At 42.2% G+C, this 262,961-nt stretch overlaps 11 protein-coding genes and 1 long non-coding RNA gene across 15 annotated transcripts; 2 read left to right on the forward strand and 10 right to left on the reverse strand.

Moving 5' to 3' along the window:
* Window positions 1–2,788: 2,788 nt before the first annotated feature.
* c10h6orf89 (chromosome 10 C6orf89 homolog) lies at window positions 2,789–8,655 on the reverse strand. Of its 3 annotated transcripts, none has more exons than XM_033974217.2 (5): window positions 8,513–8,655; window positions 7,022–7,317; window positions 6,702–6,858; window positions 6,433–6,518; window positions 2,789–3,209 (listed from the first exon to the last, which is right to left on the reverse strand). In XM_033974217.2, exons 2-5 carry the CDS (start codon window positions 7,199–7,201, stop codon window positions 3,045–3,047), a joined length of 588 nt encoding a protein of 195 aa, XP_033830108.1. In that variant the 5' UTR covers window positions 7,202–7,317; window positions 8,513–8,655; the 3' UTR covers window positions 2,789–3,044. The 3 variants fall into 3 exon arrangements, with proteins under 3 accessions (XP_033830108.1, XP_033830109.1, XP_033830110.1); XM_033974218.2 differs by having other exon boundaries at window positions 8,429–8,655; XM_033974219.2 differs by having other exon boundaries at window positions 3,131–3,209; window positions 6,362–6,518.
* Window positions 8,656–32,680: 24,025 nt separating this feature from the next.
* gpr37l1a (G protein-coupled receptor 37 like 1a) lies at window positions 32,681–37,712 on the reverse strand. The gene is made up of 4 exons (XM_055224878.1): window positions 36,931–37,712; window positions 36,108–36,338; window positions 35,561–35,814; window positions 32,681–33,745 (listed from the first exon to the last, which is right to left on the reverse strand). Exons 1-4 carry the CDS (start codon window positions 37,672–37,674, stop codon window positions 33,268–33,270), a joined length of 1,707 nt encoding a protein of 568 aa, XP_055080853.1. The 5' UTR covers window positions 37,675–37,712; the 3' UTR covers window positions 32,681–33,267.
* Window positions 37,713–37,975: 263 nt separating this feature from the next.
* Window positions 37,976–57,415, reverse strand: nol8 (nucleolar protein 8). Its single transcript, XM_055224672.1, is given in 22 exon segments — window positions 37,976–38,043; window positions 38,114–38,193; window positions 41,956–42,005; window positions 42,559–42,712; window positions 43,096–43,400; window positions 43,798–43,878; window positions 44,397–44,541; window positions 45,008–45,107; window positions 45,803–45,916; window positions 46,381–46,503; window positions 46,627–46,865; window positions 47,637–47,747; window positions 48,772–49,485; window positions 49,548–49,704; window positions 50,461–50,699; window positions 50,702–50,729; window positions 54,457–54,547; window positions 54,549–54,611; window positions 56,005–56,083; window positions 56,228–56,290; window positions 56,522–56,662; window positions 57,383–57,415. Coding segments are annotated over 21 exon segments (3,111 nt in total). The 5' UTR covers window positions 56,643–56,662; window positions 57,383–57,415; the 3' UTR covers window positions 37,976–37,989.
* A 787-nt stretch (window positions 57,416–58,202) lies between these two features.
* Window positions 58,203–149,563, forward strand: cenpp (centromere protein P). The gene is made up of 10 exons (XM_055224673.1): window positions 58,203–58,229; window positions 58,901–59,022; window positions 60,264–60,325; window positions 60,385–60,444; window positions 61,435–61,526; window positions 61,819–61,907; window positions 67,583–67,679; window positions 148,602–148,681; window positions 149,125–149,216; window positions 149,290–149,563. The coding sequence occupies exons 1-10, from the start codon at window positions 58,203–58,205 to the stop codon at window positions 149,424–149,426; spliced, it is 858 nt and encodes a 285-aa protein (XP_055080648.1). The 3' UTR covers window positions 149,427–149,563.
* On the reverse strand, window positions 70,476–80,166 carry ogna (osteoglycin, paralog a). The gene is made up of 5 exons (XM_033973680.2): window positions 79,887–80,166; window positions 71,948–72,287; window positions 71,458–71,660; window positions 70,759–70,851; window positions 70,476–70,679 (listed from the first exon to the last, which is right to left on the reverse strand). Exons 1-5 carry the CDS (start codon window positions 80,016–80,018, stop codon window positions 70,509–70,511), a joined length of 939 nt encoding a protein of 312 aa, XP_033829571.1. The 5' UTR covers window positions 80,019–80,166; the 3' UTR covers window positions 70,476–70,508.
* Window positions 101,797–113,288, reverse strand: aspn (asporin (LRR class 1)). The gene is made up of 8 exons (XM_033974270.2): window positions 113,150–113,288; window positions 108,972–109,286; window positions 106,735–106,847; window positions 104,924–105,137; window positions 104,438–104,548; window positions 103,721–103,814; window positions 103,123–103,261; window positions 101,797–102,691 (listed from the first exon to the last, which is right to left on the reverse strand). The coding sequence occupies exons 2-8, from the start codon at window positions 109,264–109,266 to the stop codon at window positions 102,494–102,496; spliced, it is 1,164 nt and encodes a 387-aa protein (XP_033830161.1). The 5' UTR covers window positions 109,267–109,286; window positions 113,150–113,288; the 3' UTR covers window positions 101,797–102,493.
* Window positions 122,006–139,974, reverse strand: ecm2 (extracellular matrix protein 2, female organ and adipocyte specific). The gene is made up of 12 exons (XM_033973681.2): window positions 139,864–139,974; window positions 137,026–137,232; window positions 135,122–135,261; window positions 133,676–133,871; window positions 133,273–133,491; window positions 131,895–132,010; window positions 131,029–131,164; window positions 126,180–126,337; window positions 125,518–125,657; window positions 124,807–124,919; window positions 124,136–124,349; window positions 122,006–122,243 (listed from the first exon to the last, which is right to left on the reverse strand). Exons 1-12 carry the CDS (start codon window positions 139,967–139,969, stop codon window positions 122,048–122,050), a joined length of 1,941 nt encoding a protein of 646 aa, XP_033829572.1. The 5' UTR covers window positions 139,970–139,974; the 3' UTR covers window positions 122,006–122,047.
* A 468-nt stretch (window positions 149,564–150,031) lies between the features above and the next one.
* Window positions 150,032–154,392, reverse strand: dram2b (DNA-damage regulated autophagy modulator 2b). Its single transcript, XM_033974274.2, has 8 exons — window positions 154,218–154,392; window positions 153,341–153,471; window positions 153,169–153,236; window positions 152,506–152,648; window positions 152,108–152,285; window positions 151,827–151,909; window positions 151,076–151,168; window positions 150,032–150,538 (listed from the first exon to the last, which is right to left on the reverse strand). Exons 2-8 carry the CDS (start codon window positions 153,469–153,471, stop codon window positions 150,416–150,418), a joined length of 819 nt encoding a protein of 272 aa, XP_033830165.1. The 5' UTR covers window positions 154,218–154,392; the 3' UTR covers window positions 150,032–150,415.
* Window positions 154,337–161,825, forward strand: LOC117377912 (zinc finger protein 91-like). Its single transcript, XM_055224674.1, has 5 exons — window positions 154,337–154,410; window positions 154,652–154,712; window positions 155,787–155,971; window positions 158,159–159,354; window positions 161,049–161,825. The coding sequence occupies exons 1-5, from the start codon at window positions 154,337–154,339 to the stop codon at window positions 161,678–161,680; spliced, it is 2,148 nt and encodes a 715-aa protein (XP_055080649.1). The 3' UTR covers window positions 161,681–161,825.
* A 76-nt stretch (window positions 161,826–161,901) lies between these two features.
* On the reverse strand, window positions 161,902–172,249 carry cept1b (choline/ethanolamine phosphotransferase 1b). 2 transcript variants are annotated; one of them, XM_033974434.2, is made up of 10 exons: window positions 172,011–172,249; window positions 170,730–170,954; window positions 170,339–170,513; window positions 169,235–169,382; window positions 168,837–168,978; window positions 168,211–168,295; window positions 167,066–167,197; window positions 166,468–166,626; window positions 165,432–165,557; window positions 161,902–163,909 (listed from the first exon to the last, which is right to left on the reverse strand). In XM_033974434.2, the coding sequence occupies exons 2-10, from the start codon at window positions 170,933–170,935 to the stop codon at window positions 163,784–163,786; spliced, it is 1,299 nt and encodes a 432-aa protein (XP_033830325.1). In that variant the 5' UTR covers window positions 170,936–170,954; window positions 172,011–172,249; the 3' UTR covers window positions 161,902–163,783. The 2 variants fall into 2 exon arrangements, with proteins under 2 accessions (XP_033830325.1, XP_055080855.1); XM_055224880.1 differs by having other exon boundaries at window positions 171,918–172,249.
* Window positions 172,250–187,392: 15,143 nt separating this feature from the next.
* LOC129456593 (uncharacterized) lies at window positions 187,393–189,024 on the reverse strand. The gene is made up of 3 exons (XR_008648855.1): window positions 188,875–189,024; window positions 187,857–188,158; window positions 187,393–187,782 (listed from the first exon to the last, which is right to left on the reverse strand). It is a non-coding gene; the product is annotated as an uncharacterized LOC129456593 (long non-coding RNA).
* Window positions 189,025–197,354: 8,330 nt separating this feature from the next.
* atrip (ATR interacting protein) lies at window positions 197,355–236,005 on the reverse strand. Its single transcript, XM_055224882.1, is given in 17 exon segments — window positions 197,355–197,476; window positions 197,847–198,114; window positions 198,539–198,616; window positions 203,146–203,237; window positions 204,974–205,107; window positions 205,237–205,376; window positions 205,465–205,518; window positions 212,870–213,080; window positions 214,094–214,204; window positions 214,417–214,492; window positions 218,729–218,943; window positions 219,459–219,562; window positions 219,689–219,859; window positions 220,605–220,666; window positions 222,130–222,192; window positions 222,195–222,325; window positions 235,932–236,005. Coding segments are annotated over 17 exon segments (2,013 nt in total). The 5' UTR covers window positions 235,967–236,005; the 3' UTR covers window positions 197,355–197,408.
* Window positions 236,006–262,961: the final 26,956 nt, after the last annotated feature.

The raw sequence follows: 262,961 nt of genomic DNA on the forward strand, positions 1-262,961 counted from the left end.
TCCCTGTGTGTCAGATGCCCTCCCATTCTCTTGTATCCCTGTGTGTCAGATGCCCTCCCATTCTCTTGCATCCCTGTGTGTCAGATGCCCTCCCATCCTCTTGTATCCTTGTGTGTCAGATGCCCTCCCATCCTCTTGTATCCCTCTGAGTCAGATGCCCTCCCATCCTCTTGTATCCCTGTGTGTCAGATGCCCTCCCATCCTCTTGTATCCCTGTGTATCAGATGCCCTCCCATCCTCCTGTAACCCTGTGTGTCAGATGTTCTCCCAGAGGTTATGGTGTGGTAGGGGAAATATAGTGAGACAATAGACTTTGTCACTGATAGAGATAATCAGGAAAGAAAACATTTGTGAATTTGTCTTTTGGAGATTTGTTTTATTCATAGAGAATGACACAAAATCCTGACTCTGCTCTCAGAGGGACACACCAGGACACAGTCTTGTAGCCAGCTCTGACAGTGGTAGATTTTGTGGGGAATACCTCCTGTCAGCAAGAGGCTAAAACTGTCTCTTGCTTGTTTCCTCGGCAACAATAAGAGAGAAGGAAAAGGAAAAAGGAGGGAGAAAAGAGAGAGAGAGTGAGAGGGAAATACAGAGAAAGAATGGAGGCAGGAAGGAAAGGAAGAGGATGAGAAAGAGAAAGAAAGTGTATATTTTAAGTACATTCCTCAGCAGCAGAGTAGAAATATAAGATTTTTGGCCAGTATGATGGGATGCTTGGACTCGAGGGGCAATGACGATTGCTTAGACAGGATTAGATCTATTTTACGGTCGCCCACACATAAGACAGTAGGCTCTTCTCCTGTCTGCATTGCATTCACTGCTATGGTTTATTTGCCGCTCTGGATAATTTTCCACTGGCTCAGAGTTCACAGACCACTGTGTTTCTTCTGGAGAATGAAAGGAGAACCTGACAGCTTCAGTACTTAATTTAGAAAAGTCTTTGTATTAACACTGTAGCCCTTTTCACTGGCATCACAGATATGGTGTAATTGAGCCATAACACCTTACAAACTCTGCTGGTTTTAGACATCTGCTTATCCCAAAGTTGTCCAGTAGGTGGAGTCCTTGCAGTCAGTCTTTAGAAACAGTTTCTGGTATTTGGTTATCCCATTAAATTTCTCTTCTGCACAAATCGCTCAAAGTCTTCTGCGGGTGAGTGGTTGGCCTTTCAGCAAGATTTTGAACTTGAAGGTGTCTGATCTGATGCACCATTCCACATCCAGCAGATATTCAATGGGCAGAAGCCTGCAGCACTACGCACCTGTTGAGCTCGTGGCACAATGTCAGTGCAACTGACACCGGACAATCGTCCACATCAAAGCAGTGCTGCATTTTCTCCACCGACTCCTCCTTGTACTCGTGAGGGACTTGATGAAATATAGCTTCTATGTCAGTCATCACTGGCTATCAGTGTCACCAATATACCCACTACACTATCACCTATACTCACCTGAAGGATTATTAGGAACACCATACTAATACGGTGTTTGACCCCCTTTCGCCTTCAGAACTGCCTTAATTCTACGTGGCATTGATTCAACAAGGTGCTGAAAGCATTCTTTAGAAATGTTGGCCCATATTGATAGGATAGCATCTTGCAGTTGATGGAGATTTGTGGGATGCACATCCAGGGCACGAAGCTCCCGTTCCACCACATCCCAAAGATGCTCTGTCGGGTTGAGATCTGGTGACTGTGGGGGCCATTGTAGTACAGTGAACTCATTGTCATGTTCAAGAAACCAATTTGAAATGATTCGAGCTTTATGACATGGTGCATTATCCTGCTGGATGTAGCCATCAGAGGATGGGTACATGGTGGTCATGAAGGGATGGACATGGTCAGAAACAATGTTCAGGTAGCCCGTGGCATTTAAACAATTGGCACTAAGGGACCTAAAGTGTGGCAAGTAAACATCCCCCACACCATCACACCACCACCACCAGCCTGCACAGTGGTAAAAGGGCATGATGGATCCATGTTCTCATTCTGTTTGCGCCAAATTATGACTCTACCATTCTGACATTCAGTTTGGAGTTCAGGAGATTGTCTTGACCAGGACCACACCCCTAAATGCATTGAAGCAACTGCCATGTGATTGGTTGATTAGACAATTGCATTAAGGAGAAATTGAACAGGTGTTCCTAATAATCCCTTAGGTGAGTGTATACACCTACTGCACTTTCACCTGTGCCTCTATCTGCCCCCTTGTGGCCAAACCAAACATAAGTCAACATGTGCTCAAATGTAAACGGTGACCCAAATGAACCTCCTACAATAGCTTTGCATACCAAAGGGAAAAACAAAACAACAAAAAGAAAACTACAAAATATAGTTTTACACAATTTATCAAATCAAGTCCAAATTCTGTGAATAAAAAGTAAGTGTATCATGTGAGAAATGCTAAAAAGTACAATTGTATAGGTCTAAAGTAAAGATGAAGTACAAAAATAATGTTTAAGTTTTTTTTTTAAATAAAATAATGACAAATGTTAATAGAATATACTTTTTATTTAAAGTGAATTCTCTGAGCACAGTGGCATTCAGACATTTCAAAATAAAATATTCTCCACAATGTGATTTTGACAATTAAACTTTCCAATAAATTAAATCTAATTTTACTACAATTTTAAACATTGTGTTAAATTAAAACATCTTTATTATTTACAATAGATCTGAGAAATGTCCGGTTTGAACCAAACATAAGGCTTTAGAAATTGAAATTATGGCACAGATTTTCTGAGCATAAAGAAAATATACATCATTTAATACATATATTAGGTACATATTATTTAAACATGAATAAACAGAAGTGCCATGTTACTCTTCAGTTCATTAAACAAAATATTTCATAAAATTAAACTTCAGACACTAAATGAGTCAAATGTTCAGTTCATAAACTCTCAGTTTAAACTAAAATATCTTTCACATTTTTCCTCTTGAATGTTTCAGAAGACGTGACCTAACAGCTCCATTCACTGATTTCATTGGTCATAGTGTGTGATTGACAGCCGCCCCGTCCAATCAGAGGACAGTTTGCGGTCTACGGGGCAGACCCGTCACAGAAGGTGGTTTGTTCTGTGGTGAAGTTGGTTCGTGGTAGAACCTCGGCGGGTCCTGGGAGAACCTCATTTCTGTGGCAGAAGTCGTCCTGAGAGAGACACACAAGCTCCAACAGAGAGCGATGCAGCTGGGACACATCTCCGCCCTTAAATGGGAGGCAGACAATTAGACCACAGACTGTATAAAGAAGTGGACTGAAGGATTATGACATTCCCCACAGCATTTACCTCCAAATTTGGAGACAAGTTCCATATTTGGATTTCCGGCCATGAGTATCACAGCAACCAAAGAACAAATCTGGAGCAAGACTGTTGAAGGTAATGCCCCTTCCTGCTGGTTTGGCATTTAGCAAAACTGTCAATCAAACCTGTTGCTAATGCTAGCCGGAGCGACCTTGGGGTAAGAAGGTGCCTGAGTGTCTTTTGTGTATATCTTGATTTAAGGACAAAATAGTGAAAAAAAAAACAGGATCACATACAGTCCCTGACAAAAGTCTTGTCGCTTATCCATTTTGTAGAAACAAAAGCTTATAACCTGACTTTAAATTAATTGATTGGTTTTAGAAATGTCTCATATGAAAGCTAAAACCCTCCCAAATTATGCTCAATATACTAAAATAAATTTGCTTCACTGAAGAAAAATTGATCACTTAATGAACACAGAAAGGTCAGATTTTGGCAAGGCAAAAGTCTTGTTGCCTTGTCATATGATGCACCCAATCCTAGATTACAGCCTCACCTGTGATCAGTTACTGATCAATCAATTAGTGAGTGTGTATAAAAAGAAACCCAGCACACCAGACCTTCACATCAACTGCAACTTGACCTCTGACAACATGCCTAAGATGCACCCTGAGACCAAAGCGTTAATTATCAAGAGGCTGAAGACCAGATCCACTGCTGAGGTGGCTGACACCTTCAATGTGTCTCAGCGTCAAGTACAAAGAATAAGAAAAAGATCTGAAAAGACTGGAGATGTTTTTGACAAGCCCAGGTCTGGCAGACCCTGCAAGACAACTGCTCGGGAGGACCGTTTGTTGATTCAAAAATCCAAGGCCAGCCCCTTTTCCACTGCAGCAGAGCTCCACCAGGCCTGGTCACCTCAAGTCCTTGTGCCAACCAGAACAGTTTTTAGAATTCTGTCTCGAAATGGCCTCCATGGTCGAATCAGTGCATAGAAACCAGCACGAAACAAAAGGCAATTAAAAAAACGTGTGGCATTTGCCAAGGCCCACAGCCTGCTAAAAGGATGGACACTGGAAAAGTGGCAGAAGGTCGATTTCTCAGATGAATCCTCCGTCGAATTACATCACAGCCGCCGCAAATATTGCAGGAGACCTACTGGAGCCCGCATGGATCCAAGATTCACCCAGTAAACAGTTAAGTTTGGTGGCGGAAAAATCATGGTCTGGGGTTTCATCCAGTATGGGGGTGTGCGACATTTGCAGGGTGGAAGGCAATATCAATAGCCTAAAATATCAAGAAGTATTAGCTACCTCTTACATTCCCAACCATAAAAGGGGTCAAATTTTGCAGCAGGATGGTGCTACATCGCATACTTCTATCTCTACATCAAAGTTCCTCAAGGAAAAGAAGATCAAGGTGCTCCAGGACTGGCCAGCCCAGTCACCAGACATGAACATCATTGAGCATGTCTGGGATAGAATGAAAGAGGAAGCATGGAAGGCAAAACCAAAGAATCTTGATGAACTCTGGGAGGCATGTAAGACTGCTTTCTTTGCTATTCCTTGCTATTACTTCATCAACAAATTGTATGAATCATTGTCAAATCACATGGATGCAGTCCTTCAAGCTCATGGAAGTCATACAAGATATTAAATATAATATGGATCTCACAGCACCACTACTTAATTCACTGACGTTATGCAACATATTTTTGTATTTGAAGTAAATTATTTGTTCAATTTTCTGTAGGCGACAAAACTTTTGTCTTGCCAAAATCTGACCTTTCTGTGTTCATTAAATGATCAATCTTTCTTCAGTGAAGCAAATTTATTTTAGTATATTAAGCATAATTTGGGAGTGTTTTAGCTTTCATATGAGACATTTCTAAGACCAATCGATTAATTTAAAGTCAGGTTATAAGTCAGGTTATTTTGTTTCTACAAAATGGATAAGCGACAAGACTTTTGTCAGGGACTGTAGAGCGGGATACAACAAACATTTTAAGACCAAAATGACGAGCCTGACAGCAGCAGTTATAAAGAGAGGGGCCAGAGTTTTTCAGTAGAAAGTGAATTGGAGTCAGAGTTTAATAAATGCATTTGGAAAACAATTTGTACAATGAGCCTACAGGTGGAAATTAGTATTTATACTATAACCTGGCACCAGACATCTTTCCTGCCTTTTAAGGTCAATGTAATGTTGTGCACTGTCCCTGTTTCAAATAAAAGCATACCATACCATACCTTGCATATTCATGCTTTTCTACATGTTACAGGTCAAATCTTTAATATATATATATATATATATATATATATATATATATATATATATATATATATATATATATACATACATACATATACACCCCCCCCCCCCCCCCCCCACACACACACATATATCCTGGCCCGGCCTTAGAACCCATTGTGGCCCATGTGGCAAAAAGTTTGCCCAACCCTAGTCTATGAGTTACACAAAGAAACTGTAAAAACTGCTCTGGGGCACTTTAAAGGTACCTGTACCTGTTTTTATTTAGTCTTGTCAAGATAAATGCTCCACATAATCGTATTGCAAAAAAACTAAATAAGAAATCAATTTATACTGTAAAATATAATCTACTGATATTTTGCAGTGACATCACGCTAGTTCTTCCTGTATTCCTATGGTGGAATGTTCAGCAATTACCATAGTGACACAATACACACATTAGCAAACACTGACATATTTTCATGAGCTGGGGCCCCATATGAGCATTCATGGTCTGTTAAGGAGTTTGATTTTCAATAAAAAGGTGAGCGTGACTAACTGAAAAACCTTTGGTTGATGCTAGCTAGTCTGTAACTGTAATGTTATTTGAGAAGGACGTGTTTAACGGCACAAATAATCCCACCTGTAGTTCCAGCCATGTCGGTTCGTTATGATCAGACTGTGTTATAACAAATATTCTCTGTCATGGTGCATTTTTAAGAGATAGAAGAGATTAAAGAACTATAAGGAAGCAACAGTCTGAGATAGTGTCATACAGTAGTTTCTGTGTCATGGTGCAATATCACAGCAGCACAAAGTATTAAGTGAGTGGGCCTAAAAGTTAAATTAAAACATGTTCCTGACTTACTGTTTAAATCAGGTACAGGGACTTTAACAGTCACAGGTGAGTAACAGGCATAACAGAGAAGACCACTGCACCTTCATGACCACACGAGCCTCTGATGAAATGGAGGTGTTCACAGACGACTGCAACAAAGGACTGTCCCCAAACCAACCTCTGAACCCTGAGAGAGAGGAGAGAGAGGAGAGGGTCAGGGGATGCAGAGGAGAAGATTAAAGAAGCAGAGTAAAGAGTCAGAGGAGCAGATGAACACAGAGGAGGAGCAGATGATGCAGAGGAGGAGCAGACAGTGCAGAGGAGGAGCAGATGACACAGAGGAGATGCAGATGATACAGAAGAGCAGTACCCTGGAGGTTGTACTTGTGAGCGATGGGCAAATCCAGCAGACGAGCAGCTCCCAGCGGGCACGACCAGTTCAAGCCCAGAGACAGAGGCTCCGAGGCAGATTGAGGCTGAGAGAGACCCAGGGCCAAAACCAGGAGCAGACATAGTGCCAAGGCACACTGAGGAGACAACCCAGAAGTCTGGTTTAGTCCTAGTTTAGTCCTACTAAGTCCTACTTAGTCCTGGTTAGTCTTTGTTAGGCTGGGTTAGTTCTGAATTAGTTCTTACCTTTATAGTAGCTCTGAGCAGGGTCCCTGGTTCTGGTCCCAGTCTAGATCTTACCTTTGCTGTAGCTCTGAGCAGAGGAAACGCAGGCTGTTCCTCTTGGGGCTCATTGGTCTCCAGAACTTGTGTGATGAAGCGTTCAATGTCACGTTCACTCATCCCATAACGCTGCCCTGACTCTCTCAGCACCGCGATCGACTCCCACAGACGCTCATATACACATGGCTCCGCGCTCATGACGACGCAGGAGTCAAGAGGAGTCAGCAGGAGTCACAGAGGAGTCAGGAGAGGTCACACAGAAGTCATACAGGTCAGGAAGTCAGAGCAGGCATCAGGGCGACTCTGAGCACAAACTACAAGGAAGACAGTACATACTAAATTATTTTAGTGATCCTTTAACCCTGAGCAGCAAACATACACAAAATAAAGCAAATAAAGGTGCACTATGGAACTTTTCTGATGGAGGATCTGCCACCTGCTTGTCTCCACTGATATTTTGATTCTGGTGGTTAGCAAACACCAAATGTTGGTCAGTTCAGGATTTCTCTGAGGGCGGTGCTTGTTCACACAATCTGTGTGACCTCTGAGCTCTGACTTGAACACACTTTGTATCTGTTTGTGACTCAATGTTTTGGGCAAAATCTATTGACTATAGAAGTCACCTCAAATTTAATGTTCACTTGATACTTGATACTTAATATCTTGCAATCTGTCTTAATTGTCCAACACCACATGAAAGTGGCATTCTCTAGCAACAGAGACAATCAGGTGAAATCACCTGGCCAGGTAAGAGATCAGATCTGTGGAGAGGTGAGGCTTTCTTACTGTAAGCAGGTTTTCCAAGGCATTTTTAGCATTAATGCCGCGTATAATTGAATAAATACAGAACAGATGTGTTCACTCCCAAACTGTGGAACAATACAGCTAAACTGACCCTCCACTAGAAATGTTACAGAGTTCACCTTTAAACATGTCGTCCACTTTTCCAATACATTTACTCAAATAAAAAAATCGAGTTAACGTTCTAGAAGCAAAGACTGTAATAATATTCTCATTGTTCGTCTGTATAGTACATAACACACTCAACACTGAAGATTAAGACCTGAATACATTCAAATGAAAAATGAACTCCGTCTTGTTTCATCCATTTAAACTGTAGGCGCACTTTTCGTCTTTTGTGTGGTTTGATTCTACTGTTTTCTTAGTCTTTAAGGTTTTTTTTTATATTTTTTGTTTGAACGGTGAAACCTCCTGAACCAGAATTTGGACTATATATTTTATAATAGTTATTTTCACTCTGGTTTGGACAAACTTGACCTTTATTTAAATCCATAATTCTACATATCTTACACACTCCACATAAAACCACACCTGTAGACGGTTTAAAATATGAAACGGAGAGATATTTGTCCCGCTGCGGGGAAAAACGTGTTAGTAAAACTCTCACTCCTGATGTAAACATACCGCTGCTGCGTTAGCTCCGTGCTATCCCGTTAGCATGGCCCGTTTCTCAGATTTAAAAATAAAATCCTGAAACTGAAAAAGTACCTCAGAGTGTTGTTATATGGCACACAGTCCGAGTCTCCTTCGTATTGTGGCTTCACTATAAATGTGAGAGTTTAAAGAGTATAAAAGCGGTTAAAGAGAGGCGCTAACGATGCTATTGCTAATGTTACAGGACCGGGCGGAAGTAGCAGCTTCTTCTGGGTTTAGGCAAGGCTGGGTAAATGGCGCCGTCTAGTGTCATCTACGAGGAACCATAACTGCAACTCAAAAACTGGTTTAAAACAGTTTATGGTTTAAACTAAAATAAAGCCTTAAAATAAAATCACCAGGGTTAATTATCCGAATAAAAACAGGACCACAGAACACCTGAATAATTTATTAATTAATTTAAACAACAGAAAAAAATGACATGACCAGTCAAAAGTTTGGACATTCAGTGTGTTTTTCCCTTAAGTTACAACTTTCTACATTTTAGATACATACAGAAGGCATCAAATATATAAAGCAATATATATGTAGCAAAGAAAAAAGTTAAATAACTGAACTAAATATGTTTATATTTTAAATTAAAATCATATCATCCAAGTAGCCATCCTTTGTTTTGTCAACAGCACTGCAAACCCTTGGCCTTTTCATGAGCTTCATGATGAAGTCTCCTGAAATAGTTTTCACTTCACAGCTGTGTCACGTCAAGGTCGAGAAATGCCAAAGCAGTGATCAAAGCAAAGGATAAAGGTGGTTTTTTTGTTGTTGTTTTTTTTGTTTTTTTTTATCTATTTTGAACTTATTTTTTGTTCTTTACACTCCACATGTGTCATTCATAGTTTTTATGCCTTCAGTGAGAATCTACAATGTGAATAAAGAAGAAACAAAAATGTAAAAAAGTGTGGCCAAACCAGGCCACAGACTCAGTTCTCAGGTCTCCCGGTCTCTGGCCTCTGGTCTGGCTTTAGTCACAGTTGTAAAAAGAGGAAGTCTTGCTGTTTGCTCTGGCACAAAAGACTCCTCTGTGGATCATAATACAGACAAACAGACCCTCTTAAGAACGACTAAAGACCAAGTCACAGAACAGATCCAGATCAGGGAGGTTGGTCTCTACTCTTAAATCTCCAAATCTCCAAGATTTAGTCTAATTTGTGGTTGAATAATGGCACCATTTTCTGAAGCTGTTGTGAAAAAAAATATGACTGGTATATGACTTGTATATACTGACAGAGAAGACATTGGACTTTGTGCCAGTTTTTGTTTCAAGTGGATAGGCCCAGTAATTACAGATATATTAAACGTAAACCAGATCAACCAATCTGTAATCTTACAGTTAAACAGCAAATTCCACTTGAGAATTCTGACCTGTCCTCCAGCTCTGTTATGGCCGTAGGGTTGCTGGTTCAAATCTCATGCCCATGTTGTTGTTATGCCTTCTTTACAGTATTTTGTAGTCGCCATGGTAACCGTCACTTTACCCCCGTACTTCCTATTTCCTGCCAGATCCATCTCGGCTGGAATCTTCTGTGGAGTTTATGACATGTTTATGAAAAGATGAATGGTCTCAGTGAGAGAGATTCAAATGATAATGAACCAACATCAGCGTGACTCTGGACTAAGAGAGCTTTCAATCAACTCATCCACACATCCTCACTCCTCCATTTTTCCCCTGTCTTGCGCTCTCTCTCTTGCTCTTTCTCTCGCCTTGCTTTCTATCTCTTTCTCTCGCTCACACACCCATCCTCTCTCTCTCTCTCTCTCTCTCTCCCTCCCTACCTCCTTCCTCTCTCTCCCAACCTCTTTCTTTTTCTCACCCTCTTCTTTCTCTCTTTCTTTCCCCGCTCTCTTTCTCTCACTCTCTTCTTCTCCTGTATTGTCCTGCATTTGAGGCTTATGTTATAGTCCTGTCTTAGTCCAGCTTTAGTCTTGTTTTAGTCCTGTTTTAGACCAGTTTTACTCCTGGGTTTAGGTCTTAGTTTGGGTTTAGTCCAGTTTCAGTCCAGGTTTAATCCAGGTTCTGTTTTAGTCCAGTTTTAGACCAGGTTTAGTACTGGTTTTAGTCTCAGCCAGCTGAGTGTCTGTGAGGTTAAACTGTTTTGGTCTAATTTAAGAGTTGGTCCAATCTTGTCAAAGTGTGTCCGTTACCCGGGAAACACCGCAGAATTCAGCCTCTCTCAGAACTTTGCTCTTTTCGGCAGCAGGTGGGGGTCGGTGGCACTCGGCTGTAACCACGGTAACTCTTCAAACGTCGTCCAATCGGCTTCCTCCGTCAGAGCGCACAAAGAAAAGTCTGTTCCTCCTTCGAACAAAACCCTCCAACTGCGTGGGACTCAATAGGACCAAGAACCACTACCCTAACAACTGTTTAATACTTATAATACTACTAATACTACTTCTACAACAACTATTACACATTGAGGAAGGACCAGGGCCAAGGAACTAAAATACTACACTATCAAAAATATTTATAATACTACTAAAACTACTGTTTAATACTAATACTTCTACTAGTACACTCAAGAAAGGCCAGGGCCAAGGAACAAAGAACTACTAGAACTGTTTAAATAATACTGATGATACTAATACTACAACTATTACTACAAACTCACTCAAGAAGGATCAAGAACCACTACCCTAGCAACTGCTTAAATACTACTGTTTAATACTAATACAACAACAACTACTACTACAGACATACGGGAGAAGGACCAGAGCCAAGAACTAAAAGACTATACTAACAACAGTTAAAGACTTATACTACAACTAGTACAATTATTACTACAAACTCACACAAGAACCAGGACCAAGAACCACTGCCATAACAACTTTTTTTTTTTTTTTAAGTAATACTAATAATACTACTGTTTAATACTCCTGATACTACAACAACTACTACTACAAACACACTCAAGAAGGACCAGAGCCAAGAACTAAAAGACTATACTAACAACAGTCAAAGACTGTACTATACTACAGCTAGTACAATTATTACTACAAACTTACACAAGAACCAGGACCAAGAACCACTACCATAACAACTTAAAAAAAATAAAAAATACTTATAATACTACTGTTTAATACTCCTGATACTACAACAGCTACTACTACAAACACACTCAAGAAGGACCAGGGCCAAGGAACTAAAAGACTATTCTAACAACTGTTTAATACTTATAATACTACTAATACTATTGTTACTACAATGATTACTACTACAAACATACTCAAGAAGGACCAGAGCCAACACCACTACTCTTACAACTGTTTAAATACTACTACTATTACCACCACTACCACTGCTAGTAGTAGTCGTATTGTTTTGATCCAAGAAATTGCTCAAGTAAGAGTAAAAAAATACAACCCCAATTCCAATGAAGTTGGGACGCTCTGTAAAAATACAAAATACAATGATTTGCAAATCCTTCTCAACCTATATTGAACTGAATAAACTACACAGGCATGATATTCAATGTTCAAACTGATCAATCTTATTGTTTTTATGCCAATATTCACTCATTTTCAATTTGATGTCTGCAACACGTTCCAATAAAGCTGGGACAGGGGCATGTTTACTACTGTGTTACATCACATTTCCTTTTAACAACAATCAATTAGCGTTTGGGAACCGAGGACACTAATTGTTGAAGCTTTGCAGGATTGCAGCTTTACAATCCTTTCCCATTCTTGTTAAATGTACAACTTCAGTCGCTCAGTAGTCTAGGGTCTCCATTGTCGTATTTTGAGCTTCATAATATGCCACACATTTTCAATGGGAGACAGGTCTAGACTGCAGGCAGGCCAGTCTAGTACCCACACTCTTTTACTACGAAGCCACGCGGTTGTAACACGTGCAGAATGTGACTTGGCATTGTCTTGCTGAAATAAGCAGGGACGTCCCTGAAAAAGATGTTGCTTGGATGGCAGCATATGTTGCTCCAAAACCTGTATGTACTTGTATGGACCCTTCACAGATGTGTAAGTTACCCATGGGCACTAATACACCCCCATACCATCACAGATGGTGGCTTTTGAACTTTGTGGAGATAACAATCCGGATGATTTGTTATCGGTTCCCCTTTGGCCCACAGGATATGATGTCCACGATTTCCAAAAACAATTTGAAATGTGGACTCGTCAGACTACAGCACACTTTTCCACTTTGCGTCAGTCCATCTCAGATGAGCTTGGGCCCAGAGAAGCCCGCGGCGTTTCGGGGTGTTGTTGATATATGGCTTTCGCTTTGCATGGTACAGTTTTAATTTGCACTTGGAGATGGAGCAACGAACTGTGTTAACTGACAATGATTTCCTGAAGTGTTTCTGAGCCCATGTGGTAATATCCTTTACACATTCATGTCTGTTTTTAATACAGTACCGCCTGAGGGATCAAAGGTCAAGGGCATTCACTGTTGGTTTTTGACCTTCCCGCTAAGTGCAGAGATTTCTCCAAATTCTCTGAATCTTTTCATGATAATATGGACCGTAGATGATGAAATCCCTAAATTCCTTGCAATTGTACGTTGAGAAACATTGTTCTTAGACTATTGGACTATTTGCTCACGCAGTTGTTCACAAAGTGGTGAACCTCACTGTCAAGAAAACTCTGTTCTCGATGTACCGTTTACCAAAATGGCTCAAGACAAGGGTTAGACTTTCTTCTGCTCTGATCAGAGGGGAGAGAGGATGGACAAAGAGCTACGCAGTTCTTGCCTACTCAGTGCCTTTTCCAACTTCTCCTTTCTCAGATCAGCCTTTTATTTAGACACATTGACTCAACTCAGCATTTTTTCAAAATGCTTGTCAGAACAACACTTGTTATCTTTCCACACAGACATGACCTTTCTTATCTTTCAGTTCAGTTTGCACAACTTTTGAACTTTCACCCGCGCCCCTGTTTTCTGTAATAACTTCATTGGCTTGATGTTGTAAGAATTCACAGTTGGTCTTCCCAGGATAAGTCCTAGTGCTGTGAAAATCGTTTTCTTAGCTTTTGGAGAGTGATTCGGTTTTTCCACCTTCCCAGTCTTAGATACGAACAGGCCACTGTACTGAGAGGATCTCCCTACTTCACTGATGTTGAAACGAGTAGGCTGTAGCCACCGACTTCCCCTTTGTAGTCAGACGTCCCCTACTCAGCAGTCGGCTCTGCTCTTTCTATCCTTCTCAGTTTACAGTGTGAGAAATGAATCCATGTGGTCCTTTCAGCTATCTTCACAGCTGTGAGTGTGGTTAACAGCACTTTGTAGGGGCCGTCCTAAGGTGCATCAGACCAGCACTTCCACCACCCATTCTCCTACTCGAACTTGAATGTGTTGTTCCTGTGGAGACAAAAAAACAGAGGGAACAGTATTTGGTTCTAAGCATTCTCTTGTCATCAAAGTTCTCCTCATATAGTCAGACAGGTCTTTTACGTCTTCTGGAGAATGTCTTAGGTTGGGTGTTAAGTCTGGTATTGTATATGGTCGTCCACATAGTATCTCAAATGGTGTAAGTGACTTAGTTTGGTTGGGCGTGATGTGCATACTCAACTGCACTAAGTCAGGCCATGGTCTTCCTGTTTCTGCCATGGTTTTTCTCAGTTTACTCTTGATAGTCCCATTTGTCTTCTCTACTAGTCCTGTACTCTAAGGGTGGTAACGGCAATGTCGTTTTAGATCAATTTTCAGATTTTGTCCTACTTTGTTAATGACTTCATTTACAAAATGTTTTCCATTGTCACTCCTCAGCACTTGTGGAATACCAAATGTGGGTATTATTCTTTTACATAAAGCTTTTGCTACTGTCAATGAGTCTGGAGAGTGACAAGAGAACAGTTCTACCCATTTGGAATAGGCATCAATAATTACTAGACAATATTCTAGATTTCTGGCTTTGTTGAGTTGAATGAAATCCATATGTATAACCTGGAATGGATATTCTGGTTCTGGAAATTTTCCTCTCTTCGGTCTTAAATTTCCTTGAGCATTGTGTTTTATGCAAATGTCACATTACAAACATTTTTTTTGCTCCATAGGTAGTATAGTGTTGATTTATGATACTACACATCCCTCCTGCTGAGACATGGCTTGGCCCATGACTCAATATTGCAGCCCATTTAAACATTGATTTTGGTAGAATTGGTTTGTTGTCTGTGTCCACGTTGTACTATCGCACCATGTTTTCTTCTGTTGTTGTTTTTCTGACTCATTTGCTAATCTCACACAGATTATGCTTGTTGATTCAACCAAATCATCTATGTCTTTTAGTCACATCAGAATAGAGCAGGTTTATTATTTACCAATAAAATGATTTCAGGTTTCTCACTAAGGAAAATCTCTGTCAGATCTAAGAATTCATCACACATTAGTTCCTCAAGATCATCGTCTGCAAGTTGAATTGTTTTACTGGTAAAATTTTGGTTTATCAGGGAGTGATGGGGTGGTTGGTTCATAGTGTTTATCTAATCCCCATCCATTAGCTGGCAGTCACTTTTTTGCCTTAAGACAGTCCCTTGCTCAATAACCTTCTTTTTCACAGTAGTAACATCTGTCTTTCTTATCCACTGATCCTGACCTGCCTCTACCTCTTCCTCTCCCTGAACCTCTTTCTCAACCTCTACCTCTGCCTCTGCCTTTTGTTTCAGCCGGGTAGATTCCTTCTATGGCCTGCACAAACGTGTTCAGTGTATCCTTCACTTCAACTTTCTCTCTATACTTGTTTTTGTTCTGTGCTACTTTCTCTGCATGTCTTGCATGTGCCATGAAGTCAGGAAGTTCACAGGTTGTAAGGGAAACATAATTCTTTTCTAACCGCCATTTGACCTCCGGTGTGAATGCCTGCAACAGGGCTTGTTTCAGTTGTTGATTGAATATTGTTCTGTTTTCATCTGTGGCATCTTTCAACCCACTGTACTTGCTGAACACGGCTTCAAAGCTGTCTCTGAACACATACACATCTTCGTTTTCCTTTTGTTTCTCCTACGACCTCCTAAGTTAAATTATCTTCTTCTCTCACGTAAGCAGCTATCCCTTCAGGTATATCGCTTTCTTGCTTTTTCTTAATCTGTTCATGTCTGTTAAGTTTAGCCTCTGTTAACCATATCTCTGCCAGAACCTGTTCTTCTTCATGTTTGGCTTTGAGCTTTTTCTTAGTTTTATTGTGTAAAAGTACTTTCTTATTTAGAACTTCACAATCCTTTACTATGAGTTTTCCAGTGAAGCCTTGTTTCTTTACCCATCTTTGAATATAGATTATGGATCCTTTGTGCTTCTTTCCCATATATCTACAATCTCCTTCATATTCTAGTTTTGGAAGAGATGACCCCCATTATGGTATTAGTCCTGTCAGTGTCGCAGTCACTGCAACAGTTGAGAATTGGGTGGAGTACTTTTTTGAGCTGTGACGGATCCTTCGAGAAATAAGCTTCTAGACTGGTTTTACCCATCCCGGTTTCTCCTGGGTGCTTTTACTAACGAGGATACCGAGACATTTTAAACCACCAGTTTATTCTCACTATGGCCTTAATAATAATAACAAATAATAATGTATTTTAAGCATTCCTCAACTTTCCCATTCTTTTGTTGCCCCTGTCCCAGCTTTATTAGAACCTGTTGCAAGCATCAAATTGAAAATGAGTAAATATTTGCATGAAAACAATTATGTTTATCAGTTTGAACATTAAATATCATGTCTTTGTAGTTTATTCAGTTCAATGCAGGTTGAAAAGGATTTGCAAATCACTGTATTCAAGTAAAGTAACACAGCATTAAATAATGCACAAAATCTGGTATAAAGAGACAAACTAAATCATATTTGAAGGAGAGGTGCAAGAAACACAAATGTTCAAATCATTTCATATTGTCAACATAAAGCTTGTGACTTGTGCAAGCCACTCGTAGACAGAGTACACAGCAAATTCAGAGTAGTCAAATCAACTCCCAGGGATTTAAAAATAATCCTTTTCAAATCTCTATATGGGATCAGTCAGGAAAGTGTTAAAGTCACTCTTTTTGGGGGATTAATTATTAACTCTCAAGATATCAGCATTAACTATTTTTAAGTATTAATTTAGATCTTTTTCAGAGAATCTTCTAACTCTTATAAAGACTTAAATAAAAAAAAATATCCTGTGACACCTTCTACTAAGAATGGGCAGGTCTGGACATTCCAGCGCATAAATCAAGTTTAATCTGGTACCAACCCTTGACTGAACTACTGGGGGTGTTCTTTTGAAAATATCAAGTTACTTCAGAACCAAGAATAATTAAAAATATTTGCAGCATCATTCTACATATAATGAAGTGTAACGGCTGCAAACCTTTCGTCAGTCCGTATACAAATGACAGGAATAGGGTGGAGTCACTCAACTTTATTCTCTCTGTGACAGACATATATACACACACACACATTAATATGTCTTCACACTGGCTCCCTGTAACAATGAGAAAGCACCGTGAGATGGCTGATCATTTTCGCGGCATTCAGTATAATGTAACAATACAAAGCTAACTGAAAAATTTTACAATCCAAATTAAACTTACAAAATTTAGAATTAGCACTCCAAAATACATGACGTACACGTGAAAACATTGTCTGATTAACATGTATCCTTGTATTGTTGCTAACTGTAAATTATTTTATTATATTTAATCATATTTTTTATAATTAATTATATTTTTTATAAAATATATTATTTTCAACAGCAACAGAACTTATCCTCTGCAGTCTCCAATATGCGACTGAGGGGAAGGGAAGCTACCAAAATTAAAATAAAATACCAAAATGATAAAATTCACATATAAATTCAAAAGAAACATAATACACAAACAGGAAATAATAATAAGTGCATTTTTAACTCCATTACAGAAGCATGATGGAATGTTAAGTGCTGGAAAAGTGACTCAACAATCATTCACAATCTGAATGTCATCATTCTAGTTTAATGGTGCAGTTATTCTTGCATAGAAACCTGCAAGTTTTTTATGGTAGGAAACACAGAAGACAATCAAAGTTGTCTGAGCGGCACATGGCAGGGGGAAGAACTTTTCTGTTTTGCTATTTTGGTCTTCAGTGCAAAGCAAGATGTGATGACAGTTTCTAAGGATGTGGAGCGCTTTCTCCCTTCCTAAAATGGGAACACAAATCACAACTGAAAATATATTGAAAGTGTATATGACAAGTAGGACAACTCACTTCACATATACTACAAAATCTCAAAGTTTTCATTAGTTTTACAATTCTGTTGAATTTTCTGGTTGGACGTGGGTTGCAGGTGTGACAGAACTCAACATTACTTCCTGTAATTTTATTATTTATTATTTTCTTCACAATTGAATTTGAGTAGTAAATCTAGGATGTTTGTATACCACAGGCACCTTTCTAGCCGTTCACTCAAAGTTAGCACAGTTTACTAGCTAAACATGTATGACTCTGCTTAGTTATACAAATTATAAAAACTAAAAGAATTTGAAGAGATGATTGGCTGCCTGAGTTGACCCTCTTCTTTGGCTCTCTCAATGTCGGTGGAAGAAGGTGATAGGTAGGGAAGTAACATCACTGTCTCAGCCTTTTACAATAACAGATATGCACAGCAAAGGTGATTAAGGGCAAATCTGTTTTACTCACAAATCTACTGCATATACTTAATACATTTGGGTAGAAGAATTGCTAATCTTACCGTACTCAGTCCTGGAATCCAAGGTGGGCATCTGCTCATTGATGAAGATATTAAGAATTTGCATTCTACAGTCACTTTGAGCGTGAAATAGTTAACCAGACTCACCAAACATCAAACTTTTTTTTTAAATAAAAAACAAAAAAAAACAAAACATTTTTAAAATAAAAAAAGACATAATCAAAAATAGTTATTATTATTTACATTTAAGGTGAGTTGTTATTGTAATAATATTATTTAAGTACTTACTAATCCAGGTGTATCAAAGAAGTGTGGAGCAGAGATCAAATCTCAGTGTACTGAACTTTGATAAACTATAAAACACAGCCATATTCTTCCCTAAGTTAACCATTATTTTGTGAAATACATCGCACTGAACGCATTCATTAGTCAATGAATGTACTTAATCACACCAGCCAAAGGTCACATGTCGTTACATCCTCAACAAAACAGTGTAAAGATCAACATTTCAACATATGGATTTAATTTATAAATGATTTTTTTTTTGTGTAATTTGTAGACTATAAACTTACTGCATTGTATTATTCTGTTAAACAATTAGAATAGTCCTAAATAAATGAAATTGAGAGGGACACCGTCTGATGTATTGAACTATTAATACAGTTCACATATAAATCGTGCATTTTGATAATTACATTGATGCAATTAATATAAATTAGATGTTGATGCACTTTTAATTTATGTGATGTTTAGCATGATAGCATGAAGTTTAGAGCTTTCACCAATGTCAATTTTTCAACAAACCTAACTCGTGTTCATATCAGTGATCTATAGTTCTATTTCATCCCTTCTGACTGCTAGAGGCGGTGCTTCAAGTACTGGATGATCACTCTTGCGCATGCGCAGGTCAGGATTTAATAACAACAAATTCACCTGTGACCTTCTGGTGACCCACGTGAGGCTATATAGTCATGTGACTCCGGAAGCACAGTCCCTTTTTTCGTCTCACGCTTAGGTCAAGTGTGTTGTGGCTACTCGTGGATACTGCTTTGTACCACAATTGTTTTTCCCATTTTCTTTGGTGGCAGCTTATTGGTCAGAGTTCCATGTCCTGTGCTTGGAGGATATCACGGTTGAGGTAGCGAGTGCAACTCGCCCCTCAGGGGCTGCGTAAGGTGCACGGGGCTTGGTGGAGTGGGTGGTTCCCTGACACCGGTGAGGTGCACGTTTTTACAAAGATAGTCTATGATAAGTAGTTTCTGCATTTTTGTTGGAAGCGATACCGGGTTCGGTGGAGCTGGTTTGTATTTGCTGCTGTTTTCGGTTCAGCTTGACTTTGTGTTGATTGTTGCCGCATTCGGCTAAACTATCATTGTTATTTTAGAACCGTTTTTGTTTTTTTAACTCATTTTTTCATGCCTTCAGGTGCATGTTCTAAAACACCAACAATGGTTACTGTTTGCTTTGAGTTTTGGAGGATATTATATTTTAATTGTAGCCTACCACCAGTGGCGTTTTCAGCTTGATGTGGTATTTTTTTATCCTCGACTTGATCTACCATCAGTTTGATGGAGTCCATGTGCTGCAGAGCTTTCATGACCCCGCTTCAACCTGAAGATGGACATGATTTTTGCCCCTTATGTTTAGATGTGGACCACCTTAGGTAAAGTTTGACAGAGAATGCTTGCATGAGTTACAGCATTATGCCCAGGTCCCTGCGTGCTGACCGCCTGGCCACGTTTGGAGGAGCTGGGACCATGGCGCCTTATGATATACATGACACCCAGTTGACGGCGAGTGGGAAGGTGAAGAGAAAGTGCTCTGCTGTTGGCGTTTCCCCATAAGCGTAACAAAGGGGATCGCTCTGTGGGATTATCCTCAAAGGTAGACAGCCTTACTTCAGAGCTCAGTAGAATGAAAGCTCTCATTGAGTCCATGCAGACTTGGGATAGCGACCAGCTCAGCGGGAGATGGTTTCTGTTTGCGAGGATGATGCCCTGTCTGTGGCAACATCATATACGCTCTTACATGACACAGACCCGCTTACTGGGGACGGTTTGGATGCATGTTCTGACACATAAGAGTTGAGCTCACACAACTCCACCTGCTCTCAGGGAGGTGACAATGACTCAGCTGCCTCCTCTTTACATGTGGCTTTTGCATGTTTACAATTGGAGGCACCGATGGCGCAGCCTATGGCTTCAAGTGCATTATTTAGACGACAGGGCTCTGCGTCTTCCTTTTTGGTTCCCCCCTCTGTGGAGTATATTAAGGCAAGGCAAGTTTATTTGTATAGCACAATTTGTACACAAAGTAATTCAAAGTGCTTTACAGAATAAGAAAGACATTAAAATCACACAAATCAAAACATAAATAATGACAAATAATCATCATAAAATTACCATTAAAAGAGAAGAGTGCAGAATAAAAACCTTTCAGTCATATGCACAACTGAACAGAACCGTTTTGAACCTGGATTTAAACATTGTCAAAGTAGAGGCCTGTCTCACATCTTCAGGAAGACTGTTCCAGGTTTTAGCTGCATAAAACTTAAATGCTGATTCCCCATGTTTAGTCCAGACTCTGGGCACCAGCAGGAGGCCGGTCCCTGAAGTCCTCAGAATGCGAGATGGTTCATATGGCATTAACATGTTGGAGATATACTTTGGACCTAGGCCATGGAGAGACTTATACACAAGCAGAGCTGCTTTAAAGTCTATTCTTTGAGCTACAGGAAGGCAGTGCAGAGACCTGAGCACAGGACTTATGTGCTCATACTTCCTGGTTCTAGTCAGGACCCGAGCAGCAGCGTTCTGGATGTACTGGAGCTGTGTTAAAGCTCGTTTGCAGAGGCCAGTGAGCAGGCCATTACAGTAGTCTAACCTACTGGATACAAAAGCTTAAGTCTCTCTAAGTCTAGCTTTGACAGTATACCTTTGATTTTTGCAATGTTTTTCAGGTGGTAAAAAGCTGCAGATGTTATTGATTTGATGTGACTGTCAAGTCTGAGTCCATTATTACCCCTAGATTTCTAGCCTGAGTTGAAGGTTTTAGAGAGAGAGACTGGAGGTGACTGCTGACACTTTCTCTATGTTTCTGTGGGCCAAAGGTGATGACTGATGATGAGTTTAGCAGAAGAAAGTTGTTTTGCATCCACACACTGATCTGTTGGATGCAGTGGCAGAGTGAATCCACTGGTCCGTATTCACCTGCTGCCAGTGAGACATAGCTCTGAGTGTCATCTGCATAGTTGTGGTAAGACACATTATTGCTGTGTATTAACTGGCCTAACGGCAGCATGTAGAGATTGAACAGCAGGGGTCCCAGGATTGAACCCTGGGGCACCCCACAGGTCAGGGACATTTTATCTGATATACATTTTCCAATTTCCAACAAAGTACTCCCTGTTTTCTAAATAAGACTTGAACCAGTTTAGTGCCATACCAGAGATGCCCACCCAGTCCTCTAGTCTCTGTAAGAGGATCCCATGATCAACAGTGTCAAAGGCAGCACTCAGATTTAACAGGATCAAGACTGAGACTTTGCCTTCATCAGTGTTCAGGCAGATGTCATTTGTCACCTTGATAAGAGCAGTCTCAGTTCCGTGGTGGGGTCTAAGTTAATAAGCTGTTGGTAAACAACTTTTTCGAGGACTTTGCCTATAAATGGCAGATTTGAGATTGGTCGGTAATTGTTCAACATTGTGGCATCAAGACTGCTCTTCTTTAGGAGAGGCTTGTGTAACGGCTGCTGGATCCTCCATCAGTCCGTACAAAAAAAAAGGAAAAGGACACAGGGTGGAGTGGTTCTGTTTTTCTTCTTTATTCTCTCTTTCCGTCTTCCCCAACATGTGTCTCCCAACATGTGTGTCTAGCGGAAATCAAGCTAACTGAAAAACCCCCAGGAACAAAGCGCCATCCGGCTTTTCCAAAATAAAACACCAAAATAATAAAATTCACATATAACTTTGAAAAAAAACATTGTACAAACAAGAAATATTAAATGCATTTTTAACTCCGTTACATCCACCCCCACTGAATTTTAGCAATTTTGAGCCACTGGTACAAAGAATGCCTCAACGAGGACAAATAACAGCACAAAACCAAGAGGTTACACAAAGGAAGGCCAACTATACAGTATCCCAGGAGGATGAAGTGGAAAGAGGGGGGTACCAAACCCTCAACCCAACTACTGGCAGCAGGGTGCCTTTTACACCCCACCAAAACCCCTTACTTAACACAGACTAAACTGCACCGGCTCACATGACAGTGATAAAAAAAAACAAGTAACAATATAACGATTTGCTGAAACACAGAATAGCAGATATGTTCAACCAAAATCTAACTAGAAAGGGTCTGAAACACAGACTTGCAAACATCTTTAACACTGAAAGTGGCTGGAATAACATCTTGACGTGACATAGTCTGAATAAATCTGTTCACAGGTTTAACCAAACGACCAAGTCTAGTGTGTACTCGGGACTGGTTTACAGGGGGAGTCACAGACTGGACAACAGCAGGTACAGTCTGAACAGTCTGAACGTCAGAACCAGGGTCAGATAGCTTGCTTCTAGCAGTAAAAGTCACATCAGTCAGACATCTCAAGACACGGTCTGATTGGCTAGGGCTGTCCTCAGAGGACAGGTCAACGTCATGGGGGACAGAAGTAACAGACACAAAGTCAGAAACGTCGACCTGAGTCGGGTCTGGTTCAGTCAACTGTGTGACCCACTCCACGGTCCGATTCTCGGAGTCCCCAGTCACAGAGGGGTCATGCACAGGCTCGTGATCACACTCACAATCTGACCCAGTTCCGTCCACACTAGGAATAGAGCAGGCACTAGCAAAGGTCGAATCATTGTCTGAGGCATCACAGAGTTCAACTGGGAGGAAGTCAACTGGCAGTAAGAGGTTTCTGTGGACAATCCTCACTCTCCCAGAGCCGCTGTCACGGATTTTGTACGTATGAGTTTCGTGATTGACATCCACCACCGTGTAGACTGTTGACTCCCATTTATCTGCAAGTTTCCGTTTTCCTCTCTCCTTTTTGTTTGCAAGCAGAACTCTTTCCCCAATTTCGACATTTGATCCTTTTACTTTCCTGTTGTAGAGCAGAGCATGCCTGTGTTGTTCCTTGTTGACATGATCTCGTGCAACCACCATAGCCTCCTTTAGGTCACTGACAAGAGATTCAACATATTTATCATAGCCAGTCACAGCGGAATCATGAAGGACAGAACGGAACAAAACGTCAATTGGCAAACGGGGAACCCGACCAAACATCAGATAAAATGGGGGAAAACCCGTGGTCTCATGGGAAGTACAATTATACACAAACGTTAGTGTCTGCAACCTACAAGGCCAATCAGCTTTTGCGTCTGGGGGCAACGCACGAATCATACCACCCAGGGTTCTGTTAAAGCGCTCCACTGAACCATTACCCATGGGGTGATACGGTGTAGTATGGGACTTCCTGATACCTGAAACAGTAAGCAACTCCTTGATCAGCTGGCTCTCAAAATTAGGTCCCTGATCGCTGTGGATTCTTTCTGGGAACCCGAACACACAAAAGTATTTGTTCCAGAGGACCTTTGCGACCTGTTTGGCTGTTTGGTCTCTACAGGGGAAGGCCTGTGCCATACGAGTGAAATGGTCTGTAATGACAAGCACGTCAATGGACTTATTCCTAGAATCTTCTGCAGACCAGAAATCTATACACACAAGCTCAAGTGGTCTAGACGTGACAATGCTTTCTAAAGGGGCTCTGCCTTCAGGGTCAGCTGTCTTACTAACAACACAGCGTTGGCACTGACGGACATAGTTCCTCACATCTCTGTCTAAAGACAACCAGAAAAACCTCTGGCGGGTCAGACTAAGGCTACGTGACTGGGCTTGATGACCTGCCTGATCATGTATACCACGCAGTACCTCAGCTTTGAGTGAATCCGGAACAACATATTGGTGGCGTTTTGATTTCGTCTTGAGATCTCTCGAAACTCTGTACAGGACACCACTGCTAACAGAGAGTTTTTCCCAGTGCTTGAGGTACTTCATCACATCGGCAGGCTCTTTTGTTCTCTCTCTCCTTGTAGGTCTCCGACACCTCTCAACATAGAACAACACACGAGAAATAATCTTGTCTTTGAGTTGGCAGTCACGGAGGTCCTGTTCAGTGTATGCAGGCAGAGTGTCAAGACCAGAGGTTACGAGTTGGGGCAAAAACTGGAGGGCAGCAACAGCACGAACCCTTGGCCCTGCATCCCAACAAACATGTGACTGCAAGACAGCAGATACTTCATTACATTCGTACCAAGAATGACATCGTCGTGTTGGCCTTGGACCACGAGTGTGGGGACTAACATCTTGCAGCCACAGACTTCAATCTCTATCTCAAAAGCACATTTGGGTTTAACACGGAGCCCCCCACACCCAACTAGGACCACATCAGCATTAAATAGCATTGCATCGGTAAGTATACCAGCCTCTCTGAGCTTCAGTTCTGCACTCTCATTAATGCTGCAGGCCATAGAGCCACTATCTAACATTCCACTCAACTTAACCATACGACCAAACGACACGGTAGCGTAAAAAAGGCTGTCACTACTGCCTATCTTTTGCACGTTCTGGTATACAACAGTTGCAGGGCTGGAACATGACTCCAGGGCAGAAGAATAGACAGATTCAGCATCAGAAAACACAACGGTTTGGGAGTTATTGCTTAGACCCGTACTGCCTCCCACTGAATACAGGCCATCTAGTTTCCCTGATTTTGGGGAGCGGCACAGCCAGACGCAACACCAGGACGATTGGATCTAATGTGGCCAGGGGCAAGACATTCAAAGCACAGTCTCTCGGACATACAGTGTGAGATTGTGGAGTGGCCCACATCACCACACACCCTACAACCGGGCTCTCTGGGACGGCGCTGACGAGCGCGAGGGGGTCCACTCTTCACAGCAGGACGAGTATTGCGCAGCTGCACTTTATCCAACACCTCCTGAAACATTTCAACCATACGACCCAGGAGCCTCTCTTCCGACTGCTGGAGGTTTTGGGCCACGACCGGGACAGACACACCCTGTGGTGCAGGGGACGAGGCAAAACTGGTGGGACTATGCAGAGCCAGCGTATTAACATTAGCCGAAGGGGAATGGAAACCAGCTGAGTGACATTGTTCTGGCACAAGGGCATTACACGGACTAGACTGTTCTGGGGTCACTGCAGTAGCGTAAACTTTGAGCTGTGATGACCGATGGTTTGCCCGCATTTCACTTTGATAGTCATCAATTCTCAACTGGACGTCCTTTGAGGACCACTCATGAATGGGCTTCCACTTAAACGTGGAGGACAGTTCAGGGTCTGGACAATGCTTAACAAACATGAGGGCCACCTCGTTATTTAAACAGCCTGTTGTATTACCTTGTCTCCGCAAACCCTCCTGAGCCATGTCAGCTGCTTTATTCAGCCTTATCCAATAGTCAACAGGATTCTCTTTGTGTCTCGGTAGGGTGGCATAAAAGTCTGCAAGTGGAAGACACGAGGGGGCATCACTGAAATAGCGCAGAAGAGTATTATAGATTACGGCGGGCTTGTCCGTAACAGCGAGGTCAGGGTCACCACGGAGGGCTATTTTAACAACGTCTCTGGCTTTGCCCAGCAAATGACCCAAGATTTCTTCAGCCTGTCCGCCCAATGGAGTCCCTTTTTTCTTCAGAAAAGTCTTAGACATGTCAATCCAGTCCTGGACTGAAACTTTGTCAGTACCGTCACCTTTAAATGTCTGTAGGTCATGGTCAGGTGTAACATGCACTGTCACATGGGGAGAGTCACATTTGGTCACATCACATGTGGAAGCATGAGTGGGAGTGGGTGATTTAGTGTCACTGGACAGATTAACGACACCAGCTGACATTAGCTTAGCTACTATTGACTCACCAATCTGGGCACCTAACTGGCCCACCATATCAGTAAGCTGGTGAATGGCATTAACATCACTGTTGGGTGTAGAAGTCTTCACATCGTTACCAGTAAACCCTCCAACACTAGTAAAACCCTCAGACATTACAGTTGGACAACCCACATTCCCATCGTCAACATTACGTCTCATTAAACCTCTACCCCTAGACAAAACCGGAGTGGTGAAATCATCCATGGTAATAAAACAACAATATAGCTCTAAACAGTACCTGCGTTGTGTAAGCAAAACAAAAAAAAAATCACTTGTAGTCTCTAAATGAAAAGAACCACCCACAAGATGTCCGTGCAACACACCAGCGACACCACAGAAGAGCCAGTCCAAAGCGCAGGCGAGAGGCGGGCCGATGGGCCGGCGGGACGGCAACCACGGCGGGCCGGCGGGACGACAACCACGGCGGGCCGGCGGGACGACAACCACGGCGGGCCCGCGGGACGGCAGGATGGCGGGACGACAACCACGGTGGGCCGGCGGGACGACAACCACGGCAGGCCGGCGGGCCGACAACCACGGTGGGCCGGCGGGACGACAACCACGGCGGGCCGGCGGAACGGCAACCACGGCGACCGGCGTCGAGCAGATCAGGGGATCCAAAAGGTCACGGCACCAGTGTAACGGCTGCTGGATCCTCCATCAGTCCGTACAAAAAAAAGGGAAAAGGACACAGGGTGGAGTGGTTCTGTTTTTCTTCTTTATTCTCTCTTTCCGTCTTCCCCAACATGTGTCTCCCAACATGTGTGTCTAGCGGAAATCAAGCTAACTGAAAAACCCCCAGGAACAAAGCGCCATCCGGCTTTTCCAAAATAAAACACCAAAATAATAAAATTCACATATAACTTTGAAAAAAAACATTGTACAAACAAGAAATATTAAATGCATTTTTAACTCCGTTACACTTGATAACCGCGGTTTTCAAAGCTCTTGGGAATGTTCCAGATTGAAGTGAGTGAAGTAAGTGAGTGAGTGGTGATAGCAAACTGTTGAGCACAGACTTTAGAAATTTAGTGGGTAACATATCGAGGCAGCATGTAGATGAACTCAGACTGGTGACAATCTCTTGGACAGTTTTGTCAGTTACAGGTGCAAAGTGAGTCAGCTCTAAGTGTCTAGGTGGCTGCTGGGGTGTTATTTGCATTGTGGAATTTAATGGCATTTTTAATGCCCTGAACCTTGTCATTAAAGAATACTGCAAACTCATTGCACTTAGATGTGGAAATTAGTTCTAACGGCAGTGGAGCTGGGGGGTTTGTTAATCTGTTTACCGTTGCAAACAGGACACGAGAGTTGTCACTACAACTTCCAATAATGTCAGAAAAATACCTTTGCCTTGTTCTACATAAAATGTGGTTGTACATGGGCATCTTTTCTCTGTAAATCTCATAATGAGCCTGGAGCTTTGACTTGCGCCATTCCCGCTTGGCCCTCCGGCACTCCCTTTTCTGTGCCCTGACCGAGTCATCATTCCTCCATGGCACTTTCTGCTTATCTTTAACCATTTTAACCTTCATCGGGGCAATGGTGACCAAACATTCAGAACATTCAGACTCGAAGTTACAGAGTTCAACAAATCATCAACATTAGAACATGAGGCATTTTCAAAGTGCATCATTTCCATGAACAACTACAGGACCAGCTGCTGGTTTGGGAATAACAGACAGGTCAAAAAAGACACAAATTATCAGACAGAGCAACATCCATCACATTGACATTTGAAATATTTACTCCTTTTGTAATGAGCAGGTCCAGAGCATGCCCTCTGTTGTGGGTGGGCTCGCTGACATGCTGAGTCAGACTAGACTAGACTAGTCAACTAAATTATCTCTAAAAAAAAAAATGCACACACACCTCCACCCTTTTTGTTTAGTCGTGTTTCAGATTCAAATTTGAAGTTGGGTGGAGTTGATTCCACTAGAATTACATTACCTGTGTTTTTGTCGAGCCATGTTCCAGTTAAAAACATAAAATAAAGATTAAAAGAGGAAATAAAATCATTAATTAAAAAGGACTTGTTACATAAAGATCTGACATTGAGCACAGAAAGTTTCAGATTAGTTTCAGTAGGACTGGATGTTGTCGTCTTACAGGGAATGTGAACTAAATGTCTCTGATTGGACAGTCTAACTGTCCTTCTGTTAATCAGTCTATGTGGTGTAACTGTAGATATAGCTCCATCACAGGGCCTCAGCATCTTTATCATGACTGTATGTCCTGAGACAGCAGAGGCCCTGTGTGTCCTACCTCTTGTTGATAACAGCTCTGGGGGAGGGCAAGGAAGGGCGAGCTGGGGGGAGTTTGGGTCAGGGACCAGATGAGAGCCAAAGAGGAGCAGGGGGGAGTTTGGGTGAGGAGGCAGAGCAGGGGGGAGTTCAGGTGAAAGACGAGGGGGGATAGGTGGGTACGGGGAAGAGTTCAGCATAGTTGATGCCAGAACTCTCGATCGCACTATATTAGGTGTTAGGGGAGCCATCTTAATTCCTGATCTGATGAGGCTTTCTAGATGGGCCATAGGTGAAGGTGGGGAGGAAAAGGAGAGTGAGGAGTCCCTAGAGGGAGTAGATGTAGCAAATGCAGATGTAGTAAGGAACTACACATCTGCTGGTCGGATACGAAAGCGTTTTTTAAACCGACGTCTGATGGAAGGCTCCTTGCTGCCATGCAGGATGCACCTAAGTTTGGTCTGGGGCATATGCCAGCAATTGAACCAACTGTGGCCTCCCTTATTGTGGCTCCAGATGAGGCTCTGAGACCCAATGCCAGGTGCCGCGACCTCAGTGCCTGGTTACTGACGAATTGCTGTGCAACGCTTAAGACTCTGGGGCTCGCCTGGGTTGTATTGGCACCCGCAGACCTATGCTGTGCCACCTAGCCCATCTGTGGCTCCTCGGCGGCCTGTTACAAGGTCGGGCCATTCTCGGAGTGATCGGCCCATGACTTCACATGTGCCTCGGTCATCACAGTCTGGTCACCAGCCCTCCAGGCCTTCGGTAGGCCGGGGGGGGGGGTCGTAGGTGAAGCTCACAGGCTGGCAGTCGGTTGTTTTACCCGGGAACAGCTCAAGTACTGGGCTGCCAACACACCACCTTATCACAGGGATACTGCCTACAGTACCGACGCTGGCTTTCTGTTTTCGGCCAGGTTCGAATTACCTCCATATCGGACCTGGCAAAGTCCGAGGCACTCAATCAAGAAATAGCAACCTTGCTGGAATCCGGGGGGATTTTACTCAAGATATTTTCTGGTCCCGAAGAAAACCGGCAACCTACGTCCAGTTTTAAACCTGCGAGGTCTCAATGTGTTTTTAAAAGTCATGCCGTTTCACATGCTACGCACCTCAGAGCTTCAAACACTTTCCCCGAGCGAATGGTTCATGACCATAGATCTGAAGGATGCTTATTTTCATGTGTCGATCGCACACAATCATTGGATGTTTCTTCGCTTTGCTTTTCAGAGGAGACATTTTCTGTTCAGGGTCCTTCCATTTGGGCTGTCCCTATCACCCAGGGTGTTCACTCGAGTGGTAGCAGCGGCCTTGTCTCCTCTGCAGGCGCTGGGTTTGAAGATTCTACCTTACCTTGACGACTGGTTAATTTGTGCACCCAGCCGCGACCAGGCCATTCACGACACAGTGCTTGTACTCGATCATGTGAGCCGTTTGGGTCTGCATGTGAATATGGACAAGAGCAATCTGGTCCCGACATAGGACAGACGTTGGGTCCTACAGGGCGTCCCATTGGGGTCTCTACCGTCACAGAGGGAAGTTGTGTATACGTGCATATTGTGCATCCCCTGGTCTGCACCATCTGGAGGGTCTTCGGCAGGGCGCGGGAAGTGACCCATTGCCCTCTCTGTTTCTCTCTGAGAGACAACACCAGCCCGTTGGGTCAGGATGCACTGGCTCACGTCTGGTCTCATGTTCTCTTCAATGCCTTTCCTCCTCTTCCCCTGATTTATCAAACACTCCCGAGAGTTCTGCAGGAGGGACACAAGCTACTGCTGGTGGCTCCATTCTGGCCAGCGAGGATATGGTTCCCGCTTCTGCACAGACTCTGCTGCAGCTCTCCAATGCGCCTTCCCGCCAGGACGGACCTCTTGTCCCAGCTGGGGGGAAGGATACTGCATCCCCATCCCGATCGTCTCCAACTCTGGGTGTGGCCTCTGCAGGGCCCGGTGTCGCTTTCTCAGAGTATGCTGGGGAAATAAGACATACGATCTGTAATGCCTGGGCACCGTCGACACGGCAGCTGTACGCAAATAGGTGGAAGCTATTTGAGGAATGGTGCAGGAGACATGGACAAGATACAGTGCACTGTTCAGTCTCTGCTATCTTGGAGTTTTTACAGGAACCTTTGGATCGTGGTCTGTCGCCTTCGACATTAAAGGTATATGTGGCTGCAATATCTTGCTGGCACTGAGGCATGAATGGTTGCATTGTGGGCAGAGAACATTTCCCGTTTCTTGAAAGGTGCCAGACGGCTTCACCCACCTACAAAGCCAGTGGCTCCATCATGGGACCTTTTGTTGGTCCTGGAGATTCTGCGGGCTCATCCATTTGAGCCTATTGCCCAGGCAGACATTAAGTGGCTGTCATTTAAGACTGCATTTCTCCTCACCATGGCTTCGGGTAAGCATGTGGGTGAACTGCAGGCTCTGTCTGTCAATGAGTCCTGCTGTAGGTAGCATGCTGATGGCTCAAGTTAATGTATTATTCTCAGGTGAATGAATTTTACCAGGTGAATGTAGTGGTCCCCCATTTTCTGGATGGAGTGCTACGCGAGCATCATTCTTTGCTATGACGTAGGTTTTGCTTGACGTGGTCTGTGGATTCCTCGTGACCATGTTGTTACTAGTCATCCAGTGCTTGAAGCATCGCCTCTGGCGGTCAAAAGGAATGAAATAGAACGGATGACCGCCAGAGGTCTCTGTCCCTCGGAATCCTTGTGCCCTCGCGAGAAGGTTAAGGGACTGTGCTTAGGTGAATTTGTTGTTATTAAATCTTGACCTGCGCGTGCGCAAGAGTGATCATCCAGTGCTTGAAGCACTGCCTCTGGTGGTCATTCGGGATTCATAGAACCTTAGTTACATACGTAACTGTGAATGAAATCATGCTTTTAGTTTTATCATTAATGAATTGTATGCTTATATTGTGTTACAGACTAACCAGGTGATAGGGAAACTACAAGTCTGTTTAATCAAGTCGTAAAGTAATCAAATCGTAAAGTAATTGAACTGAGTGAAAAGTTGAATGGTCAACAGATGAGTAACCTAAAATAACAGAAAGGCCGTGTAAATGTGGGGAGGGGACTGAGATGTTGTTCTACTGACAGATAAGAAAATTACTGGAATGTCAAGCTGTTAATAAAAAGGCTCGATTGAGAAGGAGACGGTGAAGAAGGCAGAGGAGACCTGATGGAAGCATGTGTAGCTTCTTCTGTGCTCCTTCCCTCTGATCCCTTCTGATCAGAGTAAAAAGTCTAAACCTGTTTTGAGTCTTTTTTGGTAAACCAGCGCGTCAAGAACAGAGTTTTCTTGACAGTAACTTTCGTTAAAAGCAATCTGTCACCTTGGAGCAAAGTGACTTCAGTTTACATGAACTTACAAACTGATTAAAAAGTCCAAAAACTGGTACCACTGGTTTCCAAGTCCCTACACCACCAGTCACCATCTGCCTGTCCGACAGGTCCACAGACAGGTGCATTTGTGCTTTCCCTCTCAAAAAGGGAGTGGTTACTAAGTAACTCTGTGAGGGTTATCAGGGCCTCTGGAGTCAAGTTCCAGGGTGGTTAAAAGTTCCAGGGGTTTATTTACTCAAAATTACACACTGAGAGTTAGATGAGGAAACTCCTTAATGACTCTCAATTTTAAGTCCCACTATATGACAAATGGGAGTGAAACAGCACTGGAAATCAGTTCTATACTTGCTGAGAAAGACAAACCCCCAAATTTGAACACTTTTAAATTTGCTGTGTAACGACAAGTTTTACTCGTGTAAGAAGGTTCACTACTAACAACAGCTTAATATAACTACTACTACAATACCTCTACTGTCCTACCGTCTCTAGAAACTAAACCCTCTGAAGATTAACAAGTAGCTTGCCCAAGGACACAGCAACAAGATGAGAGCTGGTCAGAGTTGAAATCATACGAATCTCTGAGTTTACAGACACAGATTTTCTTTATTCTCGGTGCTTTACTAGAAGACACTCTTTAGACCCCACATTCTCCTGAGAAACTGATGTTTTATGAGGAAAATGACAAATATACAGTGTATGGGTTAATGTGATTTTGTAGAAGTTTTAGTAAATACAGTCAAATACGACAACGCTTCACTATATTTCAGTCTGTCTGGCCTGGAGAGAATGTAAAATAAAATACTGTGACTTTTCCCTCACTTCAGAGTCAAACTTTTCTTTTGTTTAATCAAATTAAACTGAGGTCACAGAATCAGAATGAGACCGACCCTTGACCTTTGATCTAGGCTGTGTGGCCCATCGCCATGGAGACAGAATGGACTCAGTCGGGGGCTAAAACCAGGTCTAAACCGGGACTAAAGTAGGACTAAACCAGGGTAAAACCAGGACCAAACCATGACTACACCAGAACTAAACCAGGACTAAACTAGATAGTTATTAAAAAAATGTCAAAGTAAAAGCACAAGTTTATTTTTAATAATTCTACATTTAAATCAAATTAAAACCACTGACCTCCACAAAATTCAAAACAAAAACACTGTTTTTCAAATGTGAAAAACATAACAGTGAATATGAGCTATTTCTACCATCTCATTTGAATCCTTACATTTGAATCCTACAAAGTTCAGAGGTCACATGATTAATATTTCTAACAGAAATCTGTGTTGAACCTTTTGTTTGTCATAAGTACAGTTTGACAAAAGTCTAAATATTTGAGCTCATAAACACAAACAGAGCGACAGGGTCTGAGCAGAATGTCTGTTTCACATAAAGTGGGAGAGTCTCCTCCCAACAAGGTCGAAGTGCCAAACTCTACCCTTCAGCAAACTTTCTACAGCTGTCAGCTCTCTGGAGGAGAGGGATTTTTATTTGAGGCATTTTTCTTCATAGAGTTCTGACAGTTAATGAACAAACTACAAACTTAAATCCGGAAAACAGTTCTCTAAATCCAATAAAAATATGTTAAAAAAACAACAACAAAAAAACAACAATACATAAACAATTTGAAAAGCCTAAAATATGTAATCTCATGACTCTTCAGCACGGCGTCCCGAGCACTCGTCTCTGCTGCTCTGTGGGCGTGTCTCTGAGAGGCGGGCCCATGGCTGAAAGGGGCATGGCTAACAGTGTAGAAGGTGTAGCCAGAGAGGGACTGGGTGTGTCCAGGGCTGGGGGGGGTATGGCTCCACACTCGTCGCAGCAGCAGCAGCAACAGTGAAGGAAGGCACCCCCTAGAGCGCGGTTGAAGGTGAGTGTGAGGAGGGGTGTGGCCGAGCAACGCACAAACAGCAGGAACTGTCCAATCAGACGCAGCGCTGGGGACACGCCCACAGGAAGCAAGGGGAGGTAGGACATGGCGATGGTGCACACGGCCTCAGGGAGTGTGCACGCCGAGTAAAGACCAATCAGAGCAAGCACCACCGACCGAAGCCCCGCCTCCCTCTCCATCCGCTTCCTGTTCAGAGAGGAAGAGTGGCTGCTCACTTCCTGTTTGGACACTGAGAGGGAGGGGCTTCTGCGGGAGAGAAATGTTCAGTCAGTGTCAAGGAATTAAACATGAAACAGTGTCTCAACGAGGACTAAAACCGGACTAAACCAGGAACCCAGGGCTAAATCAGGATTAATTCAGGACTAGGCCAAGACTAAACCAGGACTAAATCAGGTCTAAACCAGTACTAAACCAGGGCTAAATCAGGACTAAGTCGGGACTAGACCAAGACTAGACCCAGACTAAACCAGCACTAAATAGGACTAAATCAGGACTAGACCAAGACTAGACCAAGACGAGACCAAGGCTAGACCAAGACTAGACCAGAACTACACAAAGACTAAACAAGGACTAAACCAGAACTAAACCAAGACTAAACCAGGACTAGACAAAGACTAAACAAGGACTAAACCAGGACTAGATCAGGACTAAACCAGGACTAGATCAGGACTAAGCCAGCACTAGACCAGGTCTAAACCAGGTCTAAACCAGGACTGAACCAAGATAAAACCAAGAGTAAACCAGGACTAAACCAGGACTAAACCAGGACTAAACCAGGACTAAACCAGGACTAAACCAGGACTAAACCAGGACTAGGCCAGGACTAAACCAGGACTAGGCTAGGATGAGACTAGGATGAGACCAGGACTAGACCAAGACTAGACCAGAACTAGACCAGGACTAAGCCAGGACTAAACCAGGACCAAGACAAGACCAGAACTAAACCAGAATTAAACCGGGACTAAACCTGGATTAAACCAGGGCCAGGGCTAAAACAAGGATTTATATTGTGTTCCAGACACTGTTACATGTCTGTGACATGTTATTACAGAATATTGTCAAATGTTTACATCGTTTATGTGGTGATGATCCAACCAAGATCTACTTTTTTATGGTGATCACTGTAATATGTGGAGATGTGAAAAAAAGTTTACAGTTGCCTGGAATGCCATACAACAGGGTTAAAGATGAGCAGGCTCCCACCTGTGCTAGAATCTGTAGAATAATTTTTACTGAGTTGAGGGAGACTTGGTTTTGGCTTTATCTGTCCTGTGCACTCATCTGTTTGCCCAGGTTTAATTATGGTTTAAACCAAGAGTGTCCAGAGTGTTTTTTCAAACACTCTCAGGTCTAAACCTCCCTCGGCTCTCCTTCTCCTCGCCTGGTCTTCCTCCTCCTCGCCTGGCCCTCCTCCGCCACCCTCCCTCCTCCTCGCCTGGCCAATTTTTCTTGTTTTCTCAGATTTTTCCTGTTGTTTGATTTTCCTGTTTGTTTTTGTGTGTAGGCAGCACGGTGGCTGAGTGGCAACACTCATGCCTCACAGCAAGAAGGTTTGGTTCGATCCCCGGGTGGCCCAGGCCTTTCTGTGTGGAGTTTTGCATGTTTCTCCCCGTGTCTGGATGGGTTTCCTCCGGGTACTCCGGTTTCCCCCATCAACCAAAACATGAACACCCTTCGAGACAACTGTTGTTGTGATTTTGGGCGTTACAAAAATAAAATGAATTGAATTGAATATGAAAATAAAGATGTGCAGGACCGATCAAGGGTCAATGAATGAACCACAGACCTTTATTCATGCACATGAAATATTTCATATTGGTTTTATCAAAGTAGATTTTTAAAAAGTTGTAGTAAAAAGTACTGCTTAAGGTAATATGAGCCAATTCACCTGGAAGCCTGAAGGCCTACAAAAGTTGGTCCAAGGGCCACATTTGGCCCCCAAGCCAAGATATGCCTGGTGATCAATAAAATATCATCTGAAGTTTGCCTGTGTCTGAGTTGTCGTGGTAACACTGAGTGACGTTTATGCAAAATGCTCAAAGTCATATGGACCATTTTTACCTGTTAAGCTCCACTTCCTTCTTGATGACGGAGAGGGAGGAGCTCCGGCTGCTGACCTCCTGTCGGCCAATCACCTGCGCCTCTCGCTGTGACATCACACGACGTGTCACCAGGTCACATGACAATGTGAAGAGCAGAGGGAGGCAGAAATAACAGCCAAACACCCACCAAGAACGAGCCTCCTGATAGGTCAACACCAAAGACAGTATGGACAATGGGAGCTCAGAGGAGGGCTCAGCCAGGCACACATCCACCTGTCAATCAAACACACAGACCAATCACAGCAAGTCATTACAGACAAGCTCTACCCACACCAATTGGGGCTTTAATGAGGGGAAATGTTCCGCAGCTTTGACAGTGTTCTAATGTGATGAAATGTACCACAATGGGGGTTTAACCCCGTTCCAATGTAGTTTCCTCCTCAGAAACATCCCTAGAGTTGTGTTTTGTTCCATTCACACATGTTTCAGCATTTAGTCTGTCTCTTTCTGCACAGTTCACTACACTCTGTTACATCTTGTGATGTCATCAGATGTCTGTTATTTACCTGTGTGCTATAGTGGGTGTGTTTCTCCTGCAGGGGGAGTGACACATGGCGGTATGCTAGCAGCTCCGGTGTTGCTAACAGCAGCGAACCAATGAACACGACGCTGAGTTTGGGCAGGATGGACGTGCACGGCTCCACATGCATGCTCAGGGTGGTGGGACTTGTGGCACTATGAAAACGGTCAATACTTAGAGCACACAGACTGAAGGTGGCCACGCCCATTGAGCTCACCTGCACATAACAGACAATCACAGGACAGCATTTACGACTGGACAAAGTCAGTGATCCATAGAGCCGTGACCACTCCTCAAAGCTGCAGAAGAACATGATACATTTAATGAGATTGGGCCCCAGGGTTTTTGTACAGAAATAAGTCTGGAGCAGAGCTGGAAATGGTTAAGAACATGACGACTCCATCAGCTCCTCTGACCTACTCCTCTGCATCCCCTGACTTGTTACTCTGCCCCTCTCCTGTGCATCCTCTGACCTACTCCTCTGTCCCTTTTATCTGCTTTTGACTCTCTCCACTGCTCCTCTGACCTGCTCCTCTGTCCCTCTTCTCTGCTTCCGCTGCTCCTGTGACCCTCTCCTCTGCTGGTACAGTTCTAGTTCAGTCCCGATTTATTCCTCCTGTGGGGTCTTGTGCATATTTACTCAGACTTAAACGTTTCCGTCTGAAAGATCCTTTAAACTAATGAGGTCTCTGTCTCACTCTGGACCAAGGTTCTACAGTCAGGTCAGTTACGTGATGGACCTCAGGGCAGGTGACAGGTGCAGCCCAATAAGTTTACCATAATCATTTCTTTCACGCACGCGCACTCACCTCTAGAAAGGGCACGAGACTGCACGAGAGCGCGCCCATGAGGCGCGTGCCCGTGAGCTGGTGGAACAGGACCACCGGGAGACAGAAGAAAAGCACGAGGAAGTCCCAGAGCGCGAGCCCTGCGAGAACGCAGTTCCACGCGCTCTTCAAGTGGACGCTGTGCCACACGAGGCACATGAGCGCGAGGTTCCCCACGAGCCCCACGGAGAACATCACGAGCGCGAGCAGCAGCACCGCGTACGCCCACCGCGCGCCTCCGCTCAGCGGCAGCAGCGCGACGCGCACAGAGGAGTTCACGGGCGGGTGAGCCGTGCGCGGCGTTGTGAAGAAACGATCCGGATTCAATGTACTCAAAGTGCTCTGGTCCCCCCTCCTCCTCCACGCACCCTTTGTCCCGCGGGAAACCCTCTTGTTCATCGGGTTTGGCCCGACATCCTCCGGGTCCAGAGCGCGGTGACCCGGCTCCATCTCATCCAGACGCTCCGCATCCTCCTGGGCGCTCTCCGGACTGAAGCCCACAGAAAGCGCTCCTCTCCGGGCTCCGCGGGTCAGCGCCTCCCTTTTCGTGTGCAGACCCTTCAGTCCCGGGTCCAATTCCGGGTCTACAGCTTGGTGCCGGTGTCGGAGCTCCGCGGTCCGCGCGCACAGCAGAAGCACAAACAGAGTCCAGCTCGCGCTCATGTTGTCCTCACGCGCAGTCACATTAGTTGTTATTATAAATGTAACACATATCATATGAGACATATCACAGAGACATGTCCCTTCGAGTTCTGCTCCGGGCTGTCTGAGAAGTGGTCTCACAAACTTCTGTACTAAAAACAGCGAAACTAACCGCGCTACTTCCGGAATCTGTAATTGGTCTATGCTGTCACAATAAAAGCCCAGAGGAAACTGTACTGAAAGCACCTGACATAAACAATGGGCTCATGCAAAATTGTAATGAAAAAGAAAAGCAGCACATTGTTTGTATGGTTTAATTTATAGATGTCACGCCAACAATTATTATAACAAAACCTTAAAGTTAACATTAAACACAAACAGCCCATTCTACCATGATGCTCAGCGCTGCACACGCAGTTTCCTCCGTGCATCTTTGTGCTTCTTCTTACAGTCCTGGAAAAAAACAAAACACAAAACTATTGTTTAGTCCTGGTATAGTCCTGGTTGAGTCCTGGTTCAGTACCTGTCTGAGCTGGGTCCTGGTCTCATCCCAGGTCTCTCTCTGTTCCTCCAGTGAAGTTCTGCAGAACCATCGAGGTCCATCTGAAAGACAAACTAAATCAGTCAAACATCTGTGCTCTGAGTTTAAAATGACATTAATAAAAAACTGGTGACTATATGATCTTTGACTGTAATTTAAGTAAAGCAAGTTGAAACCCGAATTTAACATACACTATATAAAAAGACACAAATGCACTATTTGACATGAAATCAGACTACACTTTTCCAGTTTTAGATCAATTACAATTACCAAAATTATTTCCATTTGCTAAATGCCAGAATAATGAGAAGGTTTTTTAAAGATGATTTTTCATTACTTTCTTCAAAGTCAGAAGTTTATGTACAGTAAGATTACTATGCATGTAAACATTTTGGGAAAACCCAGATGATGTCGTCTTTGGAAGCTTCTGACACCTGTGGATGTATTTGAAGGCACACCTGAAACACACTGCTTGTCTGTGTAATATCTGTTACAGCCCTAGGCTAAAAAGTGTATTTATTTATTTATTTATTTATTTCAGGGACAGTGCATATTAATTGACATTTCTGTAAATATACCAGAATTATCCAAAGACTATTTTTCATCCGTCGTCCCATGACAGCAGATACTATCTACCTAAAAACACCTAAAAACAAGAGTCAAAATTACAATACAATAAACACATAGAAAACAGTCGAAAAATATATACACTCTTGCATAAAATGGCAGATTCACAACAATCATTCAACTACACACCACCACTCATAAAGAAAGCACATACATATACACATGACAATCATACACAGATACAGGGCAAGAGGTCAGCAGGGGGAAGCGACAGTGGATAAAGTCAATCAATGTTCACAGATCTGGTTTGCAATTAGCCATTGTTTTAACTGTATTTTAAAGGTGTGGTAAGTGTTAGCGGATCTGATGGTTGTGGGTGTGAGGTTCCAGTCTGAGGCAGCACGAACAGAAAAAGCTGTTTGGCCAAAGGAACTTTTCCTGAGGGGGATGATGCAGTCTCCTCGTGCTGCTCCTCTAGTTCTACTGTAGCTGGTGGTTCTGATGGAGATAAACTGACTGAGTGGTGGAAATGATAGACCGTGAGTGATTTTATAGATTAGAGAGATTAGAGTATTTGATCATGTTATCCAGGCTGAGTAAATGGTGTTTTTGGAGTACTGGACAGTGGTGAAAATGGTTTGGTTTTTTTATCCAGAATTTTAGCAGTTCGCTTGTAGAGTGATTGCAGAGGTTTCAGTGTTGTGGTATTTGCCAGGGACCAGACGAATAAACAGTATGTAATGTGAGAGAGAATCATTGAGTGCATAAACATTTTAGCTGCTTGAGTGGACATTTGATGCCGAATGTGTTGCGAATACTGAATTTTATATGATTACTTCGTTTATTAATGTGGGATTTGAATGATAATTTTGAGTCTATTAGAATTCCGAGATATTTGTATTGTCGGACAATCTGCAACCGTTCTCCAGAGACAAGGATGCCTGGAACTGTATGGGAAGTGTTGTTGGTGTTGTTGGATTTACTGAAAATCATTGCTACTGTTTTGGATGTATTCAATTTAAGACAGGAGTGATTTAGCCAAGATGAGATTTGAGCCATGGAGTGAGTGAGTTTGTCCGTGACCTGGGAGATGTTATTGCCATGTGTGTATATTACCGTGTCATCAGTGTACATTATTATGTGGACATCATTGCAAACAGAGGGAAGATCATTAATGTATAGTGAAAATAACAGTGGCGCTAATGTGGACCCTTGGGGAAAACCGGTGGGCAAAGTCAGTGCTGAAGATTGTTGAGACTGCGGACATGTTGAGAGCGGTTGGCCAGGTAAGATTCGATCCATTTCAGTGTATCTGGTGAGAAGTTAAATGTACAGAGTTTAGACATCAATATCTCGTGGTTTACAGTGTCAAAGGCCTTTTTAAGATCTAAAAATACAGCCCCCAGTTCTTTTTGTTGTTTGCATTTATGCATTGTTTCTTGTGTGCTCCCTGAATCTTCCGTTTTCCCATAATCATCATCTGTTTGAGCCCTTGGATGTGATTGGAGGACTGTTTTCCAGCCTGGCCAATCCTGGGCCCACCTTCAGCTGCCTCCCACCAATTTAAGAAGATTCGAGACACCTGTTCAGGGCTGCTGGCCTGGAGTGGCCAGCATGCCAATTGGTGTGTCTCTTTTGTGGACAAGTCACTGCAGTGGTAGTGACTTTGTGTTGTGAGACACTTTGTCGTCAGTACTGACTCTGTTTGTCAAGATTTTGTTTTGTTACTGTAAAATTTGTGTTTTAGTTAACTTCACTTTTTTGTTTTTGTGTAAACCCTTGCAAGGTACCCTTTGTTTATATATTTTAGTCCCTTTGTGTTTAGTTTACCCTTACCATCACAGTTAATTAAATTACTTCTTACTTTACCATTTTCCATCTTGGTTTTCTTTTGTTACTTCCCTGTCCCCACACGAGCTGGGTCATAACAACATCATAGAAAAGTCAAAAGAAATCAGCCAAGATATCAGGAAGAGAATTGTGGACTTGCACAAGTCTGGTTCATCCTTGGGTGCAATTTCCAGATGCTTGAAGCGGCCATGTTCATTTGTTCAAACAATTATATGCAAGTATAAACACAATGGGAATGTCCAGCCATCATATCGCTCAGGAAGGACAAAGGTTCTGTGTCCTAGAGATGACTATTTTGGTCTGAAATGTGCATATCGACCAAAGAACAAATGCAAAAGTCCTTGTGAAGATGCTGGCTGAAGCTGGTAACTGTGTGTCATTATTCACAGTGAAAGGAGTACTGTACTGACATGGGCTGAAAGGCCACTCTTCCAGGAAGAAGCCATTTTTCCAAAAGAAACTGTAAGCATGTTCCTTTAATCTGATCAGAAGAATCACTGGAGACCAGAGAGTAGAATCACTCGAGTGTTATTATTCCCTATACATCCAATCTAATACACGTCAGGCGTTATTGCTGTCCCAAGTACGTGCACGGAGATCTGAGTGCTTGACCCTAAAAAAGCCAGATTCCAGTTGCAAATGCACACAGAAATAAATACCTTAATTTTTGGAGACATGTCCTGGGATCTGATGAAACTAAAATTAAAATGTTTGGCCAAATAAAAAGGGGGAAGCTTGCACGCTGAAGAACACCATCCCAACTGTGCAATACAGGGATGGCAGCATCATGTTGTGGGGTTGTTTGCTGCAGGAGGGACTGGTGCACTTCAAAATAGATGACATTGTGAGGAAAGAATATTATGTAGAAATACTAAAGCAACATCTCAAGACATCAGAAGTTACAGCTTGGATGCAAGTGGGTCTTCCAAATTACCCATACTGCCAAACTGGTTACAAAGAGGCTTAAGGATAACAAAATTAATGTTATGGGCAGACCTGAAAAGACATGTGCGAGCAAGGCGGCCTGCAAACGTGAATAAGTTACATCACTTACAGTTCTGTCAGGAGGAACATACCAAAATTCCTGTGAACTATTATGAGAAGCTTGTGGAAGGATATCCAAAACGTTTGACCCAAGTCATATGCAATGGTATCTAATACTAATGAAATGTATGTAAACATCTGACTTTGAATAAAGTAATGAGTGTCTTTAATTGTCTTTAAAAATCCTCTCATTATTCTGGCATTTAGCAAATAGAAATAATTCTAATTTTGGTCATTCTAAATTGACCTAAAACAGGAAAAGTTTAGTCTTGTCAGCCAGTGAGAAAAAGAGCATGTGTCTTTTTATATAGTGCATGTAAACTTCTGGTTTCAACTGTATCGAAAGGTGCAGTAGGTCTGACCTGTGAGCCGTGGGTCATTGGTAAAGAAGAAGAATAGACTTGATGTCGCTCTGAAATCACAACAAAAGTTTAAATAGATTTAATAGTTTTTAGATTTGTCTGAGGCATGTTCAGTCCAAATTTAAAGAGGGGGTATTAACTGTCAACACATAACATCTGTTTTGAAAATTCTATATTCGCCAAAAACAATTTATTAACATGTTTTATAAGTTTCAGTTTTGTTTTTGACATCCCTTTGCACCCTGCGCTAAGTTCCCCCCTTCAGAGGGCTATCACAACACAATTAGCGTGCATCCCACTGATGACTCATCAAGTTTTTTATCATGCTGTTTATTTACGGTAAATTGCCATGTGGGAGCATGGGCGATGTAGGCTTGTGCACGGAACCTTGCACCTTGTACAGACTTATACTGCTAATTGCAAGGAGGGTTCAAATAGGACCTGAGAGAGATTGCTAGATTACTCAAACATGCATGGATGACATCTTAAACGTCTTCAGGCATGTTTTTGATGAAGGAACGTTATAACATGGTAGAAAACTCTAAAAAGTTAATTTAGCATAATACCCCCTCTTTAAAAGTTTTCATAATGTTCAATTCTTACTCTGTAGATTTCTCTGGTGCAGCGCTCTCCTCATTTTCCTCCTTATCCTCTTCCTCTCCTCTCTCTTCATCCTCCTCTTCCTCGCTGCTGTCGTTCAGTCTGGGGTCATGTTGCCATGACAACTTCGGTGCCAAAATATTCTGCACTTTATATTCTAAAACAAACAAGAAAGTTGTTGGTTTTTCAGATTGTAGGATGTGATGATGTCATAATCCCAGATGGGGGTAAGAGCCAGTTTTTTCTATTGATCACATTGTACTTTGTCATGAAATAGCCAAAAGGTGACAAATGTTGAACCTGATCATTTCTATTAGTGACTAGACCCAAGAACTCACTCTATTGTACAACAGAAATCTGCATTTGAAAAATATTAGATTTAGCTGCCCCTACCTGTATTACATATGATTGGCCTATAGAATTGTGTGATGTCATCTGAAACCCAGCAATACCTGAATTAAACCGGAACTAGACCGGGACTACACCAGGACTGAAGCCAGACTGAAACCAGAACTAAACCAGGACTAAACCAGGACTCACCAATCTGTTGTGTTTGTGGCTCAGGTTCATCTCCAAAAAAAGAGAACTTGAATTCTCCGCTTTCTTCCTTTTCTGTCTTCTCTCCACCCTCCTTGTTTCCAAGCTCCTTGTCTCCTCTCTCCTCATCTCCTTCCTCCTTCTGGTCCCAGTTCCTCTCCTCTTCCTTGTCTTTCTCCTGGTTTTCCCGTTTTTCTGTCTCTTTCCCGAAAACAGACTTCAGATCAGTGTTGACCTCAAAGTAGATTTCTTTGGACACTTCTGGAAGTTTCTGAGCCTCTTCTCTCTTCTTCCTCCGTGACGCTTTACTGACAGATACAATGCACAGTTTAACATTCAGTTTACTAACAGTTAAAGTTTAATTCCATTTATAGTTTTCCCATAATGGTCCCTCGCTTGAACCTACAAGTGCTATTTGTGCTCTGCATTTGACTCACCAACCTCAAAGTCAGCGGTTCAATCCCAGCTTTGACCAGTCTTTAGGCAAGACACTTTACCCTTCCATGTGTATGAATGGGGTGCATGAATGAGTGAATGCTGGTGGGAGGGGTTGTTGGTTGCAGACTGAGGGCCTTTCTGTGGCTACAGGAGGGGCTTTTCCATTAACATTTGTGGAATGAATGAATAATGCAATTTCAGTTGGTGAGATGAGAATAAATGGAACCCTATTGCCGTGAGTATACTTTAGTCCCTTCCTGATCTCACCTCTCTTTGGTCTCCTCGAGTTTCTTCTCAAATGCAGCGTGTTCCTCTTTGCTGGGGTCGTAGTGCAGTGCCGACACGTCCCTGGAGGCAAAAAACATTTGTTTTAATATCCTGTGTGATGGAAATGTACTGGTATATGCATTCATGTTATGAAGAAAATATTCTTATCATATCTTTGACACAGATAAAATGCATTTACAGTCTGCCAAAGGCCCAGAGACCCATTTGTGAAGGCTCTGTCCCCACTCTACAGGAAACTTTATGCTGTTTTACCTGCCTAAGTGTAAACGCTGATTAACTCCTAGGTGTGAAACAAAAGTCACTCTGCTTTAATATGTATGCAGTTTTGTAATTCTAGTCTAAATACTCAGAGCTTAGATGCTCGGAAGGGAGTGACAAGGGAGACTCAAAGATTCTTGGGATACCAGAAGGCTGCTAGACTGGCCCAAGGCCTGCCCTGGCTACAAAGAATAAACCTTTTTGTATTTCATAACTCAACAGGCTTCACAAATGGATTATCATTCATTATCCCCCCCCCCCCCCCCCCCAACACACCCACACACACCCACACAGAGTTGTCCCTGGTTCCTGTGTTTCACCTGAAGGTCTGGGCCTTGGCTCTGCTGCCTCCTCCTGGTTGTGCTGGAGCAGTGCTGGGGCCAAGGATGCTCTGAAGGATTGACAGGTTCTTATGTTTCTCCTGCTCCAGAGCCTCCTGCTGCTCGCTCATTGCATCTGCATGATCTGGAACACAGCATCAACTATACTATTATACACTTTATTCTTAGAAACAAAAAAATGTTGGTATTTGACCAGAATCAGAAGTTCTCGGTTTTACTGAAGTCAGATTTGACTCTGCTCTGCTTTGTAACCTTTATTAACAGCTTAAATACAGAATTTTCACTTTGACTTTGTTCGATCAAACTGAAAGTATTTATCAGTAAAACACTTAAAGAGCTTAAAAATTAGGTTTGTCTAAGTATGGTTACTATAGCAACTTCAGCGCTTGTGTCAAAGTATCTGGACAAGCTTGGTTTGAAAAAAAAGTGCCAAATTGGGTAATGGCAGTCCATCTTCTAAATCCATTGAAAAAGCTGTACCAGTTTAGGCATCATAAAGCAGTGCTGAACCCATAGAGCAGCACTGACTCTCTCTGTGTGTAATACAACAGGCCCGATCCAGTTTGAGAAACACTGAAACGTTCTGTCACCTGAGCCCTCCCCCTCTTCACTCTCTGCTACGTCATCCAGGAAACGAGAATCCATCTTGAATCGCTCATCTGTCCCAAAGCGAGACTGTAGCGCCATCAGCTGGACGTCAGAAGAAGAGAGAAGGCGTTACATTCAGTTCAATAAACTTTGATGCTAATCAAGTCAAACCTGTCGAGAATGTGATGTCATAGTTTCAGATGGAGTACAGGGGCCTATATAAGTGTATGGGAGATTCATTGGGTTTAAAAAAATCTCCAAACTTATGATCCACAAATGTAGAACCTTATCATTATTTGTATGGGACTGGCTTCACAAACTTGTCATATTAATCTCATGGCCTTAAAGTCCTTTTAATTGACAAAAGGTTGACATTTTACACCCAGGTTGACATTTTACACCTGTCCCGGGACTACGGATGAAAAATAGCCCTCGGGCTAATTCTGGCATATTTACATGCAAATGTTTATTAATGTGCATTGTCCCTGAAATAAATAAATAAATAAATAAATAAAAACACCTCACACCTAGGGTTGAATAATGGCACCACTTTCTGATGCTACTGTAAAAAGAAAAATCATTTCATCGTTTATTTATACTGCAAGAAAAGACGTTGAACTTTGTAATTACTGAGCCTTTACACATGAAAATAAAACCAGCACAGAGATATTAACCATGAAGCAGGTCAACAAATTAGCAATCTGACGGTTAAAGCAAATTTCATCTTAGAATTCTGACCTGTCCTCCCTGTTTAAACTACAGGGATTCTACAATGCCCTGGTGTCATGTGAATTCACCTTGTGTCCTGCAGCTCCTTCAAACTCAGGTCTAATCTCAAACTGCTCTTGCTCCCCCTCCTCTTCGTCCTCTTCATCATCATCGCTGTCAAACAAACGAGGAGCTGATGAAGCCTGAAAAACAAAAACATCCTTAAGTGCAAAGTGGAACTAAACAATAATTCTACTTTTTTCGCGATATGTTTTAATACCCTTTACTAGTGTTTCTCAAAAACGTCTAAATCTAAGTTTGTGCCACCTTCGGTGGTCTCAGCAATTTCAAATAGTTGGTGACATCACACAGGACTGCTCTAATTACAGACAGGTGTATTGGATTACAAATACCTAGCTGCAGGGACAGAGTTTGAAATGTGGATATCTGTTAGACCGATCACACTGTCCCCCCACTCTTGACTTTAGTCCTCCAGGTCCTGTCCCGCTCCATCTTCCCCCTTCACTCTCCTCTTTAGTCCTTATTTATTTTATTAAGTAGTTTTAGATCAATATTGTGGTTTAAAATGTGCAAATTACAACAGAATGATCCACAGGTGTCACAGATTACACCTATAGACACGAGCACAATGTCTGCTTTAAAATACCCTGTTCTGATTGGTTGAGGGCAGCTCTTGTGTTTCTTCAGGTTTATGGGTCTCCTCTTCCTCCTCTTCCTCCTCGGAGCCAAAGACAATGTGCTTCCCTCCCGATCCACCTAGGGCACTGTCCTGGAAATATTCACCACAGGTTTAAAACACTCAAGGACAGGAGGGCGTCTGACAAACAGGGATACAGGAGGATGGGAGGGCATCTGACACAGAGGGATACAGGGAAATGAGAGGGCATCTAACAGGTCTCTCACCAGTTTTGGACAACGCCCCCTGGATTAGTTTGCGATTTTGCTCAGCCTCCTTCTGTCTCTGCTGGACAGCTGCCAGCCTCCTCTCATTGGCTCTCCTCTGAAGCTCCGCCTCCTCCTCAGGGGCAGATCTTTTCAGATTGGTTTTCAATGGATCAACAATGGCTCTGATTGGTTGAGACGCCGCTTCCTCCTCTTCATCTTCGCTGCTCAACTCAGAACTGTCTTCATCTGAGAAAAAAAGACAAGACAAACAGTATCTCGCTGGGCCCTTCTACGACTAGTGTTGTTACAATACAAAAAAACTCAATTTTGATACTAAGGAATAAACTCTATACTCAATACTGATTACGGTACAACAATGATAATACAAAAAACAAAACACTCTTTCTTTAGACAACAGAATGTGATTTTCAACATTAAATTGTAATACTTTCTTTTCTATTACCATGTGGTTTTATATCTGTGTAATCCCTCAATCATCTATGTAGATTCCATAGTGGTCCATGGGCATATACTAGTCTATGTGGTATTATATTTGTTCTCATACAGCTCATAATCATTCTAAAATTATTCAGGAAAGATCGGTATCTAGTTTAGATACTAGTTTTAGAATCAATTAGTATCTGATTTTTTATACTTTTGACAACCCTACTTCTGACCAGGACCAGGTTCAGATCTGGTCCACTACTCTTTACAGGTTTAACCAAGAGACACTGAAGGATGAGTCAAATGCAGGTTTAACCCTGAGACACTGAAGGATTGGTCAAATGCAGAGGACTCATTTCCTACAGGGTTTATCGTCTATCTGAAAACAGCTCTACACACTGACATTCACATAACTGAAGATAAGTCTATGGGAGATTCAGTTTTTGAAAGTTCCAAATTTATAATCCACAAATGCTGAACCTTGTCATTATTTATTTGCGATTAGCTCCACAAACTTGTCATATTAAACTTGTTGAAATACTGGTGGACTTTTGCACTTTTCATATTCTGTACCTCGCTCACTGCTGGAAGTTTCTTTTTCTGAACCATCTTTGTTGTCCTCTTCGTCCTTTTCATCCTCTTCATTATCGCTGGAGGGTTCACTTTGAGCAGAGCTAACCTCATCTGTGAAAGATAAAGTTTTAAATTATGCTAAAAACTTGTTTATTTTCAAGACACCATTTTACTGATCTACTGTGATTTAAAATGCCCAAATTATAACAATGATCCACAGGTGTCATAGATTACAGCTATATTGCAGACAAAAGCACAATAGTCAGTGAACTATGGTAGAGTCAAACTGGTGAAGACAACACAGCTCTGAGACTCTGAGGGAGTCAGTTGTTAAAGTAAAAGACTGTGTCCTTGATGGTGGGAAAGATGGACTGGTGTGGGCAGAGTTTTAGTTTTTGATACAGAATAAGGGAGTCACGGTCTGTATGAATGGTAATGTATGTAAGCTTGAGAACTACTGTACATCCTGAGCCAAATACATTGGAAACAAAACTAACTAAACTAACCCTTCTTTTGATTTGAGATTATAAAAAAAACACCTTGTCTCCATGAGGATGTGTAGCGAGAATGTTCCATAATACTCAATAAACGTATCCATCGCCATGAGACGAGCAGGTGATGTCAAAAGGCCCAGTTATAAATCAAATCTGAGAGAAGTCCCTGCTCACAGTAGGAAAGCATATTCAAGGTATTTTAGGATTTAAAACGCTTGTAGTGAAATAAATGCAAGACGGATAATTTTAAATGCCAGACTATGGAAACATTCCAGGCAAAGCAATAACATCTCCACGGAGACAACCAGGTTGTGGACTCTCCACAAAAAATGTTACATAGTGCAGCTTTAAAGAGGGGGTATTACATTTCTATGGGGTATTAACTTAACATATTTAAATCACCATTTTTCCTTTTATCGTTTTAAAAATGCTATATTTGTCTAAAACAACGTATTAACATGTTTTATAAAGTTCACTTTCCTTTTTGCCGTTTGAGTCTCCCCTCCCTTTGTTTACAGTTTTGTATCATGCTATTAGCAGTATCTTTGGGCCAATTCAAGAAGGCGGGTTCAGTTCAAGAAGGCAAAATCTTTTCAAAACGGTGGCCCGTCCTGGTGGACTGTAGTATTACACAAATATACCTCGCTCTCCTTCGCTGCTGGCGTTTGCCTCGTCTTCCTCCTCCATCTTTCCTCCATACTTTTTCTCTAACTCTTCGGTCCCTCTGAATGCAGGAAATGACATCACAGCCACACTCCTCTTTTTTTGTTTGCTCTTCCTGCCCATCCTCTCCTCTTCGTCAGTCGATCCTCCCTCCAAAATGGATGCCAGGATCTCCTCTGGTGTTGTGCCTTTTTTGGATGTGCAGGAACCACTGATGTCATCCACACTGAGGATTCTGGGAGTTGGAGTCGAACCCTCAGGAGCATATTTTTCGGCTAACATTTCGAGGTCCGATAGCGACATTTCTAATCGAACAACATTGGAAAACAAAGAGTTGTAATCATAATCGGAATCATCCTCGGAATCTACCTCCTTGCCTCCTTGTTTCATCTCCTCTCTCCTATCCTTGCTTCCTACTTTAGTATCTTGTCCATGTCCCTTTAAACTCTCCTTGTCTTCCATTTTGCGCTCTTGTAGCTGAACATTTTTTACTTCAGTCATCTTAACAGATTTCTTGACTTTCTGCACCTTCTTCCCGGAATCCTCTTTGTTCCCATTGTCTATCGAGTCATATTCAGAGCGGCGTCCATTTTGTTTTTTGTGCTTTTTTTCTGGAGCAATTTTGTTTTGGTTCATCTGGGGTTTTCTGGAGAACAATTCGTCTGTGTCCGCTGAGTCGCAATCATCCTCATCTGAAAGAGAAGAAAAGGTTCAGTCCTTAGTTCAGTCCCCGGCTCAGTCCCCAGCTCAGTACCTTTCTTCCTGTGGGTGTATTCTGATGAAACCACCTCCAGGGTGTTGTCCTCTGGCCTCAATACATTGTGGGAGCTGTTTTTGATCTGCAGCAGTTCTTCTTCTGATTCGCTGTTAAGAGGTGCACGGAACATTCCGATTTGGACGACTGGAGCCATTACAGGAGCCAATCAGATCTGAGGATGGTCCTGGAAAATAAAAAAAATGTTTTTAAATAACTTACAGTTTTAATTTGAATTTAATACATAGGTGCATAAAGAGATTTCTGTACTGTGTTTAACACTTTTTAGCCAAACCTGAACCACACAACAAGACATGCTTTAGCACATTTCTGATGAACTGCTATATTATTGTCTGAAAAATCCTTTTCCATAACTTTATATATCCTTCTCTCCATTTTTCTTTGTAGTCTTCTCTTTCTCGCTCTCTGAGTCTCACCTTCTCTCTTTCCTCCTACCACCCTCTGTCTCTTCTCACCTGTTCTTCCTCATTCTTTCTCTGTACTCAATTGATCTCTCTTTATCTCCCTTTCTCAATCTTCCATGTCCTTGCTCTCCCTCTCTCTATTCTCACCATTTTTCTTTTGTTTTCCTCCCCTCTCTTCCTCCTCTTTCTTCTCCCTCTCTCCTCCTCCCACTTCTCTCTCTTCTCAATGGTTCTTCCTTTGTTATCCCTCCTTTGGGGTAAAAATAGAAACTCTCCTTTCCTCTCTCTTCCTTCATCCTCTCCCTTTACTGTACATACCTGTTTTCTCCCTCCCTCTCTTCTTACGTGTTTTCCTTCATTTTGCTCCTCTTTGGGATAAAAGGGGAAAATTCTCCGGTTTCCCTCTCACTTTCTCTCCCTCTCGCTCCTTCTCTCTCCTTCTCCTCTCTCATCCCTCTCTCTCTCTCTCCCTATTCCTCTCTTCTCACCCATTTTTCCTTCATTTTCCTCCGCTTTGGGGTGTAGGGGAGAAACTCTCCTCTCCTTTTGCGGCTGATGTCATCGTCTCCACCCTCTACCGTCCAGGTGAGATGTGACACAGGTGTGGGCGTGTCCTCAGGGCCAGAGGGCAGGGCCAGCACACGCAGGTTCTGCCCATATTTGGACGGATCGTACTTGACTGTCCGCACTCTGTCACCGCGACGACACTTGAGCTGGAGCACGGGAGCACCCGGCCAAACTTCCCCACCACCCAGTTCTGAAAGAAAGTATAACACAGAGATGACACAGTGGGTACGGAAAGTATTCAGACCGCCTTAAATTTTTCACTCTTTGTTATATTGCAGCCATTTGCTAAAATCATTTAAGTTAATTCTTTTCTTCATTAATGTACACCCAGAAAACCATATTGACAGAAAAACATGAAGATTTAGAAATTTTTGCAGATTTAATAAAAAAGAACTGAAATATCACACGCCATAAGTATTCAGATCCTTTTCTGTGACTCGGGTGTTCCTTGAGATGGTTCTACACCTTCATTGCAGTCCAGCTGTGTTTGATTATACTGATTGAACTTGAATAGGGAGGCCACACACCTGTCTATATAAGACTTTACAGCTCACAGTGCAAGTCAGAGCAAGTGAGAATCATGAGGTCAAAAAGAACTGCCTGAAGAGCTCAGAGACAGAATTGTAGCAAGGCACAGATCTGGCCAAGGTTACACAAAAATTTCTGCTACACTTAAGGTTTCTAAGAGCACAGTGGCCTCCATAATCCTTAAATGGAAGACGTTTGGGACGACCAGAACCCTTTCTAGAGCTGGCCGTCTGGCCAAACTGGGAAGTTTGGGAAGAAGAGCCTTGGTGAGAGAGGTAAAGAACAACCCAAAGATCAATGTGGCTGAGCTCCAGAGATGCAGTCGGGACATGGGACAAAGTTCTAGAAAGTCAACCTTCACTGCAGCCCTCCACCAGTCGGGGCTTTATGGCAGAGGTGCCCGACGGAAGCCTCTACTCAGTGCAGGACACATGTAAGCACGCATGGAGTTTGCTAAAGAAAACACCTGAAGGACTCCAAGATGGTGAGCACTAAGTTTCTCTGGTCTGAAGAGACCAATATAGAACTTTTTGGCCTTAATTTTAAGTGGTATGTGTGGAGAAACCCAGGCACTGCTCATCACCTGTCCAATACAATCCCAACAGTGAAGCATGGTGGTGGCAGCATCATGCTGTGGGGGTGTTTATCAACTGCAGGGACAGGACGACAATCAAAGGAAAGATGAATGCGGCCAAGTACAGGGATATCCTGGACCAAAACCTTCTTCAGAGTGCTCAGGATCTCAGACTAGGCCGAAGGTTCACCTTCCAACAAGACAATGACTCTAAGCACACAGCTAAAATAACAAAGGAGTGGCTTCAGGACAACACCGTGACTGTTCTTGAAAGGCCCAACCAGAGCCCTGACTTAAACCCAATTGAGGGTCTGAATACTTTCCGTACCCACTGTATATACACAGGGATGATACATAGGTTATCAACCTAAAAATAAACTTTTCTCAATTGATACATTGCAGTGACATCATGCTGGGGGTGTTCTGAAAGAATGTCTGTGGAGTAATATCCAGAAGTTACCATAGTGACACAATGCACACATTAGCAAACACTGCCAAAAAAGTTTTAAGATCCAAGCCTGAAACTCAAAAATACAAAAAGGATTTAAACAACACATTTTCAGGGAGCCTGTGATCAGTACGAGCCTTCATGGCCCTGTTTAGGTGTTTGATTGTCAACAAAAAGGTGACAGTGACTAACTGAAAAACTGTTGGCCAATACTAGCTAGCTTATGACTGCAATATTTAAAAATTATATTTATATAATTTTATATTATATTCAATATTTATTTAAAAAAGGAACTTGTTTAACAGTGCATTTCAGCTCACCAGTTGCAGTTCTAGCTATTCTAGCAAATCTTTATATCAGATTGTATTAAAATAATGCTCAGTTTAAAGTCTAACTGAGTTAAAGAGTTTCAGAAAGAACAGTGCCTCCAGTTAGGTTGACCCCCAAGTCAACCTGGTTAATATCTCTTTAATTACTGCGCATATCACTTGAAACAAACATGACACAGTTTAATGTCTTCTCTGTCAGTATAAATAAACAAAGATGGAAAGAACATTTCTAAAGAATGAAAAAGTGGTAGCATTATTCAAACACACATTATATTATTATATTTAGACAATTAATTAGGGCTTCTTTTTATTTTCCTAATAATTAAGAGAAACAGGTGTAACAGCCGGTCGGGGACAGTACCTGTGGAATGGCAGACCGGGGTGGTGGTCCCTCTGTATAAGAAGGGGGACCGGAGGGTGTGTTCCAATTACAGGGGAATCACACTCCTCAGCCTTCCCGGTAAGGTCTATTCCAGGGTACTGGAGAGAAGAATCCGACCGATAGTCGAACCTCGGATTCAGGAGGAGCAGTGTGGTTTTCGTCCTGGTCGTTGAACACTGGACCAGCTCTATACTCTTCATCGGGTCCTCGAGGGCTCATGGGAGTATGCCCAACCAGTCCACATGTGTTTTGTGGATCTGGATAAGGCATTCGACCGTGTCCCTCGTGGTGCCCTTTGGGGGGTGCTCTGGGAGTATGGGGTCCGGGGCTCTTTGCTAAGGGCTGTCCGGTCCCTGTATGACCGGAGCAGGAGCTGTGTTCGCATTGCCGGCAGTAAGTCAGACCTGTTCCCGGTGCATGTTGGACTCCGCCAGGGCTGCCCTTTGTCACCGGTTCTGTTCATTATATTTATGGACAGAATTTCTAGGCGCAGCCAGGGGCCGGAGGGGGCCTGGTTTGGGAATCACAGGATTTCATCTCTGCTGTTTGCAGATGATGTTGTCCTGATGGCTTCTTCGAGCCAGGACCTGCAGCAGGCACTGGGGCGGTTTGCAGCCGAGTGTGAAGTGGCTGGGATGAGAATCAGCTCCTCCAAATCCGAGGCCATGGTTCTCGACCGGAAAAAGGTGGTTTGCTCTCTCCGGGTGGGTGGTGAGTCTCTGCCCCAAGTGGAGGAGTTCAAGTATCTCGGGGTCTTGTTCACGAGTGAGGGAAGGATGGAGCGGGAGATTGACAGGCGGATCGGTGCAGCGTCTGCAGTGATGCGGTCGCTGTATCGGTCCGTTGTGGTAAAGAAGGAGCTGAGCCGGAAGGCGAAGCTCTCGATTTACCGGTCAATCTACGTTCCTACCCTCACCTATGGTCATGAGCTCTGGGTAATGACCGAAAGGACAAGATCGCGGATACAAGCGGCTGAAATGGGCTTCCTCCGCAGAGTGGCTGGGCGCACCCTTAGGGATAGGGTGAGGAGCTCGGTCACACGGGAGGAGCTCGGAGTAGAGCCGCTGCTCCTACACTGTTGAGAGGAACCAGCTGAGGTGGCTCGGGCATCTGCTCAGGATGCCTCCTGGACGCCTCCCTAGGGAGGTGTTCTGGGCATGTCCCACCGGAGGAGGCCCCGGGAAGACCCAGGACACGCTGGAGGGACTATGTCTCTCGGCTGGCCTGGGAACGCCTTGGGGTCCCACCGGGGAGCTGGAGGACGTGTCCGGGGTGAGGGAAGTCTGGGAGTCCCTGCTTAGACTGCTGCCCCCGCGACCCGGCTCCGGATAAGCGGAAGAAAATGGATGGATGGATGGAGGTGTAACAGCTCCCGTCAGTGGTTATTAGAGGTATGGTCTGATGGATCCCCCAACTGTCAAATTGGCCTCGCCTGAGAATGACTAAGAGACACGTCACACCATCAGGTGTGCCAAATGATGACAAAGGTGTCTGACCGCCTCTCAGGTACAGCTTTTTGCACCCAGTTTTCTTATTAAAATATAAAAATATGCTAAAGCAGGTATCATCAAGCAAAAAGATTAATACAAAAAATGTAGACTGTAGAAAAATATGTAGACTTGACTGAAATTATATCTCCATCTCCATGGTTCCAACCTTGTGTCCTGGGATCTCGGTGCCGGGGACCGCAGACTTCATGGTGAAGTTAGAGACTCCCGCTTCTTTCAGAGAGTCCAAGAACTTTCTGCTGGGAGGAGGGTCCAGGAGGGGTCAGGGAGAGCTGAGCCAAGTCCTCACGCTCCTGTGACAAACTGGACACAACAAAAACAAATAAGAGAAATTACATTTTTGAATTTAAAACATATTAGAATGGTTTCAACATTTTTTTTGTTGCCATTTTTCAACAATAAAACCACATACATGAGAATCTGCTGCTTATTACAGCTACTATGAGGATGTTGATGAAGTTAAAGGAACTGTTTATATTTTTAAGAATTAAAATTATGCTTTATAATGAACAAACTTAACTTGTTTAAATACCACATATTTCTAATTTAGAGGGAACTTCTATAGGCAAATCCACGCTTTGAACAGGATGCACCGGCCTCATTTCCAGGCACTTCTGCCAACACAATGGTATCAATACGTGGATGACAACTGTACTGAAATCAAAATTCAAGATCTGGAACCCTTTACTGCACATATTAATGCTGTGGATTCAAACATCATGTTCACATGGAAAGAGGCCAAGGACAACAAACTGGCCTTCTTAGATTGTGCAGTAACAATAGGAGAGGACTCCAGGTAGACGTCTTCAGGAAGCCCACACACACTGACCAATACCTGCTGTTTGATTCACACCATCCACTGCAGCACAAACTCAAAGTTATTCGTACTCTACAACACAGAGCTCAAGTGGTGCCCACAAACACAGGGGGAAAAGTGAAGGAGGAACAACACGTGTAGAAAGCTCTCTCTGCTTGTGGCTATCCAAATTGGGCCTTCAATAGATCTAAGAGAACTAAAAAACAGGACAACAGTGAATCTGAACCTAGAACTAAAGGTGTAACTATTCCTTACACAACAGGTGTGTCTGAAAAACTTCAAAGAATTTTAAGATAGTATGATTCCGGTCTATTTCAAACCTACAAACACTTTATGACAGAAACTGGTTCACCCAAAGGACGAAACTCTGAGCTACAAACAAAGTAATTTAGTCTACTCCATTCAGTGTAGTGAAAAGTGCAGTGAGCAGTACACTGGAGAAACAAAACAGCCACTACATAAGAGGCGCGAGAGCACCACCGGACCCCAGTCCGCTGTACATCTTAAAGCCACTAACCACTCCTTTGAAGGCTGAAACTGGAGACAATAGCTGTTTACAGTTTCAGTGTACTTAGCCCCTCCCTTCAGACAGATATAAGGCAGTGTCTATCAGCAATCTGACCAGAACTGAAGTGGCTTGGATGAGCAGCACCACGTCTTCACTCTTACAATGATTTGTCCAGTTGACAGATTTAAAAAAAAAACATATGTGTTAGTTTAGCTTTACTATCAGCTGTGGCATTTGTTTTGGATATGCAAAGCAAAATTTACAATTTAAAACAATACATGAAATTGTTTTATTGATTTGACCCGATTTCCTTTTGCTCAGCCATATTACGGTCATTAAACATCAGGTGTGAAATAGTTTATATTTCTGACCGCTGCAGAAAGCTCTCTTTGGCTGCCTCGATCCGCAGGGTCCCGCCTTTCCACTGGGTCTTGTTCAGAACACTCAGACCTGGACAAACATGGGAATTAAAACATGTGGTACAAATTAAATCGGGAGTTTAGTTTAACATAAAAAAATATTCTGAGCAGAGGGAATATCTGTAGAAATATTACTTAATCATTAAATAAATAAAAAATGAGAAGGTTTACTCACATTTCTTGAGATCCGAATCAGAAATGTTGATGTTGATGTAGCCAAAAGTTTTGTATGGAACTCCTGAAAACAGTGAATTACATTAGCAACTCAAAACTATGGAAAACGGTGGATTATTTTATAATGGCACTAATTAAAAGAAAATAATATTATACTATGTCATATTTATATGTTTTTTAAATAAGGAAAATACAATTTAATTGGAAAGGTGATTGATATTTCCTGGTTCCCTCTTTAGTTAAAAAATCTGATTAGATAGGAACAAAACATTAGAGTCACTATATTATCATGCACCATGCGTGTCGGTCCTGGTCTTCAGCTCCACATCTTCCACTTTTCCAAACTTTCCAAATCGATCCTTCAGATCTTTGTCTGTCACTGAATGACTGAGGCCACCCACATACAGACGCTTCATTTCAAATACACTGCTGCAGACTGGACAATGCAAGGAAAACAATATAACACATATCAATAAAATGAAAACAATTTAAAATATCAGTAATGCTTACAGCAAGGACTGACATAAACACAAGCCATACAATAACATAGGCAAGTTTAAATGAATTTGCTAACTTAAAAGTATGCACTTAGTTTTGTTAGTTTATTCTGCTTGTTTCAAAGGGTTCAATACATTGCATCCTATTTCATGCTATAGGAACTGCCACTATGTTACTTTCTTTTTTGCAAGAAAAGCTATTTAGAAACCAGTTAAGACAATTTTGGTATAAATCAAGTTAGTAAACAATGACATGACTCAATGTTCCTCTATTTTAGGAAAACAGTGTCATCATATATTTGTTTGAACGAGATATATAATTTAAGGATCGAAGAAATTCACAGTACTAAAATACGAACGATTGCAGGTTTCTAAGAAAACAGCAATAGGACTCTACCAAACCAAGCTACCCAAAACTTCAATTCAGCAGAAAAAAAGATATGAACGAATAAAATAGTGTCTTCTATTGTCTACTACTACTTTATTTGTACAGTCTAAAGCAGTAAGCAATTTAAACTTATGAAGATTGCTTCACTTGACAGCACTCTGACACTGTTCTGGAGATTCATTACGATGTAAACGATGTCCATTAAAAACTGCTGAAACAAGCCCTGAGAGATTTAAATCGTTAAAAATTATCTTTCATCGTTTCTGTTTACCTCACGTGTGGGTTTGGTGTTCACTTTAATTCGTCCCCGACTTCCACTTCTCGTTCAATGTCTCTCAGGTTCCGCGAGCACAAATTTCACATGATTTGTAGAGTAATAAATAACGACAGTAACACGTAATTTATTACAAACTTTGTTTGATGTTAAATATTTACTTGTAATCATAAAATAAAATAAAAAAGTTTTATTTTAAACATTTTATAGATTCGCAGCCCGGAAGATTCCATTTTATTTTTTAAGGGTCTCATTAGCAGTAGCTTTCATCCTTCATTAGCCAATTGTACAGTTTAAAGTTATTAGTGTGCGTACTAAAACAATTATATTCTTATTATTACGAGTTATTTTAGGTTTTTATCAACAGACAAAAAGGCCGCTTGGTCTTTCACATTGGTTCTCCCTCTGTAATGTGTGGAGTGGTTCAGTCCATAATATTGGCGCCACAGAGTGAATGTTGAAAAAACCGGAGAGAAGTCTATGTTTTAGAGAAATTTTATCTCCAAATAAGAACAATATTTTCCTGTTTTTACGGTTAATAACGTTAAAACCTAACACCACTTCTAATATGGTAAGAGGACTGCTAACGCAGTTACTTATCAGTAAAATGCCTTCTTTGTTCACAATTACCGAAGAGCTGTCAATTAAAATAATGATGTTGTAACTGTTACTGTTAATCTCCGGTAAATTTGGCTTTATCAAGTTAATAATTTGCATTATTTCGGTAATTGTAAGTTTTGTGGCAGTTGTTGAACCTTTTTGTTTGGTAAAAAGATGGCCTCAGAGATTATATCATTTTTATTAAGATTCATAAGGAATGAACTTTGTGTTAACGTTTCGTATTGTAAGTGTAAGGCCGCTGGTTTTGGTGTAACGTTTGTCTTTATTTAGTAGAAACTATTTTTTGATCTGGTTTTAGCATAGATTTTTTATTTATTTATTTTTTATCAGCAGAAGCCAAAAAATACACTATTCTCCATATTATTGTATTGAAAAAAAACACTAGGTAACGTGAGATGTGAAGATATAGAGAATAAAGATGAGAGGAAAATATAATAATAATAATAATAATAATAATAATAATAATAATGAATTGGGTGTTGTGATTGGTGAAGGCCAATCACAACACCCATGCCTTATTTCTACCTGTATATCTTAATCCCTCTTTAATTTTTTTACTGAATTAGTTTAGATATGCAGTGTTTTCCCATAGAAGTTGTTAAGATTACGGTGACGCAAATGTTTTTTTAATTGAATATTTTAATCTCAATCAAATTTTGTGGGGTGTAAACTGTCACTTACTGCCTATATTTAATCTCTTTAAACAGTAATCTTGACCAGTGTAGTCTCTTTTAAGAAGTTCTTTGTGATAATGCAATGAGCAAACAAAATCTAATTTTTGTTATGCCAATATAGTCCAGGTTGTTTTTTAGACTGCAGGAGAATATGAAGAAAACACTCTCATGTTATATTTTCAGTTTGTAGCAGTAGTTTTTGAGTTATTTGTACGCGCAGGAGGCTGAGTTGGAGGTAGAACTGCAGAACCTCCAAGAGGAAGTGGCAGTCTACAGAAGCAAGCTCCAGGAGCAGCAGCGTGAGATGGGCTTCAACTTCAGAGGAAACCTGCTGCTCGCTCTGTGAGTCTGATCGAATAGAAATTGCAATTTGAATGGGACACAAATCGCAAAGGCTGCAGTTTTTTGCGGCATCATAATTCCCCCACAGATAACATTGTCCTGTCTTATTCTGCATAAAAACTGCAAACTGTGTAGGTTAGAGCTGTACAAAATATGTTCTGAAAGGTGATTCTTGTATTAGTTTGTTAGTTCATATTTCAGTCTTTTTTGCCAAATATTCCTGCATACATTTAAAATGTGAACTCATGTAACAGAATCCTAAGCATAAATCACCAACTATAAACACGATCTGCAAAATTTAAGATTTTTTTTCTAATTATGCAAGCCCTGTGCGTGAGTAGGGCTAGGTATTCATTAAGAAGTTGCCAATATGATACATATCTTGATAGATAGGCTGCAATACAATATGTACGTCAATAAAGTGTACTTTTGATATCGATACAATGTACTTTATTTCAAATCGATTCGATATGGTTCAGTAAAACAAAAGGCTTTTCAGCCCCTTACTTAATAATCAACCCCATTTTCACCAAAAAAAGAAGTCTTTTTTTAAACCACTACCAGTGCAAAGTTAATCTGAAATACACTCATTTTACGTCATCAAAACAGTGAATATGCATAATGTATGTCCTTCTTCTAAGCAATCGACAAACTGTAGCCCAAAAAAAAATGTGGTTTTAAAAATATACAAAAAACTACTCTCGATACAGTAACCCACGATATTGATACTACCAAATTACATGGCACGATATATTGATTTTTTGAAATATTTTTTTTGCACACACCCTAGCTCTCATTTCACCTAAAATGGGCCATCGAGGCTAGTAACACCAACTCTGCGCGCACTGGTGTAAGAACCATATGTGTGAATGGGTAAGTGGTTTCTTGATATAAAGCACTTTGAGTGGGTAGTGATAGAAAACCTGTAGATAAATGTGATTATTTTAACTTTTACAATTTTACCGTTTAGTTTTATAATGTACTGCGTGTGTAAAAACCCAACCAGCAAAGGGAATTAAACATAAACACTGTCAATTAAACAAAATAAATGAATGAATGATGTACTGCTTTTTAAACTTCTAACTGCTTTCGTGTTTTTCCAGACATTGGATTCATTGTGATGATGTGGCACAATTGATTATAATTGTTGTGTTTCGTGTTAAGGTGGTCTGACAGTGTACATGATAAAGTATAAAAAATGTTCCGTATGTTTTCTATGTTCCATGTCCCTGTGCTTTCAGGGAGTGCTGTGTGGCAGACTGCAGTTCATCAGAGCCTCAGATGGTGGTGTCGTGGCTACAGGGCGAGCTGGAAGAGCTTCAGGAGGACGTGGAGAGACAGGACTCAGATGAACGGGATCAGAGTGGTCAGCTGTAAGAGGAGAGAGGAGAAACCAAGAGGAGGAGACTTTAACTGAGAAACGTAAGTGTTATACTGAGAGGGAGAGAGGGGAGTAGAAGAAAGGAGAGGAGAAGAGAGGTGAGGGAGGCTGAGAGAGGTTGAGGAGAGGTGAATGTATACTGAGAGCAAGGCAGGAGAGCAGACACAGATGAAACGGGATCAGATGGTCAGCTGTAAAAGGACAAGAGAGGAGAACCAGGCTGTCAGCTCAGAGTAATGTGTCTACTGCACTGAGAGGATGGAGGTAGAGAGGAGGAGCTGTAAGAGGATGCGGAGAGACAAATCAGATGAACAGGATCAGAGGTGGTCAACTGGAGGAGAGAGGAGAAGGAGGACTTTTAGCTGAGAGAGGGTAAGTGTATAACTGAGAGAGGGGGAAAGAAGGAGAGAGAGGCTGAGGGTGAGTGTATACTGAGAAGGAGGAGAGTCAGGAGGAGTCATAGTTTGAGAGTTGATATAGTCACTATAGTGTATACTGAGAAAGGGGAGAAAGGGGGAGCAAGAAAGAACTGAAGGATGACAGACCCAGATGAATGGGATCAGAATGGTCAGCTGTAGGAGGAGAAGAGAACCAGGAGAGGAGACTATAACTGAGAGAGCTAAGTGCATACTGAGAGAGAGAGGAGGCCCAAGGAAAGTGAGTGTTATACTGAGAGAGGGAGAGGGAGAGAGAGAGAGAGAGAGAGAGGGACCGAGCCAAAGCTCAGAGGAGGTGACTGTATACTGGGAAAGGGGAAGAGAGGGGTGAGAAGAGAGAGGAGAGGGAGGTTATAGCTTAGAGAGGTGAATCTACTGCACTGAGAGAGAGGAGGGAAAGAGAGAAGAAGGAGAGGAGAGGGAGGCTGTAGCTGAGGGAGCTGAGTGTATACTGAGAGAGTGAGGGAAGGGAGAGGAAGGCTATAGCTAAGACAGGTAAAGGTTAGTAAAGGTTTTGGTTTAAATGCGTAGTCCTGGTACATTCTCTTGTTGACCTCTGCACCAGGACTGACTGTGCTTGCCCTGTCTCTCCAGCAGGGGGCAGTAGCACCTCTCAGTGGTTCTGTGTATCTGGAGTCTGCTCTGAGCTCCGCTTCCAGGTGGAGTTTAAACTGTCAGAGCTCAAGGTGAGTTAGTGATGCTGGGTTTACCTGTGTATTTACCTGGGTATATTTTTGACATTAATGGTGCTGTCTAAGCTAGGATTGCAAGATTAATTGAAATCGCAATTTGAATGGACTCAATTAACAAATTGCAAAGGCCCTAACCCTGCAGTGTCAGTTCCTCTAGACCGGTGTGAAATGTGAACATTGAACAGAATCCTACTATTAAAACATAAATCACGAATTTAATCACAATTCAGTATTTTTCCCAAATCGTTCGGCCCTAGTCTAAGCCTGCATCTGTGTTTCTTCTCAGTTTGGAGCTCAAACGAAGCGAACGCTAAGTCATCTGAACATTGTGATGGAGGACAATGTCCTGCAGAGCTTCGGTAGCTTCCTCTCCAGGTAATTGCCAAATACTCTCTATTCTAGCTCTCAAAGCTATTCTGTATCTTTTTGTATTTGTCCCAAACTGCCCTCACAAGACTACACTTGGTAGGAGTTAATGTAAGAAAAAATAACTGGAAAACAGTGTATTTATATCAAGATAGATTAAATTTGTGAATTATGAGTTTAATCTGCCTATTTACAAATAAATACCAAATCTGCAGCTAACTCATTCACTAATTTCCCCTTTCTGCTGTTATTCCATATACATACTTATAATCTAAATAAAATTATGTTGACTAGTACGCATTTAGACTCCATTGACCTACTAATTCACTAAGGATTTACAGTCCTAGTGTATTGTATGATACTTAACTGTAAAACTGTCTAATCCATCATCATATCTTAGCCTGATGTAGGTGCAGGGCTGTTGTACATGAGTCTACAGTGCATCTGCCTGAATACAGTTTTTCATGTTATTAAGTGGAGACAATATCTCTGGCATCTCTCTTCCTCAGTAGACCTCATGTGTTTCTCATTGCCACTGTCAACAGCCGCCACATTACTGCCCTTCTATCACTCCCCTCTCCCCCTCTGTTCTTTCTCTCCTTTCCTCTCTCCCTCTCTTTCCCTCTCTTTCCATCCTCTTTCCTCACTCTCCTCCAACAAATGCTCTGGTTGTTTTGGGAGCCCTTGTGTCAGTTTTTCTTTCTTCCCCCACTCTTCTCACTGTCCACCCCCCTCTCCCCTCTTTCCCTCTCTCTGCCCCTGTCTCTCTCCCTCCTTTTCTGTGACAAATGCTCTGGTTGTTTTTGGAGTACTTGTGTCAGTTTCCATTAGAGCTGTGAGAGTGCAGACAGATCCAGTGGAAAAACTCAGATTTCTCAAGGACAAAAACACATTTCAACCTTTACATTAAACTCAGACCAGATTTAGGCCCATTCTAAACCTCGACATCCAAACAAAAACACCCAGGAATATCCCTCATTCTCTGGATTATGCCCATGACAATGTAATTAATTGATTTAAAGGGCCCATACTATGCTATTTTTAATCTACGTTATAATATTTCTTCATCAAAAACATACCTGGAGTTGTGTTTTGTATGTTTAACACACAAAACCTGCAACAGAGTGTTTTCAGTTTGAGAGAAGAACTCATCTTAAATATGTAGGATTTGTGAGTTAAACACATGTGAATGGAATAAAACAACAACTCCAGGTATATTTGTGATGTGGAAACAACATTACAACATAAATCAGAAAATGGCGTAATATGGGCCCTTTAAACAAATCAATATCCAATTGTTTCTAATGGTCTAAACAGCTTGGGTCTTTTTAATGCAGAGGTCGAGAGCCAGTCCCCTGTCAGTAAAAGCATGTGGTTTAGAGCAGATGCAAGACTTTAGTGGACTATTTTTAGTTTTAAATGGCACTGTTAATTGTTCTTGAAAGAGTCAAAAGCATTACTATCTTTATTGAATTATATATATTTTTTGCAATTGATAGTTTGCAGCTGATGTTCCATGGGAGTGTGATGCTAACTGCAGGCACCGCTCTATCACAAGGTCTGTTACTGCGACTTTAATCTGAGCTTTATTTGACCATAAAGGCCTGTTTTATCTGGAACTACAACAGGTGAGCTGATTTGTGCTGCTAAAGTCTTGCTCAAATAATACTGTGGTCACAAGTGAGCTAGCATTAGCCAACATTTTTTCAGTTAGTCATGCTCACCTTTCATGTCATGCTCCAGTCACACCAGCGAAAAAATGCGTAATAATGAAGAAAAAAACATATAAGTCGCACTGGACTACAAGTCACATTTTTGGGGGAAATTTATTTTACAAAATCCTAGACCAAGAACTGACATTTTATCTTTTAAAGGCAAGTTACAATAAAATAGAGAACAACAGGCTGAATAGCAGTACAGCACGCTAATGTAACCTAGACAATGAACTGAATATGTGTCTGGTATGTTTACGCAAGATATTAACAGTTAATCAGATAACTACACAAACATAACATATGCTGGCTTGTCCACAAACACGAGAGACACAAGAGTTCTTTTCACTGATGTTTAGTGTGGTCTTACTTCTTCATCACAGTTCACACTGTAGAACTAGCTAAACACATAAAATATAACATAAGCTTCTGGCTCATATTACATATACACACAAAATTGCATATGAACGCATGAAAGATATACATATCACTTTGGCCTGCTAGTAAACTGGTGAAGAAAAAACTTTATATTTTTACTTTTCAGTTGTTTCTTAAATAGTGCTCTGTCGGGTAAGACTTCGCATTAATGTAAAAAAAAGAGGCTGAACTGGAAAACAGGAATTAGTTTTTGCGACCTTAAACTAGATTTATGATAAAACTAAAAATTTACAGTATTGTTACAAATGAAAAATTATCACCTTTATGGTCTTAGAAATGAAAGGGAAATAAATATAAGGGGAAATTAAATATGAAATGTATAAAAGATAACGAGTCAAGTAAATTTTCTTACAGGTATTACAGACTCAACAGCGCCATCTAGTGGTCAAACAAATGAACTGTAACATGTATAATCAACCTTTACCTAACACATATGTAAACACGCACATAAAGCATAGTTAACGTAAGATATTAACAGTTAATAAAATAAGTAAAGCATAAAAAAATAGCTAACAAGTTTACTCTTGGTATCACTCAAAATCACTAAATCCACTGAATTCTTCATCCTCGATGTCGCTTCTGAACAACTCCGCCTGCTCCGAAAGTAGATGAAGCACCGCTTCCACGTGGCTGCCATGCTGGTACACAAGCCTAGAGTGCCCTCGTGCAGTGTCAGCATGACAATAACGAAGATGTGAAATTCTATGTTTTAATAATTTCACATATAAGTCGCATCCTAGTATAAGTCGCAACCCCGGACAAACTATGAAAAAAGTGAAACTTACAGTCCGGAAAATACAGTAGGTTTAGCATTTTTTTAATTTACCTTTTGGATATTTCATTCCAAAGTACAATGTGATTAATAGGAAAATTTCACCCTCACCCCCATTTGACAGTATGGTATCATCACATCCTGAAAAAGTATTCAAAAGCATGGAATACACACATACTGCTGTCAAAATGCAGGATGTTATAAAACTTCAGTGATTAAAAAAGTGAGGGGAGGCGGAGCCAAGACGAGGGGAGAGGAGAGAGCAGACTAGGCTTGTCTTAGTTATTACAAATATATACATTTAATGCAAATTCTCAGCATTTAATTATCTGAAATTGTGTGCACCTCACATAAATATCCAGAAATTTGGTTGCACATGTGCAATTCCTTGAAAAAAATACTCGTACTGGCGCAAAAAATTAGGGGCAAAATATGAGCATTGGGTCACGGTCTGGAGCCCTGTATACTGATCTTAGCGTTGTTTTAGTAAAATGAGTGGTCCAACCTGTCACAGGCACTTTAAACCTTATAATGGTGCATTGACCAAACTCTATTAACAAAATGCACTAAACAGTAGAACACTGTAAACCTTTTACTGGCCAAACAGTGGAAGTCAAGTCTGAACTTTCAGTCCAGCTGAAAGTCTCAGGATGCTCTGGTCCAGAGCCAGGTTCAAACTCACAGATATTCACATCCCTGAGAAACATGCAGCACCAGATCATATACAGGGGAAAGCTCTGTAAAAGGTCCTCATAATTCATCACATCACATTCACTGTTTTGTTGAAGCAGACATATTGTGCTTGAGTGTGCTGTATAATTATAATTTATGACACATATAATTTGGACATTTTAACTATCAATATTGATCTAAAATATCTTAATAAAAGAAAAATCACTCCAAATAAAACTCGAGTGAGTAAATGGTGTGAGGGTGGTTAAAAGCTCTGAAAAGTCAATTTTGCATAATATGTCTGCTATAATATACCGTTACTGAAATGTATGTATTTATGAAGGCTACATCTGCTCATTCAAAAACAGTCAGATAGAAGAACAAAAAAAATAAAATCTTCCCTCTATGTGAGAGCCATAGACTGTATAAAGAAGTGGGACTAATTGAGGGTGATGCCACCCATAGTGTACAGCTCCAGTCAAAATGACGCTCATCGAGGCTAGCAGTTATAGGGGCCAATTTGGAGCAGAGTTCCATATTTGGAATTCACATCATATAGCAACCAAAGAGAAATTTTTTGGAGCCAAGCTGTTGAAGGTAACGCCCCCCACTGAAGTCACTTTTCTGTTCATATGCTGCACTGTACTGTAAACTCTTATTGTACATAATAGTTTTTTGTTGGTATTTTATATTTTGCTCTTAGGAGTCTATTTTTAGTTTTGTTTTTTTAAAGTCCTCCATCCATCCATTTTCTTCCGCTTATCCGGAGCCGGGTCGCGGGGGCAGCAGTCTAAGCAGGGACTCCCAGACTTCCCTCACCCGGGACACGTCCTCCAGCTCCTCCGGTGGGACCCCAAGGCATTCCCAGGCCTAGCCGAGAGACATAGTCCCCTCCAGCGTGTCCTGGGTCTTCCCCGGGGCCTCCTCCCGGTGGGGACATGCCCAGAACACCTCCTAGGGAGGCGTCCAGGAGGCATCCTGAGCAGATGCCCGAGCCACCTCAGCTGGTTCCTCTCGACGTGTAGGAGCAGCGGCCTACTCCGAGCTCCTCCCGTGTGACCGAGCTCCTCACCCTATCCCTAAGGTGCGCCCGGCCACTCTGCGGAGGAAGCCCATTTCAGCCGCTTGTATCCGCGATCTTGTACCTTTCGGTCATTACCCAGAGCTCATGACCATAGGTGAGGGTAGGAACGTAGATTGACCGGTAAATCGAGAGCTGTCGCCTTCCGGCTCAGCTCCTTCTTTACCCACAACGGACCGATACAGCGACCGCATCACTGCAGACGCTGCACCGATCCGCCTGTCAATCTCCCGCTCCATCCTTCCCTCACTCGTGAACAAGACCCCGAGATACTTGAACTCCTCACTTGGGGCAGAGACTCACCACCCACCCAGAGAGAGCAAACCACCTTTTTCCGGTCGAGACCATGGCCTCAGATTTGGAGGAGCTGATTCTCATCCCAGCCACTTCACACTCGGCTGCAACCGCCCCAGGTGCCTGCTGCAGGTCCTGGCGCGAAGAAGCCAATCAGGACAACATCCATCTTGCAAACAGCAGAGATGAAATCCTGTGGTTCCCAAACCAGGCCCCCCTCCGGCCCCTGGCTGCGCCTAGAAATTCTGTCCATAAATGTAATGAACAGACCGGTGACAAAGGGCAGCCCTGGCTAAAGTCTATTTTCAAATTATTTAAGCTATTATCTATTATCTTTGTTTTATTGCATGTTACCATTTTCCTGCTGTTCTTGAACTGTACGGTGCAAGACTGGAATTTCCCCACTGTGGGACTAATAAAAGCATATCTTATCTTCCCGCTGCCACTGCTGGGGGGCGGGCGCTTAGCAACACTGTTATTAATATTCATATCTTGAGTTATGGACACAATAACAAAATAAAAATAACAAGACTGCATTTACGGAGAGAGGGCTGACAATTTGTAGATTGAACTGGAGTCGATGGAACCGGAAGCATGCCCATGATCACTTCCTATTTGGAACACAGTGGCTAGCAGGTTTACTATGTCCATTTATGGTCAGAGTCTTGTGCAGTCTGTGTGTCAGAGCCTTATACAGTCTGATTGTGTTTCTCAGCGTGGAGGAGAACCAGGACCTACTGATGTTCTTTAGAACGTTGAGGACCTTCTCTGACCGTTGTGACGAGCGCAGCCGAACCTTCTCCCACTTCCAGGTAACACTCACCTGAGTTTCATACCTGTGGTCCACAACACTTAATGTCTTACACAACTTCAAATGTTGCTTGTATTGGAGTTTTCATGTGTTTTTATACCAATAATTGTTGGACTATCTTCATAATACCAAACTTTCTTTCTATCTGCAATACCCACCAGAATTAAATGTGTTTCCACAAATATCTTTTTGCATGTAATACCTTAAAAAATAAGCTTTCATCTATCAGCCCAAATTGACCCGAATCATTAAAATCAATGTGCATCTCCTGCACTTAAACACAAAGATGTGCCTTGAGTTTAGGACCCAAATTGTCGCTAACTTGACCTTAATGAGAATATTCTGGACTATGATGAACCTTTGTATTTGACCATAACCTGCATTTTGATGTTCAAATGTGAATCTATATATCTGTTATATAGAGGATAATAGTATTTGTGAAGATTTGCTTATATTTTTGAGAAATGCAGATGATCTTTTGAATTGAGCTTATGGATCAGGCTTTGCATGTGATGACTTGAGACGAACGGTTAATGCTATTGATAAAGATAAAGATAAATAATGTGGTATACCAAGGCTTTGATGGTTTTTGTAGATGCCCTCCCTCAGTGGGATACGCTAGACCTATGCAGAGACACGAACTACAGCGACAGCTACACAATTCACTCTCTATTCTAGAGTAGATCACACATCTGCCTGGGGAAATATGAGGAAATTATGAGGTTTTAAAAGTATTTTTTAGTATGTTAATGCATTTCAGGATTGTCTGAAATATTTCAATTCTGTTTCATGAACAAAAGCAAAAGTTGACACAGGCCTAAAAGGAAGCAGCTTTCTCAGATATATCCCAGTAGTCTTTTCTAAAAATTTTATGAAAATGTGAAATCTGACACAGTGATTGTTGATTTTGGTGTTGAACTCTGTAGTTAGGTCATTGCTTTGTCAAAGAAACTCTTTCTGATTGGTTGTAGTGTTGATGTCACAGGCCTGCATGTGCACGCCCACAAAGTTTTTCATGGGGCATTAAGTTCACTTGTTACCTTGCAGAGGGAAACTGTCGCCCATGTCCCATTGTAAATGAATGGAAAAGGAGCGACGACCCTCTCCGTGTGTTAAGCCCATGAGTCTGTATCTTTGCCCATGAATCTCATCTTTGTCTCCTGATCTGTGTGTGGTTCTGAGGGCCCATAGTTTCCACAGCTTCTGTTCAAAGTGCTGACTGGGCAGAGGTCTTTAGAGGCATCTGCTGCAGACATCAGTTCAGCATCACCATGGGACAGACTCTCTGCTCACAAATGCTCTCTCAGCCCCTCAGAAGAGTCTCTTCCTCCTCCTTAGCTATAAACCATAAATAACATATGGTTTTAAGGATATTTTATGGAAGGTTAAATATTGATAAATTACTCAATTAATTGTAGTAAATAATCGATAATTACTCCATTTCTGAAATAATCAATAGCTGCAGCCCTAATGATGTTAACTATATTTTTGGGAAATGAGTAGTCATATGCACTTAAAGTTCCTCCTCCAACCCATGACTCTGTAAAACCAGATCAAAACTTTAATTACAAAACGTTTTATTAAAATATCAACATAAAACAGTCTTCTGTACACTGGTTAATAAGAACATTCGTACAGGTCAGGTACATGGGCTCACAGTTCTCTCCATCCAGAGGAGATAAATTAAACACAATATTATGAGATTTATTTACATGATATAAACACTGCAGACATCTCTCACCTGAAACCTGTCTGTGTTTCAGAGATATTTCACTGAATACAATTATTTATATTTCATACTTTTAATGGCTGAAACCAGGACTCAACACTGGCAGTAAATAAGTCTCAGGCACAAAGGGGGAGCCAGGGTGCAAAAGAAAAAGACCAGGCGAGGACAAAACCAGGACTACTCTTATACAAATCCATAAATCCAGACAAGATTCAGACTAGGACTAAACCAGGACTAATCTTAGAAAAGTCCCTTAACCAGCCCAGGTCTACACCAGTACTAAACCAGGACCTCTCTTAGAAAGGTGCCTAAATTCAGATGAGGACTAAACTAAAACTTGTGATGTGGATGTGTGTTTTTGGTGCATACTTTTCACCTTATGGTACTTTTGTGCTAAAGCGTTAATTTGGCCTGGTCCAGAGCATGAGACTACCCCTGTTCCTCTTAAAGCTCCTTGTCCGTCTGATCTATATATATATTAATTTAACTCATAGACTGTATAAAGAAGTGAACTAAGGGAGTGTGATGCCACGCACGGTGTTCGGCTCCAGCCAATGAAGCTCATTGAGGCTAGCAGTTATAGGGGCAAATTTAGAGCAGAGTTTCATATTTGGAATTCCAACGAGGAATGTCATAACAACTAAACAGTCAATCTGGAATGAGGCTGTTATGCCTCTTCTCGCCTGCGCCGCTGATTTAGCAGGGACTGGGCACTTAGCAAAGCTGTCAATAAGACATGTTGGTAACACTAGTGGGAGTGACTCTGGGGAAAGAAGGTGCCTCATTTGTCTGTTATATTCATATTTGATTTACAGACAAAATAGCTAAATAAAGCCCCCCGAATCATGCAGAGCCAGTTCATGCGAACATTTTAAGACCAAAATGACAAGCGGGGGGCCGACGGTTTTTAAATAGAAAGTCAAATGGTGCCAGAACTGCGCCTAGTAGGTGGAAGCACACCCATGTTCACTTCATATTTGGAACACGGTGGCTAGCAGGTTAGCTATGTCCATTTATATATACAGTCCATGGTCATTGGTCTCAGCTCTGGTCTCAGCTCTGGTCTCAGCTCTGGTCTCAGCTCTGGTCTCAGCTCTAGTCTCAGCGGTACCTCCCCACTGGCAGCACATTGAGGCAGGTGAAGGTGTCTGGGTTCTTGGACAGGAGCACTGGATTTCCATCCAGTCGAATCTCAGTCAATCTTGGCCTGAGGTAATATGTGTCGTTGGAGCGACAGAACGTGTCCACACTCACCTCAGTGATGTTGTTGTTCTGTAAAAGTCACATTTAAACAGGTTATTATAATAATGCTTAACATTTAGACTGTAGCCTGTTTAGTCCCCTCTCTCACCTGCAGGTGCAGAGTCCTCACACTCTCTGGGATATGGGGAACTGCCTCCAGCTGGTTATCCGACAGGTACAGGTTGGACAGCTTTGTCAATTTCTGTTTAATTAAATCAAATTTAATAAGTTTAAAAGAAAAGGAGAGCTGAGTTTGACCATAAAACATTAAATTGTGAAAATAAAATGACTTAAACATAAGCTGCCAATGTTCATAAGTGGCCTCTCAGTTTGGCCCTCATGTTTGTCTAAATAAACATGAATAAACAAGTAAAAAAGGTGGAAAACCACAGAGGAACAGCACAGACTTCTGCAGCATCATCAAAAGCACTAAACTTGTGTATCTCAAGAAGTTATATATACTTTCAAACAGGACAGACTGGAAAGACAAGAGTGGACACAAGGACACACTGATACTGGTCAGAGCTGGGATTGAACCATCAACCTTATCTTAAGGCTAGCACTGTGCTACTGAGCTATAGCCCTGCTCAGCAGCTTAACTCTACCCTGTCAGGTCTGGGTTCAGGTGAAAAACTCCACTGATGCTAGTTGCGCTTATTGTGGGAGGTCCTGTAGGTAGGTCCCATTCTGTTTGTGGCAGTTTGCGTTAGACTGTTACCTGATGGAATAACAGTGAAGCAGCTGTTTACTGTAGTGTTCCTCTGTAGGACTGGTACAGACTGGTTTTGACCATGTCCCCGGGGTTTACCTTGAAGGCGTTGGCTTTGACTCCTTTAGTCTTAAGCATGTTGAAGTTTGCGTTGAAGGTGGTGAGTTTGGCTGGGAGCATGGGCAGTTTGACTAGTCTGTTCTCAGCCAGAGACAGTTCCTCGAGCAGAGACAGTTTAGAGAAGGCCCCGTCCTCGATCTCTGAGATCAAGTTTCCTGTGAGGTCGATCCTCTTCAACGTCACTGTGGAGATACAACAGGACTCTCATTATGCCCTCATGTATGCCTGTATGTCAGGTGCCCTTCCATCTTCCTATACGTCTGTGTGTCAGATGCCCTCCCATACTCCTGTATCCCTGTGTGTCAGATGCCCTCCCATCCTCCTATATCGCTGTGGGTCATATACTCTCCCATATATCGCTCTAGTCTAGAGACGGGAATGGGGGCAGGTCAAATGTCTAGTTAATTTGTAGCTTAACCAAGTTTGAATAAATAGTGAGATAAAGGCTCTTGACTTTATTTAGACTCACACATATCTGCAAAGTCCTTGGTGCCGATCTTCTTGATCTTGTTGAAGCGTGCATACAGATAGGCCGTTTCTCTGGGCAGTGCTGGGACAGTGGTCATGTCCGGATTCACCTCCTCACAGTAAACAGACCCAGTGAGACACACGCACAGCAGGCAGGTCGGCAGGTCCTGAGGGGGTAAGACCAGGGCTGAGACCAGACCTGAGCCAGGCCGAGCCCAGGCCTGAGCCAGGCCTGAGACCAGGCCTGAGACCAGGCCTGAGACCAGGCCTGAGACCAGGCCTGAGACCAGGCCTGAGACCAGGCCTGAGGACCAGGCCTGAGACCAGGCCTGAGACCAGGCCTGAGACCAGGTGTAAAACAGTTTTTCTTTTGACATTAATCTGTTTACACTAGGGAAATTTAGACTGATTATTGTGACCAAAATAATCGCGATTATATTATCACGATAATTATTGACCTGTTAACGTTCCGACGGCCCTACTTTACAAACTCTACAGCAATGCACATATACTTCTCCATCATCCCACACAAACAAGCTACACATCAAATGAAAACTACGGCACTCGTCTTTCCGAATATGCAAACCCTTTTCACCTGCAATCCCCACAGTGCTGACAGAAAAGACGTTTTTACAGAAAAGCCAAAAATTTGTATTCGGACTTCACTTACCTTTGAGGGCTCTGTGTTCTGTCAAATATCAACATATTCCAAGAAAGTTGGTCTCATTCGTTCCGTACAGGTCCAGAGAATATACAGTGGCTTGCAAAAGTATTCATCTCCCTGGAACTTTTTCAAATTTTGTCAAGTTGCAACCACAAATTTTAATCTTTCTTAATTTGCATTTTTATGTGAATAAGTAACAGAAAATGTTACATTAAGTGTGAAGTAGAAAGAAAATGTATACAACATTTCCAGATAAAAAAAATCCCCAAAACAAAACAAAACTGAAAAGTGCAGTGTGCAAAAGTATTCAACCCCTCTAGGTCAATACTTTGTGGAAACTGTCTTTTGCTGAAATTACAGCTGCAAGTCTTTTGGGGTATGCCTTCACCAGCTTTTGCACACCTACAGACTGAAATTTTTTGCCCATTCTTTTTGTGAACTGCAGTTTTCAGATCTTGCCACAGATTCTCAATTGGATTTAGGTCCGGACTTTGACTGGGACATTCTAACACATGAATATGTTTTGCTTTAAACGATTCCCATTGTCGCTTTGGCTTTATGTTTAGGATCATTGTCCTGCTGGAAGGTTAAACTCCTTCCCAGTCTCAGGTTTTTGCCAACAGGTTTTCTTCCAAGGTTGCCCTGTATTTAGCTTCCATCCATCTTCCCATCAACTCTGACCAGCTTCCCCCCAGCATGATGCTACCTTGATGCTGTTTGACTGTGGGGATGGTGTGTTCAGAGTGATGTTGCAGAGTTAGTTTTAGTCCACATGTAGCGTTTTGCTTTTAGGCCAAAAAGTTCGATTTTGGTCTCATCAGACCAGAGCACCAAATGACTTCTAGCAAACTGTAAACCATACTTCTTATGGATGGTTTTCAACAATGGCTTTCTTCTTGCCACTTTTCCATAAAGACCAGATATGTGTAGTACATGACTAATAGTTGTCCTGGGAACAGATTCCCCCACCAGAGCTGTGGATCTCTGCAGCTCTTCCAAAGTCACCATGGGCCTCCTGGCTGCATCTCTGATAAGTGCTCTTCTGGTTTGTTCTGTAAGTTTTGGTGGACGGCTATGTCTGAGAAGGTTTGCAGTTTTGCCATACTTTCCATTTCTGGATGATGGATTGAACAGTGCTCCTTGAGATGTTCCAACACTTGGGAAATCTTTTTAGATCCAAGCCCCGCTTTAAACTTCACCACAACTTTTTCTCTGACCTGTTTGGTGTCCTCCTTTAACTTTACTTTGTGGTTTACTCTCCAACACTCTCTTAACAAACTTCTGTGGCCTTCACAGCACAGCTGCATTTATACTGAGACAAGATTACATATAGGTGGACTCTTTTTAGTCATTAGGTCAACATTCAGTCTTTCCAAAATCATCAGGCAACTTCTAAAAGAAATTGGTTGCATTCAACAAAAGGGGGCTGAATACTTTTGCATGCTGCACTTTTAAGTTTTTTTTATTTTTAAAACATTTGTAAATCTTGTAAAATGTTTCCTTCCACTCCACACTTGTGTGCCATTTTGTGTTGCTCATTCACATAAAATGCAAAGAAAATGTTTTTAAATTTGTGGTTGTGACGTGACAATATGTGCAAAAGTTCCAGGGGGATGAATACTTTGCAAGCCACTGTAATCCAGTGAAGAAATTATGGTCCACAACATAAATTAGATCCTCCATGTCCAATCTGCTGCAGGAAAAGTATTCCAATCGTGAAATCTGCTCCGTCACTTTTTTGCATTTCTTTTCTCGATTTTCAGGCATAATAAACACACGTGTTAGCTTCTGATTGACACCACTGTTGGCCAATAAGGTTGGGGGTTACTGGAGTCCCAGACAGCGAATCAGTCCTACAGATGACTGAAAGTTTAAGCCCACTTCCCCCTTGGAGAATCAATTACATTGACGTACATTTAGTGACGTATTCCCCTTATAGCCAATGATCAGTGGAACACGACGATGTATGGCATGCAATGCTTTTCCGTTAACAGACGGAGCCTTTACAGGTGCATAAACAGAGCTGAGTGGATCCAGAAATCCGTGTGTAATGCGCACACATTTTACGCACCGTTGTTTTGCGTTCTAAACATGACGAAACGGACAAAACAAAGGAAGCACGCGATTTAGGACACTGTGGATGTTTGTACAAGTTATACTAGAGGCGTCTCTGACCCGGAGCGGTCCATGCCAAAGAGTGAAAATGGCTGTGGACTCAGGAGTAGAGGACCTTATTTTTTGATGGATTGGATGCTGTTCTCGATCAGTAAGTGTGGTTTATTCTGCTATTGACATAATTGCAGGTAAAATATATCATGTGTAATCGTTAGCCTTGCTTCTGTGCACATAGTTCACATTCGAACCATGCGCTCTGGCACATTTGTGTTTAGCTGTATGAATTAGACTTAATTTGTCAATTGTTTGAAAGGTGTTCTTTTATTCTGCAGTTTGCCTTATTGTAGGTAAAAATATAAGATGTGCACACATTAGCATCTCATCTGTGCGCATGGGTAAGGTTATAGGTGTTCAGATTAATTCGTGGTTGTTGTAAAACCAGGCGCCACTGCAAGCTGTGCAATCACCTGTGCAAAATGCTGTTTAGCTAGCGCTAACCTAGAGATAGCAAAGTTGACACAAACACGTACCATTATTCATACAAATCCAAAATAACACAAACTACATTTCAATAATTTATTTCACATGGTATGCTACTTAAGACGGATATTTTCAGCTCAAGTTTGGCAAACAATGCAGGATGGTTGTCTCGTAAGTGCATGTGTAAGTTTGCTGGTATTTGCCCTCGGAGCCACAACTTTTTTTCGGCAGGCTCTGCAGATTGGTGGCTCATCTTGTTGGTCTTGTTTTTCAAATCCATAATAATTCCACACATCGGACTTCACCTTCTTGAGTGGAGGGTATAGATGTGCGATGTCACTGGGCTCCAGATCCACTGCCTGCCCCCTACTAACCATGACATGACTGATGGTGATGCAGAACCATCCACAAATCAGAATAGGTACAGAAGCTAACAAGTATCATTGCTATGACAGATGGCCCCCTTGTGGGCAAACACCAGAAGTACAATCTAAACATTGTATTGAAACTGCAAACATGAGGCAGTATGGTGCCGTAAAGGCGATTATAATCGTGTGTGATGATCACGATTATTAAAAAAAATGCCACAAAAGATTACTTGCGGACCTTATTTTTGCGATTAGCGATATTATTGTATATTGTCCCATCCCTAGTTTACACTAGTCCTGTAGTAGTTTAGTCCGTTAATTGGTTGATGGAGTATTTACTCAACCAAGATTTCTATTAGTCAACAAATTATTCTGTTTAGATTTATACAGGACAAGCAGAAAGGGAAAAGCTTGAAGTGACTTAGCTGAAAATTTGGGAGTGAAGTGTAATCTAGCTTTTATGTATTTTTTTTCCCCAAATACTTTTCTGTCCTGCACTCCTGTGCAGGTATAATGTAGAGAGCTTTTGCCACACCCCCTTTTTAGTCGACTAATTGATTTGAAGGACATGTCTTTAGTCCATCAAGAGTTTCTTTAGTTGACTACAGCACTAGTTTACACATGGTCCCTGATAAATAAACTAATAAAGTAAACTAAACCAGATCTAAACCAAATAATAGAAATAATCTAGGACAACCCTTGTCCAAACTGGGCCAGAACTCAGACTTGGGATGCAGGCGTAAACTTTTTGCAAACTTTTTGACACATGGGCTACAATGGGTTCTAAAATTTAACAGAGGGGCTGAGCCAGGATATATATGTATATGTTAGAGAGTTGTAACATGTAGCAAAGCATGAATATGCAAGGTCATTGTACAAATTGTTTTTCCAAATGCATCAAATAAATTAATAATTCATTTATTAAATTTCAGTTAAATAAACGCAGCAGAAAAACTTTGAATAAGGTTTTCCCTTACCTATTTAATATAATTTGGTCACATTCGGCGGGCTGGATTAATAAATCCAAAGGGCCATGTGTCTGCCCCTGGGCAGTAGGTTCACCCAGGTCTGCCCTTGAGCTTAGCTAGAGAAGACATAGGGTGTAGCCGAAGGTAATGATTAAAAGCATTTTTTTTAGACAACAGATGGATTTTGAGCTGAGAAAGATTATCTAAATATAGGTAAAATTGACATGAAATTAAATCTTTGTGAAAGCTGTAGGTCCCCTGTCGTCTAAAAATTAGCAGTTTGTGATTATATTGTGCTCAATGGAGAAAAATCTTTTCTGGACAGGAGGGAGTTTTTTGGTGTAGTACCAATGAGTAGCCACTAATGCAACTCCAGATAGCTCTAAGCCTGCAATATCCTTTCCAATTGTTTTAATACATCCATGGGCGTTACTCACCAGAGGCCTCTGCAGTCAGTGGAGGTTATCTGGTCTCATCAGCTGCAGGTAGCCCCCCTCTATAGGAGATACAAATAGATTATTAAAATGTGAAATAAGAAGTAGGCAAGTGTTGACAGAAAACTAGGCTCTGTAATATTCACCACCGTTGGCAGCAACATGGATTAAAGAAGATGTATTATGCTTGTGTCTGCTATATACCGGTAGTTATTATCTATTGACACCCGTGCAACCTGTATCACATATTAATAAAACTGGGAGAACTAAGAAAGTACAGAGAAGTGGACATATTCCAGAGATGGTGAAAAATAGGGCTGGTTGGCAAATTGTCATCTTGAAAATAAAGACTGCTCAAACATGCATGAATCACTTCAAATGAGTAAATGGTGAGGGGGAAACAACCAACATCATTCTAAACGGCTGAAAAGTCAATTCTGCATAATATGTCTTTTTCAAAGGATAATTAGGATTTAAATGTGAACTTGAGCACTTGGTTCATTTTGCAATGAACAATCAAACCACACAACTGCAGGTTCTGTTCACGAGAGCAGGCCTACTGAGGAAACATTCATCGCTGTGGCTCAAGTAAATACCACAAACCAGAGTGAAATAACTAACACTTGAAGAACATGTGAAGGCTTTATAAAACAAACTCAGGGTTTCCTCTGTGGTTCACCTGTTGAACACTTTCCAGTCCCACAGTCTGATAAAATGCCCCAAAGTGATAAAAATAAGCACAAAGTCTGTGAACTGAACTGAAACTGCATAGTCTAGACTAAAATATCTTATCTTGGCAATATAAAGATATGTCTGGACTATGCAGTTTCAGTTTCTCTGGCTATGGAGCCCTAAACACAAAACTCTACAGTTTTGATAAGAGCAAATAACTCCACATTACTAAAAATACAACGTATCTGCATCTAAAGTTACTGTTTCATTGTTATTTTTTTATTGTTTGTTATTTTTACTGGTCCTCAGCCTGCTAGAGCTAACTCTAGTAAGTGTCTGATATACGTTTTTATCACTATAATAATTACAACATTATTACAACTTTATTACACTATTATTACATTTATTTATCTTTTACAGTCTAAGTAGCATATTGCAGCTAAATATTACAATCACATGTATATCTTTTTTAAATGATTTTATCTATAAAACGACAACAAAAAATGAAAGAAATGGAAAAAACCCAACAGATTTCAAAGTAAATATCACAAAATCATTACTGGACACATGGGTTTGACGCAAAGATTTGTTTGTTTGCTCATTTAACCGTCTGTTTCTGTGTGTATGTGTATATATATATAATATATATATATATATATATATATATATATATATATATATATATATATATATATATATATATATATATATATATATATATATATATATATATATATATTATTATTTTTTTTTTTTTTTTAATTTTTTTTTTTTATGAAACATGAGTTCAGCTTTCTTCTTTTATGGGTTCCCTCCTGTGCTTCAGCAGCTGTTTTGAGTTCTGGTGAAGTTAGTTTTCAGGCAGATTTTAATAAGTCAAGATTGTAGCTCAGTTTTAACATAGTCTTAGAACTGTGCCATTTGTGGATGGGCCAAGCATTGTAACCTGTTAGAGTCTTCATTACAGAAACCCACCTGAAGGGGCATTGGGTAATGCACAAGTTCAGCTGAAACACTGCAAATCGACTGTTCAGATCAAACTCAAGTCAGAGTGTGTCAACCAGTGACCAGCAGAAGAATAAACTTATTAAAAATAAAGTTAAGAAAATAACTTTAGCCTTTATCCACTAAACTCACAGTGAAAATAAAACAAACATACTTTTTAAACCCTGTGCTTTTATACAGCTTCACATTTATATATACATTTACATTAATGTTGTCTTTGGGATTCCATCATGAAAGCAAAAGAAACAGTAAGGAGAATGTTGTAAATCCAGAGAAAAAAAAGACAATTGCTGAAGCCCAAAGGTTCCAGGTTCAACAGTGTGGAGTTTCTTCCTGTGTCTCCCAAAACATGCACAATAGCCAAGATCCTCCAACTATGGTAGTCATGACTGAGATTAGCTCAAGATGTGGAGATAGGTCCCACTGCTCATCACAGGTTAGCCCAGTAGAACCGAAGAATGGGTCAAATACAGAGGACAAATTTCCCTACAGAGACAATATAGTGTATAAAGTGTACCTTAAGCTCTGATTAAATGAACCTAACCCCTGAATCCCTCAGCATGGCTCAGAGTGTTTTGGCCCACCCCCAGCCCAGACTCACGGGTCTCTTTACACAAACTGTCAGACTCTGAGTGTTCAGACTGTAGCCAGGCGCTCATTATCAGTGAAGCAGAATGTTCCACAGAGCAGACAGTTTAAATTTGACTTCATGAAATACATGTGAATCTGAGGTCTATTAAAACCAGGTGCTCACAGCCATGTCTTTGTCAGACCTCTGCTTTATTTACAACTACAACTCAACCTCACATCCATGAGAAACATGTGGTAGAGCAAAACATATAAGGAAATATAACATGTGGAACATCCACAGCTGTGGACCCAGTGGGGCAGGAGGGAGGGCAGAAAAGAGCAAAGTGCTAGTCATGTCAGTTAAATCTGATTACTATTATACTATGATACTACCCCATTGTAAATGAGTTATGCCAATAAAAAGCATGGTTTTACATAGGCTTTTCACATAAAGCAACTGGATATTTATTCCATATCAAAAGCACAGGAGTATAGTTAAATGAGGTGGGTTTGCATGGTCTCCCTGTGTGTCTGGGTGGATAATGCAAAATATTTCTCCATTTTCTGACCAGGATCTTGGATCTGGAGAAGGGTCTGTTTTTTGTTATTTGCATTTAATTTGGTGCATATTATTACATTAAATAATGAATGCTCAGTGTCTCACCACTGCTCGGCTGTGGGTCCTCCTCAGACTCAGTCCAGTCTCGTGGGAAAGTCGTGGTCCAGACCTCGTCCTGGCTGAACTCAGGCCTAACCACAGCAGCAGAGCCACGCAGGGTAATACCAGAGGCTTCATGTCTCTGAGGGCAGTGATTTCACCACACTGTCAGCACTGCTCTTCACCTGTGGCTCTCCTCTGGTCCCTGAACACACCACTTTTCACCTGTGGCTCTCCTCTGATCCCTGATCGCACCACTCCTCTGTCTGACTGAGACTGCTCCACGCTCTAGTCTCTCTCACTGAGAGCTGAGTCTGTGGTTTTAAGGGCAGCGCTGTGAACACTTAACCCTTCGGTGTCTGCACTGACGGGAAGCCAAGGGAAGAAATGTGCTTAAATGTAAACACTAGTCTGAAAAGTTTGCCCAGGGACACAAAAATATCACCTCACTCCTCTGATGCATACTGATTTGAATGGTACATCAGCAGCCCATCTGTTAAGAGATGAACCACTCACACTACCCTCAGAGCTGCTGCATCCATACTTCTATATTTACACTGTATTACATCATAATATTTGTATGACCAGTGTGTGTGGTCATGAAGCTTAAGAATCCTTTATTGTCTCCCGTTGGGATCACATGCTTTAATACAGAGAAAAGACATCACAACATAAGTCTATAGAATCAACATCCACCATTGAATACACATAAATAAGAGACCAAGAATAACTATGAGCAATGCACCATCAGGGGACGTTTATGCCACTCTTTGCGCTTCACAGTCTTAAAGAGGGTGCATTATGCCAATCGACTTTTGGAATGTTTTACCATGCTATAACATTCCCTCATCAAAAAACATGCCTGAAGAGGTTTTAGATGTGATCCATGCATGTTTGAGTAATCTAATGATCTCTCTTCTGGGCTCTATTAAAACGATCCTTATGGTTCGATGTAAGATCCTGTCCAAGACTCAAAAGCCTATGTATCCCATGCTTGCTCCTGCATGGTCATTTTCCATGAATATACAAAAGCAGGATACAGCACAATACACTAAAAACCTGATGAAATGTGCAGTATTTTCTTTAGCAGGAAGCACGCTGATTATGTTGTGTTGTCACTCTGAAACAGGGAGGGACTTGGCGCAGAGAGCCATAATAGGGGGGAGTCAGAGTGCCAAAAATGAAATTGAAGCTTATTAAACATGTTAATACGTTGTTTTTCGATAAATATAACATTTTCAAAAAAATTAAAGGTAATATGGTGATCAAGTTTGTTATGTGTTAACAGTTAATATAATACCCCATAGAAGTGTAATACCCCCTCTTTAAGAAAAAGCCAGGAGCAGGCATCTTCTGATCAGGGAAATTTAAATATATAGATTAGATTCAGTGAGAGGATTTGGCCAATCCACTGAAGAGCATCAACTCTGCACTGATAACCATGTTATGTGTAATGGTATGCTAATACTGTCAGTGATGCTCTGCAGGTCCTAAAGCACAAGTTGTCCCTAACAACAACAACATTTGAAGAGTCCTTTTGCCACATTCACTTTCTCTGGTCCATTTTAAAAGCATGGACTTCAGAGCACCCTCTTTGACTGTTCTCTGGCAGGGGTCTTGTGTTGCATCATGTCCTCGTCTACAGAGAATTGACTGGAAAATCGCTGTGTTTGAGGGAATAAAGTGTCCATTTTTCTGGTAAATGTCAGGACTGTGTGCTGACAGCAGGTCTATGATGCTGTGTGTTTGGTCTGACTGCTCTAATGAACTGCAATGGATGTATTGGTCCAAAGCTGTGGTGCAAATAATTACAGGTGGAAGGAAAAATGATGAATGATGATGAAATGTTGTTTTGGAGTTGTGCAAAACTAAAATGTCACATATATAGTCTGTAATAAAAACAATTTAAAAAGAAGTCAGGTAGAGAGCATTTAAAGGAGTGTGTTGTCATAGTTTAAGCAGCAGAACTGTAGAAACCACATGTTGGCTAAGACACAGTGAATGCATCCAAAACCACCAGGATTAATGTGGAAATATCTGTGAGTACAGGCATAGATGCAGGGAGGGCGTATTCAAAACTACAGGGTCTGCTCTAACCAACCTGATGACTAGCAGCTATTGTTTTAGTCTGATTCAAACTACCCTCCGTCCCCTAGTTTTTGAATAGAAAAGCTATAAGCCATTTAATATTGGTTTGCTATAGCTTTACCTATATATATATTATATACAGTGTTCCCTCATTTATCACGGGGTTACGTTCCAAAAATAACCTGCGATAAACGAAATCCCTGAAGTAGAAAACTTAATTTTTTACAATTATTATATATATTTTAAGGCTGTAAAACCCTTCACCACACACTTCATACATTCTTACATTTCTCTCTTGTTTAAACATTCTCAAAGTTCAAACCTTCATAGATTCAATTCAATTCAATTCATTTATTTTTGTAACGCCCAAAATCACAACAACAGTTGTCTCGAAGGGCGTGATTAAAAAAAATAAGCACAGTATTATAGAACGAAACCAAATACTATACTGTACTGTAAATAAAAAGCTTTTAGAAAAAAAGTAACACATTTTATTTTAATGATCAACGTACGAAGTTGGACACATAAGAAATTATTAATAGTGACTTGTATTTCACAGTTCCTCTGACTGTGACTTTTCGTTCTGGTGCTCCTGAGCTGTAATTTCTCATAATGTTTTTTTTTTCCTGCAGTCACTGATCTACAAAGCTAAAGCAGACTCCATCCGCACAATGGTTATAACCCTTTTTGCGTCCTTGTTAAAACTTATTGCTGTCATCCTTAGTTATTTTCCTCCTTCTTTATGTCGAATTCACATGTAAAGTCTCTTGTGGAGGCACGTCTTGGCTGTGCAGCGTTCCTGCGGCGCATTTCCAAGCATCAGAGTGGCGTGAAACTGGTGTTGACACAGCACGTCTTGAGTTTTCAGGCATCACACTCGTGTCCAAAAGATGAAAAAGCTGAACTTTTTGGTGTTTGACGCGCAGCGTCAGCCAATCAGAGAGTACGCTGATTATCCAGAACAAGTAGAAAGACATCAGCCATAAACTAGCGGCAATTTAATTATGCTAGGTGCACCGGGTAGTTTAAAGGCCAGTCACGGACTCAGACAAGTCACTCTCTCAACCTGGTCTGCAGCCTTCACAAAGACACAGGGAAAACAAAACATCCAAAACACTTGCAGAGACTGCGTCAAACATTCATGTAAATTTGGCTGAACGCATTCTGCACTGTCCAGGAGACACGGCACATCCATTAGCCAATCAAGACACAGAACACAATGCATGTTTATACACTGTAAAAAAAAAAAAAAAAAGCATGCAAAACTGCACAAAAAAAAATCCATGAGACTGTGAAAAGTGAACCGCGTTATAGCGAGGGAACACTGTATACATATATATCTTTTTTTGGTAATGTCGCTCACTTCTACATCTAATGCTATTTGAAGGACATATGATTGAAAATTGTATTTGGGAATTTTCTAAGAACCGCTGATTGGAGTTTTGCTTACAGTTATCATCTTTTATAAATCATCCTTAAATCTTTTTAAAGAAATGTTGTAACATAGAATAGTCCATAGAGAGTCAATAGAATAGAATATAAGTGAAAAGGCAGGAGACAGTCTGGATGTCTTGTGCAGAAGAAATGTATTACAAATTACAATGGTCAGGGGGACTTAATGTTCAACACTTAGCATTGTCACACATTTTATTACCTATCCAAACCCTGGTGATGCATTCACATAAAGAGTGAAAATAACCTAGTGCGTCATATCAAAGGATATATAGTATATTGGCAGACTGTGTGGATATCAAAAAACGATATGACATATACACGCTATATTGATATGGTGTTCTAGCTTGACCGTACATTATGACCAGCGTACAGTTTGACCTGATAACATTAGTGATTATTTTGTTATTTTCTCCTTAGTTATTCTGTTATTCCTCAACAAGAAAGACTAATCAATACAATTTTTAATAGTTTATTCTCGGTAGGTCCTGGCTGCTCTTATGTAACAGTAATACTAATAGTTGTGGAATAATGTTTGTTTATAGACTCGTCAGAGCAGACACTGTCCTCAGGCTCCCAGTCTTTTCCATTACACATTAATTCACTGACTTCAGCTCTTTTCACCAAACACCAACCACAGAGCCATTAGTTTGAGACCATCACACCTGTGTCTGCTACAATAGTGTAAGATGGGCTTACACTGTGCAATTTTGTACCATTTTAAGATGTTCCAAATTATTCCCAAACTCACACTATGCCACTGAATCACGTACAAAGCTCACAACAGTGTGCTCGCGGTCGTATATGCTGACCTGGTCACACTGTACAAGGGTCATGAGTCAGAGGGGCGTATGCTGTGACATTTGTGACTTGATCTGAGTGTTTAAACTCCCAAAACATCATAGAAATATTTTAGCAAACCTTTGGCACTGTTAACTTTATCTTTGCTTTGTTCAAACTCCAAGGCTTTTGTCACCAAACTTTTCTTTCTTGTCTGCGATGATGTGTTAATCTGAAACCAGGGACCATATTTGGAAATCCAAGCTCAAAATCAAAGAGCCAATCAGGAGTGAGGTTATTGAAGGTAACGCCCCTTCCCGCCCATACCCCTGGTTTGGCAGAGGGTGGGTGCTTAGCAACATGGCTGTTAATCAACCTGTTGTTAACACTAAGGGAAAACAGACACCAGATAGGTCTATTAACAATGTTAAAATCTTAATTTAGGGATAAAATAGTGAATTAAAACCCCAAGAACATGTAGAGCGGGTTAACACAAACATTTTAAGACCAAAGTGATGAGCCTAACAGCAGCAGTTACAGAGAGGAGTGATGGCTTTTCAATAGAAGTCAACGGGAACCAGAGCTTGAAGGAACCACATCACGCCAAGCTAGCACGTTAGCTATGTCCATCTATACATACAGTGTATGGGCCCAGCTCACCTTTTCAATCCAGCCCACCGGAGCTGTGTTTACGTTCGCCTGTAGATGTATTTTACCTGCACAAACTGCGTTCTATTGGCTTCAGCAACGCTTGGGCCCTGCGACTCAGCACAAATATCGTGTCTGATATCCGTACATACTCATAATCAGCTGTCGTGGTGTGTCATCGTGAGCAGTTGATCGCAGCTGGTTGCAGCTGGTAAGTCCCTGTACACTGTACAAGTCAGATGCATGGAGGAGCCAAAATTTGACCCGATTTTAAATTGTAGTGCGACTAAAATTTGTGTCAAAGTCGGCCCGAAAATTACAGTATACGCTCAGTTTTAGCTGTCAATTGCCTCACTTATTAGGGCAATGCTTCCATAAGCATTCTATTGACCACGTTATAGATGGATTACAACATGCTGCTGTAATACAGTGGATAAATATAACGTCATAATGGGCCTTTTCACTAATATAAAGGACACATTTGTGGATTGTTCTTTTGGAGGTGTGTTATGAAAATACCAGAGGATGGTTAGAGAGTACTGGCACCTGCAGTTCAACATTCCACTGTCTGAAATCAAACTCTGTTTAACAGTGCTTTATTCCAGTGTTAGGCTGTGGTTGTTTTGCCTGTAATAACTCCCTCCTAATACGATTGTAGTGACAAAGGGAGCGGTTCTTTTGCCTATGATAATTCCTGTCTTATACGTTTGTGACAGAGCGAGGTATTTCTCATGATGCTTTTGAACTGAACAGATTTGGCATGAAGTCTATGAAACCAAAGAGAGAGCTGTGGTTTAACTCCCCCCACGCTTAGCTGTTTATCCCACAGAACTAGCGTTTTCACAGTAAGCACTACAAGATTAATCACAATCAAATCAAAATCACAATTTGAATAAACACAATTAACAAATTGCAAATGCTGCCATTTTTAACTACCAAATACCAAATCCTTCTGTTTTATTTTGCATAAAAACAGCTAAATCTGTTATTTAGATCTGTTCAAACATGTTCTGAAATGTGATTGTTGTACTAGTTTGTCAGTTCATAATTCAGTATTTTGGTCAGTTCTTGGATGTGTTTAAAATGTGAACTTTGAGCAGAATCCTATTGCTAACATAAATCGCGAATCTACTAAAAAGTCACAATTTGCTACAAAAGTCACAAAAGTCACAATTTGCTATTTTTCCCAAATCTTTCAACCCTAATTACAGTAGTCATATTTTAAACTTGATTTCAGTACTTTTCATTTTTTAGACATAAAGATGAGCATAAATATTTAAAGAGGGGGTATTTTATTTCTGTAGGTTATTAATTACTATCACATAATATATTTATATCACCGTGTTTTATTGTTTTGAAAATGCTAAATTCGCTATAATCACACATGTTATAAATGTTATAATTTTCACTGTTTTATAAGTTTCACTTTCATTTTTGACGCTCTGAGCCAAAAGTAATTCCCTTTTCACAGCACTGTCACTTTACAATCGGCTTGCGTTTCGTCAATGAAACACTGCTCATCACATCAGGTTTGTAAAGTTGCAAGTTGCATTATTTTCATGCTTTTGTATATTTATGGAGAATTGTCATGTAGGAGCATGGATGATGTAGGTTTGAACAAATCCTACAGTTAACCTTAAGGAGGGTTCAAAAAGAGCCCAGGAGAGATCGCCAAGTTACTTAAACATACATGGATGACATCTAAAACCACTTCAGGCATGTTACAACATGGTAGAAAGTGCCAAATAGTTGATTTAGCTTTAACTGTTTCTTTAATATTATACCATTCAAAAGGTTATCAGGAAAGATCCAACTTTCTAATATTTATGTAATTTTTCAGTATTGAAACATGCCCAAACCTGTTTTGATATTAATTTTAGTATTGATTATCTTGGTAGATAATACATTACATTACATACAGTTTCACACATCAAGACAGTAGGGCTGCAAGATTCATCACAATTGAAACGAAAGCAAACTACAAACCCTGTAGTTTAGATCTGTACACACAATAATGTATCAGTGTGTTATCCAGTTCTTTTACCCCTTTAAAATGTGAAATTTGAACAGAATCCTATTAAAACATAAATAGCAATTGCTATGCTTGGCAGAAAAATCACAATTAGATATTTTTTTCCTAAATCACACAACTCTGCAAGACAGACTTTTTTTTTTTTGGAAAAGTTATAAATAAGAGGTCCAGTGGTTTTCCGCAGATTCTGCTGATGTTTGCACAGTGGAAAGTACATAAAAACTTGGTAGCTTAAGTAAATGCATTTATTACATTTTAAAGTTTCAGATAAATAAAAAAATGTGTTACTTTGGGGTTCCATCAAGTTTTTAACTTTTTTCTGAAGTCAAATGGAAATATATTTTTTGTTTGTACACAGTAAATAAAAATAAGGTTGGTAGTAAAACTATATTTTTGCTCTCAGGGACCTTATTCAGTAAATAACCCTTCACATTTTAACTGTATGTTGTATTCATTTTGCGTCCCTACCATCCTGTGACTAGGAAAAGGTGGAAGTGTCCACCTCCATGTGGGCAACACAAATGTATTTAATATTGTTTTAAGTGAAATTTGTTCCATATTTGTCAGGTGAGCTTTTGTCTCCTTATGCCAGCTCGACTTCAGCCTGTCAGCAGCGTGTATGATGACTGTGTAACATTTGCATAGATAAAATACAGGAATATTTCCCATAAATTTATCTTAAACTGAACCACGTGAAGAGGCCCAGTCCTTCTGAGTGGAACCTGAGCCCAAACTCTACAGGTGTGTTAGCAATTATCAACTGCTTTCAACTTTTACAGCTCTGGGAAAAAGGCCAGAAACCTGAGAATGTTTTTACGCACACTCATTTTCTGTAGCAGCGTTTTAGTGTAGAAGTTTTCCACTAAAAATGAGAGCAGCCACCCACAACATGCCACACAGAGACCCCTTTAGTGCTGACACAGTGACAGACTTCAGCACTGGGGGTTTCTATTGGCCACAGACAGACAGAAGCTTAGACCTACTAAAACATTTAAACATATGCATCAGATGCCCTTTTGTATGTGCAGACTTTGACCAGATCAAATCCAGCTTTAACTTAACTTTTGCTTAAAAAGGGATGCCCCCTTTTTGCTTCATGGGGTATTTATTGCATAACATATTTAGATCATCGTATTACCTTATATTGTTTTGAAAATGCTGCACTTGCCGAAAACAATGTATTAACATGTTTTATTCTTCGTTTTTTTACTCTCCCCTCCCTCTACTCTCTGCGTTAACTCACTCCCCCTTCACATTTGGTGTGCATCCCACTAATGAAAGTACTGCACATCGCATCAGGTTTCTAAAGCTATTGTGTAGTTTTTTGTATCCTGCTTTTGTATATTTATGAAGAATTGTCATGTAGGAGCATGGATGAGGTAGGCTTCTGGGCTGAGCATCGGACAGAATCTTACAGTTAACCGTAAGAGGTTTCGAATAGGGATTGAGAAAGATCACAAAATTATTCAAACATGCATGGATGACATCTAAAACCTCCCCAGTCATGTTTTTGATAAGGGAATGTCATAACATGGAAGAAAGCTCCAAAAACTAGAATTTGCATAATACCCCGTCTTTAAGAAAAACAATTGTTTAATCACTGAGATTCACACTCCCTGATCTGATCTTTAATGCAGGTATGGGCCTCTGCCAGACTTTGAAACATTCCAATAGAAACAATTAACTTCTATAGTTTGATGTGTTTTCATAACACTGGTGAGAATGGGGTAACCAGAGTTAATACTGTAGTTTACTGATAGATTTAACCTACACTAGGACTTTGCTGAGTGGTAGTAATTCTACATAATCTGCAGTTGGGTTGTGTCTGTCTTCAGTGTTCTGTGCATGGGTGTTTTTGAGTTTCTGAGTGATTTTCCTGATGAGAATTCGAGGTTTGAGGCAGATTCTGGAATCCTGTCCCTGAGGATCAGCTGATGGATTCCACAGAACTCGCCTGCAAAAATACAATCATGTCAAAGAGCCCCAGGAATTCAGGACCAGGACTAAAATTTGGTACAGCCCAAAAACACAACAGCCTTTGCCTCACAGGGCTTCACAGAACTGTTGATTTGCATGTTATAATATTCCCTCATCAAAAACTGAATGCCTGAGGACGTTTTATATGTCATCCACTCATGTTTGAGTATTTTGGCGATCTCTCCCAGGCCCCCATTCAAACCGTCATTACAGTTCAGTTATCTGTAATATTCTGTGCAATTCTCAGTCCATAAGTCTACTTCATCCATGCTCCCACACAACAATTCTCCATATATACAAAAGCATGATACAAAAAAGATACAAAACAACTTGGTAAACCTGATTTGACATGCAGCAGTTTCATTAGCAGGATGCATGCTGATTGTGTTGTAATGTCACTCTGAAGGGCGAGTCACTTAACGCGGGGAGCAAAGGGAGATGGACTCAAATTAAAAAGTGTTAAAAACGAAAGTGAAGTTTATTAATACATTGTTTTTGACAAATATAGCATTTTCAAAACAATAAAAGATAACATGGTGATCTAAATATGTTATGTGTTAGCAATTAATACCACCTCTTTAAAAGTTTATTACAAGTATGGCTCTGAATCAGAGAGTCACTCCATTTCACTCCTCGTTATGTTTTAGACTGGAAGCACGAGGGCTTTCACTGCGGACAGGTGATTAACACACCCACTGTCCATCCACCCTCAATCTGAACTGGTCAGATTGAGGGAGAGGAAGAAGAGGAGGAGGAAGAGAGGAAGAAGAGGAGGAGGAGAGCAGGTGGAAGTGAAGAGGAGGAGAGGCCTGTGTGTTATATTTGAAGTAGAACTGACTGGCTTAGGCTAATTTGCGTTCAGATCAAAGCAACCACAATCTGAGAGGCTGTTTTGACAAAGAGGAGAGGAGATATACTTGGACTCTCATTATTGTTGTTACTATTAAGCCTATGGTTAGTTTGGGCTTAGACCAACTCCTCCATTTAATGTTTACATGTATTGCTTGTGGTGAATGCAGACCAGTAAAACAGTTCATAAGAGCTGCGACTGGTTGGATCAATGGGTTCTCCCTTCCCCTCGGTCTGTATAATTTGAATGCAACATTTTGATAAACTATTGTTTTGGAGACTAGCGTCTGAGTGACTGTCTGCACAGACCAGTGTGAGCGGTGGTTTGTACAGCTATAGTGTGTTATTGGGTCTGTCTCAGATGTGCTGCAGATGCCCGAGTCGGACTCTTAAAATGTTTAAACTGGATATAATGGAGTCGTCTACAGCTGCAAGCAGCACCAGCTCAGTGCTTTAATCTGGACCACTGCTGAGTAAACACAGACTGTAACCTACATCACACAATCTCCTGTCTGCATTTGAACTAATTAGGTGTGTGAATCTTTAAGTCCCTGGCAATTAGATTTAATTTTGATTACTGGGGTTCCAGTTTGATTTAAAGCGATTCTTGATTCTAAAGCTATTTAATTCTGAAGCTGTTTTTCATTAAAAAACAAAGAAAATTTATTTTACACATTTCAAGTTCCCTGTTGTCTTTAAACTGTACAACCATACAAAATGGAGTTGTTTTAGATCAGGCAAGAATTTGAAAGAAGGTACTTGAAATTGTATTTAACTGTATTTAAACTTACAGTGGGTATGGAAAGTATTCAGACCCCCTTAAATTTTTCACTCTTTGTTATATTGCAGCCATTTGCTAAAATAATTTAAATTCATTTTTTCCTCATTAATGTGCACACAGCACCCCATATTGACAGAGAAACACAAAATTGTTGAAATTTTTGCAGAATTATTAAAAAGGAAAAACTGAAATATCACACAGTCATAAGTATTCACAGCCTTTGCTCAATATGTAGTAGTTTTGAGCTAATACAGCCATGAGTCTTTTTGATATTACAACAAGTTTTCACACCTGGATTTGGAGATCCTCATTCCATTCCATCCTTGCAGATCCTCTCCAGTTTTGTCAGGTTGGATGGTGTGTGTTGGTGAACAGCCATTTTCAGGTCTCTCCAGAGATGCTCAATTGGGTTTAAGTCATGGCTCTGGCTGGGCCATTCAAGAACAATCACGGGGTTGTCCTGAAGCCACTCCTTTGTTATTTTAGCTGTGTGCTTCGGGTCATTGTATTGTTGGAAGGTGAGCCTACGGCCCAGCCTGAGGTTCTGAGCACTCTGTAGAAGGTTTTCGTCAAGGATATCCCTGTACTTGCTTTCATTCATCTTTCCTTCGATTGTAACCAGTCATCCTGTCCTTGCAGCTGGAAAACACCCCCACAGCATGATGCTGCCACCACCGTGCTTCACTGTTGGGACTGTACAGGTGATGAGCAGTGCCTGGTTTTCTCCACACATACAGAAAGTTCTGTCTTGGTCTCATCAGACCAGAGAATCTTATTGCTCACCATCTTGGAGTCCTTCAGTTGTTGGTTGTTTTTTTTTAGCAAACTCCATGCAGGCTTTCATGTGTCTTGCACTGAGGAGAGGCTTCCGTCGGGCCCCTCTGCCATAAAGCCCCGACTGATGGAGGGCTGCAGTGATGGTTGACTTTCTAGAACTTTCTCCCATGTCCTGACTGCATCTCTGGAGCTCTTCTTTACCTCTGTCACCAAGGCTCTTCTCCCCCAATTGCTCACTTTGGCCAGATGGCCAGCTCTATGAAGGGTTATGGTCGTCCCAAACATTTTCTATTTAAGAATTATGGAGGCCACTGTACCCTTAGGAACCTTATGTGTAGCAGAATTTTTTTTTGTAACCTTGACCAGGTCTGTGCCTTGCCACAATTCTGTCTCTGAGCTCTTCAGGCCGTTCCTTTGACCTCATGATTCTCATTTGCTGTGACATGCACCGTGAGCTGTAAGGTCTTATATAGAAAGGTGTGTGGCCTTCCTAATCAAGTCCAATCAGTCTAATCAAGCAAAGCTGGACTCCAATGAAGGTGTAGAACCATCTCAAGGATGATCAGAAGACAGCACCCGAGTTAAATATATGAGGGTCACAGCAGAGGGTCTGAATACTTATGACTGTGTGATATTTCAATTTTTCTTTTTTTAATAAATCTGCAATAATTTCTAAAGTTTCATGTTTCTCTGTCAATATGGGGTTCTGGGTGTACATTAATGAGGGGAAAATGAACTTAAATGATTTTAGCAAATGGCTGCAATATAACAGAGTGAAAAATTTAAGGAGGTCTGAATACTTTCCGTACCCACTGTAAATACGTAGGCCTATTTGTCAAAGATAGAAATTATAAATATATTCTAATAAATTGTCTAGCCTATTTATGATGAATAGGGCTCTGGCCCTTTAAGTCTGACAAGTGGCAACTGTAGTATGCGCATTAGCATTCTGTCCAACAACACAGCAAACTAAACGGAGCTTAAGTGATTCAAAGTACCACTAATGAAATAATGAATTATTCTTTGGATTAATATAGCACCTTTCATGACACCAAAAGCGCTTTACAGTGCATTATTCATTAATTTCATACTCAGTGGCGATAAGCTACTACTGCAGCCACAGCTGCCCTGGGATATCCCAGCAGTCTCCCATCCAGCTACTAACCTGGCCCGGCCTTGCTTAGCTTCTGACTTTTTACGAGATCATACTTTGACAACATGGTATGGCCACCTAATATCCCATTCATCTCTCCTCTGTCTCACCGTGGTCTCACGTAAGTCTCTTCCTCTGTGTGTGCCTGCTATATGTGTGTCAGTGCACATGGAGACAGCCCCTCCCTCCTCCTTGCTCTGTTGTGCGGAGTGGTGAAGAGTCCAGAGGCAAACAATGACTTAAACACACCACAGCAACTGTTTTTAATGAAGCTATGGAACGACACGTGTTTTGAATGCAGTTAATACAACATACAGGCTTATTCCCAGTTTGCTGACAATCTCTTTGTCAGCACTGTTATTAACGTAAAATCAATTTTTGAGAATCTGAAATCAATCCAGAATCATTAAGACACAGAAATGTGATCCTTTTAAGAATTTTTTTTTTTTTTTTTTACCCATAGAACCAATGGATCCAGTGTTCTGGTGATAGCTCATGTGACAGTTTGACCAGCACTCCCATTTTCTGAATGTATGTGTGAGCGAGTGGAGGTTGGAGAGCCTGTAGGATGGCAGCCACACTTTGGCCAGGCTGTCCCAGGGCAGCTATGATACATGATGATTTTGTTATTGTGAAGTGGCAACTCGATACACCTCAGAGCAATGTGTGTTTTATTCTTCTACCCTTGAGTCTGGCGTAATGGGTTTTAACACCTTCCACCTCAGTAAAACTTGGGAAAGACTGTAAAGTTTATGGGACATATGAGAGGCCTGCTCTGTCTCTGAACCAGACCCGAGCTCTCGAGTCCATTCACTTTAACAGTAAACAGAAGCAGTCCTAGAGAGACCACAGTCTGCTGAGGTTTCCTCCAACACTCCTTAGGACTCTACGTTTACATGCACAGGGAAAAAAGTGCGCTAAACAACCAAATTCAAATTATCTTTGCCTCAAAACTTGTCAGACCACTTTTGTCCCAGTCTACAGCAGGTCAGAGGTCAAAAAAACAAATAATTACTTGCAATTATTTGTTCAGGTGCTTGTAGTAAGTTGGTGTGAGCATTAAAAAACGTTGCAACTAAAATAGCTGATAAAAATGGCTATCATACATATAACCACACTTTTGGCAGAAATATATAAGCGAAATCTCATTTACATTCAGCATTTGATTTTCAGACATGAGGGAACTGCGTTACTCACTGTTTTCTCATTGAAGCTCCAGCATAGGTTACGCTAGACTTTTTCTTTGCCAGTCAAGTCGGTGTCAGACTTCGGAAATTCTGGCCATTCATGAGAATTAATGGCTATTCAGCTGTAAATTAATGAAAGTGATGTCCTGACATTTATCAATAACATGCATGCACTCTGATGATGGAATAAATCAAACCTTTCATTTTTTATTTGCTACATATTGAGCATTATGAGTTATTAGTGCCTGCTCAGCCCAGGAACTTTTTTGCCTTCAGCATTAATTGTCCTAATAATCTCATGCAAGTGCTTTATTGAATGGCATCGTGTTGATATTAATTCCATTATTCATCAGATGTATTCATCCTAGCTTGTACCTAATGTAAATCGGACTGCACTGTTACATGCAGCTGGTATTTGAGTACTTATCTGCTTCTCCAGATTTGTTTTGGGGATTTTTGAGATTTGATTCACGATATCTAAATCTTGATAAATCGGTTTGAAATTGAATTAGGTTCGTTTTTGTGGTTGAGAGGTCTCGAATTTTTACTAAATCTCGGATTGCTTCAGCTCAAGGCTGAAGCATTGTGTTTTCAGTCTTCATTCAATGACATGAACTGATGTGATCTAGGCAATAAGCTAAACACAAAGAACAAACATAAAAACTACTCATCTTTTAGTTTAGATCTCTACAAAAATGTGCTGAAAGTAGTTCTGTAGTTGTTTAAGTGCTCCTATTTCAGTCTTTCAAATGTGAATGCTCTTGGACATGTTTACAATGTTGGAAATTAACAACTTTGCTATATATTCAAGAAAAACATCTGGTTTGTCCAATGTATTTGCTTTGTACAAGTTATCTATTAATTTAAATATGTAAAAAAGACACGGAACCAGAGCTTAATTTAGTAGATGAAGCACTGCGTCCGTGTGGTTTTTATACTGGTACACAAGCCTAGATTGCCCTCGCACGGTTGTGAGTGTGACAATAACGATGTGAAGTTATATATTTTAATAATTTCACACATAAGTCGCATCTGAGTATAAGTTGCACCCCTGGCCAAACTATAAAAAAAGTTCAACTTATAGTCTTGATTTTCTCCTTGTTTCAGCAGGACAGATGAGATCCTGAGGTCCCCTAATCGACCCCCTCCAGCCCTGGCTGTGCCTAGAAATTCTGTCCGTAAATACAATGAACAGAACCGTTGACAAAGGGCAGCCCTGGTGGAGTCCAACATGCACTGAGAACAGGCCTGACTTACTGCCGGCAATGTGAACACAGCTCCTGCTCTGGTCATACAGGTACTGGACAGCCCTTAGCAAAGGGCCCCGGACTCCATACTCCTGAAGCAGCCCCCAAAGAGTACCACGGGGGACTCGGTCGAATGCCTTCTTCAGATCCACAAAGCACATGTGGGCTGGTTAGGCGAACTTCCATGAACCCTCGAGCAGCCAGTGGAGGGTATAGAGCTGGTTCAGTGTTCCGCGACCAAGATGAAAAACCAAACTGTTCCTCCTGAATCCGTGGTTTGACTACCGGTCGGATTCTCCTCTCCAGTACCCTGGAACAGACCTTACCAGGAAGGCTGAGGAGTGTGAATCCCCTGTAGCTGGAACACACTTTCCGGTACCCCTTCTTAAATAGAGGGTCTGCCAGTCCAGCGGTACTGTCTACGACCGCCGAGAGCCAGCCAAGACAACCCCACAGCATCCAGAGACTTAAAATATTCACAATGGATCTCATCCACCCCTAGACCCTTGCCACCGAGGAGCTTGCCAACCACCTCAGTGACTTCAGCCAGGGTGATGGATGAGTCCGCCTCCAGGTCTCCAGTTTCTGCTTCCTCCTCAGAAGATGTGACAATGGGATTGAGGAAATCCTCAAAGTATTTCTTCCACTGTCCAACAATATCAACAACAGGTCAGCAGCCCTCCTCCTGCACTGCAGTGTTGGTGAAGCACTGCTTTCCCCTCCTGAGGCATCAGACAGTTTGTCAGAATCTCTTTGAGGCTGATCAATAGTCCTTCTCCATGGCCTATTCAAACTCCTCCCAACCCCAATTTTTTGCCTCTGCAGCTGCACGAGCCGTAGCATGCTTAGCCTGCCGTACTGGCAGGCTAAGCATGCTAAGCGGCAGGCTAAGCATGCTACAGCTGCCTCAGGAGTCTCACAAGCCATCAAGGCTCGGTAGAAAGCCTCCTTCAGCCTGTCAACATCCCTTGCTTCTGGTGTCCACCACCGGGTTTGGGGGTTGCCACTGCAATAAGTACCGACAATTAGGGATGGGACAATATATAATAATATTGCTAATTGTGATCAAAAAGGTCCCAATAATCATACACAATTATAATTGCCTTTAGAGCACCAGACTGCCTCATGTTTGCAGTTTCAATACAATGTTTAGATGTTAGTTCTGGTGTTTGCCCACAAGGGGGCCCTCTATCATAGCAATGAAACTTGTTAGCTTGTGTGCCAATTCTGAATTGGGGATCTTCATCACCGTCAGTCATGTCATGGTTAATGGGCAGGCAGTGGATCTAGATCCCCGTGATGGCACACGTTTATATCCTCCACTCTAGAAGGTGAAGTTAGATGTGTGGAATTATTATGGATTTGAAAAACAAAACCAACAAGATGAGCCACCAATCTGCAGAGCCTGCCGAAAAAAAGTTAAGTTTATCATAAAACTTAGGGCAAACACGGGCAAATTACATGTGTATTTGCGAGACAACTATCCTACATTTTATGCCAAACTTGCGCCGAAAATATCCATCGTAAGTAACATACCATGTGTAATAAACTATTGAATGTAGTTTGTGTTAGTTTGGATTTGTATGAATAATGGTACAACATTGTCCCCGGTCGGCACACTGATTAGTACCCCTCTCAGGGACTCCAAGAAGGCCGGGTACTCAACAACAGTGAGAGGCCTGTCTCCAACCCGAAGGCTCTCATTCCTCTCCTTCAACTGCCGCAAAGATCTCTCTACACTGGCCCCTCAATGGTCCCCCCACAGGTGGTGGGTCCACGGGAGGATGGCCCTACATCGCTCCTGCGGGCTGTGCCCCATGGGGAAAGGCCTGGCCACCATCCTCTTGATGTTGCTAGTAGTAATTCTAATCTTTTCCTTTAATAAATCCCCCTTTGCCTTTGTTAATGTTTTGGCTGAGTTCTTCGTGTGGCTCAGGTTTTCTATGTTTTCTTCGGTGTAACACCCTCATTCTTGCATCTCAGGCAAAATCTTAGGTGGTTTTTGAAACAGACTTGTGATCTTTTTATCTTCAAATGGCAATATGCTTTGACACATTGCTGTCCGTATCTTCCTTAACGAAAGTGACAGATGCTCACTGAAACATGTCCGTTTTGTCTTTAAAAAAGAACACACAAAGTTGTCAAGAAAAAGAAGACATAATGAATTTCATTAATGGTAATGTCAGAAAAAATGCAACAGAAACAGAGCTGGCTTTCTTAAAAGAGACTGAGGAGATCGTTCCATGTCTGCTGCAGATGGTCTCATGTGTGTCAGACACATCACTGCACATGTTCGTTTATCTTTGTTTGAGATGGAGTGCAGGCTGTGGTCAAAAGTACAAGAGTAGAGTATTTCACGATAATGAAAATAAAACATCTGAGTGAAAGTGTTTGTAAATCATTCTAGCTCACCAGTAGACTGTCGGATGGCCACGAAATGTCGAGGAGAGACTGTTGCATAGTCATTCACTTTATTTAAAAAAAAATCTATTCTGTTTTTTTGCTTTATAACCTGTTATAACATTTTTCCCTGATCTATAACATGACATAAGAGGTATTAGATGTCATTCACAGTGTTGGGAAGTAACTGAATACATGTACCGAGAATAAAGAAAAATAGACAACACTGCTCTTGTCGGGAGTGCATTGTGTTGTGATTGTGCTCTGAAGGGGAACTGACTTAATGCAGAGATTAAAGGGACGGGAGACTCATAGCATCAAAAACGAAAGTGAAACGTATTCAACATTTTATTATGGCGTTTTTGCCGAACATAGCAATTTCAAAACAATAAAAGGTAACATGGCAATCTAAATGTACTATGTTGGCACTTAACACTCCATAGAATTAAAATACCCCCTGTGTAACGTTTATTTAAACGGGGACGTCCCACTGAAATACACAATCTGTTACATGATAGCCCCAACCCCAAAGAAGAACAGCTCAGACAAAGGAGGACAGGCAAGTGAAGGCTGTTCATGTATCAATGTTTTGAATCAGATATGATGAGATAGTTTGCCTTACGTGGGTACCACTACCGATACCTGAAAACCGTGTAGTATCGGTAACGATATCAAAGCAAACTACTCTGTCTGGGAATTGAACCTAGGACCTCCTTGTCGTCAGGCAATAGTTAAACACCTCCATGGTAACTGCTGAACATTCCGCCATATAAATACATTAAAAATACATTATATCACTGCAAATATTCTGCAGAATTCTGCAAATATTTAGCAGAATATCTTTTGCTTTTAACCTTTCATAAAATCCTTTCTTTACACAAACATACATGACTGTTTGGTTTCTTTAAGTAGCGCTGTAACTCCATCAGCAACATTGGTGTTTTACTGGTCCCTGACTGGTCTTCAGACTGAAGCCGGTTCGACTTTGGGCCTTTCCACAAACAGAGGATCCTCAGTTAAATCCTCTCCAGATGTTTCCCTGTTTGCATCAGTCAACCATGTTTAAATTTGTCAGATTTCAGACTCTGCTTCACACAGCAGAGCTAAGCAGGGCTAATCATGCTCCTCCAGGACTGAACCAGGACAGAGCCAGACTTATTTAGACTAAACCAGTCTAAACAAGGACCAAACCAGTCTCAATAAGGTCTAAACCAGGATTAAACTTCATCCGAACTTTCAGTTGTGGAGCTTTAGAGTATACCCCAGCTGTTAAGCACCCTTAAGTGAACCAAGGTGTTTCTGTACTGGTAAGAGATTGCAAATCTTTGTAGAATTGAGCCTGATAGTTTAGTCTTGTCCAGATTAGATCAAGATTCAACACATCTATTTTGCATTTGTGTACACATAAAAATCCATAAACATTGGAATTCTTGCAGGGCTCTTAGAATTCCAGTGTCTATGGATTCTCCGTTGCCTTCTCAGTCACACTTTTATGAAACTGCCGCAGGCTAGTCTGATGGAGATCTGGCTGCTCTTCTGAACCTATAGTCTCTCTTGGTGTATTTCCATTGGATCAGTACAATGGGACAGTGGTTTGGGGTGTTTAAATGAGAGCCTGACCGATATGTAATTATAGGGTCCAATACGTTACCGATATAATGGGCTTTGGGGAAGCCAATAGTCAATATCAAAACGGATATATTTAGTGATGTAAAAATTTATCATAAAACTTAGGTTTAGCTCTAGATTTTAAGTTGCCTTTATTTAGGCTACATTTACTGTCATCCTGCCTCTTTACAGTCATATTTAAAACAGTAGGTAGGCCTTATAGTATTTTTGAATAATATACACGATAAAGGAAACACCTAAATGTATGCGCATAATGGTAATTATTTACATGCGTTATATAAATGACCATTCACACCTCTATTCACAGCTCATTTACATATCATTGCAGATCCAGTAATATGTATACAGCCATTACAATCACTTTACAGTTGGCCTATAAACGGCCAATCAAAAAGCAGACATAAACAGAAAAGTGCTGCATTTGAGTGATGTTCAGGCGTACCAGACCAGATGCATACTTAGATCTATGGGCCTGAGTCTCTCCTGCCTTTGTAGGCTGTTACGCAAGCGTCTCTCTGTGAACTGTCTGTGATGGTTTCTGCAGAACTTTTCCATCTGAGCATCTGCAGGACTCTGGTCATTAAAATGATTCAAACTTACTCAAAGATAAACTAAACTAAAAAGATAAACTAAATATGGCGATTGATACTTTGCACCTGATGTCATCAACATTCTCTGGGGCTGTGATGCTAACTGTGGGCACTACTTTGTCTGAAGCTTAGATAGTAAAGTTAGACTTTAATCTGAGTTTTGTTTAGTCAGTCTCACCTTTTTGTTGACACCTGACATAAGCTCCTGATCATGGTCAGATTTCCAAATTTGGAACTTGGCTCCAAATTTGCCCCTATAACTGCTAGCCTCGGTGAACTTCATTTGATTGGAGCAGATTGCTGTGGGTGATGTCACAGTCCCTTAGTCTACTTCTTTATACAGGCTATGGTTTCCCCCATCATCCTAAAAACAAAAAAAATATATCGACAATGCCCCACTGAGGTACTCCTGACCAAACTCAGCTCCAGATCTGGAGATGTGTCCACGGCTTCTTACAGGTTTAACCCAGCAGAATTGAGGACACACTTTCAGATGAAGGTGATGAAAGAAGTATAAAGCATCAGGCTGCATACCACTGAATACTTAGAACTCATGACTGCTCTACAAAATACTATTTCTAAACATTATTCAAGATTTATCCAGTCTTAACCACCAGTAGTAAAGTTTTATAAGGCACTTCTTCTTTTTTCATAATCTGAAGAATCCTTTTCGAGCAAACGGAATAAATGGAACTGAAATTCAACAGTGAAACGTGGCACAGACTGAGGCCAAACTTTCAGATCTGTTCCATATGTTTCCTTCATAATCTCACACAAAGACGAGAGGGAATAAACGGGTGGGGAGGGAGGGAGAGAGAGACAGACGAGAGGAGAGAGCGAGAGCAAGAGCAAGAAGAGACACAAGAGGAGAGAGAAAGGGAGACAGAGAGACAGGAGAGGAGAGAGGGGGGGAGATGGAATGGAAAGACAAAAAGAGGGAGGAGAGCGGTTTGGAGGGAGGGAGAGAGAGACAGGGGAGGAGAGTAGAGCGAGAAGACACAGAAGGGGGGCAGAGGGGATGGAGATTTAGAGATGGAGGGGGAGAGACAGGAGAGGACAGAGGAGGGGTAGAGATCGGCAGTGGGAGGGAGAGCAATAGAGAGGAGAGACAAGACACAGGAGGAAAGAGGGAGGCGGGGCAGAAGAGGAAAGTGGGGAGAGGAGAAAGGGGGAATACGGAAAAACAAAGAGAGGGAGATATGAGATGGGACAGAGGGAGAGAAGAGAGGTGAGAAAGGAAAAACTTGGAAAGAAGAGGTGAGGAGGGGAAGAACAGGGTACAGAAGGAAGGTTTGCGGAGATATAAGCATTTATCAGACAATGCATGCAGTCTATCCAAGTTTTACATCAAGGTGGAAGGTATAGGCCTACTCAAACCATAGGATGGAGGAGGACACACAGAGACATGGAGAGAGCACAAAAAAGGAGGGGAGGAGAGAATAAACGAGGAGCTAGGAGACAAGGAGTTAGGAGATGAGGAGAGCAGGAGACAGAGCTGACTGAAATTTAAAGGCTGTGTAAAATAAACTCGTATTTTTAATGTGTTTAATTGACCCGAAATCCTCCAGATCTGACCATAGACCAGAACTGAGCCAACATGGACTCGGGGAGTGATCCGGGACTAAACCAGCACTGAACCAGGACTAAACCAGGATTAAAGCTGGACTAAATCAGGAACTATACTGGACTATACCAGGACTAAAACAGGACTGAAGTAGGACTAAATTAGGACTCACCTGCTCTCTACTTTATGCAGTAGCGCCCTCTGGTGGTCAGTGTAGTAATCTCACTTACACGATTTTATTTTCAAATTAAGTTTAATTCAAATACAATAAATACATGGCACTTTTGAGCTGGTTTGTGAACTTTACAGAAAAATACAGTTAAAAAAGCAGAATACATTAAACATGCTCTGTCAAAATTTACTGATCATTAAGAGAAATGGGATAAGTCAAGATAAGATGGTATTTATAATATTAATTTCAAAAACAAAACAATGTTTATTGTGCTGAACAATGCTGGCATCATTGAGTCCACTCGGGTCTGATTATTACCACATTGATACAGTTTGAATACCAAGGTATGTTTAATAGTTTGTTTTGCATTGATTTCTGGTCTAGTGGTTCTTGGTGAAAGTCTGATCCTGGTTTAAGTGCACTGCCTAACCTACACCATTCATAGATACAAATGTTTTAATGAGTTTTAGATGAATAGATTCAAATAAAGATAAACAGTAATTACTGAAAGAAGCAAGAAGACAAGTTGATACATTTAGATTTAGATCTAGATTTAGATCTAGATTTGATCATCAAAACCAATATTACTCCATGTACAGATGTCAGCTTTAAATGGTGTAAAGAACTGTCCAATCACTGCATTTTTTTACAAATACATTTACAAAAAAAGTCCAGAAGAGGGAGCTACAACTGAACAAAAATTACACTATTTTATACTGAGGACAGGAGAAGAGGGGTGAGGCTAAACGGACATTTAAAGGGAGAGCTTAAAAATGGCTTCTTAAAACTACTAAAGAAAGAAACAACATTTTGGTCTTGAAATGGAGGAGATAAACAGAAATTCCTTTATCAGTTTTATGAATATTAGGTATGACCAATCTAAGCACCAACTAGGGATGATGATAGCAGCTTTTGGTTAGAGAGTGTTTGAGAATCAACAATGTAGTTAGATAGCCTTGTTTTTGGTCCTGGTTCAGTTCTGGTTCAGTCCTGATTTAGTCCCGGTTTATTTCTGGTTAAATCATCGTTTAGCCCTGGTTCAGTCCTGGCTTAGTCAAAAACATGAACGCCCTTCGAGACAACTGTTGTAATTTTGGGCGTTACAAAAATAAAATGAATTGAATTGGTTCAGTTCTGGTTAAGTCATGGTTCCGTCTTGGTGTAGTAATGGTTCGATCCTGGTTTAGTAGTGGTTCCGTCGTGGTTTCGTCTTGATTCAGTCCTGGTTCAGTACTGGTTCAGTCCTGGTTCAGTCCTGGGTCAGTCTTAGTCCTTTTCCAGTCTGGTCTATCTCCTGTAGTGCTGCATGTGGATGGCTTTGCTGCTGGCTGCACAGCGGAAGGTTCCGGGCCTGATCTCCCAGTATTTGACCGGGTTTGAGAAGAGGCTGATGGTGGTGTAGAGTCTGTGAGGATCCTCTTCTCTGACTGGGCAGAAGTCGTTCATCCCAATGCTACGAATCTTGTTACTGTGCAGAAATACCACCTGCAACCAATCACACGAGAGTTAGAAAGGACATCAACCAATAGAAGTTGAGGTCCCTAGACATGTGAACAGTGTAATCAGTCATTTTTTTCAGCTAATATACTTTTCATTATAGTCTTCTTGAATGTAACCTATATGATATGATACCTATAGCTCTGGACTCTGGTCTCACCAGTAAATCTGAGGTCTCACCCATATATTTGGGGTGTGATCTTACCTGTATCTCTGGGCTGTGGTCTCACATGTAGATTTGAGATTTGGGGTCTCACCTGTAGATTTGTAGCATGATGTCACCTGTACGTTTTGGGATCTCACCTGTAGATTTGGAGCGGGGTCTCATCTGTACATCTGGGCTGTGGTCTCACCTGTAGCTCTGGGGTCTCACTTGGAGATTTGGGGAGTGATGTCACCTGTACGTTTTTGGGTCTCACCTGTAAATGCTGCAGACCGCTGAGCCCTGGTGGGATCTTCTTAAGCCGATTGTGATCTAGGTGAATTACTCTGAGGTCAGGGACACTGGACAGGCTGCCATTCTCCACAGACTTTATCTGGTTAAAGCCGAGCCCCAGTCTGACCAGAGGAGAGAGACAGTGAAAGTGAGAGGGAGGTTGGGTCTACGGCTGCAAGATTAATTGCAATCGAGTCAAAATTACAATCTGAATGGACACAATTAGCACAACACAAAGGCTGCAGTTTTTGAAGTACCATAATTTCTTCCACAAACAATAAAATCTCCTATTATTCTGCTTAAAAACTGCTAATTCTGTAGCAGTGATCTGCACAAACATGTTTTGAAATGTGATTCTTGTATTAGTTTGAGTTCAGTTTTCAGTCTTTTTGTAAATTTCTCTGGATGTGTTTAAAATGTGAACTGTATAGATCATGTTAAAACATGAATCACAAATCTAATCACAATCACAGTACTGGCTATTAATAGTTCAGCCCCAATAAGGCAATTACGACTATTGTTCTCAGAGGCAAGTGAGTCTTTGGCCCATCCTTTAACTTGCTGCTGTGAAACTGTTGTACCTTTGCAGGCTCCTGTATCTGAGGAAGTCCTCCACCTCCACCTTTGAGATCTGGTTATAATCCAGGTTGATCTCATTCATAGACGATGGGCAATCTGAAAATTAGGAAAAAGAATTTCATGATTTTCTGATTTTGACTTGGAGGGATAATATCTGTTGTAAACATAAATAATAGTTTTAAACTAATCAAGAAGCAATTTCTGAGGGAAGCTTGATAAAATTACTTTTGACACCACACTAGGAAGAATTGTTGACATCACACTAGGAAGAATTCTATCCAGAAGTTATAGACAATTTACATGGTAGAAACACATTTTTATGACACTGTAAACATTATTTCAACAAATTAAAGGCATTTTCCTTTTCTTTTCATTTCTAGGAGTTTTAGCCCTAGGTTGCTTGATAACAGAATTCCCTAGTGTGATGTCATAATTTCAAACCAGGAAGAAAATTTTAAACCTAAAAAAATGTCCAAACTGGGAATGAATTTGTACATGTTTTAGCAAAATCTTAAATATATATATAATTTTTGTCAAATGAGTAGTCCAACCTGTCAGAGGCACTTAAATTTTGGTGTTCAGCCCTGGATTAGATGTAACTTCATAGTCCTCATAGTCCTCTTTATCTGTTTCTGTTCATTCTTGGATCAGTCCCGCTCTAGTCTCTGTTCAGTCCTGGTTCTGTCCTGAATTTGTCTCTGTTCCATCCTAGTCCTTACCTTTGGGAACACTGGTGAGTTTGGCCTCAGACAGACCCAGGTACAGAGTGGCCATTCCGTTGAAAGCCCCGAGCTCCAGTCCACTATTGGACAAAGGGTTGGCCCCCAGCTCTGCAACAAAACAATAGCAATATGAGCTTCACTCTTTAAAGTCTGTAATTTTAGTAACCACTTGGACATTTCATTTGTACATTTGTTTTCCCGTAATAAATGAGTAGTTAAGGTGTGAACACATGGTCTGGCGTGTGCAGCTTCAAAGGCAGTAACACAACAGCACAGCAGAGCACCGCTCTGAGTGTGAGTGTCACACCGCACAAAACCTCTCCAGTGCTGCAGTCGCAGCTGCACAGCATGCAGTCTGAGTGAGGTGTCAACATGCCCACAGACAAATCACGTGAACATCCTCACACACATGCTCATTTATGCACACACACATTATCATGAACTTAGCCTGAGTGCAGATGAGAGAAAGCTTGTATGTCTGACCCAGTACGTTGAGTTTGCGGAGTCCTTTGAAGGCATCCCTCTTGATGCGGCTAATCTTGTTCTCGTGGAAGCGTAGCTCAGACAGGTTTGGGGGCAGGTTGGAGGGCACTTCAGTTAGATAGTTGTAGGATAGATACAGCAGCTTCAGTCTGTACAGATCTCTGAAGGCCCGAGGGTGGATCTTAGACAATGCGTTATTGTTCAGGAACAGGCCCTGGTGCAACAGCAAATATAGTGTATAGATTAGTGTTCAGTTAGAGTAAGATCAGGCTTGTCACAATAATACACTTTAGTGCAGTATAATATTACAGAAGTGAGTGTAACAAAATATTGAACACCTCTTCTGACCCAATAACACATGGTTATTCCCTGCAAACCTTTTTCTAAATCAAACAAATTGTAAATAAAACGTGAGACTCAACACATAGCATGACTTTAGCAATTATCATCTGTAATATGCCATAGATATGTGTGAATTTAAAAAAAATTCTTTCCCTCAAGCACAAAAAATATTGTCTAGCGGTAATTTATTAGTTAAATCATGGGCAGCCCCTCTTTGTCCATCATAGACACTAGCATCAAAGCTAGTGTTTAAATATTTTAAATCATGTTCAGGATTTGTTGGTTGTTGCCTTGAGGGGAATTTGTCTAGCAAAAGAGCACACCACATGAGACACAACAACACAACGAGACAATAAAAACAAATTCATAAGTAAATTTTTGCCAGATGTGAGATGTCAGGGGTTTTGTCTTCAAGCCCCAGGACTTAAACATGGCCACCCATTGAAGTTAATGAGCTGTGCTTAATGGCGCATGTCGTGAGTTTAGCTTTTAGCGGCTAGGTACATCCGGTCTTGCCCTGCCCATCAACCATTCACAGTTGAGCTACCCCGCTGAAACTTTACACGACGAGAGCGAGTGGAGTGGGCTCAAAGGAGGCAAGGGAATAAGGCCACTTCTGAACCATGTTCAAAACCTGTGGCTCATTCATGACAGTTCGACTTGTTCGCATCGTTTACACACTCGCTCATGTCGTACCATGAGACTGTTCTAACCAATCAGCAGTTTAGCTTAGCGAGAGCGGACATAGAGCGTAGCCGAAGCTAACGATTAAAAAGTGTTTTTTAAGATAACAGACGGATCTGAGAAAAAGTTTATGATCTGAAAATAGGTAAAAATCGCCACAAAATTTGACCTTTGTGAAAGCTGTAGGTGCCCTGTCAGCCGAACACGAGCAGTTTTTGCGCTGTACGAGAAAAATCCTTTCTGGACAGTAGGGATTTTTTGTAGTACCAGTGAGTGGCCCCTAATTCAACTCGAGACAGCTCTACACTAGCAATACCCTAGATCCAGATGGATTGTTGTCTTTTGGTATTGTAAATTGAGGTAGGACTTATTTTAGCATCTGTGTAATCCCTCAGTCATCCAGATGTGAGCCATAGTAAAAGAAAAATTCAATTCTGTCAATTCTAACGACAATTTTTTTATGACTCAGACAGTTCACACTCCCACTATGAGTATCATAGCAACCAAAGAGCCTATCCAGAGCGAGGCTGTTGGAGATATTGGCCCACTGGTTTGGCAGGGAGCTGGCACTTAGCAACGCTGTCAATCAAACCTGTTGCTAATGCTAACAGGAGTGGGGAAAGAATTAATGTTCATATCTTGGTTTACGGATGAAATAGTGAAATAAAAACACCATAATCATGTAGAGCAGGTTAATACAAAATTTTTTTAGACCAAAAAGACTATCCTTATAGAGTTGAACCTGGTTCGTTCTTACATAGAGTTGAACCTGGTTTACTTCTTACATAGAGCCCGGTGAGCCCTTTGAAATCATCCTCCTTGATCTGGGTGATGTCGTTGTTCTGTAGATCCAGCATCACTGTGTCTGGAGGGATTTTCTCTGGGACTGAGATCAGACCTGCACACACATACACACACACAAACAAACACACAATGGGTTTCCATGCTTTATGGGGACATTCCATTCACATCCATTCAGTTCCTGGAGACTGATTCTAACTTTCTAACTGTAACCATAGTCACTGCTCGCACAACCTTAACCCTAACCTAAACGCCCTTGAAGCAAGTGTGCAGATTTTAGTCCCCACACTGTGATAAACCCACCCATATTCAAACTAATCCCTTTCTAGACCTGAGGCTCCACTACATTACAATCACCACCTACAATCAATCTCCTCTGCGATGGATGCGTGACTCTATACTGAGATTGTTGCGACTGTGGCCAGGCCCATATCTTTTTTTATTGCATAAATTAAATTGCACTTTGATACAAAACAATCAGATCAGATTTTTACTGTCTTAAAAATGTGAAAAATTGAACTAGGTCATTCTAAACAATTTGCAGTGGCCTAAAGTTAGCAGCCTAATTATTCACCACGATGACCGCTTTTCACAACTCTCAAGAGACAAGAGCAGGGTTTTGCTGTGATAGTACAGCTGACAACAACTAGCATTCTAATGGACACTTCCTGATTATTAGACAGTAAAATGCTTTCTAATTAGAGACACAGCAAAATTACTTTGTCCTTGTGAGCTGTTAATAAAATATATCTGTGCTGGAGAAAAATAAAAGCTCAAATACATGGGACAAAATCTGGTACAGGACCTTAACTGTTACAAAACGACCAAGGTCTGCATGTAATACATTACACATCTACCTGCTTCTTGACAACATGCACAAACACCTGTACAAGTGCATCTCCACAGCTCAAAATGACTGCCTTCAGAATTTCCACAAAGCTAAAAAAAAAACAATGATGGAAAATTCTCTGTAAATGTAACTTCAGCCCCAGATACTTCCTCAAACTCTTAGCCTAGCCTCCTAGCACACTGTTTTCATAAGTCTGAAAATGTGCACTATTCTCTTCTACATGTTTGTACTTTAAAGGTTCTGTATTACAAAATGAATTCTTGTCAACTTTAAGCCATGTTAGAATGTTGTTACCTTCATTGTTTCATTCACACATGTTTGTGTAAATCTGGTTTATTAGTCTGTCTACATTTCCAAAGCTGAAAATGCTCCATTCCACTTTGTGATGTCATGTAGTTGTAATTTTCAAGCTACCTTTTACTTTTAGTTCAATACAGATTGGCAATTCCAGGGCTGAAACCATCCAGATGATTATAGTGAAAGTGTATGGAGTTTATAAACACAGTGGAGCACTTCCTGTATTATCACATGACATCACAAGGTGGAACAAGATTTTTTCTGTTTGAAAAAAGAACTCAGCTTAAATATGCAGGATTTGTGTGTTCAAAGTGTGAGTGAAACAAAACACAGCTCCAGGTATGTTTTTGATGAGCAAACGGCATTATAACATTACAGAGGTTCTTCACAGACCCTCATTCACTCTTAAAAATGACTTCAGTGGACTTTGGAGTGCTATGATTCTGGCCACAACTGGAGGGTATGTTACTAAGTTCACTGGGACTTTAACTTCTGTATTTGACCCATCCTTAAACTAGTGCAGCTGAGGATAGCAGCAGTGCAGCACCCGGGTCCCTTCTCCAGATCTCACTCTATCTTAGGCTCAGCTTCAGCATATCCTGTCATATTCTGCATAAAAGCTGCTAACCCTGTAGTTTAGATTTTTTCAAACATATTCTGAAATGAAATTCTTGTATTAGTTCATCAGTTCATCCTTTTTGTTTTTGTCCTACCTTTGAAATGAATCATATTATTAAAAGATAAATTGCAAAACTAATTTCATTCACAATGCTTGTCAGAAAAAAACCCCAACACAATTAGGTGTTCAGCCCTAGCAAAGCCAAACATGGAGAACATTCAAAGTCACAGAAAGGAACCGATGTTTTATATAAATAGCCACATAAAGAAGCACAGAGTAGAGATTAAATTGAGGACATTGAATTGAAGACATTCTAAACTTGTCATTATTATTATGTTTTAATCCTTACAATTATATTGTGACCAAAATAATCACAATTATCGATTAACTGAATAATTTTGACATCACTACTTGGGCAATCCAAATGTGAGGTGAAACTGAAAGCACTATTCTACCTTTGTCTGAGCACTGGACCACTCCAGGGGAACAGCGGCATCCAGATGGACAGTCTTCATCATCATCATCGTCATCATCATCATAGTCGTCGTCGTCATCATCATCAGCCATCATGTCCCCTCTCCCCCCTTCCCCCTTCTCCTCTCCCGTTTCCCCCATGTCCCCCATGTGCAGCTCCTGTCCCTGGTCGGCCATAAGAGTCTCATAGTCTCGGATTAGGTTCAGAATGCGCCGAGGGTCATGTGGGCTGGACCTGCCCAGAGTGAGAAGGAGCAGCAGGACCAGGACTCTCATCTTCACTCACCAAAGCACCACTGTGAGAAAGAAGAGCAGGGTTAATCAGGGAAATCCTGAACTAACCAAGAATAAACCAGGACTGAGCCAGGATTACACGAGGAGTCCCCAACCAGGAATGAATCAGGAGTCCCAAACCAGGGTTGAACTAGAAGTCCCCAACCAATCCAATCCACTTTATTTATATAGCACATTTCATAAACAAATTGTTTCCAAAGTGCTGCACAGAGACAAAGTGACATAAAAAAAAAAATAAAATCAATAAAACACATAAAAATAAATAAAAGAAAAGAAAAACACAGAGGACCACACAACTCACGCGGTGTTAAAAGCCAGAGAATAAAAGTGGGTCTTAAGACGAGACTTAAAACACTCTACAGTGGGAGCTGTTTGAACGTGGGGGGGCAGGGCGTTCCACAGTTTAGGTCCAACCACAGAAAAGGCCCTGTCCCCTCTGGTTTTAAGTCTGGTTTTAGGGACCACGAGCTGGAGCTGGCCCTCAGACCTCAGAGCGCGCACCGGGGTGTAAATTTTGATGAGGTCCGAGATGTAATCTGGGGCCAGACCATTCAAAGCTTTAAAAACAAACAATAAAATCTTAAAATCAACTCTAAAATTAACAGGAAGCCAGTGCAAAGACGCAAGAATTACCAGGACTGAACCACAGCCTCATTTCCACTGGTTTGCTCTGGTGCAGATCAGTATGGGCCAAAAGCGTGTCCACTGTCTATAGTGAACTGTACTGCCCTGTCTGCGGGGCCTGAAGCAGACCCTGGAGAGTACTAGCTCCCAGAGGGGGGCAGCATGGTAGTTTAGCTAAGCTGTGGCTACACAAGAAACAAGATGATTGAGAACACAGACTTAAGATAGCAAAAAGCAAATATAAACAGAAAATAATCTCTAACCAAACACAGACTTCATGTTGTATTTCTAGTTTCTAGCTTTATATGTTGAGTTGATGTGCATTGCAAAACCAAGCACAAATTCAACAGCTGTTTCCTGTTTATCGATGCACAGCATGCACATATAAAGATCGAAAATATAATATTTCCAGAGTGCATCTAACATTAGCCAAACCCAATATATTATTTAAAGAGAGGTTAAAATGTGGCAGTCACAGAGAAGTGAAATAAATGGTAAAAAAAGTGACAATAAACCTTAAGTATAGCATATAGCACGTCTCAGCGCCACAAACTGAATATCTATTTGTTAACTGCTGAAATCGGCCTTATGAATACAAGTATAATTCAAATATGATTTTGATTTTATTTATTAAGAAAACTTTTGTAATGTTTGGATGGTGTCATTGTCTTACAGAGCAGAGCCCTGTCCCTTGGGCCATGCTCAGGGCATGAAAATGTAACTCAATGGGACGGAGCTGCACAGACCTGCTCCAAGGCGGCCCCAAGCAAATCTTGCCATTGGAAACGAGGCTCAGGAGTCCTAAACCAGGACTACACTAGGAGTCCTAAACCAGAACTACACCAGGAATCCCAAATCAGAACAACATTAGGACTGTGGAAATAATTCAAGTAGCTCAAGAGTTGTACAGAGACAGAAGTTTATTTACCATCAGTACATGAGCCAGAGATATGGACACTGTGGTACAGTAGTGCTATTTCTGTATGAAGAACTCCCATTTCAGAGACAGAAAAAACTGTGCTGTTGTTTGTGAATGAGGCTCCATAAAAGAGTTTCCACAGAGCAACATGGAAAATACCAGAGCACACTGCAACTAGTACTGTTAAATACTGTACTGAATCAGGACTGAATCATACCTGATTTGAGACCAGACATCATCGGGTCTAGCTAAGGTTTGAAGCAGCTCTTGAGGTCTAAACCCTGTTTTTCAATGAATTGTATATTTTCCGCTTCTACAGTCTAGGGTCTGGTTAATGATGAGCTCATGATGAAGAGCGAGACTGCGGCGAAAGCCACAGGAATCTGCCTCTGCAGCACATTCTTCACACCAAACACTGTAACCCCCAAAAACTAACCCCCAAACTTACCCTAGACACTCCACAAACTTACCCCCAAACATAACCCTCAAACACTGTAAGCCCCAAACACTCTAACTCTAACTCTCTACCAGATACTGTAAACCCAAACACCTCGGCAAATACTGTTACCCCCCAAACACTGTACTCCCAAACTTACCCCAGACACCCCGCAAACCCTGTAAACCCCAAACTGTAACCGAAAAAATATGACCCCCAAATTGTAACCCCCACACACCACCCCTAAACATACTCCAGACATTTCAAACACTGTAACTCTCAAATACTGTAACCCTTAAACATTCCCAAAACTAAGGCCCCAAATATACCACATACAATAACCCCAAACTTGCCTCATGAACATACCTCAAACACTGTAACCTCCCCAAACATACTCTCAAACACCACCCCCAAACATACCCATGAATTTAGTGAAATGTAGATTTACTGCATGAAACATACCCCCCAAGTTTAATTTATCCCAGACACCACAACCCCCATACTAACCCCAAACTTACCTCCAAACACTGTTAACCTTAAAGTTACCCTCAAACAGTGTAACCCCCAAAGTTACTGGCAGACACTGTGACCCCCAAACTTACCCACAAACACTGAAACCCCCAAACTTACCTGCAAACACTATAACCCCCAAATGTACCTGCAAACACTGTAACCTCTAAACTTACCCACAAACACAGTAACCCCCAAACTTACCCAGAAACTCTGTAACCCCTAAACTTACCTCCAAACACTGTAAAGCCCAAACTTAACTCTAAACACTGTAACCCCTGAACATACCCACAAAGTTACCCCCCAACTTAACCTATACAGTAACCCATGCCCCTGATATCCTGTCACTCGTCCTTTAAACATGTGAACCAAGCAAGCTCAGAAGTGTGTGGATCTTCAGGTTGTTGAGAGGTCCTGGTTCAAGTCTCAGCTGTACGTGCAGATGTGATGGTGCACTCAGAGTGTTCTCTGCTTAGAGAGCATGGGAGGTCTTCTTGAACATGGTCTACTTCAGTGACAGAGGACATGGATTTAAACTAAACTAAGCCAAAAGCTGCTTTGCCAAATATTAATTAGGGGTTTAGCACAAAACACTTCAGTGCCGTCATTTGATGCAAAATGCCCGGTGCATTATTTACCATTGTGATGAATACAGGACCGGGCTGTTCTTTATTTCAACAGACCATTTTTATTATCGCAGATTTTCATTTTTCAAAATGTAGGAAATGGTTCAGAGATGATTTGTTAATAGCGAGACACAAACATATATGACTTTAAATAATGTAAAGAGTTTTTTATTCTCTGCTTTTAGGCGCTTTGTGTCAGATACAGCCTTGTGATGAGTGCTTTAATTTAACTTTTCTGCAGAGTGGTTGATGTAAGAAAGTTGTAATGAAAGAATTTGGTTTCATTTTGAACAAATGTGAGAACGCTGTGTATGAACGTGTTAGTAAAGACTAAAACCAGGACTCAAGACAGTATGTATCTAAACCTATGACTAAACAATTAGAGAATGAAAACACAGCTAAATAAGGGTTTGTCTTGAATTAATTAGTTGAAGTTAATTAAGTTAACAGGGTAAAGCGGCTTTTAAGTCCAATCTGTTCAACACCCAGGTCCCAAGAAACTAAGATGACCTAGCTAATAATAGAGTCATTATTAGCTCCATTAGGGTCTTGTCTTCTCAGCCGAGCAGCCAGAAGACCATTCAAGAAGGTGACCAAGATGTTCCATTTATGAATATTATAAATACTATAAATGTTTTAAACCAACTATTAATTATTTCTGAAGTATTTCAATTAGAACTTTTACAACAGAAATGACAATGTTGATAGTTCTGTTTAAAAACGCTATAAAATCAAAGTAAATAATCTTACCTGAGGTGTCCTGTGTTCAGAGCTGCAGCCGAGTCTCAGTTCATCCCAGAATCAGAAACAAGAGGTAAGACAAACACCCCTCCTACTGAACCTACCCTTACCACTACACCAGACGGACTGAGGGAGGAGAGAGGAGTGGGGAGAGTTGGAGGAGGGAGAGACAGAGGAGAGAGGAGGGACAGGAGAGAGTACAGGGGACAGAGACAGAGGAGAGAGGAAGGGGGAGAGACGGAGGAGAGAGAGGAGGGGAGACATGTAGGGGTGGAGGACCTTCCCCTTATTAATTATACAGACTGAGAGGAGGGGGAGAAACTGAAGAGGGAGAAGAGGAGTGAGAGGGTGGAGGTGGGAGAGAAGAGGGTAGAGGAGCTGCCTCATTACACAGATTGAGAGAGAGGTGGGGGATAAAGGAACTGCCCCAGCAGTACAAGCTGTAGGGGTCTTCCCTAGAGTTGAGAGGAGACAGACTGAGGGAAAGAGAGGAGAGAGGGATTGATGGGAGACTGAGAGAAGGGGAAAGATGGGGAGGTGTAGGACCTGCCCCATTCCACTGTATGAAAACATTGTGAGTAGAGGGGTGAGAAGGACAGAGCGGAGAAAGGGATAAGGAGGACAGAGTGTAGAGAGATGGGAGAGGAGGGAGAACAGGAGGAGAGATGTGAGAGTGGGATGAGGAGGACAGGGGAGAGGAGGGAAAAGAGCAGAGAGAGAGGGATGAGAAGGGAGAGGAATGAGAAGAGGAAGAGGCTTGGTGGCTGGGAGGTCTGATGTCATGTGTGAAGATGTGAATGAACTGAAGGAAAGAATGAATTAAACTGAACCACACGCTGCTCATGGACCGACAGACGAGACACAAAACCCACTGGAGCCAAGGCACGAGGTTGACGAGACCTGTTATGTTTGACTTCTATGCACACGGTAGCTAGCGCGGAAACAGTTGATACATTGCAGTGACATCACACTGGGGGTGTTCTGCCTGTATGCCTGTGAGGGAATGTTCTGCAGTTTCCCTGGTGACACATTAGCAAACATTGCCAAAGAAAAAAACACAAAATACAAAATAGATTTAACAGGAGCTTGTGGTCAATACAAGCGTTCATGGTCCTGCTTATGTGTTTGTTTTTCAACAAAATGTGAGAAACAGTTAGCTAATACTACCCAGCGTGTGACTGTAATGTTATTTGAGAGAGCCTTGTATAATGGCAGAAATCAGCACACCTGTTGTAGTGCTATCTAACTTGGTTCTTCATGGTCAGATTTGTGTTAAAACCATAGACTGTATAAAGAAGTGGACTAAGTGAGTGTGACATCACCCATAGCATTTCACTCCAATGAAATGAAGCCCATTGGGGCTAGCAGTTATATGGGTGAATTTGGAGCCAGGCTTCATATTTGAAATTTCCGACTGCGAGTATCATAGCAACCAAAGAGCCAGCAAGTGAAGCTGTTGAAGGTAATTTTTCTTGCTAAGTGCCCGCCCCCTGCTAAACCAGTGGTACGTATCAATCAAACCTGTAGCTAACTTTAGCGGTAGCGATCTTGGGGAAAGAAGGCAGCTGATTTGTCTCTTATTAATGTTCATATCTTGAGTTGATATGATACAATAGCGAAATAAACCAGGATCACATAGAGTGGGTCAGTACGAACATTTTAAGACCAAAATGACGAGCCTGAAGCCAGCATTTATGGATAGAGGGGCTACAGTTTTCTAATGTAAAGTGAATTGGAGCCAGAGTCGAAGGAGCTGGAAGTGCAGCCCATGATCACTTTCTATTTGGAACGTGGTGGCTAGCAGGTTAGCTGTGTCCATTTATATGTATTGTCTATGGTTAAAACAAAGCTCAGATTAAAGTTTATGGTTGCTAGGTAATATTATATCTTCTCTGGGTGCTTGCATCACCATCACACTGACATCTCCATCTTGTTTGGCTCAGTGAAGTTTAGATTTACTGCAGAGTGCTTCTGTTCCTCTTCAACTTCTGTGTTAAAATATCACACATGATTCTTCTCTATAATATTCACGTGAGTGTCTCTGGGGCTCACACAGCTCTACAGATAATCAGCAGTGCATCATTAGCGCTCTGAAGTGTGAACTGCATTAGAACACTCCACTCTCTCGCTGCTCTTGGAGACTCGGAAACTCTGAGTCCCTCAAGAGTGGCTCAAGCCAAACCAGGACATATTTGAGCCCCGCTTCAGTGAGCTCAGCAGAAACAGTGGAAAAGTGGACAGAAAGCTCCAGAACGCAATGGGGTTTACACAGGGGAGGGAGGGGGGACGGGGAAATGGGTGGGAGAGGGGTATGGAGTAAAGGGGAGGGGGAGTATGGGAAGAAGGCGAGCGAGGGGGAAGGAGGAGGGTTGGGGGGTACAAAGAGGAGGGAGGGTGTGTTCACATATGGGGATTGTGATAGAATGATATCATTGTCATAAAAATGTTCAAGACAATAAGGTGTCCAAGTATTTGAACATGTGAGTGCTTAAGTCTAAGCCGTTTGCCCTTTTAGGTTTTCACAGTAAGAATTACTATTCTGTTTGTAACAGACATGTAATAAGTACTAACAGTTAAGTTCTGTGCCTTACCTTTGGTACTAATTTATGCTGATTTGTACCTGAATTGATTTAGTCCCATAGACTGTATACACAAATGGACATAGCTAACCTGCTATCTGTGTTCCAAATAGGAAGTAAGCATGGGTGCAGTTCAGCTCCATTAACCTTAGTTCCAATAAATTTTCTATTGAAAAAACTTGTCACTCTCTTTGTAATTGCTGCTGTCAGGCTCATCATTCTGGCCTTAAAATGTTTGTATTTACCGACTCTACATGTCTTGTTTTTTATTTCCCTAAATCAAGATATGAACATAAATATCAGACAAATGAGCTGCCCTCTTTAGCCAAGGTTGCTCCCGCTACCATTAGAAACAGGTTTGATTGACAGCGTTCTTAAGCTCCCGCACTGCTGATTTGGTAGGGGCTGAGGGGGAGGGGTGTTACCTTCAACACCCTCACTCTGAATTGGTTGCTTTGATACTTGTGGTCAAGGATATTGTTTTTAAAGGGCTTAATTAGTCGCAGTCTTTGCAATTTCCTAATTGCGACCATTCAAATTATGATTACAATTTGATTAATCTGATGAATGGTATTCACTATCAAGCGTCTCTAATGACTTACTAAAAGGATGCAATTTCAGTTAAAATGTTTGCAGCCTCATTTCAGGCACCTAAAATAATGACAGCGTATTGTGTTTGTACCCCTTTGAAACTTGAATGCCCCCTCAGCCAGTTTGGTCGGCACCCGAGCTTGGTTTTAGCCATATTTAAACTGTTTCACACAGAATTTCAAAGATTACAGAATGTTTCCTTGTGTGACAAAAAACGTTTTTCGGTTTCATAATTTTTTCCAGTCATGTTTTGTTTTCTCCTCACTCCTTTCCACTGACGTCTAAATCATGAGTCACATCACTGTGAGCGCAGCCAGAGAACGTCAGAGCTCACCTGTTTAAAGTGTTACTATAAAAACACATACACAGGCCTATGTCTATGTCCATATACACATGTGCAGGTGAAGTGTCTCTGTCCACACACATATGTACTGGTGAAGTGTCTATAAATGTCCACACACAAATGTACAGGAGAAATATCTCTGTCCACACACGTACGGGTGAAGTATCTCTGTCCACCCACATTTACGGGTAAAGTGTCTCTGTCCAGACACACATGTACAGGTGAAGTGTCTCTGAATGACTGATGGACAGTGTAATCATCATTGCACATGGGGACTCTCATATTCCCCACGGTATTATTCACTGCTCTGTCTCAGCTTTTAGAAACTCAAGGAAAAAGTTACGTTAGGTTTGGCCCCAGTTCAGACAATAATCAGTCTCTAAACGCCAGCACCAGTTTCTCAGATCAGACCTTCATACATTTCTGTGTAGATCCTCTTCAAGCATTTTCACACTTCCAATGAACTTCCAATACTTTTATGTTCCAATGAACATAAAAGCACTTCCTGTGAGCCAAGAGTTTTTATATCTTTACTTTATTAAATTTTACTGAAAAGAACACTTCACATCAGGCAATTCATAATGTGCCAGTCTTGGAATACATTGAATTGTTGCCTAACACCAGTCCTACCATCCATGCCCAGGATCCTCAGGGCTTTGGCGTAGTAAGAGGAGGTTGGTTGTGGTAAAACTGAATAAACAGAACTGTAGGCCTTTAGTCATTTAGTGGATTAATTGGTCGATGTTAGCTTAGTTGAATATTTTTTAATTTATATTGTAAGGATTTATATAGACTCAGCAGAAAGGAGAAGTTACTGAATGAGTGATTTAGCTCAAGGCTGATTAAACTCATTATTCACAAGTTGAATCTGTCTTTATATAATTACATTGTTTCCTAGTACTTTTTTGCAGAAATAGTTGTTTTTGCATGAACTCTCATGCAGGTGTAGCCTTGTGAGTGCAGTTTGAATCAGATACATAGGGATACGTAATAGTTGCAACACGTTTTGTCACGCTCCCTTTTTAGTCAACTAATAGATCGGCAGTACATGTCTTTAGTTGATTCACTTGCAGCTTGTCTCTGCATCTTAATCCCAAATACAGATAATAATAATGGCTTACACTTGTAATGCGCTACACTATAGTCATTATTCATTCATTTCCACACTTGGTGATGGTAAGCTACTATTGTAGCCACAGCTGCCCAGGGATAGACTGACCGAAGCGAAGCTGCCAATCTGCACCATCAGCCCCTCCGACCACCACCTATCATTCGTGCACACACCACTTTCATACTAGGCAATGTGGGTGAAGTGTCTTGCCTAAGGACACAACGACAGAACTTGGTCTGAGCCGGACTCTATCCTCTGAGTTGGGGAACCAACACTCTAACCACTGATCCACTGTAGCCCCAAATAGGTTTCATGTCATTGGGTTTTGTGTTTACAACTTCACTATATGAAATATGTTACCTTTAGTTTAATAAATAGTGCACAATAATGTTGTCCTTGGAGCTGATGATATAACAGAAGCACTGAACTGTTATCCAGGTAGAGCTTGAGCTGTGACACAGGCAATGTTTTGAGAATCATTTATTTAGAATAATTTATTTCATTCACAAAACACAAAAAACAGATTCAGATTTCTGAAATCTTGTAGGGTTTATTTAAACTTTTTTCAAACATGTTTATTTTTACTACACAACTGCAAAACTGTAGTCTCATTGTGCTGATCTGATGTCCTGGTTTAGACCAGTTTAGCCTGGTTTCTTATTTACTACTGTTTTTGTACTGGGTTTGGCCTTGATTTAGTCCTGATTGTGACCCTATTTTAGTCCTGGTTTAGTTTGGATTTCAGCCGTGGTTTAGTTTAGACCCTGTTTAGGCCCTGGTTTAGACCTAGTTCAGTCCTGCCTCAGTCTTGGCTCAGCCCTGGATCAATCCTGGTTCAACCCTGGTTCAACCCTGGTTTAGACACTGATTCAGTCCAGGTTCAGTCCTGGTTCTGGCCTTGGTTCAGTCCTGATTCAGCACTGATTCGGTCCTGTTTCAGATCCTGGTTCAGTCCTGGTTTAGTCCTGGTTCAGGCCCTGGTCCAGACTGGGTCCTGTTCTCTCTTAGATCATGGATTCCTTCTCTTTATTGCCTCCCTGTGAGAGTGTTTATGTGGGCATTCCTTCCACTGTACATTATTACAGAACATTAGCATGAGTCTGCGGTCTGAGCTGTTTTATGGCTTTGGGAGAATTCACTCACTTTCCTTCAGGATCTCCCTCACCTCAGCTCTTTCTAATGTAAAGAGAGTGGTTCGGCTAAAAGTGAAATAACATTTTTCATTCAATAGTTTTGTTTAAAAGACCTGCAAATGTATAATCTAGCTAACCCAGGTTTCAGTTTTCTCTCCCAGTGAAAGGTTTTATTAGAATATTCTACCAGTGTTAGAATATTCTACCAGTGTACCCATATTTTGTTCAGACTATGGTGGGAATGCAGCATCCCCTCGTTTATTGCGGGGGTTATGTTCCAAAACGAACCCGTGATAAACACAATCCGAGTAGAAAACTTTATTTTTTACAATTATTATATATATTTTAAGGCTGTAAAACCTGTCTCCACACACTTCATACACGTTTCTCAGACAGGCATTAACATTTTCTCACATTTCTCTTGTTTAAGTTCAACCTTCATAGATTTTTAAAAATAAGCACAGTATTATAGAACAAAACCAAATACTATACTGTACTACTATACTGTAAATAAAAATGACAGCTTTTAGAAATACCGTAACAAATTTTATTTTAATGATCAACCTATGAAGCTGGACCCATAAGAAATGATTAATAGTGTCTCATGCATATTTCACAGTTCCTCTGACTAGGCCTCTTCGTCCTGGCGCCGCTCCGCTGTAATGTCTCAATGTTCTTTTTCCTGCACTGATCACTGATCCACAAAGCTAAAGCAGACTCCATCCGCACAATGGTTATAACCCTTTTTGCATCCTTGTTAAAACTTATTGCTGCTGACGTCCTTATGTCTCGTGTGGATGCACGTCTTGTCTGCGCTGCGTTTCTGCGGTGCATTTCAAAGTATCAGAGCGGTGTGAATCTGGCGTTGATGCTGCGCGTCTTGAGCGTTCAGGTGTCAGACGCTCTGTTCGTGCATCCAAAAGCTGAAAAAGTTAAACTTTTTGGCAATTTACACACAGCGTCAACCAATCAGAGATTACACTTTAGTGACAAAGCAACGTCATTATCCAGAACAAATAGAAAGACATCAGCCACAAACTAGCGGCAACTTTATTATACTGGGCGCACCGGGTAGCATAAAGGATAATCATGGACCTAGACACGCTGCCTCAGAGCTAATCGCCTCCGTTGATGTTTTATGTAATAAATACACTAAAGTAACTCTCTCAACCTGGTCTGCAGTGTTCACAAAGACACAGGGAAAACAAATGTGTTCTTGACGCCTCGAGTCACACTGCTAGCATCGAACATATTATGTAAATTTGACTGGACACATTCTGTGCTGTACAGGAGACGCGGCATGGCCCTTACCCAATCAGGACACAGAACACAATGTGCCTTCATACACTGTAAAAAAAAAACCTTGCAAATTTGCGCCCAAAAAAATCTGCGAGACCGCGAAAAGTGAACCGCAATATAGTGAGGGAACACTGTAATCATTTTCTTTCATACAATTTGTGGTGTTTAAAGTACATATGAGAGGTTTTGATGAGAAATCTAATTTTTTATCTTTTTTTTTTTTTTTTTTTTGGTGGGATAATGCCTGTTATAAATAGATATAAATGATCGTAATTTGTGAAGAAAAGTTGACAAAAAATGTTGAAAAATAGAGGAAATAGAGAGTTTTATTTTAAACAGTTCCATATTGATGACATTACACTAGGGAAAATTCTATCCAAAACTTTGGTGCAATTTACATATAAAACATTAGACAAAAACAAAATAAAGATTGAAAATGTGAAACCTAAAACACTGCCAAACTTTGAAAACAGTTTTTAAATGTTTTGTAAAATCTTAAAATTAATGATCTCAACTGTGTTTTAGTAAAACTGTCCATCCTGTCATAGGAACTTTAAGCCCTCTTTTTGAACAGTGTAGTTATTGTTTATGTGAATGACAAAACAAGGGAGCAACAAAGTGAGATTTTGTTATCCCAGTGTTTCTTGCATGCTCTTTTTAGACTATGTGGGAGAATTTTAGACTATAGTCTCTTCTATTAATGGGAAAACACTGCTTTACAAAAAACATCTCTATTTACACTGTATCTTGCCAGTCAGTTCCATTTTTAGTAAACTGTTCTACTTTTAGCCTTGAGCTATCTCTATTTACATTTCCTCCTTGATTCGGTCCAGTTTTGTAGCTATAATGTAAAGGCACATCTATGTTGCCAATAGAGGGCATGCAAGATGCTAAATGAAGTGCAGCCCTTTACTCAGACATGGACAGGTTATGAAATACTTTGACTACACTACAGTGAATTTAAGATCAGTGAATTTTTCCCTCTCTATCTGAAGTTCAGTATCGATAGGCCTTTATAACTCTATGGGAGAATTACTGTTTTTGAAAGAACTCCAAATTTCTGATCCATAAATGTTGAACAATATCATTGAACTTTGTGCCAGTTTTTGTTTCATCTGGATAGGCCCAGCAACAAAGGTATTAACCATAAACCAGGTCAACAAATCTGTAATCTGACAGTTAAACAGCAAATTCCATCACAGAATTCTGACCTGTCCTCCAGCTCTGTTTAAACTAGAGGAATTCTAGAATGCTGTGATGTCACATGAACACAACCCATTGATACTTTGAAGTGACATCACGCTGGGGGTATTCCTCATGTATCTCTAAGGTGGATTGTTCAGCAGTTACCATGGTAACACAATCCACACATTAGCAAACATTGCCAAAAGTTTAAGATTGTCTGAAATTGTTGAAAGAGAAAATACAAAATTGATTTAAACAACACATTTTCAGGAGCCTATGATCAATACGAGTGTACTTGGTTGTTTTTAGGTTTGAATTTCAACAAAAAGGTAAAAGTGACTAACTGAAAAGCTGTTAGTTCATACTAGCTAGCTTGTGACTGTAATGTTATTTGAGAAAAACATGTTTAACAACACCAATCAGCTCCCTTGTTGTAGTTCTAGCTAAGTCAGTTCTTTATGGTCAGACTGTGTTAAAACAAAGCTCAGATCTAACCTGAGTAACAGAGCTTCAGACAGAGCAGTACCTACAGTTAGCATCACACTCCCAGGGAATATTGATGACATCAGCTGCCAAGTATCAATTTGTAATTTTAAACTCGTACTAAACAAAATGCCCTATTGGTGGTAATAGTTCTGCTTGTCTACAGTCTCTCTCTGAAGATCTTCAGTCGTGGTGTTGTGGTGGCTGTTTCTTCGTGCTGTGCTGAGGCTTGAGCACCACACTGGAGGAGGCCCTCACACACGAGAAAGCAGAGGGAGAGACAGTGTCTGGGTCGATGAAGTTATTGTCCAAATGAACCGCAACTAAAGTGCCCTCTCCATTCAGACCTGGGTCACACAGGCTGTCCTCTGGGATCCTCCTGAGCAGAAACGAAGACACCAGTCAAATCAGACATCTAAAAACGGCTGTGTCTGCAAGCATTAGACCTGGTTCAGTCCTTGGTTAGACCTGGTTTAGTTCTTGTTTAGTCCTTGGTTAAAGCTGTTTCAGTACTTGGTTAGACCTGGTTTAGTTCTTGGTTATACCTGATTTACTTCTTGTTTAGTCCTTGGTTAGATCTGGTTTAGTCCTTGTTCAGTCCTCTGGTTTAGTTCTTGTTCAGTCCGGTTTAGTCTGTTGTTAGACCAGGTTTAGTTCTGGTTCAGCCGTTGGTTAGACCTGGTTTAGTTCTTGTACAGTCCTGAGTTAGACCTGATTTAGTTCTTATTCAGTCCCTGGTTAGGTCAGGTTTAGTATCTGTTAAGTTCTTGGTTAGACCTGTTGAAGGTTTTTCTTAGTCCTTGGTTAGGCTTGGTTTAGTTCTCGTTAAGTCCATTGTTGGACCTTGCTTAGTTTTTGTTCAGAAGTTTGTGAGCTAGATTCCTGGGTTATAGATAAATACTCTTCCAGATAGCGTAAGACTGTTGGTTCAATCTGTGTTCAGATTGCAACATCAAATTGTGTTGTACGTTTCTAGTTGAATGTCTTTGAAGGTAGATGTCTGTTGCTGTCGGCGAGTGCCTTTGGATGTTTTGTTTTCCCGGTCTCTTCGTGAATGATGGCACGCCACATTAAGAGAGTAACTTTAATGTATTTATTACATAAAACCCATCAACAGAGGCAAATGGCTTAGCAGCGGTGTGTCAGCTATCCTCCTCCAGGCAAGGTCCTTTGTATCCCAGTCTCTATACTCCGTTAATGTCACGTTATACAGTTCTGGCAAACAGCAACAGTGAGGCTATCCTCCATTCTTTTTATTGTGATGTGTGTGGCTCCCGGGTCTTTCTCTTTTTTTCTCCTTCTTCTGGATAATGACATTGCTATATTACTGGAGCATTGTCTCTGATTGGTTGACATGGCGCGTCAAACGGCAAAAGTTTGGCTTATAAGAATCTATAAAAGTGAACGCTCAAGCAACGGCGTGTCAAAGCCAGATGGCCTACACAGTGTCTACCATAGACTTTGCTGTTAATAAGCACCATAAGACCTTTGACTGAGACTGAGTAGCTCTGTGGAAATGTTGCTGCAGCTAAACCTGAATTTCCCTTGAGATCAATAAAGTATCTATCTATCTAAACACATGTTCTTAAAGACAGTTTCTTCTGTGTGTAGGATTAGATAGTTTCTTTACTGACAGATCAGAGTCTGGTCTGGACTTATTGGTGGTGAATGGAGCGTGTTTGAGTGCAGCCCTGTGGAGTCAGTGGAAACACAGAGATATGAAGGAAATAACAGGTTTGGTCTTTTCTCCAAGAACAGTCCTACAGCTGCTAAAGACATCAACCCTCGAACAGGAGCCGAGACTCAGAGGTGCAGTCTGGGTCATAGGAACAGGCGGCTATTGTCTGTAGCACTGTAGAAGAGTGGTTATCCTGTCTACTCCTCTCAGTAAGGAGGTTGTGGGTTAGACTACTGATCTCTCTGAGTGGTGCGTGTAGTAACAGTAATGTGGGATGTGTATGTGGTGCCCCCTACAGGAGCTCTGTTGTCTTTGTTTGTCTCAGATGCCCTGGGGTCTGCAGCTCTGATGTGCCTAAACAGATTTTCCCTCATTCCTCTGATAGTGAGAGGTTTGTTATATGTACCTTAGTTTGAGAAGAATTTCCACTGAAAGTTTCCCACAGCCTAACAAAGTTCTCCCCTTCATAATTAGTGAGTGTTGCTTTACTGGCGAAAAAACATGTCACCAACCAATTAATGCACTTTTTGTAAAAATGAAGACGGCCATGTACTGTATGTCCGTGTAAGTTTGAATCATTTTATGTTTTCTACCTGATTTTATTGTTGTTGAGCCTGAGAAAGTGCAGGTTGGTCATCTCGTTGATTCCTGATGGGACGTTGAGGAGTTGGTTATGGTCCAAACACAGTTCCACCATAGACTGATACGTTCCAAAGAAGGACTCGGGTTCGAATCCCTCTCCGTCAAGTTTGTTATAGGAGAGATACAGGTACTCCAGGCCCGGGGACATGTGTGCGAACACATAACCTGAAATACAACAGGGTACTGTTCAGGAACCTGTCACCAGGATCTGTTAAATAGGTAAATAAGTGTCTCCCCCTAGTGGCCGTCTCTACAAAATCACCCTTGTATGAGCAGCACCGACCAGGCCTCCCTGAACTCTGGGTCTTTCTGTGAGAGAGCTGCACAGTGCAGTTATTCAAAGAATAGTCTACAGATTGATTTCTCAAGTTTATGAGACTTTTTTTTTTTTTTTTACCAGTGAGCCTTTGTTCAGGTTCATCTCTGTTCTCTAGTCTTTTTCTGTCAGGCCAAGGCGGCACACTATCAGATGGCAGTAATGTAAATGGCATCTAGTGGTGATATGTGAGCATACAACAGGGCCGGGTAGCTTTAAAGTTAAGACTCAAGGATCATTGGACTTTGCAGATATAGGACAGTGCTTTACTCCAAAATGTAAGGGACAAAAACCGAAGAGAGGTACCTGGGATCCTCTCGATGTGGTTTCCCACTAACACCAGGTGAACCAGAGACTGAGGCAGGAATGAAGGAACAAGGTGCAGCTCGTTATGAGACAGGTCCAACGACTCCAGAGACCTGAACAGTGACAAAAGAGGAAAGACAACATTAGATAATGCTAGACCTATTATGCAAAATCAACATTTCAAATCTTTTAACCAGGGAACAGTTGTTTCCTTCTCATTGACCCTCTGAAGTTGTATTTAGAATGATTCATGCATGCTTGAGTAATCTTTATTCTCCTGTATTCAAAAGGCCATTGATACAATCTATTCCCATTTTCACAGCCACCGGTACAAGCCCACTGCTCTGTACTTACGTCCTTCTCCAATTTTATTTTCTTAATTGTTGCTACATGTAGATTTCGGCAGGATCACATAGTCATTTTGGCACAAAGCCCCCCCATTGAGGTCCACAATTTTCCAACCTGGAAGTCAGCTGACTTGTTTCTTTTATTAAGTCTTTATAGCCCAATGATGTGATTTTAAATGTGCCAGTTATAACATATTGATCCATGGGTGTCATAGATTATAACTAGAGCTGACACAAGTACAGTAAGTCTGCTTTAAAATTCTACATGGCATAGTAGTATAGCTGTACATTATTTTCTACATCAGTATTAATGGCTGTAGAGTGTGCTTGTTGTAATATAAAAAACATCCTGCGTTGGCAGTACCTGTGGTGTATCCAGGCAAGTGGAGCGATACGGCTCTCCTCCAGTTTATTGTTCCTTAGTGAGATCAAAGTTAAACTCTGAGTGTGGTTAAAAACTGTCTCAGAAATCTCCTCAATCCTGTTGTGCTCCAGATACAGCTCCTGCACAAAATTAGTTTCATGTGTGAGTAGCAACCTTATGAACCTCAGGAATCATTAAAGCTAATTCAGTATTTCATTAATATCGATCTAGGATTGTGGTACTTGAAACCTATCTTGTGTTGAGAGATAAGGTTTTATTACACAGAAATCCTTCTCTTCAGCCAACAGCAATCACAGGCCTCTTTTGAGTACTTCGGACCATGTGGATGCAACTAATGATTATTTTAACTGTCAACTGCTCAGTGACTGAAGTCAGTACTGTGTCAGAAGCTCTGTTAGACTTTAATCTGAGCTTTATTTTAACACAATTTGGCCAGAAAGAGTTGCCTTGGTGAGCTGATTTGTGCTTGTGTGTTAAACAAGTCTCTCACAAATAAAATTCCTAAACAAGACCATGAACACATGTATTGGTCACAGGCTTCTGGAAATGTGCTGTTTACATGTATACGATTATCAAAGTATGGCTGACTATTTTTCAACTGTATGTTTGCGAGGTCTGTGTGTAAAATAGAGGTTTCTGACCTGTAGACTTGGAGGCAGTCCCTGAGGCACAGCCCTGAAATAGTTTCTCCCCAGTCTGAGGTATGACAGCTCCGACAGGTCCTTAAATGCACCATGACTCATGCTGCCTTCATTGAGCCGGTTCCCCTCCAGCTCCAGAGTAACCAGGCTGCTCAGACCTGGCAAACAGACCTGGGTTAGTCCTGATTCAGTTCTGGGTTAGTTCAAGTCCTGTCCTGGTTAGGCCTGTTACGATAATTACTATATCGACTCATCTTTCAATATATGATGGAACAATGGTCTCTACATGGCACCAAAGTACATCTCTGACATGTTAGTGTCATATGAACTATCTCATACCCTGAGGATTTTAACGACTGGCCTCCTGCTGGTGCACTCTTCTCTTTTAATGTTAATTTTATGATAATTATTTGTGATTATTTATGTTTAGATTTGTTGTATTGTGATTTTAATGATTTCTTATTCTGTAAAGTACTTTGAATTACTTTGTGTACAAATTGTGCTATACAAATAAACTTGCCTTGCCTTACCTAGTATAAATCTATTTTAGGGTCATCGTGTAAGAGGCATAAATTACTTTCAGTATTATTGTTTGTTGTCTATATTTTCATCAGCAGTATATTGCACTTTGAAATTTGTTATCGCGACAGGCTTAGTCCTGGTCCTGTGTTGATTTTCATTTAGTCCTGGTTCAGTTGTTTAGTAAAGCTACTCAAGTCCTGGTTTGGATCTAATTTATTCCTGATTCAGTCCTTGTCAAGCTCTGGTTAAAAATGCTGTACCTGATTTTTATTGTCTTAAACATGAACAGAGCTAGTTCATTTTGAACAACTTGCAGTGATCTTAAATTATTCCTCACTTACCTTATGCAACCTGAGCATCGTAATTAATCACAGTAATTAGTTTATAAGCGCTTTCTACAGTTTTGTACTCATGGTAAAGCCAATAACAAACTAGCAAGCTAATGCACACTTCCTGATTATAGACAGTATAACTCTTTAGAATTAGATTTAGTACACAGCCTTTTGACCTGAAGAGCTGCCCATACACACGTGGACAAAATTGTTCATATCCGTTGGTTAGTGAAAGAAAAACTCACAATGGTCACAGAAATAACTCGAATGTGACAAAAGTAATAATAAATAAAAATTCTATGAAATTTAACCAATGAAAGTCGGACATTGCTTTTCAACCATGCTTCAACAGAATTATTTTAAAAATAAACTCATGAAACAGGCCTGGACAAAAATGATGGTACCCTTAACTTAATATTTTGTTGCACAACCTTTTGAGGCAATTACTGCAATCAAATGATTCCTGTAACTGTCAATGAGACTTCTGCTCCTCTCAGCAGTTATTTTGGCTCACTGCTCATGAGCAAACTGCTCCAGTTGTCTTAGGTTTGAAGGGTGCCTTTTCCAGACGGCATGTTTCAGCTCCTTCTAAAAATGCTCAATAGGATTCAGGGCTTATAGAAGGTCACTTTAGAATAGTCCAGTGGTTTCCTCTTAGCCATTCTTGGGTGTTTTTAACTATGTGTTTTGGGTCATTGTCCTGTTGCAAGACCCATGACCTGTGACTGAGACCAAACTTTCTGACACTGGCCAGCACATTTCTCTCTAGAATTCCTTGATAGTCTTGAGATTTCATTGTACCCTGCACAGATTCAAGACACCCTGTGCCAGATGCAGCAAAGCAGCCCCAGAACATAACAGAGCCTCCTCCATGTTTCACAGTAGGGACAGTGTTCTTTTCTTGATATGCTTCATTTTTCCGTCTGTGAACATAGAGCTGATGTGCCCTGGCAAAATGTAAAATTTTTGTCTCATCTGTCCATAGGACATTCTCCTAGAAGCTTTGTGGCTTGTTAACATGTAGTTTGGCAAATTCCAATCTGGCTTTTTTATTATTTGTTTTCAACAATGTGTCCTCCTTGGTCGTCTCCCATTAAGTCCACTTTGGCTCAAACAACGACGGATGGTGCGATCTGACTCTGATGTTCCTTGATCTTGAAGTTCACCTTTAATCTCTTTAGAAGTTTTTCTGGGCTCTTTTGTTACAATTTGCATTATCCGTCTCTTTGATTTGTCATCAATTATCCTCCTGTGGACATGTCCAGGGAGGTTGGCTATAGTCCCATGGATCTTAAATTTCTGAATAATATGTACAACTGTAGTCATAGGAACATCTTGGAGATGTATAGCCTTTACCTTTAACATGCTTGTCTATAATTTTCTGTCTGATCTCCTGAGAGAACTCTTTCCTTTGCTTCCTCTGGTCCATGTTGAGTACGGTACACACCATGTCACCAAACAGCATAATGACTACATGTAGCCTTATATATAGTTTCACTGACTGATTACAAGATTGTAGACACCTGTGATGCTAATTAGTGGACACAACTTGGATTAACATATGTCTTGGTCACATTATTTTCAATCTTTTCTAGGGGTATCATCATTTTTGTCCAGGCTTGTTTCGTGAGTTTATTTTTTTTAAGTAATTCTGTTGAAGCATGGTTGAAAAGCAATGTCTGACTTTCAGAGTTTTTATTTATTATTACTTTTGTCACATTCAAGTTATTTCTGTGACCATTGTGAGTTTTTCTTTCATTAACCGAAGGGTACCAACTATTTTGTCCACATGTGTATATTATATGGGCAGCTCTTCAGGTCAAAAGGTGACCTGTGTACTGGGGCAAGACACATTTTGCTCAAATGCATCAAGTACAGGCTCTTAAAGTGCTACTCAAGGTCTGGTCTAGTCCTGATTTAGTCCTTGTCCTGTCCTAGTTAAGGCAGGTTTTAGTTCTGGTTTGTTCCTTGTTTTGGTCTTAGTTTAGATTTATTTTATTCCTTATTTTAGACATGTTTTAATTCTGGTTTGGTCCTAGTTCAGTCCTCATTCAGTCCTTGTTTAGGTAAATTTTATTCTTGTCCAGTGCAGGTTTGGTCCTGGTTTAAATTAGGGATGCACCAATACCGATTTTGATACAATAGCTTTAAGTATCTGCCAATATCCTGTACCAGTGCAGAGAACGAGCACAAACTGAACCAAATGTGTTATGTAGCTGTTATTTATCTCTCAAATACTACAGAACAACTTTGTATAAATAACAGTTAAGATAACATTAAGAGGCTTAATTATAACCAGTAAATAATCTTATTACTGTACATTGATTTACAGTTGAAGTCAGAGGTTTACATACATAAAAAGATACATAGCAAACAGATCAGACCTGGAGGACTGAGGGTCTACACAGATATAAAAAGATACACTTTTTTTCTCACTGACATGAAACTTTTCCTGTTTTAGGTAAATTAAAATGACCAACATTATTTGTATTTGCTAAATGCCAGAATAATGAGAGTTGGATTTTTAAAGATAATTTTTCATTACTTCAAAGTCAGAAGTTTACATACATTTCATTAGTATTTGGTACCATTGCCTTTAAACTGTATGACTTGGGTCGAACGTTTTTGATATCCATCCACAATCCTCTCACAGCAGTTGTCAGGAATTTTGACCCATTCCTTTTGACAAAACTGGCGTAACTGAGCCAAGTTTGTAGTCTGCCTTGCTTGCCCGTTCCTTTTCAGGTCTACCCATAAATTTTCAATAGGATTGAGATCAGGACTTTGTAATGGCCACTCCAAAACATTGACTTTGCTATCCTTAAACCTATTTGTAACCAGTTTGGCAGTATGCTTCAGCTCATTGTCCAGTTGAAAGACCCATTACCGCCCAAGCTGTAACTTCCTGGCTGATGTCTTGAGATGTTGCTTCAGTATTTCCACTTAATGTTCTTTCCTCCTAATCCATCTATATTGTGAAGTGCACCAGTCCCTCCTGCAGCAAAACAACCCTGCCATGATTCTGGCAGATGATGCTGCCATGTTGACGTTGGGATGGTGTTCTCAGGTTTACAGGATTCTCCCTTTTTCCTCCAAATGTAACAATGCTCATTATGGTCAAACAGTTTAATTTTATTTTGGCCAGACCACAGGACATATGCACATTTTGGACCAAAGCACGTTCATCTCTGGGGCACAGAACCTGTCTCCTTCCAAAGTGGTATGATGGCCGTACTTTCTCATGGTGTTAATACCTGCGTATAATTGTTTGAATAGATGAACATGGCACCTTCAGGCATCTGGAAATTGCACCCAATGGTGAACCAGACTTGTGCAAGTCCACAGTTCTCTTCCTGATCTCTTGGCTGATTTCTTTTGACTTTCCCATGGTATTACACAAAGAAGCAGTATGTTTCAGGTGTGCCTTCGAATACCTCCAGAGGTGTGTCTCTAAGTAGCTCAGATGTTGTCAGTAAACCTATCAGAAACTTCCAAAGACATGATCATAATCATCTGTTTTTTTCCCCCAAATTGTTTAAATGCATAGTAATCTTACTGTATGTAAACTTCTGACTTTCAAGAAAGTAATGAAAAGTTGTCTAAATAATCCTTCTCTCATTAATAAATAGAAATACATTTAATAATCCTAATTGACCTAAAACAAGAAAAGTTTAGTCTGATTTCATGTCAGACAGTGAGAAAAAAAAAGTTTATGTGCCTTTTTATATAGTGTATGAAAACTTCTGGTTTCAACTGTATATGTCTAAACAGTCCTTGGCCGATATCCAATCCAGCCAGTTTTTTTCTGTATCTACGCCAAAATCAGATACCAGTATTGGATTGGTGCATCCCTAGTTTAGTTCTATTTAAGAGCTTAGTTTAAACATGTATTAGCCTTGGTCCAGTACTGGTTCAGGTCTGTTCAAGTCGAGGTTCAGCCGTGGTCCAATCTTAGTTCAGTCCTGGTCCAGTCCTAGTGCAGTCCTCGTGCACACCTTTGAGGCTGGTCTCCTGGATGCTCTGTAGTTGGTTCTCGTTGATCTTTAATTCCTGGAGAGTGGAGGGGATTCCAGGGGGAACAATCTCCAGAAGGTTCCCATCCAGATACAGCCGTGTCAGAAACTTCAGCCTCTAAGGATCCATAAAACCAGATATAGACCAGGACCACAGTTTATTCTTGGAGCACCTCTTTGCACAAATATTTAGTTGAATCTTTATTTCTTAGTTCACTTCTCACAGTCACATGCTATTCCTTATGTGCAGTGCCTTGTTTGTAATGTTTAATAGGGTTTGTAATAGGGTTGAAACAAGTTGAAATAAGTTAATCAATTGCAGCTATTTGAATATTGCAATAATTGCTAACTAATTTAGTATATTGAATAATTGTTTGTGAGGCACACCCCATAGGGGAATTTGTCCTCTGCATTTTGACCCATCTTCTCAGGAGTACTCAGCACCGCAGCGCAGTGCTCGGGGGCCCATTTGACCTATTGTGCATGTTTTGGGTTGATGGGGGAAACCGGTGTGCACGGTGGAAACCCACTCAGACACTGGGAGTACATGCAAACTCCACACAGAAAGGACTGGGCGATCCAGGGATTGAATCTGAAACCTTCTTGCTGCGCAATCCGGGGGATCGAATCTGGAACTTTCTTGCTCGAAGCATACTAGCCACTCATCCACTGTTCTACAGCTGTAAATATATTCCATCAGGATGTCCTCAAGCAGGATCACTTTAGATTTATCTTTGTCAAATTTTGTAAAAATCCCACATTAAAAGGCCTTTCTCAATCCTAACAACTACTAAAGACTACAAAGATGTCTGAAGCTCTGAATACTAAAGACTACAACAGTGTCTGACCCTGAAGGCGAGTGGGTGGATCCCTGCAGATGTAAGCCTGTTCTTCTTCAGATTGATCCACTCCAGATTTGGGATCCCATTAAAGGCCTCTGGGGGGATGCTGCTGATGTTGTTACCTGCAGAACAGAGCAAAGACAGATATAAGGGCCAAACAATGAAGAGCGAAAGTTTAGCCTGGGTAAAATGATAAGATAGAACAGTAGTAATCTCAAGGGAAAAATTCACTAAACATGACCCTGTTAGCAACGCTGTCATTCAAACCTGTTGCTAATGGCACCTAATCGGTCTGTTATTAATGTTCATAACTTGATTAAGGGACAAAATAGTGAAATAAAAACCCCAGGATCATGTAGTGCGGGATAATACGAACATTTTATGGTCAGAATCACAAGTCTGACAGCAGCAGTTACAGAGAGAGGGGCCACAATTTGTCTATATCAGGGGTGCTCAGACTTTTTCAGTATGTGAGCTACTTTTAAAATGATCGTGTCTGAAAGATCTACCACATAATACAAAAATGTTAAACATATATTTATTTGTAAATGTATTATGAATTCTTACATGTACAGTACATTTTGATGTACCTTGCACAACATCATGAGATAATACTGCACAACACAATTGAACTTCTTACATGTTCATAATTACTTGAATGATGACTACTGCTCTGATTACTTGCACTGAATGGAATCAGTGAGGGATGCATAGTTCAGGCAGTAGCTTTTGACAGCCAGCCAGGAGTAAAATTGCATTTTTCATTTTAAAGAGATAACAGAGCTAATCATGTTGATTATGGTTTTGTCTTTTTCTTATAGCCATAAAAATCATGTTAAACGAAGTATCCGAATTTACTGCATTTTTTCACACAACTACTTCTATTTTACACATCCATCCGTATTTTTTCTTTTACGTATCGAATAAATGACTCCCCGCAGCACCCACGCTCTCATTCGTCACCTTCGAGGGACAACAGAGGCAGATTACCGTAATGATGGTAAAATATTTAGATAGCCCCATGTCTCCGCTTTGAGACACAGGAGGACAGGAGCAGGACGGGTTGGGGAGTTACGCTGCTGGAAAGTCCGCAACCGCGCTCTATCGGCGACGATAGGATCCGACGCTATAGGGTTAAGATCGACGTAATGAACACCCCTGGTCTATATCATAACAAACCAGCTGTATTTCCTCAGTTCTAGTGATAAAAACATTATAATGGTGTCAATTGGGCTGCTCATTTTGGGAACAAGAACATTCGCAGTATTTTTATCATTAAAGCAACTAAATGAAATAAATAAAAGTAAGTCAATGATGGTGATTCCCTGCCCTTGTCCCTCTCTGTTCCCTCATGCTCTGGTCTAAACTGGGGCTGGACACTGACCTTCGAGACTCAGAGACTTGAGCTCTGGGATGGATAGAGGAGGGAAGTGCTGCAGTTTGGCGTTTTCACACGACACTGTGACGTCAGAGATGTCACAGCCCTGAGGGAGTCCAGCCTGGTCCACAGATGCTTCCAAGTCTGGGTCTAAGTCAGAGTCCTCAAAGATCTCCTCCAGCTCCTCCTCATGGACTTTGGTCAGCTCATAGTCTGGACCAGATTCTAGAGTTTGGATCCGAGAGGAAATTGGATTGTTTTATTAAATCAAATGAAAAAACAAGATCCAAACCAAAGTCTAAACCAGGTCTAGCCCTGGACTAAATTTAGGACTAAACAAGGTACAATCCAGGACTAAACCCAGGCTAAACCCAAGCTTAACTTGGACTAAACCTATCCCAGCTCTCACCCTCTGGTGGGTCCTCTGTGGTCGGGGGAGTCGGGATGGGAGCAGGCTCGATTGTTTCTTCTTTGCTTTGGTTCATCTCAAACACGTCTCCTCTGAGCCACACCTGCACTTCCCCACCCTCCTTTGGAAGCTCCATATCTTCCCGTTCACTCAGCTGCACCTCCATCTGTTTCCACTGTTTCTGTTCATTTTTTACCTGGAAAATTCAGACATGTTTTAAAGCTTTTACACCTACACTATTTTTTTTTTTTTAAGCAGACTCAAGTTCAGAACATTGCGAGTTTAGTTAGTTTTGGCTGGTGTGAAAGCACCAGTTTGATTTGGTGTGAACTAGTGAACTGGTTGCAAGCGGACTCCAATGCAGTCTGAGATGTGAATGTGAACTGACCTCAGTTTGGCACAACACTTTTTGATCTAAACAAGCTTCCATATTGATGAGCATGAACAAAAGAAACTGAGTGTGACAATCAAAATTGGAGAAATAGACTATGACAAGACAGATAGTGAGGAGAAAATGAACAATTTTATATAATTTGACAAAAATAAATCAGTTTCTGAGACAGATCACTATAAACAGAGGTGTACACGGGTCATAAAGTAATGTCCTGTGGCTAATCTTCACAGTATCTACATGGCTTTAGATTCACTGCTATCATCCACGTGTTTATATCCCGAACAGTGTTAATATCCTGGACAGTGGTAGTTGTTATAACTGCCCTTAGTCCTAGTCTTGTTCTCGTTTAGTCCTGGTCTAGTCCTGGTTTAGTACTGCTTTAGGCCTGTTATAGTTCTGTCCTGGTTTAGGTGTGCTTTAGTCCTGGTTCAGTTCTGCTATAGTCCTGATTTAGTTCTGCTATAGTCCTAATTCAGTGCTGGTTTAGGCCTGGTTCAGTCCTGTTATAGTTCTGCTTCCGTTCTGATTTAGTATTGGTTCAGTCCTGGCTCTGTCCTGTTTTAGGCGTGGTTTACTCCTGGTTCAGTCCTGTTATAGTCCTGGTTCACAGCTGCTTTAGGCCTAGTTCAGTGCTAGCTCAGACTTGTTATAGTTCTAGTTCAGTCCTGGTTCGTTCCCGGTTTAGTCCTGGTTCAAATCTGTTATAGTCCTGCTTCCATTCTGATTTAGTATTGGTTCAGTCCTGGTTTAGTCCTGCTTCAGACCTGTTACAGTCCTGCGTCAGTCCTAGTTTAGTATTCATTCAGTCCTGATATAGTCCTGATATAGTCCTGGCATAGTCCTTGTCTAGTCCCTAGTCTAGTCCTGGTCTAATCCTGGTACAGTCATGGTTCAGACCTAGTTTAGTTCTGGTGTAGTCCCTGGTCTATTTCTGGTCTAGTCCAGGTTCAGTCCTGGTTTTGTCCCTGGTCTATCCTGGTCTACTTCTGGTTTAGTCCTTGTTCAGTCCTGCTTCAGTCCTGAGTCAGACCTGGTTTAGTCCTGGTTCAGACCTGTATTCTCAGAGCCTGTTCTTTTCTTCTCTTTTGTTTTTCTCTCTTTCTCTTCTTTCTTCGTCGGGCCTCGTCTTTCCTCTTCTGCTGCTGCTCCCACTTCTCTACCACGCTGTTGGCTAAACTCTGCTTGCCGAACGCTAAAGGCATAACAGAGTTTAACAGATCAGGTCTCATCTCCAACTCACACTGTCCCTGTCACACAGCACTGCAATAGGAATATGTGAATTAATTAAAACAAGTTCAGAATATCAATCATAGATTTTATGGGCCTGTTTTATTGGACTTATTTCAACAGGTCTCACAAAAACTGTTACAATACCGATGAATCATACAATTACCAGATCTAAACCTAGGCAGGACTGTTCCTTGCTTATGATAAAAATGAAACAAATACTAGAACCTTGAACCGAGAAGACCTTGTGTACCAGCAAAGGCTCTGGGAATGTTAAAAGGTATTACTTCTACAATATTGTTATCCCACAATATGACATTAAATACAATGTACTGTGTATACCAAGATTTAAACTGGTAATGATTGCTATCAAGATTGCAAATTATGTCTTCTAATAAAGATTGAGCGTTTCCACATCCAAGAGTATTAACACTGGGGGAAAAAAATCTGAACTGCTAAACTGATCAAAGAATCTCATGCATTTCAGTACATGTTTATCGAGATCTAAAGTACAGGGTTAGCCTGGCGTATAAAGATTTATTTTAAACTGTTATTTTGATTGAATTGTGATGTATTGTGCATAATCTGGGGTCTGGTGCAGTCTAGTCTGTCCCTGTGTGAGTCTAGCCTGAGTCACCGCCCCTCCCTCTCCTTCTACTCCTGTAATGACTCCTCTCTCAGCCTAATAATTGTCTGTTCTCCTTTAATAAGTGCAGCTGTGTCTTGAGTCCTCCCTGTGATCTAAGCCCTCAGTCCACTGTCTGCTTTGAAACGGGCCTTAAGTCCACATTGGTCCTGCTTTAGTGCTGCTCTAGTCCTGCTCTAGACATGTTATCCTGTCTTCTTGTTGAAACCCTCTCATCTTGTGCTAGACTCAGCATTAGCCTGTCTGATCCTCACACTCACGCTTGTGTTTAAAGTCCCCCTGCTGCACTGACTTCAGCTGCACTTTGCACTAGGACTAAATGATTTTTGAAAAAACATTGTGATATTGATTAGATTTATGATTTTTGTTTTAATAATAGAATTCTAATCACAGATCACATTTGAAACAGGAGCATTAACATTTGAGAGAAGACTGAAATCTGAATTTTAACTAATCCATGATTTTCATAGTATCTTTGTAGGGGTCTAAACTACAGGGTTAGCAGCTCTTAGGCATGATTAGACATAATATTTTCTTGTTTTTGGAGGAAATTATTTGCAGTCTTTGCAATTTGCTACTTAAAATCATTCTTATTACAATTTTAGTTTGATTGCAAAGTGATTTATCTTGTAGCCCTACTGTCCTACCCTCCTGCCTAAACCACTTGTCAGATACGTGTGAATATACTGTATCTAACAAGCACCATTTCTGCCTCGTTATGAACAGGCTTGAACCCTGCTTCCATATTTCCATACTGCTGTTGTGTCCTTTGGCAAGGCACTTCCTCTTGTCTTTCTTCTCTGTTCTGCTTAGTATAAATGGTTCCTTTATATGATTATTGAGTGAAATAATACCAAGTTGAAGTACCAGTGTTGTGTGTTAAAATATATGGAGGTAAATGAACAGTGGCACAGTGAGATTCAAGCACAAATCAGAAGCTACTTTCTGTCACCTGAATGTGTTATTTAGTGTTTGTTTGGTATTCAATTTAACCCTTTGATGGCTATTTGGTTCTGACTTTGTTCAGACCTGGTTCTGACCTGGTTCTCATTTGATTTTAACTGTTTCAGACCTGGTTCAGACCTGGTTCTATGTGGTACTGTAGATCTGGCTCGGTCTTAAACAGTTCCAGAATATTGTCCTGCAAGTCTTGTCCAATCACAGCACTGCCTTGGGATTGAGTACTACTGGGATCCCTCAGCAGAGGCTCTGGACCAATCAAAACACTCGGTGGGGGGACCAGTTTGAGCTTCAGGGGCTTGTGTCGCTTCTCTTTGTGTTTACCATCTCCTGAAACAAAATTTAAAAATAAATAAATATGACAGAAAGGGAGATATTGAAGCTTGTCAGTCCAATTCCCATTTGCTTACGGTAGTGTTGTTACAGTAATAAACTTTTAAATTTTGGATTTTTTTTAATTTTTTTTTTTTGGGGGGGGGGATATGTTATTTGATTGGGACAATGCATGCTAATGAACAGACATGATACAACATGAATATAAACATACCGGATTATAGCCAAAGGCTAATTTCCATCCATTGTCCCAAGGGCTGGGGTCACAAAAGGGCCAAAATAAAAAAATTGCACATTATGCTCATTGCACTATTGCAATAGTGAAATAGTGCAGAATACAGTCAATACTCAATACCGATTTTGACATCACAATGATCATTTAAAACTCTTGGCCATATTATATTACCATGTGGCGTTACATCTGTGCAATCCTTCAATTGTCCAAGTAGTTTCCATAGTGGTACATTTCTAGGTCACTAGTTTTGATATCTGATTTTTGACATCCCTAGGTCAGAGTAGTAACAGAAAATATATAGTGGGCAAAAAAGTATTTAGTCAGCCACCAATTGTGCAAGTTCTCCCACTTAATAAGATGAGCGAGGCCTGTAATTTTCATCATAGGTAGACTTCAACTATGAGAGACAGAATGAGAAAAAAAAAATCCAGAAATATGATTTTTAGAGAATGTATTTGCAAATTATGGTGGAAAATAAGTATTTGGTTCTTAACAAAAGTTACTCAGTACTTTATTATACACCCTTTGTTGGCAATGAGAGAGGTCAAACATTTTCTCTAAGTCTCCACAAGGTTTTCACACACTGTTGCTGGTAGTTTGGCCCATTCCTCCATGCAGCTCTCCTCTAGAGCAGTGATGTTTTGAGGTTGTCGCTGGGCAACACAGATTTTCAACTCCCTCCAAAGATACGAAGCCACTCCTTCGTTGCCCGGGCAGTCTGTTTCGGATCATTCATGCTGAAAGACCCTGCCACGTTTCATCTTCAATGCCCTTGTTAATGGAAGGAGGTTTTCACTCAAAATCTCGAGATAAATGGCCCCATTCATTCTTTCCTTTACACGGATCAGTCTTCCTGGCTGCAGAAAAACAGCTACAAAGCATGAAGTTTCCACCCCCATGCTTCACAGTAGGATGGTGTTCTTTGGATACAACTCAGCATTCTTTCTTCTCCAAACACAACAAGTTGAGTTTTTACCAAAAAGTTCTATTTTGGTTTCATCTTACCATATAACATTCTCCCAATCCTCTTCTGGATCATCCAAATGCTCTCTAGCAAATTTCAGACGGGCCTGGACATGTACTGGCTTAAGCAGGGGGACTCGTCTGGCACTGCAGGATTTGAGTGCCTGGCGGCGTAGTGTGTTACTGATGGTAGCCTTTGTTACTTTGGTCCCAGCTCTTTGCAGGTCATTCACTAGGTTCCCCTGTGTGGTTCTGGGATTTTTGCTCATCGTTCTTGTTATCATTTTGACCCCACAAGGTGAGATCTTGCGTGGAGCCCCAGATCAAGGGAGATTATCAGTGGTCTTGTATTTCTTCCATTTTCTAATCATTGCTGCCACAGTTTGTAGGTCACCAAATATGGAGGAATACCAAATAAATTCATTAAAAATCATACAATGTGATTTCCTTTCTCCCTATTCTGTCTCACATAGCTGAAGTGTACCTATGATGAATATTACAGGCCTCTCTCATCTTTTTAAGTGGGAGAACTTGCACAATTGGTGGCTGACTAAATACTTTTTTGCCCCACTGTATTGCGTTGCTAGATTCCAGTGAGGTGCATTTGGCTTTTTCTCTGATGAGTTTGGGCCTGTGACACATTGTTGGACCTGATAGAGACGTTTAAATGGTTTGATGGATGTTCTTTTTTTTTGGAGGAAGTTGTTTTGCAGATTTTTCCGGAGGACATGGATGTGAGAGGAGTCCTGTGTTTAAGCCTGAGTCAGGAGCATTAGTGGATCTGCACCTGCTACACCAGCCTGGGCCTGTCCTCTGCACTCTCCACATAGCACTGCAGCTACCGTACAATGGAATAACTGGATCCAGTGCCAATATTTGTTAGACACTAAACCGAGAACTGTTTACAGTGATTTTGTCAAAAAACTTGCTATATTGAATTCTTATTTTTGTGTGTGAATAATAGCACCACGTGTTGATACAGGACTCAGTAAAAGCTTGTGTTGCATTTGTGCCAACCAAAAAACATTTGAAAAGCATCTCTACTCTTCTGAGTAGAGAGCATCTCTACACTTCTGAGTAGAGCTGAGCAATATGGTGATAAAAATGTAATTCTGATCTCATCGATGCTCATCTGCTATTTGAGAAATTGTCAGTTGTCATTCAGTGTTTCTCTGTTTCTCTCTATTCTCTGCCTGTTTCTGTAAGGTTCTGAGTGAGTGGCAGGTGGATTTAACCAATCACAGAAGTGTACCCTCAGGAGGAGCCGCTAACTAGTTCAATCTTAAAGGCAGATACTGTCTTAAAGGAAGATAATAAGTTAGATGAATTGTGATCAGATCTGGCTCCAAGAAAATTGTGATATTAATTTTGTGGCATATGACACACACCTGCTTCTGAGTATCTACCATATCTGAATCATAATGTCTTACCGTCTCGTCTCCTCTTTGCTCGTCTCTTCTCTTTTTCCTTGGCCCCAGTTTGGTCCAGACTCAGGACCATGACCAGCAGAAGCAGCAGTCCCACTCTCCACCTCATGTTACACCTGAAATAGCATCAGTATCACACTCCACCTCATGTTAAACTTGAAACAATATCAGTATTACACTCCACCTCATGTGAAACCTGAAACAGCATGAGTATAGAACACTGCACCTCATGTTAAACCTGAAACAGCATCAGTATCACACTCTCATGTTAGACTTGAAACAACATCAGTATATTTGAGAGCCACATGAGTCTCCTGATTCTGGAGGTTTAACTTGATACAAGGCTATCAGCAACTAATGCGACCAATATGGACTATATTCTACCTGGTCTGAATTAAAGATTCTCAAATTAATTAACTGCACCTATTCATGGGTTTCAACATCCTGCTATATGCAATATTTGAGGACTTCAAAAGATTTTGTTTTAAAACCGTACTAGATTCTCATCGTTCTGAAACCTATGAATACAGTTGTAGGCTATTGCCAGTACATATTGTCATTGCCAAAATACTGTACCTACAGTTTTTAATTTCAGCTGTCTAAAGAAGCACAGATGTGGCCTCAATAAACCCAGTTTAAGTAAAAAATAATAATAATAATAAAAAATAACATCTGAACTAAGTTCGGTAGGTAGGAGCAATAACCCCTGTTTGAATGCTTTAGTGAAATCTGCAGCATTAGCTTCAGTCCACCAGAAGGAAGTGTTGTATTTTAGTAGTGTGACATTGTCCCCGTTACTCGCAGCCACATGCACATCTAGAGTTAAAAAGCTTTATCACTAAAATTAAGTAGACAAACCACCTTCTGCAAACACTCAAACACACACAAATACAACATAGTAGTCCATGCTTGACTACTACTACTACTATTCAGTAAGAAACAGAGCTAAGATGGTCTAAACTTTAGATCATCTTAGCTGTTTCTTACTGGGTCTAGGTCTAGTCCTGGTTTAAACCAGTCTAAAGGTCAAACCACAACAGCATTTAGCATGTGTCAAACCCACATGTCAGACACTGAATGCTGCTAAATTAGTCTTTTATCAGCAGATTACTTATAAAATGGGACAGAGCATGAGGCTGAGAGAGGAGAGGAATAATTTAATGTTAATATAGTGATGATTATTTGTGATTATTAATCTTTTGATTTGTGTGATTTTGATGTCTTTTTTATTCTGTAAAGCACTTAGAATTACTTTGTGTACGAATTGTGCTATACAAATAAACTTGTCTTGCCTTGCCTGGTGGTTTGAGGAGGTTACAGTTAGTTTCGTGAGAGAAGAGAGTTTCTCCGCACAGAGAGAACCTGGAGAAGAGCTGGTGTTCTGCCGGTATGAAGACTGGTACTTTCTCTACCTAAGTTCACAGTGCTCCGTTTGTTGGTCGCCGAGAGCAGAGACATGTCTGTACTCACCACAGAAGTACAAAAAGCACGTGTTTTCAGACGTGGTGCCACGTGCCTATTCAGCAAATTTCAATTTAGATGCAGGCTCACACACCACCAATCACAGACGTGTGCACGCTCATAGAAAATAATACAGAATTTTGGCATGTGTCAAAGTGTTGCGTTGTGCGTTGACCTTAAGAAGATCAGATTTGCTCACAGCTATAAAGAAATGGAAATATGAGTCGCTCTTACCTGATGCTACTGCTGTGTGTCTGAGTGTGAGAAGCTCCTCTCTCCTATGAGTGAGACTGGGATTGAGCTCTGCTTTTAACTGCACCTCCTCCTCTGTCATTATCCCCTACACCTGTCCCCCTTCCACATCTGTACCCACTAAAATTGGATTTTGTTACTATGGAATAGACTCGATACTCGATACTGATTCTGATACCATGATGATAGTAAAAAAACCACTCTTTTTTTAGACAATAGAAGGTGATTTTCAACATTAAATATTAGTACTTTATTATAAAATAGTACTTTATTTTATTTTAACATGTGTTCTTATATCTGTGTAATCCCTCAGTCATCCAGGTAGGTTCCATAGTGATCCATGGGCAAATACTAGTCTATGTGGTCTTATACTTGTTCTGATACAGCATTAAGAACATAAAGTTAATTTTTGTCCTGTGAATGTGACTTTTTAGTATCGATACCTGCTCAAATGAGTATCTAGTTTCGAGTATAATTAATACTTCATTCCGTGTATTGATTAGCATCTGATTTTCGATACTTTTGACAACCCTTGTTCCCACCCCACACTTCTGATCATGATCCTGGCTTAGATCTGGAGAAGGGCTCAGTTAGGCTGATAAGGATTAGGAATGATATACAATATGTATAGTGCTCCTATGGGAATTATGAGAAAACAATGTTGTGTATTTAATATTCTACAAATTCTATGTCTATAGGAGTAGAAGGAAATGTCTATTTTAAACCACAAATGGAATTGGGCCACACTGGCACATTGTTGGTTAACCCTGTGGCATATTCTAAATTTGATTGTATCACGGTTAATAAAATGCTCAATGCACTTAGTGTACACCTTGGACTATTACAAGTTTGCGGTTTTGTCTCAACTCCCATTCAGTCACAGGACACTCAAAATCCCATGTGCTGTTTTCCCCTTCCTTGTGTTACAGCCTGGAGCTGGGTGGAGATTCGGGCTCCTCCCATGCACACCTGCAACTAATTGCTAATAAAGCTGCACCTGGGGAGGACAGGGAGCCAGGACCTGACACTCAGCGTCAAATTGTCCGCGTATCCACAGTGGTACAGCTCTGCTTGGCTCAGTCTCTAGTTTTTGCATTTGCTACTCTTTTCTAAGTTGGATGTTTTTGCTCTTCATCACATCCCGCTCCCTGGACCTGTTCAGCTCCCCTGTCATCGAGCCAGCTCTCTCTCTACGACCGGTACGAACCTCACACCCTCCGACCCAGCTCACCTCGGCCAGTATGGCTTACCTCGTCTCTGACCCCACCGCCCACGACCTACTCAAGGACTACGGCAAACAACCCCGCTCTCAACTATCTGATCAATCTACCTTCATTTGCACAATTCAAGCTGTAAATAAACATTGTTAAACTGTTCTCTGAGTTCTGTATCTTTGGTCCTCCGTCAGGCGTTACGACAGAACGATCTGACCAACATGGACCAATCAGACTCGGGGCTGGATCAAATGCTACACTGGGTGTTTTCGCATCACGGAGTCATCAGTGGACAACATGAACAAACCATCCGGACCCTGCTCGAATGTAACCACACTCTGACCATGCAAGTTACCCAGCTATCCAACCAGGTCTCCACTCTGCTCACTCTCCTGCCTCCATCTCTGGGATCACCGTGGCACTGCGCCCTCAGGAATTCAGAGGCATCGATCCGGACCCATATTCAGCCCAGCCTCTGCGACGCTGCGAAAATACAGTACAAATTTTCAACACTACATTAGACCATATGACTTTTGTTGGGTTTGTAGGAGAGTTTAAACTAGTCTTTGATCACTCACACTATCAAGCTGATGCCTCACTCTGCCTATTAAGTCTGGTCCAGGGTTCCAGGTCCGTGGCTGATTATACTATCAAGTTTTGGACACTGGTGGCGGGGGTGGATTGGACTGACAGCGCACTGAAGGCTGTCTTTGTGAAAGGATTATTAAGTGATAACTTAAAGGATGAAGTGGTTTCACGAGACAACCCACCTGACCTAAAATCTTTGATTTCCCTAGCGAACCGTATCGGCAATCGCCTACAGAGTTGGTAAAGGGAGAGACGTTGTTTGTCGATCTGGGACGTGAACCATTCCACACTGTCGCCGCCAGTCAACTTGCCCCCAGCGACACCCCCACCAGAGGAGCCAATGCAGGTGGGTCGAGCACACCTGACTGCAGAGGAGCACCTGTGATGCCGCCAGGCTGGTGAGTGCCTGTATTGTGGAAAACGAGCATTTCCTCGCAACCTGCCCAGTTCGGCCAAAAGGGGGGCGCGCATCAGTAGGACATGGAGTACTTGTCCGATAATCACCATGAAACCAGGCGTCATTTCTGCTCCCACTATGCCGCTCATTCTGGGTCACCCCTGGCTGGTAACTCACAACCCCACAATTGACTGAGTTTGGGGAAGGGTGTCAGAGTAGAGTCCCTTTTGTCATGCGAACTGCCTGCATTCTGCCTTGTCTCCAGCTGGGGGCGCCAACTCGCTCTCCAGTCACCGTCCGGACCGCCGGATCTCTCCTCCATGCCAAGCAAATATCATGACACGCTGTCTCTTTCTCCCCACAGACCTTATGACTGTGCTATCCACCTCCTGCCTGGTGCTCCCTTGCCTTCCAGTCATCTATATAATCTCTCCAAACCCGAATAAGAGACTATGGAACAGTACATCTGGGACTCTCTTGCACGCGGGTATCAACCGCTCCTCCTCGTCACCCCTAGGAGCTGGATTCTTCTTCATCGCTAAGAAGGACAAAACATTATGGCCCTGCATCGACTTTAGGGGCCTCAACAATATCACCATTAAAAACATATCCATTACCACTCATTGATCCTGCCTTTACTCCACTCCACGGGGCCACCATCTTTACCAAACTCAACCTTGTGAGGGTGAATGCCTCAGACATAGGTGTTGGGGCAGTCCTCTCCCAAAGGTTTGAACCACACAGTCGTTTATATACCTGTGCTTTTTTCTCTCGTCGCCTTTCACCAGCTGAGAGCAACTACGCTGTGGGGGATCGAGAACTGTTGACGGTCAAGCTTTCCCTGGAAGAATGGCGCCACTGGTTGGAAGGGACAGGGCATCTGATCCTGGTTTGAATATAAGCTATGTTCTTGTGATCTGTCCAGTCAGCTAAACGTTTAAACCCCTGTCAAGCCCGCTGGTCACTATTTTTCAGTATATTTGAGTTCACACTTGCGTATCACCCAGGATCCCACAACATCAAGCCGGATGCACTCACGCCATTTCTCCCAGGAGGACGCTACCACCCCTCCAGAGCCCATCAATCCCCCCTACCTGCATGGTCGCGGCTGGCCACTGGAAGATTGAGGATCTGGTCCGGGAGGCTCAACGCACTCAGCCTGATCCAGGTAATGGCCCACCTGGTACTTTCTTTGTTCCAGATCCTGTTCGCTCCAAGGTATTTTAATGGGTCCACTGCTCTCGGTTTGCCTTCTGAGACGTCACTTCTGGTGGCTCATGGTTGACAAAGACACCAGGGCCTGTGTTGGCGTGCCAGTGTGTGCCTGGGGCAAAGCCTTCCACTTCCGGTCTACTCCAACCGCTACCAGTAATGAAACACCCTTGGTCTCATGTGGCAGTGGACTTCGTGACTGGGCTTCCCACAACACAATTGCTGACCGGTTCTCTAAGGCAGCCCATTTCATTGCCCTACCAAAACTCCTGACCGCCAAAGAGACCGCTGACCGTATAACCAACCATGTGTTCTGACTCCATGGAATCCCGGCAGATATTGTCAGACTGAGGAACGCAATTTACAGCCCAAGTTTGGCGTTCCTTCTGTGAGGGCTTGGGTGCATCGGTGAGTCTTGCCTCTGGCTTTCGCCCCCATACCAATGGACAGACTGAGCGGACCAACCAAGACCTAGAGACTGCACTACGCTGTGTTGTCTCCTCCAAGCCCTACCTGGAGCACATTCTTGTCATGGATTGAATACTCCCACAACTCGCTGGGAGGGGAAAAGACCGGTAACAGAACTCACCAAGCCTCTCTAGGTTACCAGCCTCCACACTTCTCATCTGAGCAGAAGGACCTGGCAGTGCCCTCTGTCCAACACCACCTTCAACACTGCCGTAGGGTCTGTAGAAGGGCAGCCCTTATCCAATCCGGGGCCAGGATGAAGGCAGCCGTGGACAAGCATCGTACTCCCCCTCCTCAGTATTAGTCACGTCAGTTAGTTTGGCTCTCTTCAAAAAATATTCCCCTAAAAACAGATTCTCGGAAACTCTCTTCTTGCTTCCTGGGCCCCTTCAAGATAACCAAAGTCATCAGCCCATCAGAAGTACGCCTCCAACTCCCTCCTTCTCTCCGCGTCCACCCTACGTTCCACGTGTCCCAGCTTAAACCTGTTTTGTCCAGTGACCCTGATCAAGCTGCACCTGGGGAGGACAAAGGGAACCAGGACACTCGGCGCCAGATTGTCCATGTATCCACAGTGGTACAGCTCTGCTTGGCTCGGTCTCATATTTTTGCATTTGCTACTCTTTTCTAAGTTGGATGTTTTTGCCCCTTGTCAGATCCCGCTCAGCTCCTCTGTCTCCGACCCAGCTCTCCACAACCGATGTGAACCTCACACCCTCCGACCCAGCTCACCTGGGTCTACGGACTATGGCAGACTACCCCACTCTCGACTATCGTACCTTCATTTGCACATTTCAAGTTGGAAATAAACATTGTTAAACTGTTCTTGAGTTCTGTATCCTTGGTCCCTCTGTCAGTCGTTACGACAATGGCCATTCGAACTAATGTACGAGGGTCATTCAATAAATAAGGTGAATTTTTTGATCGAACCATGCCATCTTTGTTAATCGCCAAAACTCTCAAAAACAAGTAAAAAAAAAGTAAGCTTCTATGTGTATTAAAAGTCCTTATACCGAAAAATTCAATTCAATTCAATTCATTTATTTTTGTAACACCCAAAATCACAACAACAGTTGTCTCGAAGGGCGTTCATGTTTTGGTTGATGGGGGAAACCGGAGTACCTGGAGGAAACCCATCCAGACACGGGGAGAAACATGAAAAACTCCACACAGAAAGGCCTGGCGACCCGGGGATCGAACCAAACCCTCTTGCTGTGAGGCATGAGTGTTGCCACTCAGCCACCGTGCTGCCTACACACAAAAACAAAACAACAGGAAAAATCAGACAAAACAAGAAAAATCGACCAGGCGAGGAGGAGGAAGACCAGACGAGGAGGAGGAGAGCTGGGCGAGGAGGATGAGAGCCAGGCGATTCACCTTATTTATTGAATGACCCTTGTATTATGGACCTGCTTTAGTCTTAGTTCAGATGAAGAGAACATACACACGCATACTATGAAACTTGGTTAAAAGATACAACACTAAACTGTCATATAGATAATATTTCATTTATAAACATGAATAATACCAAGTTTGAATAAAATCCATGAAAGTTAAGTTGAATTTTATCCTGAAATCTGCAAGTTTCTCATGAAATGGCACCATATGCATTCTATGGCCAAATGACTGAGAATTCTATATGTCAGTTTGGATGTATGCATTATTTCAGGTGATCCATTTGAAATACAGAGCTCCTCGGGTTAATTGGAAGCTGATACATTGACAAAGTTTTCTATATGCATATGAAACTAATTCCGTGCCAATGTGTCACAATCAATTAGTTTGTGGAGAAGATGCGTCCTTGAGAATATTTTTTTTTCAATAAATGCAAACAGAAATGCACAAACCCCTGTAAGATTCTATTGTTGTATTCCTCATCATATATTCTTTGTTCCACATTTCATGACTATGTGACACTGGATGTGACTACAGCACCACTTTTAACAGACTCATACAATTTTGGCCAAAGTGGGTCCCAAAAAAGGGGTTTTGGGGGTCCTGAGATTGAATGGGGCTGAGTTGAAACAAAAGACCATAAACTCGTAATGGCCCGAGGTGTACACTAATAAAAAATAATAGTAAGAAAAAGGTGGCGTCTGGCACCAGGACTACAAGAGGGACTACAAATGCGGTTAAGAGATAGACAGGAGTCTAAGTATTAGATTAACTTTTGTGTTCAGTGTTTGTTCAGATTCTGTTGAATGTGAGTTCTGTTCCTGTTGAAAACATAGTCTAAGCCTCGCCCCTACAGCTGCAGCAGCCAGTAAGATCACAGTATTCCTTTGAGCGAGAGAATGGAGAGAGAGTGGGAGACCAGGCTCAGATGGAGCAGAGCTCTAACATCTAATCAAACGGTCTTAAGCATTTAAGTCTATGTTTAAATGGGCTTCAGGGCAAGTATAAAAATTATGTCTAGTGAACTATCCAATCAAAGCAGGTTACAGTGAGTTACCAGGGTAACAGTCAGGGTTTAAGTTAACTCTGCAGTGGTCTCTGTTCAGGTTTAACAAACTGAGCGTGCTTCATGCTTCATAAAACAGTCAGTGATCTGTAATTTAAAACAGACCTGGTTTACTCCTAGTTTAGTTCTGGTTTAGTCTGTATTTCAGTCAGTGGTGTAGTCCTGTTTCTGATTTCCATTTTCTTCCATTTTTTGTGGTTCGTACAGAGTCTCAGGTCAGAGGTGAGATGCAACAAATTAGAAACTAGAACCAAATTTAGAGTTTAAATCTGCCCAGGAGCATAAACATCTGACAAAACAACTGTTATCTGCACATCTAAACTAATACTAAGGTAGAGGGCTAAACCACAGGGTTAGCATTTTTACAGAGAATAAGACCCCATTGAGACATAGGGATGGTATCTGATACACAGGGAGAGCTTTATGTCTCACAGAGGACAGGAGATTTCATCTGCAGGCAGTTTGACCACAGTTTGATTTAATCCCATTAATTGCACTGTTTCACAGCCATCCCCTAACCATATTTCTTTAAAACGTTTCCCAAGTTTAAAAAAATAATACTGTGCACATATTGTAATGTAATGAAATTGAATCTCTCCTCTGCTTTTGGCTGTTTTAATGCTGACAGTTATGAACTACACAGAATCTTTCACTTTGATCATTTTTTAATAAACAAACTTCTCTGCAGACCAAACACCCATCCATTGTGTCGTTTCCGGGGGGTCAGAGGTCAGAGGTCATGGTGCTGCATCACCCTGAACTTCCTGGGTAAGAATATTATTTCCTTTTTCTGTGATCAATGCTTGTACTGGTGCTCTCCCTGTTCTAAAGTCTAAACTGACTAACCTTTATAAGTCACATTGTTCAACACTGCTGTACTTTTCCATACTTCTGAAAAGAGTTGAACACATGAGCTGGGGTCCACTTGAAAGATTTATACCTTGTGATTTATAATTAATGAAATTATATAAGTCTTTACATCATATAATTATCTTTTTTATTATTTTAAGATTATCTTGCTATCTTTCTGAATTATTTTTAGTGAAAGCAGTTGTGCCAAATGATAATTTTTACACCCTCAGTCAAATACAATATAAACCATGAGGCAGATTGGTGGCAATTAAAATCTCCTTTATACATTAAATGTTTTATTCATTGTTTATCTTGTCTTGCTTTTTGCTATTAATTCATGCATTCTTTTCTTCTTTTAGCTGCATCCTCCTAGTCCACTGGACTGTGCAGGTAAACAAGGATGGAGCAGTCAAACCCAGCATTAATCTGCTCCCAAAGATCCCTCAAAACAGTAAGCATTATTTCAGTCCTGATTTAGTCCTGGTTCAGTCCTGGCTTATATTGTTATCTTGTCTCTATTACAGCACTGCAGTTGTTCCAGACATCGCCTATTTCGGGTGCTGCTGGGGCCTTCCATAGTTTGCAAAGGATTCTGGGAGTTGAAGGCGCTTTGGAGGCGGTTGTTAAGGCAATGTCTGAGTCATATGACCAGGGAGAGTAGCCAATCACAGTTCAGGATCAGAAGGTCAGAAGGCAGGTTTAAAAATCTAAATGTGCAATAACAACCAGCAGAAAAACATCCACAATTTTGTATCTTCTAATAAGTGATTTTTGTGTTGCGTATGAAAACCCTTTTTCAGAAAGTAAAATAAAACAGTAGAAATTACATTTGTTTGATGCTTGACTAATACAGTGATGAATATGGAAAACTCAGACATGTTGTGTGATTAAAGAGGAGCAGAGCTACAGGAGTAGAACCAGAGGAGCAGACAGGAGCACATCACTAATATTCACATGCATAATACAGGGTGGACTGCCTGCTCTCTGTTAATCCTTGAGATATTTGCTTATACTTTATTTATTATTAGATGCCGACAGTGCAGCTTTTACAATTTAGCTTATTCAAGGCTTTCAGGCAAATGTTTCCTTCCTGATTTGAAGGATTTTGTGATGACCTTTCCCCATTCAAAATTATTGTAATTAATTGTTGATTTGAATTGTGTTATTGTTACAACAACAGAGGACCACTGCCATGCACAAAATGAATCGTGTATCTGTATCTGTATCTGTGAACCGGGGGAAAAACTAAACGTACTCATTTACAAGAATAAAGTCTGGTGCCCCAGTTTTAATAAAAAGTACATCGACTTAATAACATGGATATAAGAAATCGCCCACAGAAACGCAATCTTTTAAAACATTTTACTTACAGACTTAGCTATATTTATGTTACTGAAGACTATTGATAGAAGTAATATATAAATACAAAACATGTGTAACTCAATGCTGCCAACATCCGGTTGTAGTTTGAACAGCTCCAGTCTGATGCTTTAAAAAGTAAACAATTTAAACCACATAAAACCAGGTGAGAGCGTTTTCATTTAAATACAATTTACAGATATTTTAATAATCATTTATCGTCCCACAGTCTCAAAGTGCACCCGTCTTTCTCAGTGCTGGAAAACAGATTCTTATTAGTTCATTTGTAGTTCATGTCCCACCCCCAAGTAGCGGCGACTCCTCCCCTGCCCCTCGGTGAGAGACAACACCTCCCACAGGCCCATCGTACAGGTGTGGGCTTTGGACCACGGCCTCAGCTCGCAGCTCGATCTTCTGCAGAGGAACACAAAATAATAGTTCTATGGATTTAAAGGTCTCCAAAGCTCAGAATCATCTGTTCTACCTTGTGAAGTGATAGTTGTCATTTTAACAGCTACCTTTTGCCTTATGTTTAGTAGAGATTGCAATTCCTGGGCTCAAATGATCCAAATGATTCTAGTGAAGGTGTATGGAGTTTAAAATCACAGTAGAGCACGTCATGTATTACCAGTGTTTTCTGTGTGAGAGAAAAGTCTGCCTAAATATGAAGGGTTTGTGTGTTAAACATGTGGGAAAAAAAACATAACTGCAGGTATGGTGATGAAACAACATTATAACATAGATCAGAAAATAGTGTAATATGGGCCCTTTAACTTATTAATAGACCATTTTGACAATAAAAGAAATAAAGGTGCTGCTACTTGCAGGTTTGTTACCTGCATAGTTAATTTGTCATTGTATTGCTACTGTTATGTTACTGTAATGCTAATCACTGTTAAATGGGAGTAAGAATGGACTGGAGGTTTGTGGTGCAGTAGTTTCGGTTCAAACCTGAAAGTCTCTGATGAAGGTGAGGAAGAAGCTAATGAAGGAAAGGGCCAGAGACCATTCAGACACAGTGCTGACCAGGTGAGCCAAGTAGCCCTGAAACACCACAAATGAGATAGGACAGGTAAATGCCCATGTGCCACAAAACAATACTTCCACCTGCCTCACACTGGTCTTCTCTGTCCTCGTGATAGTAACCAGAATTAGCCTTTGGGCAACAGTGTACCAGGACTAACCCATGACTAAACCATGACTGAACCAGAAGTAAACCAGGACTCAACCATGACTACACCATAACTACTACATCTGACCGAAGCGAAACTATGGCTGGATGAAACCAGGACTGAACCAGAGCTAACACATGACAAAACAACTCTCACACCAGTAGGTCAGTTGGATGTGACCACAAGAGTCCAGACTTTAGTCCTGGCTATGACCACTTATGATCAATACTGACCCCTGCTGTTTAAGAGGTGTTTGACACATTGGGGTGGCAACAATTAATAATCGTCACTAGTTAACAACTAAAATAATTGTTGCAGCCCTAGCTGACGCAGCCTTCAGTCAAGCTCAAATTTACCCATTCCCTGCTTCTAATGCAAAAATTAAAATGGGAAAACATAAAACTAACCATATTAAATGGGCCTGAACTGGTACTGAACCGGGACCCATTCCCACAGTAGCAGGAGCTTCAGTGTCTCTGTGGTCTTTTATTATACAGTGTATGATTTAAAAGTGTTTTTTTCAATCGCACCGTTTCTCCAGGAGTCCAGTGCAGTTTGTGAGCCACGTCCACTCCAGGCAAACTGCTGTACATGATCACAGAGGACACAAACACTGGGCTGTGATAAGGACTGAACCAGGACTATAATCAGGACTGAACTAGGATTAAATCAGGAATATACAGGACAGAACCAGGGATAGAGCCAGGCCAAAATTGGGAAGAGTAACCCAAATCACAACTTTGGACAAAACCAAGGCTAAACCAGGACTAAGCCAGGTCTAAACCAGGTCTATCCCTGGTCTGAAGGATACTGCAGATGATGGAGGAGAAGGTCCAGGCCGTGAGCATGAGGCGGGTCTTAAACAGGGACTTGCTGTGGACTTCAGGCTGCATCCAAAATGAGACCAGAGTCTGGACCAGGATGTACAGAGCACCTACTCCAAAGGTGAGTACTGCCCCCAAGAGGTGAATGGGGAACAGCGCAGTCTTCTGTTTAGGGTAAAAGGTCATACAAGATTAAAAAAGGACTAAACCAGGATTAAACCTGGGACTAAACTAGAATTGAACCACGATTAAACCAAGACTGAACCTGAACCTGGACTAAACCAAGATTCAACCAGGACTAAAACAGGTCTAAATGATTTGTGATTGGTCAGAGAGGGTTTTTTCAGCTCTTCTGATTGGTTGATGGGAGTGATTGGCGTCTGACCTGGAAGTTGGCAACGACGCACATCCCAAGTGAGGACAGGAGCCCGAAGAAGAGTCCGACACGGTTTAAACTGAGCAGGCGAGAGTGAGAGTCTAAGGAGAGCGCCTCCACCTGTTTGTATCGCACATACACAGTGAACACACCTAAGGAAAGAAACAGAAAGTATTGTTATTGAGTTTTTATTTTATTTATGTCTTAATTGTGGGATTCTGTTCACATTTGAAACACATCTGAAATCTGAAGTTTAAACTAGAATCATGTTGACCATCAGAACATGTCTGCAGAAGTCTAAACTACAGGGTGAGCAGGTTTTACACAGAATAAGACACCATGGAGACACAGGAAAGGCATCTGACACATAGGGACATTCCAGAACATGTTTGCAGAGGTCTAAACTACAGGGATAGCAGCTATCAAACATTAATGAGTCAGGATATTTTGTTGTTAGCACAGAGCTGGTTAGCATCCACGATGCCTTTAAACTCTTATTATTTAAATTATTAAAATTTTGAAAAGGAAGTAAAGATTTATGGAAAATTTATTTCTTGAACCAGAGTGGATTCCAAAGTGGGCAGGACTGTTGAACTCCTTTGCACTTTTTGTAAATATGGTAATTGCCACCATTCAAATAACTATTTGTAGTAAGTGCTGTGTGTGTTTTACCTAAAAAGGCCGAGACGTCGAGCATGATCCCAAACACGCACCGCTCTGGAGCCATGGTCCCAGTGTCACTGAAACAAACAACAAGATAATAAGAGCCAGAGGAGCAGAGTCAGAGGAGCAGACAGGTGCAGACAGGAGCAGAGAGGAGCAGACAGGTGCAGGGGTGTAGTACCTGATATAGGGCAGCAGTGGGTCCACATGTCTCAGAACAACCGCGGTGGTATAGGCGAAAACGAATGCGGCTGAAGTCCACACTACCAGAGCCGCGGGCAGAGCGCACAGACCCTGTTCAAACCACCACATCTGAGAAAGGAGAAGAAGAGAAGCGGAAGGGTAGGGGAGAGGGAGAGGGGGAGAGAGAGAGAGAAGAGGGGGAGACGGTGGAGAGGGAGAGAGAGAAGAGGAGATAAAGGGGGTAGGAAGAGGAGAGAAAGAAGGGGAGAGGGTGACAGTGAGGAAAGGGGAGAAAGACAGAGTGAAAGAGAAGTGGGGGGGCGAAGAGAGAGAAACAGGGGAAAGGAGAGCGGAAAGAAAGAAAGAAAAAGGAGAGAGGGAGAGGATGGGGAGAGAGAGAGAGAGAGGGGCGAATTCAATCATTTTATAAAGTAATTCTAACAGGAATGATTAAACATAGTTTATTCGATTATTCTGAACGTCTGTCCTACTGTTAAATGATGACTACTGTCTGGACGTAGAGGGGTCATTTGGCTTCACAGATAAAGTACGAAACATGAACTTTTATTTCAATTTGAACTGAAGAGGAAATATTTCGTTAAACTTACACCATAAGGTTCTGTTTTAGAGGAAGTGAAACTAGATTATTTTGCTATACCAAATGAACCAAAGTCAATATAAAACACACAAGTGACATTCAACCACTACAGATTAGGCTAAAATCTACTTTTAAGGACTCCTTTAATGACATAATCGTATAGGCTTTAGAAAACATCCTGTCAAACTTTGCTCTTCTGACAGACTCGTGTTTTGATGCGGAGCTAATGACTTTCACGTTATTCGCCTTTTCTCTTAGAACAAGGCGAAAACCTCACCTCGAACCCCTGCTGCAGCTCCGCCGGGGTCGGGACACTCCGGGAGGTGGCGAGGATCTCCGGTGCTTCCGTGAACCTGCTGTTTCCCGTTAAACCTGTGATAAAATCAGTTTAATAACATGACACAGTCCGAGCTCAAAGCCAGCCGCTGTCAGCCAGAGTGCTCACTGCGCATGCTCTATCTAAGCCCTGGGTTTGGGCTGTCAGGCGCTGAAACCGATTCCAAAACTACAACAACATGTCGGGAGTTTACTTTAAAGACTAATTAAAATGCACTGACGAAACGAGTCTTTGTAGTATGTTCCTGAGTTTATTTTTTTATTTTATTTAAGTTCTAAAGTCAAAGTTTAGCCTTTTCAGACCCGGAGATGCGGAGGAGACCAGCACCTCTGCTCTTAAAGTGCAACTAGACCATATATATCGTGTTTGAATAGTATTGTCTACTCTGCGCGGAAGCAGAGGGAAACGGTTCTGGGTTTCTTCCATAAACTTGAGGTTAGTAATAAACGAACAAATATGTGATCCATACACATTCACATTCTTACATTCCGTGCATTAAGCCCTTATTAAACCCCTATTTTGAGCTGCTACATGATTTTCGTGATTGGAAAAGCGGATATGACCTGCATTTAAACTATGAAGTGTGCACGCTTTGGTTGGTTAAAGTCTTACCCTGATTCCTAAATTGAGATGATCTCAGAACAGGTGCGGTATTCATTCCAGAGATGCTATACTTTATCTATCTGGGTAAATAAACATTGAACCTTGAATCTGTAGTATGGGGAGCGTTCCTATTTTCCCTTGGCTTAATCTTACATTTTCTGAGACATTTTCCCAGTTCTACAGCACAAATCTTTATAATCACAATCTCAAAACCAATTTAACCGACATCAAAGTCCTAAACTTAACCAAAACCATAATAACAAGACACTGACCTTAACTATTGATACTAATTATAACAAACATTTAGTCTCTAAAACGTGTAAACGGCTCTGTAGTTTGAATGATCAGTGGTAACAACCATCCCTAACCTGCTTTAAAATGTATTTAACAAAGACTTAAAGCCACAGTTTATAACTTTTAGCCCCAAAGTGGACTAAAATAAAAGCTTGTTTTTCAGTTCATGTTAACTGCACTGAAAATAAAGAAAGAAAGAAAGAAAGCATGCATGCACGTGTCCTCAGTGTGAGTGGGTTTGCATCTCCACAAACCTGACTTTCATTTCACTTGGAGGAGGACCTCATCCTGCTTGTTTCCATGGAAATGCTGTTCCTTTGGCTATAATCTTCCATAGTATGGTATAAAATGTATCTATCTCCATGGAGAATGTTCTATTTGCATAAATCATTCAGGTGACGTGCCAACTGTGTGGCACGTCACCTGCAAAAACATATATACTGTGTCTTAAAATGTAAACGAGTTTATTACTTTTTGAGTCAAGATAACATTGTAATCAAATTTTGTTGCTTTTAAACTATCATAACCATCCAATCAAGAAGTTTAACTTTTGAAAAAGGTCAAGCCTTTATAATAACTTGACATTCATTGTTTCTTGTTTTTATTTCACAGTATCTGAAAATGCTGTTGGAATCAAAGGGCTGTTTAAGGTGTGAGGAATGTGATAAAATCTTTAAAAACATCAGAGCGCTCAACACTCACCGTCATCTGCACAGAAGGACTAAGCACAAGTGTTCCATCTGTAAAAGGCAGTTTTTATACGCTAAAGTGTTCCACCTGCACCAGAAGAAATGCAGGTAGGCCTGTAACAATAAGCACCATATCGAGTTATTGTTCAATATATGAAAGATGGAACTATACTTTTTGCGGGTCAATATTTAATGTGAGTACTTTTTTCCTTGTAGTATACTACTGAAAAATACTGAAAAAACAGAGTCAATGTATATAGATATAACCACAACAGATATTACCTAGGGTCACATTCCACCCTCCATCAAGGCCATCATATGCACACAAACATACGCATTCTACTAATCATTCAAATCACATTCATACCTAATGTGTACAAACTTGTTTAGGGATCAGCCACTTTGTCAGATATGTAAACATTTGAAAACGTGCAGATTAGAATCTCTGTTGGCAAATTATTCCAATGACTCACAGCAACAGAGGAAAAAGGCGATTTGGTAAGTGCAGTTTTCCAGTGGAAAGACCGCATTGACACAATGCAGAGATAAGCAAACACAACCAAAAAGGTTTAAGAATGTCTGAAAACTCAAGAACAAATACAAAATAGATTTAAACAGCACATTTTTAGGAGCCTGTGATCATTGTGAGCATTCATGATCCTGTTTTGATTTTCAGAAAAAAAGGTGAGAGTGGCTAACTGAAAAACTGTTGGCTAATTGCTACTTCGCTTGTGACTGGAAATTTATGTGTGAGAGACTTGTTTAATAGCACAAATCAGATCAGTTGTTCCTTCCACCTAAGTTAGTTATTTCTGGTCAGATTGTGTTACACCCCCAGGGAATGTTGATGACATCAGCTGCAAAGTATCAATTGTACATTTCGAATATTTTTTGTGTATTATTCTGCCTTATAGCTTAGTATCAATATTATCATTTATCGTCTATATTTACTTCGCAATATATTGCACCTTTTTTTTTTATCGTGACATGGCTGTGGAAATGTGGAGAGTGTGGGAGGGCATCCATGTCAAAGGAACAACTCAGAGCGCACAGACTGATTCACGCCAGGACTGCCACGGTTATGGGAAAGGTTCAGAACCTTTTTCAGTCTGAACCGAAAACCAAGACTTACACGGAAAAAAAAACTATCTACAGTGAAAAGCATGGAGTAACTTTCACCGACCAAGAACAAAGCGGAATACATGAGAAAAAGATCATGTAGGAGATACCAGGACAACTGGGGAAAGCAGATCTAAGCCAAGTATAAACCAGGCCTGGTTTAGCTCTGGTTTGGTCTTTGGTTCTTCTTTAGCCCTACTTGTCCTGAAGTCTAAAGCAGTCCAGGACTAAACTAGGGGCAAAGAAGAACCAAAGCAGAACTAAGCCAAGTCTAAACCAGGGCTAAATCAGGGCTAAAGAAGGACTGAAGCAGAACTAGGCCAAGTCTAAACCGGGGCTAAACCAAGGCTAAAGAAGAACCAAAGGCTAAACCAGGGCTAACGTCTAAACCAGTCCAGGATTAAACTAGGGCTAAAGAAGAACCAAAGCAGAACTAAACCCTTTCTAAGCCAGTTCTAAACCAGGACTAAACTAGTGATAGAGAAGAACCAAAGTAAAACTAAGCCGATTCTAAACTAGGGCTAAACTAGGGCTAAACCAGGGCCACTAGGGCTAAAGAAAAAACAAAGGTTAAACCGCGGCTAAAGAAGTGTAAACCAGGACTAAACTAGGGTGATAGAAGGACTGAAGTACAACTATGCCAAGTCTAAACCAGGGCTAAACTAGGACTAAAGGAGGACCAATGAAATAACTAAACTAGTTAAACTAATTATGACTTTTGTGTGGCTCATTGAGGATTGATCAAGTTTACATTTTATTGGTGATTATTTTTGGTTGTCAGATCCTAGAATTCGATGACGTCATAGATGGGGACAAGAAACAGTTTTCCTATTGATTACATTGTACTTTGCCGTGAAATATACAAAAGGTAAATTCACAAATGCTGAACCTGACCATTTTTGTTAGTGATAAGACCCAAGAGCTCACTTTATTACAACACAAATCTGCATTTGAACAATATTAATTTTAGCTGCTCCCATCTGTATTAAATAATATTGGTCTACTGATACTTTGCAGCTGATGTCATCAACTTTCCCTGGGTGTGTGAAGCTAACTGTAGGCACTGCTCTGTCTGCTCTGTGATGTCAATGCAAAGTATCAATAGAATGTAGTGATATCATCTGAAACCCACATGGATTGTACTGCCTAACTCAAATATGCCGTTTACTTTCACAGGAAATACAAACTGCGCTGCGATAAGCGTGGCGTCAAGTTTTCTCTCATAACCCAGCACAGATGGCACCAGTGCGATCACCAGAGGGCGTTGAGAGGAGGTGAAGGCTTCTGGTGTGAGCAGTGTGGGCTCAAATGCCTCTCTGTAAAAACCCTTCAAAAACACCTGCTCCTACACTCACCTGCTCGGCAGTACCAGTGTTCACAATGTAGCTGCAGGTTCCACAATAGCCGCTGTCTGAAGAACCACCTAGCTACGCACCAAGAGGAGAAGCCCCACACGTGCGACGTATGCGGGAGGACATATGCTCTAAAGGCACGCCTCAAAGATCATCAGCTCCTGCACCTAAAGGTCAAACCACATCCCTGCTCCAAGTGTGGGAAGAGCTTCATCAGACCATACCTCCTGAGGGCGCATCTACTGAAGAAGCATCCTTGGAGCTGCAAAGAGGACAGAGAGAAGAGGAGAGCAGAACAGGGAGGCCAGAGGAGCGAGAGACAAAACACTGGACATAGGATGCAGAGGAGAGGGTCAGAGGAGCAGACGACGCAGAGGAGAGGATCAGATGGAGCAGAGGATGCAGAGGAGAGGGTCATATGGAGCAGAGAATGTAAAGGAGAGGGTCAAACTGAGGAATGGAGAGGGTCAAAGGAGCAGAGGATGCAGAGGAGAAAGTCAGAGGAGCAGAGGGGGCAGAGGAGAGGGTCAGAAGATTCAGAGGGGAAGGACAGAGGAGCAGAGGATGCAAAGGAGAGGAAGGGAGAAGAGAGGGAAGAGTGTGCAGAAGAGAGAGAGGGGGAGAAGGAACAGAGGGCTGTGTGGTGCGAGCGCAGACGGGAGTATAGACAGGGCAGAGCTTTCGAGTGCAGTCACTGTGGAAAAACGTTTACAAAGAAGCATCGTCTGGTCATCCACACCTGCTCACACAGTGAGGAGGGCAAGCGATACAGGTGCGACAGGGGCAGGTGCATGCGGAGCTTTACCACTGTAGCCGAACTGCGCAGACACCTGCAGTTTCACAGCGTCCTGGGAACAAAGACACAGAAGAGACGATTCCAGTGCAGCCAATGTGAACGCAACTTCAAAATGCCCCAATATCTGAAGCTTCACCAACGTGTGCACATAGGGCCCAGGCTTCACGGGACAAAGAAGAGTGCACTCAGACGACACTGCTCTGAGGATCACCAAAAGGCACAGGGTAAGACCCAGACACCAAGACTCAATTTCCCTTTGACATGTCTAGTCAATTACTGCTAAACTAATCCAAGAATCCCACGCATTTCAGAACAAGTCTGAACTACAGGATTAGCTATTTTTACACAGAATAAGACCCAATGGAGACACAGGGAGGGCATCTGACACAGAGAGGGCATCTGACACACAGGCATTTCAGATCATGTTTGTAGAGGTCTAAACTACAGGACTCACAGCTTATTACACAGAATAAGATCCCATGGAGACACAGGGTGGTTTAAAGAGAACATTAGATTATTTTAAGGACCTTTGTGTTTGTTAATTATAAACAGTTAATCAAAGTGAATAATAATATGAGAGGTAGGACAAAACACAATTTTAATGAGGCACAAGACAGGGTCGACAAGAACAAGACAGGATGAGATTTTGAGATGATGTTTTTGTTTACAATTTTGGCCTTAAAGATTTTCATTCATAGATTTAATTATTGATACTGTGCAGCTGATGTAATCAATATTCCCTGGGAGTGTGAGGCTAACCAAAGGCACTACTCAATCTGAAGCCCTGTGACGGAAGTTAACTTTAATCTGAGCTTTGTTTTAGCACAATCTGACCAGAAACAACTGACTTAGTTGGAACTACAACTGGTGAGATGATTTTTGCAGTGAAACGAGTCTCTCACACACAAAATTACAGGCACAAGGTAGCTAGCATTGGCCAACAGTTTTTCAGTCACACTCACCTTTTTTATTGCTTATATTGATCACAGGCTTCTGAAAATGTCTTGTTTAAATCAAATTTCTATTTGTGCCTGGGTTTTCATATTACCTTTAAAAAATTAGTTGTCAGTGTTTGCTAATGTGTGCATTGTGTCACCATGGTAACATTCCTCTATAAAGATGCATGTAGAACACCTCCAGTGTGATGTTACTACAAAGTATCAATTCTTTTCTCTAATTGTAGTGTAACTCAGCAAAAATTGACCCTTTTTGACCTGTCCAATTGTAAACTCATGCAAAAAAGATAATTTTTCCTCATATGTGCACAAAGCTTTCTTGCATGCTTATTGATACTTTGCAGTGACATCACACTGGAGGGTGCTACATGTATGTATATCACATATGTCAAACTCAGGCCCGGGGACCAAATCTGGCCCGCTGTTTAATTATATTTGGCCCGTGAGATCATATCAAACGTGCATTAGAGCTGGCTGCCGGTATCAATTTTTCAATAAATACTGAGTTTAGCCTGTGAATATGTCTGTTTTTAATTTTGGCCCACTGTGCATTTGAGTTTGACACCCCTGATGTATATGGTAGAATGTTCATCAGTTACTATGGTGATGCAATGAACACATGAGCAAACGGTTCCTGTGATCAATACAAGCATTCGTGGTCCTGTTTAAGTGTTTAATTTTACACAAAAAAGGTCAGGGCAACTGAGAAACTGTTGGCTAATGCTAGCTAGCATCTGATAGACTTGTTTAACAGAAAAATTCAGTTCACCTGTTGTAGTTCCATTTTCAGTTCTTTCAGGTCAGATTGTGTTGAATTCAAGATCAGATTAAAGTTTAATTTAAGTAACAGAGCTTTAGACAGGGAAGTGCCCATGGTTAGCATCACACCCCCGGGGAATGTTGATGACATCAGCTGCAAAGTATCAATACCATCCCTAATTATTAGACCCTGGCTTGTCCAGGTCATGCTGATAATCATGAAGACCACAGCTATTACAGAAGTGACCCAAGCTTTGACCCCCCAGGGCTGCGCCTCTTTCTGCAGTTTGAGGAGAGCTACCACAGAGACAAAAGTGAGGACAGTGATGAGTCCGGCTCCGCTCTGAGTGCACCTGTGGACATCAGCGTGGATCACTACACCTCCCAACTCAAACTGCAGCATCACCAAGGCTTAGACCCCCTTATAATATATGAGCCAGAACAAGAGCCAACCCTCAGGAGGCAGGGACAAGCTGAAATCCACAATGTTTCTTTAAACAATACTATGCAGCTTTACAAAGAAACGCGCAAAAACCAGTGTGACATGTGTGGGCGGGGCTTCAAACAGCCACGTTACCTGAGGGAGCATAAGCGACTGCATCTGGAACACAAGCCCCACACCTGTACAGACTGTGGCAAAGGGTTCGTCAAACCACACCTCTTGCGTGAGCACCGCACCCGTCATCATGGAGAGGGAAAGGGGGGAAGGAGGCATTTCCTGTGCAAAGAGTGCAGTGTTCAGGTGAAACTGGGCTGTACCTCGGTGACAAATGTCTTCTCTGTGACAGACTTCACTCACATCAAATGCTTTATGAAAAATCACACTTTAATTTGACTATAAATAAAATCACTTCCCATCTCTGCTATCTCTTTATTAAATTTACATTTGCTCGCAAGGAAGGAGCAGAGGAAATTTGTGGATGTTGTGAATAGGCCACGAATTTACTTGGTGTGAGAGTACAGGATACATAAGGGTCAGAGGATGCAAAGGAGAGGGTCAGATGAAGCAGAGGATTCACATTGTGCAGTTTGTTGATGAATGACTCGGAGGCAGAGTTTGATTTAAAAAAGGCTTTAACTTAGAGAGAAGCACAGACAGTGAGTGTATTTACAAAGGCCAACGCAATCATTTACAAAAACACAAAATGAGACAGTAGTGGAGTGGTTAGCACCGCGTCTCTAATACTCTTATGTACAATATTAATGACATTATTTGATTCTTCACACATTCAGAGGCAGAAGCAGGTTCAGTCTGCTCAGGGCTGGACTCAAGATAGGAGAATACAATACTTTAAACAGAAATGTTCACAGCAGCCAGTTTAATCCTGTAAAAAGATGTTTTCAACCAGTTTCTCAGTTAAACTTTGCTTAATTGAAATTTGTTTTGTTGATCCTGGTGTAATTTTATCCCAGAGGGTTTTGCGCTTTAGTCCTGGTTTAATACTGGCTTTATCTTTGGCTCAGTTCTGTTTGTCTCAGTCCTACAGTTTAGTAAAAGCACATGGTGCATTCTGGGTAAGTCCTTCCTCAGTCATTCTTCGATCCTGGTAGTCCTTGTTAAGACTCTGGATTGGGCAGATTTAGTTTGGATTTAATATGATCAAATTGTTAATTTTTTGACCATTTATTCTGGGTGTGTCTCAAATTCAGGTTTAGATTTTTAGTCTAAGACATTTTTTTTTTACCAATTCTTATAGAAAGGTTATATTTGTATCCTACAGGTTTTTGTAACAGGAAGTGGAGGACATTTTGAAATCCATAACAGTGAGGTAACAGAAGATGGAGGAGTGTGGAATAGCAGATTTGAGCTCAGATGAGTTTTGTCAGAGAAAAGTAAAATTTTAATGAACTCTGGATGAAATAAGTAACATTAGTTTTAGCCCAGCCTCGAGCAGATTCTATGGAGTCCTTTTGACAAACAACTTTAAGGAGAGGCAGCAGTGAGGAGACAAGACTAGGAGAAGGGAGGAGACAAGGAGAGGAAATAAGAAGGGAAGGAGCTACGATACAGCAGAGAGGAGTGTCATTCCCCCAATCTGAGTCAGAGCCAAATTTGCGTCAAAATTCAATCTGCGCAAATGCACAAAACTTGTCATTTAGTACAAAAACACACACACACGGGCAGGCTACATGTAATATGCCATCTATTTTATTATTCATTAAATTTTTGTTCATTTAAAGTTAAATCTGAGTGTAATGTTCGAGTTAACCCCATATTTAAATGCTAAAAAGCTCAAGCAAACAGATGAGTGCAGAGAAACATTGATTTGACACAAGTGATTTGAGTCTAATATTTCATGTTTGGTGATTACAGTGACACAGGATTTTATCTGTTTTTATAAAAAAATAAACATTATGAAACTTTCTTTGTGTAACTTAAATGAATGGTGAACTAAGGTTTCAATTGACAAACATTTTCTCCACTTCTGGAGGAAAATAATGATAATAAAGACTAGCATGATTGACGCAAATTTGGCAAATGACTCAAATTGGGGAATGGCAAGGAGACGAGAAAGTAAGGAAGCAGATACATAGGTGTGACGTTACAGTGCCTCTGCTGTACTGGGCCCGTCATATGAGCAGTGGATTAAATTACATTAGTTTTAATATTTGGATTTTCTTCAAACAGTTAATTATTAAACTTCACATCCCATCTTCAATGAGTTGATGCAAAACAAACTATTCCAACCAGGACTTTTCAGGGTAATAATGATTAAAGACTGAAGGAGGGTCTAGTCCCACAAAAAGTCTCCAGAACTTTGACACAAAGTCCTGCTCATCTAACAGTACAATTTTCAGGAGGCAGAACCAGAGGAGGGCACTGTGAAGTCATAAAGACAGAGAAGATGGGCAGGTTAGGAAGTAGAAGACATGGAGGTTAGGTGACAGGAAACAGGAGAAGAAAGAGGAGACAAGGACAGAGCACAGGAGCCTTGTGTCAGTGATGTGCTGTATGTGGCGCTGTGGAGCCGCTCTTGATCTTGAAGACATGGATGTGCAGGTGACAGGCAATCTGGTTACACACACTGACGCAGTACCGCACCAAGTCAAACAGAGACAGGACCTGAACAGAGAATATATATACACTCGGGTTAATGTGGAGCTAAACACTAAAGGCACGTTTTTCACTACTAAACTGTGTATATGAGTAGATAGTGAATAGTTTGCATAGATTTGTCTACTGTTCCTAGCCATTCTTTGACAATTGTAGTGCAAACTAGGCACATTTGCAGCTTTTTGTAAAAAAAAATAAGTAAAAAGATTGTGCACTGCAATCTCAAGTGCTACTTGACACCACACAGTTTGCCCTGAATATATCCAGGTGTTTTTGATCACAAACACCTGGCTGCAGGGGCAGAGTCTTAAGTGTGGATACCTGTTAGACTAACCACACTGTTCCTTATACCTCTAGACCTCATTCCCCATCCTCCTTCACTCTCCCCTTTAGTCCTTCAGATCCCGCCCAGTTTAGCAGCTCTATTTGAAATGTGGTTATGGGCGGAGTTTAAGTGATTAGTCCTACTTTAAAGTGGGAACAAAACAATGAGAGGTCCTGTGCAGAGAATGCACACACAGTTAGGACAGAGACAGAAACAAAACCTCCAAGGGGCCCAGAGTTTTGCCAAACATTTTACAGCGTTTGACTTTGGACTGAAGAGCTTCTGACAGGGCCTCCAGTCTAAGGTTTTCAATAGGCTGAAAATGATTTCTAATTTTGTCTTAAATGTTTCGCAATGTGTTTTGTAGGTCCAATTGATACTTTGCAGTGACATCACACTGGGGGTGTTCTACATATACATCTATAGTGGAATGTTTTAGCAGTCACCACGGATACAAAATGCATACAAAGCACCCACTTTTTGTTCCCGGTGTGCTATGTTTTTAAAATATGTAATATGTTTTAACTTTTGTAATGTGAATTACATAGTGGTCATAGAGGAGCTGATGAATATGTGCTAATGTGTGTTTTTATATTGTTGAATGTGTAAATTGCATTGTATAATTTATCTTTGTTCCTCAGGGACTGCAGATGGAAAGTAGCTGTTTAGCTATAATCTGGTGCAGTACATCTCCGTTTTATGAGCATAATGTCTCTGTACATTGTCCCTTCAAATAAAGACAAACTAACTAACAAATACTGTCAAAAGGTTTTAAGGTTGTCTGAAGAAAAAATGCAAAATGGATTTAAACAAGATATTTTCAGGACCCTGTGATCAATGTGTTTATGGTCACATTTAAGTGTTTGATTTTAAACAAAAAAGTGAGTGACTAACTGAACTAATGCTGGCTAGCTTGTCAAAGTAATGTTATTTGAGAGGGAGTTGTTTAACAGCATCAACTCACCTGTTATAATTTCAACTAAGCTCTTTATGGTCAGATTGTGTTAAAATAAAGCTCAGATCAAGCCTAACTTGATTAAATGAGCTTCAGATAAACTAATGTCTCAGTTACACACTCCCAGGGAATATGGAGGACATCAGCTGCAAAGTATCCATAAGTACATGTTGTACATGTTTTAACTGGACCCTTCTCCAGACCTAAGCCTGGTGCTGGTCAGGAGTACCTAGCGAGAGGTCAGTTCTCACCAGTGCGGCCCAAAGCACAAGGTACTCGTCGATGAAGCTGTTAAAATACTGATCCAGGAACAGCAGCCCAGGGCCCAGGAACGAGAAGTCGTGAAGGTGCATCTCACTCTTTGTCATGTGGGCCACCTGAAACAAGGTGAATTAAAGTGAATACCACAGGTTAGCACTTTCAATTTCAATTCAATTCAATTCAATTCATTTATTTTTGTAACGCCCAAAATCACAACAACAGTTGTCTCGAAGGGCGTTCATGTTTTGGTTGATGGGGGAAACCGGAGTACCCGGAGGAAACCCATCCAGACACGGGGAGAAACATGAAAAACTCCACACAGAAAGGCCTGGTGACCCGGGGATCGAACCAACCTTCTTGCTGTGAGACATGAGTGATGGCACTCAGTCACCGTGCCGCCAAGACACAAAAAACAAAACAACAGGAAGAATCAGACACAACAGGAAAAATCAGACACAACAGGAAAAATCAGACACAACAGGAAAAATCAGACACAACAGGAAAAATCAGACACAACAGGAAAAATCACTTAAGTAAAACACAGTTTTGTAAAATTTCAGATCAAGTTTTTTTTCCTAGTTTGGTGAATAATTTTTATAATTTTATTTCCTGGTTAAATATGGGCAGGAGATGTGACATACAGAGGTCATTCCGTAACTGTTACCTAGCAACCATAATGTTAAGGGCCAAAATTGCATCTAAATGACAATCGTGATTACGCAAATAAATTCAATGACAACACCTTTATTTAGTTAAATGAAGGCTTAAACTCTCTTCCTTCCATGTCATCAACATTTCCATGTTGATGACATGAGAGAAAGATATTCTGTTTTATAACTACTACTACTACTGGTATATTTGTACTTTTTTGTCCACTTAACAAGAAACAAAAAACCTCTCATATGCAATTCAAGGGGAAAAAAACTCTACTTAAAAACATCTGCAGAGCCTATGCACAGTTTGTTTTTGTCTCTTTATAGACACATATTTACATGTTATTATTATATTTCCTCATATTTATCTTACCACCAGTTTGTTGGTGATCTTGGCTGACACAAAGCCAAATGCCAAGATGTAGAGGCAGGGGTGTCTCTCAAACAGTCCTATGGCAGATTTCTTGTAGATCATCATGGCCAGAATGATCACGGTCCCGATGTGAAAGACTGGAGACAAGACGCTGGTGCCCTTAGACAGGTGCAGAGACAGGTTAGACAGCACATTGTAGAATCCCTCTTGTTTAAACAGAGCTGGATGACAGGTCAGAATTCTACAGTTAACCATAAACCATGTCAACAAATCTCAGGTGGAAATGTCTGTTTAATATCTCTAATTACAGAGGCTATCCACATGTGAGAAAAACTGGCAAAAAGCTCCAAGTCTTGTCTGTCAGTGTAAATAAACTACAGTGAAATATTTTTTTTCACAATAATTTCAGAAAGTGGTGCCACTATTGACTGAACTTTGAACTGGAAACAATCAACATGACTGTAAGGTGCAACTACTTGAGAGTACCGAGTCTACAGTGGACTTGGACTACACTAGGAGAGACTTATACTGCCCTAGGGTATTGAACCATCACCCTCTGAGTTAGCCTCAGTGCTGCCCCCAGTGGCCACAGACTCACAGCGATGGTGGAGCCATTCTTGCCCACTCCTCCAGTGAAGATCACTCTGAAGTAGTTGGTGCAGGAGAAAATGGCTCCTAAGAACGTGAAAAAGGCCGGAACCATCTTCATCTGAACATTCAGCAGCGGGATCTGAAAGAGAACTGGTTTAAGACCTGGTTTAGACTATCTATCTATCTATCTATCTATCTATCTATATATATATATATATATATATATCTATATCTATCTATATATATATATATATATATATAAATGAACATAGCTAATCCGCTGGCTCTCTGGTTGCCAAAATACTCATGGTCGGATTATCAAATTTGGGACTGGGCTCTAGATTAGCCCCTATAACTGCTAGCCTTGATGAGCTTCATTTGGAGCTTAACGCTGTGGGTGACGTCACACTCCCTCAGTCCACTTCTTTATATAGTCTATGGTTAGACTTAGGCCGCAGGGCGCCCTTTGTGCCACACGCAGGATTTATAAAACTCCTACTAGGCATAACACTTTGCGGAGAGCACACGTCCGGACTGCAAAGTCTAGAGAAATAGGAATAAGGTGACACACCTAGAGGTGAAGTGAGTTTGAGGAAGTCTTTATCCAAAAATAGGCTACATCGCACAAAATAATTATTCAGATTTGCGCATTTAAGCAAATGTTGGCTAAAACACGGAGAAGGGCTGTTTATTCCACTCATTATTCTCAACAATAGTATGCATTTGAAGCCGTGCACTCCGTTTCCTGGTGCAGCGCTGGATTTCCCAGTCTGTGACTGTAACCCAACGCAGAGAAAATGAAATAACAATTGGAGGTCAGAGAAAACTCTTTTCTCAAATGGAGCACAGGAACAAGGCTTTGGTTTAATGGCACTAAACATAGCTCCAACACTTGAGTGAGCCAGAGTGGCACCGAGTGCATGTGCATAAGCCTACTGTCCGAACCCAAAATATTCCCTGCATTTTTTTTCAACGCAGAGTTTACAAATGCCTAGACCAGGGGCCTAGACCAGGGGCCTAGACCAGGGGCCTAGACCAGGGGCCTAGACCAGGGGCCTAGACCAGGGGCCTAGACCAGGGGCCTAGACCAGGGGCCTAGACCAGGGGCCTAGTCTCAGTCCAGCCCTCTTTAAATCCTAAATACTGCAGTACCGTAGACTGCCAGAAGGTTGTCCCTCCCACAGCGGCGAGGAGATACACAGAGATGATGAAGATCTGCACCTCGGTCACGTCGATGCTGCAAAAGATTAAATTGCACCAGATTACACTCAGTTGTGATCTTTAAAGAAGGGGAATTGCACTTCCATAGGGTATTAAATGCCCACACATAACATATTTAGATCACCACGTTACCTTTTACTGTTTTGAAAATGTTATAGTCACTAAAACCACATATTAACATGTTTCATAAGTTGCCCTTTAGTTTTTGACACTTTGAATTTCCCCTCCCTTTTGTTCTCGCCCTCTAAGCATGCATCCCACTAATGAATCTACTGTGCATCGCATCAGGTTTGTCCAATTGAAGTGCATAGTTTTGTGTAATGTTTTTGTAAATTTATAGAGAATTGTCATGTGGGAGCATGGGTGATGTAGGCTTGTGAGTGGAGCCTTCTACAGGCTTGTACAGCTAACCACATGGAGGGTTCGAACATGCATGGACGACATCTAAAATTTCTTCAGATGTGGAACAACATTTAGAAAGCTCCAGAAAGTACATTTTGCAGAATAAACCCTTTTTAAACTCTAGACTAAGCTTGTGTCTCGAGAGTGGGACTCACATTCCGAAGCGCAGCGTTCCCGACACGTACGTCTGCCAGTGTGCACAGTAGAACATGAACATCCCAGAGAAGCAGCAGAAGAACATCCAGTCCGGGTTTGTGCCAAGCTGCACCGCGATGCTAGTGCCCAGGACAACGAACACTGAGGAGAGAGCCAGATGGCCTACCGTTAATACAACATGAACACTGAGGATTCAGATGTCCCATCATTGTGTTATGTTGGAGGCCCTGTGCGCCAGATCCCTCCCACCTTGCACCAAATGCCCTCTGCCGCTGTGCGCCAGATGCCCTTTCTCCCTGTGCGCCAGATGCCCTTCCTCCCTGTGCGCCAGATGCCCTTCCTCCCTGTGCGCCAGATGCCCTTCCTCCCTGTGCGCCAGATGCCCTTCCTCACTGACCTGTGGAGAGGGAGTCACAGCCGTGGTCAAACAGCTCCCCAAGTGGTGAGCTGCTGTTGGTACGTCGCGCCTGTTTTCCATCAATGGCGTCGAGCGACTGGTAAATGAAGAGCCCTATGGCGCAGAGCAGGTATGCCCAGAGAGGAGCCTACGACACAAACCAATACAATGACTTGATTTAAAAAAAACTACTGTAGGTAGGTCTAGAGAGGAGCCTACAACAAGCAATACTGTACAACCACTGAGGAACACCTCTAAACTGTTTATATCTAATAATTAATAACTAATATTTCATGTAAGGTAGGCCGAAGGAGGAAAAGTCTGCAGAGACAAAACAATACTGTATAACCACTGGGGAACAAACTACATTGGCTGTGATAACATGCACAACAAAATCTGGACTTTTAAGATTAACTGAATGATATGCAAAGCACAAATCTGACGTTAGTACTCAGAAGGCCATAAGCTGAAAGAAGTCAGTTGATTTTGGTGTTTACATGTCATTTTAATAGGCTTTTCAATCCAAATATCATGTAATAATCAGATTTTAAGTGCACATGTAACTGCTGCCATTTTAACTCATCTTATAGCTAATAACTAATCAGATATACAGAGAGACAAGCCTACAACACACACACAAAAAAATCACTTTATGAACACAGAGGAACAAACTGTGTTTAAACAAAAAGGGTTCATTCAGTGAGTAACAACAGCTGATGTCACCACTAAGACCGGTGACAGTTCTGAAGATGACTCACAGCTAGCAGCTCAAACATGTCAGCAAGGTAAATACATCTTTATTGTCTTAAAAAAAAGTTGTTCATTTTAAACTGTGTTCATCTAGTCGCTAAAGTTTAATATCAGAATAACATCATCAATTTGACAGTTTGCCACTGATTAACTTATCAAACCTTTGTCAAACTCAGAACTTTACAGAAACTGAACCAGGAACTAACTCTTTAGCTGTGTCAGATTGCCTTGTCAGTCAGACCCTTTATAAAGATTACACGGTGCCCCAGTATAAAATATTCCCATGTCTGCACTTTTTGCAATCTTCTAATGTGTCTATTTTGCTCTGCTCTGTGGTGGAGTCACCATAGTTACCTGCTCTGTTGCCGTGGGGCAGTAGTATACCAACACCAGCGTTGTGAACACGTTTGTGGCCAGTCCCACGATGGTGATGAGGTTTGGAGCAATCCACGAAGGAACCCGAGCTACCAGCCACTCCCAATACCTCTGCATCAGTGGCTCCAGCAGCGAGCGTCCCGCACTGCTGTACCTGAGAGAGAGAGAAGTCAGACAAGCTTGTGTCTGCTCCTCCTCTGGCCCTGCTCCTCCTCTGGCCCTGCTCCTCCTCTGGCCCTGCTCCTCCTCTGGCCCTGCTCCTCCTCTGGCCCTGCTCCTCCTCTGGCCCTGCTCCTCCTCTGGCCCTGCTCCTCCTCTGGCCCTGCTCCTCCTTCAAACCCTGATGGATAAAGTGTTTGTGAGCACTTACCTGTGCTCCTCGAGCCTCTTGAGTTGGTGCCTGGACAGAGGGGGAGAGGGCAATTCGATCAGTCTCCGCAGCAACCCGGGGTCTAAACAGCAGCTGTCCATAGTGCCCCCTGTGGTCGCTGAGGCTCCCGGGGGCCCCGCCTCTCGACCAGGGACCCTTCGAGAGCGCAAGCCCCCTCCCTGCTGCGGCTGGCCCAGGCCGCTCATGCAGCCGCTCTGATCAGGGCTGGGAGGGAGAGGGAGGGTATGGGGACAATAGACCGGGAAGAGAGAGATTGGGAAACAGAGAAAAGAGAGGAGACAAATGGGGGGAGAGAGGGACGAGAGAGAGTGGGGGAGAGGGAGGACAGAGAATATAGGGGGAAGAGTGAGGGAGAGTAGAGAGGGAGGCAAGGGGGAGAGTACGGGGGGCAGAGAGAGAAGAAACAGAGGAGAGGGGGAGAGAAGGGGAGGAGGGAGGCGAGAGAGACAGAGCGTCACAATTATCACCCAGGAGTACATTCAGTATAATGGTGAGTAGGCTTAACTGAAAATACACATTTGATTGTATTGTAATTGTGATACACATTTCAAAAACTAGAACCAACTATCCCCGAATGGAGATGAGCTAAATGATACTGCCCAATGGCACAGACCCGGGTTACACAAGGACAGCGCGTTCATCATTGCGTGGCAAAAGCGCTCATCAAAAAATATTTTAAACCGCGTCAAGGCCAATAACCCGGGCTAATCACTGCACCAGATTGCTCCTCGTGTTACAGTTCTCTTGGTATAAAGGATTTCTGTCAAAACCCAGAGTCTAACTAATAAACAACATGAGTGTTTGTAAAGTTAGCAAGATGGCGGCCGCGGAGGGGCACTTCCTGTAGCGAGAATCTTTGCTTTAACCTCCTCCAGAAAAAAACTAAAGAGACAAAATGTCACCTGGCTCCGACTGTCGGGTCTGTGCCCATCGTTTACTCCGGACACGCCGCAGTATGTCCGGAAACAAAATATAAAACAGCTCTCGAGAGCTGTGTGTCGGCAGCGATGGCTAATCCGGAGCTAATTGCGGCTCGTGCTAACAGATGTATCCGCCATAGAGGGCGAGCAGCGGGGAGATGTCAGGACTGTGCCCAGGACAGAGAGCTCATGAGCGGGGAGACTAAAGATTGTCCTCGGACAGAGACCTCAGGAGTGGGAAATCTACCTGAACTGTCCCAGTAAAGAGCCGAGAAAAGCGGGGTCCCGAAAGACGTGTCACCGGGACGAGGCTAAAGCTCTGACCGGGAGGAGAGCAGACCTGTGTCGGGGGGTGAAGGCGAGGAGCTGGCAGCGCCGGGAAAACGCCGGGGCTGCGGGTGGAACTCGGACCTCTCTGTGTTGAGTGTCCGGGGAGAGTCGCGGTGTGGGGGGTAGATCAGTGCTGCCCGGGGCTGCAGCGGAGAGATCCCGGTGCCTCTGCCGCACACACGGACACTTGTGCCGCGGGTCGGCTCGGGAGCCGGGGTAGGAGCGCTCTCTGCCGAACCGGAGGAGCTCTGTCCGGAGAAAGGTTTCGCAGTGTGCGCGGGTTTGGCGGCATCTGCTGGAGAAATAGATACTCTTCAACCCAGCTAGAAAAGATGTCTGTGTAATCTCTCAGTCGTTCAGGTAGTAAAAGACATATGTAATTCTGATCATCCAATCAGTGTACAGTTTACACTTCATGCAGTATAGTAAAGCCCACAGTGAGCGTTATATTGGAGAAACTAAACACACTCCATAAGAGAATGTACTAACACTGTCACAAGAGCAGCTCTGGACCCAGTCTGTTGTACTCTTCCGTCTCAAAGCCACTAACCTTTGAAGATAGTGAGATACAGGTATTAGCCAAAGAAAAAAAATAGTGTGAGAGTTAAGGAGGCAATGTGGGGTTTAGATAATTCCATCGTTAGAACCAAACCTAAACAGGGGTAACAATAGCAATTGTCACTATGCTAATAGGCGTGAGATCACCGGCGTATCTTTTCTTTCACCTGTGGCTAAATATACAGTAAGGACTATGCATGTGGGTAACAACTCAGAAAACAACACATAGGCTTACCTGGGCAGACAGAGGCAAGAGGAGATGTGTCGCTGATATTAAGTTCATCCAAATTGCCTCATCAGGCGAACTTGTCAAATAGCAGCTTAGCTCGCCAATCATTAGAGCGCTTTTTACCCAATTCATAGCACTTTTATTGCACTGTGGACTGCATATGTTGGCCCGGGATCAGCCGCATTCACACCACACTCGCCTCGCTCCAGAGTGCAAGTAGAGCAACTCCGAGACCTGTTTCAAGCGTTCTCGGAGTGGGCATTTAATCCGAATCAAAATGAGACTCTCATGTTCACACCAGCCCAAGCACACAACCCTTGGAACGAATGCTCTTTTGACTAGCGGCAGTGTAAACACGACCTTAGTCTCAGTGTAGTTAGCTCCTCCCATCAGACAGATGTAACCCTTAAATATCGGCCTTCCCAGTCAGAGGCTGTGAGTACGGCGGGTTACATTTAGATTCGAGTTATTGACTTTCTTGCTGTTTTCCTAGCTAAAATCACCAACACGGCAGGACAGTGCACAGCTCGTCTCTTTATTGAACAACCGACACACTTAACACGTGCGTGCCCTCTGCACGTTCACACTCCCACCCATTTCCCGTTGCGCTCCCCAAATGAGCTGCACCGCAACAACAATAGGAACCAACATTAAATGTAATTTACCCAAACATAATATAAATAAATATTACTTATTAATAAAACAAGTATGAAGTAATAAACAAAATACAAATGCCCCAAATTAATGTTAATATATAAAATAACATACATGAAATAAATCAAAGGTTGCACAGATAACGTATATTCCAGAGTGTACATTGCTCCGGAGTGTACATTGCTCCGAAGTCGCACCACTGAAAAAAATGCATAATAAAGAAGAAAAAAACATATATAAGTCGCACTGGACTATAAGTTGCATTTTTTGGGGAAATTTATTTTACAAAATCCGAGACCATGAACAGACATTTTATCTTTAAAGGCAAGTTATAGTAATAATAAAATGGAGAACAACAGGCTGAATAGCAGTACAGCACGCTAATGTAACACATTTATTTATTCAGTTGTAGCACATTTATTTATTCAATGTGTCTGATATGTTAACAGAAGATATCAACAGTTAATCAGATAACTACACTAATGTAACACATTTCTATTCATTCAGTTACATGGAGCATAGACAGTGAACTGAATACGTGTCTGGTATGTTAACGTAAGATATTAACAGTGAATCAGATAACTAAAGCATAAAAAACGAGCTAACCAGTTAACTCTCGATCTCACTCCAAATCACTAAATCCATTGAATTCTTCATCCTCTGTATCACTTCTGAACTCTGTCAACTTCGAAAGAAGATGAAGGGCTGTTTCCGCGTGGCTGTCATACTGGTACACAAGCCCAGAGTACCCTAGTGCAGTTGTCAGTGTGACAATAATGAAGAAGTGAAATTATATATTTTAATAATTTCACATATAAGTCGCATCTGAGTATAAGTCGCACCCTCAGTCAAACTATGAAAACAGTGTGACTTATAGTCTGGAAAAATATATAAGGCAGTGTCCCACCAGGAACCTGAGCACAATGCAGTAGATGCCTCTTGGATAAGTGGCAATACGTTTTCACTCTAAAGCCTTTGTCCAGTTGACAAAATTGAATTTTTCTTCTGCTACATGTAGAAATGGTTTCAGAGGTATTAGAGGTCTCACTTATAAAACTTTAAGTTTAATTCTTTCTAAAATGTACGAACTGACAAAACACAAACTTCCTCAAACTTGCACATACTCGCTGCCCAAACGCAGCAGCAGAGAGTTTTATGGTGCCTTTAGAGAAGCAGCAGAGCACTTGAAGCTTTTGATTCAGTTCATGCATTTGTCATGTGACCAGTAGTGGAGGAGCCCAGTCCACAGACGAGTTTCAGAGCCAGCAGGACTTTCTTTGGTTTTAGTTCAGTTCATGTTTCTCAGTGACGCAGCAGCCATGTTTAGACAGTCTTTAGACAACAGCAGAGCAGAGCCAGTCCAGGTCATGTGACCTTTCAGTTCAGAGCTGGAGAGATGCACCCAGAGAGCCACTGCACTCGGACCATGCCCACCCAGACACAACAGGCGAAAGACCCACCTCAAATCCACTTCAGTCAAAACTAAAATCTATTCAAAGTCTATTCCAACTTGCATGGACAAGTTGTTCATTTTCACCTCAAAAAATGTGTAAACAGTTTGCATAAGAAATCTGTATCTATATTTACAATATCCTAAAGTTAAAGTGAGGAATTTTCAGTAATTATAAAGACATGGTTTGAATTGACTGAACTGAACTTAAATTTCAGCATGATCTAATTAAACAAAAATTCTTCTAAAGTTTATGTGAATGCTCAAATAAATCATTACTGTCAGATGAGTTTAAAACATACTGCTCTTTCCTTTTATATGCATACTTCTGATGAGTAAACTGTTCAGAGAGTGCAGGATTCTGAGAGTATGGTGATCTCTCATGCCTGACCCATGTAGGAGGGGTCAAAAGGTCAGTTGGAACTCTATCATAACCTGTGTTTGGTAGATCACTACTATGTAAACCTTTTGGCCTTGTAGATTTAGGTTTAACATCAGTTGTAAACGAAGTCTCATACAATGGTTTATCTATTTTTGTTTTTATTTTACTAGAAACCTCTTCTAGTGTAGAACTTTGAGAATGCTTATCATCACTTCCAAATTGTATTGTTTTTCTTATTGATTCAGTGGGTGTAGGAGTTATTGAGCCTTTAGTGTTAATGTCCTTCACATTAACAAATTTCAGTGCTTTAACATCATCTGGGTCAATCAGTTGCCCTGTCATAGATGTTGCTCCTCCTGCACTGTTATCACTGATTGCTTCCGTATTATCAGCAAGCATCGTGTTTACTACTTTAATAGCTTCAATTGTTGTAGGTTCTTCTACTATGTTTACTAATCCTGCTTTAACTAATACCAATGGACATTGTGGTGTTGGCTTTGATTCATTAGTATTTATCAGTGTTGGGGGTGTAACAGCCCAAGTTTATGAATTAGTAGCTTGAGTTAGTAATTTATAGGCCTCACTATAAGGTGAAAGGTCAGTATAAGGAGGAGGGAGATATGCATCTTCCCCCTTCTTATCTAAGGACGTTTCCCTTTCAGTTTTAGATTGCACCAATTGTATTTGTGGCGTCACTGTGGTGTATGTTATGTTAAAACCTGCCCCCCTCATTAAGTGGGGGACGTATGCATTGCAAAGAACTTTATTTTTTCTGGCTATATCCACTCTCTTTTTAAACTCCCCTATACATTTTTTGCCATTTCGCTCCCATTCAGCTTCAGTTAAATCACAAGCAGCATGGACAACCGTTTGAATATTCAATTGTTCTTTTCTAGGATTTGGAGATGTGTCCTGTCCTATCAAACCTCTCATCTGCAAGTCTTTTATCAACATACCAAACTTTTTGTTCACCTTCTTCTTTCCTTTCTGTCCTCTGTCCCAAACAAGAGTATATCTACACATGCATAGTACATGCTTCTTTCGTCATAGCAGGAGTAAACTTTGTCCCTCTATTGTCCATTGTCTAGTGGTGGAAAAGGTTCTCAATTTGGCCTTCAGGTGAGAGGGATACAGGCAAATGCTGATGGGAGATAGTGGGGGTAGGGTTGAAAGAAAGGAGGGGGTGTATAGCTGAGAAAGGGAGTATGATAAACAGGAGAGATAAGACTCACCCTAAAGGAACTATTCACTAAGAATTTACTTGGGAGCAAATAGTCAAAATCCTAATTGAGTAAACCTGCAACTGCTTTTCCATCTGTTTGTCACTAAGTCTGTTTTACACACCTGTAATTTGGTCTATTGGGAATGAAAATGTTAATAAAACCTGTTTACATAAGCCTAATGTATGGATCCAAACCTTTCACCACAGAGATCCCTCTAGACCTACCCTTATCCACCCAGGCTTCTACGCAGAGGCCGAAGCGTCTGTGCGGGGTGGGGGTTCTAGCAGGATATGTGATTTTAGTTTTAAAGACCCGACACTCCTACACCCCGGGCTTTTTGCCTTTATTTTCTCTACCCCCAAATGCAGCCTACGCAGTCTCTACTCCAGCCAATACTCTATGTGATAAAGGCTAAAAATGAGGAGTCAGAGACCCAAGCCACCCACAGTGACCCAAAAAGAAGAAGAAGAAGTTCTGTCCCTACTGGTTTATTCAATAGTGCTCAGCTGAGTGGGTCCCGGACCCAGGGCTCCACACCCCACACACGGTCCAACCGTGTCTTAGTCATAGGGTGCTCTACACCCTCAGAGTCCAACTCTGGCCAACAATAGAACCTAGTCTATTGTCAGTCGACCGGGCCTAATGCCACCTGGTCCCAGACCAGGATTTTCCCCCTAACACGGTCCCAGCCGTCTTGGTTATAAGGGCAAGTACGTTTCTTAGCAGTGACTACGTTCAATAGACTCTCGTCAGATTCTATTCCAAGAGGTAATTTGATTAAGAATTTAACTAGATGCCCTCAGGGCCCAGCCCTGGCTGTCCAATAGAACCTGGTCTGCTGGCAGTCTCTTAACCGGGCCTAGCGCCACTTGGTCCCGGGCCAGGATTTCTAATACCGGCTCATTGATCTGTCCCTATGTGTTAGTAAATGTGCTTCATGCAACTTTACATGTGAAAGAACAAACTGGACTAGATAGCCCACCCAATTATATTCTAAATTTGCAAGACAGAGAATTACAGATTCATGTGACAGTGACAACCTTAATAAAGAATAAACTAAACTATGCAGAAATTTTATTAAAAAGGTTTTCTGCTTACCTTATTTTGGGGCGCCCTGGTTGTCACCGACACAGTCACCAAACTCCACCTCGATATGCCCAAAGGTCCTCCAGAGCACTTTACACCATCACGTCAGGGTCATCAAAGTTGTAAGAAATGTTCGTTTCTGATGCAAGCGTCAAAGAGGACTAAGAGACTGAAATATAAGTCAGAAGGGTTTAATGAGTTCATCACAGGTAAAGTTAACAATGAAGCACCGGACTCTCAGGAAAGGATAGGAAGAGAGTCCTGAGATGTTTGTGTTTCCAGCTTTTATAGGCCTCCCAGTGTGTGAGGCAAGTCTTCCTCTCGGCAACATGTGGTTACACATTAAAAACCTTTTGGCAAAATCCCACAATGTGTGTTTTTAAGTCAATCAATCTCATTGTTTTATGACCCTCACAGGATGGGGGGCACTCAGTCCTTGGTGAACAGGGCTACAGAGAGGAAGTGGCCCTGATCATAGGTGTTATCTTCTTGGCCCCAGTGCTGTAGATTGCTTTATGATTTTCTCAGGGTGGGGGTCTTTGGTGAATGGGGCTACAGGCATCTGGGGTAGTATTACATTGTTAAAAAATACCTTACATTGCTCACTTCTTCTTCCTCTCCTTCTGTCTTGTCTTGCTCATTTCTTTGTTAAGGTCTCTTTTATAGATCACAAACTTTAAGTGGAAAGTAATTTTTGTACGCAAACACTCTTTATAAATGAGACCAGAGCGGCCAGGCTTTGTGGCTATCAGCTGAAAGTTAAGCACATCTAAGCATTCATATATATCTGTATAATTACACAAAATGGTGCTTTTGTTTACTACAGTTTTGTTCTCACCTGGTGTTTGATTTACTGTGCAGCCTTGGTCCTCCAGCGACTTCTGTATTTTCGTTTCTTCTTCATGTGACAGTTGCCTTGCCCTTTATTGTTTTTTTGCATTGTTAAATTAACAATGAATGAATAATAAATCAGACCTGTCTCTCAGGACCTTTTTGCCATGGGTGACCCTACCAGGGGCATGAAGCTCCCGACAACATAGCTCCCAGGATCATTCGGGTGCTCAAACTCCTCCACCACGTTAAGGTGGCGGTTCGGATACGGGTCTGACTAAGAGCGGTTCAGAAGCCCTTTATGAAAAGAGTTAAATCAAGGCCAGCTACGTCGCCCGAACCGGCGTTACCGGGGCCCCACCCTGGAGCCAGGCCTGGGGTGGGTGCTCAGTGGTGGCCGGGTCTTTCCCCACGGGGCCCGGCCGGGCCCAGCCCGAAGGAACAACGTGGGGCCATCCTCCCGTGGACCCACCACCTGCGGAAGGAGCCATGAGGGGCGGGTGCAAAGAGATCTGGGTGGCAGTCGAAGGCGGGGACCTCGACGACCGGATCTCCGGACATGGAGACTAGCTCTGGGGACATGGAATGTCACCTCGCTGGGGAAGAAGGAGCCTGAACTTGTGCGGGAGGTTGAGCGTTACCGGCTAGATATAGTCGCATCATCACACGCCTCCCTTCCATCAACCATATCAAACCCATCCTACAGCAACTTCATTGGCTCCCCATCTCACACCGCATCCAATATAAAATCCTGCTCCACACATTCAAAGCCATCCATAACCTTGCACCTCCATACCTTTCAGACCTCCTCCATATTGCCACACCCGCTCGCTCTCTCCGCTCCTCTTCCTCTCTTCATCTCTCTGTTCCCTCAGCCCGGCTTGTCACCATGGGGAGCAGGGCCTTCAGCCGCTCTGCTCCCTAGCTCTGGAACTCTCTCCCCCCTGACCTACGCAATACTGACACACTCTCACACTTCAAATCCAAACTCAAAACTCACTTGTTCAGACTGGCATATTCTTTATAATCCACAACTGCCCTGTCCTTGTCAATGTTTGTTTTATCTGAATGTTTTTAACTGTATGTTCATAAATGTAGATTTTAACTGTCTGTAAATTGTATATTATATTGTATTGTAAGGTGACCTTGAGTGCCCAGAAAGGCGCCCTATAAATAAAATGTATTATTATTATTATTATAGTCGGCCTCACCTCCACGCACAGCTTGGGCTCTGGAACCCAACTCCTTGAGAGGGGTTGGACTCTCCATTTCTCTGGCGTTGCCCGTGGGGAGCGGCATTGAGCTGGTGTGGGCTTGCTCATTGCCCCACAGCTCAGCCGCCACGTGTTGGAGTTCACCCCGGTGAACGAGAGGGTCACGTCCCTGCGCCTTCGGGTCGGGGACAGGTCTCTCACTGTTGTGTCGGCCTACGGGTCAAACAGCAGTGCAGAGTACCCGGCCTTCTTGGAGTCCCTGGGAGGGGTACTAGACAGTGCACCAACCGGGGACTCTGTTGTTCTCCTGGGGGACTTCAACGCCCATGTGGGTAACGACAGTGACACTTGGAGGGGCGTGATTGGGAGGAACGGCCTCCCCGATCTGAACCCGAGCGGTGTTTTGTTATTGGACTTCTGTGCTAGTCACAGTTTGTCCATAACAAACACCATGTTCGAGCACAAGGGTGTCCATCGGTGCACGTGGCACCAGGACACTCTAGGTCAGAGGTCGATGATCGACTTTGTTGTCATGTCATCTGATCTCCGACCGCGTGTCTTGGACACTCGGGTGAAGAGAGGGGCTGAGCTGTCAACTGATCACCACCTGGTGGTGAGTTGGATCCGCTGGCAGAGGAGGAAGCCTGGCAGGCCCAAGTGCATCGTGAGGGTGTGCTGGGAACGTCTGGCGGAGCCCTCTGTCAGAGGGGTCTTCAACTCACACCTCCGGGAGAGCTTCTCCCTGATCCCAGGGGAGGCTGGGGACATGGACTCTGAGTGGGCCATGTTCTCCACCTCTATTGTCGATGCGGCTGCTCGTAGTTGTGGTCGTAAGGCCTGCGGTGCTTGTCACGGCGGCAATCCCCGAACCCGGTGGTGGACACCGGAAGTAAGGGATGCCGTCAGGCTGAAGGAGTCCTATTGAGCCTTGTTGGCTCGTGGGACTCCTGAGGCAGCTGATGAGTACAGGCGGGCCAAGCGTGGCACAGCTCGGGTGGTCACAGAGGCAAAAACTCGGGGTTGGGAGGAGTTCGGGGAGGCCATGAAGGAGGACTATCAGACGGCCTCAAAGAGATTCTGGCAAACCATTCGACGCCTCAGGAGGGGGAGGCAGTGCTTCACCAACACTGTTTACAGTGCGGGTGGAGAGCTGCTGACTTCGACTGGGGATGTTGTCGTGCGGTGGAAGAAATACTTTGAGGATCTCCTCAATCCCACTGTCATGTCTTCTGAGGAGGAAGCAGAAACTGGGGACCCGGAGGCGGACTCTTCCGTCACCCTGGCTGAAGTCACCGAGGTGGTTGGCAAGATCCTCGGTGGCAAGGCTCCGGGGGTGGACGAGATCTGTCCTGAGTACCTCAAGTCTCTGGATGTTGTGGGGCTGTCTTGGCTGACACGTCTCTGCAACATCGCGTGGCGGTCGGGGACAGTACCTGTGGAATGGCAGACCAGGGTGGTGGTCCCTCTGTATAAGAAAGGGGACCGGAGGGTGTGTTCCAATTACAGGGGAATCACACTCCTCAGTCTTCCCAGTAAGGTCTATTCCAGGGTACTGGAGAGGAGAATCCGACCGATAGTCGAACCTCGGATTCAGGAGGAGCAGTGTGGTTTTCGTCCTGGTCGCGGAACACTGGACCAGCTCTATACTCTCCATCGGGTCCTTGAGGGTTCATGGGAGTTTGCCCAACCAGTCCACATGTGTTTTGTGAATTTGGAGAAGGCATTCGACCGTGTCCCTCGTGGTGTCCTTTGGGGGGTGCTCTGGGAGTATGGGGTCCGGGGCTCTTTGCTAAGGGCTGTCCAGTCCCTGTATGACCGGAGCAGGAGCTGTGTTCGCATTGCCGGCAGTAAGTCAGACTTGTTCCCGGTGCATGTTGGACTCCGCCAGGGCTGCCCTTTGTCACCGGTTCTGTTCATTATATTTATGGACAGAATTTCTAGGGGCAGCCAGGGGCCGGAGGGGGTCTGGTTTGGGAACCACAGGATCTCATCTCTGCTGTTTGCAGATGATGTTGTCCTGATGGTTTCTTCGAGCCAAGACCTGCAGCAGGCACTGGGGCAGTTTGCAGCCGAGTGTGAAGCGGCTGGGATGAGAATCAGCTCCTCCAAATCTGAGGTCATGGTTCTCGACCGGAAAAAGGTGGTTTGCCCTCTCCGGGTGGGTGGTGAGTCTCTGCCTCAAGTGGAGGAGTTCAAGTATCCAAAGGCAAAGCTCTCGATTTACCGGTCAATCTACATTCCTACCCTCATCTATGGTCATGAGCTTTGGGTAATAACCGAAAGGACAAGGTCGCGGATACAAGCGGCTGAAATGGGTTTCCTCCGCAGAGTGGCTGGGCACACCCTTAGGTAGAGGGTGAGGAGCTCGGTCACACGGGAGGAGCTCGGAGTAGAGCCGCTGCTTCTACATGTCGAGAGGAACCAGCTGAGATGGCTCGGGCATCTGCTCAGGATGCCTCCTGTACGCCTCCCTAGGGAGGTGTTCTGGGCATGTCCCACCGGGAGGAGGCCCCGGGGAAGACCCAGGACATGCTGGAAGGACTATGTCTCTCGGCTGGCCTGGGAATGCCTTGGGGTCCCACCGGAGGAGCTGGAGGACATGTCCGGGGTGAGGGAAGTCTGGGAGTCTGGGAGCCCTGCTTAGACTGCTGCCCCTGCGACCCGGCCCCGGATAAGCGGAAGAAAATGGATGGATGGATGAATAATAAATGTGTCAATTATATAACTCAATGTGTCAATTGTATAACTCTTTTTGACTCTTGTCATATATATATATATATATATATATATATATATATATATATATATATATATATATATATATATATATATATATATATATATATATAAATATATATAATGTGTGTGTGAAATGTGGTTCTGCTTTCTCTTAATTGTTACCTGGCGCGAGTTGTAACTGCCAATTGTTTAGCCACTTGCTACTTATGTCTATGTTCCTCCTATTTTAGGCACATTGTGAATGGTTGTTATTGTGTGGTGTAAGGGACACCACTTTTTGTCTCTTGATTAAAGATTGTTTTCTTCGCTTCTGTATTTTATTTTATTTTTCGTGTGACCTTTGCCTTGCTCTTGGCATAAATTCGGTGTTTGACCTCTGCCTCTTCCCTTTGTAAATCTAGTATTAGGAAGAGGTCAGTCATCTACTCTAATCTCATAATTAAAGTGTCCTTTTTGTGCCTTTATTTATATCCGTAATTATATTTTACTTGTATTTAAGTTGATATTCAGCTCTGATGTTGCTCCATTGTTTTAATTTATTCATGTGAACAAGCATGGAGAGATGCTTACCCTGTCCATTATCTTCTATAGTGTAATTTGGGCTGGACCGATAAATAGCAGCACATGTTGATCCTATTTTGTACTATTGTGAACCAGATTAAACGGAAAGTGCCTCCAAAAGTGCCTGGTATGTCCCATGGCTCCTGAATGCATCACAAACTACACAACACAATGCAGAAGTCCACCGGTCACATGTCTCCTGTTTCATGTGTCAGGGCACAGGCAAACCTTCCCATGGACCTAGAGAGTGATTTGCTGCAGAGGTATTCTCTTTTTTTTCATAAAAATAGCTTCCTTTACTCTCCTAGCAAACAAATTGATCTCTGACAAAAACCTGCACTTCACTGTCTTCAAACAAATGCTTTGTGGTTTTAAGATTAAGTGGATGGCCGATTGCACACCAGAATTATGTCTTCTGTGTTAGTATAGCCTCTTGTGTTGGTATAGTCTCTTGTGCAGTGGTTCTGTGTTGGTTCAGTCGCTTGTATAGTGATTGCTTGACCACTATGCAAGAGACTAATGACCTCTGACCTCTTAAACCATCTTTATATTGAACCACTCCTGGACAAATAAGGGATTACACCTGCCGTTCCCCAGTTTCAGTCAGAGCCGAATTTGGGTCAGAATTGGATCTGTGCATGCTCAGACGCTTCAGATGCTTCCGTGCAGATGCACAAACATTTGTCCAGTAGAAAACAGATTGCATCATAACAGGGAGAGAGGGAGATTGAGTCAGTTTACACACGAAACACATGTTTGACCCTTTAAGGATTCACTCAACCATATAAAGGTGTTTTCATGTTGATATTTACCAAATCATATTTTGAGTGTACATCGGAGGGCACCACGTGGTTGCTAGGTAACAGTATGGCATTCCCTGGTGCGGTGTCATAATTTCCAATCAGGAAGTAAAATTATAAACCTAAACAAATCCCCAAACTGGGACAGCGGCCAAGGACATGTTGCACAATTCTGAGTTTGACAAATAAAAAAAAAACATGTTCAAAACATTTATCTGAAAACAAAGACGATCTGACTCATTGACACCCAGCTCGTGTCTCCTCTTGCCTCTCTCCTCTGCTCCACTGGTCCTGTCTCCTTCGCTGTGTCATTTTCCTGCAGAATTGAGGAGAGGAATCAAGGAGAAAGAAGCGAGGAAAGAGAAATGAGACGTGGCCATAGCTTTTCATAGGGCTTTTGCGATTGTAGGTGATGCTCCCCAGATGACAGTATGTGAACAGCACAATGAGCTGTATGTGACCCCTGGTGTCTCCACATGTCACCCATAGCAATAGAAGTTCACAAGTGTGATCAGATCTGTGTGGAATCAGCCCCAGAGCCCACTAAGGGGCATGTCATGATATCGACATGTCATTGCTTAAAAAAGTCATAGATAACATTATAAAACCTCTAACCCATATTTGTAATTTATTCTACTCTTCAAACCCGCTGTTTACCAAGCAAAATGAAAATTGCAAAAGTGATAACACTATTCAAAAATATATATATATATGTATATATATTTCACAAATTATAGACCAATTTCACTGTTGCCTCTGTTCTCAAAAATTCTAGAAAAATAATTCATTTCTCAGCTTGTTGACAAACATCAAATAATAAAAAACAGTAAATGTGACTTCAGAGCAAAAAGCACCCCTTCCATGGCAATAATGGAAGCAGTATGTGGCACGAGGAGTAGAACCTTGATTCGGGTTTTACTTTAAATAATGTAATAATACAACGCCACCCCAGGAAGTTCACCTGGAGAATATAAAAGGGCGAGGTACTTAAGGAGGCCAAGAGACAGTCCCAATTTACAATGTTTTTTTTTTGTTTTTTTTTGTGATCAAATTTTTATTCAAGTATTGTTCTCAACTGCAGCTACACACACACACACACACACACACACACACACACCCACACACACACACACACACACACACGCACCCCCACAAACACACAATAAAGACAAAATAATTATAAAATAAACATATAGAAGTAATACAATGTAATAATAATAATAATAATATAAAAAGTAAAATTACTAAAATAATCCCGCCCAGGTTTGAATTCCTTCCACACAGTAATTGCAAATTTGCTCCATCAAAAGGCATCAACAGAAATTGCATTATACATATTCATTATGTACAATACATAAAAAGGAACTACTGATCATTTTTCCCCAGAAAATTCTTAACGTTGTTCCATATAGCTAGAAAATGTGTAACAATGGGTCCATAATGATTTTTAACGTTTTTTTATGGCAATTTAGCATGTAACAGAGTGGGCATAGTATGGGGTTTAATCAAGTACGCTTCAACTGGTATCCATACTGAAGATTTTTCAGATTTAACCCATACAGTAAGGGATCCTAACGCAAAGCACCATGAGTACCATTTGAAGTTAGGAAGGCCCATTCCTCTGAAAGATTTTAGCCTATATGGGGTTAAAGTCTTAATTCTTCTAGGCTTATAAGTGAGTGCAGTTTCTTAAAATAACCTTATGGTGGGGCTAAAGGTAGCATGGAGCTTATACAGTTTATACGGGGCAATAGATTCATTTCGATTACTGACATGCGAGCCTGAAATGACATTAGTAGAGAGACCCACCTTTTAAGATCTCCATCTATGGTAAGCAACAGATTTTTATAGTTATTTTCAATCAGGGAATTAAGGGAAGAATGAATGAAGACCCCTAAATATTTTATACTTTGTATAATTGGTATATTATACAAGGATCCATTTAATATTGAGGCATCAAGGCAGATTTAGCCCAATTCACTCTGTAACCCAAAACATTCTTCTTAACATATTTCAAATATGTTAAGAAGACAAGGTATTGATTCTGATGGATTGCTGGTGTAGATTAAAATGTCATCTGCATACAGCGAGATATGGTGTATCATGTATTGTATATATGTGCCATTTTATTAGACTGCCTTACTAGTTGTGCAATGGGTTCCAGATAGACAAAATAAAAGTGGGGATAGGGGACAACCCTGGCGTGAAGAACGAGATACAGAAAACCTAGGTGAACACACATTACCCATTAACACAGGAGGAGGATTAGCATACAGAGTTCTAATCATGTTAATAAAATCCAACGCAAAACCCAAATGGCGCAGCACATCCCACAGATAGCCCCATTCCAACCGTTCAAACGCCTTCTCAGCATCCAGTGACAGGATAGTATTTTGATTTGCAGATTGGCAAGAAGAATCTATAATATGGAGCAGGTGTCGAATATTATCAGAAGCTAATCTAGATTTAATGAAGCCTCTTTGGTCATGAACTAAATGAGTCATATGTTGTTCTAGTCTGCTAGCAAGAACTTTTGCAAAAGCTTTGAGCTCTATGTTCAGAAGGCTGAGTGGCTGGTAGGAGGAGCAGTCAGTCAGTGGCTTGCCCTTTTTGAATAAAAGAGAGAAAGAGAGAGTCACCACAGTGGCGCTATCATTGAAAGACCCTTTGATTATAGAATAGTTAATCATGTCTAGAAGTAAAGAGCCAAGCTGAGGCTGGAAGGCAACATACAGCTCTGGTGGCATTCCATCTACTCCCAGCGATTTACCTTTATTCATGGAATGAATGGCTTTACTTAATTCCTCCAAAGTTGCAGGTGTTTCTAAAGCACTGACAGATTTTAAATAAATTAAGAGAGCTTAGGAAATCACTACATGCTTTTTTATTGTATGTTACTTCAGATGTATATAATTTACTGTAGAAATTTTTAAATGTGCTGTGATAGTGCCTCCACTGGTGGCTATGGCAGAAATATTTGCCAGTTGTTACGAATTTTATAAGCCAAAAGGCGGCTTGGTCTGGCATTGTTTAAGTAACGTTTCTGCCACACACATTATTTGAAACTCAGCTTCTTGCCTTAATAATTCATTCAGTTGTTCAGATTTATCTTGCAGAATTTTTTTTTTTAGTGTCACTTTAGTACTCATTTTCTTTTCTATGGCAGCCATTTCTAGGGTCTCAATTTTAAGCTTATTTGCTCTATTTAATTGGGAGGAAAAACGTATGGTAATGTTTCGTATGCACCCTTTAACTGTTTCCCAGAGTATTTTGGGGCCGTCTACAGAATTCTGGTTTAACCCAATAAAAAAATCTAATTCCTCAGATCGTGTTTTCATATAACTATCTTTGTATAAAAGGGAAGCATTAAATCGCCATCTGGGAGGCCTTGATAGGCTGGATTTTAGTATAAATGAGCAGGAAACCGCATACTAAATCAATCTTCAGACCATTGTACAAAATCTTGCAATACGTAATGCAACTATCCTTGCTGCCTCCCATGCCCAGGTTAGTATAAAATACATTTCTTCTAATTGCAATAACGACACCTCTATTTTTTGTGGCAAGATGCATTAGCTACATTAAAATATTTGTTCTGAAATCTGTGTGCATCTGCTTGTCGTAACGGCAGGTACAGGAGCGGACCAAGGAATGCAGACTCGGGGCAATTTTACAGTGTTTATTAACAGTTTGTGAAATAATATGAGTCAATCGTTCATTAAACGCACGGGAGGCGAACCAGGCGTGCGGAGTGTTGAGCAGAAACGGGGAACACCAGGACCAGACGAGGACAGGATCGGACTCGGGAACAGAGCAAGTCAGGCGGGGGTAGTCGGCAGCAGACACGGAGACAGCCAGGGCCGGAGCGAGGCAGGACCGGAGACGAGGCCAGGGGGAACCGGGCAGGAGTAATCCAGGGAGTGAGGACCAGGGCAGGAAACGAGAAGCAGGCCAGAGACCAGGACAGGACAGGAGGCGAAGACGAGGGGTGGACTCTACCAGAGCTGGAGCGCAGGGTCAGGAGCAGGAGCAGGAGCGAGTGAGGGAGCAGGAATCTGGCAAACAGCAAAAATCCAGTAAGACACTAGTAGGCAGGTAACGGGATACAAACTTGAACTGGAACATTCACGTTTACACGCGGACGGTCTGGCTCCGAGTGTCATCTGCCGAGCCCTCATATACTCGACAGCAGGTGGTGATGCTCTCCAGGTGCGCATGGGAGGAGTAGGAACTCTGCTTTACCCACTGCAGGTCCCCCTCCATCTGGGCAGGAGGTGCTTTGAAGCCTGAGATAGTCTTGAGACTTCTCCACACCCCCTGGATGGTTCTTCTCCTTTAGCTGTTGTTCCATCCTTCTCTTACGGCTGGCTTGGCTTGTCCTGATGTTCCTCCTCAGTTTAACTCCATTGCCATAGCTCGTATTGTCGCAGTCTTTCGGGTAAACATAAGCAGTTAAATTCACACCCTTAAACTTTCTAATTCAGTCATAAAATCAGCCATTGGATTAGATTTGGGGAGGGAGGCCATGTGTGACCGTCTGTGCTGTCGCCATGACATCGGTACCCCAATTCACAATGTTTATTGATAAGGCAAAATAATAAAATATTGGTAAAACTGCAACAGTTTATTAAACTAGTTTCACTTAAAATCCAAATAAAACCCTTATTAAAACCCACCCCATACACACACCCCAACAAACAAACTAGGGAGCTGAAGCTTTTCCGGAAAGAAGAAAAAAAACACCACACATAAACAAACAGTGCACTGCAGATATGAAAAATTACCACCACCAGAAGAACCACCACCAACACCAGACCGGACACTCAGCCCCTGGAAACATAGATCAAAATGTGGGGGTTGCCAATGATATTTCTACACATACACATGCACCCGAACAACAACAACAGTCCAATTGCCCGAGTGTCGGGATAGTCCGTATTCAGTGAATTGTGCCACTAGTCCACTGACTCCCAACAGAAATGTAGCAGATCGTTAGATCCGATGCCTACGGACGCATGGAGCAGGGCAGAAGTCCTCACACCCTTTCAGCGCGGCGAGAGCGAGCAGCGGACAGTGAAAAGTAGCACTAGGTTACTGAAAAGATAGGACAAAACGGCAGTGTCTGCGTAGAAAACGAGGACACATACAAAGATTAGAATTTGCAAGTACGTGCACAGGCATATGTAACGGCTGCTGGATCCTCCATCAGTCCGTACAAAAAAAGGAAAAGGACACAAGGTGGAGTGGTTCTGTTTTTCTTCTTTATTCTCTCTTTCTGTCTTTCCAAACAAGTGTCTCCCAACATGTGTGTCTAGCGGAAATCAAGCTAACTGAAAAACCCCCAGGAACAAAGCGCCTTCCGGCTTTTCCAAAATAAAACACCAAAATAATAAAATTCACATATAACTTTGAAAAAAAAACATTGTACAAATAAGAAATATTAAATGCATTTTTAACTCCGTTACATCCACCCCCACTGAATTTTAGCAATTTTGAGCCACTGGTACAAAGAATGCCTCAACGAGGACAAATAACAGCACAAAACCAAGAGGTTACACAAAGGAAGGCCAACTATACAGTATCCCAGGAGGATGAAGTGGAAAGAGGGGGGTACCAAACCCTCAACCCAACTACTGGCAGCAGGGTGCCTTTTACACCCCACCAAAACCCCTTACTTAACACAGACTAAACTGCACCGGCTCACATGACAGTGGTAAAAAAAACCAAGTAACAATATAACCGATTTGCTGAAACACAGAATAGCAGATATGTTCAACCAAAATCTAACTAGAAAGGGTCTGAAACACAGACTTGCAAACATCTTTAACACTGAAAGTGGCTGGAATAACATCTTGACGTGACATAGTCTGAATAAATCTGTTCACAGGTTTAACCAAACGACCAAGTCTAGTGTGTACTCGGGACTGGTTTACAGGGGGAGTCACAGACTGGGCAACAGCAGGTACAGTCTGAACAGTCTGAACGTCAGAACCAGGGTCAGATAGCTTGCTTCTAGCAGTAAAAGTCACATCAGTCAAACATCTCAAGACACGGTCTGATTGGCTAGGGCTGTCCTCAGAGGACAGGTCAGCGTCATGGGGGACAGAAGTAACAGACACAAAGTCAGAAACGTCGACCTGAGTCGGGTCTGGTTCAGTCAACTGTGTCACCCACTCCACGGTCCGATTCTCGGAGTCCCCTGTCACAGAGGGGTCATGCACAGGCTCGTGATCACACTCACAATCTGACCCAGTTCCGTCCACACTAGGAATAGAGCAGGCACTAGCAAAGGTCGAATCATTGTCTGAGGCGTCACAGAGTTCAACTGGGAGGAAGTCAACTGGCAGTAAGAGGTTTCTGTGGACATCCTCACTCTCCCAGAGCTGCTGTCACGGATTTTGTACGTATGAGTTTCGTGATTGACATCCACCACCGTGTAGACTGTTGACTCCCATTTATCTGCAAGTTTCCGTTTTCCTCTCTCCTTTTTGTTTGCAAGCAGAACTCTTTCCCCAATTTCGACATTTGATCCTTTTACTTTCCTGTTGTAGAGCAGAGCATGCCTGTGTTGTTCCTTGTTGACATGATCTCGTGCAACCACCATAGCCTCCTTTAGGTCACTGACAAGAGATTCAACATATTTATCATAGCCAGTCACAGCGGAATCATGAAGGACAGAACGGAACAAAACGTCAATTGGCAAACGGGGAACCCGACCAAACATCAGATAAAATGGGGGAAAACCCGTGGTCTCATGGGAAGTACAATTATACACAAACGTTAGTGTCTGCAACCTACAAGGCCAATCAGCTTTTGCGTCTGGGGGCAACGCACGAATCATACCACCCAGGGTTCTGTTAAAGCGCTCCACTGAACCATTACCCATGGGGTGATACGGTGTAGTATGGGACTTCCTGATACCTGAAACAGTAAGCAACTCCTTGATCAGCTGGCTCTCAAAATTAGGTCCCTGATCGCTGTGGATTCTTTCTGGGAACCCGAACACACAAAAGTATTTGTTCCAGAGGACCTTTGCGACCTGTTTGGCTGTTTGGTCTCTACAGGGGAAGGCCTGTGCCATACGAGTGAAATGGTCTGTAATGACAAGCACGTCAATGGACTTATTCCTAGAATCTTCTGCAGACCAGAAATCTATACACACAAGCTCAAGTGGTCTAGACGTGACAATGCTTTCTAAAGGGGCTCTGCCTTCAGGGTCAGCTGTCTTACTAACAACACAGCGTTGGCACTGACGGACATAGTTCCTCACATCTCTGTCTAAAGACAACCAGAAAAACCTCTGGCGGGTCAGACTAAGGCTACGTGACTGGGCTTGATGACCTGCCTGATCATGTATACCACGCAGTACCTCAGCTTTGAGTGAATCCGGAACAACATATTGGTGGCGTTTTGATTTCGTCTTGAGATCTCTCGAAACTCTGTACAGGACACCACTGCTAACAGAGAGTTTTTCCCAGTGCTTGAGGTACTTCATCACATCGGCAGGCTCTTTTGTTCTCTCTCTCCTTGTAGGTCTCCGACACCTCTCAACATAGAACAACACACGAGAAATAATCTTGTCTTTGAGTTGGCAGTCACGGAGGTCCTGTTCAGTGTATGCAGGCAGAGTGTCAAGACCAGAGGTTACGAGTTGGGGCAAAAACTGGAGGGCAGCAACAGCACGAACCCTTGGCCCTGCATCCCAACAAACATGTGACTGCAAGACAGCAGATACTTCATTACATTCGTACCAAGAATGACATCGTCGTGTTGGCCTTGGACCACGAGTGTGGGGACTAACATCTTGCAGCCACAGACTTCAATCTCTATCTCAAAAGCACATTTGGGTTTAACACGGAGCCCCCCACACCCAACTAGGACCACATCAGCATTAAATAGCATTGCATCGGTAAGTATACCAGCCTCTCTGAGCTTCAGTTCTGCACTCTCATTAATGCTGCAGGCCATAGAGCCACTATCTAACATTCCACTCAACTTAACCATACGACCAAACGACACGGTAGCGTAAAAAAGGCTGTCACTACTGCCTATCTTTTGCACGTTCTGGTATACAACAGTTGCAGGGCTGGAACATGACTCCAGGGCAGAAGAAAAGACAGACTCAGCATCAGAAAACACAACGGTTTGGGAGTTATTGCTAAGACCCGTACTGCCTCCCACTGAATACAGGCCATCTAGTTTCCCTGATTTTGGGGAGCGGCACAGCCAGACGCAACACCAGGACAATTGGATCTAATGTGGCCCGGGGCAAGACATTCAAAGCACAGTCTCTCGGACATACAGTGTGAGATCGTGGAGTGGCCCACATCACCGCACACCCTACAACCAGGCTCTCTGGGACAGCGCTGACGAGCGCGAGGGGGTCCACTCTTCACAGCAGGACGAGTATTGCGCAGCTGCACTTTATCCAACACCTCCTGAAACATTTCAACCATACGACCCAGGAGCCTCTCTTCTGACTGCTGGAGGTTTTGGGCCACGACCGGGACAGACACACCCTGTGGTGCAGGGGACGAGGCAAAACTGGTGGGACTATGCAGAGCCAGCGTATTAACATTAGCCAAAAGGGAATGGAAACCAGCTGAGTGACATTGTTCTGGCACAGGGGCATTACCCGGACTAGACTGTTCTGGGGTCACTGCAGTAGCGTAAACTTTGAGCTGTGATGACCGATGGTTTGCCCGCATTTCACTTTGATAGTCATCAATTCTCAACTGGACGTCCTTTGAGGACCACTCATGAATGGGCTTCCACTTAAACGTGGAGGACAGTTCAGGGTCTGGACAATGCTTAACAAACATGAGGGCCACCTCGTTATTTAAACAGCCTGTTGTATTACCTTGTCTCCGCAAACCCTCCTGAGCCATGTCAGCTGCTTTATTCAGCCTTATCCAATAGTCAACAGGATTCTCTTTGTGTCTCGGTAGGGTGGCATAAAAGTCTGCAAGTGGAAGACACGAGGGGGCATCACTGAAATAGCGCAGAAGTGTATTATAGATTACGGCGGGCTTGTCTGTAACAGCGAGGTCAGGGTCACCACGGAGGGCTATTTTAACAATGTCTCTGGCTTTGCCCAGCAAATGACCCAAGATTTCTTCAGCCTGTCCGCCCAATGGAATCCCTTTTTTCTTCAGAAAAGTCTTAGACATGTCAATCCAGTCCTGGACTGAAACTTTGTCAGTACCGTCACCTTTAAATGTCTGTAGGTCATGGTCAGGTGTAACATGCACTGTCACATGGGGAGAGTCACATTTGGTCACATCACATGTGGAAGCATGAGTGGGAGTGGGTGATTTAGTGTCACTGGACAGATTAACGACACCAGCTGACATTAGTTTAGCTACTATTGACTCACCAATCTGGGCACCTAACTGGCCCACCATATCAGTAAGCTGGTGAATGGCATTAACATCACTGTTGGGTGTAGAAGTCTTCACATCGTTACCAGTAAACCCTCCAACACTAGTAAAACCCTCAGACATTACAGTTGGACAACCCACATTCCCATCGTCAACATTACGTCTCATTAAACCTCTACCCCTAGACAAAACCGGAGTGGTGAAATCATCCATGGTAATAAAACAACAATATAGCTCTAAACAGTACCTGCGTTGTGTAAGCAAAACAAAACAAAAATCACTTGTAGTCTCTAACTGAAAAGAACCACCCACAAGATGTCCGTGCAACACACCAGCGACACCACAGAAGAGCCAGTCCAAAGCGCAGGCGAGAGGCGGGCCGATGGGGACGACAACCACGGCGGGCCGGCAGGACGGCGGGACGACAACCACGGCGGGCCGGCAACCACGGTGGGCCGGCGGGACGACAACCACGGCGGGCCGGCGGGACGACAACCACGGTGGGCCGGCGGGACGACAACCACGGCGGGCCGGCGGAACGGCAACCACGGCGACCGGCGTCGAGCAGATCAGGGGATCCAAAAGGTCACGGCACCGGTGTAACGGCTGCTGGATCCTCCATCAGTCCGTACAAAAAAAAGGAAAAGGACACAAGGTGGAGTGGTTCTGTTTTTCTTCTTTATTCTCTCTTTCTGTCTTTCCAAACATGTGTCTCCCAACATGTGTGTCTAGCGGAAATCAAGCTAACTGAAAAACCCCCAGGAACAAAGCGCCTTCCGGCTTTTCCAAAATAAAACACCAAAATAATAAAATTCACATATAACTTTGAAAAAAAAACATTGTACAAACAAGAAATATTAAATGCATTTTTAACTCCGTTACACATACACTTACCACTTGAGTTTAACTTGTAGCTCCTGTGAGGGAGAGGACAGGGAAGCAGGCTACGGTGCTTGTAGACACACAGGGCTAAAGCTAAAGCCAAATACAATCGTGATCTCTTACCGTCATAAGTTGCAAACGCAGTATCTGTCCACGCGCAGATACGCGAATGCTAAATATAGAGTACTAAGTAAGCAGACAGACAATTACATTTTTAGATGACAGAGCCCGCCTATTGTGCGTAACGCCACAAATAGAAGAAATCACTAATGCACTGAACCAAAAGAAGCTTGGTACCTTTATTGATTTGAAAAAAGCATTTGACACAATTAATCATTAAGTCCTGCTAAATAAACTTGAAAGATATGGCATCAGAGGAGTAGCTGGGGACTGGCTAAGAGATTACTTAACAGGACGAATCTAATATGTTAAAATGGGAGAATACTCATGTATGGCGTCATTTGACTATCTTTAAGTTGCAACGCGTATACAGAAATCGTAGGGCGCAGTATCTAAAAGTCAAATGACGCCATACTCATGTAAATATCTTTGACCCCTGTGGAACACCACAAGCAATGCTGTGTTGGGACCCGTGCTTTTCAACATAACCTATATATTTAATGTATCACTTTAAAACTAATTCTCTGACATTAACATTTTTATAGTAGTTTAGATTATAATGAGCTTGTAGACACTGAATGTGGAATTGAATAAAAATAAAACAACGGATGGATACAAATAAACTGTCACTTAATCTAAGCAAAACCAAAGTAATGACCTTTGGTGATAATAAAACCAATGCAGAATTACAAATAAACATTGAGGGTGTACAAATTGAAAAAGAGAATAAATTCCTAGGAATATATATATATATATATATATTTCAACTGAGTAGCATTTAACTTATGTTCTAATGGAAAATAGGGGTGGAATTAAACAAGTTTTCTTCCAACTAATTTTCGAGCTTAAATAAGAAAAAATATCTGTTCATTAATCTCCTCAAAATAAATGAATGAAAATGAAGAAATGAATGAATGAATCCTGAGGGGCCCTGAGGTGAGGACCAAGGAAGGACGGGGCTTACATGGGACATGTGCATGTGGTGCGTGCGTACACAGACACACACACAGACAGACACACACACACCCGTTACAAACAGTTTCCTAGGGAAAACGGAAGTAACACGAAATAATAAGTAGCTCTTTTTTAACGTTGTGATAAATGAGGGTACAAATTACCAAAAAACATAAAATTACACTATAAACATAACACACACAAAAGGAGGCTCTGCAAGTACAAAACTATGGTATAAGTTTAAACACAAATGATCAAGTTTCTCAGTCTCAGATTTAAATCAAATTTACAAAGTTTCAAGGTTTAGAGCCATACAAGCGGCATGCCCTCCAGATGGCCGTGTCCCAATTCGCCAAACTGGCCTTAGAATCACCATTCAAAGTGTGCATCGAAGGGCAGTTACGTAATTTCCGGCACGACAAGGGCTGTCCCATTTCAACGCACCCTACTGAATGCGGCCGACAAACCTGCCCTTCCCTTTCCAGCGTTTCCATGGAGATCGGACGTAACCGAAGCGTGCATCCGTGCACACTTCACGCACTTCTATATCCCATCATGCACCGCGGCTACGCAAAAAAGAGAAGAAAATGGAGTCCGTTGCGCAATACACGTTCAAATGTTCGTACTGGTTTACCTCATCTACAACAGTGTGACATGAAACTGTTAAATCTGAATAAAGATCTGTACAGTGTGTTTGATGATTAAAAAGGAGTTACATGGAATAAAGGAATGTGGAGTTATTGCTAGACAATAAGAAGACATTATTATCATTAAAAATTATTACTGCAATAAGAATAATATAAGAATGCTCGTTTCTATTGTAAGCGTCAAAGACCAAGAGACTGAAACGTAAAGTCAGAAGGTGATGTTAATGAGTTCCACACAGGTAATGTGAACAATGAAGCAACGGACTCTGAGGAAAGGACAGAACAGAAGAGAGTCCTGAGACGTGCACAAAATCTTCATGAGTTCCGTACATTCCATAAGTCTGTGCCCCTCGTGGGCACGTGTCATTTACTTTCGTGTTAGTAAATCAAGACACTAGCTTGATGTAGCGCTGCACTGCTAGAAAATACCTTATAATAATCAGATGAAAAGAACTGGCACGGCATAGAAGGAAAACAGTGCCCTCTACTGTTATTAAAGTGGTGTAGCCACTGGCCAAAATACCGAACCATTAAACTGCAATATCCCACTATATGTACCACTAATCAGTGTTCTCTGGTTTATAGACTATGAATGTAGAAATGATATTGTTACATCTGTCTGTTATTACGTTTTCACAAGGTATATTTTGTTTAAGTTATGAAGTAGCTACAATTGAGTAAAAAAATCACCTCGAACGTTATATTTGCCTATTGATATTCAATCTAAACAGAAAGAAACAGCTGTGACGACATCTTGACTTTTTTTCTATTAAATAATAAATCATTAAAAATAACGTACGTAATGTACGTATCGTACGCTCAAAGACAGCGGTGGAAGTGTGGTCCGTGGTGTGGGCCTGTCCCACTTCAGCAAGATGAGGAGGGCAGATTCTCGACCAGAAGCTTCAAACTACACTTTGAAGAGTACTTCGAAGGGACCCTTCAAAGGGTGCATTTGGCGAATTGGGACACGGCCCAGAGGCCAAGAGAGAGAACACACACTGTAGCAGGAGCTGGAGGCCAGGTGCCGTAACAACACACGCACACACACTTTATAAACCTGTTGAGCCCTTCAGATGCTCTCACTTCATGTGTTCCACCTCCTCAGTCTCATGTTTGTGCCCAGGGCAGAATGCATTATTATTTATCTGTATATTCAATGACTTTTTACAGCCAACCCAAACCACATCAGAGAAGTGCGTGCTTACCGTGGTTGTGGAGATTTAAGAGTGTTGATGGGATAACTGTGCATCATTAATTGATATAAGAATAACTTATGTTTTAAGCTAAATGTAGAGCCTAAACACAGGGGGTAATCTGATATTTATAATGTACAGCGCTTAGATTGGATGACATATTTCTCACTTCATATCATCATAATAAATATTCAGCTTTAAATCAGGGATCTTTGGATGAACCTCCTTGTGCTGCACATCTGTCTCATGCTGAACATCTCTCCACTCTTCACCCATCTCTGACTGCACTCTGTATGCAGCCTAACAAACATAAACTTTATTAATGATCCTTTGGGCCCCATTTGAAAATCTGTTAAGTTTATTACAAATGTGACAAGGCAATTTCACAGATATTATATGTGATGCCATCACATGACCATAAGTCTAAAAATCAGTCTATATTGTCCAATCATGAGGAAGTCTGTGTCCCATCCAATTAGGAGCCAGTATTTGCACCATACAATTAGGAGCCAGAGTCTGTATCCATGTCGTCGTCGGGCTCTGAGCGGCAGATCTCATCCAGCACTAGCTCTGAAACAAAAATACTCCTTTAGTCCACATTCTAGCATCTGAAAACCACCAAAACTCCGAATCACCACAAAGGTTGCATCATAAGGCTCCAGTCCTGGTCAGGTCCTGGTCAAGTCCTGGTAATGGTCTCATACTCTTCCTCAGCATGGGGAGGTTGTGCCTGGCTTGGTCCTGGCTTGGTCCTGGCTGTAGCAGGTTGGCCTCACTCTCACCCTCAGCGCAAGGATCAGCTGGTTATACAGATTTAACACTCTTCTGACACCCTCTGGTGTCTAGTCCTGCTTTAGTCCTGCTTTAGTCCTGCTTTAGTCCTGCTTTAGTCCTGCTTTAGTCCTGCTTTAGTCCTGCTTTAGTCCTGCCCTGGTCTTACCCTGGCTATAGCAGATCGGTCTCACAGTCTCCTTCAGCACCGGGATCACCTGGTCGTACAGGTGTAACACTCCTCTGACACTCTCGGTGAAGCGGCTGTGGTTCTGAAGGAGCCAATGAAACAGCAGCACTGTCTCTCGTAGTGACCCCATGACCCGCCAACTCAGGTGGGCAGGTGTAGGCTGGGTCTGTGCAGATGTGGGTGGGGCCTGGGAGGATCTGAGGTCCAACCAGAGCCGGTGTAGAACCAGCACAACACACTGCACCATCTGGAATCAAAAAAGTCAGTTCTGGTTGAGTCCTGGGGTCTCATATATGAAGCGTGAGTACACATAAAATGGGGTCAAAACATTACATATAAGACGTTTAATGTTAAATTGCCTTTTGTAGATCCCAAACTTGACATTCAGAGCTCACTTTGTATTGTCCTTTTAAGATGAAATTGAGGTGTTAAAGTGGTAAGGCAAGAAGTGGGCTCATGCATGTAAATTTCTGCTGCAGATGCAATCTATTAGAAGGAAATTACCTGCTGGAGCGTATAGAGGGTTTTATGAAGCCAAATATTTTTTTCACATGAGCGCAGTTTTGGTTTTCTTCATACTTTTAGTCCACATACTGTTTTATAAGTGTGACCCCTGGTTTAGTCCTGGTCCAGAATGATTCTGGTTCAGTCCTGGCTCAGTCTTGGTTTACCTCGCTGTAGCAGGGGCAGTGGATGTTTGTGGATCTGTCTGAACTCTGAGTGAGGATTTGACTCAAAAAGCGGACCACCTGAAAAAGACCCAGACCAAATGTTAGTCCTGGTTCAAGCCTGGTTCAGGCCTGGTTTGAATCTGTCATATATAGTGGCTTGCAAAAGTATTCATCCCCCTGGAACTTTTTCACATATTGTTATGTTAGAACCACATTTAAATACATTTTCTTTGCATTTAATGTGAATGAGCAACACAAAATGGCACAGAAGTGTGAAATGGAAGGATTTTTTTTTTTTTTTTTTTTTTACAAGATTTCCATTTTTTTTAATAAAAAAACTTTAAAGTACAGTATGCAAAAGTATTCATCCCCCTTTTTCTTGAATACAACCAACTGTTTGCCTGATGATTTTGAAAAGATTGAATGTTGACCTAATGACTAAGAAGAGTCCACCTGTGTGTAATCTTCCATCCATCCATCCATTTTCTTCCGCTTATCCGGGACCGGGTCGCGGGGGCAGCAGTCTAAGCAGGGACTCCCAGACTTCCCTCACCCCAGACACGTCCTCCAGCTCCTCCGGTGGGACCCCAAGGCGTTCCCAGGCCAGCCGAGAGACATAGTCCCTCCAGCGTGTCCTGGGTCTTCCCCGGGGCCTCCTCCCGGTGGGACATGCCCAGAACACCTCCCTAGGGAGGCGTCCAGGAGGCATCCTGAGCAGATGCCCGAGCCACCTCAGCTGGTTCCTCTCGACGTGTAGGAGCAGCGGCTCTACTCCGAGCTCCTCCCGTGTGACCGAGCTCCTCACCCTATCCCTAAGGGTGCGCCCGGCCACTCTGCGGAGGAAGCCCATTTCAGCCGCTTGTATCCGCGATCTTGTCCTTTCGGTCATTACCCAGAGCTCATGACCATAGGTGAGGGTAGGAACGTAGATTGACCGGTAAATCGAGAGCTTCGCCTTCCGGCTCAGCTCCTTCTTTACCACAACGGACCGATACAGCGACCGCATCACTGCAGACGCTGCACCGATCCGCCTGTCAATCTCCCGCTCCATCCTTCCCTCACTCGTGAACAAGACCCCGAGATACTTGAACTCCTCCACTTGGGGCAGAGACTCACCACCCACCCGGAGAGGGCAAACCACCTTTTTCCGGTCAAGAACCATGGCCTCGGATTTGGAGGAGCTGATTCTCATCCCAGCCGCTTCACACTCGGCTGCAAACCGCCCAAGTGCCTGCTGCAGGTCCTGGCTCGAAGAAGCCATCAGGACAACATCATCTGCAAACAGCAGAGATGAAATCCTGTGGTTCCCAAACCAGGCCCCCTCTGGCCCCTGGCTGCGCCTAGAAATTTTGTCCATAAATACAATGAACAGAACCGGTGACAAAGGGCAGCCCTGGCGGAGTCCAACATGCACCGGGAACAGGTCTGACTTACTGCCGGCAATGCGAACACAGCTCCTGCTCCGGTCATACAGGGACTGGACAGCCCTTAGCAAAGAGCCCCGGACCCCATACTCCCAGAGCACCCCCCAAAGGACACCACGAGGGACACGGTCGAATGCCTTCTCCAGATCCACAAAACACATGTGGACTGGTTGGGCATACTCCCATGAGCCCTCGAGGACCCGATGAAGAGTATAGAGCTGGTCCAGTGTTCCACGACCAGGACGAAAACCACACTGCTCCTCCTGAATCTGAGGTTCGACTATCGGTCGGATTCTCCTCTCCAGTACCCTGGAATAGACCTTACCGGGAAGGCTGAGGAGTGTGATTCCCCTGTAATTGGAACACACCCTCCGGTCCCCCTTCTTATACAGAGGGACCACCACCCCGGTCTGCCATTCCACAGGTACTGTCCCCGACCGCCATGCGATGTTGCAGAGACGTGTCAGCCAAGACAGCCCCACAACATCCAGAGACTTGAGGTACTCAGGACGGATCTCTCTTTTTGCCTCTGTGACTGCCCGAGCCGCGGCACGCTTGGCCCGCCGGTACTCATCAGCTGCCTCAGGAGTCCCACGAGCCAACAAGGCTCGATAGGACTCCTTCTTCAGCTTGACGGCATCCCTTACTTCCGGTGTCCACCACCGGGTTCGGGGATTGCCGCCACGACAAGCACCACAGACCTTACGACCACAGCTACGAGCAGCCGCATCGACAATAGAGGTGGAGAACATGGCCCACTCGGAGTCCATGTCTCCAACCTCCCCCGGGATCAGGGAGAAGCTCTCCCGGAGGTGGGAGTGTAAGACCCCTCTGACAGAGGGCTCCGCCAGACGTTCCCAGCAGACCCTCACAATGCGCTTGGGCCTGCCAGGTCTGTCCGGCTTCCTCCTCCGCCAGCGGATCCAACTCACCACCAGGTGGTGATCAGTTGACAGCTCAGCCCCTCTCTTCACCCGAGTGTCCAAGACACGCGGTCGGAGGTCAGATGACACGACAACAAAGTCGATCATCGACCTCCGACCTAGAGTGTCCTGGTGCCACGTGCACCAATGGACACCCTTGTGCTCGAACATGGTGTTTGTTATGGACAAGCTGTGACTAGCACAGAAGTCCAATAACAAAACACCACTCGGGTTCAGATCAGGGAGGCCGTTCCTCCCAATCACGCCCCTCCAAGTGTCACTGTCGTTACCCACATGGGCGTTGAAGTCCCCGGTTGGTGCACTGTCTAGTACCCCTCCCAGGGACTCCAAGAAGGCCGGGTACTCTGCACTGCTGTTTGGCCCGTAGGCCGACACAACAGTGAGAGACCTGTCCCCGACCCGAAGGCGCAGGGACACGACCCTCTCGTTCACCGGAGTGAACCCCAACACGCAGCGGCTGAGCTGTGGGGCAATGAGCAAGCCCACACCAGCTCGCCGCCGCTCCCCGCGGGCAACGCCAGAGAAATGGAGAGTCCAACCCCTCTCAAGAAGTTGGGTTCCAGAGCCCGAGCTGTGCGTGGAGGTGAGGCCGACTATATCTAGCTGGTAACGCTCAACCTCCCGCACAAGCTCAGGCTCCTTCCCCCCCAGCGAGGTGACGTTCCACGTCCCCAGAGCTAGTCTCCATGTCCGGAGATCCGGTCGTCGAGGTCCCCGCCTTCGACTGCCGCCCGGATCCGGGCGGGTGTGTAATCTTGTGTCAGTATAAATGCAGCTGTGCTGTGAAGGCCACAGAAGTGGCCACAAACCACAAAATGAAGTCAAGGGAGCACACAAAACAGGTCAGAGAAAAAGTTGTGGTGAAGTTTAAAGCAGGGCTTGGATCTAAAAAGATTTCCCAAGCGTTGAACATCCCAAGGAGCACTGTTCAATCCATCATCCAGAAATGGAAAGAGTCTGGCACAACTGCAAACCTACCTGGACATGTCCGTCCACCAAAACTTACAGAATGCACAAGAACAGCACTCATCAGAGAGGAGGCCCATGGTGACTCTGGAATAGCTGCAGAGATTCACAGCTCAGGTGGATGAATCTGTTCACAGGACAACTATTAGTCGTGTACTACACAAAACTGGTCTTTATGGAAAAGTGGCCAAAAGAAAGCCATTGTTGAAAACCATCCATAAGAAGTCTTGTTTACAGTTCGCTAGAAGGACACAGCAAACATGTGGCAGAAGGTGCTCTGGTCTGATGAGACCAAAATTGAAGTGTTTGGCCTAATAGCAAAACGCTACATGTGGAGGAAAACTAACACTGAACATCACTCTGAACACACCATCCCCACAGTCAAACACGGTGGTGGCACCTCATGCTTTTCTTCAGCTAGAACAGGGAAGCTGGTCAGAGTTGATGGGAAGATGGATAGAGCTTAATACAGGGAAATCTTGGAAGAAAACCTGTTGGAGTAAAAAAAAAGACTTGAAACTGGGGCGGAGGTTCACCTTCCAGAAGGACAATGATTCTAATTATAAAGCCAAAGAGACAATGGAATGGTTTAAAGCAAAACATATTCATGTGTTAGAATGGCTCTGTCAAAGTCCGGACCTAAATCCAATTGAGAATCTGGAAGTGGCCAGATCTGAAAACTGCAATTCACAAATGGTCTCCATCAAATCTGACAGAGCTTGAACTGTTTTGCCAGGAAGAATGGGCAAAAATCTCAGTCTGTAAGTGTGCAATGCTGGTGGAGACATACCGCAAAAGACTTACAGCTGTAATTGCAGCAAAAGGCGGGCTGAATACTTTTGCACACTGCACCTTTCAGTTTTGTTTTTTTTTTGTATCTGGAAATGATGTATAATTTTCTATCTACTTCACACTTATGTACCATTTTGTGTTACTTATTCACATAAAATGCAAATTAAAAAATATTTAAGTTTGTGGTTGTGACTTGCAAAAGTATTTTACTTTTTAAAATTTTGTCAAGCCACTGTAGGTCTGAGGTGACAAAGTAGAATCCCTCTAGTTTAACCCGAGTTAGAGGATAGGTTAGAATTCTCAGGTGGAAGATGCTGTTTAACTGTCAGATTACAGATTTGTTGACCTGGTTTCTGGTTACATCTCTATAATTACTAGGCCTAGCCACATGAAACAAAAACTGGCACAACCTCTTGTCTATCAGATGAACTAAGGGGAAAGGACACTCCATTCACAGTAAAGGGGGTGCTGGTGGTTTTACCTTGAGGTTGAGTTGGACCCAGTCTCTGTGAGTTGCTTCTGGATCAGATCTGCTCCGAACAAACTGCAATAACCTCAGGACTACACAGGGCTCTGGAGGAGAACAAGTACTTTTACTACTACTGCTACTACCGCAACTAGAATAAGTACTTTTACTACTGCTACTCCCATTAGTCAGATCTCTGCAGCACAACCAAATACTTTACTACTACTATCTGAATTACTACTAGTGCTGCAGGGGTCTGAAATAATACTATTGCTTCCACTACAGTTGCTAATCCTACCATGACAACAACTACTACTTTTTAATTAAACTTATTACAACATGTTTATTCTGTGTTCTGTCTCTGTAGACTACAGTAGGTAGTCCATTTACGAAATCACTATTCACACAGGAGTAGTTTTACCTAAGGAGCTCGGGTAAATCGTAATAATTTTGAACCCTGTCAGTGTTTCTATGTCTGTGAGAATCATCCATGTTCATAAAAATTTCTGCAAAAATTCCACCGAATTTTACCTGCTGTAATTCTGCAAACTCAGTTCCTCAGTTCATTCTAGTCCCGTGCGAAGGCTCATGGCTGTAAATTGGCCTGTTTTTCGTCATTGCATTGAAGCTAAAAGCAATTCAAAATATCTTATGGCCCATTTTAGGTCCACATACAAACTAAATTAACAATATGAATTTGCCATACTCTAATCCAGTTATTGCTTTTTCTACAATTAAAAACTAAAAAACATAAAACAAACTGCAGTAAAGACTTGACCAGGAAGTACAACCCCATTTAACTGGCAACAAAAGGAGCTAGTAGCATGGAGGCTCGTTGCAGCAAAAGCACCCAGATTTTCCGAAGTTTGGAAAGTTTGGATCAATGCGCTGTATTAACGTGAGCCATAAACTATATAAAAAAGTGAGTGTGACATCACCCATAGTGTTCAGCTCCAAATGAAGGTCAGCGAGGCTAGCAGTTATAGGGACCAATTTGGTTTCATATTTGCAAATACGACCGTGAGTATCATACCAACCAAAGATTCAATCCAGAGTGAGGCTGCACCACTTGTTTAGCAGGGAGTGGACGCTTTACAATGCTCTCAATCAAACCTGTTGCTAATGCTAGCGGGAGCAACCTCAGGGAAAGAAGGCACCTGATTTTTCTTATAAATGTTCACATGTCGATTTATGGACAAAAGAGTGAAATAAACACCCCAGGATCGTGTCAGCGAATTAGTTTGAACATTTTAAGACCAAAATAGCGAGGCTCACAGAAGCGGTCCATTTATATATACAAACTATTGTGTGAACAGATTAACAGAGAGAGGCTGTCACTGGTTCATAATATGGATGTCACTGTCGTATGGATGTCATTCTTATTGCATCAACGAAGTAAGAAACACTGCATATGATGCTACTGTACAGGTGCATAATGCTAAAAACACACATAAAATAGAAGCAACATTGGCGACATAATCAATTAAAAGGTTGTTATGTTTCGGTGTTTATCAGTCCAACATTTCCAGAATAAAGTCTGTAAAAACTGGTGGATTACTGACATGTTTTATCCCATATGAATGAACACAAAAAATACAGACATTGTGGGGTGATTTCAGTTTTACAGATGCCCCCAGGTTAAACTACAGTGTGAATAGGGCTAAATATAAGATACTTCATATTTTGTGATATTTTGAGGTAAATCCCAGAACATCACGTTATGTTCCATTTCACTTTTCGCATTCAGCAATTTAAAATGTTTTTGTTTACAATTTTTTAAACAGTTGATAATGTCTGTAATATTATTACAAGCACAGTTATCTGTAGTATCATAGGACATTACCATGTTGAGAGCAGAGCTGCAGGGTCAGGCTGAGATCACTGAGGGCCATGAGGACAGACACACACAAACTCACAATATTTAACCTCTGATCTGCTGATACACATGCACACACCTCCGAGAGAACACAGCGCAGCCTGCAGGACACAACAAAAGTGGGTTAGACCTGGTTCAGTCCTGGTTCAGTCCTGGTTCAGTCCTGGTTCAGTCCTGGTTCAGTCCGCCCTGATTCAGACCCCTTGGTTCAGAACCGTCCTGGTTCAGACCTGTCCCGATGCTTCTCTGGACTTCTCCGGACCAGGACTTGCAGAGTGGTTAGCGCTGCACATGCGATCTCTCTGTGTGGAGCTCTACACAGCTTGAGGACACAGGGCAGCAAAGGACTCTGGGAAACCGAGTCCACAACCTGAAACACAAAAGAACAAATGTTACCACTCTGCCTATGGGTAAGCCCATGCCATACATGGGCTTACCACTCTGCCACAGGGTTTTACCTTTGCTTCTGTTGTGTTTTTTTTACTTTTCTCCAACAGAACAGCCTCCACCACCTGTTCCAAAAACACACACATATATCGTCTTACTAATTAACTACTATTAAAACTACTTGTTTGTGTGACTTATACATCCAGTGTTATCTCCCAAACAAGGGTATAAACTGACTGTAAATAACTCACATGTGTATTTTTTCCATTGCTAGTGCATTTTATTTGATATTTGGTCAAATTTCACTTGGTTGCAGTTTTACTTTGTAGAGCTACTTCCTGCTGTCCATGTGCATGAATTACTTAAAACACATTAAAGAAGACATTGTGTTTGTGTCTGCTCTGTAGTTATAATCTATGACACCCGTTGACCAGTCCAGCATCCAAAACAACTTAATAAAAGAAACAAGTCTGCTGTCGGCTAATATGATAAAAAATTCAGATAAAAGTGCAGCAGTCCTTAGAAAAGTGCCTATACATTATATCCCTTTAACGTGGAATTCAGCAGTCTGACAGCCATAGGATAAAACAAATGCTGCAAAATCTCAACAAGAAATGACAATGATGGGGGAGTGAAGGGTCGCTGATGTTTCTGGTCTGGGGCAAACATCGCATGTCAAGGGTGTCTTTGATGTGTGAATGGCAGCACACGACTATGTGGTACACACCTTGGTCGCTACAACATTCACATTGCCGAAGCTGATTCAGTTTTATTTTTACAAAGCAGAGATGTGTTCCCTGCTGCAAATAATAATCACACTCTACTTTTATCCTCAAATCAGTAGACCTAAAATAAAAATAATTTAGGCTACATATTTTTAAACAATTATGGTGTTTTCCTTGGCTCATGGAAAACTTTGTGAATTTTGGCTGGTGAAGCTCTGCGCTTCCTGGGGCCTCACAGGCAGAGATCTAAGTACTGCGCAGCCAGAGTCAAAGCCAAAGACAGGTAAAGAGGTCTGGGCCTAAGATCATGTTGGATCATGGATGCTCCACGGTCTGTGGTCTTGTCTACCCTTATTTAACATCAAGCAGTCAGAGGCAGTATGCTCACTGGAGGTGGCTCAGTGAGACCGTGGATGGCCCTCCCCGGCTTCTGCATGCATAACTGTAGCTCTGCAGCGCAAACTCCGTGTTTCTCAGCGACAGCCCAGAAACCTGACTGATCTAGAGAAGATCTGTGCAGAAGCGATTTTGGCCCACTCCCCCACAGCCTGTGCAAACCTGGTGAAAAACTACAGGAAATGTTTGACCTCTGTAATTGCAAACAAAGGCTACCAAATATTAACATTGATTTTCTCAGGTGTTCAAATACTTATTTGCAGCAGTAACATACAAATAAATTATTTTTAAAACTCATACAATGTGATTTCCAGATTGTTTTTTTTTAGATTATGTCTCTCACAGTGGACATGCACCTAAGATGAAAATTTCAGACCCCTCCATTTCTAAGTGGGAGAATTGCAAAATCACAGGGTGTTCAAATACTTATTTGCCTCACTGTATTATTTGTGACAACCCACGGCCCAGAGTATAGCCCAGGGAACTGCGGTACCAGGGGAACTGTAGCATGTGTGAGAAGCCTGGAGCAGAATCTAAAGTTTTGGACCTGATGGAATTAACTGAAAGATTGTGGAAATTCTCAGCACACAGAAAGCAGAGGAGGTACAGGATACAGAGGTTGCACCCCGAGAGGGTTTAATTGACACACATGGACTTTACATGATAAAAAGGAGATTTCTACATGGCATTTTTTATCTGTCATGGAGCACCTCAGTTTTGAGCAGCTGGCACAGAATAATCCATTTAAAGATTAGATACGTGATTGACATTGGCCCGTAATTATACCGTATCTAGATGTAGAGCATGTTGGACACTGCCATTAATGTTCGCACTGGTTGCTCTGTGCTTATATTGCGCTAAACACCCAGTCATTGTTCACACTTGTTTGCGATTGAACTCCCATCCACTCGATACGTCCGAAATGTGGAAAATGGTTTGCACCGCCTGCGTAACCTGCGCCGCAGCACTTTAGTCACATATCGAGTCTCCACATAGGGTTAATATGGGAATCATGTATCACATTCACTGTGAATGTACATTTAGAGCACAAATCATCTCACCTGTTGTAGTTGCAAACAAGTCAGCTCTTTCTGGTCTGAATAAAATGTGCTAAAATAAAGCTCAGTCTAACTTGAGTGACAGAGCTTCTAACATAGTAGTGCTTCTGTTAGCTTCACAGCCCCAGGGAATGTTGATGATGTCAGCTGCAAAGTATCAACACTGCTCCTGTAGAATGTTGTCAGGATGGGTGGAGGCACCTTGGTGCTGCTAACCAGTTCCACAGCAGAGTTGTTGATGAGAAGAGGAGCACTGCACTTCCTGAAGTCCATGATGACCTCTTGGTGACGTTCAGGATCTTTCCACATGTGAGGGGTGTTACAAAGGGTCATTGAAGAAGTCCTGAGCTTTGTGACTTTAGAAACATTTAACTTTGTGCTTTAGTACATTTAGAAAATCTGATGACATGGTTCAAATCTGCTCTGGCATTCCGCAATGCCTCCTCATTATCAGATTTGAAGACTAAAGGTTAATTTATGCTCCACATTCTAGACCAGGCATAGGCAAACTACAGCTCAGGGGCCACACACAGCCCTTAGGGCTTATTAACATGGCCTGCTGATCGTGAGCAAATTATATTAAAGTAGGTATACCTTGTTCACAATTTTTCTGCTATGTCTATTTAACTGAAATTCATTATAAATTAATTATTAACTTAACTTATCCTGGCCGGCCCCTCTGTCAAATTTTGGAACGCATTGTGGCCGGTGCGTCAAAACGTTTGCCCAAACCTGTTCTAGACCAGTTGTCTCCGACCACCAGGCCGGGGTCCGGTACCAGTCCGTTATGGATTTGCTACCGGACCCCACAAAAACAGTAAATTTATCAGCGACCGCATCTTCTTGCCTGTCCCTCATGACACACTAATAAGCTTGTCCATAGATACAGTACATAATAAAAATCCTGAAGGAAATCGCCACAGAAATCTATATGATATAATGGCAAGTACTTTATATCTGTGCTAGATATGCTCTTGTCCTCCACGACAATGTATCATGTATAACATATCAGACACGTTGCCCAAAAGTAAACCTACCAGCTAGCGAAAATTAACCAAAAACAAAAGTCTTTGGAGAGCTTTTTTGCAAAGGGGAAAGTTGCAAAGGCCAACTGAGGAGCCAGAAGAGAGGCCTATGACCTCCAAGAAAAATAAAGATAAATTTAACAGACAATACCAGGAGTCCTACTTAAAATATGGGTTTTTATCGCTACAGGTGACTCTCACGCGCCAAGTCTGCTCTGCATAATACGCGGGGAAAAGCTGGCTAACAAGGCAATGAAATCTTCAAAACTGCTTCGACACATGGAGACTAAGCACCCGGGATTAAATTTTAGATTAAAGTTTTTGGAAAGAAAAAAACATGAGCAAGAAGGACAGAAGCAACTACTTAGAGCCACCACACCAATAAATGCGAGTGCACTGAGAGCATCATACTCAGTGGCTAACGGTATTGCTAAGGCAAAGAAACCTTTCATGACTGGAGAAGAATTTATCCTGCCTGCCACCAAGGATATTTTAAGGGAAGCCGCAGTCAAAACGTTGCACAGGTGCCTCTTTCAGCTCGCACTGTCACCAGGCACATTGAGGACATAGCGAAGGACATAGCAGAGGACATAGAGGCGCAATTGTTGGAGAGGATTAAAAAGTCACCATGCGCTATTTTTAGCAGGACAATGTGCATAAGGCCGCAGAACTATTCAAGTCTTTAAATGATTATATATCAGAAAAACTCAACTGGTCCTTTTGTGTCGGTGTGTGCACAGATGGAGCTGCTTCTTTGTGTAACCCACTTGACCTAAATTGCCTCACCTATTACTGCACCGGTGAGCGCGATATTACCTGGCTCGCCCTTGTCACTTCCTGCTTCTGGTGTTCCCGATGCTGCTCACTGCGGCTCGTGCCGTTTGTGCTATGGAGTCGGCGTGCTCATCATTTAAACCCTAAAATGTGATTCTACTGAATTCATACTGCCCATTCAACCCTCGGCGAGTCATTCTGTTGTCTTAAACCGCTGTTTGAGTTTAAAGTACCACTATCGTTATGCTAATTTATAAGGTCATACCCCATAGAACGGCTAAGTATTATAACGCTAGGGCGTGTGGCGAGTGCAACTTATTTTGCATCTCTATTAATTAAATACAAACTGATTTGTAATTCTACTTTTACAGAATTAAAGGCCAAACTTTTAGAAGTTAAAGGACACTAAGTTTTGTGAATTACATCCATTTGATGCCTATTTTTGTTACATTTGATATGAGTAATTTGGCGGTCATAATTTCAATGAATTTCACTGAATGTAGCTACATGTTTTGTTTTGTTGAGCAACTTGATAAGAATTTTGATATATTTCAGTTATTAGCCTAAAACAAAGGAAGTTAACTTAAAGGTACACTATGATTTTGTGAAATGTTAAATTAATGTTATCAAGTGAACAGTGTTTATTATTATTATTGCACAAAAAATAATTTAATACAATCATTCATATAACCAACTTTATCCTGTCTGTCTTTCATTCACTTGCCTCCCTACCGAATCTAGTTCTAAAACATCCTTTTGCAGACTGTCCGCCTAGCCTACATTGCGCGTTACATATGACTGGACGGCTGTCTGGTTTAACTACTCTGATTAAGAAGGTTGCACCTGAATGTGAGTCCGCACACTGTGTCATTCATAGAGAGATGCTGGTTAGCCGAAAAATGTCAGCTGAACATCTCAGCATATTGAATTATGCGGTTAAAGTTATTAACCTCATCAAAGCACATGCGCTCAACTCCTGTCTGTTTGAGCAGCTTTGTGAACAGATGGAGGACGAGCACAAACGCCTTCTTTTACACACTGAAGTTAGATGGTGGTCCAGAGGGAGATCACTGGCCAGAGTGTTTCAATTACAAGAGCTGCTGCAGAGATTTCTTGCGGAAAAAAACTCGCCACTGGCAGCTATTTTCAGTGATAAGGAATGGGTTGCCAAACTCGCCTACCTTTACGATATATTCACTCTGTTCAGTGAAATGACAACTGTTTTCAAGTTGTCAGATAAAATAGCAGCATTCAAAGCCAAACTGGAATTGTGGGGCGGTGAGTGGACTGAGGGATATATGACATGTTCCAAACATTAGCAGAGATTTTGGAGGACACGCCACCTGGGCCAGCATTCTCCCAGATGCTACCCAATGACCTGTCTTTCCTTTTACAAGAGTTTAAGCGCTACTTCCCAACCACAAAAGACCCGCGAACTGCATGTGAATGGATCCGCGACCCATTTGTGAGTAAACCAGGCAAATTGAGCATGTCTGTGCAACAAGAGGATTAGCTGTTGGAGACTTTAAATAACAGTGGTCTTAAATCTCGGGGTCTTGTTCACGAGTGAGGGAAGGATGGAGCGTGAGATTGACAGGCGGATCGGTGCAGCGTCTGCAGTGATGCGGTCGCTGTATCGGTCCGTTGTGGTAAAGAAGGAGCTGAGCCGGAAGGCGAAAGCTTCTCGATTTTACCGGTCAATCTACGTTCCTACCCCTCACCTATGGTCATGAGCTTTGGGTAATGGACCGAAAGGACAAGATCGCGGATACAAGCGGCTGAAATGGGCTTCCTCCGCAGAGTGGCCGGGCGCACCCTTAGGGATAGGGTGAGGAGCTCGGTCACACGGGAGGAGCTCGGAGTAGAGCCGCTGCTCCTACACGTTGAGAGGAACCAGCTGAGGTGGCTCGGGCATCTGCTCAGGATGCCTCCTGGACGCCTCCCTAGGGAGGTGTTCTGGGCATGTCCCACCGGGAGGAGGCCCCGGGGAAGACCCAGGACACGCTGGAGGGACTATGTCTCTCGGCTGGCCTGGGAACGCCTTGGGGTCCCACCGGAGGAGCTGGAGGACGTGTCCGGGGTGAGGGAAGTCTGGGAGTCCCTGCTTAGACTGCTGCCCCCGCGACCCGGCCCCGGATAAGCGGAAGAAAATGGATGGATGGATGGTCTTAAACATATGTTTGAGACAACATCCCTGCTGACCTTCTGGATGAAAATCAAGCCAGAATATCCTGACGTCGCCACAAGAGCACTGAAAACCTTACTACCATTTCCAACATCCTATCTGTGTGAAGCGGACTTTTCTGCAGTGACTGCAAGACAAAATTACGGAGCAGACTGGACATAAGAAACATACTGCCAGTGTCATTGTCTCCCATAACTCTTAGAAGGGACCATGTCATCGCAAAGAAACAAGTGCAGGGCTCCCACTGATTCAGCGGTATGGTGAGTTGTATTTTTTATGCACTTATCTTATTTTTGCCATATTTATCTGCCATGTGTGAAAGTCCAGTCCATGAAAACAAAACCTACATTATTCCGGTTCATGGTGCAAAAAAGGGACCCCTGTTCTAGACACATATGGATACGCATGGAGGCTTCAGTCCATCCTCTGCGTTTTGTCAGCATTTCGATCTATCTCTACAGAACATGTGGAATCTTAATAGGGTGGCAGAGATGTGTTTAGAAACAGTCCTGTAGTACCTCCATTGCCGCCTCAGATCACAGTCTCACCTGCTTCACACAAGGTTTTTCATGGATCCTTTCATGGAGGCTTGTATGCAGAAAATAACATTAGTTGTTTCCTTCTCATTTAGCCTCTGAAGTTGTATTTGGAGTGATTTGTTCATGTTTGAGTAATCTTTCATCATTTATTTTCAAGACATCACTTTGCCGATCTACCTGTTTTCTGCTCTGCTTTACTGCTCTGTACTTACGTTGTTTATTTTCTTAATCAGTGATACCTGTAGGATTCAGCAGTGTCGCAGTTATTTTGGTACAAATTCAAAAAATATCCATGGGAGGGGCAGACAGCATGCAGTGCTTTGTTGCATTGACATTTAAAACCTCTGCTGGCGCTGGGCACCACACTTTTCTAATCCATAAATCAGCGGACTTGTTTATTGAGTCGTTTTAGATCAATTAAAAAGTGATTGTGATTAAAAAGTGTCCACGGGAGTCATATATTGTGCTTGTGCCTGCTATATAGTTATAATCTGTCTTCTTTAAATCTGAAAATTGAGTGTCAACCTTCATTCGGAGGGAGAGGGAATATCCTACAGTGAGATTTCTGCACTTTTGTGGTTACTTTTGTGGCCTTTTCATGTCTCTTGAATTATTCTGACTATTTTTATCTAGAGCATGCAAAAAAATGTCATGATATATTTAGTTTTGTTAGTATTATTCACCACAAAGTTATCTGGTAATTGTTTATGTATGAAAGTGAGAGGTTCATTCCTGTTCTGAGCCTGGTCACGATTACATATATGGTGTGAGTACCTCTGAGCTGTGCTGTAGCAGAGTGGTTAGCGTCCTCAGAGCCACCAGACCACTCTCCTCGGGGCTGAGTCTGCTCTGCACCTGCTCCTCCATTTTGGCTCCTGGGACAGCAGAGGTGCATGCAGAGAAGGCTCCATTTGTGTCGGGAGATGAGAGCAAGGAGAGGTGAGAGTTGAGGAGAGGGAGGAGGAGGAGCACACCAGGTATTGAGCTGCATGAGAAACAAGACTTTAATATACACAAGAGGAGAGAGGGAGAGACAGAAAACCTGGAGTTGTGTTTTGTTTTCTTCACATATTTAATACACAAACCCTGCATATTTAGATTCTTCTTAGAGTTCTTCTCTCAAACAGAAAACACTGTTCCCCCTTGTGATGCCATGTTGTAATACAGGAAGTGCTCCACTGTGTTTTAAACTCCATACATCTTCACTAGAATCATTTAGACAATTTCAGCAATTGTCCTGCAATTGACAATCTCTACTGAACTTAAGGTAAAAGAAGCTATTCATTTGAAAACTACCGCCACATGGCGTCAGAAGAGCAGAACAGAGCATTTTGACTAATAATAAACAGTTACTCAAACATGTGTGAATGAAGATGTCTGCCCTTCAGTCATCCAGGTCTGATCCATAGTAAAAGTTAAATCTGTCAACAGGACAAAAAGTTGCAGGAGTGAAGATGTTTCGCTGCTCATTCAATCAACTTCTTTAGTTCTGGTCAGATTGCCGATGGACATTGCCGTATATCTGAAGGGACTGAGCTACAGTCTTAGCAGATCACTAAGTGTGAATTCAGCATAACGAACTAGCCAGTAGGCTCGTTTAGGCTGAATGATTATGCTAAGTAGGTCTGAGGCTCAGTTCACACTTAGTGTAGGTCAACAGACCTAACCTACATACAGAAATTGTAAACAATAGCTGTTTCTGGTTTCAGTGTAGTCAGCTCCTCCCTTCAGATAGATATTAGGCAGTGCCCACCAATGATATGACCAGAACTGAAGAATGAGCAGAAAAGCGTCTTCACTCCTACAGATTTTTTTGTCTAGTTGACAGATTTAACTTCGGCTTTTACTATGTGTGAATGAAACAAAACACTTCAGGTATATTATTGATGAGGTAACAGCATTACACAGCTCACAAAAAATAAATTTTGTGTAATATAGGAACTTTAAAGTTACATTCTTATACATAAATGCATAGGCATGTGTATATTCTGTTGTCACCTGTGCATTCTGTTGAGGCTCATCAGGTTCAGTCCGGTTAAAGCCAGACACTGGACTAGACTCAGACCATTTCCTGAGCTGATGACATCACCACTGCCACCGACCAGTGAACTGCAAGATCAGACAACAGTCAAAACCTGGTTCAACCTGGTTCAGTCTTTGTTCAATCCTGGTTCAGTCTTTATACAGTCCTGATTCAGTCAGGTGCAGTCCTGGTTTAGACTTGGTTCAGTTGTGGTTTAGTCCTGTTTCTGTTTTGTTTCAGTTCTGGTTTAGTCCTGGTTTAGACCTGGTTTAGGCTTGGTTTAGACCTGATTCAGTACCTGGATGGACTCAAGAGGTGACACAGACTGATTCTCTGCGAAACAGGCTGCAACAGGAGCCCAAGCAGGGCACCCCCTAAAAAGAAAGTGACAAATCTTTTTTTTTAAATATGTATGTCAGATGCCACAAAAGCTGCTAACCCTGTAGTTTAGACCTCTACAAACATGCTCCCAAATGTCCTCCTGTGTCTCATGGGTTTTTGTCTGTGTAAAAGTTGCAAACCCTGTAGTTTAAACCTCTACAAACATGTTAAGAACTGCATGGGCTTCTTAGACTGGAACCTGAACTTTAAACCTGTCCCTCAAATGTGAATGGTCCTGGAGTATGAAGGAACAATTGTTCCAAAACGGCTGATGTGTAAATGTTGATTTGTACACTGGTAATGTTTTTTTTTTTGTGTGTTTTTTTTACACTTACAAATAGCGTTTTACATTTACAAATTTACAGGAACAACTTAGTAATTTTACAAGCACAAATCTGAAAATTACGCTTTCACAAGTTTTGAGATATTTGTTGCAGCAAGTTTGTCTCAAAAGGATTTGTAAGCGCAACGGCTGACTTGAACCCAAAGACAGCAGGGTGCGAGGCTAGAGGGCACCGGGGTTTCTGTGGCAATGGCTAAACTGGTTGATATACAGCAAAGGAGCTCAAATTCAGACAATATGTCACATTTTTGCGATATTATGATGTGCATTATTAACCTTTTAATAAGTTGCATATTAAAGAAAATTGCGCAGATGAAGCCAGTGTGGCTAGAAAAGTGTTAACAGGTTTTTCAGAAAATGAGATGAGAGCATTAGTTATGCCTGCTAAAGGCTAGTGTGGCATTATGAATGGTTGCAAACATTAGATCATACATTTTCAGCAACAACACCACTCCAGTTAACCTAGTGAAAGGTTTCCTAAAGGCACTTATTATAGAACAGAGTAGGCTTCATATAATATTGCATTGGGTTTAATGTGAAAACATGACGTACATTTAAGTTAACTTCAAAGCATCTGGGCTGAATACAATACATTAGACCAGTACGTTCATTAATTCCTTCTTTCCATTCATAGAAACACTGGACCCACCCTCTTGCCCAGGAAGTCCGTGATCCACAACTTATACACACGTGGACACAATTGTCGGTACCTGTCGGTTAATGAAAGAAAAACTCACAATGGTCACAAAAATAACTTGAATCTGACAAAAGTAATAATAAATACAAATTCTAATGAAATTTAACCAATGAAAGTTAGACATTGCTTTTCAACCATGCTTCAACAGAATTATTTTAAAAAACAAACTCATGAAACAGGCCTGGACAAAAATGATGGTACCCTTAACTTAATATTTTGTTGCACAACCTTTTGAGGCAATCACTGCAATCAAACGATTCCTGTAACTGTCAATGAGACTTCTGCTCCTGTCAGCAGGTACTTTGGCCCACTCCTCATGAGCAAACTGCTCCAGTTGTCTCAGATTTGAAGGGTGCCTTTTCCAGACAGCATGTTTCAGCTCCTTCAAAAGATGCGCAATAGGATTTAGGTCAGGGCTCATAGAACGCCACTTTAGAATAGTCCAGTGTTTTCCTTTTAGCCATTCTTGGGTGTTTTTAGCTGTATGTTTTGGGTCATTGTCCTGTTGCAAAACCCATGACCTGTGACTGAGACCAAACTTTCTGACACTGGCCAGCACATTTCTCTCTAGAACCCCATGATAGTCTTGAGATTTCATTGTACCCTGCACAGATTCAAGACACCCTGTGCCAGATGCAGCAAAGCAGCCCCAGAACATAACAGAGCCTCCTCCATGTTTCACAGTAGGGACAGTGTTCTTTTCTTGATATGCTTCATTTTTCCATTTGTGAACATAGAGCTGATGTGCCTTAGCAAAAAGTTCCATTTTGGTCTCATCTGTCCATAGGACATTCTCCTAGAAGCTTTGTGGCTTGTCAACATGTAGTTTGGCAAATTCCAACCTGGCTTTTTTATGCTCAAACAATGACGGATGGTGCGATCTGATACTGCTGTTACTTGAGCTTGAAGTTCACCTTTAATCTCTTTAGAACTTCTCTTTTGTTACCATTCGTATTATCCGTCTCTTTGATTTGTCATCAATTTTCCTCCTGCGGTCACGTCCAGGGAGGTTGGCTACAGTCCCATGGATCTTAAATTTATGAATATGTGCAACTGTAGTCACAGGAACATCAAGATGCTTGGAGATGGTCTTATAGCATTTACCTTTGACATGCTTGTCTATAATGTTCTTTCTAATCTCCTGAGACAACTCTTTCCTTTGCTTCCTCTGGTCTATGTTGCGTGTGGTACACGCCATGTCACCAAACAGCACAGTGATTATCTGTAGCTCTATATATAGGCCCACTGACTGATTACAAGATTGTAGACACCTTTGATGCTAATTAGTAGACACACCTTTGATGAACATGTCCCTTTGGTCATATTCTTTTCAGTCTTTTCTAGGGGTACCATCATTATATTGTCCAGGCCTTTTTTTATGAGTTTACTTTTTAAGTAATTCTGTTGAAGCTTGGTTGAAAAGGTTGACTTTCATTGGTTAAATTTCATGGTATTTTTATTAGGCCCGAGCCCATACAGGGCGTAGAGCCTATTGCTTCCGCAACGAAGCTTTGCCCATGCACTCATCGTTGCAGACTGTTTTCACGAAGTTGCGCGCGAAGCCCTGTCGCACCGTGCACAGACTCCTGTATCCTAGCAACCCATGCCATAGGCATGGAACATGCATATTTGTTCTTGCTAGCATGGGTTCGCCCATTGACTCAATGTTGACGCACGCAAAGTTATCCAATTCATGATGATGCCTATCACGGCTTCCGTGCGGCGAAGCAATTTTCAAATTTCAAAATTTGCTCCCATTTGCTCATACAAAGTCCGATTTTGCTAAAATTCGAATCAGTTGTAAAACTTTCCGGCCTAAAGCTACTCATTATGAAACTAAATTGGCGTGATAGCGCCCCCCTACAGAACATCTAATATATTTGTATGGAGGGCCGAAAATTTTGTTTTCCCAAATGTTACTAAATTTGACACAAAATTCCATTGGGTCATCCCAATCAATAAAGTCAATCAGACCTATGTCGTTTTATGCACCGTGTTGCCATGGCGATGTGACAAACTGCCAATGTTATCCTAATAGGAAAGCTCCCAATTTTTCCCATTCATGGGAACAATATTAGTTTCATGGAATAATGTGAAATTTGGCACCATGAGTCTTCATGTCATCCTGATCAAAAAAGTCAATGGGACCCATGTCATATTTTTCACTGGGTTGCCATGGCAATGCACAAAAGAGCCCATGTTATCCTAATGGGAAAATTTCCAAATTTTCGTACATTTCAAAGTCTTAACAACTTATTACAACAACGAACATGAAATTTGGCACAGTGATTCTTCAGATCGTTCCCGTCAAAAAAGTCCGGGGGGCCAACTTTGTATTTTGCACAGTGTTGCCATGGCAACGCCTGGAAAAACCCTTATTTTTCCATTTTGTGCATCAGCGCTTCGAATGTCTTTTGACTTGTTTGGTGCTAAATGCAGCCCAAAGCCGTAATAAAACAGAGGCAAGTGGCGTGTCAGCACCACCCACAGGAAGTGCCAGGTCGGCCGAGTGCGAAGCACGGCCCGTGAGGGCCGTTCGATGCCGCTTGCGGCTTTAATTTATTATTACTTTTGTCAGATTAAAGTTATTTCTTTAAGCATTGTGAGTTTTTCTTTCATTAACCGAAGCCTTTGGAAATCGGTCATAAAACTAAAGTCAAAAGACAAAACAGTAATCACGCCCGCATCAGTGCCACAGCTCCACTGTTGCAGACAAAGCAACAACAAATCACCTGAAACATATGAGCCTAGAGTGAAAACTGGCAACGCAATACCTAAGACACACATCCCAACTTACGTACTCACAGCGCATGGTCCTAGGGCTTCTTAAGCCAGTAAGTATGGTGATACTGCCTGAATTTGGATTAGCTACTCCTTTGCTATGTCAACCAATTTAGCCATTGCCACAGCAACTCCTGGTCTCCTATAGCCTGCTGCCTTCAGGTTCAAATCATCTGTTACACAACATCTCTACACAACATGTGTCTCAAAACTCATGAAAGCGTAATTTTTAGATTTGTACTTAATTACTAAGACAAACTTGTAAAAAGAAATTTGTCAGTGTAAAATTATATTTCTAAGTGTAAAAAAATGAATATTTTTATCTATCAGTGTACATATCAACATTTGCATTCAAATGTTTTGCATCAATTGTACCTTCATACTGGAGGGGGATGAGGAGGATCGGACCTGGTTGTGAGGCTCTGGGTGCTCGGAAACACAGGAAGGGGTCTGCGTGTGTCACTTCCTGTCTGCGGCTCTTTGATGGCGTCTTCACCGGTGTGCAATTGGCTGAGGCAGGCCCAGGTGCGCTCCTACTGGCCAGGACAGGTGTGGTTTTGACCTGAGCACTGAATGACTCTTTAGTGATGAAACCTCCAGAGGGAGATATTGAGGGTTTGGGACTGAAACAAGAAGTCAGAGGTCAGGAGCAGGCCAGAGGAGCAGAGGAAAGGGTCAGCTGAGCAGATGAGAGGGTCAGAGGAGCAAAGGGGTTAGAGCACATGTGTCAAACTCAAGGCCCGCGGGCCAAATGTGGCCCTCCACATCATTTCATGTGACCCTTGACAGGGTAAATTAAAAAGTTTGATGGTTTTAAAATCTCAATTTATCAGGAGATATGCAGTTACACAGCCATATTTTGCATCTAGGCAAATGCTTATGCAATATTTGTAACTTGTATAAGTAATAAATACAGAAACAGTTAATTAACAAGTTAAAAAATGTGTTAGATTTATTTTACATCTGGCCCTTTGAGAGCGGACATTTTGCTGATGTGGCCCTCGGTGAAAATGTGTTTGACACCCCTGGTTTAGAGGAACAGATGGGAAGGGTCAGAGGAGCAGAGGAGAGGTTCAGAAGTCAGAGGAGAGGGTCAAATGTCAGAGGAGATGCAGAGAAGATGCAGAGGAGGTCAAACCTGTTCCTGCAGAGGGGGGAGCTCCTTCGATCGCTCAGTATTTTGCTCCTTGCGTCGTTCAGTTCCGCCTCCTTAAACTGCAGCTGAGACTCCAGACTCTGCACCTGAACACCACAGAGCAGTTAGATGTCCTCCCACCTCATCATTCTTTGGAGGTCAGATACTTGCAAACTCAGCCTCTGTACTCCCTGGTCCCTAGTCCCTAGTCCCTGGTCCCTGATCCCTGGTACCTTTTTGAGCAACTCCTTCTCTCTCTGGCTCTGCTCCCTTTGATGGTGAGTTTGGACTTGGACTATCTTCAATCTCTGGGTCTCTGCTTCTTGTTGAGCCGCTCTCAGAGAGTCCCTCAGAACCCTGATCTCCCCAGACTTCAGCAGCATGTCCTCCTCCACCTGCTCCAACTGAAACATGCAAACTTGTATCTTTTAAACATGTCCTCCTCCACCTGCACCTCCAACTGCTCCAAATTAAAAATATACAAGCAAGCTTTGTGCCGAGCTATAATGCTGTTACCTCCTCAAAAACATACCTGGAATTGTGTTGTCTTTCATTCACACGTTTGAGTAACCCATTATTTCTCATCTGTCTACATCTCCAAAGCTCAAAATGCTCTGTTCCACATTGTGATGTCATGAAGCAGTAGATCCTTTTACCTTTTGTTCAGTAGTGATTGGGAATTCTAGGGCTGAAATTACCCAAATGATTCTAGTGAAAGTGTATGAGGTTTAAAAACACAGTGGAGCACTTCCTGTATTACCACATGAAATCACAAGGTGTTTTCTGTTTCAACATTGCTTAAATATGGGGTAAATAGGGTTTGCGTGTTAAAAATGTGTGTCTGAAACAAAACACATCTCCGGGTATGTTTGTGATGAGGAAACAAGATTAGAACATAGATCAGAAAATAGTGGAATATGGCTCCTTTAAACATGTTCTCCTCTCCCTGCTTCAATTGAAACGTATGTGAAATTGAAACATGTATTCTACACTCTGGAAAATAATAGACTGGTATGAGCAAGAAAAAGTCAGATTTCATAATATTTTAAATGGTCAAATATAATAAAACCTCAACGGTTCATCCTCTTCTCCAATAACACTTAAAATATAAAGAGTGAAGAGCCCCAGGTTTAACCCAGATGCTATTACCTTCCTTTTGAGCTGTGCGTGTGTCTCCAAGTGTCGATCTGACCCCAGCGTAGCTCTGGTCCCTGGAAAATACACAAATCAGAAATATATACAAATACATATAAACAAAGACATGATCCCACTCAAACAGACCCACAGACACAGGTTTAACTCTAATACAGCTCAGGGTGCACAAGACGGTGCTCTCCATTTACACACAGATGGGTAATGACATGTCACACGTATAGACTGCATTGAGGTAATTATCCTTCAGTTCATTCACTCTTAAGATGAGCGTTTCTCACCATACTTTAGACCATTGCATTTTAACTCTTTCTCTCTTTCTTTCTCCCATCTCTATAATAGTTCTGTCAGTTTAAACCTGTTAGTCAAAATACTACAGTGATGTACTGAAATAAAAAAATTACACAGCAACCTGAAAGCAGGAAACTTTAAATAAATAAACAGAGCAGACTTAAACCTTGTGGTTTAATACTGAGGCCAGAAATATGGTTAATGTCAGATTTACTGAACGATGTGTCAGTGAAGTCTTGGGGACTTATGGGCTCGACACACGGGGAGCGACTAACGACAGCGTGCAGCGACACTCATTGCATGGGCTTTAAAACCGAACACACGGGCAGCGACAAACTGCAGCGACTAAGCGGCAGCTTGTCAAGTCGCGCTCTGTTCCAGAGCAGATCGCGAGCCTCCTACACGTCTGATTGGCTGTTTATTTGGAGGTAATTTTGAGGTTAATAGCGGTAGATGGGAAAAAGACGCTAAAATGAAATCTTGTAAAGTTTTGCTTCATTTGACTAAAATATTACAATTGGTTGTACTCTACAAAACTAAAAAAAGCGATCCTGGGTCCACCCTATTCTGCAGCTAATTCTGTTTAATGTAAAAACCTTAAATAAATATATTTTTTAAATTTTGAATCAGTCTTTAATACATTTGGTTATTAGCCTCCATAAATTTATCTGAATTAACAAATTTGCGCATGTTAACTTACCACTCATATTCACCCTGGCACCAACAAGTTCACAGGCAGCTGCTTTTTTGATATATCTCGGTAGTCTCTTTGAGATGTCAAAAAGAATTGGGAAATCCGACACCATGAGTATAATTTTCTCCTCCATGATGTTTCTGAAGTGGACAGTGCATTGGCTCATCAATCAAACTCTCGCTGATTGGCTGTTGTGCAGGTGACAGCGATAAAAGTAGAACATTTTTCAACTTTCATTAGTTGCGTCGCAGGCCCGCGTGTGCACGTCGACATGCACGAGCGCAAGGTTTTCACGTGCACGCCTTTTGCTTGTCGCGGAGGTGAGAGAGACGAGCGATTTTCACAGTGTCGCACAGGTACCACTGAAAATAAATGGAGAGCGAGCGACCGTCGCTTCCCCGTGTGTTCAAGGCCCATTCTTCTCTCTTGTTGCAGTAAAGTATCCATTGCCCTAGGTCACAAACAAATATAGATTGAAACCACTTGTGTGTGTGATTAAAATAGACTGAATCAGGAATGAACCATGTCTAAACTCACCAGTGAAGCCGTTGTGCCCTTGTCCGGATGCTGCTGTCGCTGTTGCTGTGGCCACTTCCCCTGTGCCATGGTGATGGCCTGTGATGCGATGATGTCGATCTCGTTGAGGTCGTCCTGAGTGAAGCCCTCATCAAACGGGTCCAAATCCAAAACTGGACCCAGACCCCGAGAACGCTTGGACGGAGGACAGGTCATTCTGAGGAAACACATTACACTGAATCCAAGCACACTAGAGCAATGTTATAATAAATATGAAGGAGATAGTGTTGTCACAATATTCAAATTTCAAACTCGATTTCAATACCAATGTTGCTAAAATGGTAATAAAAACACTTTTTCTTTAGACAACAGACTGTGATTTCAACATTAACATTAGTAGTAGTACTTTCTTTATATTACCATATGGCCTTATGCAGTATCTGCGTAATCCCTTAGTGGTCTATGGGCATATACTACTTCAACTATTTGTTGAACTCTGTGACTTCGAGTGTTTTGAATGTTCTAGACACCATTGCCCTGATGAAGGTTAAAATGGTTAAAGACAAGCAGAAAGCGCCATGGAGGAACGGTGACTTGGTCAGGGCACAGAAAAGGGAGTGCCGGAGGGGTCAGGCGGGAATGGCGCAAGTCAAAGCTCCAGGTTCATTATGAGATTTACAGAGAAAAGATGCATATGTACAACACAGTTTATGTAGAACAAGGCAAAGGTATTTTTCTGACATTACTGGAAGTTGCAGTAACAACTGTTGTGTCCTGTTTGCAACAGTAAACAGATTAACAAACCCCTCAGCTCCACTGTGGTTAGAATTAATTTCCACATCTAAGTGCAATGAGTTTGCAGTGTTCTTTAATGACAAGGTTCAGGGCATTAAAAATGCCATCACTTCCATGACGCAAATAACACCTCAGCAGCCACCTAGACACTTAGAGCTGACTCACTTTTGCACCTGTAACTGACAAAAACTGTCCAAGAGATTGTCACCATCCGAGTTCATCTACATGCTGCCTCGATGTGATACCCAGTTAACTTCTAAAGTCTGTGCTCAACAGTTGCTTTCACCCACTCACTTGCATAGTTAATATGTCACTTCAGTCTGGAACATTCCCAAGCGCTTTGAAAACAGAGGTTATCAAGCCTCTCCTAAAGAGCAGTCTTGATGCCACAATATTGAACAATTACCGACCAATCTCAAATCTGTCGTTTTTAGGTAAAGTCCTTGAAAAAGCTGTTCCTCCAAATTAACAACTCCTTTGATGTTTTTCAATCAGGTTTTAGACCCCACCACAGCACTGAGACTGCTCTTATCAAGGTGACAAATGACATCCGTCTAAACATTGATGCAGTCAAAGTCTCAGTCTTGATCCTGTTAGATCTGAGTGCTGCCTTTGACACTGTTGATCATAGTCTCTTACAGAGACTAGAAGACTGGGTGGGCATCTCTGGTACGGCACTAAACTGGTTCAAGTCCTATTTAGAAAACAGGGAGTACTTTGTTCGAAATTGGAAAATGTATCTCAGATAAAAATTCCCTGGCCTGCGGGGTGCCCCAGGGGTCAATCCTGGGACCCCTGTTGTTCAATCTCTACATGCTTCCTTTAGGCCAGTAAATATGCAGCAATAATGTGTCCTACCACAACTATGCAGACGACACTCAGATCTATGTCTCACTGAGAGCAGGTGAATATGGACCAGTGGATTCATTCTGCCACTGTATCCAACAGATCAGTGTGTGGATGCAAAACAACTTTCTTCAACTAAACTCAGACAAGACTGAAAGTCATCATCTTTGATCCACAGAAACATAGAGAAAGTGTTAGCAGTCACCTCCAGTCTCTCTCTCTAAAACCAAATCGACTAGAAATCTAGGGGTAATAATGAACTCAGACTTGAACTTTAACAGCCACATCAAACCAATAACATCTGCAGCTTTTTACCATCTAAAAAACATTGCAAAAATCAAAGGTATACTGTCAAAGCCAGACTTAGAGAGACTTATCCATGCATTTTTCTCCAGTAGGTTAGACTACTGTAACGGCCTGCTCAGAGCCTTAGCACAGCTGCAGTACATCCAGAACGCTGCTGCTCGGGTCCTGACTAGAACCAGGAAGTACGAACACATAAGTCCTGTGCTCCGGTCTCTGCACTGGCTTCCAGTAGCTCCAAGAATAGACTTTAAAGCAGCTCTGGCTGTCTATAAGTCTCTCCATGGACTAGGTCCAAAGTATATCTCTAACATGTTAGTGCCATATGAACCATCTCGCACTCTGAGGACTTCAGGGACCGGCCTCCTGCTGGTGCCAAGAGTCAGGACTACACATGGAGAATCAGCGTTTAAGTTTTATGCAACTAAAACCTGGAACCGTCTTCCTGAAGATGTGAGTCATGCCTCTGCTTTGGCAATGTTTAAATCCAGGCTCAAAACAGTTCTGTTTAGCTGTGCATATGACTGAAAGGTTTTTATTCTGCACTCTTCTGTTTTAATGGTAATTTTATGATGATTATTTATGTTTTGATTTGTGTGATTTTAATATCCTTCTTATTCTGTAAAGCACTTTGAATTACCTTGTGTACGAATTGTGCTATACAAATAAACTTGCCTTGCCTTGCCTACTCTTGTTCTGATAAAGCTCAAGATCAATCTAAAGCTATTCAAGAAAGGTTAAATTCTGTCCTGTGAATGGGACTTTTTTTAGTATAGATAACTACTGAAATGAGTATCAAGTTTGATGTTTGAATACAATATGTGCTGATATGAAGGAGGTCAGGCCATTCTACCAGTACAATGTATGATACTCCTACTCCACAGAGTCTACCCCCACCTGGACACACCGGCTGCCACTGTGAGGGTCATGTTTTTTGACTTCTCCAGTGCCTTTGACACCATCAGGCCGGCTCTGCTGGCTGAGAAGCTGGCGGTGATGCAGGTGGAGGACTCCCTGGTGTCCTGGATTGTGGACTATCTCACTGGAAGACCACAGTATGTACGCTTACAGGGCTGTGTGTCAGACAGAGTGGTCAGCAAACACCGGGGCTCCACAAGGGACAGTCCTCTCTCCCTTCCTCTTCACTCTCTACACCACGGACTTCAGCTACTGCAGTGAGACTTGCCACCTTCAGAAGTTTTCTGATGACTCTGCAGTGGTGGGATGCATCAGCGGGGGATGCATCAGCGGTGGTGACGAGAGGGAGTATAGGACTGTTGTGGACAACTTTGTCACGTGGAGTGAGAAGAACTACCTTCAACTCAACGTGACAAGACAAAAGAACTGGTGGTGGACCTGAGGAGGACCAAAGCGGCTGTGACTCCCATCTCCATCCATGGGGTCAGTGTGGACGTGGTGGAGGAGTAAAAGTACTTGGGAGTGTACTTGGACAATAAACTGGACTGGAGCAGAAACGTGGACGCAGTCTATAAGAAGGGCCAGAGCCGCCTCTATTTCCTGAGGAGGCTGAGGTCCTTTGACATCTGCAGGACGATGCTCAGGATGTTCTATGAGTCTATGGTGGCCAGTGCCATCATGTACGCTGTGGTCTGCTGGGGCAGCAGTCTGCGCGTGAGGGACACTAATAGACTCAATAAGATCATCAGGAAGGCTGGTCATGTTGTGGGGGAGGAGCTGGACTCTCTGACTGTTGTGTCGGACAGGAGGATGTTGACCAAAGTCAGGACTATTCTGGACTCTCCCCTCCACCCCCTCCACGAGGTGCTGGCCAATCTGAAGAGCTCGTTCAGCCACAGACTGTTACTGCCACGCTGCTCCACTGAGAGACACAGGAAATCTTTCCTGCCTGTCGCCATCAAACTGTTAAACTCCGTTCTGTAACCAAACACTTCAATACTCCAATATTCCACTTTGTACATAGATGTAAATAGTGTGTGATTTTGTGAGATGATCTATTTATTTATTTTGTTTAACACTGACACTTTATTCTTATTGCATAACACTTTATTCTTATTGCACAATTTTATTCTTATTTAAATGACTTTTTATTCTTATTCTTAAATTCTATCCTGTGGTTGTGGCATTTGTTAACTAAGAGAATTTCCCTTCGGGGATCAATAAAAGTGATTCTGATTCTGATATATACTGTATATTAACTACTGTAATGTGAAGGAGAACGGATCATTATGGAGAAGCATAACTTATAACATACTGTCTGCGTTGTTAAACCTTTTTAAGATTTGCTTAACCATTTGAAAAGTTCCAGCATTGATTCTGTCCTTTTTTATGTAGGACCCAGGGTGGGGTTTGAACCATTTTTTCCTACAGTTTTTAAAGAAATCGCTGATCAGCATGCCCCTCTTAAAACTTCCAGGGTGAAAAATAGAACCAACCCATGTATTTCTAAGGAAGTGTAGCAAAAGCTTCTGGCAGTAATAACTCTTACTGGATGAGTTTTAGGCAACAAAGAAACTATGTTACTACTATGGTTACAAATGCAAAATATGGTTATATTTCAGCCACTACTGATAATTCTAGTGACAATGGTAATGCTTTCTGGAAGATAGTGAAATCATTAAAAGCCAAGTCCACCACACTTCTTCCACCTGTAGTTAACAACAAGAATGGCCCCATGTTAAATAAAAGTGACATGGTAAATATTTAAAATAATAATTTTATAGAGGCAGTCATTGCAAATGCTAATGAAAACACTACCAAAGAGACTTGCCCTTCTAATTTTAATGTGACAGCAGTCACAGAATTTAGAAATAATTTCTCTTAAACAGATTACAACAAATGAAGTCTTAGATCACCTAATACACTTGAACCCCAAAAAATCTCGTGGTGCTGACAATCTCAATTTGCAATTACTGAGTCTTAGTGCACCAATAATTTTATCTTCTGTCACCCATATCTTTAACATTCTTAATTGGCAACATTCCATCAGTGTGGAAGTCAGCATAGGTTGTCCCTCTACATAAGGTGGTGATAGAAGTAACCTTAATAATTATCGTCAGGTCTGACAAAGAGTCTCTAGTAAAGTATCAGTCACAGCCCTTTCTTGAAATGAACAATATCCTTGATCCACAACAATCAGGTTTTAGGCCGGGTCAGAGTATAATCATCGCCATCACTGTGTCAATGATTTCGTTCATGTCATGGACAAGAAGCAACACTGTGTGGCACTCTTTGTTGACTTGTCCAAGGCCTTTAATACTGTAGACTCAAATATTTTCCTAAATAAACTTGCATCTCTTGGTTTTGATCAAGTTTTTTTTTAAATGGGTTCACCTCATACTAATAGATCACAATCAGTAATGGCACATCTACATGGTCAGTAATAAAAAAGGGTGTTCCAAGGTTCAACCCTTGGCCTATTGCTTTTTAATTTGTATATTAATCATATTTTCCCCTCATCTTCCTATTGTACTGCCCATTTTTATGCAGATGACACAATTTTGTATTCTATCGCACCCACCCAATTACAAAACTGGTTACTAAACTGGTCCTAAATTCATCAAAAACTAAAACTAGGTGCTTCACCAGATCTCATGTCACAAGCTCCTACGATTTCATTGGTACCTCACTGAACAAGTCCCTCATAATAAATACCTTGGTATTTGGTTGGATAGCAGACTATCTTTTAAAACACACCTTGACAACCTTTCACAAAAACTTAAAATTCAAATAGGTTTTCTTTACAGGAATAAAGCCTGTTTTTCATATTAAAATAGAAAAACATTAATTAAATCTACAATCCTTTCTTCGCTGGATTATGGTGACATTATTTATGGTCATGCAGAAAACGGTACCTTAAAAAAATCTTGATATTATTTACCACGGCGCACTTTGTTTTATTACTTTTGACAGTTACTACACTCACCACTGTGATCTATACAGCAAGGTTGGCTGGACCTTACTGCAGACCCACAGACTTATACACACCCACATCTCCCACAGTATCTCACCTCTCTGATTTAATTCAATTCTCATCAATACCATACCAAGTCTCAGGGGAGACTGACTTTAGCAGTTCAGTGGTCCCTCGCTATATCGCGGTTCACCTTTCGCAGTCTTGCTGTTTCGCTGATTTTTTTGTGTGCAATTTTGCATACTTTTTTTTACAGTGTATGAACGCGCATTGTGTTCTATGTTGTGACTGGCCAAGGGACTGTAGACCATTGCCAATCAATCTCCTCCATGCCATGTCTCCTGTACAATACAGAATGCGTTCAGCCAAATTTATGTAACCTTTGATTTATTTGACATATATTATTTTATGTATTAACATTTATTAGTATTTAGTTTATTACTTTGTTCTTATTTTAATATAATAAATAATATTCATTATATGAATATAATGTATTAATATGTTGGATACATTATTTACTTTCTTTATAATAATATTGATTCCTACTTATTGTTGCAGTACAGCGCATTTGAGGAGTGCACCCACAAAAATGTAACAAGAGTGAACGCACACAGGGCGTGCACGGGTGAGATGAGTTAAATTGTTGAATAAAGACAAGCTGTACACTGTCCTGCTGTCCTGGTCTATTTAAGCAAGAAAGACGACAAGAAAATAAATCATATTAAATCTAACTGTAACCCGCCATACCCACAGCCTCAAGAGACTGCTGAGAAAAATATATTAGGGTTACATTTACATAAATGTTCGATGGCTAGCAGTGTGACACTAAAGTGCTGTATCTTTGCAAGTTTTCTCCCCAACAAAACCCACAATGTCGATGAAACATTCTGCACCGACAAATTTCAGAAACACTTTGGATTGAAGTGTTTCTCTGCACAGAGAGGCCGTCTCTGCGGATATCGCTGGAGCAGAGGCACATGAACAACACATTTAAAGTGATCATCAAGGAAGAGAGATATAATATACGAAGGTTTGAACTTTGAGAGTGTTTAAAGAGAGAAATGTGAGAAAATGTTCATGCCTATGTGAGAAAACCCTATAGTGAAGCATTTTAATGCCTTAAAACATATATAATATTTGTAAAATATAAAGCTGACTGTTTCGCAGATTTCGCCTACTGTGGGCTATTTTTGGAATGTAACCCCTGCAATAACCAAGGGACCACTGTACCACAAATCTACACGGAGCAAGGGTAAACTGGTTTTAGATTTTATCACCCCCATTTACACTCTCATAAACCAGCTAAAACTAAACACTGTATCTGTCATCTTTCAGACTATTGTAAATGTTTTAACTGAAGCCTGTGGACCACAGGTTCAGTAAATATTTAAATGTACATTTTACTATGCAATTTATCAACTCTAAGTGGTGTATACTTTAGTCCTTGAGATGTATGTTCCATGTTTATGGAAGAAGGTTCAACAGTTACCATGGTGACACAATGCACACATAAGCAAATACAGACAAAAAACATTTAGATTGTCGGAAAATTCATGAAAAAATACAAAATGTTTTAAACAGTACATTTTCAGGAATCTGTGATCAATACAAGTGTTCATGGTCCCATTTAGTTTGATTTTCAACAAAAATGTGAGAGTGACTCCCTGAAAAACTGTTGGCTTGTGGCTGTAATTGGCTCTTGCCACTCACGAAGTGATGGTGAGGGGCATTTTTCTTGCTGGGTTTCTTCTTATTATTATTTTTCCGCCAAAACAATCACAGTTTTCACCCCCTGAATGTCAACGAAAAGTCCCACATATAGGTATAGGATCGACCGGCTCGGCAGCGCCACCTAGAAATTTTGAGATTTTCAATTTAATAGGAAGGCCCGACTCAGATATTGACGAAATTCGCACCAGTGACAGAGCTCATTGTGAGAAGCCAAAAACATAATCATAGCGCTGCTGTATGACGGACAGGAAGTCCGCCATATTGGATCAAATATTCGCCACTTCATTCGCAGCGTGTTTTCAAAACGCTTCTAGTCTCAGGTTTTTGGTCCAAATGAGCTCAGATTTCACATGCCACATCCAGACACATAGGTTTTGATAAAATATCCACGTTTTCTCCGAATTCCTCACGGTTCGCCCGTACGCCGCCGTCGAAAAACGCCTTCGTTTCCTGTTTTTTCAATGTCCTCTCACGACCACAGGCACTGCCCTACAAAGCTCACATTCACATCACATATGCGTGATTGGGGCATGAATGGAATGCAATATTAATTTTAATCAAAATGAACACTATAGCGCCCCCTACCATAGGGGTGAAACGCCAACATTATCGGATTCCTACGAAATTCGGGGAATAAATTGAGGGGCATGACGTGGACCAAAAAATAATATTACGGGCATAGGTCATTTTTCACACTTGGCCACCAGGGGCGCAAAGACTCAAAAAAAAAAATCATTGAAAAATATCTGACACGCACATGCATTGTTCTAGACAGCTGAAATTCACATCACACATGTGACATCAAGGCATTAATAGAATCTACTATTAATTATTATCAAAATGAACACTACTATAGGGGTGAAACGCCAACATTATCGGATTCCTACGAAATTCAGGGAATAAATCGGTGGCATCAGAAGAAACAAAAAAATACATTATGGCCATGAGTCATTTTCCACAGTTGGCCACCAGGGGTGCAAACACACAAAAAAAAAATCATTAAAAAATTTCTTACACGCACATACATTGTTCTAGACAGCTGAAATTCTCATCACACATGTGATATCAAGGTATTAATAGAATGCACTATTAATTGTTATCTAAATGAACACTATAACGCCCCCTACAGTATTGGTAAAATACATAAATTTGTCCGATTGGCATGAAACTTGGGGAGATAATTGTGGGCATTAAAAGGGGCAAAAAGGTCAATTACACCATACCTGTATTATGTACGTGGTTGCCGGTGCAAAGCCACAGACCCCTCTCATATGGAGTCAGGGCCACACAGCCCAGGGCCACGGTGCATATTAACATTGTTCTTTGTTTTTCCGCTCAAACAATCTCATTTTTGTTTGGGCACGAAAAGTCTAACACGATAACATGTGCGAAAAGTCTCACATGGGGGTATAGAATCGACCAGCTCTCTGAAAAATTTAATAAAACTGGTGTCGGGAAAATATCCCATGCCCCTTGACTCGACAGCGCCACCTAAAATTTCACCCCTATGGGAGAGGAGCTTGGTTAATTTTGTAAAACACGCACAAAAATTGGAACAGTGATACAGCACCATGGGACAAGCATAAAAATGAAAAGAAGCACTGCTCTATGACGGACAGGAAGTCGGCCATATTGGATCGAATATTCGCCATCTTTTTCCGCTGCGTGTATTCAAAATGTTTCTAGTCCCAGGTTTTTGGTCCAAATGAGCTCAGATTTCACATGCCACATCCAGACACATGGGTTTCCATAAAACATCCACGTTTTCTTCAAATTCCACGCCGTTTGTCTATACGCCTCCGTCTAATAACACCTTAATTTCCTGTTTCTTTGATTCCTGCTCACAGACACATGGATCAGCATAAAAAGCTCAAATTCTAATCACTGATGCAGAAAAATACTGTGAATCGAGAACCATAATGAACATGTGTCCAGTGACGTCTATAGCGCCCCCTACAGTACAGGTAAAAGACACAACTTTGTCCGATTGGCATGAAACTTGGTGAGATCATTGTGGGCCTCAAAAGGGGCAAAAAAGTCCATTACACATACCTGTATTGTGCACGAGGTTGCCGGTTCAACGCCGTGGACAGCCAGCTATAGAAACTGTGTGAAGGGGGGTGGATAGCGGCCGGGGGGTGGTCGGGTGGGGGGAATGGTGCTTGGGGGCAGTGGCCGGTCCCGGGCGGACGCGTAGGGGGGCGAGGGCCATCATCGCCGCTTGCGGCTTTAATGTTATTTGAGACTTGTTTAACAGCACATCAGTGCACCTGTTGTAGTTTTAACTAAATTGGTTATTTACAGTCAGATTGTGTTAAAACAAAGCTCAGATTAAAGTCTAGCAAAGCCTCAGACAGAGCAGTGTCTACAGTTAGCATAACACCGCCAGAGAATGCTGATGGTGTCAGCTGCTTTAATCAATATAAAGCTTTTAGTTCTAGAATATCAAATATTACATAAGATATTTCCTATCAAATGTGTTTTGTGTTTAAGCTGATATGTTTTTATTCCTCACCTGTAATAATTTCCCCAGAAGTTAAAAAGTGAAGACAGGGTCATGTCATATATATATATATATATATATATATATATATATATATATATATATATATATATATATATATATATATATATATATATATATATATATATATATATATATATATACACACACACATACACACACTCACCTGAAGGATTATTAGGAACACCATACTAATACGGTGTATGAACTGCCTTAGTTCTACGTGGCACTGATTCAACAAGGTGCTGAAAGCATTCTTTAGAAATGTTGGCCCATATTGATAGGATAGCATCTTGCAGTTAATGGAGATTTGTGGGATGCACATCCAGGGCATGAAGCTCCCGTTCCACCACATCCCAAAGATGCTCTATCGGGTTGAGATCTGGTGACTGTGGGGGTCATTGTAGTACAGTGAACTCATTGTCATGTTCAAGAAACCAATTTGAAATGATTCGAGCTTTATGACATGGTGCATTATCCTGCTGGACGTAGCCATCAGAGGATGGGTACATGGTGGTCATGAAGGGATGGACATGGTCAGAAACAATGTTCAGGTAGCCCGTGGCATTTAAATGATGCCCAATTGGCATTAAGGGACCTAAAGTGTGCCAAGAAAACATCCCTCACACCATTACACCACCACCAGCAGCCTGAACAGTAGTAACAAGGCATGATGGAGGCATGTTCTCATTCTGTTTACGCCAAATTCTGACTCTACCATTTGAATGTCTCAACAGAAATTGAGACTCATCAGACCAGCCAACATTTTTCCAGTCTTCAACTGTCCAATTTTGGTGAGCTCGTGCAAATTGTAGCCTGTTTTTCCTATTTGTAGTGGAGATGAGTGGTACCCGGTGGGGTCTTCTGTTGTAGCCCATCCGGCTCAAGGTTGTGCGTGTTGTGGCTTCACAAATGCTTTGCTGCATTCCTCGGTTGTAACGAGTGGTTAGTTCAGTCAACGTTGCTCTTCTATCACCTTGAATCACTCAGCCCATTCTCCTCTGACCTCTAGCATCAACAAGGCATTTTCGCCCACAGGACTGCCGCATACTGGATGTTTTTCCCTTTTCACACCAGTCTTTGTAAACCCTAGAAATGGTTGTGTGTGAAAATCCCAGTTTGGAGTTCAGGAGATTGTCTTGACCAGGACCACACCCCTAAATGCATTGAAGCAACTGCCATGTGATTGGTTGATTAGACAATTGCATTAAGGAGTAATTGAACAGGTGTTCCTAATAATCCTTTAGGTGAGTGTGTGATATATATATATATATATATATACACATATAAATAACATTGAAATTTCGTGTCATGATTATTAAAATAACTGTGACTAATGATTATATCACGATAATTATTAAAGTTGCTGACAGTTTAAAGATGTTATCAATAATTGTATATAGATAGATTACATAGATAGATAGATAGATAGATAGATAGATAGATAGATAGATAGATAGATAGATAGATAGATAGATAGATAGATAGATAGATAGATAGATTCACACACAATACACAGTATTATTATGATAATATTATAAACAGGTTCTATATTTATACAAAGTATATAGTATTGTACTTTGTGAAAACAACTGTGATTTAGAAGAGATCATTAGGGCGAAGTAGAAGTTTTTTTACTGCACATTCTGGAAATATAATGGCCATTGTCACGATTATACAAAATCACGATTATCACGATAAACAATATTGTTTATTGTCCCATCCATAATTTTGATATTTGAATTATTACATTTTTAGATGAACAAACCCCAGTTCAATGGGCAACAAATAATAAGTCAAAATTGAAATATGAAGTACTAAACCAAAAACCAGGCTCACCTGCTCTCTCAACACGCTGCAGGCGTCTCTAACCCGGGTCAGGTCTGAGCTCTGCTGTTTGGATGGAGTTAGCATGTAGCTTGTAGCATCTTGCTAACTCTGAACTCCGGGAGACAGCGGCAAATATCGCACTTTTAGCCTTTAAAAAACATCAAACGGCGCGTGTAACTGCAGACGCGGTGTCTCCAGATCCACGGGTCTATTTTTACTCTGTTTTAACGGGTAAAATGAACAGAAAGAGCCAATAAATTTGTTAATATGAGAAAAACTAAATGAAACGTCAAAAAGTGAAAGATCCAGCCCCTGCTCACATTCTGACCAATTAGAAGCGACCCTCAGCTACACGGACCAATCAGAGGCTAGCAAAGAGCAAGTGAACGGGGCGCTGTGAGGACAAACTGAACGAAACGCGCAAAATTATAATTATTTAAACGTACAAAACAATTAATAACTCATCAAAACGGTAAAATGTAAAGACGGAAAGTTCTTACTAAAAGACGAGTTTACAAAATGTGTTCAGTTACAGTTTGTTTGAAACTGCGCTAAACTGTGATTCTATAGATGGATAGGTTTATACTGTTGTTATATCATCGAAACATACCTGGAATTTCATTCACACATGTTTGCGTAGCCCTTTATTATTAGTCTGCCTACATCTCCAAAGCTCCAAATGCTCTTTTCCACCATGTAGTGGTAGTTTCTAGTTAACAGCTCCCTTTATATTTAGTTCAGTAGAGCTTGCCAATTCCAGGACTGAAATTATCCAAATGATTCTAGTGAGCATATATGGAGTTTAAAAACACAGTGGAGCACTTCCTGTATTTCCACGTGACACCGCAAGGTGGAACAGAGTGTTTTCTGTTTGAGTTTGTGTATTAAACATGTGTGAATGAAACAAAACGCAATTCCAGGTATGTAAACAATCTTATAAAAATAGATCAATATGGGCCCTTTAATCTCATCTAGATCTAGACCTTGTTTAATCGGGGTTTAGTTAAGGTTAGATTTAGTCCAGATTTAATCCTTGTTTTGTCCTGATATAAACCCTCTTTATATCCGGTTTAGACAAGGCTTAGACCCGTTTTAGACTAGGCTTGGTCTCCGGTTTCTGTCCATCTCGTCTCGCAGCGCAGCTCTCAGCAACAGAACCTCAGTGTTCCATTTTTAGCCGCAGCTCCGTGCGTAATGCGTGCTTGTGCGTGTGTGAGCGTGCGTGGGGGTCTGAGGGCGGCGTGTGAATGGTTTATCAGTGACTACAAATTACATCGTTTTTTTTGCTGCACATTTTGTTGATGCCAGATTTAATGTGTCAGTGATAAAATAATGATCTACTGGCTCCGTGTCAAGGCCGAGATTAAACCAGGGCTAAACCAGGGCTAAACCGACCTAAGGCAGGATTGAACCAGGTCATTCTCTGGTATTTTCATCAGAAATCTCCAAAAGTCAAGTTTTTTCCCCCTGATCATTTCTATCAGTAACAAGGTCCATTCTCCCACTATATTTCTCCAAACACACCACAACATCTGTTGATGAACTAGAGGATAACAGAGCTGGTTTAGTCCTGGTTTAGACCTTGTTTAGACCTTGTTTAAACCTGCTTCAGCCCTACTTCAGCCCTGCTTTAGCCCTGCTTTAGCCCTGCTTTAGCCCTGCTTTAGCCCTGCTTTAGCTCTGCTTTAGGCCTGGTTTAGTCCTGGTTTAGACTTGGTTTAGATCTGGTTTAGTTATTTTTGAAGTGAACCATAAATGGACAAAACACAGCACATTTATTTGACGTGGAAAATGCAGTTGCCATGGAAACAGCAGCAACTACAGTTCCCATAATGCTCTATTCTGCATTTGTAGTCCATTTGCCAGCACGTTTATTTATTTGTACGATAAAAATATACTTACCTCAAACATCTGTGAGGGTTTGACCCACAATGCATGACAAGGAGGCAAGGGGGTAGGAGCTAGGATGCAGCAGCAGAGCTCGGACGCAGCCGCACTACAGTAAAGGATACAGGAGGAGGGGGTACTGGAGGAGGGAAGGAGCTAGGACACAAACATAGGAAATAGGAGATATAAGAGCTAGGAGACACAGTGAGGAGCTAGGAGACACAGTAAGGAGCTAGGAGACACAGTGAGGAGCTAGGAGACACAGTTAGGAGGTAGAGGAGGAGCTAGGACACATAGGAGCAAGGAAACACAGTAAGGAGCTTGGAGGCGGAGGAGGAGGATGCAGTGAGGAGGATCTGCGTTTTTCATTGGAGCTGATTTTTCATCTCAATTTGTTGTTTTTGGTTTGGTTACCGTTGACGATGGGCTGCTGGCTCTCAGGACCGTGGAGTGACCAAACGGTTAGAAACACCTCTCTTATCCACCATCATCCCTCCATCCCTCTGTCTCCTCTCCTCCTCATACATCTGCTGCTCTGGCTCCATTTTGTTCCTCTGCATCATGCTCTGTGCTTCGCATCTTGTTTTTCCTCCATCTCCCTATCCTCTCCATAGTTCGTGTGTAGGTGCATGCTCCCGTTCTGCACTCTTTGTTCTATTGCATCAAAAACCTGTTACATCTGAACCCATATTCAAAACATCAGTCTCATCCTCCTCTCCTCTGTCTCTCCATCTCTCCTCTCCTCCATTTCTCCCTCACCCCTCTCCTCCATCTCTCCATCTCTCTCTCTTGCTCTCTCTCGCCTCTGTGTTTCACATCTGGAATTCCCCATATTGAAAACATGGCCATATCTATCCCCTTTGTCTTTCTCTTCTTCTTTTTCCTTTCATCTCTTTCTCCTCCGTGTTTGACATCTGGAGTTCTCCATACTGAAAACATGGTTGTCTCTGTCTCTCTCTCTCTCTCTCTGTCTCTCTCTCTCTCTCTCTCTCTGTCTCTCTCTCTCTCTCTCTCTCTCTCTCTCTTTCTCTCTCAGAATCATCTCTCTCTCAGAACCCTTAGACCTGGTTTAGACCTGCCTTAGTTCTATTTTAATCCTAGTATAGTTCTTGTTCAGTCCTGCTTTAGTCGTGGTTCAATACCGGTTTAGTTTTTGTATTAGTCCTGATTCAGTCTTGGTTTAATCCTGTTTCAGTCTTGGTTTAGTCCCAGTTCAGTCCTGCTTCCATGTTGTCCTCACACTCCTCACACTTGAGAAAAAAGGTCAAATACAGAATGAAGTTAATCTGTTTTAGAACCAAAGTCTAAAACCACATGATATTAAAATTATATGAAGTTTCTACTGAAGACTGTATAGAGGATTGAGACTTTTCCTTAAAGAGGAAGTGTTATACAAAATGTATAGCTTTGAGCTTTCTACCTTGTTATAATGTTGTTCTCTCATCAAAAACATGCCTGAAGCGGTTTTTAAATGTCATTAATGCATGTTTGAGTAATCTAGCGATCTCTCCCAAGCCCTCCTTATGATTAACAGAGAGCAAAGAGAGGAGGGACTCAGAGCACCAAAAATGAAATTAAATATGTTAATACACTGTAAATAAAGTAATAAAAGTAAATATAAAGTAAAGTACCCCATATATAAAATCAACTTTAAAATGAGATTTGTGACAACACTCCAAGACTAATTCTCTTGAGATTAAAACTGCACTGTGTAACTTTTCAGTGGGTTTTCTCCAACATGTTCCTTCAATTGGAGGTGTTTTGTTTAATTTAGAATATTCACAATACGGTAAATTTTTATATCACAGCAAGAAGATCCCTGGTTGGACTCGCAGGCCTTTCTATGTGGAGTTACGTGTTCTTCCTGTATCTGGGTGAAGGTTTCCTCTCCCCCATCAACCCAAACACATGCTCATAGGTCAAATGCTCCAGCTAAGGTAGTCCTGATCAAGACTGGTTTCAAAATCTGGAGATGAGTTCTGCTGCTCCTGACAGGTTTTACCTGAAGAATGGGTCAAATGCCAGAGGCCTGTTAATTTCAGTAATTTGTATTTAACATGTACTACAATAGAGCCCTGTGCAGGTAATGTTTAGGTCCTGATTCAGTCCCTGGTTTCAGTCCTGGTTCAGTCCTTGTTCAGGTCTTGTTTCCATCCTGGTTTAGACCTGGTTTAGACCTGGTTTAGTCCTGGTTCAATCCTGGTTCAGTCTTGGTTTAGCTCTAGTTCAGTCCTTGTTCAGTCCTGGTTTAGTCCTGGTTCAGTCCTGATTCAGTCTGGTTCGGTTCCTGGGGTTAGTCCCTGGTTTAGTCTCGTTGAGTTCTCGTTCAGTCCTGGTTTAGTTCTGGTTCAGTCCTGTTTTAGGCCTGTTTCAGTCCCGGTTCAGTCCCGGTTCAATCCTAGTTTAGTCCTGGTTTAGTCCTGGTTCAGTCCTGGTTCAGTCTTGATTTAGTCCTGGATTGACTCTGTGATTAAATTTGAGGTGGCAGGCTGAGGACACAGAGCAACTGAGGGAGGAAGGAGACAAGGACGTGGGACACAAGGAGAAAGGGGACAAAGAAGTAGGAGACAAGGCGGTAGAATATTTAGTTATGAGGTTAGACAGATAAACTTATCTCATGCACGTCAGAATAGTGCACGTGGGTTTAGTTGCACGTCAGAATAGTGCTCGTGGGAGTGTTATGTAAGAGACTGAGAGGAACTCACAGTTTTCACAGCCTCAGTGAGAATGACACACTAAAAACATCCTCCAGTTTTGTCAGATACCCTCCCATCCTCCTGTAGGCCTGTGTGTCAGATGCCCTCCCATCCTCCTGCATTCGTATGTGTTAGATGCCTTCCCATCCTCCTGTGTCCCTGTACTGTTACACTGAGATGGGGGCAGGTCAAATGTCTCTGGTTAATCTGCAGATGTTGTGGCCTGGCATATGTCCTCTTGTCACTCATAGAAATGATATGGAAAAACACATTTGTAAATTTGTTTTTTGGGCATTTCTCATGTTCTGGTATGTTCTTCAATTTAATTAAATGTTTTTGTAAAGCCCAAAAACACAACAACAGTTGCCTCTTAAGGCTGAACAAGATCAATGATTTAACAGAAAGTTAGAAAATCAAACAGTGAAGAGGACATTGGTCTAAAACAGACAGGCAGATTAACCAATATTGGCAGGAAACAAAGAAATGGAGAACTGTCCCAGAACGTCCCTCGTCCTTAGACTCTCCTTCTGCAGGAACAATTAAAAAAAGAAGTGGAGAAACCCACTCTCATGGACTAAACCAGGACTAAACCAGGACTAAACCAGGGCTAAAGCAGGTGTAAACCAGGACTAAACCAGGACTAAACCAGGTCTAAACCAGGACTAAACCAGGACTAAACCAGGTCTAAACCAGGACTAAACCAGGACTAAACAGGACTAAACCAGGACTAAACCAGAATGGGCAGGCTGCAGATGTGTCCAAGATTGTTTTCTTATTGACTGGGATCCAGAATACCCACTTCCTCAAATTAACCAGGGACACGCATGATCCATCTGTATCAAAACAAGTATGGCTGGTTATGAGGAAAAAAGAAAGGATAAAAATATCCCAAGACTGAAAAACATGGCATGAATCAATGAGCGAAGCACTAACCTCTGTTCATATGAAGGAAATGTAATTTTGTTTGTAAATGATGGATGACCAATGAGCACCTTAGTTCCACATGCTTCACTGAAATAAACAAATCTGATTGGACGATTGCACGTTTGGTTCTGACTTGAGACGGGATGGAGGGAGCAATATCCCTTTGTAGTGCTACTTTCCAGCTGATATCATCAACATTCTTTGGGGTGTGTGACTAATTGAAGGCACTATTATGTCAGAAGGTCTATTAGATTTTAATCTGAGCTTTATTTTAAAACAATCTGACAAAAAATGTGTTGAGTTAGTGGAAGTATAACAGGTGAGATGATTTGTGCTCTCTCAAATGATATTACAGTTGCAAGCTAGTTAGCATTAGCCAACAGTTTTTCAGTTAATCACTCTCATCTTTTTGTTGAATCAAACCTAAGCAGGATCATGAACGGTCGCATTGACGCAACACTCGTTAGTTTTTTCGCTAATGTGTGCATTGCTGAACATTCCACCATACAGACACAGCGGAAACCTACGATGGAGTATAAGGGTCAGTTAAATCAAATAAATTATGCGGGTGCTACGAGAATAAAGTCGTAGCATTTCAACATTAAAGATGTAATTTCATGAGAATAACATGGAAGCCTGAAAAAGTTGTAATTTTACAAGAATAAAGTCGTAATTTTATGAGAATATAGGCTGCTGTGCGTGAATGAGTGACCAGTGCGTTGTGTGTTATGGAGAATTTGGAGTATATTGTTCAGATAAACTTTCAACTGGGGTTTACGCACGATAAAATACTCTGTCTTTTAGCCCAACCTCACCGCACTATCATCAATATAAGTACTTTGAAGGGACACTGCAAGCATTTGAGTTTGTTTAATCGGAGGAACCAAACAGATTTGGAAGAAATTGCTATATCTGAACAAAATGCTCCAAATTCTTCATAACGCACTGGTCACTCATTCACGCACAGCCGCCTATATTCTCATAAAAATACGACTTTATTCTCGCAATATTACGACTTTATTCTCATAGTACTATGACTTTATTCTCGTAAAATTGTGTCTTTAATGTCGAAATGCTATGACTTTATTCTCATAGCGCCTGCATAATATATTTTATTTAACTGACCCTTATACTCCGTCATAGAAACCAGATGTTTACATACACTATATAAAAAACACATGTTATTTTTTCTCACTGTCTGACATGAAATCAGACAAAGCTTTTCCTGTTTCAGGTCAATTAGGATTACCAAAATTATTTTTATTTGCCAAACGCCAGAATAATGAGATAAGTCAGAAGTTTACATACATTTCATTAGTATTTGGTACCATTGCCTTTAAACTGTATGACTTGGGTCAAACATTTTGGATATTCTCGCTCAAGCTTCTCACAATAGTTGACAGGAATTTTGACCCATTCTCCCTGACAGAACTGGTGTAACTACGCCAAGTTTGTTGTCTACTTTGCTCACACAGACCTTTTCAGGTCTGCCCATAAATTTTCAATAGGATTGAGATCAATAGGATTGAGATTGGGGCTTTGTGATGGCCACTCCAAAACATTGACTTTGTTATCCTTAAGCCCCTTTGTAACTAGTATGGCAGGTCATTGTCCATTCGGAAGACCCATTTGTGCCCAAACTTTAACTTCCTGACTGTTGTCTTGAGATGATCCTTCAGTGTTTCCACATAAAGGTCTTTCCTCATGATGCCATCTATTTTGTGAAGTGCACCAGTCTCTCTTGCAGCAAAACAAATCAACAACATCATGTTGCCACCCCTGTATTTCACAGTTGGGATGCTGTTCTCAAGCTTGCTAGTTTCCCCTTTTCCCTCCAAACATAACAATGTGCATTATGGCCAAACAGTTAAATTTTAGTTTCGTCAGACCACAGGACATGTCTCTAAAAATTAAGGTCTATGTTCCTGTGTGCATTTGCAAACTGTAATCTGGCTTTTATTTTTTGTTTTTTTGAGCAGTGGCTTCTTCCAGGCAGAGTAGCCTTTCAGCCCATGTCACTACAGTACTCATTTCACTCTGGACAATGACACTCTTACCAGCGTCAGCCAGTATCTTAACAAGGTCTTGTGCTTTTGTTCTTGGATTGATGTACACATTTCAGACCAAAGCACGTTCATCTCTGGGACACAGAACCTGTCTCCTTCCTGAGCGGTATGATGGCTAGACATTCCCATGGTGTTCATACTTGGATAGTTTTGAACAGATCAACATGGCACCTTCAGGCATCTGGAAATCGTACCTTGTGCAAGTCCACAATTCTCTTACTGATATCTTCTAACTTTTCCATAATGTTGCACAAAGAAGCAGTGTGTTTAAGATGTGTCTTCAAATACATCCAGAGGTGTATCTCTAATTAACTCAAATGTCAATAAATCAGAAGCTCCCATAGACTCAACATCATCAGTTTTTTTCCAAATTGCATAGTAATCTTACTGTATGTAAACTTCTAACTTTAATTAAAGTAATGTTTCATTATTTATTATTCTGGCATTTAGCAAATAGACATAATTTTGGTAATCCTAATTGACGTAAAACAAATGTTCAAATTGAAACTTGTCACTCTCTTCCTCTACAACTATCCACTGGCGTTCCGCAAGGCTCGATTATTGGTCCAGTTTTATTCAGCATGTACATTAATGATTTACCATCGGTGTGTGAGAACTGTACCACCATAATGTATGCTGACGATACGGTCATCTTCTGTCATGGAAAAACTGCTGAGGACGTAGCAGTAAAACTAACAACAGCCATGTCACAGATATCTGGCTTGAAAATTCTTGTCTTCAACTTAATCTCTCTAAGACAGTTTGTATGTATTTTTCCAAAAGTAACCTACAAACAATGCCAGCCATTTCAATAGCAGGCCAAATGATACAGGTAGTTACAGAATTCAAGTATCTCGGATTATACCTAGATTCAAATTTTAATTTCAAAACTCATATTCAAAAATTATGCAAGAAAATTTTGTTTGTCAAATTTTAAATACATCAGAGATAGTCTGTCAATTGAAGCTGCCAAATTGTATTTCTTTACCATGATTATTTCTCATCTTACATATTGCATAGTCAGTTGGTCCAATATTTCATTCATAACAATAAAACAATTAGAATCACTTTATAAACAAGCTCTAAAAACATTGGATAAAAAACATTACAGATATCATCATTGTCACATTCTACAAAAATACAATTTGCTGAATTGGAATAATTTGGTTAAATTTAAAAACATCTGCTTGATCTATAAAATCAAACATGGCACTGCCCCGCCGTCACTGGGTGATTTCGTAAAGTTTAGATCTAGTGAGGGCCGAGTGACCAGAGGAGCAGCGAGGGCAGACTGTGTTATTCCTCACAGAAGATCAGCCTTTAGTCAGGCAGTTTTCTCAGTCAAAGCCTCCCAGCAGTGGAACACAGAGCCTGAAGCCATTAGAGAGTCTCCATCATTCTTTTCATTTAAAAAGAATGCCAAAAAATGGCTTGTGGAAACATTAATTGTAAATAGGTATTTGTAAATGTACATATTTTTAATTATGTCCACATTATATTGTCTTTCAATATGTTTAATTCTTATCTTTGAATGTTTTTGATATGAATGTTCTCTTAATTGTAGCTTGCCTTGTTACATCTGGCCTGGGGACAACCGATGAAAATTAGCTCTAGTCAGCTAACTCGGGCACATTTAAATTTTTTTGTAATGTTGATTAATGTGCATTGTCCCTTTTTTAAATAAATAAATAAAATAAAAGTTTAGTCTGATTTCATGTCAGACAGTGAGAGGAAAAAAATTTCATATACCGGTACATCTTTTTATATAGCGTATGTAAACTTATGGTTTCAGCTGTACATGTTGAACATCCTCAGAGTGATGCCACTGCAAAGTATCAATAAAACATACAGTCTGGACTTGACACGCAATGTTCTTGCTTTCTGGAGTGGGTTCTGCTCCGTGTGAGAACCCATGTAAACCCATCCACAGGGACAGTGTTACGACCCAGCTCAGCTAGGGACAGGGCAAGTAACAAACAAATATGGAAAATTAAAAAAATAAAGTTATAATTTATGTAAAAGGAATGTTAAAGTAAAAACTAACAAAAAGAGGATCTTAACAGAGTAGTTCAATGTACAACTTAAAAGTAATACAGCTAACAAAACAAAAGTACAGAAATTACAATAACATACCAGTCTCAGAACTAGTCCACGACACTACAAGTGTCTCAATTTTACAAAGTCACAATAGAGATACAAAAAGGGCATGCTGTTCACTGACAGAACCCAGCAACAAGGGCCGTGTCCCAATTTGACGAAATGCCCTTAGATGCACCATTCGAAGTGTGCGTCGAAGGGCAGTTACAATGCACCCTGATGAATTCGCCCGACACATATGCCCTTCGTTTCCAGCATTTCCACAGAGATCGGCCATAACTGAAGCATGCATCCATGCATACTTAACACACTGCTATATCCCATCATGCACCGTGCCTACGCATAAAAGAGAAGAAAATGGAGTCTGTTGCGCAATACACATTCAAATGTTTGTACTGGTTTAAGAGCCTACAACAGTGTGACATGAAACTAAATTAAATCTGGATAAAGATATGTACAGGACGTGTGTTTGATGATTAAAAAGGAGGAGGGTCACATTGAATAAAGGAATGTGCAGTTATTCTTAGACAATAAGAAGAAGAATACATTATTATCATTAGAAATTATTACTGCAATAATAAGAATAATGTAAGAATGTTCCTTTCTGGTGTAAGCGTCAAAGACAACCAGGACAAACAAAAAGTCAGTAGAGTTTAATTAGTTCCACACAGGTAAAGTGAACAATGAAGCAACAGATAGAAGATAGAAGAGAGTCCTGAGATGTGCATGTGACAGCTTTTATAGAGTCCCCCAATGTGGGTGTGTGGGTGTGGGTGCGGGTGGGTGTGGGTGGTCTGCACAACATCTTCATGAGTTCAGGTGCATTCCATTGGTCTGCACCCCCCTGGTGGGCATGTGTCTTTTACCTTAGTGTGAGTAAATCAAGATACCAGTTTGATGTAGCGCTGCACTTCAAGAAAATACTTTACAATAAGGTAAACACTACCCTCTACTGGTATTAAAGTGGTTTAGCCACAGATCAAATTAAACCTGGCCCAAATACTGAATCATTAAACTGCAATATCTATTTATGTACAACTAATCAGTGTTCTCTGGTTTATAACTATACCAGAATGTAAAAGTGAATGTAAAAATGATATTGGTTACCTCTGTCTCTGTTATTTCATTTTCACAAGGCGTATTTTGTTAAAGTTATGAAATAGCTTCAATTGGGGAAAAAAACACCTCGAACGGTATATTTGCCTATTGATATTCAATCTAAACAGAAATAAAGGGCTGCGACGACGACACCTTGACCTTTCTTCTATTAAATAATAAATCATTAAAATAACGTACGTAACTTACACACCAAGACAGCAGAGGAAGTACAGTCCGTGGTGTAGGCTTTCCCATTTCAGCAAGATGGCAGCTACACTGAGGAGTACACATTCTTGGCTGGGTGCTTCGAACGATACTTAATGGAGTACTTCGAAGGGCACCTTCGAACGGTACATTTGGCAAATTGGGACACGGCCAACCATCAGCTCCCTCATCAAGAAAGCTCAGTAGAGGATGTACTTCCTGCGGGTCGAGATGATGGTGCAATTCTACACGGCCATCACTAAGTCCAGCCTCACCTCCTCCATCACTGTATAGTTCGTTGGGGCCACTGAGAGGGACAGACAGAGTCTGCATCGCATTGTGTGCTCTGCTGAGAAGATGATTGGCTGCAGCCTTCCATCTCTACAGGACCTGTATGTCTCCAGGACTCGGAGGAGAGCAGGCTGTGACACTTCTCACCCTTCACATGGACTATTTGAACCACTTCCCTCTGGCAGAAGGCTACGGTCCATTGGGACCAGTTTTTTCCCCTCTGCTGTTTGTCTCATGAAGACTTTATAATATCTGGGCACTTTACAGTATCGGTCACCTAAATAAGCCATGTTTGCACTGTTGTTATGATGTTGTTGTATATATCTATCTCTAAGTATTTATAATATTTATTTTATTTTTAAACATATCTTTTTAACTTTATGCTTGCCCTTATTTGTACTTATTCAGTGTTTTTATGTTGCACTTTATCACTGAAGAGAGTTCATAGTTGTGAGCTGTGTTCACTGACAATGGCAATAATCCGTTATGTCTCAAACCAGAACCAAATCTGATCATCCAATCAGATTAGTTTATTTCAGTGATGCATATGAAATGAAGGAGCTCATTGGCCACCCATCATTTATAAATAAAATCAAATTTATCTCCCCTGAGTTTAGTAATTAGCTTATTGATTCTGTGGAAATCTGCCATGTTTTTTAGCCCCATGTGATTTTTTTCCTTTATTCTTCCAGTATGAACAGACCATGCATGTCCCTGACTGGATAATCCATGTGTCAATCATACCCATATGAACTCAGGGAGATTTACCAAGTGTGTTTTCTGAATCCTAGGCAAGGACACAACTGAAGTGATCCCCGGGGTTTCCTCGAGGCTGTGTGGGTGCTCTGCTGTGAGTGCTCCCCTTCCTGAAGGGCAAGGCAAGGTGTTTAAACATGTTTTTTGTTTTTTATTGGCCCTAGGTAAGTGGGCGGAGCCTGACTCATCTGAGCCAACGGGATGCTCTGCAGATTCTTGCTGCTGCTCAGCATCCGATCACAATGCAGATCAAGAGCCAGAGGCGGGGCCAAAAGACAGACCACGCCTCCACCTGGGAGCCTCTCCCCCTGGGCTTACAGCACCTGAACCTGCCCAGGTGAGACCGGACTAAACCACTATTAAACCAGTACAAAACCAGTACTAAACAAGGACTAAACCAGGACTAAACTAGGACTAAACGTGGACTAAACCAGAACTGAACCAGGGATTAAGCCAGGGACTAAACTGAGACTAAACTAGGACTAAACCTGAACAAAACCAGGACTAAACCAGGACTAAACCAGGACTGAACCAGGACTGAACCAGGACTGAACCAGGACTGAACCAGGACTGAACCAGGACTAAACCAGGGACTTAACCAAGACTAAAACAGGAAAAAACCTGCAACAAACTAGGACTAAACCCACTCTAAACCTGATCTAAACCCGGTCTCTTAGGTCCTTCTACAGTCAGTTGCCAGTGCCTCAGGACTGTGACCCCCGTCTTGGGTTCATGAGCAGCTCTCCTCGGGACACGCTGGAGCTTGGCCTGCAGGTGGTGCTTTCTCTCTGTTTATGTGGAAATTTGTTGAAGGCCCCATATTACACAAAATTGACTCTTGTTTGCTTTAAGACATGTCATAATGTTGTTATCTCCTTTAAAACATACCTGGGGTTGTGTTTTGTTTCGTTCACACGTTTGAGTTACCCTTTTATTAGGGTATTATTTGGCTATTATTAGTCTGTCCAAATCTCAAAGTCCTCTGTTCAACCTTGTGATGTCATGCAGTGGTAGTTTCAAGTTAACAGCTACCTTTTATCATTACTTTAGTAGCGATTGGAAATTCCAGGGCTGAAAATATCCAAATGATTCACGTGAAGGTATATGAAGTTTAAAAACACAGTGGAGCACTCCCTGTATTACCCCATGACATCACAAGGTGGAAAAATGTGTTGCTGTTTGAAAGATGAATGGAGAGAAGAATTCAGCAAATATGCAGGGTGTGTGTGTTTGTGACAAAGAATTAACATTATAACATAGACCAGAAAATAGCATAATATGGGACCTTTAATGTTAAATGATTATAATATTATAATATGATAGTGATGCATTTAAGTTAATCATGTGGCCCTGTGACCCCAGGAACCTGAGCTGAGTCCTGCCCCTCAGGAGCAGAGCTGTTTGAGCTGCTGTGGATCCAACAGAGACGAGCCCCCGGGCTTCAGCGCACAGGTATAGCCAACAGGGGGCGGCAATCACACCTGGCGCACACACTGTTGTTGTGTCTCTGAGCAGGGCACTTCAGTTACATGTGCAGTTTGTGTCATAAACCCAGAGATACCACACTCTTGTTCTCAGTGGAATAAGGGACGTCACCCACAGCATTCAGCATGAAGGCTAGCAGTTATGGGGATGAATTTGGAGCCCAGTCCATAGTCCGAGTATCATAGCCCAAAGAGCCCATCCGGAGTGAAGGTGTTGAAGGTAATGCCCCTTCCCGCCCACACCGCTGGTTTGGCAGGGAGCAGGTGCTTAGCAACGCTGTTAATCAAGCCTGTTGCTGATGATAGTGGGAGGGACCTTGGGGAAAGGGGGCGCCTGATTGGTCTGTTATCAATATTCATATCTTGATTTACAGACAAAATAACAAAATAAAAATCCATGGATAATGTAGAGTTGGTTAATATGAACATTTTAAGACCAAAATGATAAGCCTGACAGCAGCAGTTACAGCGAGGGGTGACTTTTTTTTTAAATAGAAAGTGAATCGATGGAGCCTATACTCACTTCCTGTTTGGAACATAGTGGCTAGACAGTAAGCTTTGTACATTTATATGTATGTAGTCTATGGTCATAATGGAACAGACGCCATGACACTAAAGCATTCTCCCCCTAGAAAAGCTCTACAAAAAGTTGTTATTCATCTGTGGATTATTTTATATTATCCTCCTCTCTCACCCCCCTTTTCACTCTCTCCCCCCTGCACTCTGTCTCTTTCTCTTTTCAGCCCGATGAGGATGACTTTCTCCTGGACAAGCCCATGGGTTTCCTTCCACTGCACCATGAGCTGGACAGTGGTCTGGGCTGGACCGATGGCTCTGTTCACCAAGGGGAGTTGTCCGGGTTGGAGACAGAGGAGGGGGGCGTGGTGGGGGGCTGCGGCCTGGGTGGCTCACCCTCCTCGGAGTCCTTTATTTCTTCTGAGCTCAGGTGAGGACACTTACAATTAACCTGGTTTAGTCCTAGTTCAGCCCTGGTTTAGACCTAGTTTAGGACTGTGGCATAGGCCAGTGTTTCTCAAATAGTGGTATGTGTACAGTGGTGGCTTCTTCTGGTGGTACTTGATACAGCCTGTACATAGAAGTGGACTAAGGGAGTGTGACGTTACCTACAGCATTTGGCTCCAAAGCTCATCAAGGCTGGCAGTTATAGTGGGTAATCTGGAGCCTAGTTCCATATTTGGAAATCCGACCACGAGTATCACAGCAACCAAAGTGCCAATCGTCCACATTGCTAATTTGGCAGGAGTAGCTTAACAATGCTGTCAGTCAAACCTTTTGTTAATGCTAGTGGACGCACCTCAGGGAAAAATCAATACAATTTTATATAGCACATTTAAAATACCACTTAAGATGCCCAAAGTACTTCACATAAATAACAAAAGTGCTTCACATAAACAACAAACAAAAACAGATATACATAAAATACGACACAAAGAACAATGAAACAGTAAAACAATAAGATATACTACATAGCTAGAACCAAATACCAGGAAGAAGAGCTGAGTTTTTAGTTTGGTCTTAAACTGTGCCTCAGACTAAGAGGATCTGACAGGCAGAGGGAGGCTGTTACATAGTCTGGGCGCTGCCACAGAAAAGGCTCTGTCTCCTCTGGTTTTGAGTCTGGCCTGGGCACAGCCAGCAAGAGCTGGTCAGCTGACCTCAGGGTTCTGGGTGGAGTATAGGGCTGGAGCAGCTTCCTCAAATAAAGAGGACCCATAGAGTACAAACATTTAAACCCAATCAGTAAAATATTGATTTTTACCCGACATGAAATAGGGAGCCAGTGCCGGTTGCATAACACAGGCGTGATGTGGTCTCTTCTCTTAGCAGGTTGGTGCCTGATTAGTCTGTTATCAATATCTTGATTAATGGACAAACCTAGAATCATGTAGAGAGGGTTAAACAAACAATTTATGACCAAACTTGACGAGTCTGACGGCAGCAAGTACAGTGAGAGATAGAATAGAAAGTGAAATGGAGCCAGAGTCGATGGATCAGGATTGTGTTTACTTTCTATTTGGAATGCGGCGATTTGTATATACAGTTTATGTTTCTCTTTGCAGTGACTCTGGGTTCTACAGCGTGAGCACGGTGGAGTTCCGTCACTTCCAGAGGCTGCTGGAGAAGAGGATGCGTCTGTACACTGCACGGTTACAGGGCGAGGCATACGAATGCGAAAGGAGAGACAGCTGCCCCAAGAGCCACCTACTGGAGGCCATCCCCGAGAGCCTGCCCCCCCACAGACCCCCTGAGAGCCTGCCCCTCCACCGAGCCTCTGAGAGTCTGCCCCTCCACAGACCCCCCGACAACCTGCCCCTCCACAGACCCCCTGAGAGCCTGCCCCTGCTTCGTCCTGAACAGCCCCCCTGCCCCCAGCATGGCCCTGAGCCAGACCTGCCCCAGAGAGGTCTCTTCAGGTAAGACCAGGGCATCTGGCACACAGAGAGAGCATCTGACACACAGGGAGGGCATTTGACACACAGGGAGAGCATCTCACACACAGGGGGATGAGGGAGTATCTGGTTGTCTCTCCTGGTTGCTGGGAAGCAGGTGATGATGGAGATTGTCATGGAATGGTGACGTGTTAGTCCTGCGTAAGTCCTGGTCTAAACCTGGTCTAACCCCAATCTTTACCTCTGGGTCTCTTCTTGGTCTGTAGTCCTGGTTTAGTATTGGCTAACTATGGTCTTTTCCTCAGGGTCTCTTCTCAATCTATAGTCCTGGTTTAGTCCTACTCTAACTGTGGTCTTTTCCTCAGGGTCTCTTCTTGGTCTTTCTTCCTGTTTTAGTCCTGGTTTAGTTCTGGTCCAACACGGTCTGGGTCTTCTCCTCAGAGTCTCTCCTCGGTCTTAAATCCTGGTCTAGTCCTGGGCTAATTAGAATCTGGGTCTTTCCTCAGGGTCTTTTCTCGGTACTTACTCCCTCTTATTCCCAGTCTAAACCTGGTCTTCTCCTCAGGGTGTCTTCTCGGTCTGTAGTCCTAGTTTAGTCCTGGTCTAACCCGGTGTGGGTCTTTTCTCAGGGGCTCTTCTCAGTCTGTAGTCCTGGTTTAGTCCTGGATGATCCATCCATCCATTTTCTTCCACTTATCCGGGGCTGGGACACGGGGGCAGCAGTCTAAGCAGGGACTCTCAGACTTCCCTCACCCCAGACAAGTCATTCAGCTCCTCCGGTAGGACCCCAAGGTGTTCCCAGGCCAGCCGAGAGACATAGTCCCTCTAGTGCAGGGGTGTCCAAACTTTTTGGAAAAAAAGGGCCAGATTTGGTGATGTGAAAATGTTTGGGGGCCGACCATTTGGCCTGATCATTCTTTGAACCATTAATATTAAATGCAAATTAACTATTTAATTATTTTTTACTTTTTATTGCAAATGGCTTTCACCTTTCAAAAACAAAATGAATGTAAATAAAGTAAACATTCAAAGTGTGGCTTTGATAATCACAATAAAATAAATTCACTGAGATTTTAGAATTTATTCACCTCAGAAGGCGACAAATAACTTGCAGTAATGTGAAGGGTGAAACTGAGATCTGGATTGTAGTAAATAAACCAGGTCTGGCTCAAAGATAGTGGTTTTGATGCGCAAAATGTCACACAGGTGAGAGTCAGTTAGACTTGTCCTCGCATAGTTCTTGTTAAAGTTCATAACCAAGAACGTCTTCTCACACAAATATGTCGAACCAAACTCAGCATTTTCTTAGCAAATTTGCTTTAAACCTGTCTTTATCCAGTTGGTGATAAAACTCAGCGAGCTTGAACATGTGTATTTTATACTGATCAACAGTGCTGACGGGCCACACATAATTATTTTTATTCCAGAGGCTGTGGGCCAGTGGAAATTTGTACACGGGCTGCAATTGGCCCCCGGGCTGTACTTTGGGTATGCCTGCTCTAGTGTGTTCTGGTTCTTCCCCGGGTCTCCTCCCAGTGGGACATGTCAGAACACCTCCCTAGGGAGGCATCCAGGAGGCGTGTAGGAGCAGAGGCTCTACTCCGAGCTCTTCCTGTGTGACCAAGCTCCTCACCCTATCTCTAAGGGAGTGCCCAGCCACCCTGCAGAGGAAACCAATTTCAGCCGTATATGTCTGCAATCTTATCGGTAATTACCCAGAGCTCATGACCATAGGTGAGGGTAGGAACGTAGATTGACCGATAAATCGAGAGCTTCACCTTTCAACTCAGCTCCTTCTTTACCACAACAGACCGATATAGTGACCGCATCACTGCAGACACTGCACCGATCAGGCTGTCAGTCTCGCACTCCATCCTTCCCTCACTCGTGAACAAGACCCTGAGATACTTGAACTCCTCCACTTGAGGCAGGAACTCACAACCCACCTGGAGAGTGCAAGCCACCTTTTTCTGGTGGAGAACCATGGCCTCAGATTTGGAGGAGCGGATTCTCATCTCAGCCATTTCACACTTGGCTGAAAACCCCCCCAGTGCCTGTTGCAGGTCCTGGCTTGATGAAACCATCGGGACAACATCATCTGCAAACAGCTTCCCGAACTGGACCCCTCCGGCCACTGGCTGCATCTAGAAATTCTGTCCATAAATATAATGAACAGAACCGGTGACAAAGGGCAGCCCTGGTGGAGTCCAACATGCACCGGGAACAGGTCTGACTTACTACCGGCAATGCAAACACAGCTCCTGCTCCAGTCATACAGGGACTGGACAGGCTTGGCAAAGGACTTCGCAAAGTCCTGGATGAGTCCCTCTTAAATCCTAGTTTAGTCCAAGTCTAACCCTGAGCTTTAGTCCTGGTTTATTCGTTCTTAAATCCTGGTTTAGTCCAGGTCTAACCCTGGGCTGCAGTCCTGGTTTATTCCCTCTTAAATTCTGGTTTAGGGATGGTCTAAGCTGGGTCTTCTCGGTCTTCAGGGTGTCTTCTCAGTCTTATATCCTGGTTTAGTCTTGGTCTAACCCTGGTCTTTTCTCAGGGTCTTTTCTCATTCTGTAGTCCTGGCTTAGTCCTGATTTAGTTCCTTTTAAATCCTAGTTTAGTCCCAGTCTAAGCCTGGTCTATAGTCCTGCTTTAGTTCCTCTTAAATCCTGGATTACTCCCAGTCTAACCCTGGTCTTTCCTCAGGGTTTCTTCAGTGCAGTTCCATAAATCAGATCGCCCAAGTTTGAACCGCCACAGCTCGAGCAGTGGTGCCCTGTTTAACCCTGCCCACTCTGTGATGTCACGCCACAACGCTCCAGTCCTGTCCACCTGCAGCACCCCATCCAGCCACCGGAGAGTGCTGCTGCCCCACCCCCCGCAGCAGCAGAACGGAGCGCCTCTTCAGACCACACAGCCACTCAGGAGAAGTCGAACACTGCACTATCGCCCCCCACAGGTACAGCACAGAAAAAATATTAAAAGTTTGAAACCTCAGAAATACTCAGCTGTCTGGTAACTAATGATCACTATCCTATAATTTTACTCAAAAGTTTATAATCCACTAATTTACCAACACATTTTTGTATTTTAAATGTGCGTTTTGAGCTTAAAACAGTCGTGTTAGGGATATTACTTAGCATGTAGCTGGTTAGTGATGCCTTTGAACTCTTAATATTTTAATTTTGTGGCACAGGATATTCCTAAAAAGGGCAGAGAGACGCTATAGTCTGCCTCCTGTGGGCTGGGCACACACTCCAAAACCTCCACTCCAAACCGTCAATCAAAGTCCCATCTCATTAGATATGTGCCAGCTTTAAAACTGCACAGCACAGCCTGGTTCACAAAATGTGAAGAGTCACACAGCTGTAACTCAGTGTCTGAGGTCAGAGCTTTTTGAACCAGATGCTCTAACGTGGTTTTGACAAGCACAAAGTCTCCAGAAGATTTCACTGTGTATTTACAGTTCTGCAGCAGATTACAGCAATGGTCTGGCAGTCTGCCACATGAGGGCCATTTAAACGCCGTATCCACCCGATGGGGCAGACTGATGGAGGAGAGGCACTAAAGACGAGACACAAGCTTTGGTGTTTGTAGTTAATAAACTCTTTCTGCTCCACAGGCGGAATACCGACGTCGCGCCTCGCACCCCGCCTCCCCCTCCTATTACACCCTGCACCAGTGCCCCGCCCCTACCGCGGCCATGTTAGAACTACCACACATGCACAAAGACCACAGTAACATGGCCCACTGCTATGATGCTAACGCTAACTATGAACAGTACTGGAGAGAGCGCAGTGAACACAGTCGCTCCATCCCCGACAACCTGGTGATGGAGAGAGAGAGGGAAAGAGAAAGAGAGAGGGAAAGACTAGAGAGAGAGATGGAACAGAAACGGCTAGAGGAGCATCAGCGCATTATGGAGCGAGAGAGAGAGCAACACCTACTGAAACAAAAAGAGATAGAAAGAGAGAGGGAACAGCAAAGGGAGAGAGAAAGGGAGCAGCAGAGGGAGAGAGAGAGGGTAAGGGAAGTGGAACAGAAGAGGCTAAACCACAGAGAGTTGGAGCAAAAGCTGGAACAGGAGCAAAGACGTTTGAAACAAGCGGAGGTGGAGAAAGAGAGACAGATGAGAGAAGATGAGAGGGAGAGAGGAGAGAGGAGGGAGAAAGAGAGGAGGGAGGAGAGGGAGAGAAGAGAAGAGAGAGAGAGAGGGGAGAGAGAAAGACAGGAGAGAGAGAGGAGGGAGGAGAGAGAAGTTAAAGTTTGTGAAAGCCTGGAGTTTAACCGTCGTCGTTTCCGTGACAATAGCAGTTCATTCAGTCAGAGTGGCGAAGCAAACGACACATGGCCCAAACCGAATGCTCGCCACCTCCAACACAGCGGAGGCAGTCGCGGCATCTACAGCACCCTGGACGGGCCCGCCGGATCTGCATCAGGGGGGAGGAGCATCTACAGCACCCTAGACGGGCCTGTCAGATCTGTGTCAGGGGGGCAGGGCCTGTGTGGGGCTCTGGACGTGCCCGCTGGATCAGCGTCAGGGGGGAGGGTTCTCTGTGGAGCTGTAGAAGGACCTGCCGGATCTGCATCATCAGCGTGGGACCTGCAGAAAGCACAATCAAACACGAGTCCTAGTGCTAAGCTAACACAGAAGGGGGCAGCGGTGTCGCGAGTATCGCGCAGTCAGCTCCTGAGACACCGCGCGTCGCAGCTTGCTGACGAGCGCAGCGGCATGAGTACAGATGAGGAGACGGGCGACATGCTGCTCGGGCGCTACTGGAGCCGCACTGAGAGGAAGGAGCACTTTCTCTTGGCGCGAGAGCTGCGACAGGCACGTGGCGACCGCTCGTCCAGCCGAGAGCGAGAGAGGGCGGGGCCAGAGGACCCCCGGGCAAGCACAGTGCTGGAGCTCAGCCACAGGAAGCTCAGCCGCCTCCGAAACAGGAAGCTTCTCGATGATTGGACGACGGTGGAGGAGCTGCTCACACATGGAACACGATTGGATGTCACGGAGGATGCTCTGACCCACCCCAGCTCCCTACTCACGGTCACCACAGTCTGAGAGCGCTCTCTACAGCCACAGAGAGGAAGACACAGGACCCATAATGCACTGCACAGGCCCATGATGCACTGCACAGGACTACAGGCCTATGATGCACTGCACAGGACTACAGGCTCCATGATGCACTGCTATCACCTGCTTGTCTCTGGACCCAAAGCCCTGGCTTGGTTTTCTGTGTTTGTTTTTTTTGGTTTTTTTTTTACAAAATCTCAAAAAGATCCACGAGTCCCAGTCTGTACAGCACCTGCACCAAACTACAGGCTCACTGGTCTAGTCCAGGTCTGGTGTAATCCTTGTTTAGACCTGTTTTAGTCCTGGTTTTATCCTGGTTTAGTCCTGGTATAATCCTGGTTTAGTCTAGTTTAGAGTTTGATTGTTTTTTCAGGGAGTGCTTTGATAAATAAACAACAAATTGAAATGAAACTACAAGTTAATTGATCAGTGACAGTGAGGCTACAAACAGCAGGGCAATTTATGAACAAAAAATCTGTTTACAATCGTCACCAACAAGACAAGGAGGTGGGGGTCAGGCTTAGGTCATAGGAGGTAGGAGTTAGGAAGTAGGTGGTAGGAGTTAGGGAGCAGTCGGTGCAATAATACCTCACAGCTCCAATTTTTGCACACGTTTTGTACCAGAACTTTAGTGACACACTGTACAGACACGCTGCTTGCTGTCGTGAGTTTAACGTGATGCTGTTTTTATCCTTTAGACCACATTTAAATAAATACAGAGAGCGGGAGGGAGGGAGAGAAAGAGAGAGAGAGAGGGAGGACCAGCACCGTCTGTGACTGAAGCCCTGAGAGAGGCATTTGCATATTTACGTTTTAAGTTCACATGTTTTGCTCTCCCTGATTTTTCTAGGTTTATTTAAGCCAGAGGTTCCCAAACATTTTAGCTCAGGAGCCCCCAAAATAACCACCAGCCGAGTCGGGGAAGACCAATGAATCTGGGCCCCCAACGTGGACTAAAATTGGATATTAATTTCAACCTGAAAGAAAAACATGTCACATCAGGTTTAATATAGGTTATTGTTTTTAGATTAGACATAATTTAACTAAATATACAGTTATATAGTAATAAGTTATAAGTAATATTGAAAAGTAGACTAAATACGGTGTTCACCTGGTTCATGTGTCCCGACCTACATTTTGGGAACCTCTTTAGACTGACTCAAAATGAAAGGATAGAGTATGGTTACTGTTACTCGAGTATAAGTAAAAAGTATGGTACTACTGGAGTTATCCCCCTCTCTCTGTTTTCTTTTTTGGATCCCCCTCTCCTCCTCAGACAGTTTCTTCTAATTTCTCTCTCTCTCCTCTTTCAGCCCCCTCTTCTCCTCCTCTTGGGCAGTTTCTTTCTCTGCTCCTCTTTTCTTACTCCTCTTGTATAACTGAGACCTCTCTCCTCTCCTTCTCTCTCTCTTCTTTTACCCTCACTGTGTAAATGGGACTCCTCTTTCTCTCTTTCCTCCTCCTCTTTTCTCTTTTATCTGTGTAAAACTCTCCTCCTGCCTCTCTCCTCTCCTCTCCTCCTCATCTCTCATCCTCTCTCTTTCTCTCCTTCTTTCTGTGTACTCTCCTCTCCTCTCCCTTCTCTCTCCTCTCTCTCTTTTCTTTCCTCCTCTTTCTGTGTAAATGGGACTCTCCTCTCTCTCTTTCCCTTTCTCTCTCGCTCCTCTCTCTTTTCCCTCCTCTTCAGTGTAAATGGGCCTCTCTTCCTCTCTCCCCCTCTTCCTCTACTCCTCTTTTACCCTGTATAAATGGGCCTCTTGTGTTGACAAACTTTCTTTGTGTGGAGTTTTGCTGAGTTGTGATTTGTGATGTACAGATCTGAGTTCACTTCACTTTGGTTCAATAAAGTCACAAAACTATGTCTGAGTCTGACTTATTTAAACCTGAGTCTGAGTATGACTTTTCTAAACCTGAGTCTGACTTATTTAAACCTGAGTCTGACTTATTTAAACCTGAGTCTGACTTATTTAAACCTGGGCTGAGTTGGACAGGACATTACTCTGATACCGACACTGAGATTTATTCAGCTCCATTTGAAATGATGAGCTTCTCAAAGCCTCTCCTTCTCTCCACAGTCAGTCCAGGCTCTTCTGAAGCCAAAGCTGCTCTGGGACAAACTCACACAGACATGGTTAGTGTGTGAGAAATGTGAGTCTGTTGAGTTGAAAAATAGACATTCTGCTCTTCCATCTGAGCCAGCATTGCCTCTCTTTACACAGTTAAGATATTTCTACGCCAAATTTGAGCACAAATCATTTCAGAATCCTGCTCAAGACCACATTGCCCCTATGTGGCTGATGCACAGAACTACATTTACCCCTGAGACTTCATAAAGAAACAATCCTTTACTATTGATACTTTACAGTGGCGTCATGCTTGGGGTGGTCTACATGTATTTCTATAGAGGAATGTTTAGCAGTTAACATGGAGACACAATGCACACCTTAGTAAACACAGACAAAAAGTTGGAATATTGGCTGAAAACTGAAGAAAAAAGAAAAATTGATGTCCTGTTCAGGAGTTTGATTTTTAACAAAAAGGTGAGAGTGACAAACTGAATAACTGTTGACTAATGCTAGCTAGCTTGTGACTGTAAGGCTACTTGAGACAGACTTGTTTAACAGCACAAATCATCTCACCTGTTGTAGTTCCAGCCAAGTCCATGCTTTATGTTAAAATAAAACTCAGATTCAAGTCGAACTTGAGTAACAAAGCTTCAGAGCAATGCCTCCAGTTAGCATCACACCCCTAGGGAATGTTGATGGTCAGATACTGTTATTCAGAAGTATATTTACAACAACAGAAGTACAAGTACATGTATGTGGTGATAAAACTGCCCTGGCACTACAGTTACCTCACTTCTGCCCCCCTCTGGTGCTGAAGAGCAGCTCAGGCCTGTGACGTCATCAGTTCCAAACTGAACAAGACAGAGAAATGTGGACTGTTCTCCAGCAAGGTCCTCACATAGACTGTATATACGATTTTTTTCTCACTGTCTGACATAAAATCAGACTAAACCTTTCCTGTTTTAGGTAAATTAGGATTACCAAATGTATTTCCATTTGCCAGATGCCAGAATAATGAGAGAAGTATTTTTAAAGAAAGAAAACCCAGATGATGATATTATGAAAGCTTCTGATAGGATTATTGACATCTGAGTTAATTAGGGACACGACTGTGGCTGTATTTGAAGGCACACCTGAAACACGCTGCTTCTTTGTGTAACATCATGGGAAAGTCAAAATAAATAAATTAAATAAATCAGCCAAGCTATCAGGAAGAGAAATGTGGACTTGCACAAGTCTGATTCATCTTTAGGTACAATTTCCTGATGCCTGAAGGTGCCACGTTCATCTGTTCAAACTATTATACGTAAGTATAAACACCATGGGAATGCCCAGCCATCAAACCGATCAGGAAGGAGATGGGTTCTGTGTCCCAGAGATAAACATGCTTTGGTGCAAAATGTGCATATCAATCCAAGAACAAAAGCAAAAAAAACTTTGTGAAGATGCTGGTTGAATCTGGTAAGAGTGTGTCATTATCTACACTGAAACGAGTACTTTAATGACATGGGCTGAAAGGCCACTCTGCCAAGAAGAAGCCATTACTCCAATAGACACATAAAAAGCCTCTTTACAATTTGCAAATGTACACAGGGACAAACGACTTTAATTTTTTGTACCATGTTTTGTGGTCTGATGAAACTAAAATTTAACAAGAGGGACTGGTACATTTCATAAAATAGATAGCATCATGTGGAAAGAGCATAATGTGGAAATACTGAAGCAACATCTCAAGACATCAGTCAGGCGCAAATGGGTCTTCCAAATTGACAATGACCTGAAGCATACTGCAAAACTGGTATAAAGTAGCTTAAGGATATCAAAGTCAATGTCATCACAAAGCTCTGATCTCCATCTTACTCAAGATTTATGTGCAGACCTGAAGCATGGTGACCTATAAAGTGGCTCAGTTACACCAGTTCTGTTAGGAGGAATGGGCCAAAATTGCATTTCACCCTTAGGCCTTCAGTGACATCCCACTTACACATTACAACATCATCTCAATATAGCCTAGTCAAGCAACACTTAATTTCAGGAGCATTTAAAACCAATAAGTATGCATTGCATTCACAATTATAAGTAGGAAACTAAGTTCACAGATACTGTCAAAAATTAAAAAATTAAAATGCGATTTAAAGATGCCAAAGAAAATGCCACCCAAATTACGCTATGTGAGCTTAAACAAGTAAATAAATTGCACAATGTCGCCGTTTCATATAAGACAGCAGTCAGACAATAACAAAACAAACTATTCTTAAATAATCTTCTCTAAAATAAAGCAAACAAGTAAAACAGATCATTTGCATTTTTTTTTTACAATAGGCTATACCACAGCAAATAACTGAAAATGTGGCACAGCTGAGACTGAACAAACTTTAATGGTTTGAACTGAGATGGCTTCAATGTGCCACCTTATTATTGACATTATAAACTCACTTTTTCATGATGGAGCTCCATCTCCCTGCGTGCCTGTTCACTGAGCTGCAGATCCACTCAAGTGTCTCTAAACATTTTTAAAAGTGTAGGGACAGGTTAGCTAGAACAGGGGTTTGCCGACCTCTTCTCATAATGTTCAGCTTTTCGTGATCGGCCCATCTTGAAAATGACATGGAGGGTATATCTGCAACCTGTCTCTTCTCCTCCTTCTGCCATTATGATTTAAAAATACAGTAATAGTTGTTGGATCTCTGGGTTTAGTTTGACATTCCACAAACTGCTGCCTTCTCTAGAGTGCTCATCCAGTCACAGGACAGCGTAGGACCTTCTAGCTGGCCCTGGTATGCAGAATCGAGATCTAATTGGGTACTGAAACTGACTGTGTCAGGGCCTGCTCTGTTTATTCTGAAAGCCCCAGGCAAATGAAATTTGCTAGCTAAAATATAATTGGATAAGAACTCTACCACAATAAACACCATTGGAAGCCCCTCAACTAAGTAGATATAATATGATATAAAGAGAACCGAGAATACAGAATATTTTTGTTTACATATTTATGAAAATAAAATAAAATAAATTCACTTTTCTGGGCATTTTTAGGCCAGCAGAAAAGGCCTTGCTGGCCCTGACGGCCTGCCACTGCCAAAATTACTGCCAACTATTGTGAGAAGCCTGTGGAAGGATATCCAAATGTTTGACCCAAGTCATACAATCATACAGACAATGGTAGCAAATACTAATGACTTGACTTGACATGATTTTGTGTCTTTTTATATAGTGTATGTAAACTTCTCGTTTCAACTGTAGGTCCTCTTGACCAGCACTAGACTGAGGTCCTGATCATGGACAGACTGCATCAGGAGCAGTCTTACACAAACCATTTAGAGGCTTGTGTAAGACTGCTCCTGATGGAAGGATTTTAAAACTTTGATAAATATTAAGCACAGGTACTATCCACCATACAAAGTCACATTTAGAAAAACATGAAAACTGGTCATATGCACACATGCAAACATGTCACACATGGTCTCTCGGCTGGCCTGGGAACACCTTGGAGTGGTCCAGGAGGAGCTGGAAGAACTGTCTGTGGTGAGGAAAGTCTGTAAATCCCTGTTCAGACCGCTTCCCCCATGACCCTGTCTGCATGAAGCAGATGATGGAAGATATCATATCAGGTATCAAACCACTTCCATATCAAAAATGAGTTTGAAACACTACTATATACTGATCTGGGTGTGCATTTCCTCTCTCTACCACCTATAGATCCTCTTTTGTGGGTTCTCCTCATTGGGTATTATTTTCTGGGTATTCCCAGTTACTGTTTGGTGGTACTCTTTGGTAGGTAGTTTGGTGGGACTCCTCAGTGGATAGTATTTGCTGCTACTATTTGTAAAGTTTGCTGGACACTGTTTGATGGGTGCTCCTCGTTGGATACTGTTTGGTGGGTACTCCTTGTGGGTATTGTTTGGTGGTGCGTGTAGGTACTCTATAGATCCTCTTGTCTGAGTGCTCCTCAGTGGAGGGTGATGTGGTCAGCAGTGGTGAGGCGGTTGTGGGATAATTGCAGTTGTGGAACCATTATGGTTGCAAGGTGATGGTGGGTTTTGGATGGGGCAATTGTGGTTCTCCACATGCTCAGTGTGAGCCTGGCTGTAAGGTGATGTTGGGGCTCTTCTATGGTTACTCCTCGATGGGTGCTCTTGTGGGTTGGGGTTTGGACGGTTGGGTGTGGGGCGGGTCTGCACGTGCTCAGTTGAGCTGGGCCGGTGACAGGAAGTGTTTGATCTGCAGAGGCAGGATTTTCCTCTGAACCCAAAACACTCATTTAGACTCAAAGCTTTGAACCACAGAGACCGGGATCAGACTAAACCAGGACTAGACCAAGACTATAGACCAGGACCAGACCAAGATCATACTAAACCAGGACTAAACCAGGTCTAGACCAAGCCCAGATCAGGATCAGACTAGACCAGGACTAAACCAGGTCTGGTCCCAGACCAGGATCAGACTAGACCAGGACTAAACCAGGTCTGGTCCCAGACTGGGACCAGACATTGACGAGACTAGACCAACATTGTGTACTGGGGCTAAACCAGGTCTAAATCAGGATCAGTCTAAACCAGGGCCAGACCAGGATCAGACTGAACCAGAACCAGACTGTAGTTATGGCCTTCAGAATCTCCCAGAATCCAACATAAGATCATTTCCAAAGTGTCTGTAACTGTACTTTTTGTATTTGTATTTATTTTAATGCATGCCCTTATTTTTGTTTGTATACTTATTCTATGTTTGATGTTACACCATAACACCAAAGCAAGCTCTGCTTGGGAATTTTGTAACTGACAACGGCAATAAAACTTATTCTGAAAACGGACAAACCATTTGGACTAAACCATGTCTGGACCAGGACCAGGTTTGGACCAAGACCTGGGCTAGACCAAGACCAGTTTTCAGGCAAGGCTCACCTGAGGGGGCGGAGCTTCAGTCAATAAAGTACTGTGATTGGTTGAACTCAGGTGTCTACCTTTTATCAGTGTGTGGAGTTTGTGAGACAGACGAGACAAGAGGAGAGGAGAGGAGAAGATGACACAGTAAGAGAGGAGACAAAGGAGAAAAGAATAGAGTGGAAAAGAGAGTGGAGAAAGAGACGAGGAGAGAGGAGACATCTGACAAGGTAACACAAGAAACAAGAAGACAGGAGACAGAGGGGAGCAAGAAACAAGAAGAGAGGACAAGGACACAAGAGCAGGAGAGGAGGAGACAGGAGGACAGAGGAGAGGAGACAAGAACGCCAGGAGACAAGGAAAAGGAGAGAGGAGTAAAGAGAACAAAGAAGACAGAACACACAAGGAGGACAGAGGAGAGTTAGAGGAAACACTGCAGGTGAGACTTCAAACTTCATAAAAACTCTCAACAAACTTAAAGTGCATCTGTTTTAAATGTTTCCCTAATTCTGACTTGGTTTGGTAGGATAGTACCTTTGCTAAATATTCTCATAATTTTAGATCAGTTAAGTAGCAGTTTGTGGAAAAAAAGTTGAAAACAAAAGCACAAAAATTACAGGAAGTAGCACTGAGTTGTAAAACAGAATACCTCTACGTATGTTGTCAACATGGTAAACTGCATCTAAAATGCAGAGACAGTTTAAAGTTTTGACCTTGTTTGGATTATTGTTGGTAACATTCCTCTATGTATGTCACATCTGCTGCCCGTGTCCAACCAAGACAAATTATAAACTTTACCAAAATTAAAAAATATAAAAGACTAGGCGAGACACTGAATAAAATCTTAAATATTTTAACTTTGGTTTAAAGAAATAAGTCTAATATGTCACATGCACTTTAAGTCCAGGAAACAGAACAGCAAAATGTGAACAAAAATAGTTTTTAGACTTTACCTAACTGCACTCACATATGGAGCCACAGTGAAGCAGTGCCCTCTGACCAGA

This window comes from Periophthalmus magnuspinnatus, chromosome 10, assembly GCF_009829125.3.
Source record: "Periophthalmus magnuspinnatus isolate fPerMag1 chromosome 10, fPerMag1.2.pri, whole genome shotgun sequence".
In the NCBI taxonomy this organism is placed as follows: Eukaryota; Metazoa; Chordata; class Actinopteri; order Gobiiformes; family Gobiidae; genus Periophthalmus; species Periophthalmus magnuspinnatus.

Excerpts from the sequence above, each read along its gene's own strand:
- c10h6orf89 (XM_033974217.2), bottom strand. The coding sequence starts at position 7,201 with ATGAGCGCGGAGCCATGTGTATATGAGCGTCTGTGGGAGTCGATCGCG. Across the intron at positions 6,859-7,021 it reads TGCTCAGAGCTACAGCAAAG|TGTGCCTTGGCACTATGTCT; the intron begins GTAAGATCTAGA and ends TTGTCTCCTCAG. Across the intron at positions 6,519-6,701 it reads TCACAAGTACAACCTCCAGG|GGTTCAGAGGTTGGTTTGGG; the intron begins GTACTGCTCTTC and ends CCTCTCTCTCAG.
- gpr37l1a (XM_055224878.1), bottom strand. The coding sequence starts at position 37,674 with ATGTCTCATATGATATGTGTTACATTTATAATAACAACTAATGTGACT. Across the intron at positions 36,339-36,930 it reads GTCTCGTGCCCTTTCTAGAG|GTGAGCTCAATGGGCGTGGC; the intron begins GTGAGTGCGCGT and ends TGTTATGTGCAG. Across the intron at positions 35,815-36,107 it reads ACACCCACTATAGCACACAG|GTGGATGTGTGCCTGGCTGA; the intron begins GTAAATAACAGA and ends TTTGATTGACAG.
- cenpp (XM_055224673.1), top strand. The coding sequence starts at position 58,203 with ATGAACTTTGTGTTAACGTTTCGTATT. Across the intron at positions 60,445-61,434 it reads GGAGACTTTAACTGAGAAAC|CAGGGGGCAGTAGCACCTCT; the intron begins GTAAGTGTTATA and ends CTGTCTCTCCAG. Across the intron at positions 61,908-67,582 it reads TTCGGTAGCTTCCTCTCCAG|CGTGGAGGAGAACCAGGACC; the intron begins GTAATTGCCAAA and ends TGTGTTTCTCAG.
- ogna (XM_033973680.2), bottom strand. The coding sequence starts at position 80,018 with ATGAAGCCTCTGGTATTACCCTGCGTGGCTCTGCTGCTGTGGTTAGGC. Across the intron at positions 72,288-79,886 it reads GGACCCACAGCCGAGCAGTG|GCCTGGTCTCAGGCCTGGTC; the intron begins GTGAGACACTGA and ends ACCTGGTCTCAG. Across the intron at positions 70,852-71,457 it reads TCAAAGCCAACGCCTTCAAG|AAATTGACAAAGCTGTCCAA; the intron begins GTAAACCCCGGG and ends TTAATTAAACAG.
- aspn (XM_033974270.2), bottom strand. The coding sequence starts at position 109,266 with ATGAGAGTCCTGGTCCTGCTGCTCCTTCTCACTCTGGGCAGGTCCAGC. Across the intron at positions 105,138-106,734 it reads AAGGGCTCACCGGGCTCTAT|GGCCTGTTCCTGAACAATAA; the intron begins GTAAGAAGTAAA and ends CTGTTGCACCAG. Across the intron at positions 103,815-104,437 it reads ACTCACCAGTGTTCCCAAAG|ATTGCCCATCGTCTATGAAT; the intron begins GTAAGGACTAGG and ends CCTAATTTTCAG.
- ecm2 (XM_033973681.2), bottom strand. The coding sequence starts at position 139,969 with ATGAGGTGGAGAGTGGGACTGCTGCTTCTGCTGGTCATGGTCCTGAGT. Across the intron at positions 132,011-133,272 it reads CAAGTCTCTGAGTCTCGAAG|GTAACAACATCAGCAGCATC; the intron begins GTCAGTGTCCAG and ends TCTGTTCTGCAG. Across the intron at positions 122,244-124,135 it reads CTCAACAACAATAAAATCAG|GAGGATCCCAGAGGACAGCC; the intron begins GTAGAAAACATA and ends GTTTCTGCTCAG.
- dram2b (XM_033974274.2), bottom strand. The coding sequence starts at position 153,471 with ATGTGGTGGTTTGAACAGGGTCTGTGCGCTCTGCCCGCGGCTCTGGTA. Across the intron at positions 152,649-153,168 it reads CGACGTCTCGGCCTTTTTAG|GTGTGTTCACTGTGTATGTG; the intron begins GTAAAACACACA and ends TTCTTTCCTTAG. Across the intron at positions 151,169-151,826 it reads ACTGGACTCCTGGAGAAACG|GGCTACTTGGCTCACCTGGT; the intron begins GTGCGATTGAAA and ends GTGGTGTTTCAG.
- LOC117377912 (XM_055224674.1), top strand. The coding sequence starts at position 154,337 with ATGACACAGTCCGAGCTCAAAGCCAGCCGCTGTCAGCCAGAGTGCTCA. Across the intron at positions 154,411-154,651 it reads ATGCTCTATCTAAGCCCTGG|TATTGTCTACTCTGCGCGGA; the intron begins GTTTGGGCTGTC and ends GTGTTTGAATAG. Across the intron at positions 159,355-161,048 it reads GGATCACCAAAAGGCACAGG|GTCATGCTGATAATCATGAA; the intron begins GTAAGACCCAGA and ends TGGCTTGTCCAG.
- cept1b (XM_033974434.2), bottom strand. The coding sequence starts at position 170,935 with ATGAGCGGCCTGGGCCAGCCGCAGCAGGGAGGGGGCTTGCGCTCTCGA. Across the intron at positions 168,296-168,836 it reads GGAACGCTGCGCTTCGGAAT|CATCGACGTGACCGAGGTGC; the intron begins GTGAGTCCCACT and ends AATCTTTTGCAG. Across the intron at positions 165,558-166,467 it reads AGATCACCAACAAACTGGTG|GTGGCCCACATGACAAAGAG; the intron begins GTAAGATAAATA and ends ACCTTGTTTCAG.